This window comes from Ammospiza nelsoni, chromosome 11 (assembly GCF_027579445.1).
Source record: "Ammospiza nelsoni isolate bAmmNel1 chromosome 11, bAmmNel1.pri, whole genome shotgun sequence".
Lineage (NCBI taxonomy): Eukaryota > Metazoa > Chordata > Aves > Passeriformes > Passerellidae > Ammospiza > Ammospiza nelsoni.
In genome coordinates, this window is record NC_080643.1 from 11,739,383 (window position 1) to 12,012,977 (window position 273,595).

Genomic DNA, 273,595 nt, shown 5'->3' on the forward strand with positions numbered 1-273,595 from the left:
CAGGGAAGGCAGCAGGGTGACACTGTGCCAGTCCAGCTGGAGCTGCCTTACCTCACAGGCTGGCCCTGCCAGAGCCATGATGCTGGGGCATCCCTGAGTGAGCTCCCCTGGGTGCTGCCAGCTGTGAGGAGCAGGCTCTGGAGAGAAACCCAAGCCCTGGGGACTTTGAAGAGGCAGTGACTCATCTCATCCAATGCCAGAGCTGAGGGACACAGCTGGCAGAGACTGTGCTGCACGTGGTGATGCACAGCAGCCTCCCACAGCCGGCAGCTTTCAGCTCCCAGTCTGTGCTCATCCCAGCTTCAGGTACCCAAGGGAACAATTCTGCAGCCTCCCAGCCCTCTCCTTAAGGGAAGCACAGACCAAGAAGACCCTTCCAGGCTCACCTGACCTCTGGGGAAGGCTCTGCTCCTTCACATGAGCTCTGGTGCTATGAAGCATTTAGAAGAGGCAGGACCAGTGTCAGCCCTCCAGAAAGGATAGGACCTGTCCCTGAAGCTGCAGGCTTGACAGTGACCACATTTATTCCAGCTTTATAGTAAAGACCAAGACTTCCAAATCTGGTCACAACAGTGTTCAGCTGTGAAGTTTACGAGGTGATAAAGGCCAAGCACTTCAGCAATGCTTGCTGTGACAGACAGGATTTCCTTCGGTCTGCCTTGCACCATCCCAGCTTTCCCAGCTGGGCTGTCACATGCCAGCAGAGGCAGCTGAGAACCCGGCCGGAGCTCAGTGTGGAGGGCACTGTGTGCCACCAGCACCCAGCCACAGCAGGGCCACACAGCACCCAGGGAGGCTGCAAGCGCTGGGCAGCAGCGCCTGTGCTGGCAGGGCACAGTGACACTGCCCTGCAGGGACCTGCCCAGCACCCACACCTCCTACAGCCCTGCACAGACCAACCTAACACCACTGGGAGCCATCCAAGCTTCCCACGACCCTTATTCCTCCCCAGAACCCAAACAGGGCGCAGCACTGGTGCAGAGCATCTCCAGAACAGCCACCTGGGAATGTCCAACAAAGGGGAGGGTGTGAGGGTAACAAACAGCCTTGCAGCTCCAGGCTCCTTCCTTCCCTCCAGGATCTCTGAAGGGAATTTTCTCTCTCTGCAAGGTCACCCAAAGGCTCCTGGAGCACCTCAGCTCTGGGGAGGGTCCTGGGTCCAGCCTCACTCCTCCTCCTCCCCTGCACCCAGGCAGGAGCAGCTGAAGCTTCCTGGCACTTGTGACAGAGCAAGCTGGCAGTGTGGCATCCCCACAGCAGGGAAAGGAACCATACAGCAGCATTATCTTCTCTCAGGGCAGGAAAAGGCTCCCTGTCTGTGTGAAGGGCAAACCCACAGTCTGGTAGTGGTCCTGTCTGGTGTTTTACCAGTCCTTCCCCTTGGAGAGCACAGAACCCAGACACCACAGCCTGCCAGATCCCATGAGTTTGGTGAGGTGACAAGACACAGCACATGTAAAAGCATTCAACAGGGAACCAGTTTAATCAGACATCAGGTTTGCGCCATTCTTTTCAGAATCACAAGTTCTGCATTTTTCTAAGAAATACAAAGCACTCTCAGGTTGACAGAATGCTGGTCCTGGAGAAAACAAGAGGGAGAGAACAAGACACTAGGATACAGACACTAGGATACTGGGCAGCAGGAAGGAACCTGCTCATCCCCACCTGGCTGATGGCAACAGCCTGCAGGAGGCAGAGAGCTCCCAGGGGGTCTGTGCCCTGCTGTCCCCACCCCAGTGGGACATAGGACACCTCCAGATCCCCACCAGCACCACACCAATGCACACACCACTCCCACACACCCCAATGGAAAACCCCTGCATTAACCAGCTGACAAGCACCCAGGTTCTACTCTAGGTAACATTAAACTCAGATCCAGGGTAAGATACTTCATCCACAAGACTAACAGATGATTCAATAGGTTGAACACATGCTACTTACAGCACATAAATAGAAGATACTCTTTTTTTTTTTTTTTTTTTACTTAAAAACCGTGTGATGAAGGTCTAGGTGGGACTGCCTCGACACTGCTGCATGCACACGAGTATCAGCCTCACAGAAGCAGGAAAGCTGTCTCTGCATCACCTATTCACGGGGTCACGGGACAGCTATCCTGCCCCCATGCTCAACATTAGCCACACAGCCAGGAAATAAACACGGCACTAGCCAGGAGTGGGCTTTAATACAAACTCTAGTGCTTTTCAGAAGAAATATTAATCCATAAAGGGTTACAGTTAACAGATATCATCATCACTTTTATTTCTCAGAGCCAGAAATAGTGCTGAACAAACAAACAACAACAAAAAAAGAGACAGAGTATGTAATTTCCAGAAGTGCAATCAGGGTACAGGGCAGCTCTCAGCGAGACGAAGGGCTTGTGCAGCTGGGAGAGGAGGGGAGCCATGGCAGAAGATGGCAGCTCCCGCTCCCGGCGGGCGCCTGACCTTGCGACGCTCTCCGAGGGGATTTGTCAGCGCAGCCTCCACCCCACCCTGCACCGGGACCCACGGCTGTGGGAACACCGAGCACCCACCGAGCCACGGAGCTGCGGGGAGGTGGCTTTACAGGGATGTACCCAAAAATAGAGACCTTAAAATAAATAGGACTAAAGCTTCTTTACAGTAGGCAATGCACTAGTTCTACCATGAACAAAACTGAGACTAACAGCCACTCCTTGTCAATGGAGAAACTTTTTCTCCTCTTCACGTTTTCCAGCCCCCTGCCCTCGCAGCTGCAGTGCGGCCAGGATGGCATTGCTGAGGATGGAGGCGGGGGCACGGCAGCAGCAAGCGCACACCGGGGCGAGCAGGGGGGGCCCTGCACGGTCCCGGGGCTGGCGGAGGGGAGAGGCAGCCGGGGGTGCCCGCGTCCATCCCTGGGCCAGCTACACCAATGCTCAGCAGCTACCGGCAGCTCTGCACCGTGACCCAACCGCACGGCTCCAGATGTCACCGCTGCCAGCAACTGCGACCCAGCTGCCTCCTCCAACACCACTTCTTCCAGGGGGAAGAGAGGCAGAATGGGGGCACAAGCAGGGCCTGACCTCACCCATGCTCACCCGGCACCGTGCCACGGCCCAGGCCAGAGGGGCAGTGAAGGGCTGGTGGGTGCTGCCAGGGCTCACCACCCGGCCAGCGCTGAGGGGCAGGACGGAGAACCGCAGCCCCGGCGGGAGGAGAGGTGAGGCAGTGGTGACAAGGGAGCTGGGGGCGGGGGGTCGGGGGGCAGCGCTCACTTCTTGGAGCTCTGCGTCTTCTTGGGCAGCAGCACGGCCTGGATGTTGGGCAGGACGCCGCCCTGGGCGATGGTCACGCCGCCCAGCAGCTTGTTGAGCTCCTCGTCGTTGCGGATGGCGAGCTGCAGGTGCCGCGGGATGATGCGCGTCTTCTTGTTGTCGCGGGCCGCGTTGCCCGCCAGCTCCAGGATCTCAGCCGACAGGTACTCCAGCACGGCCGCCAGGTACACCGGCGCCCCGGCGCCCACCCTCTCCGCGTAGTTACCCTTGCGCAGCAGCCGGTGCACCCGCCCCACGGGGAACTGCAGCCCGGCCCGCGACGAGCGCGACTTGGCCTTGGCCCGCGCCTTTCCGCCGGACTTCCCCCGGCCCGACATGGCCGGCAGGCAGCGGCCCCTCGCCCCCGCCTCTCGAGCAGCGCCCGCACAGAGAGTCCCGGCGCCTGCGGGGAGACAAACGCCGTTACACCGCGCGGGGCCCGCGCCGTCCCCGCCCGCGCCGCGCCGCCCTTACCGCAAGCGCTCCCGCCGCTCCGCGCTACGCGCCGCCCGCCGCCGCACTGCCCGGCCCGCCGCCGCCGCGCCGCGGATAACGCTGCCCGCCCGCCGCACGCCGCCTCCCATTGGCCAGCGCCGCTGCCGCCACGGCGCTGATTGGTTATCGTGCCGATCCCTGATTTGCATAGGGCTCCCAGCGCCCCGGCTCCGCCGCGGGCCGGCGCCCAGGGCGGGCGGCGAGGCGGCTCTGCCTGCGCTCGGTCAGCCCCGAGGCCCGCCGGGGCTCCTGCACCCTCCAGCTGCTTCTGGCGGCCTCGGGGCCCAGGATGGAGGGACGGGTGTTGGCCCGAGCGCCCGTGGGTGTCTCGGCAGCCGTGCCCGTTTGCCTTGGCCAAACCCCCAGGCCCTTCTTTGGTCAGCGGGATGTCTCTCCTGGGAGGGTACCAAAGTCTGCGGGCGAGGGCGATGCTATGGGGAAAGAACCCCCGATAGCGAGAGCAACCCCCAGCGAGTACCACCCGCCCTTGTCTCCTCAGGTATCAAAGGGGAAAGTTTCTCCCTAACCAGTTTCTGTGGACAGGCCGGGTTGATTGTGGTCATTGCTGCACCAGGTTAGCAGAACTGCCTCAAACAGCCTTGGGCGAGCAGCCAGACTCCAGTTTAAGGCTGATGTAGCTCAGCAATAACACATCTTCATTAAACACTCAGTGTAGGGGTTTTTTTGGCCATGCTGGTGGTGCTCACAGTCTGGAGGGAGATAACCTGTACCCCGTGCCTTTGCATCGCCCCTGCATCCCCAGGGGAAGGATTATGTTCTCCAGAGCTGGGAAAGTTGAGCATCCCTCCACTCGTGCTCAGCATCTTCACTCCCTCCACAGCAACTGGAGACCTGAAATGAATTCCAGATGAGCTGGTGACCTTTAGAAAAGCTTCATCTGCAGTTAGCACTGACTAGGCTGGGGCAGCTGAGCAGCTCATGCTGGAACAGCAAGGGGCAGGCAGGGAGAGGAACCTCCCGTTGTGGCTCTTGCAAGGACAGGCATCAAGGTGACAGTGCCAGCAGCTGAAGGTCTGTTCTGCCAGGAGCTGCTAATACAGTGATTCTCTTGCCTCAAGTCACGGTGACAGCGATGAGGAGCCAGCTAGCAACAGGCTCTCTGGATAGAAATCCTAATCCCAGCTTCCCCTAAGTCATGAAACCAGCGCTCAGCTGCCTCCGGAGCACACGAGGGATTCAGAGGGATTCAGGGGCAGATTTCATTTCAAGAGCACTTGGGTCTCCCCAGGTGTCCACCCTGTGGCTCCTGCCCTGGCTCTGCTGTCCCTCCCCAGGGACAGACTCAGCTACAGCCACCCTTGCAGTTCCCCAGGGACAGATGACTCTAGAGGAGCCCCAGAGTCACTCCACAGGGAATATTTACCACTGGCAAATGGACAAGATCCACCAACATGGCCTTGCAGAGCTCAGACCCTGAGAGCTCAGCAGTGGGAAGGTGCTTGGCTCCTCAGCAGATGGAGAGGAGCTGGGGCTGCAGTGGGCAAGAGGGCACAGACACACACAGACAAGGGCACGGCACAGCCAGCCAGTGAAGCCCATTTTATTGTTTCCAACACAAAGGAAGCACTGATTTCTAGCAAGGATTTCAGTGTGTGTAAGGCTTTTGGTCTGTAACATCTGGCTCTGTTTACAAAATCCCTGACCTCAAAAACAACGGCCCTATGCTGTTCTGTAATGGCACTTAGGTTATCTGGGCTTTAATGACTGGCTGCCTTTTCAAATAAGGCAGAGTGCACCCCTCCCCAGATCAAGGAAATCCTCTCTAAGTCTTCAAATCCCATTAACAAAATGATTGCACAAACAACGTGACAGACACACTGGTTCCACAGCAGGGAAACCTAAACCAGGTCCAGTTCCTCCCTGTGCTACTTGAACATCTCCCTGTTCAGGAGCCATGAATGCACATAGCAATGCTGGTGCAGATCTTCCCAGCCTGGGGCTTCCTCATAATATTCACTGCTTGTTCCTCAGCACTGCAGCCATCTTTTGAGGGCAAGAGCATTGGAAAGGAATTGGTACAGAATCAGTGTGGAATTAAGTGGAAAAGAGGTAAAAGTTTAACACCAAAAAAGAGAAGAGAAAACCAAACAGAAAGAGACATGAACTATGAACATTGTCAGGAGCCAGAATACCTCCCCAGCAGGCTGAGATGCTTCTCAGGGCTCTCAGAGCTTGTCTCCCTGCATGACTGGCAGGGAGGGAGGTCACAACAGGTTATATTCACTCCCATCAGCACAAGACAAAGCTAAAATCTTTACAGACATCAACCTTTAACAAAACACAAAGAACACAGATAACAACCTAGAGCAGCAGAACAACACCTGAGAGGTTTGGACAATTTCAACACCAGTCTGCAAAGCCTTCCAGAAATACCATTTCTCACTCTGCTTAGGAAATCAGGGGTAAAAGAGATGGCCAGCCATCTCAGCTGGTGCCTAAGCCTTGTGCTTCTTCGCAGGTGGCTGTCCCTGCTTCCCCAGCCACTGCTGCAGGACATCTGCGCTGGTTTTCTTGGGCGAAGGGCTCTGGATGAACTGACTTGTCCACTTGGGCAAATCGTTTTCTTTCTTCTGGGGAGAGCTCTCTTGGGATTTTTTTAACCAGCCCAGCATCCCTTTGTTGCTTGGGGTGGCTTTCACCTCCTGCATAGACAAAAGACAGTGAGAAGCACAGAGGGAGCAGGGCAGGCAGCCAGCTGCAAGAGCTGGTCCAGAGCAGGATGTGGAGGCTGGAGCAATAGCCCTGCCTGCAACCAAGCACATCTGTGGGAGGTTCCCCAGACTGCTGTAAACAGGCTTGTTCCAAGACCCATTTCACATGGAATTTGCCTCATTTGGCAGCAAAATCCTGGCATGGGCTGCCAGTTTTATTTTTGGAAGCAGAGGGAAGGGAATCTGTCCAGGGCTCCGCACTCCAGCATCAAGCACGGGCATGCTCTGCAGACACTGCCTACTGCCACTCCTCCTGCAGCCTGGCAGCTCTGACCCAGCTCAGAGACATGCTCGTGGCTGAGCTCCCCTCTGCCAAGCCCCCAGCAGCACCCACCTTCTTGGCTCCCAGCTCGATGGCTGCAACACACTCGGGCGTGTTGTTGCGGATGTTGTTGACAAAGGTGGACACTGGGTGGAAAACAATGTTCTCTGTGGGCTGGATGAGTTTAATAGCTTCTTGGGTCGGCACTTCAGCAAAGTCCAGCCATTTCCTGATGGCTTCATCCCCATCCAGGATGGCTGGCATCCTAAGGGATAAGACAGTTGGAGCCAAAGCTCAGCAGCAATATGTCAGTGTGGTGGTAAAAGCCAGACTTTTGAGCCAGCAAGGAGCTGGCATCTAGGGGGAAACAGGAAAAACTGAAGCAGCAGAATGCTCTTCTGCAAGGCAGAGTGTGCATTCACTTCATCCAGGTAGCTGATTTGCTGGAAGAGGCAGAGGGGTTGACTGCCAGGCCCTAATCAGGCAGGGAGACCAGTTCCAGAAAGTGATCCAATTCCAACTGCCATCCACAGAGCACAGAGATGGTGATTTATGGAAAGGGTATGAGCTGGTGGCCCAAAATGAGTCAGTAATGTAGCACTTCTCCCCTAGAGCAAGAGGAGGCTGCTGCACTCTGTGCCTGCGTGCTGCCACACTGGAGTCTAGAGGTGCAGGTCTCCTACTTTATCCCCCTCCACCCTGCAACCCCCTTGCCTGCTCTCACTTGCCTGTGATGGATGAAGCTCACATCCTTGGAAGCATCCACAGTGATGATGGTGTAAGTGTACAGCATTTCTCCTCCTCCTGATGGCTCCCAGCAGTCGAAAATCCCAGCCATAGTAAGCAACCTCCATCCTTTCCATTCTTCATCTCCCTCTGTCTCCTTGTCTGTCTCCTGCAGGAGAGAGGCCCCATTGTCCTGGTCACCAGGGTCAGCCAAAGCAGCACAGACCTGCCAGTGCTGAGGCAGGTCAGTGACTCGGATCTGAGTCACGATCACAACTAATCTGAGGCTCTCCAGGAGTCTTTCTACTGATCTGAGGTGACTCCAGGAGAGGCACCAGGACCCTCATCTTCCCACAGGCAAGCCAGTGCTCTCCTCCCCGTCTGAATATCCCAGCCACCGGTTCAGCCCAATGAAAGAGGTAGTGAAACTCCCAGCCCAGTCCCCTGTGAGCCACACTGGCCGCCCATGCAAATATCCGCACGTGGGGAGCAGTGACCGTGACGGCAGGGACGCTGTGTCACCTTTCACAGCCCGGAGACCGCTGCGATGGGGACCGCCAGCCACAGGGGGTGACAGAGTGCCGAGCCAGCACAGAGCACGGCCCTGCTGGATGGGCAGAGCAGGAGGGAAGAGGGCTTCTCCCCAGGCGGCTGCAGGGAGCAGGGGCCAGAGCTGGGTGCAAGTGCTCAGACACAGCAAGGGACTCCATACCGTGGCATCCTTGCTCTGGGGAAAGTAAATGAAATAGGGCTGCTTCCCCCCACTCTGCTGCTGCCACTCATAGAAGCCATCGGCCAGGACCACGCAGCGCTTGCCCTTGAGGAGAGCACCCTGGGGAGAGACAGCACAAGTGAGCAGTGAGCAGCAGCCCCAGGCGGCCTGCAATGGCAGAAGGGCTCCTGCAACCACCCAGCCCTCTCACTCCCTCCGAGGACTTTCCTAAATTCCTGGGATGCACAAATGTCACCAGCAGTGCTATCCTGAGCTTTTCCAGTAAGTGCCTTTTCAGTTCTTTGTTTTAGTGAAACCCCCAGCTTTGCAGTACAGGGACTTGCTCCCTGTGCAATGGCAAGTGGTGACCAGGACTAGCCCAGCAGATGTTTCTGCCCTGGTTTTGCTGACTACAGGATTTTTGAGGCAGGACACAAAGGTGGCAGCAGCTCACCTTGTAGGAGGACTTGCTCAGCATGGTATCGCTGCGGCAGTTGGAGGTGTTGAACTGCAGTTTGGAGGGGTTGTCCTGCTTGAACCAGGAGGGCACCAGGCCCCAGCGCATGTCCATGAGCACCCGCTCCGAGGAGTCAGCATCCTTTGAACAGAGAAACACCTCAGGTCAGAGCAATGTCACAGAGACCACGAGCATCCCCACAGCTTCAGAGAGGTGTTTTGGCAAGTCCTGTGGAAGTGGCTTTGCCCCCTAAAAGTGGGGATCTGGCCAGCATCTCTGCCAAGAGATAAGCTGGGGCTCACTGCCCCTCCAAGCCATGCAGAAATAGCCACTAATTATAACCCTTTGCATATCCTTAACAGCCTTCATGTAAGAATTAATCTTCAGCAGAAAGCACATGAATATTTTGTAGGAATAAAGAACTGTCTCTGTGAGAGTTACCCAACCCTCTGGAAGAATTAACACAGCTTCTTTTTAGTGGAAATGGCTGGAGACATGAACTCCAGAGCTCTTGAGTAAACAGCCATGTCAGGCTGGTGTCAAAGTCCTCAAAGCCTCCCCTGGTGACACCAAAAATCCCAAAGGGGCAAAAGCCTCATTTTCATTTTAATAATGTGATTTCTGCTGACCTGGTGCACTTTCACTGCTTGTGCTTTGCATATTACCTGCCTTTGGACAATGGAAACAGTTTGTGGCTTTCGATTCTCCCCCAGGCTGCTCTCACTTTCTGCCCCCATCTGCCAGTGCTGGGCTGCTCCCAAAGGACTGCAGCAGACACACACAAACACACCTACTATAGCTGTGTGTATGCAGGGACGTGTATGTGTGCAGTTCTGTGAAGTCCTTCAGAGGTCCCTCGGGGTAGGAGTGGCAAAAAGGGACACCCTGCACAGCACCAGCATCCCAACAATGTGAACAGCAATGGACAACTAAGCAAGTGTCTGCCTGTGACCTGTACCACACTCCCTGCCCCATATGCTTCTGCTCCATCAGCTCCACCGCCTGCTCTCAGGGGCATGTGGGACCCCTAAAGCAGGAAAGGAGGGCATGAGGCTGATGGCATTGCCCAGGGCACTCCTGAGAGGTCCCACCGAGGCTCCCAGACTAACCCGATCACCGGTGCCAGTAACGGCTGCAAAGTGCAGCTGCCCCAGCAGCTGGGGAGGGAGAGCAGAGCGGGTCCAGATCGGGGTGTTCCGACTGAGCACACCCCGTTTCACCCCGCTGAACGCCAAAGAGCAGCAGTTGGCCGGGCACCCCTTGTGTGTGAAACCAAACGAGCAGCATCAACAGCCGTAAAGGCTACCCAGGTTGTCCGGGGGGGGGGGGGGTCAGATAAGGCTTAAATTATGCGGGACAACAGTCACCACAGGTGTACAGCTACTGTCCTGCTCGGGAGTTGAGATTTTCTTTTTCTCTCTACTCTCTCCTACTAACAATGTGACCTGGACACATCCGCAGAGTTATGAAATCAAAAAAAAAAAAAAAAAAAAAAAAGGTGCCTCAGGAAAGCCAATTCAAACCAGCAGAGCAATTACAGACGCTTGCAAAAAAACTCTATTAAGGTTAAGCACTTATACAAATTTTTGCAGAACACATAAACACTGTGGTGGAAACACGATTCCCCTCCTCCTTCTGAACATGTAAATATTAACAAGAAGCGACATTTCAGCAATTAGAAAATTCAATACCTGCCACGCACAGCAAAGCGAAACGAAACAAACCACGGCCGTTCAGAGCGAGTCCCTCACCCCCGGGAGGCACGGCCTCCTTCCCTCCGCTCCGGTGTGAGCTGCAGGATGCCCAGCCCCCGCCCCCGCCGGGATGCGGCCCCAGGGAGGGGATACCTGCTGGAGGTGGCGGCGGGAGAGCAGCACGGGGCCGCTGGACTGCGGGCCCTTGTTGTAGGAGGGCTGGTAGCGCTCCTGCCGCACCCACTCGGGCTGCCGCTGCCGGCCCCGGCGGTCGCGGTAGGCGCAGGCCCGGCGCAGGTTGTCGGCGGCCAGCGAGCAGGCGGTGCGGCCGCACATCGCTCCCGCCCGCTCTGCGGGGCACCGCGCTCCGCTCCGCTCCCGCCCGCCCCGGGGAGGGGCTGCGGCCGCGGACAGGGCCGGCCCCCGCCGCCGAAACGCCGGTCCCGCCCCCGACACAGCCAGGAAGAGCCACAACACTGCTTTATTGGAACCACAGCGGGAGGAGCACAGGGAGCGGCGGCTGCGACGCGGGGACAGAGCGCGGCGTAGCCGGAGATTAAAAACATGGTGATTTTATAGACAAAGCCCCGAGTACAGCTGTACTGCAGAGAACACGAAAGCTGCTGTAGTGACCGTGATCCTTATAGTGCTGTCGGTGGGGGCTCAGAGTTAGGACAGTCCTGGAAAGGGGTTTATCCGACGGAGGCCATGATCACATCCACAGGGAGCTCCTCCGCACTGCGGGCCGTGACCTGCATGGTCACCGTGTCCGTGAGAACAAGGCGAGACCGCACCAGGAGGTCATGGCCACCCCGGAACACACCTGCAGAGGACAGGGGAGGAAGCAGTGAGCACGCTGCAGGCTGCTCTCCCCTGCAAGTCTGAAGATGAACACTACTGCAACATCTGGCAAGTCCTTGTACTGGGCCAGGAGAGACCCTAAAGCAGCTCAGTTCCCATTCATTGTAACATACATGGGACTCCTGCTACTGTAAAACCCATGAAACCAAAGTGTAAAATAAACTCCAGGCGAGAAGAGATCCAGGATTGTTTAAGAGCTCCAGTATCATCTGTTCTGCTGGGTAAGGCTGCTGTCTTTCCCACACCAGGCTCACTCCAAAGCAGGATGCCACAGATCACAAAGACAGCAAATTCCACCCAGCTGAGCCCGGGGCTGATCCCAACATCCCCTCCACCACAGCACCCTCCCTGATCCCAAGACCAGTTGCTCTGCACTGCAGAGAGAGAGAAATCATGGCAGGAACAAACCTCAAAATCCAACCCAGAGCACAGTGAACTCCGTCAGGAACTCCTGATTATCAACAGGCAGCTCTGTGCAACCTCCCAGAGCTGCCCCTCAAGCAGAACCTCAGCCCACAGCTCACCTGCCAGGTACAGTGTGTGAGAGTTCTTGTTATCTGGCACTTTGTCTGACCGCTCACAGGGCTGCATCCCCAGGAACTTCACAATATTGCTCACTGCCTCTGTTAGAAAAAAGCAATAAAATGGGCTCTGTCACAGATACCTTAACAGGGGCACATAAAGGGCACCTAAAAGTGACTCAAGCTCTCCCTACATGTTAGAGTTCACATTCCCTGTCCTGAGGGACACACACCACTGGTCAGAATCATGATTTTGGAGGCCACAAGGACTACAAAGACAACACACAAAAACCCCCACCACCATGGGAGAGTTTTGTCATCTGATGTAGCAAATGTGCAACAGAAAGAAGAAGGGGAGTGAGTCAGACAAGGGCAGGAGAATGCAGCTGGCTGCACTTACTGCACAGCCCTGTCAGCCTGCTCACTTCTCTGGAGACTTGAAAAGGGAGAAGATGTCTTGCAGGAGACACAGGTCTTCAGGAGAAATATGAAAAGGCTCAGGTAGAGTATTTCAAACCCCAAAGGGCTGTTCAAGGGAGCACAGAAATGGCTACAGGACAAGGACACTCTGTAAGGCATCAAAAGAACTGAGTCTTCACAGGTTTGTGAGTGAAATAGGACTCTGACACATGATGAAAGAGAAGAGGGTTTACCCCACCAGCCTCCTCACCAGCCTCATGTCTTCTGATGTTTTCATTTTTTATTACTGGTCTCAGGAAGAATGGTGGGACTTCATAACTGAACTATGGTCTGTCTGCTTGGAAGAGTTAAGTGCAAGAGCAAAGCAAGCTATTCTCTTGCCTCCACAATCCAGCCTGGTCTCTACTGGTCACAAAACACTCACTAGTTTTTTTGAAACCTGAACTAACTAATTATGACAGTAACTGCAGCTCCCTATTAAACAGCTGTGGTGCAAAGCTTGTGAAGGGTTTTGCCCCATTAGCCTTTCTGTGACAGATCTGAAGTGAGCCAGGCTGAGCCTCTGGACTCTGCCTGCAAGAGGGAAAATAAGAGCTCTGCTGTGCTCACACACCCTTCCTTACCTTCAAGGGTTTTAATAGCAGATAAAGTAAAGGTTTCTTCCTTTTCAAACTCATCACCCACTTCATCCCAGGCTGCTCCAAAGTTTGGCTTCAGAACTCGCTGGATGTGATCAGCCACTGTGACCTCCAGGTCTTCAAGCTGGTGGTAGAAAAGGTTCAAGTGAAACATGCTTGTTCTTAACCCTGAAATCCTCAGACTTTAGACTGGATCTCCTAAACTCAGGTGAATGCAGGAGACTGCCTCCACTTCCATTTCTGGTTTGCTACTGAGCAGCTGCTAGGCCTGAGAAAGACACAGTGATGCCATTTCCAGGGCTTACAAACCAGGTTACTGCCCTGAGCACAGCCCTCGGTCTGACAGAGATCAAAGCACTGGACAAATGGCCAAAACAGAGGGAAAAACAAAAGCTTATAAATAGCTGCTTGAGCATTTGCTTCCCTGAAATGCATGTAAGCTTGTGTTTTTCCTTTCTGGCTTATCAATTTGTAGGCTGGTAAAATGAGACACTGTCAGATGTGTGCCATCACCTAACACTGGCACCAGGGTAGCTGAGCAGCTGCTGTGACTGCACCTGTGCAAGGCAGAACCAGGCTTGGCCCTCCAGAGTGTGTAATGAAGGACAGGCAATGCCCTGAAGGACACCAGCCTGCATTAATTCCAACAATTCCTGCAGAAAAGAATTTCTTCCTGATTCTAGTTGAAACACATGGAAGAGTTTAAGTATCACTCAATTGCCTTGGTGACTGGTAGGAAGCTGAAAGAAGTGTTAACCTTGTATGTTCCATTGTGAAAAACTCTCCCCACTCTTTCTGGGAAGACAGTGACTCACTGCACAGCAGTGCCTCTAATCAGATTCACAGCAGTGACAGGCAATGCACAGAAAACTGTCTCTGGAGCTAACAGGCCAGGCTGAGGCTGTGAACAACATCTCCTCCTCTCCAAGGAAGAGAGGTGCTTTGCAGCAGCACTGCTTGCAGCAGTGTCAGTGCTAGGGAGGGAAGAACAAGGATGGCAGCTTCTCTGTGCCAGGCAAGCCTCCAGACAATTAACTGTGCCACCAAAGGAGCAACTTGTGGAGAAAACAAGATGCCTGACAGCCCTCTGTCTCCATAACCCTCAGTGTGCCATTGCTGGAGCCCATAGGGCACAGTCAGCCAAACCCGGAGGATGCACCATGGCCTCCCAAAACACACATATCCTGCACAGTCAGGTGTCCATCTACAACAGGAGAACACTCCAAATGAGACAAAGCAAGCTCTGCAAACTCCCCTGTGCATCAGAAACAGCAAGAGCTCCCTCTACATGATGCTGCCCACTTTGGTGATGGTGATCACATCATTGCTTGCAGGGATCCAAGTTGAGATTGCAAAACCCCACAAACTGACAGCAGTTTCCAGGATCAGGTACATGCCCAGCTTCTTACCACATACTCATCCTCATAACCCTCATCGTCCGTCTCGCCCGTGTTGGGATCACAGTCCTTGACAGTGAATTTCATCATGCAGCTGAACGTGCAGGCCACTGGAGACAGGAAAGCAAAGGCAGAGCTCACATCACCACCACAGCCACACTGCCCTGAGGCAGAATGGGGCTGGGAGCTTTGGGGCAGCCAGGCTCTCCCTGTCACTGTCAGTAGCACAGGCTTAGCCACTGACCTAGAGAGAGCTCTCCAACAGTTTCTGTCTCTCAAGGACAAGCTATTTATTTATAACATTAAGCAAACAGTGATAAAGACAGGCTCATGATGGTTGTACAAGACTATAATCCTCAGATCAAGTGCTATTACTAATGAACCTGACATTGTGTTGGCAATACTAACTAAACATGTCCCATCAGCACCTTGTGAAGAGGCAAGATCCACACACAGGGATCAGTTCCTGTGCCTCTGAAGTGAAAGCCCCTTGCACTGCAATGCTGCAGCTCATTAATACCACTCAGCTGGGAGAAGAAGTGATGACTCATCCCTAGAAGATGGTACTGCTGAGTGAACAGCAGCAACATGGCAGCAGAGCAGTTCCAGAGCACAAACCAGGGAGCCCAAAGCACAGGTAAAGCCTGATTCATGTTCTGGACAGTGGCAAACAGGGGAGGGGGGTGTTCAATTCAAACAGACATGCCATAAATTCTAGCAGTTTGTCTGAAATACCCCTTTGCTACCCAGAGCATCTGGGCACTCTCAGCATTTTACAAGCATCAGCCTCCCCATGTCTAACACAAAGGATGAAGGCCAGCCCAGGGTGCACAAAAGACAACTCATCTGCCAGCTCTCACAGCCCAACTTGGCAGTGCTACAGCACAAGGGAACCAGCAGAGGAGAAGGAAGGCTTGACAGCCCCCAAAACAGCAAAGAAAGTCATGTTCAGCATCACTCAGGGCTGCACCCATACACAGGCTATAAATATCTGGCTGGGATGGAAGGTAGAATGTGTGAGGATAAACAATAGAGGAGAAAAGAGTGCAGACTGTTTACCTGCTGTTGGATCCTCTTCAGACAGTGCCACCAGTGTGTAGCAGGTACCTGGCTGGTTGTACACCAGGGTTTTGGCAGGTACATAGCCAATGACCTCATAGCCCTCTGTTGGCTCCATCTGCACTGTGACATTCTCCAGGATCTGATCATTCAGGGTGTTCGTGCAGTCAAACTAAACAGGAAAGGGGAAAGCAGCAACAGCTTGAAGCTGCTCACTACTCCTTGCAGAGCAGCCCCAGCTGAGGCACAGGGGGAGCCTGGTGTAAGCCTGTGAACCCCCAGCTCTCTGTGCTTCCATGGTGCACCTCACCATCAGCTGGCTCATGACAGAGCAACTTGACTAAAAAGTGCTCATTTAAATGCTTTAGGGGAGAAACTGAAACCTTGCTGGGGAGTCCAGTGCTCCAGCAAGCTTTTTTTTTTAACAAAACAAGACTTAAAAACAAACCAGCACACACCAATCCAAGGCCTGCCCTCTGCAACTCAGGCAGGATCACACATTCAGTGAGGGCAGGGATGTATCAGATTTTGCCTGTTTCAGTTCCACCAGTTAGTATGGAACTTTTTCCTTCAATTTCCAGTAATTCCTAGGTTAATTCTTTGCTCTACAGAAATGCAAGTACTGTGTTGTCTGCATCATCCCACTTGAAGCTACAGGGACTCAGTGCCTTCACAGCAGATGGAAAGATGATTGTTTGCATGGCTTGAACAAGGTACAGCTTGAGCAAGTTTCAGCAAGCCTGAAGTTTTCAGCAAGTCTAAACTTGCTGATCAGACTTTGTTCCAGCTGCAATGCCAAATCTCTTAAGCTCACACAATTACATCTGGTGGATGGACAATAGAAACAAAGGTCAAGCCCTGTGAGGGCAGTGTAAGCAGTTCTGAGCTTTGAGGAAGGAGCTGGCTAAGGACAAAACGCTGCAGCTCACAAGCTAGCAAAGGACTCACTGTGCCTCAGACTCCCTGAAACCCAGGCAAAGGGACTGGCACATCAATCCTAACATCCCACATTTAGCAGCAGTGTGGTACAGCCCAAGCCAGAATGTACAGAAGAAACCACCTGTGCTACAGGCTAAAACAAAACACAGCAGATGAAGAGCTCTCCCCAATGGATCTCTTTCTTGGGTACCATTTTCAGCTTCTCAGATGTAGTAAGCTTCACTCTTTCATGCCCAAACCATAGAAGAAAGAACAGATTCCCCTGCCAACTCCTGAGTGAGAACAGCCCCACCTAGTGCTTGTTGGATTTGTCTGTACCTGTAAGCATTGTTCAGACACACCACCCACCCTTATTCATTTTCTTTGGGGTTCTGTTACCATGGATAAGAAATTAAGGACTACTCATTGCAGTGTTGTGCTTTGAACACAGACTGTGGGTGCTGCATCTCTGCAAGTGTTTAAGGCCAGGCTGGATGGAGTTCTGAGAAACCTGGTCCAGTGAAAGGTGTCCCTGTCCATGGCAGAGGGGCTGACATTAGATTATCTTTAAAGTCACTTCCAACTTAGGCCAATCTATGATATCCCTGAGAGATATCTTCACAACGAAGCTTTTAGCCAGTCAAGAGCTTATTTTCTGACAGCCCTCAGCAGCACCCCCCATAGCTACCCACCTGGAACACCATGTGGCTGACAAAGGTGTGCTTTGTGCAACGAACCACATACTCTGTCTCCAGCTCTGTCAGGGCCACAGGCTCTGGGGAGGACTTGAACAGTGGGCCCAGCCCCCGGAACTCTGGGATGGCCCCCAGTTGCTCTGAAACAGAGGACACAAATTACTGCCTTCTCAAGACACAAGGAGGTGTTAGCAGTGTCAAACCCCTTGTTTCAGCTGCCAGAAGCTGCTACAGCAAGGAACTATCCATCAAATACTCCTAAACATTCCCTAGAGATTTTTAAAATGAAAAAGAGACATCCTTTGCTCATGTCTACTGCTAGACAGAAAAAAGAGGACTGCAGGCACCCCCACCCTCCAGGAGTGACCAGCTGACCTTAAGCTGGGAGCTCACGTCACTTCCTGTAAGAAGGTAAGAAGAAGCCAGAGGGGCTAAGGCAGGCTCAGCAAGAGGTGGCTACAGAGCTCTCCCACAGGGACAGAGCAGAGGCCTTGCATCAATTTACCTTGGAATATTTCCTGCCGTGTTGCTGCCACTTTCTCTGGCTGTTTCACTACAGCAACGGGGACATTTTCTGCAAATGAGAAAGAAAGCACTCAAACAAAAACAAACCCAAAAGAGTTGAAGGGGAAGAATAAGGAATTACTAAAACAGAATGATCAATGTCTAAAGAGGAATTTGACTATGGAAAGCAAGGGAGCTCATTCTCATTTGATGTAGACTAGACACCCCTACTTGGCTTCCTAAGCAGCTTTAAAACTGCAGCAGCTCCACTGAGGATTGCCAGCTACTACTATTATTAGCAGTTGGGACTAAACTGAAACATTAATGTGAGAGCAACCAGATTTGCAGGCCTTAGTCTTTCCAGGAGATGCAATCCCACAAAATTCAAATGGGATGGAGCCCAGCAGTTCTCAGCAAGCCTAGTGCAGGGAATCACCAGCATTCAGGGGACCTGATTCCTCACCTGCTCTTTGCTCAATGATAGGAGCTGTTGCCAAAGGAACAGATTTCAAGTCAAAGGGCTTCTCAGAGGGCTCCAGGGTGTACTGATGCAGAGCCCTCTCCAGGCCAGGGATGGACACCGTCAACCCTAGGGACAGAAGGGACAGGTCACTGAAACCACAACAATGCCAGGTCTTTAGTTTAACTCTTGTTAGACCAGGAAAGAGGTGCAGACTTGTTTTAAGGCCTTCCTGCAGTACCATTCAGGATGTAGCCAGCATTGAGGGCCTTCTGCTTCTGCTCCAGAACATTCAGGTAGAAGGTAGCTCTGTCTCTCACTTCATTGTCATCATCCATCACACACCTGAGGGGAAAGTGGAAAACTTTCTTCAGAATCCACATCACTAAGAAACATCACAGGGTCAGTAAAAACATGCCATAGGGGAGATCCAGCAATGTCCTAGTAATTATATGAGAAAAGCAGTAATCTGCCACACATGGCTTCTGTCCACTTTGTGGTGCTGAATGCACTGGTGATCCTGTCACAGGATCACAGGTACCCCCTGCACCTTCTCAGACCCACAGGTAGGAGATACTAGACAAGCTCTCAAGCAAACAGGGTATTTCAACAAGGATGTTGAAAAACTCTAAGTCCCAACTGACCTTCTCAGTAACACCAAGATACTAGGTAACATCTCCTCATTCTGAGCTCCAAACTTTGCAAGGGCACTTACAGCACCTGTAGCAAAAGTAATGAAAACTGAATTAGAAAGCAAAGGAATCGGCTGAAGTTTCCTCCATTTCTCAGCCTTGATCAAACATCATGTCAGAGATGCTACACTAGTAAACTGTGTACATTAGTAAAACTGTGACTAGAAAGAAGCAGAGGTGAAGTGTTAGCGTGCTACCCTTTGTCTGGTTTCAGAACCAGTGCATATCCCTTCCCACTTCTCAGCCACAGGCCGCCTCTTCCATCAATACTACTGCAGGATCTTTGCTGTATAAAACAATCTGCTCAGGCCTAGAGGAAATCACAACCCTCAAAAGCAGAGGCATTCATACACTATGGCTGTGTAAGGGCAGAGAACTTTCCAGGTCTGTCACTTACCTGCCCGGACTTCTTCGTGCTCCAGAACAACCCTGTTGTAGATGAAGCGAATATATTTGGAGGGGTTGTTGGTTTTGGGCCCTTCCTGCCCCAGGAGGTGGAGGATACGAGTGGCCAGCACAGTGAACTCACAGTCCTCAATGAATTCACAGAGGTGAGACAGGCCTGTCTCTTTGCTCTCTGAGTTCTCCTCGATAATGCTGATGATGCAGTCCACGATGGCTCTCTTGTATTCAAAGCCACCCTGAGGAGCAAAAGGGAACTGCTCAGCTGGAAACATCAAAGTATTTTAGAGACTCTGAGCTAGCCAGACAGGAGAAGCATTCCTTTGAAAGGTCACTCACATTCAGTGTTTTTCAATGTGTGCTTGAAAGGAGGAGGGCAGTAATTCTGCCCTCACTTTTGACCCTCTTTACACCCAGAGGGCCAGCTAATATTCAAGCTCTCTTGCCAGCTCCCTTCAGAATGGCTGTACTGGAGAAAAAAAAAAAACAGAGTCCTAACCCAAGAGTAAAAGGATTCATCTGGCTGAAGGGTTTTTATCTCCATCAAAATCCTCCACTGCTAGAATTAGTGCTTAAAACCAGCCATATGGAAGGAGAAAAAACCCAACCCTCTCCCCTTTAGCACTAGATATCTGAGGATGAATCACAAGAGAAACGTATGAAGGATTGTATCTGCCACAGCAGGACACAGCAAATAGCTCTATTAGTGTGGGATGATAGGCAATCAGTACCTCCCCAGGTACAGCCACAACCTGACATGCCAGTAATGCTTGGCAATCTCAGACATTATTTACTGATGTCCTCTGTACACACCAGGGATTAAACTGCACACTACCCTCTGCCAATTACATGCACAGTGCTGGGCATTTGGATCTTTCTGAGCTACTTCAGATTAAAAAAGCTTTAAAACAGAATGCTTTGAAGTACAAAACCACATTCAAAATGATACCATCCACCCACAGAAAATATGGGAAAGGAGAATGGTCCATTTTTCACAGCAGCAAAATGAGATGCTCCAGTTTGCTCCCAACGGAGAGGCTGTAATTGGCAGGAAGTGATGTCACAGCAAGCAGTGGTGCCAGCTGTGCTGCAGACATGTTGGATCATTTAGAAACAGCCTCAGCAAACCTCTGTAAAGCTGTCTTTCTGTGATTTTTGTCTGACTGAATGCAGAGAATGGTTATAGGTACTCGTGATCCCTTCCCTGCCAGAACACAGACACCAGAACAAAAGTGGTCTCGTGTCATCAATAAATAGGTTGTTATTGAATCTTTGTGTACAAGACAAAACTTCTTGGAATTTGCTGTCAAAGTATAAAAGAAAGCTGGTTCAAATGTGAAACACACATGGACTGCCAACAGATCTGCTGTTGCTAGCATTTGCTTTGAGAGTTAATAAACCCCCATTTAAAAAAATCACATAATGAAAACCACACTAAAAATATGCCTGGCAGTATGCTTATAACTATTGTGCACAGCTGGGCATTTCTGCAGTTAGACTGCAAGCCTTTTAGAGAGAGGCTTTCACTGCACAGCCTTAACAGTAAAAGCTTGACACTCATAGGGAGCACTGTTATGCCCACAAGCAAGGCAGACACAGCTGTCCTGCACACTCACCTCCTCCCGGAGCATAGTGAAGAGGAAGTTCATGAGGACAGCGTGCTTGCGAGGGTACTTCTGGCACAGAGCATTGATGGCCTGCACCACTACCACCTGCAGGAAAAGGGGGCAAGTAAAAAACAATTCTGTTTCACCCTGCAGGAAAAAATAGCTGAGTTGTATCAATTTTCTGCTGGCCTCCCTAGGCTGGAAATTGCATTTTTGTGTTTGTTTATTCAACAAATGAAGTTCCAGGAGGTACTATATTAAGAATTGGAGGAGATAGATCTTTATGCACTGGCCAGCCCATAAAGAAAGCCCACACCCACTGGAAAGAAGAAAGATTTAATTCTCAGAAGGCATCTCCCCAGAAGACAGCACATGACTTTGGAGATGTAGGACTGAGGCATGGCTTAGATAGACAGCCTCAAATACATTTTCCTCCCTGCAAATATTCTGCTGCTTCTGGAAGCAGCTCCATGCAGGTTTAGAGCATACACACAAACATGGACAAAGACCATGAGGTTTCTTCAGGAATGTGGGTGTCCCTCCTCCTCCCACTTCCTTACTTTGAACTCATCAGAGATTTCTGACATGAAAGAGGAGATCTGCTTCATGAGCCGGTCGATGCTGCTCTCACTGCCGGTTTTCAGCAGCGTGGTGATGGCCAGGGTGGCGATGCTGCGGTTGGAGTCTGTCACAAGGTTCTCCAGGTCCAGGTTACAGGCAGTCACAGCAGATGGGTGCTTCATGGCCACCTGCAGCAGCCAAGGAAGAATAAAAACCCTTCAAGAGATGCAAAAGGCCCAGCTGGCAAAACCCAGCAAAACTCACTCCTTCCCATAGAAATGAGTGGTATAGACTACACATGAGGGACATCTCAGCTAATCTGGAGTTAAGGTAACCAGCTCTTGTTTCCTGCAGAATTGCACCCCTTGCTGGAAGAAAAGCAGTAGCAGTAAACAGTCTTTTATTATTTTTAACTCTCTGATTTTGCTCTATATAGTAAGAAAAGAAAGCTGTGAATTCCCAACAAAAATGTAGCCAGACTAGCTGTGCAAAACAGCTCTGTAGGCAGAAGCACAGCAGTTACCAGACACTACTATTCTCTTTTTCTTTTATAGTGTTTATAAGGAGAAGGGAAAAGCTGGAGTAAAGACTGCCACAGAGCAGGCAAGAAGCATCACCAAGGTTTGATCCCCGTTTTACAAGGAGCTTCCACACCATGGGAAGCTCAGAAGGAAAAGCAGTAACACTAAGACTAGTGACATTCTAAGAGACCAGTGAAAACTACCAGGGGTTTTTTTCTTCTGTAGAGTGCTCTTTGAGGTTTTATTCCAGACAGAAAGCAATGAAATGTAAGGCTGTAGCACAAGACAGAGGTTATTCACACAAAATCTTCACATAACCTGACTGCCTTCTGCAGTCTGCACCTCCTGCACATGAGACACTACTGGAGCTCCCAAGGGACTGATTCCTACCTTGTTGAGGGTACGGACGGCTGCGTATCTTAGTGCTGCTTTCGGGGAGCTGCAGAACAGCTGCAGAACTGCAAGGTGGTAAAACCAACACAGGCAGATGTTTAGGCACTCTGTTATTGAGAGCATTTCATACCTAAAGCAAGAGCTTCAGCAAAGAGACAGTTGCAAGCATAAGGTAACTAGAAAAATGCTTAAGAAGCAATTGTACTTATAACAGATTCTTCCCTGTTTCTTTTCCCCTTTGCCTTTGTCACACTCCTGCTGACAACTAACTCTTACTTACCTCCACCTTCTTCCACAGTGCTGTTATCCTCTGCTGCTTGTGAAAGCCAAATTCATCACCTTGTCATCTTTCCTATTAAGTTAATTTGAACTGCTGTTCTCTATTTCATGCAAACCCTGCTCCTATCCCAGAACTGACCCATGAAGTAACAACACTTGAGCCCCAGGAAATACCTTTACAAGAACAAAGCATTTCCCACACACCACAGGCTCTCAGCAGCAGCATAAAGCAACAAAGGACAGAGCAGCATAAAAAGCCTGACACTACACAAGGCCCTTGTTTCTTGGGGCAATCAGCAGGGTCACCACTGGAAGCTCACAATTCCCTTTCCATGACCATGAGCACCACACTTACCTGAGACTGCTGGAGCCAACTCCTTGGCAGTGCAGTTGGGCAGGTTAACAATGGCAGATGCAGCTTCATACACCACCATCTCATGCTTGTTTCTCAGGCAGCTCTCAATGAAATCAAACAGAGGGCTGTCGCGGCTAAGGGACAAAAAAAACCCACAAGACTGTATTAAAACAAAGGTCCCAAGAGAAATCAAGAATTCAGCAGCAGAAATGGGCAGGTCCCACAGCCCTTGGAAGAGTAAAAGCAGCCATAAACCAACTTTGTCCCCAGATTTTGCAGTTGTCATTATACTGTACTTCCAGCATGCTTGACAGTCAGGCTGCCTTCTGAGAAGACACCCTCTGCCTTACAGCCTAAAGGGAATCCCCCTCAACTCTCACACAGTAGGAAATGACTGTACACACCACAACTCTTATCCACAAGGAAGCCACACTGCATACATGCTAGATAAACAATTACAGAAGAATAAACAATTATAGAACGCAGAGAAAATGAAGTAAAACAGAACAGCTATGCAAAACAGTCCAGAGAAACAAAATAGTATTTGATGTGCAAGCAAGACTCCCAGAAACCACCTCAAAACAACCATGAAGACACCCTGTATTTTCTCTGCTTTTATGCACCAATAAGAGGGTAGAAGTTGCATGCTGCTCTTCAAAGACAGAAATAATAAGATGGCAAGTGAGTCTGCAAGAGGAGATGGAAGCAGGACCAGGAAGTTCCTTCAGCAGGGCAAAGGAGCCCGTTCACCTGCCAGCCTCCTCCTCCAGCAGCTTGCTGGCTATTCGGATCATCAGGCAGTAGGCAAACGGGGACTTGAGGCCATGGCGTGTGAACTTGCTGAGCATCTTGTTGACTGCCAGGCGGTCGTTCTTCCGCACGTGGTACAGCAGGCCCAGGGCGTGGTACTGTGCAGGGAAAGAGAATGTCACAAACCCACGGTGGGTTCTTCCCCCTTTGTCCCCTCTGTCACCCAGAGGTGCCTGGCTGAGCTCCAGCAGTTTGCTCCATGCCCAGCTGCTGGAGGCTATTCCCCTGCTGGAGGTGGGTGTCCTACCTGCACCATGATATTGTCACTGGAAGCTGCTTCCTGAGCCTCATTCACCCAGCGCTTCACCACATCATAACTGGTCTTCAGCAAGTGCTGGAAGGAGATGGAGCCACAACAACCCATGAGATAAGAATGAAGGAAGCTTTGGGAATTTCAGCTTATCTTAAGAAGAAATGAGCCTTCCCCATGAGTGTGCTGGTAGTAGCAATTTATAGAAGAATAAGGGATCAGCCTGCAGAGATCTGGCCATGACAGCTGCAGCCTCAGGAGGTTGATGATCTCTAACAAAGTCAGCGCCAGTCCCTCAGTTCACAAAGACAGGAATAACAACAAAATCCTGGAACTCCCAAGATGTCCAGTCCCACCACAGATGACTGCTTCCCTGGCTGATTGTCCCTCAGGCCTGTGCTGCAGGGAGTACATACCAAGGAAGACACGAGAGCAGAGCTGGACACACTTGGCACTTTGTCAACGATTGCCTGCTTCATGTAGCGCTCAATGGCCTGCAGCATGGTACTCTGCAGGGAGAGGGAAACAACACTGACATGGGAAAGCCTTTCTGACTGTGAAAGGCATGGGGTAAAGTAGGAAAAAGTGAAGCACACAGAGCTGCCCCATGGGAAAAGCAGCACTTACATCAGTGATCTGACAGAGTGCTCTCACAGCAGGGCCTCGGTAATTGTCATCCTTCCCAGTCATGTCTTTGGTTAAGCTGGGGAAACAGGAAGCTCTCAATATGGCACTCCTGAGCCAGCAGCTCTCAGGTGCACACCCAGAGCACACAGAGCAGCAGGCAGCCAGCATCATGGCTGAATGCCAAGCAGGTAGCTGCAGGTCTCAGGCAAATCCCACTGGGGTGGGAAGGCAGGAGGAAAAGATCAGTACTCAGGTCAGTGGAAGACCAACTATGAAGGGCCAGGAATTCATCATATTGCAGCACTAGAGACTGGCTTCTGCCTCAGCCCTCTACAGACCCTATACTGACCTGCTCCTGACTCCCCAACAGGACATCTGACTGGCATGATGTCCTAGGTTACAATACAAAGATGTATTCTATTTCCATCCTCAAGAGCTGCTGAAAACAGGAGGGGTATTATTTTTTCCTTATCTCCTGTTAATGGGCCCATCAATGCCTTGCCAATGACTCAGAGATATCAAGGACGCACCACATGACTCAGATATCAGCCCACTGTGAGATGCTGTGCCCAGGGGAGAGGAGCTAAGCATCCCTACCTGGATATAATCTGGGCCTTGGCACAGAACAGGCAGCCCTTACCCCCTGGTTTCCAGAGGACAAGAGCTACCAGATCTTTTCTATGAGATCACCACTTCAACAAGACCATTCATCTGGACTGCTACTACCACTCTAACTAGCAGGGTGTCATGTTCAGGTTGTATTCTCACTCTGTCAGTGTTTTTTATTTTTTCCCTTTTACTAATAAATTGTATTTCTGACTTAAGAGTCTCTCACTGGTTTTGTTTTCAAACCAGAACACATGATCAGCAATTCAGGAATGACTCACAGAGGGAATTTTGTTCCCTGGTGAAGTCACATTCAGTGCTGCTACAGAAGTAAATCCTTTACCTGTTGAAAGCCTTGGGATTTAGGCCAGAATTCTTCAAAACATTTCAAGGCAGTCAGATAGGAGTTAATGAAAAAGCCTTTGCAAAAGGGCAAAGCCAGCAGTGCTACCATATCATGTAACCAAGAGACACTCCAGACATCCATGGACATGGGATATGGGGACACAGCATATTCTGCACACATCACTACGAGTTTAATGTCTGTATTTTATTGGTCTTTTATAAAGGAAAGCTTTTTCCTCACCAAGGGCATTCCCTATCATCATCCTGCTCAGGGACTACTCAAAGAAGCTGGACAGACATTACTGAAGAGCATGTCAACATTACAGCAGGAAAAGTGAAGTGACTGACCTGCTAGTAACAATGATCACATCTTCTGCAATAGAAGACATCTCCTTGATAGTGAGGTAACACATCCTGCGAAGAGTTGGCTGGCAAGGAAAAAAGCAAGAAGAACATCAGCTGAGATGGTCCCAGATAGGAAGGGATCTCAGTTTTCCCTGCTTACATAATTTTATCATGACAATGCTGATACCTTCAGAGTGCATCACTCCCTGAGTGTAAAAGATTAACAAAATCCAGGCTGATTAACAAAACACCTCTTCTTCTTTTAATCCCTCAGTCTTAGGGTGAGGCCACAGAGATACCAGATCTAGCTGGATCTACAGTTTCATCTTCCATTTGTCATACATATGAACAAGGAGAAAGCCTTGAAACTATTTGATGGTTTGGTGGTTGAAAGCCTTGTGTTGCTCCAAAAGCAAGAAACCAAACAATGTCTATTCCTGAGTCTGGGGATTTCTGCAGTGGTCTCATGATTTTAAAGCCTTGCAGTTTGGGGGACAACTAATGACAGTGCTACTGCTGTGAGTAGGCACTAACTCCTTGACTCCTCCAAACACACAATTGTTGACTCTCAGCAGGACATTTTAATGCTGGGCACAAAGCATATTAAAATCCACCTGCCTACCACAATTTCAGAGTTAAAAGGCAATTTAGAGAGAGGAATCTCTGCCTCAAGAGCAGTGCATACTTCAGTTAAGCTGCTACAAGATCTGGGAAGGGCTAGGAAGCTGATTACCATTTCTAAACTGTCACCCTACTCTTCCCACTCAGATCAGGTAGCTTCAGACAGGACAGGAAAGCTGATTTTATAAAACTGTGTATCTCAAGGGACAACTTGTCCCACCAGGTAAATAGAGAAAACCAAAGGCAGACTTACATCATTGGACTGAAACAGCTTGGTCATAGCAAAGAAGGATTCGGTGGCTTCCATGACACCAAGGTGCTCCCCCTAGTTGTGTGGAAAGAAGAAAGGAAATCCCAAATATCACAACCAGCTTTGGGCCTGATGCACATGTCTGTACAGATGTATATTTTCTCTCTCTTACCTGGTTTATGAGATACAAGATCTTGGTGAGGATATGAGCACATTTTCGTGGGTTTATGGGAGTCTCATTAAACACTCGAGCCTGGAAACAGAGCACAGATAAGGACTGACACTGACTCACTCACTGTGAGTGAGGCATGGCAAGACATATAATGACTTTGGATCAGATTTCCCTTTAATTTCTGTTAAACATGGACCCCCTTTAAACAGCTGGTTTTGCAGTCTGGGATTACAAATCCAAGAGCAATGGAGGTTTAAAGGCTAAATTGTCATCACACTTTCACCCACACTGGTCTGCACTGTGTACTAGCTAAAACACCACCCTTCTGACAGACAAACTTGAGCTTGCTGAGGCTACAGGAGCCAACACCATTCCCAACCTCAGAGCAAACAGAGAATGCTGAAACAACAGGGGCTGGGGATTGAGAATGGCATTTTTCAGAGAAAATTCATAAAACTCTTTAATAACCACTCACACCCCTCTCACTAATATTGTCGTCCACAAGACATTTGGGGTGTCCAAGGCACTTTCCCAATCTCCCTGCTTTGGGGTGAGCTTTCCCAGATAATTTCATTCCTTTTATTACTATTTATAGTTCACAGTCTTTTATTTGTTACAGAGACCACTTCAACCTTGTTCCTTTATCTGTCCAGTAATAAAATAAGAACTGTTGCTCATCTCTTTCAGAGCAAGCAGGACTGCAACAAACCCTCATTTTCTTGCTGAAGTTCTCCAGTGACCTACTCAAGAGAGGGAGAGACTCAATAAAGGACATGGTCTGAACATTTACCTCTTGCAAGACTGCACTCTTCTCCAGGTGCTGGAATGGGTTGGAATTCCCACCTGCAAAACAAAGAGAGTAAAAGTCTCTCCAAGGATAGACTTCCATGGGAAAGCAATTTTTTAACCATGCCCATACTTTGAAAGCAGTCTGAGCATTTTGGGGTGATTTTTTCACAAACACCAAGCAATGAGAGCACCCTCTTTGAAGTAATATTAACTGGATGTCTTCATGGCAGGCAGGGAAGGCAGAGCAGACTGACATTATTCAATTTGCCCATTCTTCAATTTGCCATCCCCTCCAGAAGTAACTGATGTGAGCTGAGGCAGACTGATCAGCTGTAAAATAACTGTGCTGCACTGTATCCCCAAAGACTATTTCCACCCTGGGCTGGGAGCTTGCTGGCAGTTAGAGCATCAAAGGACAGGCCTAGGAACAAAAGCTTAGACAGAAAGAGGTATTGCTTGCCAGACTGGTGAGTCAGGAGTGCTTTATCCCTCCCATATAAACCAAACAAAATTCCACCAGTAAAGTATTTTTGGCTTTATCACTAATTAAGAGAACAAGACAGCAGACTAGATAGGCTGGACACAAAGTAACTTTCATTGTTCCACTTAACAGAGTAAATTATACTAAATAATTAGAATCCCCCAGCAATTAAGGATGAAATAATCAGAGGGAAAAGCACTATCATTCTGCATGGCCTCCATTAGATTGCCTCCCAAGCATTTGTGAGCTGCAGCTTTTCAAAGGCTGCTAGTTATTGATAAGCAGGTTTTAATTAGAACCTATGTTCAGCCTGGCCCTGGGACAGAATGCAGCCTTTTTCAGGGTTGTTCTAGTGCTTGTTCCAAAGCCTGGTCCACCAGAGAGAACCTCTCCTGGGCCAAAATCTGACCTGACCCAAGCTCGAAGCACCCCAGGCTGGTGCCAGGAGCCCTCTCTAGAGTAAGCCTTACATACAAAAGCAAACACATCTGCACTCTGGCTCCTTCCTGGTTCATAACATGCCCTCCTCTAGCTCAGGAGGAGTCTGCAAAGGCAGCAGCTGGCTGAACAAAACACAGACACTTATGTGAGGTTGAAGAGGTAGAACAAAGCGAGGGGAAAGTGCAAAAATGTCTCTAGTAGGAGTATGAACGAGCTCTAGGATAAATATGTTAATGTGTTCCAAAAATCTGCCTAGCAGCCCAGTATTTCCATGGTCCAGGATGTCTATAATCCTTAAATCAGCCCTGAATAACACTGCATCACCTCTTTATCCTTCATTGTGCTAAGGATCCTGAAATACATTGTACATGGGGTCTCAGTCCTCACAGCACCCTGCCTTAGTTTTCTTCCATGGAGAGGGAGGGCAGAGCAAATGTTGTGTGTTCATAAAGTTCCTAATATTGGATAACTAACAACAATTTATTCTGATTTGTAGAGAAACATAATTTTGTGGCCAAAATGACATGTCAAAGGGAGTGGGAGCAGGTCATCCAAGGCTAGCAAAACTATGGAAAGCAAAGGCACAGAAGCCAATTAACTGGATCTGTGCATCTCCTGCCAGCCCTAGCCATAGTAATGTAAATAATTTGATGGGTGTGGCAAGGTGCAAATGAAGAACAGCCCCCAAAATTAAAGCCAAGAGCAATTCCCCTCCAAGAGCTGCCTCACTAAATTCTCTGCTTATCAAGATGTCACTGGAGGCCTTGGAAAAGGGAAACAACAGCAAAGCATTGAATGCCCATTAAGATAAAAAGAAAGCACAGCCACACAGAACAATCACCAAGATGTAAGCTGAATCAATTTGCTCCAGGACACACTGATTTGTTATGCAGAGCAAGATGTGTAGAAGGCTTCATAGGAAGATGAAAAAGATATCACAAAGCTAAGCCATGAAAGAAAACACTGTCTTAAGATGCATCGCTTCCACCCGAATTACACACCACATAAAATACCAACTTCTTCCTTACTAATCGGCCTAAAGTTTTGAAAAGTCAGGCACGAAACTTTGTGTTTTCTTGATGCTCTCAGATTTTCTGATCCATTGAAAGCAGCAGTGATTGTGGGGCCAGAAACGATGAACTGGATTCTACCCGGCCATAGCACCTGGTTCCAGAGCTGGGCAGCTGTGAACAGCGCTAATGTGCTCAACATTTAGTCCCAGGCTCTGCACCTGCTGATGTGGCAGTAACCTCGGGGTGCTGTGCCCATACAACCAGTTTATCCTCCGGCTGCGGCTGCGAGGAGGAGGCAGCAGACTGCTCTAGTGCTCCCATGGTGCTCCCATAGTGCTCCCATAGTGCCCCCATAGTGCTCCCCACCGGTTCCATGCACACCAGCAAGCCCCCGCCGCCAAGCTGGCACCGAGCCTCCCCTCCCAGCTCCCCCTGTCCCTCACAGACCCCCCGATTTCCACAGGAGGGGTCTCTTCCCTCCCAGCTTTCCCCGCAGGCACGACGGGCTCCCCCTCACCGATCCCCTCCGTGCCCTCAGAGGGGTCGCTCCCCTCACAGCGCCCCCGGCCTCCCCTCACCCGACTCCTCGTCCTTCTTGTCGAACTTCTTCAGCATGGTGCTACCGAGGGGCCTGTGGCTGCAGCCCTCCCGTCCCGTGGCAGTCCCAGCCTAGATCCTGGTCCCGATCCCGGTCCCGGTCCCGGCACGGCCCCCGCCCCTTCCTGCCCCCGCCCCTTCCTGCCCCCGCCCTTTCCTGCCAGCCTGTCACTGTCACCGCGGCCGCCGCACTGCGCAGGCGCGACACCGCCCCCGGTGACGTATGCAGGGCGTGGCACGGAGCAGTGACTGACAGGAAGGGGGCGGGGCCAATCGACAATAGCGCGATCTGATTGGTGGAGGGCAGGGCGAGGGCGGGGCTGGCGGGGGTCCGGGTAAGGGTCCGCGCTGGAGGGACCCCGGGAATGCAGGGGCAGCCCTGGGGACACCGGGACACTGCTCGGCACACTGGGGCTGAGAGAGCGCAGGGCAGGAGGCACCGGTACCAGTGGAAACACTGATGATGAGGGTGGCACTGGGATTCCTGAGCTGGGCAGGGGAAGGGCGCTGGGGAGGTGAGGGGGCACTAGGGGCAGACGGGGCTGAACCGTGGGGGCACGCTGGGTCTCGGGGAGGACAGATGAGACGCGGGAGCAGAACATGGAAATGAGGAGATCCTCGCGGGCTCAGCGTCCCAGGAACAATTGGGAGGGGCAGGGGACAACAGTTGTCACTCAGGCTTCCTGCCCTGGAGTGTCCCACTCGGATGCACCAGCTCTGGCAGGTCTTCCTATGACCGCTGTCCCCCACTGCTGATGGTACCTTGTCTCTACCCCGGACCCCAAACTCCAGGTTCAGCCCCACAGCACACTCCCAGTGGGTGCAGGGGGTGTCTCAAGGGGCCAGGCACTGCCTGGGCATCATCTGAGCCTCAGGTCAAGCAGGGATGGCAAAAAACCTTTTACCCACCTTGCCACCTCACCCCAACCCACCATCTGCTGGCACATCCCTTCCTTAAATCCGTCCCTTCCATGGAATGTGGGGTCACCCCAGTCACTTCTGCACCTTTCCCAGAGGCAGTGCCCGCCCCACAGTGCGAGGGCTCGCTCACCCTGCAGCACGTAGTCCTCAAAGAGCATGGCCGTGTCTCCCAGCAGCTCCAGTGGCCCCCCTGGAGGTGTCTCCTGCCTCAGCCTGGCTTGCACCACCCTGTACTTTGCACGGGGCGGCCGCACTCTGCTCTGCTCTGCTCTTATCTCCCAGCTGGGCTGGAAGCAGCAGCTCCAGGGGCACAACACGATTTCCAGAGCTGCTGTGGGCTCCCTGGGCCAGGGGCTGCCTCTGCTGTTGGTGCCATGTGGAATTTAATGATCTCCCGTGCTGGCCCTGGCCGAGCACATGCCCTCACAGCATCTCTGGAGAAGAGGAACACAAAATGGGAGCCTAAAGGGGTGTGTGACTGTGTTACCAGGGGTCCAAGGATGAGGGAAGAGGCAAGGATATGACTCTATGCTTCAGAAGGCTTGATTTATTATTTTATGATATATATTATATCAAAACTATACTACAAGAATAGAAGAAAGAATATCATCAGAAGGCTAGCTAAGAACAGAAAAAAAAGGAATGAAAACCAAGGGCTTGTATCTCAGACAGAGAGTCTGAGCCAGCTGACTGTGATTGGTCACTAATTAGAAACAACCACACGAGACCAATCACACATGCACATGTTGTATTCCACAGCAGCAGATAACCGTGGTTTACATTTTGTTCCTGAGGCCTCTTAGCTTCTCAGGAGAAAAAATCCTAAAGAAAGGATTTTTCATAAAAGATGTCTGTGACAGGGGTGCAGAGCAGGTACAAAGCACAAGCTGTGTTTGATGCCTCATTTTATTGTGCACACTCAAAACTCCAGCTTTGAGGCTTGGCCAGGCTTTGTGGAGGATTTTGTGTGCTTCAGTCACCCGGAGAGAAGAAGCACCCAGGAAAAGCTGCCTGGCTGGATGCAGCCCCTTTGGAGACATCTGGGTGGTGGATGGGCAGGGAGCAAAGCCCAGCACAGAAATCCCTGTAGTGCCTGGAGCTGGGACCAGCTGTGCTCAAGCACTGGCCAAGGTAAACCTAGCTGTGTCTTCTCAGTGGTGCTGAGGTGAGAGTTGTTAAACCACGTCCTGCCATGGCTGCTGCCCGTGCCATGAGCACTGGGGCCAGGGGCATGAGGTCCTGTGTCAGTTCCCTGCAGACACACTGATGCTGCTCCACTCCTCCCCGTGCCCTGCTGTCCTCTCCAGCCCTGCTGGGTCCCAGCACAATTCATCTCCTGCGCCCCAGCTGGGCCATCAGCTCAGCATTGGCAGCTGCCTTGGCCTGCAGCTCCTTCTCTCGGGCCAGGTCGAGCAGGATTTTCAGTAAGTGAGTGTGGACATCGAATGACAGGGCCACCTTCCTCCTCTTTTTGCTTGGAGCTGCTCTCTCAGTGGCTGGACTCATCAGCCAGGGCAGGGCTTGTCTTTCTGATCCTTCCAGCAGTGGCAGGCTGGCTTCATCTGGATGAGACCCTGCCCCAGAGCCATCATCACCCCTCCTCACTTTGGAGACACCTGGCAGCATCTTGTTGTGGCTGGTGCTGTCCTGCCTCAGCAGCTTCCCTCCATCCACAGCCTGGGGAGCTGGTGAGAGCCACTCATGGCTGGGTCCCTCCCGGGCTCCTGCTGGTGGCCCGAGGAGCAGCAGGAGGGAGAGCAGCATTCTGCCTCGCAGCGTGCCCGGGGGTGCCTGCAGGGAGCAGTGGATTGGCTCTGAGCATCACCCCCATCACCCTGACACTGCCCCCTGACACAGCCAGGACACATCCCCACCAGGGTGTTCGCACAGAACCTCTCCACTCCCTGCACCTGCACCTCGTGGGGCTTCACCCTCCTTTCAAGAATCCTTAATGATTCCACCCTGATTTTAACCCTCCTGAACAGGGTGGGGAATTTCGGGGAGGCTGAAGGGGGCATGGGAAGCAAATCCCCCGGGTGTCCTTGTCCTTTCACACAGCCCCTGGCCAGATGCTGTGCCCTCAGTTTCACACCCTTCAGCCCTTTGTCACCCAGGGAAGGAGACAGCCCTGTCCTGCCAGGGTGCTGCGGCTGCTCCCCAGCCCATCCCTGCCCTTTGGCCAGGGAAATGCCTGCCTGGGGTTTCAGGGCGGGCACTGGAGCTTTCTTCCTGCCACTCCTTCCCTGGCAGTGGCATTCCCCACTGTGTTGCTGGGCTCTTTGGGGCAAAAGCCACCCACCAAGGGGGGACACAAGCCACTTGGACTGGCATACACAGGATATTGGGGCAGGAGACTGGCCACAGGTCCTGAGCTGTGTCAAGCCTCAGCAACTTTCTCCAGCCCATTTCTCACGCTGGTCACAGGGAGGGCCCCAGGGATTGCAGGATGCTGAGCTATGGGGTGGGGATCGGGGTGCTGGGGTGTGGGTCAGAGCAGGTGTAGGGACACAAATCCTGCTATATAGCTGCCTCTCCCCAAAATCAGTCACCCAGCAGAGCATCTCTGGGGTGAAACCCTTTGGAAAGCACCAGAGTCAGCAGCCAGAGGTGGTTAACTCACTGCAAAGTGAGGAATGAAAAGCACCTAACCCCCTGCAACCTATTTCCCAGCTAAAAGCCCCTGAGAAGCACCCCTGAGGGCACAGCCTCACCATTTGCAGCAGGTCCTCGTGTCCTCGATGTTCAGCAGAGCTCCCAAGCTGCAGGGACCACAAGTTGGAGGTTTGCTGTGCTCCCTGCCAAGCCCTGGCTCTTATCCTGTCCCAGCTCCACCTCTGACCCGCAGAGGGGGTGACAGTGACAGGGGGAAGGTGGGGGGGGGCCGTGTGGAAATGTTTTTAATACACTTTGCCTAATGGCAGATGAAATCATCCCAGGATGTGGGTGGGTGTTGCCCCCTTGCAGCTCCCCCAGCTGTTTGGAGGGGATTCCAGGAACCTGGGACAGCTCAGTTCTAATTGTTCCATGTTTGACTTGCAAGATTTTTTTCTCCATCTAATTAGGCCTCCCTGCTCCTGTCAGGCTTGGTGATCACTTCAGGGAGAGAGAGAACGTGCAAATTGCTGGGACCATGGGCATTGTGCCTCACAAGGACAGCTCCTGGTGCCAGCTTGGCACTGTGTCCTGACAGGCTCCCTGGCCACATGGAGGGCATGTCCAGAGACATGTCACCTCCCTGCTGTGCCAAACCCAGGCACTGCTTTGGCCACTGGATTGCAGCTCACTTTAATGCACTCCAGCTGGGACACCACTGGTTTGCAGGCACCTGCACCATTCCAGCCTGGCCCAGCTGCCCAAGTGGGGTGAGCCCCTTATACAAGGGTTTTGTTCCAAAATTCCCCTTAGGGAGTGTGGGAGCATCCCAAGGCTCTGAGGCTGTGTGGGCACCACATGAGGAGAGTTGTGGGTGCTCAGCCCCACAGCCAAGGGCAGGAGTCAGGGTGCTCAGGGTTCAGACCACCCAGGGCTCTGCCCACCCCTGTGGTCTGAACCCATGGGTGACCCAGCCTATGCCGCTCTCCCCAGGACTGCAGGGAACAGAAATAATGCCAGCTTTGTTCCTCCTCCCAGGGACAGCCAGGAACTCACACCCAGTAGCCAAAATTAGCTGGCAGCACTGATTCACACAGCACATCATGCAGCAGCACAGAGCCACGTGCTGACACGTCAGGGCCTGCACAGGGGGTCATGGCCTGGCTTGCATCAGCTGGGCACGTGCTGGGCACAGGGATGGGGCACTGGGCTCCCTGGAAGGGTGAGGGACTCCAGCCAGCTCTGCCAGCAGTGGCCAGCTGCAAAGGGCAGCCCAGCTGGCAGGGGCAGGGGCATGGTGAGTCAAGAGCTGTCCCCAAACTCCACAGGCATCTCCAGAACGAGCCAAGAATGTGACATGTCCCTGTGAGCACAGCTTTAATACACATCCTCCTGCATTGTACACATAGACATTTGCTGTATATAACATACACAGAGAACAGCAGGACGTGTGGGGCCACACAGCCCAGCCAGCAGCCCTGGGGCAGTGAAGGGCACATCCCTACCCAGCCCTGGGGATGGGGGGATGCAGGGGCTGCAACATCACATTCACAAAGCCTTGAGAGTAAGTGTGGGCGAGCAGGAGCCGCTTCTAACATAGCACCATCCTCAGGGTGTCCCTGACAGGCCTGGGGGGCAAGTGAGATCCCCCAGGTTAAAGCCAGATGTGCTGCTGGCAGATGTGTGAGCTGGAGGGCAGCACATGGCAAGAGCCTCCATCTCCCCACAGGTCATTGCCAAACCATCACAGCCACAAAAGGGGAACTGGGCCCTAGTTGAGGTTAAGGTGAAATTTATTCAGATGGAGCTCATTGCAGGGTGAGGGATGCTGTGCAGGGAGGCACTGCCTGGCACAGGGATGTGGGCAGTTCTCCCAGCAGAGACAGGGAGCAGAGAGGGAGTTTGGGGGTCTGTGGGGGGCAGGAAAAGTACAAGGGTATTATGGGAGGGGAGGGAGCCCAACTATGCCAAGTGCTACCTCTGCTTCCAGAGAGAGGGAACAGGGCTAAGAACCCTTCTGTTGGCAAAAAATAATTTAAAAATCAAACTGAGAACAGCCCAGTGGGAAAGGGGGTTCAGAGCCTTGGTGGGAGGCAATTTTCCATTTGACATAAATTTCACCTTAATGACAATACACTGATATGAAATGAAAAACCCACGAGCAGCATAAAGACAGGTTAGAAATAGCACCAGGTTCCTGCTGGGGCTGGTGGGCACATGGCTGCTGCCCCCACGGGCAGCCCAGCCCTGGCCAGGGCAGCAGCTGGGCCAGCTCCAGGCAGCCCAGCCTGCCCAGACACTGCCTGCACCTACAGCTTTGGCTGCCCTCCTTCCTTGCTGCCAGCACTGCTGCGGGAAGCTGTGGAGAGAAGTGAGGCGCTGTCAGAGCTCGGGGAGCAGCGCTGTCCCCAGCTCTGCATGGCTGAGCCCGGGGCACAGCGTGGAGGTGCTGCAGTGCCCAGCCCTGCCCACCTGTCCTGCAGTGCAGCTCACACTCCTCCTTGCTCTGGAAGCGGTTGGGGTTGCCCTGGCAGCCGCTGTAGACGAAGGGCCGGCACTCGGTGGCTCTTTGGTTGTAGTACCAGCGCAGGGTGTAGCGCTGGCAGTGCCCCTCGTCCAGGGGCAGCCTGCAGGGCTCAGCTGTGGGCAAACCCTGCTGTCAGGGCAGGCAGGGATGCCAGACCCACCAGGCACAGGAGGGGAAGCCCAGAAGGACAAGGCTGAGCATGGGAAGGGTTTGGCTGGAGGAGACTCTCTGTGCTCTGCCCAAGTGCTGGAATTGAGGGCAGGAGACTCCACTCTGTCCGCAGGGACAGCCTCCAGCAAAGAGATGGGGACATGATGGCCACAACACCCCTTGAAAGGATTATAGAGGGACTCTCCAAAGGCTGCTGCCCTAGGGCTTCCCTGATCTCCTGGGGCCTTTGGGATCTGTCCTGTGGCTCATGACCAGAGCACAGGAAACTTGCCAAGGCAGCAGGTCCCACCAGCCCAGCACAGCACCCATCACAGCTGGTGACAGCTTTGGTGAGGGGGATAGAGCACAAGGTCTGCATGGTGTGGGCAGCACAGTGATAGAGAAGGTGCAACCCCCCCAGGTACCAGCAAGAGGGCAGGAAACCCCAAATCCACCAGACAGATGGCACAGGGACCCACTGCCCAGCAAAACCCAGGGCAGCTCCATGGTTTCCCCCAACAGCTTAGCTCTGAGTGCCAGGTGAGTGCAGGGAAGCTCACCATCCCCTGTGGGCTGCTCCAAGCTGTCCATCTCTGGGACCTCATCGTAGTCATCCTCCTCTCCCTCCATGTCATAGGCGAGGTCATCGTCGTCGAGTGTGACCTGCCTGTCCTGCCCTGGGAGACAGCACCACATGTGAGCAGTCCTCACCACACACATGGAGCGCAGAAAAAGGGGGACAAGGACTGAAAGACAGGGATGACACACCCTCATCCTCCTCAGCGTGTGACAGCTTGAGCACAGGGACTACATGAGCGCTGCCAGCAAGGAATGGCTGAGTGGAGAGCGATCCTGTCAAGGGGACACAGGAATCAGGGAAGAGGCAAAGGAGTCTGAGCTGCTTTCCCCTTATTTCCCAAGGGAAAGCAACTCCTCTCAGGTGTGGAGCAGTGCAGCACTGCCCTACCCTGATGCAGCCTGACAGGATACATGCACAGGGATGGTGGGTGGGGAGATTCCCCCTCCCCTGTCTGCACCACAGCCCAGGGCTGCCACGGGGGCTTCTGGAGGAGGCACGGGAAGGGGAGGCCCAGAGAGACAGCACCCACTGAGAGCCCAGCAGGAAGGGACAGGGGAGGGCACAGGGAGGCACACATGCCCGTGTCACCAGATCTCACAGACCCTCCAGGCTCTCCATCACCTCTTTGGTCCTGCTCGCTCTCCTGGCGGACGATTCTTCCTGCTCCCTGGGCAGAGTGGAAGCTGCTCCTGGCCTGAGCCCCCCAGCCTCCTTGGAGAGAAAGCACCCACCTCATCCCAGCCCACCCTTTGCCTCCATCCCTCCAATCCCACTCCTCCAGCCTACCCTTCCCTCCAGCACTGCTGACCCCTGCAAGACCCCTGCCCCAGTTCTGACACCCAAGAATAGATGGGGTACAGCTCCTGTGACCCCCTCAGTTGGGCAGACGCTGGCAGCACTCAGACCCCACTGGCATCATCCTGAGCCAGCTGTCCCTGGGATGCCGGCACCATCGTTTCTGCCACACACCATCCCTTCTCCCTGTGCAGGGCCCTGCACTGATGTTGACCCTGACTGAGGAGTCATGGAGGGTGCCAGCCACCTCCAGCTCCCCAAAACCAGTGGCACACCTGGGTGCCAGGGCTCCTTTTGTGCCACACGTTTGGAGCAGGGGGATAGGAAGGAAGAGCTGCAACCTGAGTGCTCACGTGAGTCCTGGTGCCGTGGGAAGTGGCCACCACAGGCTGTGGGAGAGACAGGGTGGGGTCAGGGGCAGAGTCCAGAGAGGGGAGCAGGTAAGGGTGTGCCCCCAGCCCCAGGGCAGCAGGGGGGATGCTCACCACAGTGCTGGCTCATCTCCTGCCTGACGAAGGCACGGATCTCCTCCTCCTGCCAGGCACACGAGGGGCAAGGGTAGCAATGGGGGGTGGTGCAATTCAAGAAGAGGAAAAGCCCTTTCCTGAGAGTCTAGCAGAGCCCAGAGGTGAGGGCAGCCCCTCCCTCAGTGGCAGTGGGATGGATCCAGCACCCCTTCCCACCCCAGTGACCTGAGTGCCACCAGCCTGTGCTGGCTCCTTACCGTCATGCCCGGCTCCCCCTTCTCCCCACGGGGCCCGTGTGTGCCAGGACTGCCCTGGGGACAGCAGAAAGGAGGTGGGAAGCTGGTCCAGGCTGGAGCCCATCCAGGCAGGGCCAGGCACCCACACACTTACCTGCTCTCCTCTCTCACCAGGGATGCCAGGCATGCCCCGTGCGCCGGGCACTGACTGTCCTGGGGGGCCTCTCTCCCCCTGCAAAGGACACATGCTCAGGATCTGGCTGCTGGAGCCTCTCTGCTCCCCCCAGCACCATGGAGATGCTGCTTTCCCCAGGCCTGCACCCCAGGGATGCCAGTGCAGGTGGGGATGGGGACAGCTCCAGCCCAACTCAAGGACAAGCAGGGTTCCAGACTCCCCCCCCTCAGACTCCATCCCCTGGGCAGGGGGACACAAGGGAGGACACAAACCAGCGAGCTGGGAGGGCAGGACAGAGCTGGGATGTGACTCCAGATGCCACCCACCCCTCACCCACAAGGTGAATTGGGCCCTCCCATCGCCAGAGCCCCAAAGGGGAGCAGTCACCTGTGGTGAGCACTTACCTTCTGGCCCTGCATGCCCTCAGGACCTCGTGGGCCAACGCTCCCTGAGGGCCCAGGGGGGCCAGGAGCACCGTCACTGCCCCGGGGACCAGGGCCACCCATAACACCCGGGGCACCCTGGAGGAGAGCAGAGGGTCAGGCCAGGGACATCAGAGCCCCCAGCTTCAGAGCAGATGCCATGGACATCCTCTGAGCCCCCAAAAAACCAGCACTGGTGCCTCCTTATAAAGAGCAGGGAACTGTTCTCAGTCCTTGCTTAGTGACGTATTTAGAGCAGCACTGAATGACTCTTCTGGGAGCACCAGGCTCTGATGTGCTTCCAGCCAAGGCCGAATCCTGGTACAAGCAATGTGGTGCAATGCCTCCCATCCCTTTGCAGCCTGCTCACCCGGTCTCCTTTCTCCCCCTGGTCTCCTTTGGCTCCCTGCTGCCCATCAAAGCCCCGGTCACCCTGCAAAGAGGAAGGGACAGGCAGCAGGGGACACACAGCAGGGGGATGAAGTGCCAGCACAGCTTTTCCCAGCACTGCTCTAACCTACCTTGGGTCCCATGAGCCCTTCCTTTCCAGGAATGCCTGGTGGTCCTGACAGGCCCAGCTCTCCCTGGGGGACAAAGCAGTGTCCATCAGCCCCCAGCCATGCTTTCCTGTCCCACCCTGGTGTCACTGAGGTGCTTACCGGCTCTCCTTTCCTCCCTGACAGCCCTGGGCGCCCTGGGATCCCTGGCTCTCCCTACAGCAGGCAGGAGAGAGGCAGGGCAGTCAGTCCTTCAGCCCTCAGTGCTCACCCCAGAGCCACAGGCAGAGGAGGGGACCCCTGAGCCTGTCACAGGGCAAGGTGTGGCCTCAGCCATCTCCCACTCCCCTGGCTGAGGGAGGGGATCCAAAGGGCCACAGCTCCCAGGCACCATCCAGGCTCCTGCAGCACCCTGCAGGCACCCACTCACCTTGTCACCCTTGTCCCCATTGAGGCCACAGGCACCTTTCATGCCCCGCTCACCCTGCAAGGATGGGAAGTCAGAGCCCTGCCAAGCCAGCACCGGAGAATGCTGGCAGCCAGAGAAGCCAACCCACCTTGAGGCCACGCATGCCCAGGGGTCCCATGTCCCCCTTGTCTCCCCGGGCCCCGGGGATGCCATCACGGCCAGGCTGGCCCTGTGGAGAGCACACAGTGTGACAGGGTCTGCTCCTGCCCTGCACAGAGGGGGCAGAGGCACAGATACAGCTCCTCACCGGCTCTCCAGGCTCTCCTGGTGCTCCAACCTCTCCCTGGGGAAGGCAAAGGCACCAGTCAGGGCAGCTGAGGGGATGGTGCCACCACCAAACCCAGCAGAGAGGCTGCCCAGCTTCATACCTTCTGCCCACTGGGGCCACGTGCCCCAGGGAAGCCCATGGAGCCCTTCTCTCCTTGTTCACCCCTCGTGCCCTGCAAGGAGAAACCCAGATCAGCACAGGCCAGGAGGGAGAGCTCCAGCCACAGCCTCTGCATGGCCACAGCACAGCCATGGTCACCTCCAGGCCATGGTCCCCTTGCACCATGTCCCTGCACCAGCAGCACATAGGGCACAGGGATGCTGTCATGCCCTGCTTCCTCTGTCCCCTGCCCTGTCCCTTGCCCTCAATGATCCCCAAGCCAGCAGCTCCCAGCCCTGCACAAGCTCCCCCCAGCCCTGTACCTTCTCTCCAAGCACGCCTTGCTCCCCCTTGTCCCCCTTGTCCCCTTCTGTGCCCTTCAGGCCACGCTCTCCCTGCAAAGGAGGAAGCACAGGGAGGGGTCAGGGGATGAGGAGAAGCTCAGACACACATCAGGGTTGGAGCAGGAACATGGGGTCTGTGGGGTGGCTGGAGGAGAGGGGACAATACACTCTGCAAGGGAGGGTCCCCCAGCAGGGAAAAGCTCCTCCAGCTCTTCCCAGAGGGACAGGAAGGACGGGGAGAGGGAGGACAGGGACAGCTCTTACCGGCTCCCCCTTGCTGCCCCGTGCTCCTGGCGGCCCCTCCAGCACCACAGTATCACCCTGTACACCCAAAGCAGACAGAGGAGGGGTGAGAAGGGGGCCAGGGCTGCTGCCTGCCTCCCACTGCCCTCTCCCCAAGGACTCACCTTGTCTCCTTTGGCTCCTGGGGCCCCGAGGTCTCCCTGTGAGGATGAGGGGATATGCTTCAAAGATGCACAGCAGGGAGCAGCAGCACCTCCCTGGGCACCCCAGTACCTGGAGGTGCATCACTGCCCCCAGCACACAGAGTCCCTTACCTTGTCCCCACGCTCCCCACGGTTCCCAGGCACGCCCTGTGGGGGACAAGAGAGGGGTGCTCAGGGAGGGATCACCCGAGCAGGGTGCAGCTGAGGGAGGGGGGTACCTACAGCTGGCCCACGATCCCCTTCTGGCCCTGGGCGTCCATCCTCACCCTGCAAGGGGGAAAGGATATGAGAAGGGGGTTGGGGGCACCCCAGCATCACCCCAGGCCAGGGACAGCTGCAGCTCTGGCTTAGTGACCTGTCTTCTGTCCCTGGCTGTGGGGACATGGGGACTGTGGCAGTACCTACCCGTGGTCCTGGGTCACCACGTTCACCTCTGGCTCCTGGCAGCCCAGCCCCTGGAGATCCCTGCCAGAGGGAGGCAGGAACTCATCCCCATCCTCACTGCCCACAGCTCCTCCCAGCCCTGCAGGCACCCCCCCTGCCAGGGACACCCCACAGTCCCCACCAGCTCTCTGGGTGCCATGTGCCACCATCCAGAGCAGGCACAGCACCCTCAGGGGTGGGCTGGCTGCAGGGACACTCCACAAGGGAACCAACCTCCCACCCCTCATGCTATAGGGCTGCCCCTGGTCCTACCTTGTCACCCTTCAGGCCAGGGGTCCCTTGCATGCCCTAAAAGAAAGGAGAAGGGTGAGCAAGCCACAGGAGAAAAACAATGCCAGACACCCTGTAAAACATCCCTGAGAGTGTCACCACAGCACTGCACACTCCAGCCTGCCCCAGGGCCCAGGGAGGTGCCAGCTGTCCCTGCCAGCCTGTCTGAGCCAGCAGGACAGAGCCCTCAGCCCCAGGAATGCTGTGCCACCATACTCACAGCCGGCCCTGGGGGCCCCACAGGTCCTGGTGGTCCAGCAGCGCCATCCCTGCCTGGAAAGCCGATCAGGCCCTGCAGGGAGGAAGCAGGAATGGGCAGAGCCTGGGGCTGGGAAGGAGTGGGGCTTGCAGGGACCTCAGTGCCACTGCACAAGGGCCCAGGGTCGCCAGGACCAGTGGTGCCGTGTTCTGGTTGAAGCCTTTACCCTCTCTCCTGGGGGACCTGGAGGGCCAGGCTGTCCATTGTCCCCTCTCAGGCCTGGCTGTCCTGGCATCCCAGCAGGGCCTGCCAAGCCTGGGGGTCCTGGCAATCCTGGCAGGCCGGTGTCACCCTGAGGTAGGGAAGTAAAAGATGGAGCTCCTCAGGAGCTGCTTTTCCTTCAGCCAGCCAAGCTAGAGCATCACTGGGGCATCAGGGACATGATCAGAGCCAGGGTGACATGGGGACAGGGGTTACCTTCAGACCTGGAGGCCCATCCTGCCCTGGTGGTCCCCGTGCACCGACACCCACTGATCCCTGCAAGGTGGCACAGAGCATGTGTCACATCACCAGGCTGGGGGCACAGGAGTGCCAGGGCCATCGTGCCACCCAGAGCATCCCCCAGGGTGGGGCAGGGGGGACATACCTTCTCCCCTTTGGCTCCAGAGGACCCCTTGGCTCCCTGTGAAGACACCAAGCCCCAGGAGGACCTGGGCAGTAGGTGGCAGGGACACAGATGCCAACCCCCACCAGCATCCACTGTCCCCAGTATCCACCCACCACCCCAATATGCCTCCTACTCACATCTTCCCCAGGATCTCCTGGCTCTCCAAACTTTCCTGGCTCCCCCTGGCAGGGAAAAAGAAGGAAAAAGCAGATGTGTGGGATTATGGACTGGGGGAGCAGCTGTGGTGGTGTTCACAGGGGTCCCAGGACAAGGGAAGAGATGAGGATCTGATGTTTCAGAAGGCTTGATTTATTATTTTATGATATATATATTATTTTAAAACTACACTATATTAAAAGAATAGAAGAAAGGATTTCATCAGATGGCTAGCTAAGAATAGAAAAGGAGTGATAACAAAAGCTTCTGACTCTCAGAGAGTCTGAGCCAGCTGACTGTGATTGGCCATTAATTAGAAACAACCACCATGGACCAATCACAGATCCACCTGTTGCATTCCACAGCAGCAGATAACCATTGTTTACATTTTGTTCCTGAGGCCTCTTAGCTTCTCAGGAGAAAAAATCCTAAGGAAAGGATTTTTCATAAAGCATATCTGTGACAAACAGCTGCAGCTGGATCCCCACACGGTGTCCAAGCAGCCAGGGAGCTGAGGACCACACGACCCCTCCCCAGTGACCCCCAGGGCAGCACTCACCTTGTCACCCTTGGGGCCTGGCAAGCCTCGGTCACCCTTGGAGCCCTGTCAGGGACAGCAGTGTCAGGGGACAGGGCACACACAGGGCTGGCTGGCCCCTCACAAGGCCAGGGTGGTGGATAAGGTTATGGCAGGGAAGGGTCAATGAGGGAGATGAGGGCAGTGTCAGGGTGTGTGGGTGACTCACGGGCTCTCCCAGCAGCACACCCTCCAGCAGCGCCGGCTCTCCCTGCAGGGCACACATGGGTGCTCAGCTGTGCCCACTGCGGGTGCCAGGGCCCAGCACACCCCTCCCAGCCCAGCCCTCCCAGCCTGGTCCTTACCTTCTCTCCCTTGGCTCCAGGGGGGCCGGTGATGGCCTGGGGCAGAGGATAGTGGGCAGGTGAGCAGGGCTGCCTGGGGATGCTCCCCTCATCCTGGCCAAGGCAGCTCTGCACTCACCTGCCCCGGGGCTCCAGCATCCCCTGGCTCTCCCTTGGGACCAGCAGGCCCTGAAGGTCCTGGTAAGCCCTGGCACAAGTGGCACAGCCCTCAGCCTTGGCTGCAGAAAGCCAGGCTGAGCTGAGTGGGGATGGGGCAGGGTGGGCACGTCCGTACCATCTTCCCAGGCATTCCTGCCTCGCCGTCCTTCCCTGGCACACCGTCCCTGCCCGGCACTCCTGGCTTCCCACTCTCCCCCTGCAGGCAGTGACAGTGAGGCTGGGCTGTGCAGGCAGCCCCAGGCACCCTCACTGATGGTAGCCAGGTGTGGGGGTCACACACTCACCACTTGTCCCGGCAGCCCAGGGACACCCGGTGGGCCCTGCAAGGAGACATGAGCAGAGATCAGGCAGCATCCCAGCACCAGGAGCAGCCAAGGGGTGGTTTTGGGGTGCTGCAAATACCTACCCCTGGGCCAGGGGGGCCAAGGGGTCCTGGCAGGCCCATGTTGCCCTGGGGGCCAGGCAAGCCCTGCAATGGAAACAGCCACATCAGAGAGGGGATGGAACAGCCAGGACCTCGGCTGCCCCCATGGGAAGATGTGTTGGGGTGGGACTGGCTGATTTGGGAAGGCTGGATGGATTTGGGCAGCCAGGTGGGTACAGGCAGGGAGGGTATGAGTACTCACACGGATGCTGGAGCCAGGTTCCCCTGGGTCACCCTGGGAAGAACACATTGCATCAGCCTGACCACCCCAAGCACCCAGTTACTTGGTCACAGGCACATCTTCATAGCTGGATCCAGCAGGGGTCCAGCCAAATGTCCCACCCCCAGCACAAAACTTCCTGAAATGTGGTCCTCCCTCCAGCCCCCAATCTGGCAAGGCACCCTTTCCCTCTGCCAGGCTGGAGTGGCAGTGCTGCTGCCTTACCTTGGCACCAGCTGGGCCCGGGGTCCCTGGGGGGCCAATGCTGCCCTGCAGGGGACAAGGGGACATTATTGGGGTGGCGCTTGCTGGTGGCACAGAGCAGGGAGGGGGCAGCAGGACCACTCAGCCCCAGCAGTGCCACCCCACCTCTGCTCCCTGGGGAATGCCCACCCTGGCTGACACCACCCTTGCACGACAGTGACATGACACATGGTGCAAGGTGGCTCCTTACCGGAGGTCCTGGGGGTCCTGGCTCTCCCTGATTGCCCTGGAGGGAGGAAGAAATGGGATCACTGCAGACGTGGGTTTTCCCCAGTGGGAGCAGGCGGTGTCCCCAGGGAGAGGAGACCCAGGCAGTGCCAGCAGCTCTTGTAAGCACCAAGTAACACAAGCCTGGACAGGTCCTGCTAACATGCAGGGGGCCAAGGACCCAGCCCAGCAGCAGGGTGACCCCCACGGTTTCACCAAGCATTCACAGCAAGGAGCCCCCAGCTGTGCGCTGAGATGGTGGGACACAGGGACCTGGGAGACACACAGACACCTACCGGGCGTCCCAGCACGCCAGGGAAGCCTGGCACGCCCTGCAAAGAACCACATGACAGTCAGTGGGCAAGGGGAAACCCACACCTGCACACAGCCTTGCCTGCCCCAGAGGTGAATGAGGCAGAAACACTCCTGCTGGTGCTGGTGCTGGCTGGTGTGACACCACAGGAGCTCCCCCAGTCCCAGCCTGCATCTCTCCACCATATCTCCACTCACCGGCTTCCCCTCAGGGCCTGCCAGCCCTCGTTCACCCGGGAGGCCCTGGAGCAAAGGATGGAGACAGGGATGGGGTCAGTGCCAGGCAGGTCTGGGGGCAGTGCCAGGCAGGGGAGTTGTGTGGCACTCACCGGGCTGCCGTCCCTGCCCTTCTCGCCAGGCTCCCCTCGGTCACCCCTCAAGCCACCTTCACCCTGCAGTGGGGACAGGCACGGCGTCACAGGACAGGCAGGGACCTTCCCATGGCCTCCCAGGGCCTGCTGAGGGCTGTGCCCAGCAGTGCCCTCATCCAGGGCCTTGCTCCCTTTTGACAGGGGAGACTTATAACCTCAGACCTTGTCTCCTTTGGGTCCCCGCTCGCCCTCAGCTCCAGGCTCACCCTGTGAGGGGAAGAATACAGATGCCATCAGCCCTTGCTGACCACCATCCTCAGCCCCAGCCCATGATGCTGCCCCAGCTTGGTTATCTCAGCTGCCTTCTCCTTTCAGAACAGCCACACACCTTGGCTCCTTTGGGTCCGATGGGGCCACGCTCCCCCGGGAGGCCCATCAGGCTGCCCTCCACCACGTCCACCTGTGGGCAGGGCACAGTCAGGGCCAGCACCCAGGGCACCTCAGGAAGGATCCCTCAGGGGCAAAGCCCTCCCCAGGCCCCTGAGCCAAGGGACTGGATGCGGCCATCCATCCCCAGAGGGGCAGGCTGGCACCTTGACAATGGTCTCCAGCAGCAGCCATCACCTACCTTGGGCCCTGGGGGCCCCGGGGGTCCGGGCAAGCCATCCCTTCCCTGAGAAGGGCAGAGAAGCAGGGTGAGTGTCAAAGGGAATGGGAGAGCAGAGCAGTCCTGGCATGGCCAGGAAGGTATGGAAATGGGCACAGGGAGCCCTGCATCCCCTCAAGAGGAGCACAGCACCAGAGGGGATGGAGGGCACCATGTCCCAGCTCACCTGCTCCCCTCGGTCGCCCTTCTCGCCGCGGTCACCCTGTGCAAACACCGTGGTGGCTGTCACGGGGCTGTCCCCAGGCCCCCAGAGCAGGTCCCCCAGACTCACCCCGCACCTCCACACACACTCACCTTCTCGCCGGACCTCCCGGATTCCCCCAGCTCCCCAGCCCGGCCCGGCACCCCAGGAATGCCTGGCTTGCCAGGCTCCCCTGGCTGCCCAGGCGGGCCCTCGGGCCCCCGCTCACCCACGGCCCGGCCCATGGGGCCCTGGGGGCCGGGGGTACCTGGGTCTCCCTTGTCACCTTTGGGTCCTCGCTCGCCAGGAAAGCCTAAGGAGCCCTGCAAGACAAAAGCTGCGCTGCCAGAGCCAGCCCTGAGGCAGGGCTGTGAGCCCTCCCCATGAACCCCCAGCCAGCCCAGAAAGCAGGAGTGAGGCAGAGTGCTGGGCCTGGCATCCAGCCTGGCTCCACTCACCTCTCGGCCCGGGGGCCCCCTCTCTCCTGGATCCCCCCGAGAGCCCTTCTGGCCCCGCAGCCGCTCGATCGCCGGCGGAAACGAGTCTGAGCTGCCATCATAGGCACCTGTGAGCTCCTTCAGGGATGAAACCTGGGAGGGAAGAAGACAGGTGCCATCAGCCCTTGCTGACCACCATCCTCAGCCCCAGCCCATGATGCTGCCCCATCAACATGGGGAAGGAGGAGAGAGCATAAGTGGAACCAGCTGCAGCAGCACCCCACAGTCCTGCCAACCCGTCCTAAATTGCTCAGATCCCCCAGCACCTCCCATGGCCTCCTCCTGCTGCCATGTGGCAGGAAAAAGCCCCAGCCTGACAGTGAGGAAATACATACCTTGATGCCAAGTGCTTCCAGGCTACGTTCAATGTTCTGCAATAAAAAGACATTTAAAACAAAGTAGGTTCCCACCACAGAGGTTGTGGATGGTTCTCTGTCCCCCAGGGCTGAGGCTGCTGCCCCAGCACAGCAGGTCTGGGTAGGGACTCACCACTGTAGTGCCAGGGTCTCCACGAGCTCCAGGGTTGCCAGGTCGCCCCTAGGTTTGGTGGAAAAGACGGAATGAGGGAATTTACAGAGGTGCAGCAGGCGGAGTGAGCAGTGCTCTCCCTTGGAAGGTTTCAGAGTTAACACTTTGCTGCCTGCCAGGGGCTGTGGCTGTGACTGGGGTGCTTGTAGCCTGTCAGGCTCAGTGCTGGGTACTCACCGGCTCCCCTTGCAGTCCAGGCTCCCCTGGGTCCCCCTGAAACACAGCAAAGGGATCAAGGGGAGCAGTCAGGCTGCCCAGCACCAGCTGCAGCACCAGGGTCCACCCCTGTTATCTTGGGGATGGGGACTCTTGCCAGGGACTTATTCCCTTTGGGATGTGGTTCCCCCCCAGACCTTTGCCTTGGGGGCAGGAGCACACTTACCTTTGGTCCAGGAACCCCACGGAGGCCTGGGGAGCCCTAGAAGACATGGAGGGGACACAATAGCAGCCAGCTCCCATGGACACAGGGCAGTGCCCTGAGGCAGCCATGGATGGGGGTCCAGAGCAGTCTGGACTCCAGGGTCTGGTGCTGAGGGGCACCATGGGGTGGAGAGAGAGCTACACACCTGGCCTGGGGGGCCAACCTGCCCTGGGACACCGGGGAGGCCTGGGGGGCCGAGGGGGCCTGGCACACCTCTGTCCCCCTGCTCGCCCTTGGCACCGCTGCGGCCCTGCCGAGAGAGCAGCGTCACCCCAGGGTCTGTGCCTGAGGGGCCAGGCACCCAGCACCCCATCACACACTCCTCCCTGGGGAGTACTCACCTCTCTCCCAGGCAGTCCTGCATCACCTTTGTCTCCCTAAGCAGGAGAGAAAGCAGCTGGAGGGATGGAGCCCATGCACTGCCCCAGGATGGTGCTCCTGGTCTGGGTGGGGTGGAGCCACCAGGCTTGTGGGGATCACATGGGGACCACACAGGAGCCACCCATGGATCACCTCCTTACCTTCCTCCCATCCTCTCCTGGTGTCCCATCTTCTCCCTGGGAACAAAGGCTGCCTGTCAGTGCCCCACTGAACTCTCTCAACATGGGTACAAACCCGAGGATGGCTCAGAGCATGGGTGTTCTTTGCCACATGCTCCCCTTGCCTTATGCTGTACTGGGATCACTATCCCTCAGCATCCTGGGAGAGCCCCAGAGTCAAGCCCCGCTTCCCCTACTCACATTCTTGCCATTCAGGCCAGGCTTGCCATCCTCACCGGGTTTGCCCTGGCAGGAAAAGAAAGGCAGTGAGGGAGCCCCCCAGGCTCTCCCACCCCAGCCAGGGGTGCCTGGGCCCCACTGGAGCCTCAAGGTGCAGGGAAGGGGGAGCTGGGAACAGGGGGAGCCCTGCCAGATGGATCCAGCTGTGACCCACAGAGGGCATGGGGCAGGATGTGTCCCTAGGGTGCAGCTGGTGGTACTCACAGGCACGCCAGGTGGCCCCAGGGGACCCACGGGGCCAGGGGGTCCCTGCTCCCCACGCAGCCCAGGCAGCCCCTGTGGGGAAAGGAGATGGTGGGAGCACAGGGCAGCCCTGGAAGCAGGGAGTGTCACTGGCAGTGGCACTCTGCTGGGACAGGGGAGAAGCATGGGGCAGGACACTGGTCCCTTGCAAGCCTGATGGCCCCAGCAGGAACACAGCCCAAACCCTCCCTCTCCAGAGGTACTTACATCCCGGCCAGGATCTCCCTGCTTACCCGGGTCCCCCTGCAGACAAGGAGGAGGTGAGGACAGGGACATTGCTACCCTGCCACAGGCTCCCCCTGCAGAGCATCCCCAGCCTGGAGCAGGGGGTGTCCATGGGGACAGCTCCTCCCAGCCCATCACCCCTCTGTCCCCCAGCTCCCACCCAGGCACAGAGCTTCCCAGCCCATCATCCCTCTGTCCCCCAGCTCCCACCCAGGCACAGAGCTCCCCCCAGGCTGGCCCACACTCACCCTCAGCCCAGCAGGCCCTGGGGGCCCAGGTTTGCCTTCCAGCCCATTGCGGCCATCCAGCCCTGGCGGGCCACGGTCCCCCTGTGGGAGAGCAGGGAAGGGTGGTTGGAGCTCTGGGGTAGGATGGGAGTGCTGTAGGACAACCCTCAGCCCCTAGCCCTCTCACCTTCTCTCCTGGCAGGCCTCGGTCCCCAGGGTCACCCTACAGGCCAAAGAGAAGTGAGCATCATCCCCCATTACCAGGAGCTGCACAGGGCAGGGTCCCCATTCAGACGCCATGGGAAAGGGCACACTCACCCGTGTGCCAGGGGGACCACGGGGACCCTCCACACCCTGCAAGAAAGAGACACCCTCAGCAGTGGGGCATGGAGGGATCCTGGCTGCTCAGCAGGCAGTGCCTGCACACCAGGACACCCAGCTCTGCAGAACATCACCCCTGATGCTGCCCAGTGCCCCCCACAGCAGCCCCAGCACCCAGCACCTACCCTCTCTCCAGGCACACCAGGGGAGCCAGCATCACCCCGGGCACCCTTGGCACCGTCCTCGCCTGGGTCCCCAGGGTCCCCCTGCCAGGGAAGGGCACAGTGGTCAGAGGCACTGTGCTGTACCAAGCCTGTACCAGAGTGCACAGGGCTGGTGCTGTGTGGTTAAGGACTGGGGTGAGAGGAATGCTCTCAAAATAAGAGGCACAGGTGGAAAAAGAGGTGGATGTGCTCAATGCAGCACCTGCTGGGCAGTGGGGGTCAGGGAGTGGCTGCAGAAAAAGGCACCGAGCAGCACTGCTGAGCCACAGAGCCACAGCTGGGGACACAGTGCCACCCTGCACAGGGCACAACCTGTGGCCAAAATTGTCCTGAGCCTCAGCTGGGTTGTAAATTGTAAAAGCAGAATTCCCACAGAGTTGGGTGCTGCCATGGGACCCCTATGGGGATGGGGAGCCAGGAGCACACCAGCTCCTTTGGAAACCTCAGCCCTACAGGGCCTCCTCCATCACAGGCATGAGTGTCAGCCCCTGTGCCCTGATGTGCTTCTCAGTCGTGGGGCACATCAGCTGCTTGTGGCTGTTTTGGCCAGGGAGGGCTTGATGGGTCCCAGTGGGCAGGCAGAGCCCAGAGGACAGCAGGGGTATCCCACCCCAGCATCCCAAGCACTCAGTCATTACCTTCTCACCCTTTATCCCCACTCCTCCGGGCCCAACATCGACCTGTGGGGCAGAGAGGAGCTGTGGATGGGGCTGGACACCAGCCCAGGGGCAGGGAGAACAGGGAGGCAGAACTTACAGCTCGTCCTGGGGGTCCCGGAGGTCCCTGAAAGAAGGGCAAAGGAAGCAGGTTAAGGGGAGTTGGCACAGCCCTGGGGAGGGCACAGCTGGCTCTGGGGTGGGGGGCCACGTGTGGCCCTGCCATCACTCACTGGGTCCCCACGGTCACCCTTGCTCCCTGGTGCTCCAGGGCTGCCCTGCAGGAAAGAGGGATGGAGTCAGAGGGGGAGGGAAGGGGGGAACCCGTGGGGTGCGGGTCCTGTGGGGCAGTGATCTGTGAGGGGTGGTGGGTGTCCATGGAGCACTGGGCACACACAAGGGGCTACTCACATTCCTGCCTTCAGGTCCTGGGTCCCCCAGGTCACCCTTCTCCCCAGGGGGGCCACGGTAGCCAGGGAGGCCCTGGGTGGGGGCAAAGGGAGGATGTGCATTAGCAGGAGAGGCCGTGAGGCTCTGTCCTGCCCAGGGTGCCCAGCAGCCCTGCACTCACCCGGGGACCCCTGTCTCCAGGCTTGCCAGGCAGGCCTGCTTCTCCCTGTGGGGAAAAAGGGGGTCAGTGGGGGGCAGTGGTAACAGGGGCAGTGGTAACAGGGGCAGAGGGAAGAGGGGCAGAGGGAAGAGGGGCAGAGGGAAGAGGGGCAGGGGGAACAGGGGCAGAGGGAAGAGGGGCAGGGGGAACAGGGGCAGAGAGAACAGGGGCAGTAGGAACAGGAGCAGTAGGAATAGGGGCAGAGGGAACAGGGGCAGTGGGAACAGGGGCAGAGAGAACAGGGGCAGAGGGAACCAGGTCAGTGGGAACAGGGGGGGCAGAGGGAACAGGGGCAGGGGGAACAGGGGCAGAGGGAACAGGGGCAGTGGTAACAGGGGCAGGGGGAACAGGGGCAGGGGGAACAGGGGCAGTGGGAACAGGGGCAGTGGGAACAGGGGCAGGGGGAACAGGGGCAGGGGGAACAGGGGCAGGGGGAACAGGGGCAGTGGGAACAGGGGCAGGGGGAACAGGGGCAGGGGGAACAGGGGCAGGGGGAACAGGGGCAGTGGGAACAGGGGCAGTGGTCCTGGGGACCCTCACTCACCGGGGTGCCTTCGTCACCTTTCTCCCCTCGCTCTCCCTGAGGCACAAATCAGTGGGCACCGGCCAGGAGAGAAGAGCACAAGTCAGCAGCATCCCCCTGCTCCCTGGCAGCCCCGCTGTGCTCAGGGCCACAGTGCCCAGAGCCCCGTGTCCCACACTACCTCCTTGCCGCGCAGCCCCGGCTGCCCCGGGGCGCCCGCTCGGCCCGGCTCCCCCTTCTCCCCCGGCTCTCCTGGGTCACCCTAGGCAGGGGAAGGGACAACAGTCAGGCCAGAGGCTGGGCAGCTGGAGAGAGAAGTGGCACAGCCCGCAGGGACAGCCCCTCTAGAGCCAGACAGACAGATGGACGGACAGACGAATGGAAGGGCAGCGACATCACCTTTGGGCCACTCCTGCCTGTGAGGCCAACGATGCCCTGGTGGTTGGAGAGGAAGAGCAGGTGTCACTTGGGGAGGGGCAGCTCCGTGGTCCCTGGCCAGGGGACGGGTCCCCAGGGTGCCCCCAGACTCACCCGATCGCCCTGCTCGCCTTTGGGGCCAGCTGGCCCAGGGATGCTCAGGCCAGGGGGACCCTAAACATGGAAGGACACAGCATGGAGAAACAGCACAGGCACCATGAGGCTGGGCAGGGCTGTGCCATGTGGTTCCTATCCTCAAGGCAGTACTCACACGGGCACCTTTATCTCCTGTGTCACCCTTGGGGCCAGGAGGTCCTTCTGGTCCTGGGAAACCTCTGTCACCCTGGAGCAGACAAAATCAGCACCCCAAACCACCCATTTCCCCTCCCAAGGCAGCTATGCACCAGGCTTAGGACCAGGATGAGCCCAGCTGTGCAATCCCTGTCCCCAGCCATGCCCACAGCCATGCCCACAGCCATGTCCAGAGGGTGGAGGGCACAGCTGGGCCAGGGTTACCTTCTCTCCAACACCAGCCACGCTGGGAGCCTGCAGGGGAAGCAGAGGAGACCATGCTGGGCACTGCCCATGGCTCCCTGTGCTGGGGCTGGGGCAGGCAGAGCAGGAGCTGCTGGGCAGCATCACTTACTGGCCTGCCAGGTGGTCCTGGGTCACCCTGCAGAGAGACAGGTGTCACTGCCAGCCCCTTTCCCACAGACCCCTGCCACCCCATCGGGACCCCCCCCTGCCCTTACCTTCTCCCCCCGGGGGCCACTCGGTCCTGGAGCTCCCTGTGGTGAGATCAGAGACCTCAGGGGGCTGGCAGTGCCTGGGAATGTGCACCCAGGGCATGGCAGCCCCTGGCTCCACAGCAGCACAGCCACCACCCTGACTCACCTCTCTGCCTGATGGCCCCGGGTGCCCGGGGGCTCCCATCTCACCCTGCACGAGAGGAGGAAGAGGAAGGTGTGGGGCATCCTGCCACCCCCTGCCAGTGTGGCTGCTTCAGGGCAGAGTGGGCATCACTCCACCATGCCCCAGGTGCACCTACCTTCTCACCCTGTGGGCCTGGCACACCACGGTCTCCCTGCAGAGCAAAGAGAGGAGGGTTCAGGGAGCCTTCCTCCCTCTGCATCACACTGCCCCAGAGCTCTTCACGAGTCAGCCCTGTGACAGCCATGCCCAGGCACTGCCACCAGCAGGTCCCAGGGACACCAGGACCCTGCCTGGGCACCTCTCACCTTCTCACCCGTCTCTCCCAGCTCGCCTGGCGCCCCACGGTCTCCCTGGTACAGGAGGAACAAAGGGTCAGGGGCAGGAGGAGCTGTGGGGACATCCTGGCACAGAACCAGAACCCCCTTCTCCCTGCCAAGGCATGGCAGGAGCATCCTTGGGTCCCTGCACTGCTCACCTTCCTGCCCTGCTCCCCCGGCGGCCCCCGAGGACCCTGCAGAGGAGAATGGAGACATTGTCACCTCTGGTGTGACAAGGCAATGCCCTGGCTGCCCAACGCAGGAGGGCTCAGTGTGCCCTCGGGCCTGGCTCCTGGCATGGGCAGCTCCTGCCTGCCTTTCCTTCTCCCAGGACACTCACCCTGTCTCCTGGGTCCCCGGGGCGGCCGGGTGATCCTGGGAAACCTTCTGTGCCATCACCCTGGGGGTGTGGAAAGGTGAGAGCCATGCTCATGACACAGGGATGCCCATTAGATGGGAATCCTCACTCAGAGTGGTGAGAGGTCCAGCCCCAGTGGGGACCATCCCTGCCACCTTCTCACCTTCTCTCCCTTCAGCCCAGGGGGCCCAGCAGGTCCCCGAGGCCCAGGGTCCCCAGGGAGCCCCTGCAAGAGAGACAATCTCAGCCACTGGGATGAGACTCAGCCCTGGGCACACACAGCCAGTGCAGCCCTGATCCCCTCTGCCAGCCCCGTGGGCCTGGGGGCTCAACTCACTGGGGCTCCAGGGTCCCCTCGAGGTACTGCCCCATCCACGAATCCAGGGGGGCCCTGCAGACAGAAGGGTCAGCTCCTGTGTGCTTGCCCTGAGGGCTCAGTCCTCCCCAGCACCCCGAGGGGCTGCAGTGCCCTTGGACACCCAAGGGCCTCCATCCAGTAGGGTAGAGGAGTCAGGGAAATGCACGGCCACTCACCCTTTCCCCTCGGTCACCCTTCTCTCCCTGCAAGGGTGAAAAAAGCAAATTAGGGCAGTTCTGGGCTGTTCCCATGCCCTCCTTGAATAGGAGAGGAACATGCTGGGTAGAGCCATCATCAGTGGCATTAGGATATGTGCATGCCATGTGCCTCTCCCCACGCTGCCCTGTGCCAGCATCAGCTCAGGCACGAGCATCTTGTGCAGGCACAGCCCACAGGCAGGGCCAGCAGGAGCCCACAGGGAGCAGCTCCAAGCAGCTGCCTGCTCCCCATCCCTCTGCCCACACATCCCCAGACTCCCCCATGCAGCACTGGGGGATTTACCTTCACAAACTCCCCAGGAGGTCCTGGTAGCCCCATGGGTCCGAGGGGACCAGGGGGGCCTGGGTCACCAAGAGGCCCCCGTGGGCCAGGGATCCCAGGTGGGCCAGGGCTGCCCTGCAGGACAGAGGGGCTCCATCAGCTCAGGTGTGGGCTGGGGTGCTGGCAGAGACCCCTTCACACCCGTATCCCCACACCTACCGGCACACCTGGCTCCCCTCTCTGGCCTGGCAGCCCCTGCCCTCCATCCGTGAGCACCCTGGGCTCTCCCTGCACCAGGACAGGGAGGAAAAATCAGTGACCACGTGTGCCACATGTGCCCTGCTGTGGCCACAGTGCCAGGGGTCTGGCGGGGAGAAGGGGAGGCCCTGGGGCCAGGAGATGCCAGGCATCAAGCTGTGCCCACCAGGGTCTCCAGAGCTCCCCAGGGACCCCCGTGGGGCAGCCTCTGCCCTTCACCTACCGGGTCACCTTTCTCCCCCTTTGGGCCAGGCAGTCCCGTGGGCCCACGTGTCCCCTGGGAAGGAAAGATGGGAATGAGGGGGGACGTTGGGTGTGAGGAGGGGTGGGGAGGGTTGGGGCCATACTCACAGGATCCCCTCGAGGACCAGGGATGCCCTGGATGCCCTAGAAAACAACAGCTCAGGAGGTGAACACATCCCTGCTAGCCAGGGAGTGAGGATGGGATGAGATGGAATGGGGTGGCACGGCATGGCATGGCATGGCATGGCCAGCCAAAGCAAGGCTGGACAGCACACTTTGCCAGGGATACACCCACAGGAGCCAGCAGTGCCCCTGCCAGCTGCTGAGCCTCCCCCAGCACAGGGAGCAGGGAAGCAGGGGCTGGCTCAGGGAGCAGGCAGGGCAATGGAGAGCCCATTGTGCAGCAGCAAAGCCAGGGGACACCCTTACTCACTGGCTGCCCAGGTGATCCAGGATTCCCAGGGCGTCCAGGGCTTCCTGGTGCCCCATCAGCTCCAGGAAATCCCTGCAGGACAGAGGAGCATCATGCCAGCATCTGGTGTACCCCAGCACTGCCAGACTCCTTCAGTGCCCCAGGCAGTGCTGGCCCCAGCCCTGGGAGCTCAGGGCAGCCCCAAGGCAGGGCTGGATTCCAGGGTGCCTTTCCCCATGTGCTCAGCTGGGATGTGAGGGTGCAGTGTGGGGCTGGGCTGGGGTGTGAGGGTGCAGTGTGGGGCTGGGGTTCTTCACCAGGGGTTCTCCTCCAGCGTAGGTGTGGAGACCAAAGGGACAAGGGGCAGTGAGAGGCCCCATGGAGCCAGGTCACTGTCCAAAGATCCTGGGATGCCTAGGTGAGGGCCAGAGGTACTCACCCTGTCCCCCTTCCTGCCCGGACCCTCAGCACTCTCTCCTGGTGGACCTGGTGGCCCTGGTGGTCCTGGAGAGCCGGGAAGCCCATGGCGACCCTGAAGACACAGGGGAGAGGACAGGCTGGGTGGCAGGTGGTGGTCAAGAGGTGTTGCCAGTCCACCCCTGTAGCAAGGGCTAGACAGGTCCTAGACCCACACCCACCCACTGACAGGACAAAGGAACATTAGGACATGGGGACCATGGCACTGCCCTCTCCAGGGAGCTGCCCCTCTTGTGCCCCCCTCCATCAGGTTATTACCGGCTGCCCAGGGAGACCTGGTGGTCCCATACGTCCTTGCAGTCCCTGCAGAGACAAGGGCAGTAGTGAGCATCCCCTGTGAGCTGATGTTAGCCTGGTTTGGGACATGCAAACCTCCCAAAGCCACCAGCTGGTGGCAGGGTGTCCCCAAAGCACTCACAGCCTCACCGCGCTCTCCCTTCTCGCCCTGCAAGGGACAGAGGGAAGGGGTTAGGGGCTGGCACTCCTGTGCTTAACTCCCCAGTGGGCTTCTGCTGTCAGCAGCTAGGGGTCGGTGACGCATGCTGAGCACCTGTGGCACAGCATGGCACAGCCCTGAGAAGCTCACCTTGGGGCACTTCATAGTGCAGGGCTTTGGCTTTGGCTCTGGCTGGAAAGAAAAGACAAGCCTGTGTGAACCCAGGGATCAGAGCTTACATGGGCTGCTCCCCCTTCACACCCCCAGGCTACTCTGGCCCTTACCCTGGTGGAGATGATGGTGCAGAGGTCATCGGCGAGCTCTCCCTCCAGCTCTGCCAGGTCTCTGCCATGGTAGAGGTACCGCGGGTCCTCACTGGTGACCATGCGCCGGAGCTGCTCCCGGTCTGCCCCCTCCATGCCCACTGCCAGCACCTGCACCCCTGAGCAGAGAGCACCCTCAGCACCCTCAGAAATCCCTGCACACTCTGATGAGACCCTATTAATCCTCACCCCCAGCCTTGACATCCCTGGCCACAGTGATGGCATCATCCCCCGAAGGGCTGTCAGCCACAACCACCAGCACTGCTGGAACCCCGGCACGGCGCCCTGCGCCAGGACTCAGCAGGTACGTCCTGGCAAAGGTCATGGCTGCCCCTAGACAGGGAGAAGGAAGAAGGGACAGTCAGCAGGATCCCAGAAACACTGCCCCAGCTCCTAGAGCCGCCCCTCACCAATGTTGTTGCCACTGGGCTCCTCGTAGCGCATGGTGCGGATCTGCTCCAGCACGGTGGGCAGGTCACTGGAGCGGTTGAGGAGCAGCCAGGGCAGGCTGCGGTAGCTGTACGTGGCCAGGGCCACCTGCAAGGGTGCAGGGGAGCAGTGGGCACCAGGGGCCACCCACAGCCCCCCGCCATGCCCCCAGTGCTATGGCAGCAGCCTACCTGTGTGCCCTCGGGGCCCAGGCGCCCCAGGGCTGACACGGTGTTGGAGAGGAGGGTGCGCACAGCGCTGGCTCCAGAGGAGCTGTTGCGGGTGCCGTGTACCAGAAAGACAACGTCACCGAGGGCATCCCTGCAGACTGCGGGATGGGAAGGGATGAAGCCACCACCAGGGTGCAGACAAGCCCAGCCCACCCTGCAGGTTCCCCCAGTACCTGTGCGCTCGCTGACGGACGCCTCGGCTCCCGGAGCGCTCCCCAGGAGCGGCCGCAGGGTGAAGGTGTAGCGCTGGCCCAGGCGCAGCCCGGGGACCTGCTGGGAGCTGGCAGTGCTGGGCAGCGTCCGCGCCCTCTCCCCACCAGCTGCCGCCCAGGGCACAGTCAGAGGGATCAGCAGGCCCCTGCGGGGATGCCGCCCACCATCCTGGGGCCACCCACTCGTCTCACCTGCGGGAGGGCTCCAGGAGAGGATATAGCCAGAGGCACCGGGCACCGGGGTCCAGGTGAGAGTCACCGAATCCCTCTGCACCTCCGTCACCCGCAGGCTGGTGATGCGGCTCGGGGCAGCTACCAAGGGAAAGCAAAGGGTGTCCCAGCTTCATGGGGCAGCCCCCAATGTGCTCCCTCCCCAGCCCAATGCTGGGACAGTCCGTCCCTGGGTGCCCCTCTGGGCTCAAGCCGTGTGTCAGGGGGCTCATGCTGCCTTTGCCCCAGCCAGACAGTCAGTCCCTTACTGGTGATGGCAGTGATGGTGGCTGGCTCGCTCTCCCGGCCGCCAGCCAGGCTGGTGATGCTGATGTGGTAGTGCCGGCCCACTTCCAGTCCCGACAGGGTATAAGAGCTGGAGGTGGCTGGGAGCTGCTGGCTCTGCTGGGGCCCCCCTGGCAGGGGCAGAGAGGGGTGAGTGGGTGCGGGTGGGGGCTGGCAGAGATGCAAGGGCTCCAGCCAGCTGTGCTTACCTTCAGCCAGGCGCCAGAACAGGCGGTACCCGGTGCTGCCAGGCACTGGCAGCCAGGCCAGGCGCAGGCGGTGCTCTGAGGCCTCGGTCACCTGGAAGCCGCTGACGGGGCGTGGGGGCACTGCCTCGGCTGCGGGGCAGAGGGGCAGGCATCAGGGACAGGTGTGCCCAGTGCCACCCTGGGGTGATGCCCCTGCCCCAGCACTCACGGGTGGTGACCACAATGGAGACGGGGTTGCCTTCCCGGTTGCCAATGAGTGCCGTCACCTTCACGGTGTAGGAGACGCCTCCCTCCAGGTTGGGGATGTCAAAGGAGTTGGTGTGGCCAGGAACTCGCCGGCTGTTCTCCGAACCCCCTGCCAAGGACTGTGGCATCAGGCCCCCACCCTGCTGCCCTCACAGCCCACCCCCATCCCTGTCCCACAGTACCGTCCCTGCGGCTCCACACCACACGGTAGGCAGTGGCTCCCGGCACACCGACCCAAGTGACACGGGCAACATTGCTCCTGGATGCCTGCACCTCCAGCTGCGTCACCTTCCCCACCTGCTCTGGCACTGTGACACCAAGAGGACCACTGTCACCCCGGGTCACAGCCGATGGCACCAGACAGCACTGTCAGGCAGGGGTTACCTCACCTATCCGTCCCGTGGCAGTGACAGGGCTGCCCTCACGGCCATCCACAATGGCTGAGACACTGATGGTATAGACAACGCTGGTGTGCAGCCCATCGATGGTGAAGATGGTGGGGTCAGCAGGGAGGAAGCGGGATTTCTTCACACCTGAAAGATGGCTGGGATAGGAAGGGCTCCAGCAGTACTGCCCCAGCACCCCATGGTCCATACACTCACCGTCACTGCCTTGCCACGTCAGCAGGTAGCCCCCAGCACCCGGCAGCCCTCGCCAGGTGACCCGCAGCTGGCTGGGACCGGCCTCCATCACTCGCAGATCCGAGATGCTGCCCACCTCTGGGTACTCTGCACCACCCCATAACACCACAGCATCACCCTGGGGAGTCCAAAGGAACCCCACAGCCAAGCTGCCATCCCAAGGGGTTGCAGGGAGATAGAGACAGCTGCATGCCAGAGTGGTAACATGCAGTACCAGAACTCCTGGCACCAAACCCTGCCGTGGACTTACTGAGGCGGACGGTGAGCGTGGCAGCACTGCCCTCCCGGCCGCCTGCCAGTGCCGAGACACGCACCAGGTACGGGACACCCTCCTGCAGGTCACCGAGCTCCAGCCCCGTCTGGCTGCCTGGGACGCGCCTCGTCCTCTCCGTGCCATCTGCCAGGGGGAGGGCAGTGCAGTGGCTCGGTGCCAGCTGTCAGGATACCCCTGGTGCCACCCTGGCCCTGCCCATAGACTCACCCTGGGTGTTGCGCAGCACCACTTTGTACTCGGTGGCACCGGGGACAGCGGTCCAGCTCAGCCGTGCCCTCCTGCCCGACTCCTCCACGAGCCGCAGGTCTGACACAGCACCCACGGGTGCCTCCACGCCTGTGAGGGGGCACAGCTGGAGGGGCACAGCCTGGACAGCACAACCCCCATACTCAGCACAGCCCCCACACTCAGCACAGCCCCCATACTCAGCACAACCCCCATACTCATCCTGGGCTGTGACCACACAGCTGGGGTTCTCATGGCCAAGGCAGTCCTCAGCCTGAGCAATGCTCATTGGCACATCCCTCCATGCCAAAGGCTTGGAATGCTGGGGGACAGCTCAGGGGACCCACAGCAGCACTGACCTGTCTGAAAGGTGGTGACAGGGGTGGCCACCTCCCCACCATCATAGAGCGTGTAGAGGGTGATGCGGTACTCAGTGCCCGGCTTCAGCCCCGTCAGCTGGTAAGTATTGGTGCTGCTGGGGAGAGACACTGTTCTGGGGGGCTCTGGTCCTGCAGGAAGGGAAGGATCACAGCCAGCTGCTGGCATGGAGGGCCCACAGGGGCAACAGGCACGCTGAGACTACCTGTGGCTCTCTTCCACTCCAGACGGTAGCCACGAGCATCACGGGTACTGGTCCAGAGCACTTGGATGGATGTGGGGCCCAGGATGTTGGTCTGCAGCGTCTGGTCTGTACCTGCCTCTGCAAGAGGGACCCCGTGGGTCAGGCTACCTTGTGCCACCCTGCTGCCAGCCACCCAGCCCATGTCCCTGGTCCCCACACATGGCAAGGATAGGGGCTATGAGGGCTGCTCCCTGCCCCCTCCCATGCACAGCAGCAGGATGGCATCACCTGTACCCAACACCTACCTGTCCTCTGCCGCACAGTGGCTGCGGGCCCCTCCAGCTGCCGGAAGAGTGGGGCCACCGTCACCACATAGTCAGTGTTGGGCTGCAGCCCCACCAATGCGTGTGACATCTGCCCAGCATCCAGATCCACCCTGTGCCTGTCCTGCCCTGTGGGAGCCAGTGCAGCAGTGCCTTGGGGATGTCAGGCAGCAGGTGCCACCAGCTCCCTCCTGTCCTTCCTCAGGGACCAGCAGAAGGGGCACAAGCTGTGGGAGAGGCACGTACCTGTGCGGGTTGCCCAGGAGAGGCGGTAGCCGGTGGCGCCGCTGACAGGCTGCCAGGCCAGCAGCATGCTCTGTGCTGACACGTTGTGCACTGTCAAGTGCTGCACGCCCACCAGGTGCCCTGTGGGAGTGAGGTAATTGTCCATCTCCCCCAAGGGAATGGGGCAGCAGGAAGCACCTTCACCTGCAGACCACTGTCTCCAGGAAGCCCCCTTGCCCTGCTCACCAATGCCAACCACACTGAGGTCACTTCGTGCAGCCCGTGCTCAGGCAGCTCCTTCAAAGCATCAAACTGTGCAAAATGGAGCTTAAATGTCTTCCTCTTAATGCCTTAAATACTTTCTGTGGGTTAAGACTGTCTGGGGCAGCTGAAGGAAATGGTTTGCCAAAATCGGATGCTTGCAAAGGTGCTGCCCTGGGGCCTCAGCCCCACTCCTACCCGGAGATGCTTTCCAACAGCCTCTGCCCTGGTGGAAACCACACTTTCCTCCCACAGAGCACTGTACTCAAACCCTGCATTTTTTCACTCAACATTTTTTACATCATGGGAAGAAAGCTCTGGTGGAAACACTCCCAGAAGGCTGCAAAGGAAATTGGAAGCACACAGTGCTGCATCCTGCCCTGGGAGCAACTTCTGGGGCCCAGAGCATCGCCTTGTAGCCATGCTCACCTGTGTCCCCATCCCACCCCCACAGGCAGCAACAGGCCAGGCAGCCCCATCCCAATGAGGCACAGTGATGGGACGGGGGCATCCCTGTGCTGGAAACCCATTCCTAGCCCTGGCTGGGCCCAGGGGTTGGCACAGCACTTACGTGTCCGGGCGGTGAGGGTGGCAGGGGCAGCAGGCTGCTGTGCATAGTGGGGCTGGAGCATCACCACGTACTCAGTGTTGGGCTGAAGGTTGCTGAGTGTGGCTGACTGTGCACTGGCCGTCAGGCTCTTCTCCTCTCTTTGAGGTGCTCCTGGAGGGGTGTGGGGGGCACAGGGAAATAGCACACACCAGGCCCAGCAGGGAAGGGGTGTCTGTGGGCCTGCACCCTGCCCTGAGGATGCCAGTCAGTGCCAGGGGTGGGGAGCACTGGGAAGAGGCTGGGACGTGGGCCAGGGCAGGGGCACCCCCTGGAGCGCCCAAGGCCAGGGTGAGGCTGCCAGGTGTGTGGCTCCAGCCCCGTCCCTGGCTGGAACGGGGGTCTGCTGCCTGCTCCCCATGTGCAGCAGCCATGAGGGCACACACCAGGCCCCCAGCCATTGTGCACGCCCAAGCACACACCCTGAACCTTGCACATGAAGCCTCGGGGTGCAGGAATATACAGGCTGCCTGCACAGCTCTGCACAGCACGCGCCCCACGCCCAGCGCACGCGTGCCGGCTGCCGTGTGAGGGTGGGTGGATACACACCCACAGCACTCTGGGCAGGCATCCCTGCATTCACACTCATCCCTGCATCCCTCTGCCCAGGGGCTGCACAAAGGCAGGGAGCCCAGGCAGCACTGCCCTCACAGGGCCCATGCCCTCACCTTGCACAGTGTAGCTGAGGCTGTAGCCCCGGGGGGACTCGGGGCCAGGCTGCCAGGCCAGCCGCAGAAAGGTGGGTCCAGCCTCCACCACGCGAAAATCCAGCACGGAGCCAGCACGGCTTTCTGGAGCACACAGAAGCAGGGATAAGTGATAAGTCCCCAGCCCCATGCCTGCACTCACCCATCCCTGCAGCCATGGACACTCACGGGTCCGTGCTCGGCCGGACACGGACTCGCCGATGCTGTTGGCGTACTGGGCGGTGACAGTGACCAGGTACTCTGTCCCAACACGCAGTCCCCGCAGCACAGCGTTTGTCTCCCGTGGCCCCACGCTCACCTGGGCAGGAACAACGTCACCCCCCCATCTGCCCCAGGCCACACGTGGAGCCACCAGGAACCCCCAGGAGCTCTGAGCAGTCAGCTGGGGACACTCACCTCCTGCCTCTCTGCCAGGACAGGCTGCCCTAGCCCCGTCAGTGGCACGTACTGCACCCGGTAGCCGGTGATGGGGCCACTGGCTGCTCTCCAGCGGACCTGCAGATGGTCCAGGCCCCGCTCTGGGATCTCCAGGTTGGAGGGGCCAGTGTGGCTTGGCCCATCTGTGGGGTAGCACAGGGGCTGTTGGCTCCACAGTGCATGAAGCAATGAGGAGATCTTGCTGTGGCAGCACAGATGTGTGCCCAATGGGATGGGATGGTCAGGAGGTCATTTTGGGGGTGGGATGGATGCTAAAGGTGCACAGTCTGGCACCCAGCACTGTCAGCCCCTGTGCCCCTCAGGGAGAAGGATGGGGGCCCATACCCAGCAGGCGCAGGGTGCCCCCAGCAGTGGTGCACACCCTCCGTGTTATCAGTGGCACCAGCGTGTCCAGCAGCTTGAAATCACCGACGTAGAAGAAGAAGGCGTCAGTAGGCATCGAGGCCACACGGACCAGCTCCTTGCGGTCAGCGTTCTTAATACCTGGGACACAGGGAGATGATGAGTGAGGGGGGAACCTGAACCAAGCAGAAGACTCTTTCATGTGCTGCAGAATCCTCACTCACCCACAGCGAAGACCTTGATGCCCTGGCTCTTCAGCTTTGCTGCTGGACCCTCAGCATCATCTTGGGACTTGCCATCCGTGATGAGAATGCAGATCTGCAGGGCCAGGAAAGGGCTGTGGGATCCAGCATGGGGTCCATGGGCCTGACACTTCTCCCCATGTTGCCAGGGTCACTGCTCTGCACGTACCTGGGGGACCCCAGGCCGGCGCTGCGTGGGGCCAAAGAAGTTGTCAGCAATGTAGCGGAAGCCAGCGCCTGTGCGAGTGTTGCCACCCTTGTAGCTCAGCTGCTGGATGGCCCTCCGGACACTTGTGCCATCAGTGTGCTGGGAGAATGAGAACTCCACCCTGGGGAGTGCAGGGGGACACTGTCACTGTCACCCAGCCCTGCCACCCTGCACCCCACCCATGCCCCCTGCCTTGGGCTCACCGTGGGTCATCACTGTACTGTGCCGTGGCAAAGCGCACTGCCTTCTCACCCACCACCTGCACAAAGGGCCCCACCAGCTCCTCCATGAAGGTGCGGACAGCTCGGAAGTTGTTCCTTCCGATGCTGGATGAGCCATCCACCAGGAAGGCGATGTCAGCCTCCAGCACATCCTCACACACTGCTGCAGAGCAGTGACAGCACTCAGGGCACAGACTGGCACTGTGGCACATTGGTGCTGAAGCCCTCTTACTGTCCCACCCACCGTGCAGACCCAGTGCTCAGCCCTACCTTGGCTCCTCTTCTGTGCCATGGCAGCTGGAGGACGCAGGAGCGCCGGGAGCACAGCCAGGAGCAGGAGTTGGCTGCTCATCGTGGGAGCCTGCAGGACAGGATGCTGCCACCACGGTCCCACAACAGCCCCAAGCCTTGGGGACAGCAGTTCGGGAGGTTCCCAGTAGCGCCCGTGCCAGAACGCCTGGCAGCGCTGGGCGGGCAGGGTGCCAGTGCCACCCCGGGCACCTCAGGGCGCGGAGAGAGCCCCGCTCCGGGCCGGGACAGGCGGCGGGAGCCGGCCCGTGAACAGCTGGTAGGGGGAATACAGAGAGCCCCGGCCCGGCTACAGCCCGGGATCTGCCTCTGCCACCCCTTCCCCTGCCCCACGGCACGGCATGGGCATCAGCGCCCTTGGCCCCCGCCCGCAGGGGCTACTCCGCCCCGGGAAGGTGCTCCAGGGCAGGGGGAGCCAGCGCGGGCAGCCCGGCCTGCCAGCCCCTGTCCCGCCGCACGGAGGGCACCTGGCCCGGTACCCCCGCGATGTCCCAGCCCCAGCTCAGTCCGGCCCGGGCGGTGCCTGCCCCGCCGCACGGAGGGCACCTGGCCTGGCGCCCCCGCGGTGCCTCCGCCGGGTCCCAGCCCGAGCTCAGTCCGGCCCGGGCAGTGCCAGCCCCGCCGCACGGAGGGCACCTGGCCTGGCACCCCCGCGGTGCCTCCGCCGGGTTCCAGCCCCAGCCCAGCCCGGCCCGGGCGGTGCCAGCCCCGCCGCGGAGCGCGGCCGAGTGCCCGCGGTGCCTCTGAGGAGGTTCCGACCTCCCCGCAATGCCCCCCCCCCCCCAGCTCCAGGCTCACCCGCCGCCCCCGCGGGGCCGCTCCGTCCCGCACCGCTCCGAGCCGTTCCGTGCCGAGCCGTGCCGGGCGCAGGCGGTGCCGGCGCGCACCGGCCCCCGCCGCTCCCGCCCCTTTATGGAGGGCGGCCCGGAGCACGGGCCGGGGGGAGCGGAGTGGCGCGGCCCCCGCCCAGCCCGGCCTCCCAAAGGGCTTTTCCCACCGCTCCCGAGAGGGAGGGAAGGAAGGAAGGAAGGAAGGAAAGCAGCTCCTGAGGCTCTCCCCGCTCCAGGGCCACCCGGGCTGCCCCGCGGCTGCACGGTGTGCAGCGGCTCCGGGATGGGGATGGAGCAGGACAGGGCTGGACACCCGGGAACGGCTGCGGCTAGGTTTGCCGCCGAGACCTCCGTGAGGGGCTGAGTGGGCTCCAGGAAGGCTCAAGGCAGTTTTCCATCCAGCATCTGCATCTTTCAGGAAGGTGAGCACCTCTGGCACCTGCCAGCCAGGAGCTGGCCACCCACTTCCATCCATCCATCCATCCATCCATCCATCCATCCATCCATCCATCCATCCCAGGGAAATGTGTCCCGGAGACTTGGGGCCTGGATCCAGGCAGACCTGGTTGGAGCTGCCACAGGGACTTGAGCCCCTGGCACCATCTGGGTTAAAGCCTGGCTCTGAGCACCAGCCCTGGGAAGGGCACTGGGCGTGAAGGGCTGCTCCCCATGCCAGCACAGCTCCCACCAGGCTGCAGGACAGCCAGGCCTCGTCCAGGATCCTTCCTGCACATAGGGCTAGGGGTACCCCAGCACATGGGGCCCTGGCACCCATGGCTCTAGTACGGGGACTGTGCTGGAGTCAGCTGTGGGAACATCATCCTGCCCTGCTCAAAACACCATCTCACTGCAGGCTTGTGGCTGAGACCTACCCCGGAGCTGGAGATACTTGCTGGAAAGCCACTGGTGATGTGGTTGCAGCTGCTGGGAGGAGGAGAAAGGGAGAAGATGCCCAGCAAGGCAGGCAGGGACCTTGTGTTGCCCTGGTCTCACTTCTGCCCATCCTATGACTGGTGGAAGGGACTGGAACAGTCCCCTGAGGCTCCTCCTCAGCCCAGGGTGCACCTTTAGGGTACTCCTTACCTCCAGGGCACCTGTGGGACCCCAGTGTTCCTTGGGGCACATCACACAGCACCTCATCCTCCCCACTGGTGCCTGAGCTCACCTGGGGTTGACCCTGCCTCAAGGAACCTGCCATGCACCCCCTGCCACCTGTCCTCTGTCCCCTTGGTCAGCCCTCATTCCCTGTCCCCAGCACCACACGTACCTGTGCCCTCCTGGGCACTGCCCCAGGGGCTCCCCTCCGGCTCCTGGCAGGGCAATGCACAGACGGGTCCAGAGGCATCTTCCTGCGGGCAGCAAGGGGAGCAACAGTGGGGATCTCTGGGGCCCGGGGCCACCTCACAGCTGGGGGCCGGGGGCAGGGCCACCGGCCACCGAGCAAAGATGCTCCAGGGTCGGCTGCAGGCAACTTTCCCAGGCACAAGCTGTTCCCAGGCAGGGGAGGAGCGGCGATGCCCTCGCTCTTCTTAAAGGTACAGCAAGCAGTGCATCCCCTCCTCTTCATTAGCCTTCCTCTCCTCCGAGCTCAGCCCCGGCCCCCATGGCTGGCGGGCGGGTTCCGGAGCTCGCCGTGCCCGCAGCTGTGCCCCCGCCTGCCCCAGCGCTGCGGGTCCGGCTGGCAGCCCAGCATCCTCAGGTCAGCACCGTCCCTAGAGCCTCCTCCCGCCAGAGCCCGTTTAATGAAGACAGGGCGGCTGTCCCAATTAGACCGGGGGCTTGGTGAGACAGGGAGCGGAGGGGCCTGCCAAGGGCTCTGCGGCTGGCCCCGGGCCCGGAGCTGCGGAGCCGCCCCACGGCGCGGTGCCGGCGGCGGGGCACGGGCGGCCGGGGGTCACCGCGGCCAGGGGGCAGCGCCGGGGCGGGCGGCGCCCAGCGGCACCCGGACACCGGGACAGAGACATTTCACAGCAGTGCCAGGGGCTCTGCCCACCGCCTGGGCCCCAGGACTGCAGGCGCTGCCTTGGGGTGCTTCCCAGCCACCCACGGCAGCATCTTGACCGCCTTACCAGCAGCACTGCCCTTACATGTGCGCCGGAGCGGGGCACAAGGGCTGCTGGGTCCCCAGAACCGGAGTGTCTCCGCCTCCGCGGTGTTTCCCAGCTTCCCTCCGCATACCAGGAGCAGGGAAGGAATCTGCGGCCGGCGGCGCGGGACGGCCCTGCCCGTGCAGATGGAGAGCGCCAGGTGTGAGTGACTCACGGGCACCCCCGCGCCGCTGCACGCCAGCCCCTCCGGGAACAGCCTGAGAGGCTGGAAAGCCTGCTCAAAGCCTGGCCGGCTGGCAGCCCAGGCACCACTCATTGCCACAGCCCAGACCTAGGGTTCCCCGTCTCCCAGCTGGCTCGGCCCCAGAGCGAGCTGATTCCTCTGCACAGACACTGAACAACATTTGTAGGGCTGGCCCTGACCCCAGCTCCTCACCTGTGCATGCCAACCTGGCTCCCAAATGACACTCAACACCTGGCCACATCGTGAGACATTCCAGGACACCTCCACAACCCTGGTCTTTGCAGGGCACTGCCCAGGAAAGCACTAACCCTGAGCCTCACAGGAGTCATGCTACCCCTAGGAAGGGAACCCCCTGGTTTGAGAGTGTGCACAAGGGAAGCACAGGAGCTGAGCCTTTCCCTGCCCCTGCTTGCCAGGCATGAGGCCTCACTGCTGTCTTAATGGGAAAAAAAAATCTTCAGCCCCAGGTGAGGTTTCAGCTCTCTGGGACGGGATGAGTCACACACCATGGTGAGGTACAGAGCCTGCTGCACAGTCAGTCACACACCGTGGGGAGGTACAGAGCCTGCTGCACAGTCAGTCACACACCATGGTGAGGTACAGAGCCTGCTGCACAGTCAGTCACACACCATGGGGAGGTACAGAACCTGCTGCACAGTCACACACCATGGTGGGGTACAGAGCCTGCTGCACTTGTGCTGCTGTGGGGATTGCTGCTCCCATCCCCTGCCCACCCTCTCCACTGCCTCTGGTGCTGATCTGCCCTGGGCTGGGATTCAGCACAACCCTTACAGGATTTCAGTTTTCTGGCCCTGCTGCGTTCCTGCAGTGCTCCCCACCCCAGCAGACATCGGCATTCCCAGCCAGTGGGGAATGCATGGGGCAGCTCTGGGGCTGCTGGAAGGGAGAAGCCACCTCTCCCAGCCCTTCACACTGGGGAGGGGAGCAGCAGGGGGCTAGTGCTGAGGCAGGGGAGGGGTGGAGGAGCTGGCCAGAGCCTGGAGGGGGAACCTTGTCTGCCACAGAGGCCAGTTGAGACATGCTCCAGGAATGTCTTCCAGCACCAGGCACCGCCAGCTCCATAGTGTGGCACCCAGCCACCCAGCCCAGCATCCCAGGAAAGGGGCCCATAACCCCTGGCTATACCAGTCAGCTTGGGGAGAGCCCAGAGGGACAGGGTGACACTCACAGTGCAGCCCTGGGGAACGCTTGTGTCAGCCCATAGGACAACCCAGCAACCCAAGAGACCACAAAATAGACCAGGATGGGAAATGGCCAGCCCCTACTGCCTGCAGACCTACCCTAGTGGGTCTGGGGTGGGAAAATGCCATGCCAGCCCTCCAGACTGCACTTCACAAGGGAAACAGACAGAAACAAACAGCTCCTCTGTGCCAGAGCACCCTCCATCCTGCTGCTGCCCACGGCCACATCCCTGTGGCAAAAGGAGTCAAAGTATGACATCAGGATGAAGTTATGACCAACAAGCTTCCCTCTCTGCCCAGCAGCTCTTGGAATGTCCAAAGTTAAGGGGATGTTCCCATTTTGGGGGACCTTAGCTGCTGTGGAGACAGCAGCAGTCTGGTGACAGAATTAAGATGGAGCCAAGTGGTCACTGAAGCCAAGCTTGGGGTCAGGCTGAGCCTGCTGTGCCCCCCCACAAGGCTCCCCATGGGGTGGGTGCATGTCCTGGCTCTCCACAACTGCTGTGGAGGGATGGAAAGCTTTTCCTGTCTGTAAACTGTTGTGTCTGGAGGCAGCTGCCAGCACAGCTGCACACCAGCATCGCACGAACCTGTGCTGGGCTGGGGCCAGGCCCCACTGGCCGTGCAAAACGGGCTCAGGAGGGAATGCTGACACCACGGGGACGTGACCTTCCCCTTGGCCAAGCAGTGCAGGAGAAGGCAGCCCTGGTCAGCCTGACCACAAAGGCCAGGCTGCTTCTCAGGCACAGCAAGTGAGGGGAGAGCCAGGCACCACCAGCGCTCTGCCAAGGGCTGGCAGTGCTTTGCAATGGCATGGGGCCAGCATGCCAGAAAGGGAAGGTGACAATGGGGATGATGGAAGCAGGATAAGGAGCCAGCAGCAGTGAATGGGGCTCTAGAGTCCCTAGTTAAAAAGGCTGCTCTCAGCTGCATCCTGTGGCTGGGCTCTGGGTGATGCTGGGGATACCCAGAGAGGCTGGGGCTGGGTGTCAGGGACCCAGGGGGAGGCAAGGGGAAGGTGTAAGCAGAATGCAGGCAGGGGCTGAAACCCCCATGCCTGGCTGTTCTGCAGGAATCCAGCTCCTGGACTGACTGAGGCAGGAGCTGCTGCCCTTCACTCCTGGCCCTGCAGCCCCCACTTGCAGCTGGGTCCAGGCTCTGTAAAATCAACCTACCTTGCCCTTGAGAAAGGGCATGAAGGAGATGCAGAAATGCAAGGCCCAGGTGCAGCAAAGCTCCCCCAGCCTCTCTGCATGGGGGCAGTGCTGCCTTTTCCTCAAGCTGACAATCCCATGGGGTTTATGCCCCAGAGATGCCCCACTAGCCCAGCACACATAGCTATGAAAAGGAAACTCCTGCTTCTTTGTAGGGGCAGATAAAGATTCCCTGCCCTGGGGTTATGAGGATTGAGGTGCTGCCAGGCCAGTCCTGGCTGCAGGGTGTGCAGGGAGCAGCAGGCAGTGGCTGGCAGCCCCTGGTGCACAGCCAGGCTTGGGGTGCACAGAGACACCCATGGACCCATTGCAGGGCAGGAGCCGGCACCGGCAGAGCACAGGGAGCGGCTCCCCTTCCTCCCGGTGCCTGCAGGAAGGAGGAGATGAGGGGAAGCCGAAGGAGCGCTGCCAGCCCACGTCGCACACCCCGGGGCATGTGCGGGCTGGGCCGGGGTGCGCAGGGCGGGACTGGACACGCCGGGCCGGGCGGCTGAGCCCGAGCAGCGCTGCCCTGCGCTCTGTGCGCTCCCAGCGCTGTCCGGCCCTGCCGCGGGCCAGGGGAGGGATGCAGAGGTGAAAGGTGGCATTCCTGCACTGGGAGAGCAGCTCGGGGCGAGGCCGGGTCACCGGTGCTTCCCTAGAGCGCCGGGAAAGCCAGGAAATATCTTACCTGCAAACAGCGCGGTGCCACCCGCGCCTCTGGCCGCCTCCGGGCCTCAGCAGCATCCCGCCGAGAAGGTGTGTGACAGATGGGACAGCTCAGGCCCTGCTGGCTGCTGGGGGGTGTCACAGCAGGGCTGCTCCTGCCTTGCAAGGTGCTCTGCCCCACATTTGGCTTCCAGGGGCACCACGGCTTCAGGGGATTGGAGGGGCACACAGCAGCAGCCAAGGCCAGGACAGAGCCCAGAGCTGCAGAGCCAGGGCACTTGCAGGAGGAACACAGCAGCTCCTGCCACATGTGGGGACAAGCTGCCCAAACCCTGCCCCATCTCCATTGCCCATAAGAGTGAGACAAGCACCATGAAGCCATGGCTGCCCCATCCCTCCTTCCCAACGCTGCTGGGAGCAGGTGGTACAGAGATAGAAGGGCAAGGCAGCACCACCTTCCCTGCACATGGAATCTGTTCTGTGCCTAATGTTGAGCTTTTCTGGGAAGCAGCAGTTGCTCAGCTCCCAGCACAGCACCCAAGGCCAGCTGCAGGCTTACCCAGCCCTGGGAGCCCCCTGGAGAACTGCAGGAGAAGGCAGCAGCATGGCATGGGGTGCTGGGGGGAGCAGAGTGGTGACAGCAATGACCAAGCAGGGGAGAAGAAAGGCAGAGAGGCAGCATGTGGGCCCAGGGAGCTGGAGCTGTTCCAGGGATGCTGCCAGCTGTGCTGCAAGGAGCTGCTCCTTGCAGGGGCTTTGCACAGCTTGATGGGGCTGGGTATATTTGTTCTTCCTTTCAATGGCAGCAACAGATGCCTCCCTGGCTGCAGGAGCTCAGGATAGCTGTATTCCCAGGGGAGGAGTACCTTGGCGACTCCTTGTGAGTCCAAGGAGCCAGCCCTCAGGGGCTTCTATCCTGACCCCCCAAGGATGGACATGTGGACCCTGCTGCTGCACACAGCTCACAGTGGACTGATCCTGCCCTCCCAAGACATGGAAATAACCAGTCACTAATGCCTTGTGCTCAGTCCCTCCTGCTGCCAGCCCACGGGCTCTGGTTCCACTGGCCCTGACAGAGCAGCACACCAGCTTGTGCTCACAAGTGACAGCAAGAGACTCACACTCTGGAGCTGCACAAGAAGGAGTTTGCTCACCTTATCTCTCCAAATCCAGATTTCTCACAGCCCCTGTGACAGGCAAAGCTGTCCTTCTCTCACTCCTGTTTTAGATGATCCTGCTCTCACTTCTCCACTTCTTCATCTGGGATGCAGGCCTGATGGCTGGGAGGACAGGGTGGTTGCTCAATGCTTCCTCTCTGCCTCTACTCAAGTGTTTCACAACCTGCATCAACCCCCCTAAAAACTACCTGTAGCTCTATATGAATTTCTGGCAGGGCTCATGAAAGAGCCCCTGTCCCACTCTCCTGGGGCTTGGCTGCTGCTTGCACAAGGGGATCTGGGATGTGCAGCCCAGCCAGGACCTGCAGGCAGTGCTCCCAGGGAGGGATGGCACAGCACATACCCGGGCGTGGCAGGGGCCTTGCCTGGGACAGCCAGGGGCTCAGGAAGGGGCTCTTACCCCTGGAGAGTTTGGGCCACGCTGCAGCCTCGGGTAAGGGGCTTTTGCAGGCCTTGGGCACTGATAAAGGCACATGGATGGCACAAAGCTCTTTTACCCACACTTGCCCATGTTGGCTAACAGAGTTGGATCCTCAGCAGCTGCAGGATACTGCCATGAATGTTTCACACATGACCGATGATCCATGGGAAGGAGGATCAAGGTCTGTCTGTCAGTCTGTTGGGGTGCTGAGGAGGCTGCAGGGAGCCAGCACCCAGGGAATCCATGCTGCAGGAAGGGTCAGGCTCACCCAACGTGTGGGGCAGCAGCCAGGCTGCAGGGGAAGCTGCTCCAGAGGGATTAATGCAGTTCACGAGACCAGACTTGTCCTGTGTCTCTCCCCCGCGAGGCTGTGCCATTGCTCCTTCAGCTCCTTGGCTGGGTGCCCGACTCCAGAAGAAAGGAATCAAAAGGACCAAGCACCCGCCCTGCCCTGCCGGGTGAATCGCTGTCTGTCACCATGGGAACTCCTCCCTCCCCAGACCTCCCCTGGATGATTTCACTTCTCGCGGAGCAGGAGGGCGTCACCAGGATGGCACAGGGCGGGGGGACACGTCCATGCCACACAGGGACCCCACAGCTGTGGGGCAGGTGCTGGGGAGCTCCAGGGCAAGGCTGAGCACAGTGCATCCCCAGAGCAGTGACAACACCCCCAGAGCAGTGACAACTTCGGGGCTCTCAGAGCTCCAGGTCCTTGCAGAAACCACATCACCAGCACCTCTGCACCCCTCTGCGTGACCACCAAGAAGGGAAGAGCACAGCATCCTGTCTCTGCCCCCTCACCACCTTCAGGGCTCACCTTGAACCACGAGGATCTCATCCTCTGTTCCCCTCAGCAGGGCTGGGGCAAGGTCACCTGTGAGTCAGTGCTGCTCGTGCGAGGCAGGAACAGGAGATGCTTGTGTTCCCACATCATAGGGGCTCCTGCCAAGAGCTGCACATCTGGAACAGCAGTAAACAAAGCAGGGGAAGCCGCAGAACCAGAGTGGACAGCAGCCAGGGGCAGCAGGGACCTCCAGCCTCGCAGCAGCCAGTGAGGGAAGGGGTGCAAAAAGCAGGGCTGCCACGTGGAGCTGGGATGCCCAGACTCAAGCACACTCACCTGCCATCTCCTCCCCCTGACAGCCTCCTGCTGTGCCAGGGGAGCAGCGGCAGGAGCTTGCCACAGACAAATGCTGCTCCAGTTCCCAGAGCCACTCTGCACCAAGTTCCTGTGAGAGACCCCCTGGCACAGGCAGCGATCCCTACCTGGAAATCCCATTCTCCATGTGCCATGGGTAGCACTGAGCCTGTTCCTCCATCACTCCCAGCTTTGCTCAAGGGTGACATGACCTGAATGGAGGCCATGGGTTTGGTACACAGGAACCTGCACAATGCTGAGCCCTACAGATCACCCCAATAAACTTAGAGTGCACTTTCCTGAAGCTGAAATACATCCACTGCTAAATCTTGAAGCAACATCACTGCAGGTCCTTAGATTAAACATTCAAATGAGGAAGAAAAAAATCCCCTCCAGAAGAGCCAACTCATTCTTCCCTAAATACAACAAATCAAAGATAAGCAGCACATTCCCTTCAGAGCATTATCCAAATGCCTACTCGGAATAAAAGCCACATGCAAAGCAGAAAGCAGTGCACAGTACTGGGGCTGCTTTACAAAATGCTTTGCACACCTGAGTCACTGTGCTGAGGGCAGTGCACAGGGAGCAGCTTTATTTCTGTGCATTGCACCTGGTGTCAGCACCCACCTTAACACAGTGCCCCAAAAGCTGAATGCTCCATGTCACACTGCAGGCTCCTGGTGGAACCAGGAACAGCACTCAGGTATTCAGGCTCCTGTTTCAGTATCTTAAACCTTGCTCAAACCTTGCTTCAGGCATTTAATCCAGCTTCCTTCGTTGTCCTCATGCTGTCCCTGCTGTGCAGCTCTCCCACTACAGCAGGATATAGAGCCTTAAATAAGCCCAGACCATGGCAGAGGCTCAGCAGCAGTGGATGGTGGGACACTGAGCAGGAGCAGTGTCTCCAGGGCACCTGGCAGGTCATCCAGCACAGGTACTGCTGAAACCTCTTTGTACAGAAAAAAGTCCCTCTTGCTCCCACAGGTCAGGGCTGGGAGCTCCCCAGGCTGCCATCCCAGCAGCTCCATTTTCCATTCCTGGGCAGATCCCCCTCCACACCCCACACTTCAAACAGCTTTTCTGGGCATCCCCAGTGATGGTCTGAACAGGCAACAAAGCCAAACCTCAGCCTGGCAGCCCCACTAAAACCTCACCGCCCCAAGGAAGGAAAATGTATAAGGGGAAAAGACAGGAAAGCAGAGACTTGCATGGAAAAGTGAGAACCATCCAACCTCTGTGGATGGCGTGTGGGGTAAAGCAGCTTTTAATGAGGGTGTTCAGGGCTGCAGCTCAGCCCTTCCAGGCACAGCAGTGCAGACAAAGGCAGCTCCTGCCACCATGCTTGTGCCTCACAGCAGCCTGGGATGGCTGTTGCTGGCAGTCAGGCCTGGATGGGCCTTTTGTCCACCGCTTTTCCACGCAATGAATACACTAAAAGCTTTACACGAGGCATTTCCTTTCCCAAATAGGAAACAGGATTGCTGGATATGTGTCCAGATATCACTGCTCACTGTTCCTCTCTCCTGGTGAGAGCCTCAGCAGTGAAATGCAGGAGTCCTGGTCAGCACTACCAAGCACCAGGTACCTCCCTCAGCCTGGCCATGCTGCAGCCCCCCTGAGGGACACCATCACAGGGAGAACCTATCCCTTTCTTGGGCAAACCACACTAGACAGGGGCTGGGTGGGGGACAAAGCCCCTGGTCACAGCCATGCCAACACCTCAGTCAATCCCTGCACCAGGGGGCTGAGCAGACCAAGGCTCCAGCAGCACAAGACACTACAGAGCTGCCCTGCCTTCTAACCCCACTCACCTATGGTTCCCACTGCCATTTTTCACCAGCCTTGGCAGGACAGCAGGTAGAGAAGCAGGCCCAGAGGGCTGTGGCCTCTCCTCCCAAAAGCTCTCTGGCACCAAGGAGTGGCACAGCTCCAAGCCTCTCATTTCTGTGAAAGACTCCCTGCAGCTCCCTGCTTCCCCAGGACAGGCTTGGCTCAGCACCCATGATGAGTATCAACTGTACTTTCCAGGGTGGGTAATTAGCTCAGGTGAGGCAACTCTTGACAATTGGCTGCTGTGGCCCCTCTCTTGGCAAGCACCCGAATCACAAACAAGCATCTCACATATCAAAGGGGCTGCCTGCTCCACAGGCAGATCCACCCTGTGCATCTGCTGGGCCCTGCAGCCCTGCACTGGGGGTACCAGCAGCTCTGCCTGCAGAGGCCAGGACAACATGGAGCACTCAGCACAGGGCTCTAGTGAGCACCCACCGTTTTCACTGCTAGATTTACATTCCTGGAATAGCTCTGTGTAGTGGAGACAAGCCACTGAAATCCTGTGTCCAGGAAACTGCAGAGCCTTGCACGGGGTGCACAGTATCCAACTTTCCAAATCCTCTCCTTTAGCAGCCAACAGATGGAATGCCAAGGTGTCATGGAGTAAAAGCAATCACAATAGCTCCAAAGAAGGCACTTAACCTGGAGAGGGTAAGACCATGCAGGAGGGGAGGGAGCAAAGGCCAATCCATACACCAGGCTAAATTTATCAGCACAGACTAATGGGATCCCAAGTAACCTTCCAAGTAGCAAAATAAAACACTTAAGCCATTGAAAAGTAAACTGGTCAAAGAGCCCCACTGAACAATCCTGCATTGTCCATGGAGCCAGGAAACAGATTTATTAGGTCACCCAGGCCATCTCCAGTTACAGTGAACTTGGGATGCTTCTAGGGATGGTTCCAACTCCATCCTCTGGCACTGTCCTTCACTGGGCAGCGGAAACTGCGGGGAGGGAAGGGGGAGAGGTCCAGCAAAAGATTTCTTTTTCAAGGTTCAGGAAAAGCTGAGATAGGACACTGATGTCATGCCAGACATTTCCCAGTTTGGATACTCTGGTGGAGGAACAGAAACACCCCCATACAACTCCAAAAGCAGGAGACCTGCCAATGAGATTAGAGCTTCAGCTCCTCCAGTATCAAAGCACTCGGCTGCCAAATGCTTAATGACTCTGCACCAATTCCAGGTTACACTTCCCAAGCCCCTGATAAGGCTCAGAGCATGGGTGACTTTGCCAAGCAGGAACACTTGACTCCTGAATGGGCTTCCCTTTCCCACCTTTTACATCCCCAATTGTTGTTTACCAAGGAAAAAAATAATATGGCAAACCTCTCAATCCTTGGAGCTGGTGAGACACTCATGTTTCTGGAGGCATGGACTGCCACAGCACACAAACACAACAAGCACTACAAGGCACAGTGCCACCACAACTGCAGCCTGAAAGTGCCAACAGCTCAGCCTTAACTCTTAACAGGCACCCAACAGTCCTCTGCACCCAGTGCCACTCACCAGGGCACAGCTCCTCATCCAGATCAGCTGAAATACTCAGAGTTCTACAAGGAAAAAGCATCTACAAAATCCATTTAAGGCTGCATAAGCCAGGCAGCCCAGCAGAGCTGCAGCCTTTGGTCAGGAGCTGGTCCTTGCTGAAGTGCTGGGAGCAAGGCTCAGCACAGGCAGCTGCTTTTCCAGAAAAACAGAGCAACCTGGAAAGCATCCGTAGCTGAGGGGTTTGAATGTGTTCCTAGAATAAACTAGTAGAGAAGAGCCTCAGGAATTAATTACTCAAATAAAACATACATTCCCAAAGAGACACCTCCAAAGAAGAAAACTTGTAGGAAATGCTAAGCAAGGATCTCTTTCCTTGTATTTCTCACCAACTGCATAACTTTGGAAAATTAACCAAGAGGGGAAAATATATAGCAGTGGAAGATAAAAGAGGATTACACTCTGATTGCAGTCACAAAACCAAGATAGAACCATTTACTGCTTCCACAAGGCCGGAGGCATAAGTGAGCTTGTTTAGTTGTTCAGCCCTCAGTGCACTTGTAACAAGCCAGAGCTTGTGACAATAGTTAAACCCAAATTGCATCAAGAGCATTTAACAGTTTCAAACTTGCCTAGTATATGCAATGGGCTCAGACACACTGACTCTCTGATCAAGAATCCAGATTCAGCACAAATGATTTAGTATACTGGATTAGTCTCAAGTGTAATGACTAACTCTGAGAAACTTCTACACTATTTTTAAATCTCCCTTGTCAGGGCAGAACCTGGAAATTAAATGAGAACCTCAGAGACATATCCCAAAGAGAAAAATCAAATAGGAATACCTCGCAGCTTCCAAGGGGAGCTGTGACAGGCTAGTGCCACCTGGTGGGAAACTTTTCTCCATCCCCCTTACTCAGCTTTCTGTTCCATGTTCCAGCTTCCCAGTGGCAAGACAAGGGAGCAACAACCAGTTTAACACCAAAAAGGCAGAGCTGGGTAGCTCTTCCAACTACTCAGACCTAGAGATTATCTTATGTGTTCAGGCCTGAGAAGGTTCTCAGTTATTGCCTAGCTGAGCCTGACTGCATGGAGAGTAAAAGAGGAATGTGTAGTCCAACACCACCACAAGACAATAATCTCTGCTCATTACTGAGCTGGTTTACAGATAACCAGGAAGATGAGAGGTAACAAATCTCCATATAGAAACACATGGGTTATTATAACCTAGCCCCTCTGGACAGATGTTTGCCTATCAACAGCTCCAGCTCCTCACATCCCATGTCCCCCGTTTGGCAAGATGAACGCTGTCTACACGCACCACCCAGGAAGAACAGTTGACTACCAGCAGAACTAACTCCACTTAGGATGTATTTATTTTTATACATTTAACACAGAGAAGACAGCTGCTGTGAATGGACTCAGCTTGCCCGTGGTGCCCAGGACATTCAGAGCCAGAGGCAACCTGGCACAGTCCACACGTTCATGATTTCCAATCTGCAGGCAACACCTCCTAGAGACGGACCCAGTACATGGCACTGCGGAGGCGGTTGTAATCCAAGAGCTGCTCAATGGGACCTGAGTGAACAGAGGAAAGTTACTTTGAGACACAGTTAAAAAATCCTTCTACAATTTCTTATGGTTTTTACAGCAGATGGTGGCAGAGCAGCCTGTGCTTGCAATCCATAGCAGCTCTGCACAAAACCAAGCAACTACAGCTCAAGCTTGCATCAGGAAAACTAACAGACACCAGCTCCTGACAGAATAAGGTGTTTTCTCACACTGCCCCACAATGCTCAGTATCAAATACAGGGAACCACCAAGTCATTTCAACATTTCAACTTCCTGCTCAAACACTGTATCCCTTTTCCAGCCCGCTCCACTTTTGAAGGCCAGAGGAAACAGCTGCAAGGAGGAGGGGAATTCTCAACACACAGGAAGGAGGCAGCAGAGCTGAGCTGCTTAGGCAGGTTTTACGAAAGGAATTTGTCCTTGGCCAGACAGACATGCCAGAGCAGCACAGGAGAATCAGGTCCCTTCACTTCCCTTACATAAACCACCCTGACCCCAGGGTAAGGACACTTGGCAGACGTGCTGGGCCCGCACCCAGCTACAGGACTCCCTGTCTTAGGCACAGCTCCACAGCAGGCAGAGGTGGGAGCACAGCCAGAGCTCACTGCCACTGCATCTCCATCACCTGCAAGTCTGATCTCGTGGCAAATGTGCCTTGGCACACCTCATGTGCACAGGCAGGAGGGTATCAGTGAAGAACCAGAGTGGCTTAACGAGTCAGGACAGACACATGAGGACTGCCTGTAACACCTGCACTCAGCCCTTGGCCCTGCCTTGTTTTTTAAGTGTGTACTGATTGTCACCTACTACTCACCAACTGCTGCAATTGCCGGGCATTTGTCATAGATGTATTTACTGCACACATCTCTCACCATTTTTGCATCAACAGCCTAAAAAAGATTCAACAAGCAATTAATGACTCTTCCAGCAGATCTACACTTCTCAAAGTTGCAACTAACTGCTGCCATTACATATCATGATCATTAAAAGTTACAATCAGACCCTTGGAACCATCTGCACCAACTGCCCAGCTCTGCCTGCAAGGATGGCTAACGTCCCTACACAGTGCATTCTCCTGGGGGTACAGAAGACAAGGCCAAAATCAGAAGTCTTCTAAGGAATAGAGCGGTTGCTGAAATTCCACAAATTAGGTGTGGGACACCAGTAGGAAAACTGTTACAGGAATTTCAGGTTGTGCTGCTTAACACAATTGAATGCCCTCTTTTGGGATGGACTGACTCCAGTCACAGATACACAGCATACACTGTGTCTAAGCCAGAGATTCTGACAGTTACATCAGTGTCAGCAGGATAACCACCGGACTGACTCCAGGCAGTCTGATTAAGGGATAAGTAAACCACACGTTACTGCAATGTTACTGCAGCAGACTAAGGCCAGACAATGCTGACACCCACCATGCTCAGGTATACCAGCCAAAACAAATGGATACCTACAGAAATCCTGGCATCCCACTCCTCCAGAGGGATACGGCGTCCATAGTGCAAGAGGTGGCTTGCAATATTCTCACACACTCGTGTGGTACCTGGATGTTGAAGATATTGCATGGTCAGTGCACCAAAAAGCCTTCCAAAATTGCACAGCCTGATCATCAGCCAAAGCAGAGAGTAGAAAGTCTAAGCATTAAACCCTCTGCTAACAAAGCACAGTCCTAATTCCCACTCTATGCAGCTCCAGCAGGAGCTACACAATACACAGATTTCTTTACTCATCTGCCAAGTGTTAGAGCCAAGGCAGGCCAGTTTGAGGGTCTCAGTTCTTAGGTCACCAGCAGTGTGTCACTCCTGGGAGCACGGAAGGCCAGGTCAGTGGCTTTGACAACGTGGCAGGAGGAGTGTGGAGCAGGAAAAGCAAGTTTTGCCCAGCGCCTGCCAGCAGAACTGCAATCTTTAGCACAGGTCCTGCTCCCCAGGAGAACCTCAAGCAGAAACCCTCTGAAAGCTGCACAGTGGTCAATCCATCAACCAGAACATACCATCCAGCTGAGCCACCATGGCATTTCGGAGATAGTTCTTGGCTCTTGCTACTTCTGACTCTGTGGTACTGGTGCACAAACGCATCCTGGAGAAGACATGGAAGCTCTTAAGATGTTTGTCTGCTCAGACAGAACATTAATTCCTCCCTTTCCCAGTCTCCTCAAAAATAAGCTGCTATCAACACCGCTTCTCTTGCAGGCTGACATTCATCCTGGATCTCCGGAGAGCAGCAGGAGGCAGAGCTCCAGCACACAGGCAGGGGATTCAGCCAGCAGGATACACGCTGAGCTACACTCAGAGGTTCAGCAGCCCTGGTGATGGCTCTGGCTTGCCCAGCAGGCACAGCAGCACGTGCTGTGCACGGCCCTATCACAGGAGAGGGAAGGCGTGTCAGCCATTCCCATGCATGGCAAGCTGCTATGGAAACTGATGCTGGAAGAACAAGACAGCTCCACAGTCTGTCTGGACTCCAGCTGCTACATCCCTTCTTCTCCTGCCAATGGGCCATGTCTCTGGGGCAAGGGCTCACTCCACCTGCTCCTCACAGAGGGGCTTGCAGCTCAGATGTAGCCTTGAACTGGTTCATGGACACAATAAGATGGACAGCCAGAAATCTCCCAAACACTGGCATGATTCCAGTAGCAGGTCATTCATCAGCCAAAAGACAAGAGTCTGAGCAGCAGGAACTCTGCCTGTTTTGCTCAGGCTTAACAAGACAATGGAAATAAATCTCTTGGGCACCTAGGAAAGCCTTGTCTAAGGAATCTCACTTGTATACAAAAAGCCTCAAAGCCTCAGTGCTAATACTTGAAAGCATGAACAAAAGACCAGAGGAGCTATAAGGGACTAAAACAGCTCCTCAAAAGCCACATTCTTAGAGATTTACAAAAACCACTTACAGGATCACTTAACCAAGAAGTTACCAAGAAGTTCATGAAGAGACACAGCTCTCTGTAAACTTAATATGCTCCCTCAGCAGCTCAGTCTCCTACAAGAGGCTCAGATCTTGAACAGCAACTTGTGCCGAAGTTGTACTTACCACTCTCCCTGAGCACAGAACATCATATCATCTACAGAGAGGGGATCAGAAACAAAATGGAAACCGAAGAGGCCTGTGTCAGAGTAGCAGGTGTTGAATGGCTCAAAACTGTGGCAGAGATTATGCTCCACAGCAAGCGTGGCCAGCTTGCTAGACTGATTCTGTAAACAAGGAGATGCTGTCAGCCATTTCATTTTCAGTTTCCTCACAGCTCAAATTCTTTCCCACTGAGCTGTTTTCACAAAGACCATAGACAAGACAGAGCGGAACACTTTGCTGAAGGAGAGCTTAATTTAGAGCCTTCATGTGGTCAACAGATGAGAATCACTGCTGGAAAAGCCACAGACAATGGCCTAGGAGTCCATCCAGCAGAACCACTTCCTTTCCCAGCTGCAGATGAAAAGCTGGTATGCACACCACCACAGGAGTGGAAAAAAAATGAGAAGGACAAGGTCTCCCAGCAGCAGGGGTTAGCACAGACATACAGGCCAGACAGATTTCAGACAATAATGGATTCAATACTGAGGTTTTAAACAAGTTCCATTTGCTCTGCAGTGGTAAGACAAGCTTGCATCACGAGACTGTAGAGTATTCTGTCCTGCTTCCATCCCCACCCCCACTGAGTGGTTAGTTGTGAGAGTGGGAACAAGCTGCTGTGAATCCACCAGCTACACCTCTCCCACAAAAGGTTCAGTTCATTTGCCAGCATCACCTCTCAAGAACTGTCCTGGATTAGCCTCGATTACACTTCTATTTACTTTCCAGCCTCCTACCCCCTTCACAGCTGGAAGCTAACCACGACAGCCTCTCCTAAAGCACATCCACCATAATAAAAAAGCACATTCTCCATAACACTTCACATGAAAAGGCTCCAGGCTCTCCCTGCTGCACTCACAACTCTTACCTTGCCACCTCCGAACGTGCGGTCGTAGCGCCCTATGACAGCATTGGCCACGTTGAGCACCACGTTGTCAGGATCAGCCCATCCTGGCCCCTCCACAGCAAGAGCAATATGGGCAAGAGGCAGACCATCATCTCTGGCACGGATCTGCAAAATCATCAAAGAGTGGGGGAGAATTGCATCAACACTGCACTCTGTCTGCAGCCTGCTGCAATGTCAGGCTGACTAACTGGGGCACTTGATGTTATTCCAGTGAAATAAAAGAATCCCAGGCAGAACTGAACACAAACCAGCTGTTCTGATGTGAATTCTGTAGCAGATCATATGAGCAATAGCCTCACACTCCTAACGGGTTTGGGTCCCATCTAAAACCCAACACGTGGCAATAATCCCCAAGAAGAGAACGTGGGAGCACTACCAAGATGGTGCATCATCAGCTTCTCTGACACACATGAACAGACTTTTCCACTGAGAAGCAGCTCTAGTTGCTTTCCCATTCATTCCACAGCTGGGCAACAGCTGCTCGTTTTGATGGAGACCAAAACAAATTTACCTCACTCCCTGTGAAGCGACAGCGCCTGAGGGTAGGCACAGAATCCCCCTTGGATGTAAAAGGCGGCCCAGTGAAGTGCTGCTTAGCTGCATCTACCAGTTCTTTGTGGGAAATACCTGGCAATGATAAAAAGAGAGATCTCCAGTCTTAAAACAGACTAATTTAACAAAATTATCTGATTTTACCTTAGTGATGCGAGACAAGTCTGATCACATGAAAATACCAAGGCTTCCCAGGATTACAAGGATCTAGAACTTACCTCCAGCAGCTGCCAGGACCATACGAGGTGCCTTGAAGTGAGTATCAACATATGAAACCAGATGTCCTCGAGTCATCCTCCTGGAAAGAACACAGAGACCCAGAACATCAGCATCTCCAACTCTGCAGGAATGAGAGGCTTAGAGAAAGCAAGTTCACACTGCAGAGACAACAATGATTGTCTTTGCTGCAGGGTAACAATGCTTTTTAGAAGCAAGACTGCACTGTGTACTGTGTTTGCCCTATGCTCTAATTCTAGAACACAAAGAACAGGAACCAGCAGCCAAGATGGAGAGTCAAAGACAGACTTCAATGCAGACTGGAGAGTACTGAACGCAGTCACTGAGCTAACACAAGGCCACTGTGTTAGTGGCATCCCTAGCTCTATAATTTTTCTAACAAACTGAGAAGTATGGGAGAAGGTTCAACCTGTCCCCTCCAGCCTCAGGAAGGGCTTGCACGGGGTGGTTCTAAGGAATGCCTGCAGCATTACACTTTCACCAGTGCCAACAGGGGAAACAGAGTCAGGGCACAAGGAGAAGCCCATGGGCTCAGATCACCTCCATGTAGACACTGTACAGTCATCCCACCCAGGATCAGCAGTCGTGCACCCACACACTGCACCCCAAGGCTGTGCACCACACCCAGCCTGATGCTCACTTGATGTTGTCTGTGGTCCCTTCAATGGTGTGGGCCAGCGAGGTCCCCTGGTAAGCAGTGGCATGAAGGTAATCAAAGGTGACATCTGTCAGGTTGCTGTCCATTTCCTTCAACTCCTGAAGGATGACAACACGCTCCTTCTCCATCTGAGACTCCTCCAGTGCACAGTTCTGCACAAGGTCACTCAGAAGCTCCACAGCTGCAACACAATTCCTACATTAGCATCCCACTGCCTGACTGCTACCCAGTGCTGCTGAAAGGAGACACACAGGAATGAGCAAAAACCATGAGGGGGAGGGCATGCAACCTTGCAGAGCTGGGTGCTACCTATTCCCAAAGCATCTGGGAGGAACAAACAACATTTAGCAAGAAGGCTCCAAACCAGCTTGCCAAGCACCTTCACCAGCAGAGCGCAGGCTACATCTGCAGAAGGTGAAGTGTATCAGAAGCAGGTTCTCCTCCAGATACACACTGAATCCTCACAGAGAGTTTGTGATGCCTACAGCACAGCCCATGTCTACCATAAGGCCCCTACTCAAATCACTGCCTCTGCCCAAAAGCAGCACGTGGCAGTGCAGAGCACGAGGAGCACCTGCAAGAGCTGCACTGAGGACTCCTCACACAGCAGCTCTTGCTGACCTCAGCTGCTAAGCTCCACAAAACAACCACAAACTGGTGAATCCCTCCCATCTTCCCTCCTGGCAAGGCAGTGCAGCCTGACATAACTGGAACCCTTGGTTTAGGGACACATCAACACACAGCCTTGAAGCACCACATCACTGCACTGCTCTCTTCAGCTACCAACCAGAACCTCCAATTCACTGCTCAGCTTCAACTTCAGTTCCCAGTCTGCTGATAGAAAAGCTGCTTGGGGATGAGAAACAGAAGCACATGCACTTACTTAACCTCCCAATCAGACTCTGCCCTGGCCATCCTACCTTTGGGCATGTCCTTGGACAAGGCTTTTATGTAGAAGGCAGTTTGCTCACGGGAGGTGTACCCGTTCAGGTGAGCTCCCAGACTCTCCACTTCCTTCTCAAAGTCTGAGCCAGGACGCTTCTTTGTGCCCTAAAGGAAACCAGACAAACTCAGCTATGAAATGAACAAAGTTCCCTTTAGGTCAGAATTAAAGCAATGAAAATAACAATAAACACTGTCTTGTGAATCATAAAAACCAAGGGCAGGTGCACAAGAGATTTAATACGTGGTTTATTTCCTCTAGATAAAGGATGGCTGAGGTGTATTTTGAAAGACCAAGACAAACTGTCAATAAAGCTTGTGTTTATTGAAACACAATGAAGCTGCCTGAAAAAATAAAGGCTGTCATCACCACCAACCAGCACAAACTCAGCAGGGAAGGAGACAACCTATGCTGAGACAACAGTGTTTGAACAGCACATCCCTGGAAGTAAACCAACAACAAGCCCAAACCAAAAACAAGCAGGTTTCTAGCTATCCAAGCAGAAAAAGACAAATAGATGCAGAAGACTATTTCTAATACAGGGCCCATCTCTTAAGGAGCTAGCCAAATGCTGTAGCTGTCTATGAAGGCACAGGCTGAACTTGAGCCAGCAAGTCCTAGGCTTAGATGTCTTCTGCCCTGTTCAGCAGACACCTGCATAATTTAAAAAGCAATAATTGTAGCCTCTGAACTTGGCTGTACCAGTAAGAAAAGCTAAGCAAAATAAATGGCAACAGGAAATGCTGCTTTGAACTCTCTGTGCTAACCTGAGGAAAAATGCTTCATAACACAGTACTCTAAGTGTACTACACTTTTTAATTGCAACTTTTTTCCTTTAAGAGAAAAACAGCAAATAAGAGTTATTTTTATTTCATGCATGCTTGCAAGTTGCTGCATATTCAACCAATATGCACCACACAGGCTAGATGCCATTTCAGACTTATTTTTATAGTGTATGCAAAGACTCTAGGACTCAGATGACCTGGTTTACACCCTCTTTCAACAGCCACAGCCTCCAAAACGAGAGGCCAATGCATGGACAGAATATTCAGGGCAGCTGTGTGCAGAGCTGGCACACATCCTCACCTTCAACGCCATGTGCTCCACAAAGAAAGCAGCCCCGTTGGTCTTCGGGTCTTCATAGCGGCTCCCAGCCTTGATCCACACACCCACCTGGCAGCAAAACCAGCCAGTACCAACATCAGAGAGGAAAACAACCAGCACCCTAATGACACAAACACAGCAGCAGCGACAAGGGGTCTGCTCCACACACATTACACCACAAGAACCAAAATAAGAACAAACAAGCAACAGTTCCCTGCATGTAGTTTGGCTTTTTCTCTCTCAGCTTCACCACATCTGGTTTTGCCAGAGAGATAACTTTTACTGCTCACTTATTGCTCATACAAAAGGCTGAGCAAATTTGTAGAGCACTAAAATTTGTCTTAATACAACACCAGTCTGGGCCTCCTGCTGCTGTATTAATCCCATCTGTTCACAAAGAGAAGCAGTGGGGTCTGTTCCTTTTGGAAGACCAGCTGCAGGCTAGGCAAGGCTAACTGTTTCAAATAAGCCCTTAATTTATGTTAAGCTTACCGTGCAGGTTGGGTGATTGGACTCCTCTGAGGCTACCCGGAGGCCGTTCTCCAGGGTGGTGACCTGGGTCTCAGGCATATTCTGGAGTGTCTGGGCATAGGTGGCAGCACCTCGCTTCTTCGTCAAAGTCAATAAAGCTGCCTGTAAAAATAAAGGCTGTCATCACTACTAACACACTGTTCCCTCAGCAGGGCCGGGAACCCAGAGGTTTGAAGAGGTGGGAAACCCCAAGGGAAAAGCCGCACGAACTGGTCACACCCCAGTACCGGGTCAGAGAGCGGCTCGGTGGCAGCCCCGCACTGGGTGACAGTGACAGCCGCCGCTGCTCCCCGCCCGCCTTGCCCTGCTCCGGGGCTCGGGGGCTCCCACCGCCCGCCGCGTCCCCATGACCTTCCCGGCCGGGACACAGGCGGGCCCGGCAGCCTCTCCGCACTGCGGGACCGCCGGCGGCCCGGCCGGGCTCCCCCCCGCGCTGTCCCGGCGGGATGCGGTGACTCACGGAGGGGCGCGGGCCCCACAGCAGCGCCCGCCCGGCCGCGCTGCCCGCCCGGCACACTGAGCGCGCCGCCATCTTCTTCTTCCGCAGACCGACGGCCCGAGCGCCGCGCGCATGCGCAGGGGCGGGGCCTGGGCGGGGCCGGGCGCGCGCAGAACGGGCGGGAGGGCGGGCGCGCCCCCTGGTGGCGGGAGGGCGCAGCGCGGGGGGCGCGGACGGGGATCCGGGAATGGGGATCCGGGAATGGGGGTACGGGAATGGGGGTAACGGGAATGGGGGTAACGGGAATGGGGGTAACGGGAAGAGGGATACGGGAATGGGAGTACCGGGAAATGGGGATACGGGAACAGGGATCCGGGAATGGGGGTAACGGGAATGGGAGTACCGGGAAATGGGGATACGGGAATGGGGGTAACGGGAATGGGGGTACGGGAATGGGGAACCGGGAAGGGGGGTAACGGGAATGGGGGTACCGGGAATGGGGGTACCGGGAAATGGGGATACGGGAATAGGAATACGGGAATGGGGGTACGGGGATGGGAGTACCGGGAATAGGGGTACCGGGAATGGGGAACCAGGAATGGGGAACCGGGAATGGGGGTAACGGGAATAGGGGTACCGGGAATGGGGAACCAGGAATGGGAATACGGGAATGGGGGTCACGGGGAACGGGCGTCACGGAAATGGGAATCCCTGGAAATGGGGGTCTATTGCTTACATTCCAAGAAAGAGTATTAAATACTGAAATGACCTGTGGAAGGTGAAGTGGTTATCAGTGTGAAAGTCCAGTGTGTGGCAGTCGCAGAAAGGAACCCATGAAAGCCCTTTAAATCCCAACACACAAGCTGTGAGTTGGCAGTGTATGCCAGCTTTTACCAAATCACAGCAAACTGCAGATCACAAAAATTGGCCATTAGGTCAGATATATAATGAAGCAATAGGCATCAGCATCAACCCTGGTAAGTGGTATAAGAAATTACAGTATTCTTATTGATATTATCAGAAATTTCAGTGACTCTATGAAAATTATAAACTAGGCAAAAAAACAAAAGGGGGACACTGATGCTTACTGTGGCATAGTGTTTCCCAACAGAGATTTTCAAAATGTAAAAATTATATCATCCTTTAATCTGAAGGAAGGTATTAAAATGACAGTAAGGAAACGACATCAAATGCTAGAAATCTTAGTCAGCATACTTATAGACAGAAATGCCACTGGTACACTGAGAAAATGGACACCAATGCAGCATGGTATTGAACCCCAGAAATGTCCACTGCTTCACTGTCTGGCATTTCATTAATATGCACATAGCAGCTCTACTACATTCCTACTGATCCCCTTCTTGGCAAACCACTAGTTTCTTCAGTGCCAAGATTTTAGGTACATGATATTAGTGATACAAATCTATGCCCTTCAAGTGAAATGTATTGTGGAGAGAAAATCCTGTCTGAGATGTTCAGTCATTCCATTTTCTAGACAGACTAAATAAAAAGAAAGCCAAGTTATAGGGTTGTGTACTTGCTATTACAAAACACCTGCCGGCATCTGAAAATAAGCTAGCAAAAAATCAGCATAAATGACACTTGAGGCAAACAACCTTTTGAAGAGAATAATGGTGTGATAAATAAAAACAATACATTTCCAGGCTATTGAGGTACTTCAGAAAAGGATTGAGAGCAGAGGCTGAACTAGTGGGGAAAGATTAGAGAATCCCAAGAAAAACATGACCTGGCAAAACTCCTGAAAGATATGGGCAACTGACCTGTTGAAACCTTCAGGAAATCAGCGGCCAATGATTTAGACAGACTATTAAAGTAACTTGCAGGTAATTTTCCCCTTCTGCTCCTTTTTCACCAGTCAGCATCACAGGGTGAATTGTGACCATGGAATCACGATTTTTTGGATTATATTTTAGCTTTAGGAGAGAAGTACAGCAGCTGAAGTACCTATTACTGATGTGATACCCAAGAGCAAAGATTTGACACATTTCATTCAAGTCCAGTTACAAATATTAATACTAAGAGGAGAGGATTGGTCTTTTGCATTGCACTCTTGTTTTGCAGCCTGCTCTGATCCTGATGAAACTTTTATGATTAGCTTCTCCCTAAAAAGGAGGAAGTCAAATTAAATTTCCCTCCCTATTGGTGGAGGTTTCACATTTTGTTTGTTGAGCCTAAAAATGGAACTGAAACTAGCAGGAATGACTGTATTTTAAGTGCTATGTCCTTGAAGGCCATCTCAGTTTGATAAAAGCCTACAAAGAATATTCTGTTTCCTCCAAGACCAGATGCATGCTATTTAGTCAAACTTTCTTGTAATAAACCCTAGTTATACAAGATAGTCACAAATAGCAGAAACACTTATTTCACCATTTAGGGAACCAACCTTTTCACCCTCTTTTGGGGTGAGCATTATCTGGTAGCTGAAGTAATAAACTTGAGAACATAAATCTCCCTACTTCTGAGAAGCTGCTGACACAGGAACCACCCAAGCTCTGTGACTTCCTCCTTTACATTCACTAGTCAAGCTTAGAAGCCTAAAGTTGACTGGGTCAATCAAAGACTAATGCTAACCTAGCCAGAGGTCTATAAAAAGTCCAAAAATAATCCGAGTTCTTCTTAGATAATGAGAAATGGAACAAGAACTACCAATCTGGTTACTTGCAACATACCCCTAAAACTTATTCCCTTCTATTCTTCCTTAATGCATAGCCACGGGTACAACCAGGAAAAGATGAAAGTTACTGATGTCAGCAAGGGAAGGATCATAAAGAACTATTCCTATTAATCATCATACAGGCAGCAACTCTATAATTAAAGACACAGAAACAGAAAAAATATTGAACGAATGCTAGATATTGAAATTGTGGAACTAGCCTTACCCCTGCCCCCCAAAACCCCATATCAGCCTTCTCTTGGCTGCAAGCACTTTCCCCCTTGGTGTAGGTATGATTGCAGCCAGCAGGTGCTGGTGGCTCCCCAGTCAGGCAGGGAGGGTGCTGTGACCCTTCTGAGGGTGGGGATCCCTGCCCATACTGCTACCCAGAGCAGGTGATGGTGAGAAGTGGCAGAAAAGAGCCAGAGGGAGGGTGCTGGGACAGGGAGGCCGTTCCCAGCAGTGCTGGGGTGCAGCGGGGTGGTCTGGCCCAAAAGTACCATTATTGAGGAAAGGGCATTGAAACCAACCCTGGAGAACACCATGGAGCTTTATTCATGATGCCAGCCGGCTGCTGGGAGCAGGAACCCTTTGGCCCCTCCATCACCCCCAAACCACGTCCTGGCCTGGTGGGGCAGGCTGGGCTGGGCAGTGTGGGGGCAGCAGGCGGCCCCTCAGTGTGACAGCCAGCTCCTCGGTGTGACAGCCAGCAGCAGCTCCATCCTGCAGCTCCATCCCCATCACGGACAGGGCAGAGCCCCAGCACTGAGAGTCCAGAGGAGCTGGTGGGGATCAGGGCATCTGGGCCCTAGGGTGGGTGACTTGGTGCCATCAGGGTGGCAAAGCCTTCCTTGCCCACCCGTCTCCTGGGGGAGATGTCTTCCTCTTGAGGGGCTACATTCTGGTGCTGTGGTCCACCTGAGGGGGCAGAGAGGGAGGGGTTGGTGTGGCTGCCCTCTCCATCGCCATGCTGGGACAGCAAGGCTGGGTACTCACCGAGGCCTGGTGCCGCTCCCTGCTGATGTGCGCCACGGCATCATGCACAGAGGGGAAGAAGGAGTGCTTGGTGATGGCTGAACTGAAGAAGTTGCCCTGCTCCAACTGGGCCAGGACAGATACTGTGTGGAGGAATAAGCACCCAGCTGAGCCCCTGTCACCCACCCAGAGCAGCCTCCTCCCGCCTCCTGTGTTTTGGGCGACACCAGGGTCACCACCATGGGACAACCTGCAGGACCCATCCTCTGAGGAAACCCTGGGGGTGGGAGCACCATGGGGGGACCCCCCAGGCTATCAGCTGTGTGCCAAAGGGGTGGCCATGCCCAGCCAGGGCTCATGACTCTGCAGATCCCCCTCACCCGAGCAGCTGGCAACGAAGACGTCCACTTCTATCTCATGGAAATCCCTGAAGATCTGCAAATGGGAACAAACATTTTACCCAGGAAGAGGAATGGGCAGCAGCCATTGGGGCACCCCACAGGGCCCCAGAGACACCATCAGTGAGGCTGCTGTCCTGCCTGCTCCCCAGCCCCTTACATTCTTCAGGATCTTGATGGCGACGGTGTCCACGAAGTTGATGGGGCTGAAATCCAAGATGACAGCGTGGAAGTTGGGCTTGGGCAGCCCTAGGCTCTGCAGGGTGGGCTCTGAGGGTGCACCGCTCTCTTCTGAACTCAACTCAATCACTGACACGCCTGGACCGTCCTCTGCATGCTGGGGAAGGGAAGGAGACCTGGTGTCAGCAGCACCCTGGTCATGGCAGTGCTCCCCCGGGCTCACCTTGGTGAGGCTCTTTGGCTGCATGAGGGCACAGGCAGTGGGTGGCCCCAGGAGTGGCTGCCCCTTTCACATCTTCACCGACTTTTGGGCTCCTTTCAGATGTATCAAAATCCACCCCTCTCCCCAGCACCACTCTGTAGAGCCAGGCTCATTACCTGGCACCAGGCCAGCCTTTGCCCTTGCTCTTAATTCTGATTAACTAGCAAAAGGTTAATGACTTGGCAGCTCCAACACATAATCATTAACAGCCCAGCTTTCCTACTAACCTTGGGGGGTGTGACTCAGTTCAGTCCCAGTGCCTTTCTCACTCATTGGCCCTAAACTGAACTGGGAACCATGTGGGCCACCAGGCCACACCAGTGCACTGACAGAAGTGTCAGAGCTGGGGAAGGAAGAGGTGCAGGATGTCACTGGAGGAGTGGAGGCACCTTTTTCCTCTTTGCCTTTTCCTTCTCCAGTTTCTTCTGCTGTTTCTTCACCTTCTTGAGGGCCTTCTTCTTCTTCTCAATCAGGCGGTCCACATCAATGCCGCTCTGCAAAGCAGTGTGGCCCTGTGTCCCCAGCTGCCCCAACGCCACCCTGTTGCTGGCAGACAGGCAGGAGACAGAGGAAGCACTCTGAGCTGGTGACTCTCCTACCTTTTTCTTCAGGGCCTCAGCGTACAGCTCCACATTGGCAAAATAGATGGTGGAGGAAGAGCGGAAGATCTTCACGCCAGGGACCTCCTGTGCCTGGGGGCAGATGGGGAGGGTGCTACCCCAAGGATGGAGCCACCTGTTCCCCTCCCCTTCCCCCCACCAAAATGCCCCCAGCCCCTTTTTCCAGTGAGCTTTGAGCTGCCCCCCAGTGCAGGCAGCTCTTCCCCCACCGCTTGTGCTGTTACCATCTCGTATTCCACCACATCCCTGTAGACGTCAGTGTCGGAGATGCGCCCCAGGATGGAGTAGTGGGGGCTGCAGGGAGGAGAGCAAGGGGCTGAGGTCAGCACAGGTTCCTTCTGCCCTTGGGATGTGGCACAGGCCCCAGCCCCGGGGTACTCACAGCTGGGTACGGAAGATGACCGTGAGCAGCCCAAATGCCACTGAGGCCGCCAGGCCGATGTCCAGGTTCAGCAGGAGGGTGGCTATGAATGTCACAACCCAGACCAGCTGGAGAGGGGACACAGTCAGCTGTAGCACAGCCTCTTCACTGGCACCCACAAGCCTCAGGGAGGGTGGAGAGATCCTCTCCAGGAACAAGAGAACAGCCCTAGGGCTGGCCAGCACCTTACCAGGTCCACCTTGTTGGACTTCCAGAGAGTGCATAAGTCCTTGAACTGCTTGAACATGCCCTTGAGGTTGGCAATGATGATGGCAGCTAAGATGGCCTAGGAGAGAAATTTCTGCAGCTGTGAGGAAGCTGAGGGCAAATCTCTTTCCCGTTCCCCTACCATATCACCATTGCATGGGACAGGCACAGGTCAGGGATGTGACACTGGGGCTGTGGGACTAGATGTACCTTGGGTAGGTCCCTGAAGAGCTCTCCAATCTTCAGAATGGTCACCAGGATGACCAGGGATGCGATGACACCAGCTACCTGTGCAGAAGGAGAGCAGGAGGCAAGGGGTGAGCCCCCACTGCTAGCTGTGCTGCCTGCCCCTGGTTCAGCCCCAGAGAGGGGGCAGCACTGCCCAGACCCACCTGGCTGTTGCCCCCTGTGCTCTCCTGTACAAGGCTCCTCGACATGGAGCAGCTGATGGCAAAACACTGGAAGAATCCTCCTAAGAAGTTGCAGAGACCCAGTGCAATCAGCTCCTGCAGGGACAGAGCAGTGGCAGGGCAGCACCATGCTTTCATCTGCCTGCACGAAGGGCAAGATTAGCTTTCACCCAGGGTGGGGGCCCTGTGCCTCAGAGCATCACCTGGTTGCTGTCCACTTTGTAGCCATGTTTCAGGGCAAAGATTTTGCCCAGGGAGATGCAGATGGCATAGCCTACCACAGCAATGGCAAAGGCATTGCCTGCCACCTGCCCAAAGTAGCTCATGTTAGGGACCACAGGTGGCTTCAACCTACATTCAAGAGAGAGATGGGGCTCAAACAGGGGTGCTGTGGGCAGCATGGTGCCCTGGCACAGCCCCCTGCACCCTCAGGCCCCACTCACCCACTGGGGATGTTGCCCACCACGGAGATGCCAAACTTTTCTTTCAGGTTGACCCCATAGGAGATGCCAGTGGAAACGATGATCTGGGGGAGAATGACTGGAGTGAGGCAGGGTCTTCCTGCACAGGGACTGTGGTGGAGGAACACATGCCCTGGAGCTGCCAAGGAACCCAATCCCACCACTCCCCACCCTGAAGGGGACAGGGATACAGCAGGAATTCCTGGCTGTGTCCCCACAGGAGGCCGGGGCAGCTCTGGGTACCGTGATAAGCTCGATGGGGATGGGCATGGGCAATTTGGCAGCAAACTTGTGGTTGAGCTCCTTCACAATCAAGATGGCCACCATGGCAATGATGGCAGTCACCAGGGTGCCCACATTGGTGCCTGGCAGCTTCTTGCAGAGATCGATGATGGTCTAGAGAACACAGGAGGAAGGAATGTGCTCAGGAAAGCAGATGCCTCCCCAGCAGGTTTTTGGAGGCCTCTATGTGCCCCACCGGTGAGCACCAGTGGTCCTTGTGTGCCAGCAAGCCGCCACTCACCACAAACAGCGAGAGTGGCCCTGAGGCCTCGCCTTGGGAGATTCCAAAAACATTTTTGAGCTGGGAGACAAGGACGTGCACAGAGGCAGCGGTGGTGTAGCCACGCACCAGTGGGTCTGAGAGGTAGGTCACCACAAATCCAAACTGCAGGAGGCCCAGGGCCACCTGGAAGAACAGATGGCAGAAATTACCCACAGGTTACGGTCTCCTGCTCTCTGCTAGACTAGGCTGGGACCACCTTACCTGGAAGATACCCGTCAGGACAGTGATGGTGGCCACCAGCTCCACCCTGGCAGCATCGCGCCGTTCCTCATCGATCGTTGTATTGCTGCCATTGACAGATATCATGAAGTCCTCACTGGGCATCAGGGACTCTGTCAAGCTCCCAATCATGACAGAGATTACAGCAAAGGGACCTGAGAACAGGTAGAGTATGGGCAGGGAGCCCAAGGTGGGCACCAGGATCTCTCTGAGAGGATCTCTTAAGGGGTCAGCTCCTCTCTCCTTAGGCCAGGCTCAAAGCACACACACTGTACTTTGGCTCTGGCTTGGCCACCCCCCTTCTTGGTGGAGCAAAGTAAAGGCAGGAAGGGTTCCCCCAGCTGCTGATGGGGTAATGCAGTGCCATGGACTGCATTACCACATCCTTGCTCCCTGCCCACCATTGCTGTGCAAGCACATGGTCCCTCAGCTCACCCACGGAGTTGTGCCTTGACGTTCCAAAGAAGAAGTAGAGGAAGACGGGGTAGAAGGAGGAGTAGAGCCCCGTGACCGGCGGCAGCCCGGCCAGCAGCGCATAGGCAAGCCCTAAAGGTGGAGAAGGGAGACATGTCACCAACGGCCAACCCCTGAGCACCCCAGCTGTGGGGGGCCCCTGGCAGCCTGGGCATGGCACCACTCACCCTGGGGCAGGTGCATGATGCCCACACTGAAGCCCGAGACAATGTCCCCCAGGAGCCAGTCCTTGATGGGGTAGCGGGGCAGCCAGCGCAGGAAGGGCAGGAAGCGGAACAGCAGGGACTTGGCAGCAGAGCCCGAGCACCTGGTGGGGAGGCAGCAGGAGCTGAACTTGAGCACAACTGCAGGGGGCTTGGGGACATCAGTGAGGGTGGATGAGGCCCCATGGGAAGCAATGTGGGACCATCAGCTCCATCCAGTGCAGGATGGTGTCCCTCCAGGCAGGAGGACAGAGTGGGCACATGGGTGTCTGGGCATAGGGAAATGAACCCCCAGGTCTGCAGCTCCCTGTCTAGGCAGGGCTGGGGGCAGAATAGGGCAAGGTGGGGCCTACACTGTGTGGGGCAAGGTCCAGGCACATCCCACTGGCCACATGGTCTTACCTGGTCTTGCGGAGATAGCCACGCAGAGAGGGCCTGGGGGGAGGTTTCCTGTGAGCCACCTCCTCGAGTTCAGCCTCATTCAGCACCTTGTGGGGCCCTCGGTGGCTCAGGGCCATCTCTGCTGCCATGCCCACCTGGCTCTCCGGAATGCCAGTCCACTGCAAGGACACAAGGGACAGCTCAACCGCATTCCCACTCTCAGGGGCATCCCACCCACCCTGAGGCCCCTCCTCAGCTCCCCTCGCCCATGGAACCATCCCACCTGCACACCAGGGGGGCAGGAATGGCCCTGAGGATAGGCACCAGCTGAGTTTTGGGAGTCCTGAAGCAGCAGCACTGCCTCACAATGGAGAGCAGTAGGCAGTCAGCAGGTGGGCAGGGAAGGCTTTGGCAATCAGTGCTGCCCACTCCTGCCCCAGAGCAGCCCCATCCACCCCACTGAAATGCACGGGGGGGGGGGTCTGCCAGCAGAGCTGCCTCGGGGGGCTCCCTCTCCACCTGCCCACGCAGGACCCACCTCGGTGCCAACACCTTCCCCTCCGTGAACTGCAGCAAGGCAGGGCAGTGGGCCAGCACAGCTGCTGGGCAGAGCCCCATCCATCCCACAGCCCCATCTGCAGACTTTGTCCCTTTACACATGAGGGAAGCAGGAATGTGGAACCCGGCAAATGTCACGGCTCACCATCCCTCCAAGAGTGCCCTCCCTTGACCCCTGCAGTGCAGAGCAGGATGAGCCTGTGAGCAGAGGGGCCAGGCTGGGCTGAGGTCTCACCCTTCCCAGGGCTGGGATGGTGGGTCTGAGGAACCCTGTACAAATCTGCAGCTTGTTCTCGCTCAGGGCTCACTCTGAGGGCTGCACCATCATTCCAGGCCCACCCAGCTGGTGGCCTGATCAGTCTTAAGGTGCTCATCCACTTGCAGCTGGACCCACAATCCCCTCCCTGAGTACTGGGGCTGTGCCAGCCTGAGCCCCTGTGTTACCCCCAGCCCTCCTACCTGCTGTGCTCAGCTTGGTCAGGAGCCACCAGGTGTGTACTCAGCTTCCTCCTATTTATTAAAACCAGCCAGTGATCTTTGAGACGTTGTTCCTTGCCTCCTGCCCTTCCTCCTGCCCTGCCAGGAAGCCACCCTGCTTCCCAGCCCCATGGATGCACAGCACCCACTATGCTCCCCTTGGTGCCCTGGTGCGCTGGGTTCCCCAGCTGTGCCAGACCCAGCACTGGTACCACTGTGCCCAGAGCCATCCCATTCTGGGGACTGTCCACCACAGCCCCAGCTCCTGGTCTCCAGCTACATCCAGGATGCTGCCATGCCTGACCACCCATGTCACGAGTAAGGCAGGGGGCTTCTTGCCCCTGGGCACGACCTGGTGCCAACCTCCTGCCAAGAGCTGCCTCCCCAGAGCACTGCTGTGCCCCCATGGCTCCCATGGATGTCTGCTCCCCAGCCCATGCCCTGGAGCAGGAGCTGTGACCAGGACAAGAAGGGTTACCCAGAGCCTCTGGCCATGGCATCCAGGGTACTTTCCCCAGACCCTTGCTTACCTGCTGGAACAAGGTGTGCTGTGCTCTGTGGACTACCCTGGTCTCACACAATTTGCACAGACCCAGCTGTTATCTTGTTCCAAAGGTCCCCCGCGGGCGCTATAGTCCCACTGAACCCATCACACCTCCCTGGGCTCTATCACAATGTAGAATTGGCTGCAGGGAATTTCTGAGTCACATTTGGCCCAGGCCCATGGGGACACAGCTGCGGAAATCCAGGCTCAGATTTCTGACTGGTAGCAAGGTGTGATGTGAAGGCAGTGGGCAGGGCCAGGCATTAGAGAATCCTGGGTCCCCTGCATGGTGGGAGGGGATGAGAAGCAGCAGGAGCGGTGACATCCAGGACCACAATCTCTGGAGTTGGAGCAACTTGTCTCCATCCCTGGTGCCTTGTGGGGGCAGCCTGTGGCCACCTTGGCTCTCTCTCAACCCAAGTCCCACAGCTTTCAGTGAGGCTGAGCCTCTTCCCTAAAGCCATCCCTGGCCCTCCCTGTCCACCCTCCTGCCCATCAGTGGTCAGGTAAAGGCATGTCCAGCACAGGCACCCACACATGACTGCTGCCTCCTCATTTATCTACTCCCCATCATTTATTCACTCCCCCAGCACATGAGAGGCTATCACAGGGCTCCTGCTCCCAAGCAGATAACACCCCGTCCCATTTATTGCCTCTTTATCAGTGCTCCCTGTCCCCTTCCATGCCATTCCTTCCCTCACTCCAGCCTCCAGTGCCCCACGTGCACCTCAGGCTGGTCACTCTGCCTGTGTCCCCCTCTCCATTCCAGCCCCCCAATGGCTCTCCCTGGCCCTCACCCCCCAGCCAGCCTCTGGCAGGGCTGCAGGGCAGGACGACAGCTCCTGGCACTGCCAGCACAGCTCCTGAAGGCTGCCCTCCACTCCCTCCCAGCGGCTCAGGTGACAGCCCCTAGGGGACAAAGGGATGACAATTGATGGTGACCCTTGCTCAGGGCGCTGTGGATAAATGCTGCCCTTTGCTCACCTGTTATTTCCTCTTCAGCAGGAGGGGAGGACACAGGGCACCAGGATCACGTTCAGCCTTCTCTCCCCACACTTCCTTGTCCTTGCTTGACCCTGCTGAGGTCACGCAGCCTTTGGAAAATGGATCTTCTTCCCTTAGCCTGGTCAGGCTGGGGGTGCTGGCAGCTGCCAGGCACGAGCCCCACAGCTCACCACAGCCACTGTGGCACTGCAGCCCTGCCAGCCAGGCCTGGAGCCACTGCACAGCACCACAGCCAATCCCCCCTCTGGGTGAACAGCCTGTACACAGCCCAGTCCAACCACCTCACCTCGAGTCCCCATCCCAGTGTCACCTTGCCTCGGGGCACAGTGACTCCCAGGCAGCTCAGGAACTGTCTGTGAGCTCCTGCCCAAGCCCCCTGCCAACAGCAGCTCGAGCCCAGGTGCTGCATCCACAGCCCCAGCCATGAATCCCCAGCAGAGGGAGAGACAGCACAGAGGCCAGCACCATTTTATAGACTTTTATTTCCAAATCTGGCGCTTCCATGATACACTTTTACACAGCCAAAAGGGGGTGTGGGCATCTCCCCCCTCCCTGCCCAGAGTCAGGAGACAGAGAGGAAACAAAACCCAACCAAATCCCCCAAAGGAAAAAATCCAAACTCAAGGAGGATGCTCCCCAGGTCACAGCACTACAATCAGGGACCAAGCTGCAGGCTGGTCTGCAAGAAGCAGATTTCTGCTTCTTGAGTGGCCCAGCTCCGCAGGGATGGCCACCAGCCCTGCAGGGATGGCCACCATCTCTGCTGCTCTCTTCTTTTTGGCACTTGACACTTGCTCTCCATTTGGCAGCAGCATAAAGAGCCCTGTGCCCAACTTGGCAGAAACATGGGCCCTACAGTGCAGCAGGGACAGGATCCCAGGACTCTGGAGAGAAACTTGTAAACGAGCTTGTTTCCAAAGGCAAAGATGGGCAGCGTGGAGGTGCCTGGCTGTCCCAGCAGGTGGGGCCAGCAGGCTTTCCCTCTGCACACTGGTCCCAAATGGCATGTAAACATGTCAGCAGGCCTTTCTCTCCTCATCCCTGGGAGAAGGATGACAGTGAGCCTGCCTCATCAGGGCTGTGCTGGGGACCCAGGGCACCCCCAGTCACCAGCCCTTCTGTTCCCTCCATACTCTCCCCACTGACTCGGGGAGGCAGCCCAGAGGACGTGGCCTCCCTAGAGGCATGAGGACAGCAGCATGGGTCCTCTCCTGTAAACATGGTGGGCTGGGCTACAGTAAGATGCCATGGCAGTGTGGTAGTAAGGCAGTAAAGAGCACATGGCCATGCAGCCCTGAGAGCACCTGGCAGGTGAAAAAGGGAACATGCTGGCCCTGCTGTGCCTTTTTCACCTGGGGGGTGAAAAAGGGAACATGCTGAGCCAAATGTCCCGGCCTGAGGCTGAGGTAGGCACAGAGTGCCATCTCACAGCACAGTCAGGGGTCAGGCCCCAGGCTGAGCAGAGAAACCATCTGGGTAGCCTGAATTTCCAGAGGGGACAAAGTGCTGCTTATCTCCATCTCCCAAAATTCAGGCCACTCTGAGCTGTGGTCCTTTGCAACTCAGGGGAGAGCAGGTGTACACAGAGCCCCCAGGGAACCAGCTAGATACAACTTCTGGGGGCAATGCTGGACCCTAACTGGAGCCACATCATGCTCCTGTGGATGTTAGTCCTCTGCAGAGTGAGGACTGGCTCTGGGAAAAGCCAAGCCTGCTCCTCAGCAGGGCAAGGGTCATCCAGCTCCTTTACCAGAGCCACAAACCAACAGAGGTTTGTTCTGTAACATGCAGGTTAAAGAGCACAACACCCAGTGGGTAAAAGCCCGGTGCTCACTTGCTGAGCTGAGGAAACCAGCAGTGATGAGGGTGGGACCACCCTGGGACAGGACAGGACTGCACAGCAGAGCTTGGCTCCTCCCCAGCAGGTTCCCAGTGCTGAATTTGCTGCCCCACTCACCCGTGCTCTCGCTGGCACATCCCCAGCTCACAGACAGCCCCAAGGGTGGTGCCATGGCAGGGCAGAGGGAGGCCTGGCTGCAGGGGCTCAGGGACACCAGGCAGGCAGAGACAGAGTTTGGAGCTGCAGTGGGAGGGCAGGGGGGGCAGCAGGGCCCCTGCAGGGGGAATGGACAAAGCACTGCCAGCAAAGCCTTAAGGACTGCCTGGCACTGTCTCTCCAGTCCACTGGGATTCTCGTAGCCCCAGGGAAACTGGCAAGGGGCTGTTGGTGAAACAAATGCTCCAGGTCCTGGGAACAGACCATCCGTAAAAATAACCATAGAAATTTCTCTTCTCTCTGATTACAAAGATACAAAAGGATAGAAAACCCTCCCTGCCCCCACATCCTAGGCTCCATTTCTGTCCCCCTGCCACTGCCCACCCTTCACACACACACAGGCACACCCCACACACAAACAGCTCGCAGAGAAAGACCTTGGCCCCAGGGGGTTGGAGATGCCACCCTCGCCCAGTACTACCTGTCACACCAGGCAGGTGATGGAGAGCATGGTGGCAGTGAGAGCCTGGAGGCTCCTGGCAGTGGGTGGTGTGGGCTGCTGGCCCCTGAGCCCACAGGGCAGGGGAAAGCAGGGTTGGTTTTGGGCCTCTGACAACCATCAGTTCTGGCCCCTGCTCCATGGGGATACCAAACCTCAGCTGGCAGTGCCTGGTGAAGAGCCCTGCTTCTTCCATCTCTGTTGTGATCCATCTCCGGCCCCTCAGGAATGGCCATCGTTTCTCATTATTCTACTCAGAGGAAAGAAAAACAGTGTTAAGCTATGGCATCTCTCCTGGGCTCCAGCACCCTTTCCCCACGATGCCAGATGGGGACAGGGCAGAAAACCTCTCCTGTGTCAGGGCAGGAAGAACTGTCTCTGAGTCCCTGAGATAAAGGAAGAGGGAAAGAGGGAAGGGCTGGGGTGGGAGCAGTACCAGCAGGAAGCACAGCTAGAGGGAAAAAGTGACATGCTAAAACAGAGTGCCTGGAGAGAAATGTGGCTGGGGAAGGCAGGGCTTCCCTAGGACTTGGGCTCCCTCCTCTCCAGCCAGCCTGGCCCTTGCATATATCTATGGGACTTAGAGCCAGCACTGACCAAGGGATCAGCCAGGAGGCCAGTCTAGCTGCACAGAGCATCCTCCCTGATTACCCTCAGGCCACAAGCAAGGGCCATCATCTCTTGGGCAGAGAGGACACTCACATACAGAGAGGCTTCTGCTTGTGCTGCTCAACAAGCATCTGGAGCTGTCTCACCTGAGGCTTCTCCCTGCCCAGTCACTATTCAGTCCAGGAGACACCTGCCACTCACCCAGGGAGCTCCCCCTTCCACAGCCCTCTCCCTCCAAACTAAACACCTCTGGGAAGAAGCCAAGCAGGTGGACAATGCACAAGATCAGCTGAACAAGACCTGGCTGAGGAAGGAAGGAAACCACTTACTCTGAGTCTGGTGACAGCTCTGAGATGCTGTGGGAGGTGGCAGAATGAGGTGTAGAGGGACACACTGCAGAGGGCGTCGAGGTCTGCATGGCAGAGGGGGTGGCGGTGGTCTGGGGGCCTGAAGGTGTGCTGGAAGATTGCACTGAGGACAGCACGGAGGAGTTAAAAGAAGCAAGGATGGAAGAAAGGATATCTAACTGTTCAGTGGAAGGATGTCTGCTGGGAATGGCCTCCAGGTTCTCCCTAGAATGCTGTCTCCTTGACAGCGGTTCCAGGCTCTCCCTGGACAGCTGCCTCCGAGACAGACTGCCCAGGTTGTCCTGCGAGGGCTGCCTGCTAGGCACTGTGTCCAGAGGCTCTCTGGAATTGGATCTTCTGGACAAAAAGTCCAGCTGCTCCCTTGAAGCTTGTCTAGCTGATGCTAGCAGATCCCTTGAAGGCTGTTTTCTAGAAAGCAAATCCAATTGCTCTCGAGAAGTATCCCGACTTGGCAACATGTCTATTTGGTCTCTGGACACTTGCCTACTTGGCAATGTGTTTAGCCACTCTCTAGAGACTTCTCTTACTGGCCCACAGTCTAGCTGCTCTCTTGACCCAAATCTGCAGGGTAAAGTGTCAAGGCAGTCTCTGGAGCCCTGCCTCCGGGGCAGTGTGTTCCCATGATCTCTCTGACTGGGCCTAGCAGCAAGTAGATCCAAGTTCTCCCTGGATGCATGTCTGCTTGGGATACTTTCCAGGTGTTCAGTAGATCCATGCCTGCTGGGGATAGTGTCCAGCTCCTCTCTGGACCCATGCCGACTGGGCATGGCTTCCAGGCACTCTCCTGAGTTGTGCCTGCTGAGCTGCTCCCGGGACATCTGTCTCCTCATCAGCATGTCAAGCTGCTCCCGGGACGAGTATCGGCTGGCTGGCTGGGACAGACTGCCAGCCCCAGAGTAGATCCTGCCATAGGAGGCAGCGGGGACAGCCCTGTGACCCAGCGTGGACGTCTTGTACCACGTCAGCTCGTTGGTCATCCTGCCAACGGATGGCAAGCCCTGGAGAGTTGGGGGGTACTGGAGGCGGTTCTTCAAAATCCCTGCACCAGACAAAAGAGAAGTCAAATATTTGCACAACAGCAAGAAGAGCAGGAAAACCAGGGAGACACCTCCCCAAGGGCAAGGCCACACAGATCTGATTCTGAGCTTTCAGTGTCATGTCAGCCTGAGACAGGCAAGGCCACCCTTGCCCACTTGCTCCAGATTTTTACCTTTTCTCTGCCGCTGGGTCTGGGTGAGGGAGTTCTCATCCCCACTGGTCAAAGCCAGGTCTGGCTGATTATTGTTGGCTGCATCCTTATTGATGTCAAATCCCAGCTTGCGCTCGGAGCCCCACTTCTGCAGGGAGCAGGGGTGAACCTCACACTCGCCCAGCGCTGGCCAATACAACATGAGGTCATTGCCATCCACATCTGATGAAGGACACAGCAAATCAGGCCCCAGAGAAGAGGGAGGGAATATTTCCATGAGCAGCAATTGAGCCATCACAAGACATGCATGGCCTGACCCCCCTAGGGAGCTGAGCTCATTCTTTTCCCTGCCAGAGCCCCAGGCTTGCCTTTGGGAGTGTTGTTGGCAGGGTTGGTGAGGAGGCGCTCGCTGTGCGCCGCCCGCTTGAGCTGGCGCTGGAAGCGGCCCCGCAGGCGAACGTTCTCCTCGCTCTCCGAGGATGGGATGGAGAGGCTGCGCTCCTCATCCAGAGACAGGTCACTGTCTGAGTCTGAGTCCTGGTCTGGAGGAACATGGTGTGTGGGGGAGACATTTGGAATGAAGGTGGGAGAGGTTCCTGCTGAGAGCACCAGGAAGGCAGAACCACCCCAAGCTGACTACATTCATGAGTTGCCCCTGCCCTTTGCTGCCCCTCCCTCAGCAGCAGCCTGTGCCAGCTCCCTCACCCCTATCACCAGGTAACCTGTGAGAAGAGCCCAGGTCCATCTCACTGCACCTTCCTGTAAGGCAGCTGCAAACAGCACTAAGATCCTCTCTGCCTCCTCTTCCAGGCTGAGTAAACCCACATTCCTTACCCTTGGCTTCCCTATCCCACACCCCAGCCCCAGCTGGTCTAGCTCCAGTGAGTCAAATGCCTGTGCTGTACTGCAGAGCCCAGTGTCCCCAGAGATCCCACAGTAGCCCATGTCCCCTCTGTTGCCTCCCTCATTTCTACTCCCTTGGGGACTGGCTATGCCCTTTGCCATCTGTCCAGGAGGAGGCTGTGCTAAATGACACAATGGCTGCCTTTCCCGCCATCTCCCACGTATTTGGAAGTTGCAGCTGAACATGGGGTACAAGATGTAACCACACATCCAGAGCCTGCACCAGGAAGAACTCCCCCAGCTCAGGAACAGGGCAGAGCCTTACCTCCCCCAGCATCACGGTGGAACATTGCCATGTCGATGTCCGTGGGGCCGGCGTGAGCCAACAGGCTGTGATCCAGGGCTGAGCCCTGACGTGCTGCCACGTTGTCTCTGAAAGAGAGGAGGCTCAAACTGTCACAGTGGCAGGAGCCTGTGGCTCTGCCCAGGCACTGCTGGCCCCCTGGCTGCTCCCTACCTGAGGTAAGCTCTCTGGCTGGAGTGGGTGCGGGCAGAGCGCACGCTGCTCACCGAGGACACTGTGGAGGCCCCCAGGGTGATGCGGATGAGCCCACTCTCCTCAAACAGTGCTGTGTTGTTGTAGGCATTGGGGCCCTGGGAGGAGGGAGAGGGCACATGCCCTGTTAAGGAGCTGCCATGGCAACCCAGGGAAAGTGGGGATATCCCTGTCAGCTCCTGTCCCAGATGTGCAGCCTGAGCCCAGCCCCCTGGGCTGCTCTGCTCTCACCCACCTGGGTGCTCCTCGTGGCCTCCTCGCTCTGCCCCTTCTTGCTGAGGCAGGCTAGCTGCCATGCCTCCCTCACCTCCTCGTTCAGGACACAGAACAGGACCAGCACTGCCAGGCCCTGTGGAGAGAGATGCCATGAGAGACAGCCCCTCACTGCCAGCTGACCTGCTTGCCCACAGTGCCAGCAGCATGCTCCTCCCCTGGCTCCTCCCAGGCCACCAGACTGGGACGCACCAAAAACCCCAAATACCAATGAGAGCTAACACCCAGAGTGGCCATGGATGAGGGAGGAACAGGTGGGGTGTCCACCTGTCTGGCAGTGGCCAAGAAGCAAATGGCAGGGTCCCCTGCAGCAACATCAGCTCCAGTGGTGGGAGAAGGTTGGCAGGGTGCTGCCATGGATCATATTTTGAGTGTCCAACACCTCCATCACATTCTCTTACTCTGCCCTCTCAGGACCTGGAGGCACCTTCCCTCCAGATGGCACTTGCCATCCCTTGGATGTTACCTCTGAACCAAATGCCTTGCAGCCACCTCCTGCTCCGTGTGGCTGCTCACCACAGGCACAGCAGCAAGGAGTGGCAGGAGTCCCTCAGTGCCACAAAGGTGGCAGCAGAAGGGACAAGGAGCTTAGTGAGATGTTGGGAGCTCAGCACAGGGCATCCATTCTCCACAGATAGCTGTGGGGACCACAGGGATGCTCCACTGGGCTGACCCTTGCCCTCCCCAGCAGAGGCTGGGCAGTTACCTGGAGGCTGCAGAGGACAGTGTAGAAGTAGTGGAAAGCCAGGACACTGTTGTTGACAGCCAAGAGGCCAAAGAGCCAGGTAGTGCTAATAACTAGAAGCAGAACAAAGGAGCTCCGTAACGTCATGCTGGAGAGAGAGAGACAGACAGACAGACAGGGACATAGACACACACCGAGAGGTTAGTGCGAACTGTTAACCTACAGGCTAGTGCTCCCTGAGATCCAGAGGGGAAAGCTCCTGCAGAGACCTCCCTGCTGTGCCCAGCACTGCAGGCACATCCCTGCACAGTGGCCCAGCTTCCCCTGACTGCCAGGCCTTCCCTTCTGGATCACACATGGCAAACACAGGGGCCAAAATGACACAGGTCATTTTGAGCCACAGAGAGCTCAGCCATGCTCCAGGGCTGGCTCAGAGGGAGTGGGGAAAGTTCTCAGGAGCATGTAGGAGAGGTAGAAACAGGTGCTCATAGCTGACAAGGGCTGAGTGCTGAACCCAAGCAGACACAAGAGGTGGCTGTGAGGGCAGGTGGTGAAAGGGGACCAGCTGGGACGCGAGTGTGAACATAGTAGGGACATAGGAACTAGAAAGGATAAAGTTTAGGAAGGGTTAATGTGGCTGGCAGGTGTGGGAGAGGAGAGAGGAGAGTGGCTGCAAGGCTGACACTGATGCACAGAAGGGCCCTTTGATGGTAGAAGGAGGAGGATGGTCACTGAAAATGCTAAAATCCACTAGCTGCCAGAGCTCTGCTGGGAGTTTGGCCACTAATACTCACAGAACCGATTTCTTCTTGGTCTCCTTTTGGCCTGGGGAACAGGACATCTTGGCCACAAGCAGGAACATGACCCCATTCATCTGAAAGTGTTGGCACTGATTAGAAGCTGTGCCAAGGGCTGGCTCTGACCTGACCTCCCCACTGCAGACTCCAGGCTTGCCAGGCCCTGCAAACATCCCCTCCTTTCCCTTCATGCCCGAGCTGTGGCCTCCCCCAGGTTTGGCTAGAGTTGAGAAGGGACAAAAAGAGGGCCTCTGACTGAGGGAGAGGGACACAGAGAATGGGACAGGCAGTGGGCAGCCAAGGAGGGGTGAGTGCCCATGGTGCAGAGAAGGGAGGCAGGAGAGGGTTGTGGGTGAAACAGGACAGGGTTTTACCACAATGACGACAGTAATGGGGCCTGCAAAGCTCCAGACCAGCTTATCATGAATGGAAATCCAGCAGAAATCGGGGTTCCCGTAGCCCTCAGGATCCAGGCCAACGGCCAGCCCTGCAGGAGGAAGGGAGAGGTCAGGTCCACACCCAGCAGCCTTGGACTTGTCCAAACCATATCAATCCCATGCCAGGACTGTCAGAAGTGAAGGAGCTTTCTCCCTGCTCCTTGCCATGTGCATAGGCTTCCCCACCACAGGGGGAGGGAGTCAGGACTGTGAGACTCAACAACGGGGACTTTATTTCCTTTTCCTCAGATGTCCCTGACACAGCCCAGTGCAGGAGGCATTCACTGCCAGCGACAGGTCACCCAAGTATGCAGGCTTGGGAAACCAAGAGACTTTAACTAGAAGACCTGAGAAGAGGTGCTTCTCAGGAGTATTTATCCTCAGGACGCAAGATGACGGTCCTTGATACATGGTCCCTGACTACCACAGCACTGCTTGCTGCCAGCACTGCTGACCATGGCAAGCCCACCCTCAGCTCTCCACCCTAGATGAGCTGGGCAGCACCAGGTGGTCAGGGACTGCTGAGAAGCAGCAGGGCTGGTTTGGGCATGGCTCCAGCACCAGCAGCTCCTACCAGTGATGATGGCAGGCACGCCCCAGCCGATGGCGTAGTAGAAGCGCATGGCCCCAAAGTTGACGTTGCGCGCTTCTGTCTGCATGCGGTAGATGTGGAGGCCCTGGACGAAGAGCCAGGCGAAGGTGGAGAGGAAGAAGCAGTGGAGGAGGATGGCAATCACAGTGCAGAGAAACTGGGGAGAGAAGAGTGACTTAGAGATGGTCCCACTGTGCCAAGGCTAATGGCATCGTCCACACCTCACCCCCAGTGTGTTCAGCCCACAGACCTGGTTCTCAGTGCGGTTGATACCCAGGAGAAAGAGCAGCTCAGAGAAGAAGAGAGTGACAGATATGTTGGAGTGGATGCCACGTGTGTTGGACTTGAGGCCTTTGAGGCAGGTCAGAAAGGAGAAGGTCAGCAGCAGAGACACCAAGGAGAGAGACACCAAGGAATAGGTGACAATTGCCAATGTCTCCAGATCACCTTCCAGTTGCTGCAGCAACAGAGAACCAAAGGCAAAGAGCAGGGTTAGGGGCAAACACAGGAAGCTTGCAGAACTCTCAAACTGGGTTTGTGTCCCACACGGAATTTTTTGCCTGTGCCCAGGACATTTTCTGCCTGTTCTGGGACCCAGCTGCTAGCAGTCCCCACCATCACCACAGTCCCACAGGCTGAGGTTACCTCTCGGTGCGAGCTGTCCATCAAAACCCCAAAGGTGCCAAACTGGGAGCACTGGCAGTGGACGTGGGTGCTGTTTCGGTACACGAGCTCGCAGTCCCTGGCTGTCCAGAAGCCAGAGGGGTTGGTCCTGCAGCCACCAAAAAGCAGAGTGCACTTAGGAGAGAAGACACACAAATGTGTGTGGGGGCAGGAACCACAGAGAAGAAGGGTGACTGACAAGGCTCTTCTGCCAGCAGATACAACTGCTCTGCTAAAGTGGAAAAATGGGAGCCAGAGCGTGGACTTGACACTGAGGGAAATGGGTCAGTGGTTGACTTGGCAGTGCTGGGTTAATGGTTGGACTCAATGATCTTAAAGGTCTTTTCCAAACTAAATGATTTTGACCCTGCTGTGCCCTCCCAAAAGAAACAAATCCTATGGGAGAGGATGGAACCCTCCCCCCCATCCCAGTGCTGCTCAGGGAAACTTGGGGAACGAGGAGGTATGTGGGGAAAGCAGCTCAGAGAGAGCAGCCCAGTCATGCTCAACTCACAGGTTGGAGTGGTTCCACTGGACACAGAGAGGTTTGCTCCTGTTTGCTGTCTCCAGCAGGTAAAATTCCAGCACAAGAGGGGTGTCCAGGGGTCCTTGCAGGAAGGTGTGATTGCTGAACACAGACACACTCACAATGGGGGAATTCATCACAGGATTCTTGGGGAGCCTGCAAGGAACAACAGAGCTCTACCATCACTATCACTGTGTGGCAGCTACAGACCCCCAGAGACTTCTCAGGTGTCCAGCTCTGACATCTCAGAAGGAATTGCTCAGAATACAACATGGGGCTGAGAAACGTGGCACAGAGCAGCACCACGGCTGGGAATCAAACCCTCGCCATTGCAGACAGACTTGGCAAGTGCCAGAGGGAACAAACAGAGTCCAGCCAGCCCCTGTGCCCTGGTGCTTGTGGGGCACGGGAGGAAGGGGAGGAGGATGTACCTGACACTGCGGCGATCCACCTGGTAGCGTGCAGGCAGCAGCCCCCCGAGGGTGCGGTACATGATGAGGATCACCACGGTGAGGGTGGGCTCGGGCTCTGGCAGCGCCTGCCTCGGCGAGGAGTTCTCCACAGAGTAGTTCCCTTCGGCCCCAGCCAGCGTGGGCACTGCTGTGGGCACAGCTGGGGCACACAGAGGGGTGGTGAGAACACACACACACACACACACACACACACACACACACACACAAAAGCACACACACATATAACCAGCACATGCTGCTCTGAAGACAATCTGCAAGGCCATCAGGAGCCTTTGGGATGTGGTGAACACGTGTAAAGCTCAGGATCTCAAGGCTGGCTCTCAGACCTCTGACAGAGACATGTCTCAGTAGGGTACATGCAAACTAAATGGCTTTTAAAGGTCATTTCAACCCAAATCTTCTTATGATTCTACATCTTTCTTGCCAGCTGTACCCATCCATGCTGTTCCTGAGTGATGCTCTTGTGCTCACCTTCAGCTTTTGGAGGGCTCAGCACGGAGAGTGGCAGCACCACGTGTGTGTGGGGGTCCCAGGCGGGCTGGCCCCTGAAGAGGCTGCTGTGGTAGCGGGGATAGCGCCGGCGGATGTGGGAGTGGTTCTCCATGCGGTCGATGCTCAGCACTGCGGAGGAGCAAGGCAGTGAAAGTCAGCTCAAGGATGGACACCTGGATACCAACTGTGCTCCAGAGCACCCCAGGATTCAAGTCCATGGCCAAGGGAGTTGAGGCTATGACCTCTGTTTGGGCATGACATTAAATCTCACTACCCACAGTGCTCCTTCCCAGCCCAGGTCCTTGCTCTGCCATAGGGCATGCTACTCCTGCCACCAAGGCCAGTTGCTTTTTCACTAGACACTGGAAAGTAACTGTGAGCAGGCAGCACACTCTGAGCTCTGCTAGCTCTTGGAGGTCAGCTAGTCCAGGCAGGGATGGGACCAGGACATCTCTCACAAATGCCTCCCCATGCTAGAGAGAGCCATCAAGAACATTACCAGCACACTCCCTGGGGTGCAGTGAGATGAGAAGGGAACAAGCTGTGATGGAGGAGTGTCCCTGCACCCCAGGCAGCTCCTACTCACTGATGTTGGGGGTGACGACACCGACGGGGTTGAGGTAGGTGAGTTTCATGTTGCTGGCCAGCGTGCCCGAGTAGTCGTGCAGCTGCTCCATGAGGCTGGCGCTGCCATGCTCCCCGTGGGGCAGCATGGCCCAGTGCTCCCGGTTCTCGGGGGCCAGCACAGAGCTGCCTGCACGCAGCAGGTTCTGAATGGGAGAGACACGAGGACAGAGGGTGAGCGTGGCCTTTGGGCCTCTCCTGACCACCCCCAGACTGCAGCACTGTGCTCTCTGCACAAGGGCTCTGGGAAGAGAGGGACTTCATACTATAATGGGCTCCCCCTTCAATTCTCATCAACCAATGCCCTGCAGAGATACCTTTCCTGCACCCTTGCCATGAGGGACCTGCCAGCAGCAGTAAGACCTTCCCTTGCCTTCCCAGGCTGAGCAAACCCAGCTCTCTGCCTCTCCTCAACCAGTCTTTGCTCCAGCCCTGACCATGCAGACCTTGCTTCCCACACTGCTGGTGCGAACCGAGAGCCCAGAGCTCCTCACGGGGTCCCACCACACCCTCAATCCCCTTAGAATCACAGGGGGGGCTGCTCAGAGCAGCAGCAGAGAAGGCCCTGTGGCGTGGGCAGCACTGACCTCGTTGAAGTGTGCGTCCTGCGTGGCGGTGAGGCCGAAGCCGCGCTGGCGGCTCTCGAAGGCCATGAGGCGGGACAGCAGGCGGAAGGCGATGTGCACATCATTGCCAAAGTAGTGCTCCATGTGGTCTGTGACAGCCCGCAGGCGGTGCGCCAGCTTCTTGGCTTCAATCGTGTTGAGCTCGGTCTTGTTCCTCTCCAAGCCCTCCAGCTGTCAGTCGGGAGAAAAGAGAGGGTTTAACAATGCAGCAGGTTCCTCACCAGGGATGCTGCAGGCCCTGCTGGACACAGAGATTATTTCTGAAGCCACGGCAGAAGCCATGGACACTCACAGTGGTGGTCTCTAGCACAAGGAGAACATCTGGCAGAAAACCAGCCTCCAGCAACACACCAGGGTCTGCACTGGCCTGGCTAACCCAGTGCAGTTAGTGCAGTAACACAACAGAGGCCAAGCAGATGAAAGGGCAGAGCAAGGCCCTGGCAATACTCCCCTGGAAACTCTCCTGGCTTCAGTTTCAATTCAGCCTAGATGACATGATGACATTCAGCCTAGATGACATGTAAGTGCTAAATACACTTGCCTGGATATTTCAAAGGGATTTGTCCCTGACAAAATTGAGGGGCTACAGAGGTCTCATGGAGCAGACATCCCACCAGCTTCAAACCACTCAGCCCTGCTCAGGATTATTTATTTTCCCCTCAAATACTCTGGCAGGACAAAGTAATTTCTGAGGGGGACACAGATTAAATGAAGCCATATGAACTTAAGCTCAGACCACTGTCCCACAGGAGGGATTTGGGGGAAGGAGGTGAGAAAGAAAGGGACTGAGCACTGTGGCAAGGCCCTCTCATACCCCAGGCACCCCTGGAGAGCTGAGTGCTTTGAATTGTGGCTGTGAGCCCTTGTTCAGAGGGCTCCTGCTCTGTCAGGGCTGCAGAGCTGAGAGGATTACCAGCACGGACAGCTCCTTGAAGGCAGGTGAAGTGCAGTTGAAGAGATCTGGCTCCAGCCAGCCCTTCTCCTCATCACAGTGTCTGATGGCTGCACCTAAAACAAGGAGGAAGGGCTTGTTGGAAATTCAGCACAGGAGACATGGCTGATCCTCTGCACCAGCTAATCCCAAAGAGTGGCACTGACAAGCAACGGGAAGGGCCTGTAACACCCCAGGGCCATCATCCTGCTCTGCACCAGTGCAAACCATTCTGCTCTCGATTTGTGAAACCTCAGCAAGGTGCCATCACACAGGATTGCAAAAAGGACAGACTTGGCATGACCCAGGCTCGAAAAGCCCAAGGGGACATGACTGTGTCCCTAGGCACATCTGACCCCAAGTTATGAAAGCCCAAGCAGCTCTAGGCATCCCCCAGCTGACAGCCTGCAATGCCTGCTGAGGTCCTGCTTTCTCTACATGGCAAAGCCACTCCAGAGAACAACAGCCCTGCTGCTGGGTTGGAAAGCCAGCCCCTGAGAAGACCCCCCCCTTCAGCCAAGGGGGATGGAGGAGTGCGATGGTGCACCCCAGTGTGGAGGATCCAGCAGTGTGGGGCCAGTATCCAGTGACAGCCCCCCAGGCTGGAGCCCAAGCATTTGTGTACAGCAAGGGAGTTTCCAAAACTGAATGAGATGAGATGATAACCACCACCAAAAATGCTGCTAAAGCCAACACGGAGAAAAGTGTTCTCAGCTGGGTATGTCACCACAAACACTTTGAGCAAAAGAAACCAGGCAACCTCAGTGTACCCAGCAGGGCTGTGGAGCCTCCTGGGGACAGCATCAGGGCACAGGAGCTCACCAGGTGCTCATGGCTGGGAGAGGGTAGCAGGGGAGGGCAGGGAGAGGAAGCTTAGAGCAGACTCCAGCTGCTGTTCAGAAAAGCCCCAGGGACAAGTGTACCCCCTCCACCACCTCCAGCTCCTAGCAGTCCTCCCAGCCACCCTTCTCCCAGCTGCAGAAGCACAGGGACCAGTGCCATTGCAGCAGGAAGCAGTAAGAACAAGAAGTCTCCATACTGATGGCATTCCCCTTGCACAGAACAGAGATTGACTCAGATCTGGGCAGGATCAGACCCCCAGGTCCCTGTGCCTTCTCCTGCCAGCCAGCCAGAAGGAACAGGACCTTGTGCTGTGCCTGCCCATCAGCTCTGCTCCCATCCTACCACTCCCCACTCAGGTAGTTTCTCCTTCTTCCACCCCACAGCCATTCCTCCCTGGCCTCAGCACCAGCTCCTTCCCCTCCCAGGCTAAGCAAGCGAGCGCCATCCAGGAGAGCCAGCATCCATCCATCCCAGCCAGGGAGGAGAGCACAGACCTGCCAGAGCCAACACTGCAGGCCAGGCACACAGGGTGGCAAGGGCTGCATGCAGCTGCAGCTGGGCTTGTGTGGTTAGTGAGCTGGGAGCAGGGAACACTGTGGAGGAGCAGTGAGACCAGGCAAAGCGTTGGGAGGACCCTGGGCAGCTCCAGAAGCAGCAGGGAAAGTGCAGGGGTGTGCAGGATGCCAGGCAGGGAGCAGGGAGGGAAAGCCATGTGGTGCAGCCCTTGGAGCACAGGGGGAAGGAGATGGGAACAACCTTACCTGCACCCCTCAAGCCTGTGCATGGAGGGCGAGAGAACCGGGGAGAGAAGCGACAACAGTTAGGAGCCAAACCTGCCTCCTCCAGGGGCGAAGGGCTGGGGAAGGACAGGGCTGGTATTGTCCCCTGGGGCTTGCACTGCCCTGCACTCCCAGACACCCTGCTGACACCTTTTCTGTCACTGAGGACAGCTTGGCCTCCTCCAGCTCAGGATGCTGACTCCTACCCAACATTCACCTGACACCACATTGTGCCCTGCTTCCCCTGCAGGGCACATGGAGATGGGGCTGGTGGAGCAACAGCAAGGCACTGAGGGTGCTGTGCCAGGCCTGACCTCAGCCTCGAGCCTGGTGAGCCCAAAGAGCAGCAGGAAGAAGATAGGCACCAAGACTGAGGGAACAGCACAGCTCCATGGCTGGGTGATGGATCTTACACCCCATAGCTTTTACCCCACCCCAGTGCTATCGCCAGCACCCTCTGCTCTCTGCTCTTCCTCAGGCTGTGACATTTTCTCTTCCAACTTCCTTCTCCCAAACTTCCAGCCCAGCTGAACGGGACTGGGGTAGTGCAAGAACAGAGTGATATTGCCAGGGCTGCTACAGGACAGCCAGGCTGTCCCCTCCCCTCTCTATCATATCCCCACTCACCCAAGGAGCCTTTGGGACACAGCACTGCAGCCGAGAAGCCAAACTTGGTCTGGGGCCACCACACACCTGCCTTGAGGCTTTTGGGGCAGCCATCGTAGAGCACTGTGGGGACACACAGGTCACAGGGCCAGCCCACTGACACCCAGCCCCTGGCAGCAGCTGCCCACAGTGCCCACACTCACCCTGGCAGCCGCTGGGTGTCACCTCGGCAAAGGGGCTGTCACAGCTGTTGCACTGGCGGCCGATGACACCGGGCCGGCAGTGGCAGCGGCCGCTCTCCCTGTCACAGGAGCGCGAGGTGGAGCCCACGGGGTAGCAGTCACAGGGCAGGCACGTGTCACTGCCCCTGGGCCGGTAGTGGAAGTCCTGCGAGGACATGGGGACAGTCATCAGAGTGCCCAATAGGACAGCAGGCTAGGGAACCCCTGGAGCCAGAGAAGGTCAAGGCATTCCTGATTTCCAAGCACCCCACTGCCCCCATCAGCACCATGCTGGTCTAGGAAGGCTGTACAGAGGAACTGAGCAGGGATCCAACCCAGATATGGGCACACAAAGTAGGACCTGGGCAACTGCCAGGCCTTTGTTGGGGGACAAGGAACAGCATCAAGAACAAGCAGGGTTTCAGAGAAGCCATGGTCCATGTCCCCATTGGCACAGCTGCCCCTCACCTTGCAGTGGCACTGCCCGTTGGTTTTATTGCAGTCGGGGTCAAAGCCTTTGTTCACATCACAGTTACAGGGCCCACAGGTGGGGTTTCCCCACCAGCCCTTTGGACACTGCTGGTCTATCCTAGGGAGAGAAATATCTTTGATATTACAACCACCAAATTCCCCAGGCCTTGTTCTGCCACCAGTCAGCAGCTCCAAGGAGGAAAGTGGCACTGAGAAGCCCCTGGTTACACATCCAGGATGAGAGGCCCGCACGGAGCCAGGCCCAAAGGCCACGGTCCTGCCCTGTATCTCACCTGTGCTCGCAGTACTGCCCAAAGAAGTTCTCACTGCACTCGCAGACGTAGCCCAGGCGCGAGCCAGGCTTGCGGCGACACACCGACTTGTTCTTGCAGGGGTTCAGGTGACACACGTCCACACAGTCCCCTCCGTAGTACCCTGAGGTGGGGACAGACACCACCAGGTAAGCAAATACCTTCTGCCTGAGAGGTGCTGGAGTACCAAGGAGTGAATTCAGGGGGCTCAGGAGGGATTCTGCCCTCCAGAAAAACTGATGAGTGTCTGACAGGGGTGTGACTTGCCCAAGGCATGGACAGGAGAGCGGTCACAGGCCAGGAGGGAGTCACAGGGGCAGAGGAGAAGATAAATGGGCACAAAGAGCAGAGGAGTAGCAGGGTGCTGCAGGTCCTACCTGGCTGGCAGACACAGGAGTAGCTCTGCCACTCATCCTTGCAGACACTGTTGGCTGGGCAGGGGTTGGAGTCGCAGGGGCTCGGGACACTGCAGCCAGCCTCCACCCGCAGGGCATGGTTGGGCTTGGGCAGCACGATCCCAGTGACACTGTCACCCAGGCGCACACCCTGCAGTGCAGGTGACAAACTCACAGTGAGGCCAGGGCAGACACACCAGGCTCCAGCTCTCCTGCCTTCCACAAACCCCCAGCAGCAGCCACTCGCCATCCTCCCTACTTAACGCTACCCCATGGCACGTCAGAGCCTTGAATGCCCAGAGGGACAGTGACAGCAGCACCAGGGATGCTGGCAGCAGTTGCCAGACTTGTGTTTCCAACTCTCCACAAAACAGACCTGCTGAAAAGGGAAGGCTCAGAGCAATGGACTCACCTGTATGCAGCCCCTCAGCCCATTCTGCACCTCGCCAGAGCCCAGGACTCCCCCCACATGCAGGTGTTTCACCTTCAGGCCATGCAGTTCATTTCCCACAACCACCGTGTCCTGCAGAAGGGAGCAACACGAGGCAATGGGCACCAGCCCTGGCCCAGCCCTCCCAGGGGGTGCAGAGGCACAGCTCTGCCTGTGTTTGCCAAGCATCCCCCACAGCTCCTGCCCTGGTGCCAGGGTCCTGAGCAGCACCCACCTGGTAGAGCCCAAAGTCCAGGGTGAGGGTGATGACGTAGCGCGAGTCGCGCCCGCTGTGGACGTCCCGCAGCTCCAGCTGGAGGTCGTGCCACTTCCCATCACTGAGCTGCAGCTGGTCCAGGAGCAGGCTGGTGCTGCGCCCTGAGCCCCTGCTCACCATGAAGGAGAGCAGGCCCCCAGCCAGCTGCACAAAGGGAACAGCAATGCCAGCAGTGAGCAAAGACCTCATCAACCCTGGCTGCTTCCAGCCTACCCTCCATCAGAGCATGGGGAGGGAAATCCATCCCTGCTAAATGCCTCTCCCCTCAGCCACCCTCTGCTTGGGATGCAGCCATCAGGGAGAACAGGGTCCCCATGCCCTCCTGGGGCAGACAGCAGCAGAGGCTAGCCCGTGGTGCTGTGGCTGAGGCTGTGGCCATACCTGGCAGAGCAGGGTGGTGTACTGGCCCGCGTGGGCCTGCAGCAGAACCCCATCCTGCTGGCGCGTCCGGAACGCCAGCCCCAGGTACCACGGCACCGAGATCTTCACGTCTGCCTTGAAGTCCCAGGTCAGGACACTGTTGCCCTGAAAATAGTGGGCATGGTGCATGGCTGGAAAGGAAAGTGGAGGTGAGGAGAAGGGAAGGGCACTTCACAGGGAACACTAGATGCAGGGACAGCAGAATTGGTTCATCTCATGTGGATCCATCACTCTGCCTCCACTTGCACCCCACCCTGCCCATGCCCAGCAGTGCCCCCTCACTCACCATGGCGACAGTCCTTGCCCCCAAAGCCAACAGGACAGAGGCAGGAGTAGGTCCCCCAGCTGACAGAGCAGGTGCCACCATTCTTGCAGGGGTTGGAATCGCAGAATGTGTGCTTGGCATGACAACCTGGAGGTATCAAAGCCACCTGTATCAGCCTCAACCAGCTCACCACCTCTCCCCAGCCAAAAGGAAAGGCACCACTGCCTGCTGGCCCTTCCCCAGGCTGTCAGAGGGGCAAGCCCTGCTGCTCAGTGTCTCCACACAGACCATGCCTGCTCAGGAATAAGGGTTAAGGCTGTTGGTGCTCCTTATGCCAGAACAAAGATACCGTAGAGCTGGACTGATGATCTGGCATCTCCCAGATCAGCCAGCTCAACAGACTCTGCACTTGGGATCAGGGGACATTCCCAGAATGTTAGCTGAGGTAGGCATTGGATCATTTAAGGGGACCTGAAGGCCTTGTTCTCCAGTGAGAATCTGCTCAACTCCAGCTGTGGTGCCACAATGCTGCTCCAGCCCAGCAGCAGTGCTGTGTGAGAAGCAGATTCCATCCCTGGCAGGGCTGGCAGGAGCAGAGGCACCTGTACCTGCAGCAGTTCCGTTGTTGGCAATGTAGGAGGCCAGGTCGATGCGCTTGCTGTCGATGAAGAGATCTCTCATGCACCCCACAAAGTCACGGTGAGTGATGGGGAAGTTTTCTGGCAGATTGGGGACCCCTCCAAGGAGCAAGGGACCTGTGAGGTCCAGGGACCTGCAGGATCAGAAGCCCAGGGCTTTAAGAGGTACACTGACCTCACCTCAGTGAGCTCCCCAGTGCACAGGAGGTCTGTCCCCAGACCTCCTCAGGGACAGGTACACACAGCCAAAATCCTGGATGTGAAGGCCTGGCTCCACAGGGGACCACCCCTCCCCACCACAGCAGCTCCAAGGAACTCACTTCTTCGAGCTGGTCTGCACACCTTCTGCAGCACAGGAGTAGTTTCCAATCTCGCTGCCAAACTGCAGGGCCACTGAAGCATCACATTCATCTATTGTCAAGATGGCCACCTTGTCCTTGGAGGGGCCCTGCACCACCCCCAGGGTGCTGACCTTGGGCTGAAAGCAAATGAAGGGTGTCATCAGCACACAGGCCCCAGACCCCAGCACCCAAGAGTTCACACAAAAGCAAGGAAAGGCCTGAGTAGCCCAGGCTCAGCTGTGCTCCTGGAGGTGTGAGCAATGCAGGAGGGAAACCTCCAGCTGAGCCCAGCAAGCAGCCCCAGAGAGGAACATGCACAAGGACACTGCATGCAGCACATCCCTGCAGCCTCCAAGTGAGGTCCTGGGTGTCAATCTGTCCCTGCACCCAGCTGTCTGCTCCCCTGCATCCATCCCCAAGGGCTGACAACCTGCTCTACCTTCTCTCCAGAGCCCCTGCCATGGGACAGAGGCAGGGAACAGGACAGCCAGCACTGCTCACTCATGGGGAGAGAGAGCCATGAGTGCTGGGGCCAGCTGGGGCACACGTACCTTGTTGTAGTAGCGGAGCTGCAGCGTGTGCCACTGCCCATCACTCACACCCCCCGGCAGGTAGGGGCTCACCACCGTGCTGGACTCTCCTGAGGAGACAGGGATGATGGCAGGGCTCAGGGGAGCCACACAGCCTCCAGAGGTTCCCACCCTTCCTGAGGCACCACACCCACTGTGCTGCTGATGGACTTGTGAAGCTCACAGTGACACAACAGGACAGAACAGCAGCACAGACACCAAAGGGGTTTGTCCTGGTTTGTGCTCACAAACCACACTCCTAAGGCCAGGGAGAGTCCTGATACACACAACTCATCTCCTGTGGTATCCACTGATGCTCACCAATCCCTCCTAACACTGCTTCCCTTAGCACAGGCTCCATCCAGGGCAGCATTCTCCTCTTCTCACTTAGCACAGGCCTTCTCCCAGCTCCCATGACACAAATCCCACAGCAGGCAGGGCCAAGAGTACCTGTGGAGTATTTCAGCTGGACCTGGCCCTGGATGATCTCCACTGCCAGGAAGTCGTGCCTCTCATTCAAACGCCCATTGTAGAGCAGGAGGCCGCCGGGCTCCACGGTGCTGAACCTGGGGCAGGGCACAAAGGAGAGCAGGGTGTGGGCAAGGAGCACGTGGAGATCCCCTCTATCCTGTGGCATGCACCAGCATCCCAGCACAGGGACACTAAGACCTGAGCATGGGGGGCAGAGAGCTGGCAGCAGCACTGCAGGAAGGCATGAGCTGATGCCAGTGCAGGTTCAGAGCCCTTTGGCCAAAGGTGCCAGGGCAGACCCATGGGGGAGCAAAGCCAGTGACACGGGGTGAGGAGCGCATCGGGCAGCCCCTGGACTGGCCCAGCATGCTGTGCACAGGAGCCACCAGAGCAGGGCCGGGTGAACCGAGGACACTGCTGTGCAGGGGAGGGGAGAGAGAGAGACAGAGAGAGCACTCACGAGAGGGCGAGGGTGAGGTGGAAGCGCTGGCGCAGGCCCCGGAACATGATGAAGGAGCGCGGCGGGAAGGAGCGCGTGGACACGTGGCAGAAGGGCGCCTCGAAGCCGCCCGCCGGGCACTGGCAGCGGAAGCCACCGTCGGCGCTGTCGGTGCAGGTGCCCCCGTTGTGGCACACGCCGGGCATGCAGCGCCCTGCCCGGCTGTCCACCTCACAGTGCTCCCCTGCAGGGCAAGGCACAGGCTGGGACCACGCACAGCAGCCACCCACAGGCTCCTTGTCCTGGGAATGCAGCCTGGATTCGGCACAGGGCAGCTGAGGGAAGGGAGTCTGAGGAGTAGCTGGGGGCCAGGGAAGGGTAGGACACCCCAAGTGTTACCCAGGTGCTCCCCAGAGGAGCCAGTGAGCTAGCCAGCACTGCCAGCCCAGCACGAGCCACTGGGCTGGATGTGATGCCAGGTCTGGCTGAAGGGACAACTTTGGATCCAGTACAGCATGGGAATGTGGCAGGAGGGCACTGGCCTCTACACTACAGCTGCACAGTCCTAAGAGTGGAGAGGCAAGCCAGGGAATCCTGGTAATGCTGAGAGTGCCTCCTTGGGCTCTGCCACCACACAAACCTGGGACAGGCATCTCAGTCCTGTCTCTGGCATGTGGGGACAGCCCAGTGCCACTGAGCTCCTGTCAGTAGCTATAGAAGTATCACCCATGGCACCAGGAGCTTCCAAACACTGCATGCAAGTGGGAACCACATGGAGAACAACAAATACCCTGGCACCTTGCTGGCATGGGTAACAGGGATGCCTCATGCCAGCTCAACAGTGCAGTGCAGGACATCTGTCAGCCCCTCTTCCTGTGCGATTCCCACAGAACCCAGGGAAGCACTCAGCTGAAGTCCTACTCAGCCCCAGGCCCTGCTCCCATTACTTGCTCTGTGATACACAAGGAGGATGAGGAGACAGCATGAAGTGACAGGCAAATGAGCTCATTAACCCTTCTGCTAATGGCTGTTCACGCTTCAAATGCCGGAGGTTAATTACCACTGACTCTGCTTATCTCACCAGGAGCCACCTACAGAAGAGCTCCAGGCAGCCATCTGCTGCCATGCTCCCTCCTGACAGCGAGAGCAAGGCAGGGGATCCCTCCTCAGTAGACTGAGGCCACCTCCCCTCATCCCTCAGCTGCCAGTTCTCCACAGCCTGTTGGGAACTTGTGGCAACCAGACTCTGGCTGGACTGTGGATTCCCCTGCCAGCCCCCCAGCTAGGACCAGATCTTCCTGGCTCAGATCCTGCCTGGTGGGGCACCTGGGCCCAGCCTCCCCTTCTGTTCTGGGTGGGTTGCACTCATCCACTGCACATGGGGCCAGTGAGGCTCCACACCTCTGCCAGACCAGCTGAACACTGGCACAGGCTGAAACCACAGAAGGACTGCAAAGGTCCCAGAGCCCATCACCCTCTAGCATGGGGCACAGCCAAGAAACCTCCTGTGCCCCAGCCTAGCCTAGTCTAGCTTAGTCCTCCTGCTCTGTGACAAGGGGTGGAAAATGATAGCCAGGGTCCCCAAGAGTTCTCCAAGCCAACTCCCTACCAGACAGATTTCTATGGCAACCTCAGCCCTGCACACGCAGCACCATGGAAACACAGAGCTGGGAGCAGAGCTGGACTCTGCAGGCACAGAGAGGCTGTGACACCCACGGCCCTGGTGGGAAGGGCACCTGCCACGGTGACGGCAGTGCCAAGGGACGCTGCCAGCCCTCCCCCAGGGCCGCACTCACCGCTGAAGTGCTGGCGGCAGACGCAGGTGTAGCCGCCCTCCCTGCGGGTGCAGATGCCCCCATTGAGGCAGGGGTTGGAGTAGCACAGGTTGATCTCGGTCTCACAGTAGTCCCCGGTGAAGCCCTGGGGGCAGCGGCAGCGCAGGCCGGCGATGGGGTGGATGGGCCGGAACAGGGTGGAGCGGGAGGCGATGAAGGGCGCCGAGCTGTCGAACTTGAGCACGGAGATGCACTTCATGTAGTTCTGGCAGGGCTCCCGCAGGCACACGTTGTCGTCGAAGGGCAGCACGTCCAGCATGGAGGTGCCTGTCAGCACCATGCGCTTCATGTACAGCTGCTCCTGCAGCTCCTCCGAGCTGAAGTAGCGCCCGCCCCGGGGCGCCAGCGCCGAGAAGCTGACGTTGAGCACCGTGCCCCCCACGTCCGTGTCGTTCTGGATGTTGAAGATGAAGATGTCCTCCTTGGGCGTCGCAAGCACGGTGGCCACTCCTTCCAGGAAGGTGGAGAGCAGCGGGGAGAGGAACCTCTCCTGCCACATGTTCTGCAGGCGCACCGTGATGCTGTTGGCCAGCATGTCCTCCGTGATGATGATCACGCGCAGGACGCACTGAGCTGTCACGCTGTGGATCCCGTCTGTGGGAGGCAACAGGAACACGCTGCAAGTCTCTGCCTGCTCTTGGAGGATCTCTTCCCTCCCAGCCCAGGGCAGAGCCCTGCACCCCAGTGTTTGACTCCTGGGTAAGGAAGCTTGGAGCCACAGCCCCAAGGGCTAGTAGAGAGCCACCTGGGATGGAGAGGGAGTGGCCCATGTGGCTGCATCTTCTCCCCCCATCAGGCTCTCCACTGAAGGAACTCTCAGGTTTTCTCCTTGTCCTGGATCTCGGCAGCAAACTGAGCTCCCAGGAACAAAGGTGCTCAGGAACAGAAGGAAGTCCCAGCAGGAGGTTTGGCAAACACTGGAGATGATGCCAGGGCCTGGGGTGTTTTGTTTCCCTGCTGTGCCCTGTCTGCCTTCCCCACGCTGCCTTTTCCTGTGCTCTTCTCCTGCCATTTCCTTCCTCTCTCCTCCAGGCTCTCCCAAGCTTTTGTGCTGGTCTCCCTGCTCCCCCCATTCTCACCATCTGCTCTGCATCTCTTCCTCTCTCAGCCCATCTCTGGTTTGTTTAATTCTCTTTAATCTCTGTTTTCCTTGGAAACAAACTCCTTCCCTTTGGGATCGCGCTCCACATGAGCAATCTCACAGGCAGAAGCAGGGGAGCGTGCAGGGACAACTCGGAGTGTGCAGGGACACTCGGAGCGTGCAGGGACACTCGGAGCGTGCAGGGACACTCGGAGGTGGCAGGGACAACTCGGAGTGTGCAGGGACACTCGGAGGTGCAGGGACACTCGGAGGTGCAGGGACACTCGGAGCGTGCAGGGACAACTCGGAGCGTGCAGGGACACTCGGAGGTGCAGGGACACTCGGGAGGTGCAGGGACACTCGGGAGGTGCAGGGACACTCGGAGCGTGCAGGGACACTCGGAGTGTGCAGGGACACTCGGAGGTGCAGGGACACTCGGAGGTGCAGGGATACTCGGGAGGTGCAGGGACACTCGGAGCGTGCAGGGACAACTCGGAGCGTGCAGGGACACTCGGAGCGTGCAGGGACACTCGGGAGGTGCAGGGACACTCGGAGGTGCAGGGACACTCGGAGCGTGCAGGGACACTCGGAGGTGCAGGGACACTCGGGAGGTGCAGGGACACTCGGAGCACGCCTGCCGGCTCTCTCAGCACCTTGGCCAGCAGCAGCAGCAGCCGCTCACCCAGGGCACATCGTGTGCACTCCCGGCCAGCGGCTCAGGCTGCAGGGGCACCACAGCACAGCCCGAAGGGGCAGCGGTGCAGCTTCCACCCTGGCAGATCCGTGATCATGGGCTCCTGCCCCACCCCAGCCACCCAGCTCCCAGAGACCAGTGGATCCTGATACCCCAGGAGACCCCAGACACCTCTGACAGCAGCTTTGGCTGGGAGAAGACTGCTTTCCCAGGAAAATGCCTCCTGTCACCTGGTCCCCTCCTTCTGGGCTCCAGCACAGGCTCCAGCAGAGCCAGATTTCAGCATGGCAAGGTAAGACTCTGCCAACCTTGGTGGCCCCAGAAATGTTTGATGGGGCTCATCAAGAACCTCACTGCTCTTGAAATGAAGCAATCCACCTTCCAGCCCATTGCCAGCACCCCAATGCTGGTGCCCCACGGGCATTAGCAGCACACAGCTGCCACCTGTTGTTCCCACCTCCCACCTCATATACACCTGAGAGCCTCAAACCCACACAATTCCATGGAAAACTGGCTCTCCATCATCATACCAACACAACATTACATCAGCACATCTCAACAGTGAGCCCCATGGCTAATCCTGGATCCCAAACCTATGTGCTTCACCTGCTCCAACCCAGTGCAAGGAGCAGCAGCAGGATTCTGGCACCCCAGCCAGCCCCATCCCCGACCAGGATCAGGTGTGCCCATCCCTCATCCATGCCCCAGCTCCCAGCCTCACATACAAAGCTGCCTTCACTGCTCCTCTCTTCCCTTGGCTGCTGTGCTGCAAAGCCTTTTGATTTCCCCCAGCCCTGTTTGAAGTTTGCAGTGCAGGAGGATTTACAAATGGAAACATCTCTCTTTCTTTCACCTCTCTCTACTCCTCAGAAGGTGAAAGCTTTCTAGTGACCCTGCAAATTCCTGCACGAGCAGCAGCCTGCACACAGGGACTGTGCTCTGGAGATAAGGCTGGCTGCAGGCTGGGGGAGCAGCGTGCCAGTGCAGGCACCCAGGAGCTAATCTCCTGCAGGAAAGGGGAGCTGCTTCTCTCTGAAGGCAAACTGCTCCCGGCCCTTGTGGAAGCAAGGTGAGAAAGCACCTATCTGTGTGCGACACCCTGCCTGCTCTGGCACACAGGGCAGCACGAGCAGCAACAACAGAGCTCCATTCAGCACCTGGTTGGACGTGCCAGGGTATCCAGATCTGTCAGGGCTCAGGGCAAGGAACTGGCATCACCACCTCCATTCCCCAAGGCACATCCTCTCTGCAGGAGGCTCATGGGGAACTGAGACCACCCCGACCCTGGGAGGCAGGAGTGTGAGGAAAGCCTAAGTCACACTTGGCAGAAGATGCTCCCCAAGCCACCACCAGCCTGGCAGCTCTCCCTGAGGAGCCCCCTGGTGAGGCAGCACCCCAGGATGCCATCACTGACACCAGCTCCCTTCTCCACACAGCTGGGTCGTGTCCAGCTCCCTCCCCTGTCCCTTTGTCCCCTCCTCTCTGTTGTCTCTCTGGTCAAGGCCAGCATGAGCTCCCTGCCCTCTCCTCTCCAGCTCCCAGCTCACCCAGAAGCAGCCACAAGGCCTGGGGACAGCTCCGGCTCTCCCCAGGGGCTGCTCAGAGCCCAGCAGATTTCTGCCTGATTTATGGCTGCTATTCAGCCTTGGCTCAGGGCATCCTGAGGCAGGCTGGAGGCCAGGAATGCCTCACAGGAGCAAGGACTCTGTGCCTGGGGAAGAAAGTGAGTTGGAGGGTACCTGATGCCTTTGATCCCACGGCAGGAAAGCCAAGCATCCCTTTCCCAGTTCCCCAGAGCAATGTGGAGCCAGGCCTGGGCCCACAGCCCTCCTCAGAAACCCCCCTCTAACACTGTCCCAACCTCAGCATCACACCCAAGGCTGCCTGCCCCTCCAAGCACAGGGAAGCAGATGGTTAAGAGAATGACCCACTGCAAATGGGAAAAGAAAAAAAAAATAAAGCTACCAGAAGAAAGCCCAAAGCTGGCTGGAGGCACTGACCCCCCATGGGAGGCATTTTAATCACGAATGCTCAGCCTTTCTGATTAAATCCTGTGGCTGCAGAGCTGGTGCCTGGTGAATATTCATGCAGCAGAGTGAGGAGTCCTAGAAACACAGCTACAGGGAATGGAGCAAGGAAAAGGAACAAGGGGCTCTGACCCTTGTGCTGGGCAGCATTGAGCCATTGTGTTTGCAATTCCAAGACTGACAATTACCAGCTTCAAAAGCAACGAAGCTAAAGAAGAGTTCCATGCCCTCTTCTACTCAGTGGCAGCAACAGTGTCCAAGAGAGCCAAAAACAGTGTCCAAAAGCCACTATTGTGACTGCAATGGCCACCCCAAAGACAGCAAGGTGCTCTGGGGACAGACAGGGTGACTTTCATGTTTGCAGGTGAGGAACAGTAACACACTTACAGACAAGGAGCCAGGAAAAGACCTGGATATCAGTATAGTGAACATTCCTCACTGCTGCTGAAATGCTTTGGCAGACCTCTCAACATCTTGATAATATTTTACCAGTTAAGAGATCTTGAAAGTAAATCAGGCTTCCATCACCCAGCACAGAAGATGAATGCCATTCTCCTGCACCTGAGCCTCCACACTTGCCACCAAGCCCAGAGAAACCAGTCTGAAATGGTTTGAAGTCAACATGATGTCAGTCTCTCACACTGCCCTGATTTCAGAGCGCTGCTGGCCATGGACAGCCCCTCCATTCCACTGTCCTGCATCCTCAGCAGCCAAGAGCAGATGTTAGCAGCCAGAAGTGTCCTGTGAAAAGCTGAGGTCAGTTTTGAGGCTATCAGCCCTGCTGGAAAGGCAGTGGTTTGTGATGGCCCAAGTCTGCTGCCTCCTACAAGGGGCTGAGCTAAGAATACACACGGCTCACAGGCAGGCAAAATGGCCCCTTGCCCTGTGTTTTAGGGGGTTCAGCCTCCCTGAAAAGCACCATAAAGGCAGGGATTCAGTGGCCTCCTAGGATGCTGGCCCTTGGGACACCCACGTAGCTGCTGCTGCTGTCCCCCAGCAGCAGGGAGCTGCTCTGCCAGGCAGTGTCTGGGGCAGACAATGCAGCCAGGGCTGACTGTCCTGACTGCCAGCTCTGCACACCCACCCTGCTCTGCACACAGCGACAGCACGGGGCTGCGGAGCTGCCAGCTGGGCGGGGGGCTTCCAACAACAAAGACTGAAAAGCCAAACTAGACCTCCACCTCCACAGCCAATACAAATCCAACAAAAGGCTCGTTTCCCAGCATCTCACTTCCCTCGCCAGAACAGCTCTTCCCCTTCCATCCTCTCCCCTCCTTGAGCACACCGCTCCCATTCTCCCTTCCCGCTGGAAGATGACGACATTCTAATTGCAAGGGCCCCCTTGCCACGAGGCGGCTCATGCAGGACTCCAGGATGTGATTGTCTCCTGCCTTTGTGCAGGGTTAAGTGTGTGAGGAGGCAGGGCTTGCATAAACACACTGGGGCAGAAGCTGGAAAGGTCAAAACCACCCCCACCTCCAGCGAGGGGCTGGAGCAGCCCTGCGGCTACAATTACCCCCACAGAGCCCCAGCCCACTGCCAGGCTGCTGCTGCTCATGCAGGATTGCCTTGGATAGGTCTCCTGTTAAAGCCCTTGCTCCATCCTTTGAAAGAAATCCTCCTCTGACAGAATAAGCCGGACTGAGAGAGCCAAAAGGGAAGGCAGCCAATGGCCAGGGGACCATCACAATTTAGAGCACCGCTCCCCAGGCACTCCTGGCAATTCAGTGCTTGGCCCCTCCAGAGAGGGCTCCTGCCCTCCCTCCTGCAGCCACTCCATGGTTCAGCAATGGACAGATGCCTCCATTTCAGATCATGCTAAGAAAGGCTAGTGCTGAAGGCAAAGCTCAGGCTCTGGAAGCTCCAGGTCCAAACCCTGCTTGCCCATGGTCCGTCTTTGTCCTGTCCTCAGCTGGGCTAGAGGGCACCCAATACCCCACAAAGCCACCCCTAGCTACAGCCAGCATCTGCATTTGGATACCCCAACAACAAGCACTATGCAAGAGTTCCAGGGACTGCACTCAGGCTTGTCACAGCTGTCCCCTGAACACTGAGCTGGCTGCAGAAAGGCAGCACTAGGCTTCAGAAGCCACCCTGCAAAGCAAGTGCTGGCAGGAGCCACAGCCAGAGTCCGGACTGAACTGTTTGCTGCTGGCAGATGGGTGTTTGAGAGAGCTCCCTCTGCACTGAGCTCAGTCCCTCCCTCTGTACAGCAGAGCCAGGGAAGCACTCAGTCCCGGCAGAGAGAAAAGCCACCTGGGCTTGGGAGCAAGGCAGTGTACCAGCCCTGGGCCAGCAGCCTGGCCATCGTGGGAACTGCCTCCTTCCTGGGCCAGCACCCCACAACACACAACACAGCCTGGCTGGCCACAACACCTCCAAAGGTGCCTCGCTAGCAGCCAGAAGTGATCTCACAGCTCAGTAACGATGCTTTGTTCTTGCAGACCATTTCCAGCCTTGTCCCCTTCACAAGCACTACTCAGCAACCTGCCTCCCATGCCACCCCTCACACCACCCCAGCAGAACTCTGTCTGGAATGGACCCCCAATCCAAACCTTGTTACCAGTCCCCACCCCCAATGCACAACGGGCTGCCCCAGGGGGACCCTGCAGAGCCCCCCAAAGGTACCGTACCAAAGATTCAATGATTTTCACTCCCTACCTGTGACAGTCACCAGCATGGAGGCCACAAGCGGACGGTTGTTGTCCAGCTTGCGGCTCAGCCTCAGCTCCCCGCTCGACTGATTTACAATCAACAAGTGCAGCTCGTTTCCCCGCTCAAAGGAGTAGAAGAGGTGGTCAGATGCATCTGGGTCATATGCTGGGACCTTCCCTATGACCCCCGAGGGGAAGGTGTTGGATTTATTGGACACGTAGTTATTGAACAGGATTTGGAAGTTCTTCAGAACAGGGCTATTGTCATTCTGGTCAAGGAGTTTGATGTGGACTGTAGCTCTGCTGACCAGAGGGGCAGAGGTGGCCTGCACTACAATCACATATTCAGATTTTGTCTCATAATCCAAGTCTATCAATGCTGTGAGCTCCCCAGAAAAGATGTCCATCTGGAATATCTCTGGGATGTTGCCCTCCACAATTTGGTACATGATCTGGGCATTGGGTCCCTCATCTGGGTCAACAGCTGTGATTTGGGCCACTACAGAGCCTACAATGCTGTTCTCCTTCACCAGAACCTCAAACTCCTCAGCAGGAAAGACAGGAGCGTTGTCATTCACATCCTGAATGGTGACCTGGATGTGGACAGGAGTTCTCAGAGGAGGGATGCCCCTGTCCACAGCGTAGGCAGTCAGTTCGTAGACAGGAACGCTCTCGCGGTCCAGCCTGCGCACGGTGCGAATGATGCCTGAGGTGGGCTCTATGGTGAAGTCCCCATCCCCGTCCTCCCCGTTCTGGAAGGTGTACTGCACTCGCCCGTTGGTGTGGGCATCCCGGTCGGTGGCAGAGATCTGGAGCACGCTGGTGAAGGGAGGTGCATCCTCAGAGATCACGCCCTGGTAAAGAGGGCTGACAAACTGGGGGGCATTGTCATTAACATCATTCACCATGATTTCAACATATGTGGTGTCTGCCTTCTGGGGGATCCCATTGTCCTTGGCAGTGATAGCCAACGTATACGTGACCTGGTCCTCATAGTCCAGTTGTGCCTGGAGGGTGATGGCCCCAGAGTCTGGGTCAATACGGAACTGAGGGACGTTGTCTTCCAGGTAGTAGGTGATGCGGGCGTTCTCCCCCACGTCATCATCCGTGGCACTGATCACCACCACGGTGCTGCCCACAGGCCGGTCCTCGTTGATGCTCACGGAGTAGTGGGCGCTCTGGAACACGGGCCGGTGCGTGTTGGCGTCGGTGATGTTGATGTGAACGTGGCAGTTGTCACGCAGGGTGCGGTCAGAGGCCGTCACCGTGAGCACATAGCGCCTCTCCTGCTTGTAGTCCAGCGGCAGAGACAGAGTGATGAGCCCCAGCCCTCCCTGCGTGCTGATGGAGAAGCGGTTCCGTGTGTTGCCCCCTGTGATCTGGTATGTGATGGCGCTGTTCACGTCCCGGTCCACTGCCGTGACGCTGAGGACACTGGTGCCCACAGCCGCGTCCTCGTTCAGGCGGATGAAGTATTCCTTCTGGGTGAACTCAGGGCGGTTGTCGTTGACATCCATGACAGTGATGGTGACGCTGGCCGAGGCGGATAAAGGTGGAGAGCCGTGGTCATGAGCCTCCACCCCAAAAAAATAGTGCTCGACCGATTCCCGGTCCAAGGGCCCACTGACCGTGATCCACCCCGTGGCACTGTTCACCACAAAGGGTGTGTCAGCTGAGACCCCTGTCAGTTTGTACTCCAGGCGCGAGTTCTCGCCGTAGTCTGCGTCCACAGCCTGGATGTGGATGACAGAGTGGCCAAGGGGAGCATTCTCCAGGACGGAGATTTGAAAAGGGGTGCTGACAAAAATGGGGGCATGGTCATTGATGTCCACCACCTGGATGCTCGCCATGCCAGTGTTGTTAGAAAGAGGAGGACGTCCCGCATCCTGAGCCCGGATCCTCAGGGCGTACTCCCGCTCCACCTCAAAATCCAGGGGGGCCACCACCTGTATTTCCCCAGTGACACTGTCAATAGAGAACTGGCCCCGACTGTTCCCACTGATGATGTTGTAGTGCACCAGCGCGTTGTTGTCCTTGTCCAGGTCCGTGGCGGTGACACGCAGGATCTCGGTGTGGGGCCGTATGTCCTCCCTCACTTGGACAATGTAGCGCTTCTCACTGAACTGAGGGATGTTGTCATTCTCATCGAGGACTGTGATGTAGACCTTGACAGTGGCGGAGCGGGGCCCCGGCTCCCTGCCCTGGTCATTGGCTTCCACCACCAGCGAGTACTTCTCCATTTTCTCCCTGTCCACTGGCCCACTGGTGGTGATGAGGCCGGAGCGGGGATCAATCTCAAAGATGTCGTGGGCAGCCCGTTCGTTGACAAAGCGGTAACGGATGTTAGCATTGGGCAGGGAGTCGACGTCGGTGGCCCGCAGCTGCAGGATGGGGTATCCCTCCTCGACGTTCTCCCGGATGGTCTCCCGGTACTCGCCCTGCTCGAAGACGGGGTCGTGGTCGTTGCGGTCAGCCACAGTGATAGCCACCATGGTTGTGGCGGAGAGCCGCGGTGCCCCGTGGTCAGTGGCCGTCACTCGGAAGTAGTGCAGGTCCATGCTCTCGCGATCCAGGGCCTGGGTGGTGGAGATGAGCCCGGCCCGCGGGTCGATGCTGAACAGATCCCGCGAGCGGCTGTTCATCAGCGCGTCCATGGAGTACACCAGCCGCCCCGCCTCGCCCCCGTCGGGGTCCTGGGCCGTCACCGCCATCACCGCCGTCCCCGCCGGCTGGTTCTCCGCCACCTCCGCCTGGTAGTTGTACTGGGGGAACAGCGGGTGGCGGTTCGGTGCCGCGCGCCGGCCCCGCCGTCCCGGGGCCGGTGCCGGGACCGAGGGCAGCGGGCGCGGCTGGGCGGCGCGGGGCGCGCAGCGCGGCGGGGACCGGCGGCGCGGCGCCGGGGGCAGCCCCGGGGGCACGGCCGGCGCCCGGCACGGCACGGCGGCGGGACAGCCCCAGCGGGCTGCCGGCCCCCAGCCTGCCGGCGGCGGCGGCGCCGTGGCCCCCAGCCCGGAGGGGAACAAAGGGAGCAGCAGGAGCGGTAGCAGCACTAGCAGTAGCGGCGGCGGCGACGGCTCCCGGCGGCGGCGGCAGCAGGAGCGGCTCGGGGCGGCCACCGGCTCCTCCGCCGCTGCCATGGTGCCTCGGCGGCCGCCGCCCGGCCCGGGCGCACGGCGATGGGCTCGGCGCCGCCCCCGCTCGCGCCGGCGATGGCCGCCCCCTGCCCCGCCGCCGCCGCCGCTGCTGCCGGGGGTGGTGGCGGCTCCTCCCGCAGCCCCAACATGGCTCCCGCCGCCCCGCCCCGCCGCGCCCCCGCCCGCCCTGCGCCGCCATCTTGAGCGCGGGCGGCCGGGCCGTGCCGGGCGCTCCGGGCGGAACGCGCGGCTCTCGGGCCGGGCATCGCGGGGCGGCCGCTGCCGGCGCTGGAGCGGCGTGTGCCGCCCGCGAGCAAACCCGCGGGCTCAGCGCTGCCGGACGGCTCTTTGCGAGGGGCTGCACCGGCCGGCCCCGGGTGAGCGGCTCCCAGAGCATCCCTGCCAAAGCTGCAACCCCGGCGGCCACCGGGACACCGTGCACACAGCACACACCTGCTGAGCCCGCCGACCCTGCGGCTCTGCCGGTGCACCCGGGGCCAGAGCAGTGCCCGTGCCGCTACCAGCATCCCCAGGCCAGACTGTGCCCCGTGCCCGAGCAGAGCCCGCGGGCACGGCTGCGCTGCCGCCCGCACAAAGGGCGAGGCAGCGGAGTGCCAGCAGGCAGGTTGGGCAGGAGGCACTGCCGTGCCTTGGCAGCCCCACGGGACCCTTCCACTCCCCATGGCCTTCAGGCAGCACCACGTTGGGCATCTGCAGGGATGGGCTCTACCGCGTGAATGAGGACAGGCTTCCTTCCCTGTGTCCCGCTTCTCCAGGTGGTGCAAGTGGTGTCCCAGCCCAGCCCCTGCCACCCAGCTCCCAGCCATGGGCACCCAAGTGTGTGACAAAAATGTAGCTATCCCACTCTGCTTCCCTGACACAGACCCCAGCTGCCAACAGTCACGAGGTGTGGCATCAGCACCAGAGGGAAAGTTGCAGATTTTCCTTTCTGTATCCCCAATATAAAATAAAACCAACAACCAACCTTATATTTTTCTGAAGAAAATTCAGTTTGAGGCCCTTGCATTACAGTGATTCATTAATGCATCATCCTCGTAATTTAGCTGTTGGTTTGATTCAATCAACTAATATCCTAATCCACTGGAGCTCATAACAGGCTTCAGGTCCTCATTAGTGTTTTGCATGCCATGGTAGAGGGACATCCTTGGCCATGTCCTGCTGAAGGAGAGGGCAAACTGGGGCAAATGCTAGAGAAGAAAGAACTGTGTCAGGGAGGAAAACAGAGCAAATCTGGGAGATGGGAGTGTAGGATGGGGCAGGGAAGAGCAGGGCATACATGGGACACACTGTGCCTCCATGCACATCCTAGCTCCAAAGGGGCCCTCCCAGCACCTGCAGAAGCCCAGGCCTGGCCACCCCTGGGGAAGCCACAGGGTGGGCAGAGCAGGCAGGGCTTGTCCTTGCCCTGTTGCATGTGCTGACCATTTGTTGTAGCACCATGACAGAAACTACCAGGCAGGCCCTAAAGTGGTGGCCAGTGCAGCTCAGCATGTGCCACAGAGAACTTCCCCTGGTGCTTACACAATGCTCAGGGCTGACACCCAGTGAACGTGGATGTCTAACCCCTGGAGAAGCCAACCTGTTAATTTATGAACTGCATAGGATGGGTAATCTGCTGTGATTAACTCCTCAACCACCACATAACGCCTCTGGCTTGGGTGGTCCAGCACCAGCCATGGGCATACTGTGCTCTTGGGGGATTTACATTCTCCCCTACAGACCCTTAATTACCCACTTGAGCCCTCTCAGTGCTGTTAGGATAGTGCCAGAGCAGCCCTGGCCCTGCACACAGCTCACCCAAGAAACCTCATTTACCACAGAGCAGCTCATCACTCATGTGCAACAGGAACACGCTGGCTGATCATACATCACACCTCCTCAAACTGGGGCTGTGCCATCAGGAAACCAAATCAGGAGAGAGGCAATACTTCTTAAAAGTAATGAAGGCTTTCAAGTTTATTTGTTCTAATTACCCAGCTGACAGCTCAGGGGAGGAGGAGAAAATTATCAGGGTATTACTGCCACAAAATAGTTGTAATTGAATCATTCCAGACAATAAAGCAGAAGCGCAGGTCACAGGCAACGTGTCACTCCCCCCACGCCAGCCACCAACACCTCAGTGTTGCACCACAATAAAAACACCAATACAAGGACACACTGCTCTATTGTGCATTATTATAGCCAACAATCCTGAGTGTCTCACCTACAGGGAGAGCAGGATCTGCTGAGCAGGCTGGGGACAGTGAGCTCACATGCTGCAGTTTGATTGCCTGTGATGGGTGAAGGCCTCTCCTGTGCAGCAGGTGCATCTCTCAGGCTGGACCCCCCAGCCAGCTGCCCCCCAGCTCTTCCAACCCTTGGCTGCAGTGGCAGCAGGGTGCTGGGGCAGAGGGTGTTGTGCTACTGTGCAGCTGGGGCAGGGTGAGCAGCCCCATGGACAGCAATGGCTCAGGGATGCCAATGGGAGCCAACAGCTCTGCAGTCTGGGCTCCTGGCACACAGAGCCACAGGTCCTGCCACTATTGGGTTTGCCCGGCACAGCAAAGCCTGTGCTGTGTCACTGAGGGCAAGTGCCAGATGAGCATCTCACCACAGCAGCACGTCATGGCCAACAACAAGCCCAGCAGCACTGGGAAGCAAGCCGAGGTTGGCACAGGGGCACACTCAACCATGTGCTGCACAGAGCAATGGGGCACAGGAGAGCCACCCTGGGGACACACCAGTGAGCACTGGCAGCCCCTATGTGCCCCAACTGAGCCAGGTGTGCAAACTGCACACTGCAAGGCCACATGCCTGGGGACTTTGGAGACACAGGCCAAAGAGGCAGGAGCTAGGACAGAGCTGCCCCCAATTCTGCAGGTAGCTGAGTTTGATGCCATCCTTGGAGTGGCACAGCTTGCACCTGGCATTCACACCCCTGCCCTGGCAGGGCTGTGCCCATGGCCTGGCTGGCTCCCTTGGCACAGAGCTAGGAGCAGACACCAGCTTCCTGCTGCCAACCCAGTGCTCTGCCCCGTGCCTGCTGTGCTCCCCTTGCTCCCCTACAGAACCCCTGCCGTGCAGCACCCCAGGGCTGCAGGCACGGGCTGAGCTTTGGGAGCACACATCCACAGCCAAAGCACGATTCATTACACTCAGTACAGACCATTAAACCCTTCTCTGCCCGGGCTGGCTGCTGGGGCAGCTCTGCTGGGAGCCAGCTGAGGCTGCACGTACCTTGTGGGAAGTGAACTGTGAGTCCAGCTCTGCCAAACCCTCATGTGGAGCAGCCATGCTGGGCAGGCCCCAGGAATGATGGCTGTGCCCCTAGCAAGGGCTGCTGCCCTCCACCCTTCCTTGTCAGCCAGCAACACGGTAGCAAAAGACAAGGCAAGAAGCTGAATAAGGGAAAACAACTGCATTATCCCATTTGGAGATCAGCACCCACTGCTCTGCCTCTGTGGGCAGCAGGCATCCAACCACTCCTGATGCTTTGGTGCCCCTACAACAGGACTGGGCAGGCAGGGCTACACTCACAGAAGTCCAGTTTAAGACATTTTTATTCTTCTGCAGGTTACACTTAGTGTTTAAGAAAATACAGGATCCCTTTTGACATTCATACATTTTTACAGGGAAAAAATAGGTTTCTCTACTAGGGTGGTTATTAAGCTTGGGCATTCCTAGGCTGACTTCCTTGCCCCCATTGGCTGCCGGGCCAACACCCTCTCTTCTCAAAGCATCACTGCCCCAATGGCCAGTCCAGGCCTGCAGAGCTTGTGTCATCCCCTCAAGCTAACAAAAAAAAGTAATTAAAGTAAATACAGTGCTCACTATTTCCAGTTTCACAGCTCCTACACTGGCTACTGCAGAAGAAGACCTGGAGACAGGGAGTGACCACACTGTGCACACAAATATCTAAGAGACCCACGTTAGTGCGTGTGACTATCTGGACCAGGGAAGCAGGTTAATCCCGTTTGCTAGAAACCTAGAGGAAATAAAAATAAGGGTTCCCCACAATTAGCATAGTCACAAACAGCTACTGGACACCAGGCTCACGCTGCCCCTGAGTGTGCCAGGGGACAGGAGGGCAGCGGGGCAGAGCTACTACGAAGCTCAAGGCAGGAAATGCACGCGCTGCACGACCCGAGCGCGCCTGCCCAAGGGCAGCCCCTCTGCTCCAGGCAGTGCTGCAACAGAGTGGCAAGGGGCAGCTTCACCTGGCAGGACACGTCTTGGTGCTGTGTCCAGCCAAGGGCTTCCTAAGGGCAGTGTCATCCACGTGGCTCTTACTTCTAGGCTGCCACAGTGTGCAAGAAATTCAGATTTAAACATCACTATAGAAAGCAGATTGAAAAGCAGCTGCTGGGGTAAGACCTCCATGACCCAAGGTGGGCTGCTGCCCAGAGCAAAGCTGAAGGCTAGGAGGGAGCGAAAGGCTCACTAGACGAGGCATTAGACAGCGAGCAGCTACTTTCCCTTGGCAGGGCTGCAGCACATTGGCACTAGCAGCAGGAAACAAAACAGATGTTACAAAAGCTTCTTCCAAGCACCAGCAGACTCCACTTGGTCACTGCAGGGAGAGAGACTCACATGGAAAAGAAGTGATACTCTAAGGCAAAGGCCTTTCTCTTCAGGACCTTGGGACACCAGTGCAGCTAAACACCCCCCCATGCTGGCTGCTAAGCCCCCACAAGCTCTCTGCCCTTCCCACCAACACCAGCTGCCCAAACAGCTCCTGCTGAGTCTTGCAGGCAAACCACGTGCCAGTGCCCACCCTGCCCCGGGCACCAGGCCCCGGGGGCACCCCTCACCCTCTCTGCCACTGGCGCTTCCACAGGGCCGGTGAACACTGTCCCAACCTTAGGCCTCACACAGAGGGATGTAAGGTATGAGCTGTACTGGGAGGGAATGGGGACAAAGTGTCAACAAAAGACATAGTCCATCCAAGTGGATCAAACTCCAGTCCAAGCTGAGGAGCATTAGCTGGTACCAGAAGAGATTTCTGGGAACTCTTTATAAATCTCCAAGATGATCAGTTTCTCCATCTGGCACTGCTGGTCCTCCTCCTCCTCGCCCAGGATGCGCTGCAGGATGCCCTGCAGGTCAGAGAGGCGGTGCTGGTGCTGCAGATAGGGCGTGGAGCGGATGATGGCATGCATCAGGGACAGATACTCCATCCTCAGCTGCCAAGTGCAGGGGAGACAAAACACAGAGCACAGTGAAAGATCTGAAGTGAGATAAACAAGTATGCCAGCATCCGTGACAGCATGAGCACAGCAACAGCTGTTTGCTGCTGCACCATCAACCAGAGCACAGCTCCAGAGGCACCTGCCTTTCCTTAAGTATCATTAGTAACTATGGAAAACTCTGCTTTTCCCACAGCAAGAGTGCTGCTCCTCCCCTGGCCTTGAACACGTGTACATCCCCCACCTCCTGCAACAGCAAACAAAAGAGATTTCTCCTACTACTACTCACAGAGGGTCTCTCTTCCCAAAGGTCCCTGGTCAGAAGTGTGTAGACCACCAAAAGCCTGGCAGATCTTTCTTCAGCTATGCTGGTGTGCCAGGCAGGATAAATCTTCCCTTCCTCCTCAGCTCCCAAGGTTGATTTAAGCACCCAGAAATGCTGTGCCCACCCCAGAACTCCACTCTTGCCTGCACCAGCAGGCCCCATGAGGGGCCAGGACAAACACCATTGCTCTGGGACTGTGCTCCCTTCCCCAGTGTCTGTGAGTCACTGTGAGCACCTTGTCTCCAGGGGAGAGATCCGCAATCTGCCGCACCAGGATGTCGATCAGGACCATCATGTCTGTGTGATAGAAGATGCTGGCTGTATCCTTGCTGGCAAAGATGTCCTGCAGAAACTTCAGTACTGAGTGTGGTGGCTGAGGCTGATGCTTGAAGATGGAAACTGGATCATCTGGAGGCAGAGACACTGTGCTGAGCCACACACTCCCCGCTGCCCCTCTGCTCCATCCTCAGTGCACATCCCCTCATTAGACCCTTCAGAGAGGAGCCTGCCCTGCCCTCAGCCAGCCCCTCCCTGCCTGTGGATAGCTTTGGTGCTCAAAGAGGTGAAATCAGGATGGCAGCTCTGCAGGCTACCCAGATGAGAGCAAACTCATTATGATGAGCATTAATCACTGTTTATGTTTCACTGACCATCCCAGGTGAGAGCACATTAGTACACTGCCTCTCAGTATCTCCTGTTTTTGCTCAACAGCCACCACTCATTTTCTCCCTGGTTTATTAAGAGGGGTCCAATAACCCCCCTGAAACGCCCATGAGAGCCTGTACCAAAAACAAGCTTTCACCAGAGACCAGGCTAGTACTGTTCCAGAAGCAAGAAAAGAAACACTTCCAAGTTGAAATGAGCCACCACATCCTGTTCTCTTGCAAAACACATCCGTGCAGACTGCAAGAGGGGCTCTGGGCCATGGCAGCTCCTCCAGCAGTTGTCAGGAAGGCGGGCAAAACAGAAGCATCTTCATTAGGTTGTGCCCCCCCCTTTCTTCTCCCAGCTCCTCACTGTAAGGTGATCTCTGCAGGGAATCTGGCAGGAAAAGGGCTAAACAAAGGCTTTGGGAGGAGGCCAGACAGAAGAGTACCGAGGTGCCTGCTGCCCTCAAGCTGATATAGTGTGGAGACAGTGATTTGCAGCCCCAAAGAGAACTAAAGCCAGACTAAGATGAGCTGCATGCATCACAGGGTGGGTTATTTCCAGCAGCTCAACAAAATGATTTCTCTCAGGCAGCAAAGCTCCTGTGCTCCAGAAGGTATTAGCAATACAACAGTGGCCTGCAGCACAGGCTGAAAGGCCTGGCACCACTCTTCCTGCAGAGATCTCCAGTGTTCCAGCAATCTGCTCTGCAGCAGCTCTACAACTACACTGGATTTCGCTCCATGCCTGAAGCAGACACAAGGCTAACCCTCTGCTGGCAATTCAGAAATGGAAAGTTCCACTCCAAACAGCGTTTCTGAAGACAAAAGCTTCCTCTGCATCTGTCGCCCAGGGCAGATGTTTACCAGCACAGGCAGAGGTTTCTATGCCAGCACACATTGAGTCCTCTGCCTGTCCAAGGACACAAGTGGTCCAGGACCAGCTTTCCTCCCAGACAAGAGCTTGCCCATGGCAGCTGTTCCATGCTCTGAGATGGAGCTGATCTGACACAGAAGTATGGAAGTAGCAGCCCCTCCTCAGCAATGCAGACTGTCACCCTCACAAACTCACCAGGCAGCAGCACAGCACAGCCAGCTCCTCAGCCACCTGCACCCCTGACATCCTACCCCGTAAGAGCATGGCCATGTCTCCCCAAGGATCTTTGTGCACTCCCTGCCAGGCATGCAGCAGTGCCACACACGCTCTCACCTCCTCTGTTCAGCAGCAGCAGCAGCTTCTCTGTGAAAGTCTTCACGTTGGAGTGTTTGCTTATTGCAGTCATGATCACACTGTGTTCTGGAACTAAAGAAAAAACCTGTTCAGCATCTCCCTTTTTTCCTGAAGACCACGGTGATAAAAACACACAATGGGTGGCCCCTATTTCACATCAGTACTCTGGGGTGCTTTGGGGAACCACAGTCTATGAGGGCTACAAAAAGTTTCAGGCCACAGAGTGGGTGGGCAGGGAAAGAGAAGGTGAAATAAATCTGGAAACAGCACATGAAACACTTGCAACTTGGTGCTTTCTCCATATATCCGATTCATGTGTGGGTTCCCAACTTGCCAGCCAAACACTGGGAAAATACCTTGCAAAGGCTTTATGTTGTCAAACATTACCTCTGCTCACAACCCTCTGCAGCCAAGGGCTCCATTCTTTGGTACCTTCTTCCTTCCTACCAGCACTACCCTTCTGGAACTTAAGAGTTTTATGAGTTCTCTTAAGAAGGGTCCCAGGAGCATCCCAGAAAAGTTCTTCCCAGCACTCAGCACTGTGCTGTGCAAGGGCACAGGCTGAAGACTTCTAGGAACTGTCCCCTTGCCTGGTCTGGGAGTGATTTGCTGTAAAATACATTTATCCCAGCAGAGCTTTAGTGTGTGTGTGAGTGTGCACACTCAATCACAGCTCAGTGTGGCTATTTCTGTGGCCTGTAATATTTCACAGGCTGCAGAGTGTTTCAGGATCCTGAAGGCCATCAATATAATATGCATTTAGGAGAGTTTTTGAACTAATGCTGTACAACTTAACTGCATGATAGATGAATCTTGCAGACATAGGGATAAAAATTCAATCCACCAATAAGCAACGTGAACATCATTTAACATTTTCTTAGCATCAGAGAACAAGTCACTGCTCTCAGCTATGCCCCAGGTGGGCAATAATCCCCAGAAACACACTGCCTGTCATGCATTCCTGCCTAATTACAGTAGCCAGCAAGGATATGGGTAACTGTGGGAAGGGGTAATGAATGCAGGCAGCAGAGATATACTTAATCAGTTTCTGTGCACTCAACTTTCACAGGAAATTAGAAACATTTTAATGACACACAACCCAAAAGAACAGGTAAATTACTGGACACATTGTTGCGGCTTTATCTTCCCCTCTCTCCAAAAAATCAAGGATAGTGTCATGAAGTAGATCAAGGGTAAATAATTAACTAAAGACAATTGGAGCAACAGGAGACTGGGTTAAGGAATGGCCTCTCTTAGCAAGACCTGGAACTACATTCCAGTCTTCCAAAAGGCTTCAAAATGTGCAGGCAGAGAGAAGGAAGACGCTCTTCCCTAAGGACCTGATCTGCTGTCTGTCCTCATGGAGTTCAGCAGGGCAGGGAGGAGAGAGAACAAGAGCAAAGAGGGGACAGCACATCCCAGGCCAATGCTGAAGGGCTTGGCCTCAACAGCTTGGCACTGGATGAGCTTCAGACAGTGTGGACAGGGAAGTAGAAGCTTTGCCAAGACTTGGAGAAGGCAGAGGACTTTTGTTGTGAGTTAGTATTGAGAAATGCCCACTGAAGCATCTTCTCTCCCAGGTCACTCATGCCTATAAATTAACCCCACTCATGCTCTGCAAGTATACCCCAACAACTCTTTTGACAGTGACAAATCCACTGAGCTGCCCAGGGTGCTGGGCAGGGGGTCTCAGACCATTTTTTCCTCTAGGGTTTTGCACTACACTTAAACACAGTGCTGTACCAGAGACTAGGAAAGCTGGTTGGTGGTTACAGCACCATCAAGACCCAGTAAGATTCTCCCTCCCCATTTTTCACACTCTCACTGCAGACCACTGAAATGCTGCCAAGGCAGAGCAGCAGCAGTTGAACCTGGAATGTGGAGATTGAAGGCCAGAAGGACGTTGACAAACAAGTCAGGCAGCTGGTCAGTGGTGTCCGAGGGCAGCCCGTCCTCAATCACATCCAGCAGGAACTGCACAAACTGAGAGTTGAGATGTTCTGCACAAGGACAAAGGGGAGTTTACAGCACAGTGAAAATAAACCAAGCAACAAGGGACCATCCAAACCACTTTTATGCTTAAAAACCATTAGTGTCAGCCTCTGGGGAATAGTGGGCTCTTCAAGTGGACTAGACAGAGCACTGAAGCATCTTTGTGTGAAACACAGTGCAGGGGATTGCTAAAATTCAGTACTCCAAATGGCTTTTTTTTTTTGAGTAAACCACCAAATCCTGCTCTAGCTGTTGCAGAACCAATGCCAGCAGTGAAGGCTTCAAGGTAAGAAAAGATTGGCATTCTTGACCACAGGTTCAGTTAATCTCTTTTAAAAAAACCCTAATAACCTAGATCATTAGTAATAACCCAGTTTTCAATTCAGCTATTAGGAAAGCTCAGGAGCTCATGCAAATAAGTCCACCTGCAGGAAATAACTGCCAGGGTTACACAAGGAGAGGTAAACAGGAGGTGTAGAGGCTCATTCCAGTCTCTACTGCACCACTTTTAATCTTGCACAGGTTTACCCAGGGTTAAGGTAAAGCTGCTGACAAGATATTTATAAAAATCTCTACTGCATTTCTAGGAAAATTAAGTCCAGAATTTCCCAAATATGAAATAGCTGTGGGAAGAAGTGGGCAGGGCTTTCTGGCTGAAATGAAAGGACAGAGAATAAAACAGGGAGAATATTTGCACTTTGTAATTAACCACAATACCCTTAATCATCTCCACTTTCCCTAAGAGCCTGAACTACAGAGAGCTGCACTATCCTGCTAGAAGAGAGACCAGAAAGAGGCCACATTATGCAGCTGACAGCCTTAGTGGGTGTTTGTGTAGGGATCTGGGATCTCAGCCTCCTCAGCAGACAGTCTCCAAAGCAAGTAAGAGGTGTGTGCTTTCACACAGGCCAGAGGTAAAACAAAATGCCACTTAGTCACAGGGATGGGCAAATCCATGTTGCCTGCAGCATGGCACTCAGTTCTCCACTGCTCTAACCCAGATTTGTGCTGCTCTTTGGAAATCTGGCACCTCAGCCCTGTGCTTCAGCCAGGCTCTACTGATAAAGAACAGATCCTACTCTTGGTGGGCTTCCACTGAGCTGTCCCTGGCCTTGGCCATCAGGAGAAGTCCCTTCCCCATGTCTGCCAGCATGCCCAGACATCCCCTCACCAGCTCTGCCATGAGCACAACCACTCTTACCATAGTGGTGATATGGCAGGGGCTCCCCCATGGAGAACATCATGGCCAGCACCAGGGCAGAGTAACACATCTTCTGATGATCTGCAAGGCAAAGGTCCTGGCATTAGCTCTTCTGAGGATGTGAAACCCTTCCCCAGCTGCAGCTGGGAATCACACACTTCATACAGGCATGTAACACTCCTCATTCCTGTACTGACTGAGCAGTAAGGGTGTTTGTCCCCATTTTAGCACAGCACACGCCTTCTGTGCCGTGTGTTTCCAAAGCAATTTAAAAATAATCATAACAAGAGTCCTCTATTTTTTCCCCTCTACTTCAGAGGATCTGGGAAAACTTGAGCTGAATAATTAAAAACCTCCCCTGCACAGTCCCAGGACACATCCCATAGTTATGTAATTATTGAACCCAGAAAAAGCATCCATCTGGCCAGCTCAAAATACTGCCTGTTCCAACCAACACCACCCCCAGACAGACATGCTGCTTGTTACCATCTCTGCACTGCTCTACTTTTGCTACCTCAGCTCTGCCTGAAGGTATAAAAGGTCCCTGGGGAGAGCAGATCACTGCTCAGGCTGTGCATCTGCCCACCTCCCAGGCCACACATCTCCAGCACTGATACATCCCACAGCCTCCCAGCCCAACACAATTATTGCTGGCAGCAGCTATCTGTGAATGCTCCAAAGAACCCCTGCCAGTGTCTTTCCTGAATTTTAATTAATGGATACCTCTCAATAGATATTTTCAGAACAAAATTTTAAAAAGTCATCAAATAGGATCTGTGCCCTCATCAAATGTAGCCTCTGACCAGTTCAGCAAGTCTGAAGGCAATAGGAAAATGAGTATTATTTAGGTTACCAGATGTAGTGGCTAAATAAAGTTCAGCTACATCTGCCAGAAAGAGCCCTGGGGCACAAGGAAACTGAAGGTGTAATTATGAAAAACTGACCAAAGCTACTTTTCATCAGAGGAGAAAAAGGCCCCTTCAATCTATGGTGCTTTTCCTGGCCATACTGCTGCCCTGCACAATACACACCTGTTCAGTGCTCCCTCCAAACCCTTCAAGATATTTCACTTCTCCATGCACAAAGCCACCATCTCTAAGCCTCTGCACCCTGCAGTTGGGCTTTGACTGCACAAGCTGATGCCTTCAATGTCACCACTCACTCCTGCACTTGGCCAAAGGACCTGCAACACTTGGCAGCTCTCAGGTTTACTGTCAGCATGGGGGAAAATGCTATGGAGTCATTCCAGCCCCATGCCCCCTGGAAAGGCAGCTCTGTCAGCAAAGCCTCTCCACTCAAAGCACACTCACACTGTCACAGCTCCACATGATGCCTCACATTTCCATCAGCAAGTACTTGGAGTAAAAATAGATCATTTGCAGCTTAACCAGATACTACAGTATGAACAAGATTAAGAGTTTGTAGACCATGTGGCAGCAAAGGAAGGCTGAAAACTGCTGTTTACTCCCTGTAAACAGAGAGGGAGGATATTTAATGACTTCAATATAATTCATACTTCTTATATAAGAAGTACTCAGCTATAAGGTGACAGTAATGCCAGAGCAGACAGTAGCAGAAAAGGGATTTGACAAACTGTTCACCACATGATTTCTTCATTCTTCCCTCCATGGCTACAGGAGCTGGGTCTCAGAGGCAGGACACTGCAGTAGGGAGACACAGGGAGCTGCTGTTTTCATGTTCCTAAAAAGGCTTTCTTTTGTCAATAAAATAAAATATTTTCTCTCATCACATCAGGAGCAATGAAATAAAGTAAGAGCCAGAAGCCAGTGATAAACGCGGCAGTAGCAAATATGGAGGAACAGACTAGAGATGGGAGGGGAGGGAAGAGTGTAGTTTTATACCTCCTTGGTCCATCTGCCATTAACTGATGTCCATTCATCTTGGCTGACAGTAGTCCACATGACTAGGAGGCAAATCTTGTTGTATTTCCCTACAGATGACAAATCAAAGAATGCTGAAACCAGCCAGAAACCAGAACTTGGGGCAAATCCAGATGATCCCAGAACACTCACACTGCAAAGGCTCCACAAGTTTTTGGGAGTGTCCCAGCTGCAGCAGGACAAGACTCCAAGACTCACCATGCTGAAGAGCAGAGTAACTGTCAGTCAAAACAAAGCTTCTGGGTTTTACCTTACAGAGCAGCACCAGTTGTGTCAGAAATTAGGCAGTATCAATGCAGCTCTCCTGAAGCAGAGGGAACTGCTGACAACAGACTGAAAAGCATCACTGAAGCAGCCACGACAGGTGGGAGAGATACAGCTGTTTGCTTACCAGCCTGCATTGCTGAAAACTACTGAGATAGTGGTGAGAAACTGCAATCATGTATAATGTAAAAGCATTTCTCACAGGCCTTTGAAAACCTTGCTTCCACCTTCTAAACACAGCAGTGTGAAATGTGGGCACTGGAAGCAGACAATTGTCTGTGACTGAGGGGAGGAGAGCCTGACAGCTGACTTGCATGCAAACTGTGCTGCAACAAGGGAAAAAGTCATGACTACAGACTGGATTATCCCTGTCTGTTTTCTTTGGAATTGTTCTGGCTAACTCTGTCTTGCTGTGGCTTATTATAAGGTGTTCTAACATGGATAGATGTGCAGGCCAGCTGCAGCAGAGGGAAGGAGCTGCCCAGAAGCAATAAGACCCAAGCATCTGCAGAAGAACTGGCCAGCAGCCAACCTGCCTGCATCAGTCCCAGGGTAAAGCCCTTCTCACCAAAGGCACCCAGCATCCACAGCCAGAGCTGCTGCCCCAGCTGCTCTGCAATAACAAGCCAGGAGGGATCCAGGGATCCCCCAGAGCTGCTGCAGCCAGTTCCAGCTCCCCAGCTGTGTAGTGTTGGCACTGACTGCCCTGGCTGCAGTCACCCACAGGAGGGATTAGCTATTCCACAGCATGTCATGGATCAGCTGCTAGTCCCCAGTTTTTAGTACCAAAATAAGCTCAAGTCATTCTAGGATTCAAGGTCATGTTTTCACACAAGCTTGCCATTTGCTGGCAGCACATGAAGCAGTAAAGCACCAGCATGGCAGGAGGGAACTACTAATGCCCTGAAACACCTCTGAAGGACAGACACATTTTGGCCAAGGATGGTTACCCCCCTGCAGCCCCACTGTGAAGGCTGGGAGGAATGGATGATGCACAGATGCCATTGCACAAGTGCCTACCATAAAGCCTAGCCCAAGGAAAGCAGCACAGGATGAGAACACTGATTTGTGAGGCTCCTGTATCCACACAGTGGTCTGTCAGCAAAGGAGGAGCAGCTTTTCACCCTCCAACTGGACCACTTTACATCAAGGAGGGAAAAAATCCTCACCTTGAGATGAGGCTAGGGAAAGGGAGATGCTGCAGAGCTGCAGGCCAGCAGCTCAGAGGACACAGTAGAGCCACTCCTCACCCACTTCCACTGCCCTACTTTTAGGACCCCAAAGCAGAGCCAGGAGTTGCTGTGAGACAGGCCTGCTCCAGCCTAAGTGCTCCCTGGAGATCAGCAGAGGTGTGCAGAAGTCACAGGTCAGGGCTCAAAGCTCCACACCCACCAGGAGGCTGAATCAGCTGTGCTGTCTGGGATGACACAGCCCCAGGCAAAACACAGCATCACTGCAACCAGCAAGGAGTAAGAAGGGTGACCAGCCCACTCTGCCTGCACAAAGACAGCTCAGGAACAGGCCAGGAGACAGAACCCTCTTTGGGAAGGTGCACAGGATGCTCACTTGGGGACAGTCTTTGTGAATGAATGATGGAGGCACAATAAAGTTTTGTTTTGGCAGCACAAAATCAGGAGAAATGCTGCTGCAGGAGCACAGTCACAGTCCCATAACCAAGCAGCATTTGCTTCTTGGGCAGTAAAACCTCAGCCTGGAGAAGATGCTTCTGAGGCATAACCAGATTAAACACCAAGAGTGTGGCAAGCTCACACCACAGAATTCATAAGCAACAGTAACAAAAGAGGAAGCACAGGAGTAATACTTGCAATCCCACAGCACCAGCCCTTTCCCCTGCCCTGAAATGCCACCTCCTCACCTCTGAAATGCCTGCACTTCAAAGCATCTAGGCAGAGACAAGTGCAAAGCCTTCTGCAACAGGCTTGATTTTCATCTCCACAGCCCTTTCCAGACACGAGATGAGCCCTGTTAATGCTGCCCAGCAGAGCCAGGTTGGCAGGGACTCATCTGAGGTGGGATGCTGGGACAGGAATGTCTATTATGCAGGTTCAAAGTGGCCATCTAGGACATTTACTCAGCTCACATACAATGGATGGGCCAGTCCCTGTTCTCTGCAGACCTGTCAACCCCTACACAGTCTCATCACCAAATTATACCACAGCTCCATGACACCCACAACAAACTAACAGACTGCAACCAGGGCAGCAAGGCTGCAAACACCAGGCTCTGCTGATTTGATCCACATGGTCACTCAGCAGCTACTCTAATTATGGGTCACAATTAGCACAAGACAATGGATTTTCAATGTCCTTTTAAGAGGAATATGCCACTGCCAGTACTGGTGGCCAACAGGTTGGCTTCAAAATGGGGAGCAAAGCTGTGACTGTCCAGGACCAGGCCTGTGTGGGGAGCTGCAAGGTAACTCCAGGGGAGTATTACTACATATTCACCTTACTCTTAGGCTTTTTCCCAGCATGTGCTTCTGGCTGCCCAGAAATAAAGGACACTGGGCTAAGCAGGAGCTCTGAGGGCACAAAGGACATCCCTGTTAGTAGCAGGGACAGGTCATCCTAACAAATGGAGGAGGGTGAAGTAGAAGGAACATGAGGGCAAAGCCTGAGTATGGAAAGCAAAGAGCTGGGAAATCCTGGGCCATGGCACTATCCTGCAGAGGACCAGGACTGCAATGCCAACAACAGCACTACCATCTCTCTTGGCACAGTGGTGGAGAGAAGGCCTTTTCCTTTAACCAGCACACACATCACTCACCACAGTGAAACACCACAAAAAATTGGATACAGAACACTGGAAAAAACTCTTCAAGAAACTGCAGAGATCTTCCTTGAGATCTGCAAGTGTCTCTTGTCAGCATTATGAAACAAAACTGGAACAACTCAAAATGTGTTTTAAGACATCTACAAGAAGTGACACAGATCATTCATGGCATGTTCAAGAGCTGGAGGGCCTGGCACCATTGGACTGAAACATCCCTTCCTGTGCATTCCCAGTTACAGAGGTAATAACCTGAATAACTTCAGAACCAGACACCATCCCCCAGGCATGTGGAGCAGCCAGGCAATGGGGGGCCATGCTGCTGCTGCAAATCCTGTGATGGCAGCACACATGCCAGGGCTGTGGGAGCAGCAGCTCTGGCTCACCCTGTGTGTGGGTCTGCATGTCCCGGGCCAGCTCCATGGGCAGCACAGAATTCACCAGCGTGGAGATCACAGCAGCATCCAGGTTGCACATGGCTCCAAAGCACTTCAGCAGCAGCAGGCGCAGGGGCACCCTGTGTTCCTGCAAAACCAAGTGCTTACATCAAACCATGTCCTGAGGAGGGCTCACTGAGGCAGAGACACAGCTTCTAGAAGTTCCTGTTGTTGGGAAGCCACAGACCTCCCCAGGGAGACATGAACCCAGAAGGTCCAAAGGCTTTTAGCAACATTACAGAAATCACTTTACAATAATGTTCACAACTGGGCTGGCTACAGGTTGTTGGCCTGTGTGGTCAGAGGGCATGTGGCAGCCAGAGCTCAGATCTGAGATCCACATCATCCACTAAATCTGGTAACACACCAACAAGCCATACCTGTCCCCAGCAAAGAGACTGAATGTGCTGGGCAGCCAGAATTCTCTGAGCATGTCAAGGTTTTGTGAACACTGCTCTCATTAAGGTTTCATGACAAGGTAACATTTGCAAGCTCTCTTCAGAAAGTTTTGGGAGATGCAAGGATTCCAGCAAAGATGATGCTCAGCCTGCACCCCCCATGCAGGAGTTCTGATGCTGAGGTAACCTGCATACTCCACCCCCAGCCAACAGCTCCAGGGTTCAGAGAACACAAGAGAGCCAAGCCCTGGCACTGGGCATGACAGCAGCCAGGACAGGACACCCAACTGCTCCTTACCTGGTCAGGCTTCCTTGGAATTGTGGTCAGAGAGGAGCAGGCAGTGAAGGTCAGCAGGCTCTGCCTGCCCAGCCTGCCTTCCTGCTCTCAGCTATGCCACAGCCCCCTGATGCTGAGATCTGGGTTCAGACACACAAGGGCTGGGTGAAAGCAAAATGCCACAAGACTTGATGTACTGTAGCTGGGGACTTGGGGACAAGATGGGGACACGTTTTCTACTCCCACAGAGTCCTACAACAGAACTTTCCAGGAAGGAGAGGGGCAAAGCAGCACTATATAAGGGTTTAGGGCAAAACTTACATTTCTTCCTCTAAACTGATTTCCTTCCCCAGTCCCAAGGCTTCTACTCATTACCTTCCTCACCAAAGTTATTTACAAATGCACAGGGGTGCATCAATTTAAAGAAGAGCAATCACAGATCTCCCCAAGGCATCCTCTGAATTCCTTCCTCTAGACAGCAGTGATGCCAATGCTGTCCCTAAATGGGCCAGTAAAAGCATCAAGCTTTACCCTTGCCAAGTGCTAGCTACTGCTTCAAAGTCTACAGCACCCTCTGCTCTTTCACACAGCTTTCATGCACAGCATTGACATAGCCAGCACTCAAAAGGGACATGCTGCAGTTTCAGTGAGACCACAGAACTGCCCTATCCAAGGGAAACATTTTAAATACGTTCATTGTACCAACCCTGCTCTTCTGCACGTTCAGGGAAATCTTAAAGAGACATTTGGTGCATTCTGCCACCTTACCATCTGATAATACGCCACAAGGGACAGCACAGATTCAAACTCATTCTTCTTGCACATTTTCTTGCAAACTTCTGGGTCTGCATCTGTCTGGAAGAAGGAATTGACAGGTAACCCAGTGACACATCAAAGCAGAAGGTACCTGTGCAGGGACCTTGAGGGAGTCCACTTGCTATCAGATCTCAGTAGCCCCAATATCTCACAAAGAAACTGAAGGCAGAGCACAGAAACAGATCAAGAACCACCACCCTTCACCATCAAGGTGGATTCTTGAGATATGCCTCTGTCATAGAGCACATCTCGGCTGAAAATATCTAAAACACAACCCAAACAGCACCTGATTGAGAGCATCCCACAGTTACACAGGGCAGCTCCAGCACTGCTCCCATCCTGAGAAGGACATCTCCTCCCATCCCTAAGTTAGGGGGAAATGGTTGCACAAAATCCCACTCAGCCTTGCCCTGCAGGCCCACAGCAAGGCAGCACAGGCTGTATGCAGAGTGACAAAGACCCTGGCATTTATTACAGCAAATGTACCTGTTTTTTCCAGAACTGGAGAGGACTATACAATAGTGCCAGAGCAAACCCCTAACACAGACCATGTCACTGCACTGAGGGCAGCTCCCCAATCATCCCTGGACACAGATGGCCTTGTACATACTGGTGAGAATGCTGGGACAGTAATCCCACTGCTGCTCACCATGGGCATGTTCCTCTCCTGTATGCAGAGATAAGTGAGATGATTTATACTTTCTCACAAAAACAGCTTTAAAGCTCACTTTCAAGGCAGCCAAAGAATGTTCTTTGCATTTGATGAGCTTAACCCCACAGGTACCTCCCAGCAATGGAGGATATCTTGAGGGGATGATGTTTTAAATGGGCTCAGGAGTGCAACAACCCTCACCAGAGACTTCCAGGTTTTATGTGGCAGGTTGGGTATTTTGGAGGTGAGGGTTTATATCCCCTTGTGATAGGTAAATACCAAAACTACCATGAACAGCTCAGTAATGCTTTTCAGAACAGCTCTGTAAGGTGGAATGGAGAGTAAAGGCAGATCAGAGGCACTGCAGAGCCCACAGAGAAGGGCAGGGCTTACTGACACTAAAAGATGCACAAGAGACCTGTGTCCCCAAAACAGCCGATCCAGTGGCAACACAGGGGTGAAGGAGGTCAAAGAAAAGGAGCTTCACCAGCACTGTCTGCTCTGGTCTGCCTGTGAAGAGAGGGATTTACTCACCAGGATGCGAAGCAGCTCCTCCAGGTAGCAGCAGATGACATTCTCATCCTCGTAGAGGGCCCAGCTGCGCTGCTGAGCATCGTCCTTGTGCCTGGCCAGATCGGCAAAGATCACCTCCAGCCGCTGCTCGTCGTGGCAGATCTGGCCCGAAGGCAACCCCGCACTCAGGTTCTGCACGACAGCAAAACCCCTGGTTAGTGGGGCCCTGACAGCTGGCTCTTGTTTGGGTGCCTGTTCCCTGCAATCTTGTCTCACAACTGGCAGCTGACCTCATTCAGTCAAGAGCTGGCAGTATAAAACCAGGAAGTTTATGACACATGTTATTTCAGATCTCATACTTTTGGAGCCTCTACCCTCCGTGGATTTTGGAAATCATCCTGAGAATGGGAAAAGCCAAACCAGCCCAGTATGGGCCAGGACCACTGCCAGGCAGCAGCTAAGCACCCCCAGAGAAACAGACATGTCTTGGACAGGAGACCACCACACTGCACAGCTGCCTCGAGGCAGGAGAAGTTCCCTCTGCTGCCCACTCCCTCCAGCCTGAAAGGGACAGATCTGCCTTGAATTCTTAGCTCTTGGCACTTGTATGGTGCTCTCCATGCCAGCTGCTCTAGGCTGGATCCTCTGCAGCAAGAACAGGAACCAACTCATCATGGGCTGCTTTGGTTTTGCTTCATTCTGAACAGCAGAGCTCCACTGTTCACCACAGCTCTGAAGTGTGTGGCCACCCAGCAAACCTTACTGCACACAATCCATTCTCCAACTGCTGTCAACTGCATCCCCAACACTTCCACCTCACACACAACCCTTGCCATGAAGGTCTCACTCTTCAGTTGCCTTTCCTATGCTCCTCCTCTCCTTCAAGAAAGAGGGGAGTGGTGAGGGTGCATTTAACCCACCTGAACAGCCGCTGTGCTCTGGGATTTAGGATAAGCCTCTAGGACCTAAGTATATCACATGAATCACTTGGTTTCCTGAAAGCAAGGCAAGAAGGGGGGTTCAGTACATGGAACTGAGCTGATCACAGGTGAGGTGCCCAGGCACTATTAAGAGAGGTAAGGACTAATTTGTGAAAGAGCTTAAATTATATACACAAGAGTTTGGCAGCAGTGACAACAAGCAGCAGGAGATCAGTGAGGTGGAAGAGAACCAAGCTGAGAAATTCAAACAACAGGGAAAACCCACTCACTGAGATCAAATTCCTACAAATTTTTGGATGAGGCTGTCTTACCACATGCAGGAACAAGTCATGATCACTCAGTGAGGAAAGCCCTTTACAACTTACCAGCCAGGAACCTGGAACCTCAGAGAAGTCTTAGTCCTTCCAGCAGGCTGGCTGTGCAGGCAGGGGCACAAGCCTTTAGGCAGACTTCACTTTGGGAGCAGAGCAGATAGATTTTGTACAGAGACACAGCCCATGTCTTGTGCCAGCTGTGACACCTGCACATGGATGGCCAAGTGCAGGAGCTGCACCCCTCCTGCCTATCCCCACCCTCCTGCCCTCTCTGGGGAAACCACTCCATGTTTAACCACTCCAAGTAATGTCTTGCCTGCTTTATTAGAGACAGATTTGTTAGTCATTTGCTTTGGGGTATGAACTAATTTAGGACTTCAAGTCCATGCTTCAGTCATAAAATAAAGACATTTTCTTGTTGCTGCTTCTTATATAACTTTTGTCAGGCAGGTAATGAAGGAAGAAGCATGCAGGTTTAACACAAGCCTCTGTCCACACTTGAAATTTTGGGAAGCTGTGGGTGGCCTAGCAGAAAAGCAGGTAGCCAGCTGTAAGAGAGCACAACAGCTTTCAGGAGCTGAGTACAAGCATGAGAATTTCCCTCTAAATGGTGATTTATCAGAAGCAAATACATTAAGAGACTCACTTCATCTTGCCACTCCCCTGCTTCTCCTTAGGAGGACCTACAGCACTGCAGGGTCACCTGCCTGTCCTCAAGAGTCCCAGCTCCCTGGGAGAGGGTTCTCCATTATGTGCCTTACATCCTCCTCCCTGGAGCACTGCAGGGCCAGTCCTACCTCAATCCACTGCTGGCCCTCTTTTTGGATGACCATTTTAATGAATATTCATTTTAATGATCCCTCTACTCAGCATCTTACCACTAATCTACTTTCTCCAATCCTTCATCTGCAGCCCTTAATGACTCCACTGAGCCTCAAGCTTGGATGGACTTGGATGAGATCAATCCATTAACAAGCTATTCCATCTGACCATGTAACTACACCTCACACTGTCTCAGTGCACTTTCAGCACCATTCTCAGCCCTCCCATCACCAGGATCAGGTCTCTGCTTATTAAACATCTTGGCAGCTACTACAACATGCAGCATCATCATATGGCCATTTCCAGGAATCTGCTGGAGAGCCCATAAGCAGAAGGAGGTTTCAATATTTCTAACAATGCCACTTTGCATTATCTTGCTGCTTCAAATAATTCCCTGCCTCCAGCCCAGCAGAACAAGCTACTACAGGGATTTCATTCTTCCTGAGCAGCCCAAAACCATTTTGGGAACTTTATCATACCCACACTGCTCAGAGGTGGCCACATCTGCAATGCAAACCCAGCTGCTATCCTGCCCTGCCCATTTCTTCTTTTCTCTTGCCTCCCTCCCCCCATAACCCACCAGCAAGTGCAGTGTCCAAATTTCCAACGAGCTCCCATGAAAGCCAGCTCCAGTTCAGACAGTCACTGCAATGCTGCCTTTGAAAAGAGGTTTCAGTCCCCTTGTGCATCTTACCCAGTCACTGTGACATATATCAGGAGCTAGCTCATGGACAAGAAGAGGGACAATTTCCAAGGCCAGGCCAGATGCTGACACAGGGAAGCCAACCTGGCAGGTTTGCTCCTGCAGACCCCAAATAGTATGGTATCTCTGAAGTATTTTTCCTAAGGTGTGAGCTCCTCAGCACCCTCCTTGTCTCTGCTGTTCCCCCAGCCTAGCCTTACATCACCTCTCAAGAAGCAGCAGCAGGATGCTGTCCCAGCATCTTTTATTCTCTAAAAAAACCCACATGCCTGTACAGACTCCATGCTGGAGAGGCAGCAAGGTAAATAAGATGGAAGTACTATTCAACCTTCAGAAGGCACTGGGGATAGAAGAGAGGTCAGAGATTCTGGAATTGATTTAGTAAACCAGTGAGCTGACTTTAAATTAAGACTGGAAAAGGAATAGAAAGGATATAACTAATTAAAGAACATGATACAAAAGGTTGAAGCAGGTATGATATCTACTATGAGCAGACCAAAGCTTTAAATCAAAGCTGATATCTCACTCTGTTTTAGGGAGTAGAAGAAAAACCTTGAAAAATATGCAAGAGATGAGTTGCCATGTATTTGCATGGATTGGGGAGTAGAGGGATTTCAGAAGCTACAAATTAAAGAAAAAAATTCCTTGACCTAGAACTGACAACTCAGCAACAATTCTACACAGAAACCCCTGAGACTGTGGAATGATTTGGTATAATGAACAACACAAAGTCAACAATAATAATTTGTACCACTAAACCACACTAGTGAAGCTGCAGCAGTGCAGCCACCCCACAAGCACACATGCCCACCATTCCAGCTGTCAGAGCTAGTCCAGTCTCCCACACCAGGTGAACAACCTCACCTGGGACCAGGCCCCCACCTATCAGCAGAGCTGTATCATCTGGCTGAGCAAAAATGCAAACCACATCCACAACATTTACACCTGAGCACTGTGCAAGCCCATCCAGGCTCTCCTTCTGAAAGCAGTACTGCTCAAAATAGGTATGATGAGATATTATGAGATGGGAGAGAATCTTCTGCTGTGTCTCCATGTATTACTGATCATTTTAAAATCCCACAGATGTCCTGGATGACAGATATCATATCAATTACCATAAGATCCATACTACTCCCTGCACCAGCATCACCTTCTTCCCACCCTTTTCAGGCTGGTCTGCAACAATGGCCATGAAATTGAGGCTTTCAAATCCCCTCTGCAGAAACTTGGCACTAAATAATTTCTGTGGAATTAAGCTTATTGTATCCTGAGTACAGGTATGAATGGTAAAAATAATATTAAAATATTGGACAAGGTGCAAATATCTGAAAACTGAACTCCTCAGCATGCAAGACAGTGCCAGAACATTTGCTTGAACCAGCTAAATTTTTTTGCTGAATCTAGATCACACATTGACAGGGCATTGTTATTGAAGAAGGAAGCAATTAACCACTGGGTTATGGCCACAGAGACTTGATGATTGCTTATAGGCCCCTCTATTCAGTACAAACAGTCAGCCAGATTATGATTTGATGTAAAATTTGAACGTCATTAGTTTTCCATATTCAAATGCCTCCAAACAGTTCATTATAATCTTGCTATTAGCAACGGAATTCCAATCTTACAAGTTTGTATGATGTGCACTGAGCAAGTGGGAGCTGAAATTTATTATCCCTCCAGCTAAAGCAGAGGGCTGCCCAGGTGCACTTCATCATTTCAATGACTGATGCAGAAGGAGAAAGATAGGATTATTTTGACATAAGGTTTATTTAGAACAAGCTCAAGATAATGCGCCAACTCAAGGCTAAGTTGTACATCTGCAGCTCATCTGGGGAATAAAAACTCACCTGTTTTCCACTTCTCTGCTAACAATACTAGGACCTGCCTTAAACCCTTTAAACTCCCGGTTCCCCTGGCTGGATGTTTATCCCCATCTAGCACCTTTCATTTGGGATCTCACTGCATTTCTCATCCCAAACATGAGGAGCTCACTGAGCTCATGACACCTTATCCTCTGATGCTCAGAGGTGGTGAGCAGCATCCCCACTCCAGCCTGACACACATTACCTTACTCTCCACCACAGAGATGAGGATCTGCTCCATGATGCTGCTGGTGGCGGGGACAGAGGTCTGGATGTGGCCGATGACGATGCCGATGGCCACGCGGGACAGCTCGTAGCTCAGGTGGGTGTTCCTGCGCACCAGCTCGATCAGTTCCGCACCGATTGTCTTGGGCACCGAGGCCGCCAGGCCACCGGCCTCTGCAGACAGCGACTCCACCCCAGCTCCCTTCTTATCCTCCAGGCAGAGGTTGCTGAAGGCATCCAGGCTTGCAGGGGGGGCCAGGGCAGTTTTCTTTCCCTGAGAAGTCTTCTCCCCATCCACATTGTGGGACCTGTGGGTCCCCCCTTCGCCTGGCGGAGCTGGGGCGTTCCTCTTGGACTGGGGAGATTTGCTGGTATCCTTTGGGGAAGTGCCGTAACGGGAGTGGGAGACGGAGCCGCTGTCCAGGTTGCGGGTGATGGTGGTGTGCACGCTCCGGCTGGGGACGGGGGGTGGCGTGTTGGCAGGACTGGACGTGGCTGTGGGGAGAGCGCTCTCGGACACAGAAGAAGCAGTGTACAAAGTATCCAGGGATGTCGTGCTTATAGAGGAGGCACTAGAAGCTGACCCAGGAATAATTTCAACAGCATCTGAAAGGGAACAATTAAACATGCCTTAGCAACAGCATCAAAGGAAAAGAGAAAAACCCCAAATTGCTACAGCACAGTCCATTAAGAGGCTCATTGTGCATTCGACCAGAGCAGTTTAACTCCTCTTCCTGCCTCACTTATCTCAAAGCAAAAATTGTACCAGTTCTCTCTGGAGCATTCCCACACAATCACCTCTTTAGAAAGGGGAAAGCTCCTCTGCTGAGATGAATACCCTTCAAAGGGCTTAGTGTTTTACACAGGGGAAGGGAGGGCGAGATGGACAGAACTAAGGGACAGAAAAGTCTTTTCCCCCTGGGTTAGGCTTTTTCTGTGTTAAGGATGTAAGCCCTAACCTTTGAAAGATGGTGCCTCAGAACTGCAAGACACAGAAGGCTTCACACACAAGCCTGCACCTCCCTCTTGCACTGACAGTGGAGGAAACACTTGACTGACAACCTCTTTAGTCCCTCCCTTTCAGCACTCTCCCAACATTTGTTCACGAGCCCTGCAGCCCTGCTGGCACCCACTGATTTCACTAGCCTCCACACTATCTGCTCTACTGTATTTCTACCCCCACCTCTAGTTCTGACTAGCTCTAGCAGTGGGAGTCCCACCTTCCAAGGGAAAAAATCCACAACAAGCAAAGAGATATTAAGATTTTTCTTTCCTTTAATCTGGTTTTATGTATAATTTTGGTTAATCTTATCCATTAGTTTACAGAGGGCAGAAATGTATCTGAGTTCTTCCCTGACTATGAAAACAATTACTTGGACAAGCAATGGGTTAGCTGGGGTTCCCAAGAGCAGCTGGTGTTAGTGCTGGAAGAGAAGGAGCTGTACTCCATGGGGAGCTCAGAAGGCTGTTACACACACACATGCCCAAAAGAAGGAGCAGTGGGACTGATGTGAAATGCCTTTGCTGCCCTTCCACAGGCAACTTCAACCCTTCCTGCTCCATCAGTGCTTGGAGCCCTCCACCAGTCCATCCACCACTCCTCCCAAAGTAAACACCACCTAGGCAGAAAAACTGGGCCCTTCACACCCACACAGGTTCAGCATCCCCCTTTTTCCTCCTCCTCACAGAGGATCATTCATGACTCATAGCTCCCCCTATGCTTCATTAAGTAATGAGTTGAAGGAAACTGACCTTTGCAAACTCCCACCACTCCAGTGAAAAATGGCTCAATACCATTAAGCACCATTAAGGAAGCTGGTGCCAGTCCCAGGTCTCAATTACCTGCAAGTCAATAGCTCTGCCCTGCTCCACACAAGGGGACATGAGTGGGCTTGAAATGGGCTGAGTGTCACCAATGGCAGCACTGTCACAGCACAGCAGAGCACTTGGGCAAGCTGGCAGCAAGTCAGAAGGATAAGCATTACTCTGTCAGCTCAACCACACTGCAGATGGAGAAGCTCCAGCCCTGACCCCATGGTCCTGCCCTCAAGTGTTTCTCACCAGCTGCTCCTCTGCCTGTGGGCAGCACATAGGCAGATGTGTCCCTGGTATTATTACTGCTCCTTACAGGCACCAGACACTGAGTTAATGGAAATCCAACCACTGTACAAAGAAAGGGCTCAGTAGACTGGGAGTTGAGACTGCACTGCAAGAAAACGATCCCTCTGCCTTGTTGGGAGACAGCCATGGTGTCTGTGGGAGAAAAAGGACCTTAAACCACTGACTCAGTGCACTAGCCAGGCTAGCCACATAAGCAGGCAGAGTTGCTCCTTGGAGAGCCACAGGCACTGAAGGAGCAGGGGGATGCTGTACCTGGCACCCATTCACAAGCTGCTCAGACCCTCCCAAATCAGAGCAGGCTTGAAGGAGCACAGGTCACCAGCTCTGGACCACTAGCATTAAAACATATAGGAATCAGGCTGCATACATCTTATATTTGTAAGGATATAAACCATAATCAGAATTCAAGGAATGGATGAGGATGCTCATGTAAGCACAAAGCAGAAGCATTCAGGCCCCATGGCTGTTACATCACCCAGTGTCTGCTTCATGCTCAAGACCTGGAGAGCAGCTTGTCCTTACTTTTAATGGGAGCAGCAATCTGTGTGTTCTTGCGCTTCTCTGGAGGTGGGGGGGTGACAGGAGCAGCACGGTGAGCCTGTGGTTGGATCTGTAAGGAGAGATTGCAGGGCAATCAAAGGAGGTTAACAATAAAGATATTCTGTTTATGAAGGCTTCCTTCTCACATGCATGTGCAGATTTGTCCTTACATCTCTCTTGTCATTTAGGGCAGTTTTCTCAGGAGGACAGATGCTAATGGGCAGCCTCCCAGAAGAACAAAGCAGGACTCAAACTGACTTCATCCCCTCCCTGTGACAGGCAAAGCAGCCCTTGTTTAATTGCTGTGTTCAGAAGCACATGGCACATATGTCGTGTAGACCTGTCAAGCATTTACTCCTCCTTTATTCCAAATGCAATCCCACACACTTACCATGTCTCCACATTACTCTCAATAGCTCCACAGAGGCTGCAAACAGAGTGTGTATTTACACACTCTTCTGGAGAGATCCATTACATCAGCTACAAATACCCTTGCAGAAAGACAAAGCCAAGGACTGGAAACATGTAAATGCCTTTTCCATGCTTTCAAAGCTATTTCTGCTCATGCAGGGAGAAAATAGGGTTTGACCCTCTGTGCAATACTATGCTACATATAGCAAGACACACTGGGAAAAGCTTTGCCAGGGAGTTGCATTAACTCTCCACATCTGGGGATTCTTGTGCAAGTCTCTTCTAGGATTGCCAAGCCAGCAGTGTACAAGCCCCAGACCCAGACCCCTACACTCATCTTTTCCTGTCAGATCTAAGATCACCACTATCACATTCATCCACAGTTACTTGAGTGAGGTGCAGCCTCAGGATTTACCTCTGATCAGCAGAGCATCACTGAACACAGCAGCCAAGCTAGGTGGGAGCACATGGCATCACTACACCAGTCCCCACAGCCCAGCAGCTCAGGGCCAGGAGACTGGCTGGGACCTCTCAGGACTGCTGGGATTCAGAGCCTGCTGCCTCAAATGTGCCTCTGCTTTTATGGGATATTGCAATCACTGTCTGTGGCCAAACCTCCTAGGGGAGCACAGGAAGGGAAAGGAGGTGATGGCATGAATGCCTTGGGTAACCTGGCTTTCAACCATTTGGAATCTACAATGACATTCAGTCTACCACAAGTGAAAATTTTCCAAGTTTGTTTAGCCCCGGAAAAGATGTTTTTCTGTGCCCTGTCATTGTTGAATAAACCTATATAAACACCACTAAGGGCACAGAGCTCTGCCACTCTGCCATCCCAGAGTGAAAATCTGAGACAGGCCCCTGAAGGGTCTCTATCTTACATTAGCTCAGCAGAAACAGAATGAGAAATGTATTTTTTCCCCCAGATCCAGGAAGGGCAAAAACTTCATCTGAAATGGGAGCAAAGATATTCCTATAAATAGAACACCTTCAAAAGCCACCTCAAATATTCACAACTCCATGCCAAAAGCTGACAATGTGCTCACAGCCCGTGTCTAGATCCACTAGACAAGTGAAGACAGCAGTTTGCACAAAGACTTTTAAAAAAGGATCTCTTAGTCCCTTTCCCACCCAACACCAAATACATCCAACCTTATACCATGCCATATAAAAAGTCACTTTACAAGTGCCTTCAGCCAGTGAATTAGCAGGAGGCACTGCTGCAGACTCCCTGCCTGCACACTCTGCTCCTGTCAATCCACCCCACATTGTTCTCTGGGTGAAATGCTATCCAGTACTTGCATACAGCTTCAAAAATTATCTGTGTTGGTCCAAAAAGAGACTGCACAGCTGAGAGAGGTCAAGCAGATCAGGAGGGGTCTCTGCATTGCCATGGTTGGCAGGCTGGCCCCAAATCCAGAAAGCTCAGCTGTGCTAAAAGCAGAGCCCTGTCTGCAGAGTGCTGGAGCTGACAGCACGAGTTGGAGCTGCTTGGCATGGCACAGCCACCATTACTGGGGCAGTGGGATTTAGCAGCCAGGCAGGCTCAGAGCTTAGTGCAGATGCATGACATTGTTTGGAGATAGCGAGGGTTGGGTCATTATGGAGTATTTCCACGGCTTCCAAATTTACCACACAAGTTTAACAGTTATTACAGGCTAGTGCTTAAATTAATAGATGTACAGACAATGCTAGGTCAGCCCCTGCCAGTTTAGGCAGCCCCACACCACAGTACAAGCAGCTGCAAGAACATGAAGCATCACAGGAATTTCCCTGTGCTTGCCTGAGCTGCATGATCAGGAGCTATGAGGAGTAACCAATGGCCATCCCCTCTCTCCACTCCCCATCCTAACCACTACCTGGGGCCAACAGGAGGATGGACAACACCAAAACCCCCAAAGGAAAACCTCCCTCCTCTGCAAGGTGACCATGCAGGAGTCCTTGAAGTCCAGATCCCACCTCTCCAGAGGAGAAAAGATGAGGGACCTTACCAAAGGTTTAAAGAGAAGCAACTGCACTTGTGTTGAAACTCTCCCTTTCCCCAGACCTCTATTAAGGCACTGTGAGCTTCCTCAAATCCACAGATTTTACACATCTGCTGCCTGTCCTTTACCCTTTTGCAAGGACTGATAGCAGGCTGTGCTCCCTGTGCTGCTCAAAAACAAGAGCTGACTTTACCACAACACTCTCATTCCCTTTGCAGCCAAGTAGGCAGAGAACATCACCACTCTGACTCCTGGGAGCAATGTTATTATAGTAGTACCCTTTAAACAAAATAATAAAACAGTAAAGCAAATTAACAATCTCCCACCCACCACCTCCTCCAGGCAAACTCTGCCAAGCCAGACACACTGGTCTGTAGCAAAGGTTTCTGGAGATGAGCATCACAAACTCACTGAGCATGCACAAATGCAGCAGACTGACTAAAATACTCCAAGAGCCCAACCTCCACCCTTGGCAGCTGGTATGGCAGCAGCCCCAGCCTCCCACCTTATGCTGACTGGGGAGGAGCTGAAGCACAAATGCCCTCACCAACTACTGCAGCCAGTTCAGTCCTGGGAGCAAAACCACTGAGAGGAAACCTCAAATTTTGCTTAGGTTTTCAGATGCAAACAGTAAATGCACTTGAAAGTCCCAAGCAATGACAAGCACATGCCAAGACCTCTGCTACTCTGGAGCTAGTGAGAAAGTTTAGATTTCAGTGGGTCTCCTCTTAGGCTCCTGCATAACCAGTGGAAGAAAGCAATGCTGCTTCCTCCACTTTGTATTTTCAAAGTGCTCAGGAAATCCACTGAGCTGTTAAAATCTCAAGGAGCCCTTTCAGCACAGGGCTAAGCTGGAAGCTCTTCAACTGCATCCTCAGTGCCACCCAGACAGAAACAGTTCTTTGTCAGCCAAGGAAATTTGTCTTCCTCCTTTTTGGCAAGCAACCAAACCACAGACCAGATAAAGACAGGGAATCAGCATGGAGAATGGGCTGTAAGGTGCCCCCTTTGCTTAGCCCATAATGTACAGGCTTCAGAATGGAGCTAGCTTGACTGCCAAAGAACAGAAATGAATGCTGAGGAGAAAAATGGGGTTTGTAAGAATTGCTGTGTTCAGCCAGAGTGAGCCAGAGCTGCCTTTCATCCTCCCAAACTCACAGTTCTTCAAGTATAAAACAAGCCTCATCTGCTAGGGGTGACAGCAGATCAGTGCCTTATAAACACAATACCTCCAAACACTCAGTCCAGAGAGATGAAGAAAAATTACAGTGCATGTGTTCATCTGTAGGAGGAATAAAAGGCTCATCCTTGCTTGGTGCCTTTAGCCCTAAGATCCAGCTACACCTACACAGGGACATCTGGCACATCATTCATCCCCAACAGCCACAGCCCCATCCTGGGCTGCTACTTTGAAGCCTCACTGATGCGACACTGTAACCTTGGAACTGCGTGTCACCGAGATAAAAAAAGATCTGCTTTAAATCTTATTTCCTGCAATTTGCCTTTAATTCATCATGATAAGCAACCTTCAGACAAAGCAGGATCTTTGGGGTTTTTTTTGGCTTTTTGTTTTGTTTTGAGTAGTATAAACAGGCAGCCACAGCAGACAAAATGCTTAAGGACTAATGATCTTGTGCAGACATAACAAGGGGGAAATGAAGCAGTGCTGAGTGCTTGGAGGGAGCTCTCCTGCTCATATCAAAACTGCTTTTCAAAGCATTCTCCAAGGAGCCTGCAACTCTTTTAGAAAGTTGCCAAGAGATAGTCACACAGTACAAAGTGGATTTCACATGTCACCATAAGGCATGGACCCTCAAGGACTCCAAAAAGCATGACAAGTGTAAATGGCAGAGGGACTGTTCCAGATTTCTTAGACAACAACACTTCACACTGCAGTAATCCCAGGTCAGCAGCACAAACACCTGACTTGTAACTTCAGCTGCCAAGGCATTTTATTCACCAGGACAAGAACCATCACAGCACCAAAGGAGGAAGCCAGCACGTGTCCAGCCCGTTACCTGGTAGAGACCTTCATCCTCCGCCTCGAACTCGGTGTTGGGGAGGCTGTGGTGCCGCTCGTAGCCCGTCCTGCACACCCCGTTGGGCTGCCGGGACACATCCAGGTGGTGGTCACTGGAGGACTGGGTCATCACTGTCCCCTGGGGGGTGGGGGAGTGGCTCTTGCGGGACACAGTCTCCTTCCGGTGATGGATCAGCTTTCTGAAACGGAATGATGACATCAGGAAGGACAAAGCTCAAGGGAGTGACCACGCTGCAACATTGAAATTATTTTTTAATGATTTATTGCTTTTGGGCTATATATACCAGAATGGGCTACATTACTCTAAACACCAGCTCCAGTTTCATTAACAACTAAGGAAGCACTTCTGGGGGAGGAAGGAAGAGGCTTTGCAAAAGCCCATAATTTATTCATCAGTTCACTGGAGAAAAATGCCTCTTCCTCGGGGGAGAGTCACATATTGCATTACAAGCTTCAGAAATTGCCTGCACTTTAGAATTGCTGTTCAACCGAGATTAAACCAGCATGCCTCAGCACAGAGGCTGAGGTGTCAGAGAAAACAAAAATTCTCCTCAGAAGCAATTATTTGAGAATGTATTAAAGACCTTGTGTCACATGCGAAAAACCTCTACAATTCCTCGCTGGTAAAGCAGAGAAAATGCAGCCAGAAAGGTTTTGGATTTCTCCTCCAAGCCTACAGTGTGGCTGAGAATCTCCTCTTCTTGGCATGCACAGAGAGAGCCAGGCCAAAGCTCTCCTTTGCTGGACACAGCTGCCAGGAGGAGCAGCAGCAGCTCAAACACTGGGAAGTTCTCCAGTGCAGCAGCACTTTGAGGAACAGAGGCTCAAACCAACAACATCCAACATCCCCATGGACAGAGTGACACTGTGACCACCCTCCATCTGCCAGCTCTCCCAGGTGCCCATCATACTTACTGGAGGACATCTCTCTGCTCCAGGTTGTATTTCCCCCCATTCTTCATGGCTGCATTGTGCACAGCCTCAATGGCACGGTCAATGGACTGCAGAACCACATCCTGCTCCAGCACCTGAAAAAACAACATCCAACATGTTACTGTGCCCTTCAGCTGAGGTTCTTTTGCACCAGAGGTTATGGCAGGAGAGATCACAGTACAGTAAACTCCCAGAGTTTATCTTTGGGAAAGAAGGTCACTGTTACAAGCACCGAAGTCCAATGATCCCTACAGGGAGACCAGAGGCAAAACTTCAGGACCATGCAGCAGCCTTGAATATTTAGCCTGCTGCAGGGCGGTTTTGAGATCCCACTGCAAAGCCAAGTTTATCCCAAGCCCAATTATTCCTCTTCTTGCTGCCTTCCTGTGGAGCAAATTCACAACTGTGAATGTGACAGTTGAAATCTGGTGGTCTCCAAAGTCTATTGGCTCTGAATGATTATTTTTTTGCTCACTTTTTTCTTGATGGTTTTTGTTCTTGTTTTGTAACTTGAAGCACCTTTTCCAAATCACAGAATCACTGGGTTGAAAGAGACCTTCAAAATCATAGAGTCCAACCCATGCCCTAACACCTCAACTGAACCATGGCACCAAGTGCCACATCCAGTCCTTTTTTAAACACATCCAGGGATGGTGACTCTACCACCTCCCTGGGCAGACCATTCCAGCACTTTATCACCCTTTCTGTAAAAAACTTTTCCCTAATATCCAGCCTATATTTCCCTTGGTGCAGCTTAAGAAAGCTGTGTTCTCTCATTCTGTCAGTTGCTGCCTGGAGACAGAGATCAAACCCCAGCTGACTACAGCCCCCTTTCAGGGAGTTGTACAGAGTGATAAGGTCACATCTGAGTCTCCTTTTGTCCAGGCTGAACACCCCCAGCTCCCTCAGTGGTTCCTCACAGGGTTTGTGTTCCCAGCTCCTCTCCAGCCTCGTTGCCTCCTCTGGACGCGCTCCAGCATCCCAAGGTCCTTCCCAATCTGAGGGGCCAGAACAAGGCGCAGCCTCACCAGTGCCAAGTACAGGGGCAGAACAACCTCCCTGCTCCTGCTGGTCACACAGTTCCTGGCACAGGCCAGGATGGCCTTCTTGGCCAGCAGGGCACATGCTGGCTCATGGTCACTCGGCTGTTGATCAGTACCCCCAGGTTCTTTTCTGCCTGGGCACTGTCCAGCCACACCACCCCCAGCCTATAACACTGCAGGGGGTTATTGTGGGCAAAATGCAGAACTCAGCACTTGGATTTATTAAATCTCCACCCAAGCTGTCACAGCAACATTTATTTCTCCTGCCAGCTGGTTTAGCACTTGTTACTGCAGTTAAAATAAACAGCAGCCTTGAAACACCAAAGACCACTCCCTGGGCTCCCAGAGGAGGCTGGAAGGGGAACAGGAAAACAAAGCAGGTTCCTACACTTGTGACAGTCTAAAAAGCTTTGTTTACCAACAGTTGCTATGCCTTCAGGAGAAAAGACCTTTACAGGACTAAGGCAGAAGGCAAAGGACACAAGACTGAGTCTCTGACCCACAGGTCTCCCATAAGCTGCCCCTGGTGTCACCATCCACTCAGTCCCACTGCTCCAGCCTCAGCCATGCACGAGGGGAGGAGGGGAATGCTCAGAGTCCAGTGCTCACTGCAGCTGTTTGAACACTGAATCCCTCTTTCACTTGCTTTGCCCCCCTCTGTGCATCAGAGCAACTATTTATGCAGCCAAGCAGCGGCTGGATTCTCATCAAGGATGCACCTTAATTGGCCTTAGGGGGCTGCAGAGCACAGGAGGGAACCCTCCCCACCAGGGCCAAAAGTGCCTGCCTCCATAACACTGGCATGCAGTTCCCTGATAACATCCTATGTATTATTTATATCCTGGTTAATTGCTTAAGCAAATGTGAATTAACAGCCACCACAGACTGTGGGGAAAAAAGCAAGGTGTGGATGAGAGACCTGTTCTGCAATACTCAGCTTCGAAAAATTTCGGAGATTTTTTTTTTTTTGCTGATTTGTTTTCCCAAGAAAAATACATAGGAAAGAAAGCAACTGGGGAAAACTTTAAAAATAAAACCAATTTTTCTAAAGTATCAGGTCATGATCAAAACCAACACTCAGAATTCCACTTTGGGATGAAACCTCCAAGCAGCCCCATGTGGCCTAGGGCTATGGCCTAGGGAGCATTTCATCACCTCCAACCACAGAACTAAGGAAATGGAGCAAAGTGTATTTGAACACATTCCAAGGGGGTTTGGAAGGAACAGCAAGTTATTTCAATGAATTCACATCATCTTCTGAAAAGATAAGAGAAAATTACAGCAAGCTGCATGCTCTCTCTGGGAAAGGGGAGCAGTGCAGAAGTCTCCAGCACTGCTGTCCCCAGGGGAATGCCAGTGTTGCTCTGAGTGCCACAGACCCCTGCCCTCTGCACACCCCACCTGCCCTCCCACATGAGCCCTCCTTGCCCCATCCCATCCTCCCCAGTCTTCCACACTTTCACCCATATGGGTTTAAACCCTTCCTCAGTCTGATCATCCCAGGGAAGACAGCAGTACAGAGCACTGAATCCTAGTGAACAGCTCAGCATCTCTGCCCTCTTCCACAAGGCACATCAGCACAGTCCACAGGAATCCATCTACAGGCTGGGATCATAGAATGGTTTGGGTTGGAAGGGATCTTTTAAATCTTCTAGTTCTAGACCCCTACCATGAGTAGGAATGTCACTCACTAGACCAGATTGCCCAGGGTCCCGTCCAACCTGGCCTTGAACACTCCCAGGGATGGTTCCACAGTTTCTCTGGGCAACCTCTTCCAGTGCCTCACCACTCTCCAGTTAAGGAATTTCCCCCTAACATCCAATGTAAGCCTCACCTCTTGTAGTTTAAAACCATACCCTCTTGTCTTAGCAGTACCTGCCAATGTAAAAAATTATTGTCCATCTTTTATAAGCTCCCTTTAGGTACTGGAGGCAATGAGGTTTCCCTAATGCCTTCTCCAGGCTAAACAATGCCACTCTCTCAGCCTGCCTCCACAGGAGGGTGCTCTTAGGGAGCTGCTCCTTGCTGTGCAATGCCATTTATTAAGGAGAGGGTGCTTCCTTTCTGATAAAACACAGCATTTTCACACTAATGCAGCAGTGCTGTGACAACTGGCTTTTAGCTGCTGTGCCCTTCCCTTTTGTTTCTGTTCCCAACCTTCTATTAACAAGGCCCTGTCAAAGGGCTGGAATAAAAAAGCAGCATTAACTTGCACTTTATGACATGGTTGATGCTGCTCATAAACCACCTCCCCTGCTCAGCTGGGTTGGGAGGGTGCATGTTGGGTGAGGGGGAAATGGCAGAGCCTTCAGCACAAGGGGCTGCCCTGTATTCTGGGTTGTAGGACACTCACCATCAGGGATCCCCTGCATTGTTAATCCCCTGCATAAAGTTAAAAAGTATCAGTATCCTGGATAGATCATGTGAGTCAGAGGAATCTGCACACTCCTCGGGTTAACCAAAATGGCACTGCTTTGTTTAAAGGGGGAGGGATGAAAAAGCACATTGCAGCTGAAATGAGCACAGGTTGCAAGGGGGCAAAAGTCTGATTTGCCAAGGTCTCACCTATGATCTCCTCCTCCCTAGGACTGGAGGGATTACGTGGTCACAGCAACTCTGGGCAGTGCCTCACTGTTCTCCCCCTGCAATCGAGGGAGATCAGTCACTCTGCAGGACAGGGGAATCCTGCCTGTATCCAGCACCCATTCCTGAGGATGCTGGCAGCTGGGACACAGGCAGGGGTCTCACATTCACAGGCAGCCCTGGCCACGCACAGCTCTGCAGACTGCAAAGGAGAGAGGCCACAAAGCAGCAGCAAGAGCAGAGCCCTGGAGTGCAGGGCAGGGCTGGGTGCTCCAAAGTCCTGCAGAGTCCTGTGCTGCAGCCCTGCCCTATCCTATGCTCTGGGCTACAAAGATGAACCCTGTTCATAAGCTAAGGCTCACATGGAAGCAAGGGAATGCATGAAAAGGGCATTGCTGTACAGAGGGCTGCCAGAGGAGACTACCAAGCAAAGCCCAGGAATTCAGCTGGATTTACTGATGCTGCACGGTGGGGGTTGGCAGAGCCCTGAGCAACCACTGCAGCATGCAAGCTGTTAACTGTGTCCTTCAGCAGTTCACTGGCTTGCCAGGCACAGACACAGCCATGCCAGCCACTCTGGGAAGGCGGAAAAGGTGGCAGGGACAGGGCAGAGATGGCAGTGGAAGGCACCAGCCCTCACAGGGTGAGTGCAGGGGACTCCTTGGTCAGCAGGGAGTGATGGTGCCCAGGCTGTGGCCAAGAAGCACCAGCCTTCTGCCCAACATACCACAAAGATCAAGGGGTATTTGCTGAGGTATTGATAATACATTCCCACTGGTGCTTCCCCCCAGAAAGGAGTGGCTGCCACCCCCTTTATCAGATATTTCTGGTTTAATCAAAGAACACTGCAGCAGAGAAATGCTGGGCTCTATACACAGCCTGTCTCCACCACCCTGGTGACAGCAGAGAAGTGACCCTTGGTGACCACAGGCCATACTGGCCATGGACACTGTATCAGAGAGCCAGGGCTACCACCAGCACCCCACAGGCCAGCTGCTCTGCAAGGAACATAGTTATGGCTCTAATTGAGCAGTACCATCAGCCAGGAAACTGAATTTCTTCCTTCATAGCCTGGTGTAGGAAAATCACAGCAGCATTAATAAATCATTATTTCCTCACTCCTTGCTAATAACAGAACCAAACAAAGGGCATCCCCAGAGCCTGCTGCTAATTTCCTCCCCACCTGAAGAGGACAGAGCCAGACCTCAGCACTGCCTTGGGGTGCTTTGCACACCCCAAGGTGGGTGGGGAAGGATGCCTTTCTCAGGGCCAAAGAAGCTTTTAAGAAGTACCCTTCCAGAATGTCTTGTGAGTACCTAAGCATGGCCCTGCAGAGACAGGAATGCATCTATTCCTATGCCTCACACTGCTCTCATCCCCACTGCCCCAAAAGGAGCAGTCTCCCCAAAAGGAGCACACCTGCACTGATGTGTCACACAGGCTGGTGAGAGACCTGAGCAACTGAGAAGACACTGCAGGTGTCCTTGTTGTACAGCAGCACAACCTCCTCTCCTGCCCTCCCCAGGCTATCAGAAATGTTGCCCCCTCTCTCTTTGTTTGTAATCTTTCCACATGTACCACTGGTGTTGTTTAAATGCACTCACACAGAAGAACTTGCTCAACAGTCTAGAATAATCATACCTTTCAGAAAAGCATTTTCTAGACAAACAGGCTGACAGCTGCATCAGCTCAGACAGCCTGAGCCACTCTGTGTGCAAAAGGCTCCCACATTTATGAAAGTGGCCCATTAACTTATGGCAGGCTTTTCTTTGCCTCCACAGGGGGCTGATCCAAGAAAATATAGCTTTTTTTCTCCTCCTACCTCCCCATTCATTAGTGATCAAGGGCATTTACTCTTCTGCATGTGCAGGAATCAGTGCCCTCATGCCTGCAGCTGCCTCTGCAGCCAGAGGGGTGCCCAGGCAGGGCTGCTCATCCTTACCCTCATCTCATTGCCCCAGCTTTCACAACATGACAACAAAGGACAGACAAAGTTTTGTCTCCAGTGACAGCTCAGTTTTCATGCAGCTGCACTGACACGGACCACTGGTGAAATTAGGATATTTATCCTGCTGGCATCCACAGGCACAGGCTGGTTCTTTGTTTCACAAATCAGAGAGGAACGCCACCTCTTAGGTCACATGCCCTTCACCCCCAGTCACCGCCAGACTGTCTGCATGTTTATTCCTTCCAGACTGAAGTGATCATGGCACCAATTTACAAATATCAGCTATCCTTTGTCCATGGCTCAGTGATGTGCCAGATCAGAGTTCCCCCTTTGGGACCACATGGCTCAAACAAATGGACTGATTTTTGGTTTTTTGCATTGCTGGGGAAATTCAGCTCCTTTCCCTTCCCTTTTGCAGCCCAAATCTGAAATTTTTAGTCCTCAGGCTGCTGGCTAAGAGAGATGCATTAACTTATTCTTGCCAGCATGAAGATATTGTGCCTCACGGCACATAAAAGCACACAACAAAACCACAAGTGAAACAATGGGCAACTGCCCTGGTTACTGAGCAAATAAAGATGAGTACAGCTCCAAACAAACCTGCAGCATCTCCGACTCGCTAGCGAGAAAACAAAGACATGGCTGAGCTCTCCTGACAAAGAGGCAGCCCAGAAGCAGCCCAGGAATTCCTGCTGATACACTACAGCGCGTTTCTCACGGATCCGTGTTTTTCCACTGTGTGCTGACAGCAGCCGCCTGAGCAGGCAGCCGGCACAAATGGGAAATGAAAAGAAAGGATGGCCAGGAAAAGGGCTTAAGCTGTGCAAATCACGCTAAAGCCAAAGCTCCTGGCAAAGACATACACTGACTAGGGACAAGAGGCATTCTGAACAAACAGAACCCTGGAGGCAGCAGAGGGATGCGCAGCAACCAAACCTCAACCAATTTCTCTCCCAAGAGCAGAAGCCTTGGAGTCAGGGAGCAGGGGGCAGAGACAGGCTGAGGGACAACAGAATGCATGCAACCCAGCACTGCATGCAACCCAGCACTGCATGCAACCCAGCACTTCCCGAGGTGGAAATGCTTCATCCTAAGTCTCTCCAGCCATGCTCAGACCCTGTTAACTGGGCACAAAGACCAGAATCAGCCACTGATTCCTTCCCCTCATAATTTTTCACACTCCAGTAACCAGAACACGTCTCATGCCAAAACAGTCTAAGAGGATAAAAGCAGAGAGAGAAATTTTTAAAATAAAACAATCAACACATACTCATGTATCCTGCTGTTCCCTACTGCCTTGTTAGTGCTCTCAATGCTTCAGGGACTTCCCTGGCTCAGCCTGCCCCAGGTGAGCAGCTGCCAGACAACAGAGGTGCCCCTATCTTTAGGATCACCTGCTCAGCATCATTTTGCACACAATTGTCAAGCCAAGTCAGTATCTGACATGATCAACATGGCATTTGTGTGAGAAAATTTACATTTCTACTGACACATAAACATAAAACGTATACACATACATAAACATAAAATGTATATACATACACATACTGGAGTTATCACCTACACTGAAAAAGAGACCAGTAGACAGCCTCTGCTTTGATGAATATGCAGGATTATGAACCAGGATGTATCAAGGTGGAAGGAAAAAATACTGCAGGGCAGCACTAGAAGTATACCAAGACTTTTGACATATTAGCCTTTGAAGATGAAAAAAAGCCCTACAGAAGGGGTTTTGCCAGACTTTGTGCGGTCTTCAGTTTGGTACCCTAAAAAACTGCTACAGATGTCATTCACTCTCATTCAGCACAGCTCCAAGATCACTTGCACACAATTAGCACAGGTCTATGAGATAACCCCAATATTAATTATGATCAAAAATGCAACTAATTTCTAAGTTCCCAGCGTGCTGGGAAGAATGCAAGGTGCTAATCTCAGCCCATCTTTGTTTTGATTGAGTTGGCAAAAACACGGATGTGGGATGAAGATCCAACCACAGAAACTCTCTTTGCAGTTAATAAGATTTGCCAAGAGCTGCCAGATAAAGGAGCAAGGTCAGAGCCCAGAGGAAAGAACAAGACTGGAAAACTCTGCAAGTCCTGGCTCTTTATCTGGCATTCAAAGAGGAAAGCTCAGCTTCCCCGCAAAATTTATTTCCATAGCAGAAATTGTAACAAAATGCCAGAAAGGTGACAGTTATATAAAACCTAAGATGAAAATATTCAAATGTCTACCATGATTGAGAGAACTCTTTCCCTTCCCAATTACCCTTGCCTTGGAGCACATTCCAGTACATGAGGATCAAGTAAGTAAAAGTCTCCAGGGGTCAAGCAGGAAAAATATGCAATTACACTGTTAATTCAACTGATGCCCAAAGACACATGCAGAAGAGCCCATATGTACATGTGAACCAAAAGGGACTTTCCTCCTGCATGCCACAGACTGGCACTGATGTAACAGCTTGCAGTTACATGTTTGAGAAAGAGATACTAACTCGTGATTCATCTTGCACAGGAATTTATGATTTATCAGCTTTTCTTCCCAAATCCTCCCTGTCCCATGACCAGCACTCTGGCAAGAGTCAGAAGGCAGCAAACTGGAGTTATTATGTGCTTTGGGATAATAACTGTGTTGCCCAAACCCAAAACCATGGGGAAATTAAAAAGTGTCTCTTATACAGACAGAAAATGGGGAAATGCAAAATTAATTGGACCTGCTGTCTCAGTCCCAGAGAACATGGAAAGAGAGGCAGCAAACACAGGTCTACAACCCAGGAACACTGGCCAGGCAGGAAGGAGAAGGGGCAAGGAGGGTGCACAGGTCACCATCCAAGGAAGGGCAGAGCCTGTGGGCTTGGCAGGAACAATCTGAGTCTGTCACATGGAGAACAAGTGCTGCTTTCTGGTATCCATGAGATGAACAGCCACATGTACTTCATTAAAGCCATTAATGAGGGAGAAGAGATTTCATCCTTAAGAGGCAATCACAGAAAAGTCATCAGCTAGTTTTAGTCCTGGACAGCTGTAAATTGCACAAAAAAGTGAACCAGACATGAATCCCCATAATCTTTTGAGTAGCACCAGGATCAGAGCTACCAGGCCTGGCACAGCCCAGGCTCTTTTCTGCTAAGCTGTCACTGTGAGATGAAAACCTGCCTTGCATTACTGTGAGCAAACCTGAGAGAGGCCCTGGAAAGTTGTCCCCAAAGATCATTCTAGTCAGGAGGATCAAAGGCAGCTTGCTGCTGCAGGATCAGTTAACAGTCTGGATAGAAAAGAATTTTTCTGTGTTTTGGACTCTACATGCACAATAAGCATTGCTTCCTCTGCCATGAAGGGGCACAGCTCCGCTCACACTGTGGCAGGCCATCTACCCCTCCCCTCCTCTACCACAGGTACTTGGTGCACGAAGAGAGAACCTGGCTGAAAGGCCCACAAGGGGTCATCTCTGGCTCCAAAAAAGCTCAGGCCTCAGCTGAGAATCAACCTCCTAGTCTGGAGAGCAGATGTGGGAAGAGATAAAAGAAATATTCTTGACTGAGAGACACTGTTTTACAAACTATAAAAGACATATGAGTTATCACAGAGGCAGAAGCCTCTTACACACACCCTGACAAGTGTTCAAGACTTCTCCCCAAAGTTTGGATGCAGATTCTGAGGTTGGTTTCCAGGGAATTGAGGGGAAGGATCTCAATGTGTGCTCCACCAACAACTGGATGGTCAGACATATTGAATCCTAAGTTATATCATTTCTTCACTAGCTGTAACATTAATAGGTAGCTTTAACTCCATGCTGTACATATCTACCAGTAGTCTCTTTTTGTCCTTATTCCCCTGTAGTATTAGTTCAAGTTTTATGTCTGTTAGTTTTGTGTCTGTTAAATAAATCATTCATTCTATAATAGACCGAATCACCCATTATTAAAGAAGTTGTGAATGAGAGTGGGTTTTGGGGTGCTGGCCACTTCAATAAAGCTACTGTCTGCTGCCAGAAGCCTGGACAAAAGGCAAGGACTTATCTAAACCCCATCCATTCACAACACACACCCAAAATAAAGAGAAAGCCAGCAGGGCAGGAGCAGAACACATTAACTTATAGAGAAAACCCAGCATTTTCCTCTGTAATGAGCATTTCCTTTCCTCAAATTACTGGTGTATCTTACCTGAAACTCAACTTACCAAGCTGTGTGATCAGATCACATGTGCAACCTCCTCTGAAATAAAATGACCCTCAGATCACCATATGGAAAAACCTGAGCATTTTTTAGCAGGAGTAAAATTGCTCCAAGCAAATACAGAATGGCTGGGTTTATGCTGCCCCTTTGTTCAAAGAGGGTAGTTCCACATTCTCATGGAGCAAAACTCATTTGAAGGTGGAGGGATCACTTGCCAACAGTACTTTTACTATCATCCCTTCACACAACCCCTTAGCACAAAAGATAAACCAAGATCCTTGAGGACTTCTCCTGTTAGTGGTGTTTCAGGCCAGGGACTCAAGACAGCAAATATATTTACAAGGTTTCTCCAAAGCAGATGCCCATATAATGTTCCCAAATATGTATTTCACAAGCAACCTTGCTTCTCTCCACAGCCCCCTCTGGGTCACAGGAACAAAGATTTGAAACATCAGTGTTGGGAAACCCCAGGATACCCAACCAGCTTCTCCCCAACATTTTCAAGCTGTACTGAACAGCTCCCACCAGTGTGGAAGAAACACATCTCCTCTTTGGTGGGGACATATTTCCCAACGTGGGAATCCCAAACAAGTCCTCCACCTATGCAGAACAGCACGTCCAGACCCAGCAGGCTTCTTCCAGTTGCTCGGATTGTTCATGACTTCAGTACAAATTACTCGTTCTTGGATTTAAACAATGTAACAACCAGACTGTGTGAAAGATAACCCTCACATGCTCATTTGCTTTGGGTGGGCCATAGTAAAGCTATGGCAAGAAGGAATATCCTCCAAAAGAGGATCCTGTGCCATGGGTTTTGGTTGCTATATATTTTAAGATGTTCAGAGCAGCACTATGGAACAGAGGATGTTATTCGTGCTTTTGGCTTATCAGTGCTATAGACAAGAATTCCATGAAGTTAGGTGTGCCAGCTAGTTCTAGCAAAGCCATTTAAAACTGTTGAGGGAGCAGGTGTAGGGCAGCAATGGAGAAGGCATCAGAGGGACTGAAAACATACACATTGTATTGTCAAGAGAAAGATCTTGCTAATTGGTCACAGACAAAATACCCAAGCATGCACACATCCTTGTTAGCTCAGAGCTGCTTTTGCATGCACATTTATTCCTTAAAGTAGGTTGGGTTTCTGCTGATGTTTCTGTTGCTGACTCTCACCAAATCCAGCAAGTCAATGCAATCATGCTTTATGGGGACAGTGATAAAACTAAAGCTAATTCATACCCCAAAAGCAATGAAGATACCACTGAGATCTGCAGCAGTGTCTTACACTGTTATATGTCTGATCATCAAGACAACAGCACAAGCCAAAATAAACCCCAGAAAATCTTGAACTAAAGATCCTGCAGTTGTTTTTGACTAGCAGACAGCAGAACACTACTTTTCCGTGCTGCAAAACTTCAGCAGACTGACAGTTTCCATTGACCTACAAAAGTAGCTTGAGAATTGTAAGTTTAGCACTGTTCATCAGAGGAATAAGGCTAACTTGCTGTTATCTCTAGACTCAGTTCTAGAACAAATTCTGGTGTTTGTTCAGTGAGCTTTTTCACCTTAAAAAAAATAAAAGGATTCAACTGGATTTGCTGACATTTCACCTATAAGGAAGTAAGAGTCACAGAAGCTATTCACAAGTGTCCCACACTATCTTCAGGAGAAAACCAGCCTCTGCTTTAGCTGCAGTTTATAATCCCATCTCCTTCTGCAGCTGAGACTAGCACAGGCTCCCCAGAAAACACAAAGAAATGGGGACAGGAGGGGAATGTCCTCATAGGACAATGTGCTTCGGGCAGCAAAACAGCCATAATCCTGTTTTCCTCACTTCCCGAGGCAGTGAACAAAAAAACCTGCCTTTGTCAGACTACTCATTTCCCATGTGCAAAAGTTGCTCCCAGCTCCCATGGCTCATTACAGACTTATTGAGGCAGTTAAAGACTGAGTGTGATGTGAGGATGGTGGTGAGGACACCTCGGGCACCTCCCACTGAGGTGTGCAGCCAGGACAGGGCGCTGGGTGAGGCACCAGGAGGGACAGGCACTGCATGTGGGAGAGGGGACAGGTGAGACAGGCACAGGGGAGAGGGGACAGGTGAGACAGGCACTGCATGTGGGAGAGGGGACAGGTGAGACAGGCACGGGGGAGAGGGGACAGGTGAGACAGCCGCTCTAAACCCCAAAACCGTGCCACACCACAAAGCCACCCCGTGCCAGGACACTTTGCCACCAGAGTGCCCTGCAGTCATGCCAAGCTGCCACACAGGTCCCACAGCAGCTCCCCTGCTGCCTGCACAGAGCCCTATAAAAGGGGTGCCCAACAATGAAATTTGGCTGACAATGTCAGCGCTGCATGCCTGTCTCCAACGTGAGCGACAATCTGGAAAGGCACAGAACTCACCGAGTTTACACAAAAAGGAATTGTCACCACAACAGATTCAGAGGCCATGGAGGTTTGCATTTGTCTGCTCAGTGGAGAGCTTCAACTTGATGTCTCTAGGCAGCCATCTGCTTTCCACAGGAGCTGCCCTGGTTCTTATTGCAGCACACAGACACTGAGTGAACTCTGCTAACAAAGAGCCCTCCATTCCAAAAATATGTCCAACCACGTCCATTCCCCAGGTGCAAGTGGGTGAAAGGCACCTGTGTGGTCCCTCAAGGCTTTCTTCCCACCTCCAGAGGAAGAGGATGAAGCTCAGAGGCTGAGCTCAGGCTCCCAGCCAGTCAGCTCAAGGGCAGTGGAGGGGGAGCAGGCAGCAGAAACAGTGGGAGATGACATCCCAGCTACATCAGCAACTGAGGGGGGATGGCCCCAGGCACAAACCTCATGGACAGGCATTCAAAGACCTTTTCATCAAGACATCATCCCAGCAATTCTTGACTCCTTGTGGGTGAGTGTCTATCTCTGCAGCTCCTGCCTCACCTTCTCCCTTAACCCTTTAGTTTTTGCTCAATACAATAGAAGCTTTGGAGTTGAGGCCCGCCCTAAGGTTTCCATACTAAAAGGCGTCCCTACTTGTACTACAAAAAAACCCAAGAAATAATTAGTAGTTATTACTTAGAAAATATCTAATCTGAACTTTAAACCTGTGATTTAGCAAGAAATGACCCACAGCCTGGAATTATCTAGCATGCCAACAGCTTGACTTTCTAAAAAAAATTTAATTATAACTCTTGAGCAGCTGAACAACCTAAAATACCAGTCTATGGTGGCATTTCCAGATCACAGAAAAAATCAACACCTTGCAGACCACTTTCACACACACCACTCTAGCCTGAGCAGCAAAGGGAGATAAAGCAGCACAGATGCTTCTCCCAGCCCCTGATGGCATGACAGGAGATCTCTATTCAAAAGCCCATCCCACTAGCATGAAAGGCTGCCTGAGTCAGAGGAATGGGTTCACTGCACTTGCAGCTGGGTGACACTGCCTTTTTAGCTGGCCCAGATGGACAGGAGGAAGAACAAGGGCTTCACAAGAAGCAAGCAGCTTCCAAGGAGGATAGGAGTGACAACTTCTTCTAAACAACTTCAACAGGCAAGCAAATAACCAGGAAAAACAAACCCATGGACTTCCCACCTCATTCTAAAAAGCTGACAAAATCTTACTTCCCTTTCCTGCCTAAGCCTCATGCTAAAACAGGACAAGTTTTACTTCTTTGCTCCCTTGAAAGGGAAGCAAACAGCTCTGCCACACAAGCTCTGCAGTGCAGGGCACGAACACAGATGATCTCACATGAAGCTGAGCCTCCTCTCCCAAGGCGGTGGGTCCTGTCTTTTGGACAAGATTCTATTTGTCTGTTAGCACTGAGAGATTTCCACAGAATTGTGCTCAATATCCCTGTGGTGAGAATGCAAAGGGGAGCAAAGGCAAACAGCTGCAGTCATGAATTGTGTCTTCTGTTCCATTTCTCACATGACAAGCTTCAAAACCCTGGTTTAAAATCAAAAGTTTTACCATGTGATAAAAAGTCAAGACAAATTAAGTTTGACAAGACCCTCTTTTAAAGGTCAAAATTTGATTTGTGAGCCACTGGCTGGGGAAGCAAAGTGATGCTCCTCCAGAAGCAGGACCAGGACCCACAATTCCTGCTGCAACTCAGACCTGAGGCAATGAGGTCAGTCAGGGTCCACAGAAAGAATTCCCAGTGACCTGCCATTTCAAATGAGAATTGCTCCTCTAAATACAACAAGGATTTTTCAGATCCAGGTGCCAACTCACAGAAAAAGCACAAAGTGGAGTCCTCCAGGAGTGCCAGCACCCACTTCCTTCTGGAGAGTGTCAGCCCAGGAAACAAGACCTCCTTCCCACTAGAAGCTGGCACCCATCACACACCAGTCTGCACACACAGCAACAGCAGCTCTGGGAGGCAGAGATCACCAGCCCTCACAGCCCCTGCAAGCCTGCACAGAAATACACTTCTTTAGTGCAATAAATTGAGTCAACTCTTACTGATGTGGCCAAGATTGACAAAACTCAATTTAAGTTTTGTCTCAGGAAGAAACACAATGCACGTGCATTTTAATCTAAAAACTCTGAACAGAGAGCTCTGTTAGAACCTGTGTCTTGAAAAATTTTGGTTATTGTAGTGTCTGTGTAGAATGTTAGTATCTGTGAAGTCTGATTTTCTTGCAGACCGTCCAATGCTATAATTGCATACAAAGCTGCTTGTACTTCTCTCCTTATAAACCCTTCTGGAATTCGTACTTCTTCCAATACCCAGGCTGACAGCTCACACACTGAATACATAATCCTGTCTAGGAACAACAAAATTTAAATTGTTCATGAGGGAGTCAATCTGGGATGCTTTTATAAACTTTTGTTTATTTTTATGCACACCTGAAATACAAAAGGAACAGAATAAAAAGGAGGCTGCTCCAGAGCTCTCCTCAACAGACAGGTTCAGCTGTTTTTCATGTTTCAACCACTGACAGATGTAAATACCCACTTTACACCATAGGATTTGACCTCCCCCATAGGCATTAATATGCTCAAGGCCTTGCAAGGGATTATCTTAGGTCAGCCAGTGACCATGATATATTTCGCTTTTGTCAAAGCCTTGCCTCATTTAGAGGCTGCTCCAAGCATGGAGGTTACTCTTCTCTTGCAAGGAGGAGGACTCTTCACATTGTTTTCCCATCATCACTAACAGAGTCCATTTTTCTCCAAAGACAAGCAACATTAATTCCTCCCTGCTCTTCAATGTCTTGCTCCCTCTGTACTTCACACAGAGCAACAATCACAAGAAAATCAATTTCCATGAACTTTCTAGTTTATTGGTTTCATATTTCTTTCAATACAAATCTCTCCTCCTTGGTTTTTTTTTTTTTTTTTTGCAGTTTGTGGGGTTTTTTTCTAATAAGAACTCACCTGATGGGATGCTGGAAATCCTCAAAGGAAACACAAGAGTGGGATTGTGAGAAGTGATGCAGAAGCACAAACAGAGCAGGATGTTCCTAGTTCAAAGCTGGCAGTTCTTCTCTTTCCAATAAAAAGCTCATCATCATCCAGATGTAAACAAGGAAAGATAGCCTAGCCATCTTCTCCTGATTAAAAGCATTAAAAAACCATACAGTAGGCAAAAACAAAATCACAGATTTGATCAATAAAATTGCAAGGTAACAGCAGGTGATGGCAACACCATGAAATGCTCACAGCTCAGCACTAGAAAGCAGATGTGCAAATGACCTGGCAGACACTATGACCCTGCAGGGAAGCTGGGAACCAATCTGTGTCTGTCTGCTCTGGGCAAGTGCCTCTTCAAAGGCTGGGGAAAAAATGGCACATTTCCTCTTTGCAGTCTGCCCCCTCACCTTGCCCTTCTTCCAAGACAAAGAGAGCTGCAGCCACATGGCTCAAGAGTGGACAAGGACTCTCAGACATGTCCCTACTGCCTGATCACTTCTGACCAAAGCAGCCTACATGTTGTTCAACCCTGAAACAGGGTTAATATTTCCAGCCCAATGGAGCCATCCATGCACCCACCAGTGTTACTCCACCCATGACACAGGAGTGGTAAGACCATACCACCAATGCTGCTCATACCTGGGTGTCCAGGCCACAAAGACAAATTTTATCTGGTATCAAAAAGCCTAACTATTTCTAATTGGAGTAAAAGTGAGAAGAACATATCTTCACAGCCAAGACTAAAGATCATTACCATAGCTTTACTTTAATCATTCTGGACCGTGAAAGATTGTAGATCTTCTGGCTAAAATTTCAAGAGTTTAGCTACAGTAATTAGAAATGGTTATAATTCCCTTGACTGTGTAATTTAGTCTCAAGAATAAAACTTTATCTCAAAGCACAAGCAGCTCTGACACAACAGCATCTCCGCTATGGTGGGACCCCAGAGAAAAATGCTTCGTTCTTTCACTTTCTTCATGTATCAAGAAACGCAGCCTCAGCTACAAAGCACTACCAGCTGCTCATTCTCCAAAATAAAACTTTATTTTTAGCCTAAGCACTTACTCAGGATCTGTGTGAGTATTGCAATTAAGCTCTCACGCCCATTGAAAGCTCTGTCAAACCTGCAGCAGATGACAAACAACGCTGCAGGCTCCGCGCAGGGGACAGTCCGTACAACGCCTGTACAGCCACCACCTGTCAGGAACAACAGGAGCAGCTCTGCCAAGGGGCAGGAGCACCATGGTTAAAGCTGGATCTTAAGCAGATAGAGGGAGAAACTCAAGTAAACAACAATCGCCAAAATTCAGTTTCCAGCAAGCCCAGGAAGGTTGTAGTATCTCCTTTTCTGGAGACATTCAAAACCCACCTGGACATGTTTGTGTGTCACCTGCTCCAGGTGGCCCTGCCTTTGCAGGGGGTTGGACTGGATGGTCTCCAGAGGTTCCTTCCAACCCAAACTATTTTGTGATTGACAATGTCCAACCAACCAGGGAGCTGCAACTCCGTGATCTTTAAAGTCCCTCCTGATTCAAGCTATTCCACAATTCTGTGTTCCACAACCATCATTGTCTCCATGCCAGTGTGGAAGGTTTGACACTACCTGAGCTGCCACAGTGATCCCACACAGCACCAGCCTTGGCACTGCTGCTCCATCCCTGAACCAATGCTCATGAGATCCTGGCAGAGAAGCAACACAATTACAAACAAGGAGTTTTCCAGCAAGCCAGTGAACTGAATTAACTGAGAGTGGGGATGACAAGAGCAGAGGCAGCTTAGGGAAGGCTGGACAGCAGGGCTGGGTGTAGGATGTGGGATCAGGCTGCAGGAGTGGCCATGAGCTGTGAGACCCACACTCTGAGCCCTGGCATGCCCTGCAAGCAAAGGCAGCCCCTCACTGCCTCACTCTCCACCACTCACTCTGTCCTGAACCCAATGCTACAGCAAGAAATAGGGCAGAATGGTTTGGGTAAACAGAGAGTGCTCAAATTTCACTCCCCCACAGAAACCTGTCTTTGCAGCTGGGGAGGTGACACACCACTCCTGTGCCTGCCTGATCAGGACTACCTGTACTCTGCCACTATGCACTTGCTCGTGCTGCAGGAGGATTTTAGTTGTTGCTAGGCTGCACAAAGCAGTCTCTTATTTTTATCACATGTCTGTTTATTCTTGTAGAAAAAGATACTGCAAACAGCAATCCAAGGCATCCTCAAAATGCTTGTTACACTCTTTGCTTGGCTCCATTTTTTCACCAGACAGTCCAAAGCTTCTTGGCCATCAGCATACACACCTTTGCACCCAAACAGACCTTTCCTTGTCTTTCCTTGCTCCTCCAGAGGTACAATGTGAAAGCATGAACAGAGACTCAAAATCCACATTACAAACAATTTTTCAGTTATTCCAAATAAATTTAAGGTAATTTTTAAAAGGACATCAATAATAATTTCAAAGCTGTTTCCTATGGCTTAATACAGCTGAACAGCTAATTTGTAACAGCCAGCAGGCTAAACCATTCCCACTTCATCAAGAAACATCTCCCTGTGACTTAGCACTTATTTTTGCACCCCTGACATTTACCAATAGAGCATTTTAAAGCTGCCATCCCCCTCCCCAGCATTTAATGTTAACACTTTCACTGACAGGCAATGCAGCCTGGGTCAGTGCAGACACCAGACAAGACAAGATCAGTTGTGGTGCCAGGTGAAGCTGAGAGCTGAAGCAGCCCTGCTGCTTCTGTGAGTCCCACAGCAGGAGCAAACCAGCACAGCCAGCCCCTATCCTGCCAGGAGCAGAGCAGCTTTCCTGGCAGGCCAAGTGTCACCCACACTCAGCATCCGCCAGGACAACCACTCCCTCTGTGCTCCTGGCACTGCTGTGCCACAGCCTGATATCTCATCCAGAGCTGGAATAGCTCCACATTCCCATTACAAAATTCCAAGGTCTATCATAATATTAGCAACATAGAGTTATTTATCCCACAGAAAGAAACTATTATTTGCTAGACTTAGCATTTGTCCCTTTCTGACAGTGAGTGAACTTCCTGTACCTCAGCAAGCTTTCCAAATTGAATCTTTTACAGCTGCACATAAAGCTTTGAAAAGCCTATCTTCTGGAGTGACTGTCTGACTCCAGAGGACACCCTAAGCTCCATTTTAGTCTCCATATTTTTCTGCCACTCATACATCACTTAAGCATCAGCACACAGCTGGAGACAAAAGACCAGCCTCATGCTAACGGGCACCTTGCTGTTCAATAAGAAGGCCTGGCGCTTGAGCAGACAGTTCTGCTGCAGCAGTATTCACCTGGCATTGGATATTAGCACATTTCTTGCTCCACCAGTAGCTGGAGGTCTCTACCCTTGTGCTGTCACTGGCACAGTGCTAGGTGCACGTTCTCACTCGTCTGGCAGCAGCACCCACAGCCCCCACAGTGACCTTGCTGGGCACTATCATGCCTGCTGGTGTCACGGCCTCCCAAGATCTCCACCAAGAGCATGCAGAGCCAGGGCAAGGCCACATGTGAGCGCACTGTTCCAACAAGCAACTCTCTCTGTGTGCAGTCCACAAGCTGCCCCACTCAGCAGCACAGCCCAATCCTCCCCTCTCGCTGCTTTATGGCCTCAGTATCTATCCCCAGAACAGCACTCAGCTTGAAATTACTCTTAATAACCCAAACAGGAGCTAAAAGGGAACTACAGAAGAGTAAAATCAGCAGGAATATCAGCTGAAGTTGGGCGTTTCTAATTGACTCAAATTAACTTCACATCATCTGTACCTTCTGGTGCTCTGGCTGGGCCCCAACTTGTTTCGTAGGGGCATTCTGAGAAGGATTTGTTGGTGGAGCCTTCACCCCCCCACAACTAACTCTCCTTTAACAGCAATACTGAGCCACAAGGATTTCAACACAAAACCCTGCAAAAAGACATCAGACAAAAATAAGCATTAAAAAATAACTGGGAATTATTTTTTTCTTTTAGAGAAGCCAAGGCATCAATATTCCGTATCTATGAAAGCTGAGAAAAAAAACAACCCTGAAATGCAAGTGAAGCTCAGAAGAAAACAAATGTTCCTAACAGTGCTCAGCAGCAAGAGCAGCCCAAGCCTGCCTTGTGAGGTTGCTGTGAGGGGCTGTGACTGTTCCCCAACCCATTGCTCACCTGGAGCCTCTCTGCACTGCTGAGGAAGGGCAAGCTTACCTTTACAATGGTGACTCCTGTTGGCCACGCTCTCTCCCTGCTAACACCAATCATTAGCGGTGCTTCTCCCTGCTGTGATTGGGGCAGCATTAATTACCTCCCAAACCGCTGGCACTAATTGGTCTCTGCGCCCTTATTAAACCAAAACTGGGTGACAAATGTTTGCACTCCTCCTGGACATTGAGCAAACAGTCTCAAGCACGCTCTTGGTGAGCAGATGCTTTCTGCCATGAATAAACACATGTTTTGACTTCATATCAGCTCTTCAGAGCTGGCAAGATGCAACAGCAGAAAGTCAGTCACAGACACGCAGGATGACTGCATCTGCAGAGCAGCAAATTAGATCCTGCTGCTTCCCACATCATCAACAAATTCAGGTGCTGGAAATTTAATGGCCAAAACACAGCTGAGCAGATGCAGGGAAGACTCTGTTTCCCACAACAAGGTCTAAAGGCATTTGGGAAAGTTACAGCTGAACTAGAGGGAATGCTCACAGAGTCACCAGCAATGCTGCTTTAGTATCAGTGCATTGCTAACATGTCAGGAGTTAGCTTGGCAGGCTGCAAGCTGTGTTGGGGCTGTAGCAAAATATAATGTTAGAAATGAATGTAAAGTCACAGAATAAATACTTTTCCTGTAAGATCTTGAGATGCATACTAGCAAGGTACCTGCAAGAAAAACTGGCATGAGTGAGCAGCCTAGGAGAAGGCTCCTGCACCCACAGCAGCGAGAAGACGTCATGCCACACAAGCAAATGAAGCAAGAGACTGCAGAGAGGAAACTCATGAGCAGCAACCTGGAGCTATGCCACTGTGGGGTTTTAAGATCTAGCAGTTAATAAGGTCTTTGCTCTGTAACTAAATAGCTCCTGTAAAGAGGTTATTAAGGGCTTATTGATACACAAGATGTCCCCTTCCGTCAGGCCATCCTGCCAGGCTGCAGAAGAGCCCCAGCTTCACAGGATGGATGGATCAAGTGGCCATCAGAGAGACCTGGCGTTGCCCTGACACACATACACACTCTCCTGTTAATGCTTGTCTCACTGGAGTGCTCTGCAAAGCCCACACCCACACTTACTTACAGCCTGAGTTACTGCTAATCAGAAATTCAATGGCATCTGAAGGATCAGCAGCAGCACACTAAAATAAAGAGGGTTGTCACCATTTTCAGACAGACTCCAAAATGCCCCTTTGTAACATTCACACGCATTTCTGAGCGGTTACCCATTCACTGATGCAAAGAGTCTTCAGCATCCAGGTCCCACAACTATCCTGTGGCCCAGAAGTACCAAAATTCATGGCCCCCTCCATGAATTAATTCTATAATGCCTATTTTAATTTTAGAAGCCACGTTTTCTCACTAAGCAGCCCCTGCACTGTACAAACCCCATGTAACCTCTTTCCCATGACCCTTGCATGGCACAGTGCTCACACCCAGCAGCAAAGGGTGCACTCCATCCTCTGACCCCAGTTAGGGCCACAGCAGGTGCTCAGACCCTGGGTAATTCCTGGTATCACCAGCTTGGCTGTCAGTGCTGCCATGGCCCGTCCTGTCCTCCAGGACAGCAGGGGTGTGCTGTGGGTGTCGTGTAGAAGGACGATCACCCCTCAGTACTCAGTGTGGGGGTACCACACACACGGAGCCCCCAGGCTGAACAGCCGGGGATGGCCATAGGAGTGCCACTAACTCACACCAACCACGGCTGCTGGCCGGGACACTCCGGTTTACCTGCAATCATGTTTACTCCGGGGAGGAGAATCCCCCTCAGCATCTCCCAGGGATTTTCCCATCTTCCTCTCCCAATTCTGCAGGAGTGAACAGCCCGTCAGACTTTCAGGCCCTGGAGATCCGTATCCAGCCCTATCCTCGGGATGAGCCTACTGAGCTCTCACTTTCTCCCTGCCCCGCAGGGCTGGCGCTCCCCAAACCTGACACCACGGGAGATGTCTCCTGCCTCCCTGCCACCACGGGACTCCCATCCCACGGTGTCCCAGACCGTTCCCACTGCCGCACACGGGGCAGGGGCAGCCACGGCCACAGAAATCGCGCAGCCCTTTCTCCAGACGGGCCAGCGGGGGCATGAGCGACTGGGGCTGTGCTGCTCCGAGCAGCGGGCTGTGCTCTGCCACCGCCCCGGCACTAACCCAGCCTGGGACAGCCAGCAAAGCCCCGCTGCCTGCGAGGGGCCAGGCCAGCGCCGCCCAGCCCCGGGACCTCCGGCAGAGCCGCCCCCGCCCGGCCCGACCCGGCCCGGCCCGGCCCACCTGCAGCCGCTGGAGGTAGGAGGCCGGCGCGTAGCCCGTCTCGCCCGAGCCGGCGCGGGTGACGAGCCACCAGTGCTGGTTGCTGCGCTCCAGCAGCAGGAAGGTCTCTCCGGCAGTGAAGGGCAGCGAGTTGGGCTCGGCCGAGCGGAAGCTGTACAGGGCCCGGTACATGGCGGCGGCACCGGCACCGGCAGCACCGGCACCTCCGCCCGCCCGGACCGGACCGGGCCCGCCCCCGCCAGCCCCGCCCACACGGTGCCGCCGCGCCCCGCCCCCCGCGCGGTACCGCCCCCTGGCGGCGCGGCGGCGCCACTCCCCCGGCCCCGCCGGCCCCGCCCCGCCCAGTGCCGCCCGCCCGAACCGGCAGGGGGCGCCAGCGGCTCGCGCAGCGTCCTGAGGCGGCACCGACCCCGATACCGACCTCGAGCACCGACCCCAGGCACCGATCCCCGCACCGACACCGACACTTCCCCCCGCACCGACTCCTGAGGCACCGACCCCGGCACTTGCACCTGGGACTGACCCCCAGAACTGACCCACGGGACTAAGCCATGAGACAGACCCCCAGAACCCGGGACTGACTGCCGGGACTGACCCCCGGCACCGACCCCCGAGGGGCGGTTGGCAGGATCCATAAGCACGGGCGCTTTCCCGGCACCGGCCCGTTCGTGTCCCTCCTCAGTCACACACCGGCCTGGGGCACTGCCGGCTCCTGGGGTCACCGCTCCCGCCCGGCCCCTCTGTCCCCGCCGTGGCCCAGCTGGCCGCAGGCACATCGCTTCCCCATTAAATCCACCCGTCCTGGCCATTGTCCCCGAGCTGCCCTCCTCTCGGAATGCCATATTGGAGCACCCGGTACCACTGAGCCCCCAAGTCCTTGTGTGCCCACCAGTCCCACCCTGGGTGCCACGAGGGCTTCCCCCAGCAAGCTCCCCCAGCATGGGATCGGGGCACGACCATGGCTGGCTCTGACCCGCAGCGAACACAGTGACCTGGCAGGTGGCCATGGGAACGTGGGACATAGCCTGTCAGGCCTGGAGCTCTCCATGAAGACAGAGCAGCCCCCAGCCTCATTCATCTCCTTGCCCTGTTCCAAGAGAACAACCCTTTGGGACATTACCTCCAGCGGCCCAAGACCCCTGCAAGACACCCCACCTCCCAAAGGCATCAGCAGCTTCCCTTGATCCCTGCTGCCCAGGGATCTGAGCCCTTCTTGCTGTCCTGGGGGAGTGGGTGGCAGCCCTGTAGGGCACCGTGCCCCCTCCCTCTTCCCCAGAGCAGCTTTCTCCATGCTGCCCTAGGAACGAGACACATTTTCCACCTGACAAAGCCAGCACAGAGAGCCTAGGAGCAGGGTGAGTGGGGACCTGGTTACAGCACCCCAGTGGGACTAGTACATACTCCTGCAGCCAAGCCCACCACTGACACCCCTTACCCATGCTGCCCACCCCTGCCATCCTGCCAGAATGCAAGAATGCAGAGATGGAACAGTCCACAGATCCCTGCTCACAGTAACAGGGGGGTTTAACTCATCCAGAAACCATTCTCAACCCAATCCAACCACTGGTAATACAATAAAAACCAGGCTTGCTGCAGCCATAACCCCCTGCCTGCTCCCAGCTCAGCCCACCCAGGCCCTCACTTTCCCAGCCTGGCAGTGAGATAATTCATTCTGATCCTGGTTACGCAGGGAGGGAGGATGGAGTGGGAGTGAGCGGTTGCCTAGACTCCCCCACTGCGGCGGGTACCGGGAATCACTGCGGTGTATGAGCTGGAGTTGGGCACACTCAGGCTGGAAAAACAGTGGGGTGCTTTAACTGACAACTGTGAGATGTAATCAGGGCTGAATCCTTCAGGAGCCCTTCAGGTCTGGACTTCCTGCCTGGTCATGGTCCCTTCCAGATGCCCAGCAGGGAACAGCATGATGGTGGGCAAGGGCTGGGCAGCCGGGGATCACCACTGCAGAAGAGAAAACGTTCCCGTTTGTGGAGTCATTTGTATCCCACAGGAACACAATTCTCTGCTTTTCTGTCCCCTGCCTGGATTGGCTGCAGTGCTCACCCTGCCTCTGTGTCCCCACTCCAGGTGAGCCCTGGCCATCCCCTGGCACAAGCCCAGCTGTTTGTGCTGGAACAACGGCGCTTTGTTTCCACGAAGTCAGCAGCACAGGCTGTGCTGGCAGGCAGAAGCAGCTGAGGGGGATGCAGGCACCCCCCAACCACATCTCACGTGCACAGAAAGAGCAGCAGCAGTAGCACCCCAGTGTCTTGCTGTGCTCAGCACAGCATCCCAGCTCTGCCAGACAGAGGCTGGGAAGGATTTCTCTGTAAAGGCCCCCTTCTTCTGCATCTGGCTAGAATGCAGAGCCCAAGACAAATTCCTGCTGCTGAGGAATCAGCTCTGAATTGCAAGTGCCAGGTGATTTATATTGAACAGGGAGGGTCAACGAACAAGGATCCTGCTGCGTCACTCGCAGGTGATTTTTAAAGCTGAACTTGAGACCTCGGGAAAATAATACTTGCATCCCTTGCCCTGAGAGCCTTGGGGGACTGGGATCACTGTAAGCCGTGCAGGGCTCAGTGTATGCATGGCAGCCCCCACACTCCTGTTTTCCTCCCGAGCTGTGGAGGGGAAGTGTTGCACAACAGCACTCATATGATTGGAACACAAACTTGCCAGCTCCACATACACTTATATAATTCTGCACCGTCTGCTCGTCAACACGTTGCAAAACAGCAGTGGGATCAATCGCTCTACTTTTAGGTATACAAATATTATTGCATTCCCACCAGCCCTCTCTGGGTGAAAAGTCATAGGGATGTGAGGCGTTGTGAGGACCCCAGGCCCACAGCTCTGGGGACAGTGTCTTCAGTGTGTCCTGCAGGGGCTGGGGCTGTCCAAGGCCAGGATGGGCAGGCATGTCCTTATTTCACAATGTCCTGATGGCCCTTCCTCCTGGAAAACCTCACTAAGAGGCTGTAGATAGGACCCTCGAATTGCATACATCCGTATCACTTCCAGAAGATCTCACGTCTCCAACTACATCTGCTCCCTTGCGGGAGAAGCCCCCAAAGCTGTGCTACCTGCAGGGAGCTGGGAAGGGTGCTCCGCCAGGCAGGAGCAAGCCCTGCTCCTGGCCCTTGCAAGGAGCACAGTGACCCGTGCTGAGCCCGAGAACACCCGCAGGGCGCTGCTGTTGGACGGCCGCTTCCCCGCAGAGCACATGCGGAGGAGCCGGAGCTGCCGGGGCAGGGGGCGGCTCTGGGCCCGCTCTGTTCCGCCTGCCTGCCGGGCCGAGGTGCCCGCAGGGCTCCTTGCGCAACGCGTCCTGCACAAAGCCGGGGCTGGCTGGGGCCCAGACCCCTCCTGCGGCCGGAGGAAGGAGCCTGCCAACAGCTGCACTTCCTAGAAACGAAGAAGACAGAAGGTCGGGAGAGTTGAGGGATGGCGGAGGGGGGCCCGGGGGATGCTGCGGGGAGGACTGAGGCGCTGCGGGTTACGAGGCGAGCAGCACACAGCCTAGCCTGCCCTGTGGCTTCTCTTCAGGAAAACAAGCTCTTTGGCTTCACAAAACAGCTCCCTGCTCTTTGTTAAACTCTGCTCGAGTCCAGAGCTGAGGAGCCCCTTCCAGCCCACGCACTCTGTGGGCCAGCACTGCTCCTTCCCAGCTCTCCCATGCCATGCTGTGGAAAACATTCAGGACAGTGACACATTTTCTGCCACCAGCCCAATAGCCAGACAGAAGGCATTTGGAGGCTGAGGGAAGTGTGGCACAGGGGTAAGGTGCTTGGCAGTGAGAACACCACTCCCTGGGCTCCCCAGGCTGTCCTTCCAGCTGCAGGGCTGCTGGGTGAAGGGCACTCCTGGCCTCACATCTGTCTCCAAGCAGGCCAATGCTGCCTTGCCCAACACCACCCTGCTCACGTCCTTGTCTCGTTGCATGGGAAGAGTAGCAAAACAAGGGGTTGCCTGGGGTGCAGCAGTGGATCCTGCCTCTGTGGGCTGCAGGAGCTCCTCTGCTTCTCTTTGAAAGAAAAATTGAAAGGACTCCACACGGGGCCAATGCAGCCTGTCACAGCTGAGCTGGTGGGGACACTGCTATGGTGCAAACCCAAGGAAGAGAAGACAGAGGCCATCACCTCATCTGGAGCTGGCAGCCCAGCATGGCAGGCAGCAGTCTCCACCATGTGAGGTGTTTCCAAGGGTTACCCTTTGCTGGCCATATGGTTTGTGGGGCAGGAGGGACAGGGACCATGTCCCTGCTTACATGCTTTCCATGAGGAGGAGTCCTGGGCTGCGGGCTGGGTGCAGCAGGCCGTGGTGAGCAGGTGAGGGGTGCTGGGATGGGGATCCCCACTAGTGGGGATCGGAACTCGGTGCCCAGCCTGGTGGGGCCATCTCCAGGGCTTGTTCTGCTTTCATTTAGGTGTCTGAGTTACAATCTTCAAACAAAAGCCAGGCAACAGAGGGCTGGGGGAGGCCCCTTAGCCAACCCTCATTTCCATACCATTGAAGGAAGGTGGCTTTGCTCCCAGACAGGGACACAAGCCATTCATTCCCTGGCCCCTCTGCCCTGCCCGACATGACTCCAAGGCTTGGGCACCACTGGAGATGGCCACAGGGCCGTGCAGGACCCTCACCCTGTGCCAAGGATGGATCCATGCACAGGATGGACAGACAGTGGCCCCCAACCCCACTACAGCATCACCAGTTTTTTACCCTCCAGTTAAACAAACTTAAGCCCATCACCATTAGAAACAGGGAAGGCACAGCTGCAGGGCCACACACAGCAGCCACTGTCTCCAGCAGTGAGTGCCCCAGAGGGATCAGGGCACAGGGTCCCTCTGCCCCCCTGTGCTGAGAACCACCGTGTCCCCAGTGGCTCTGGTCTGAGCCCCTTGCAGCCCCAGGGCCACAGAGTGAACCATTCTTCCCTGGGCAGGGAGCACAGCAACTTGGGGCCGCTGCCCTGTGAGATGTCACTGCTTGGCAACAAGGAAATACTTTGTTCTCGCTCCATAAAAGGCATTTGTGTGTCCCTCCCCACTGGCACAGGCCCAGCTCAGGGGAAGAAGTCCAGCAGCTACTCAAGAGGCAGCAGCACAGGATGGGGACAGTGCAGGGACAAAGGTGCCCTCTCCTCCAGCAAGGCCAGGGGCTGTCCCCTGCCTCTTCTTGCTTCTGCCCTGCCCACCCCCAGTGCCAGGGAAGCTACTTAGCAGAAGATCCTGGCAGGTCCACAGAACACCACTCACCCCCCACCTCAGTCCCCAGTGCCCTGCCAGCAAAGCAGAGCTCAATTCACTGGAGAAACCAGTGCCAGCTGCAGGAATGTGTTTCATCTCTAGCCAGCTGATGCATGGCAATTCCCATCAGCCACCCCAGTTTTGGGCTAGCAGTGACCTATTTATGTAAGGCAAGCTCTCCACAAGCCTGGGCCTGGTGCAGCACCCTTCAGGGCAGCCACAGGAAACCAGGAGCAGGTGCCTAGGGGCCTGGACCTAGCCAGGCTGGACTCATGCTCTCACCCAGCCCCTCAAAGCAACCAGTGCAGGGTCAGAGCCAGCCCACTGCAGCCACCCTGGTCAATGGCCCTGCTAGGGCAGGGCTGGCAGGAAAAGGTGGGTCTTCTCCAAGCATCAGGAAGCACACAGGGAGGAGACCAGACACAGGGGAGCCTTGAGGAACAGGGACGTGCGCTCAGCATTGTCCTCCACAGAGCAGAGGCTGCAGAAATTACAGAATGGGGGCTCCCTGCCAGGGCACAGGCTGTTCCAGCTCCTGTCCCCCATCCCAGCAGCAGGGCTGCTCTGTGGAGGTGCCTCTCCCATGGTGCAGGGCTCCTCAGGACACGAGGGAACTAGCCCAGCTACCCCTTCCCAGTGCCCTTTCTGGCACAATCAGCACGGAGGGAAGCTCACAGTCCAGGGAGGACCACAGCTGTGGGGAGCCATGCTCAGAGCATGCACACAAACAAAAAAAGCCCTCGAGTCTATTCCCGAGCACAACTACTGCTCTCCCATTATTCCACCCCTCTGTCCTTTGCCATGGTCCAACAGGCCACCACCAGACCACAAACAGCCACACCAACCCCTGCTCATCCCATTTCTGCCTTCCAAGAAGCCCAGGCACAGGGCTGGAGAGCCATTTACAGTGATTGTGGGAACCCCTTTCCCACCCCAGCATGTTGGCAGTTACACAATTGCCTTTCCACAAATAAGAAATTGCCTGGAGGGATATGTGCAGAACAGCATGGAAGGAAAGAAACCCGCTCTTGAAGTTTGCAAGACAATATCCGATTTAGGTACTTGCACAGGGGTTACCCTTTTTTTAACCTTCAAGGATGTGGCTCAAGGAAGGGATTTTTCCCCTTGATGTTTTGCTGTTACATAACTCAAAGTAACTAAGGAAAAAGGTCTTTTCTGTTCCTGCTCCCTCCCTCCCAGCTGCTGCAGCCCAGGAAGCTCCCAACCACCTTGTTGCTGTGGAGCCCTGGCACAGCATCTCTTAATCCTCAGACAATATTGGCAAAAGGATTTTAGCAGTGCTGGCCTGAGCCCACAGGTGCCTCCACCTTCCTGCAGCAGCACCCATTGCACCTGAGGGAGGGTTTGTTATTATTCTGTATGGATCCCCCCAGTGCTCCAGGTCTGGCTGCTGACACCCAACTGCTGCTGAAAGCACGCCTAGCTGAGCTTACCCTGCTGGCAGGGCTTCTGCAGCTCCCTGCCTGTACCCAGGGCCGTGGCTGCAGGCAGCTTGCATCACAGCAAATGCGATTGTTCTCATCGGATTTCATGAATTCCCTCCAGAGTTCCTACGTAACACAAGTACATTAGGGGACTTTATCCCTGCTAATTTCAGACGACAAAGTCAAACCATGCATCAGATGAATCTGCACAGGGAGGCTTATTCATAAGCAGCAGCAATGATAGGGCACTACAGTGCCTGCCAAGAGACTCGTCATTAGCTCATTAGCAGAGGACATCACATCCTAAACGGGAGAGCTGAAAAGGAAACATCACCTTGCAGCCATGGACCCTCTCCTTTTGCTGAGTGCATCTTGGAGTGCTGCTCATCAGTGCTGAAGGTATTTTGCAGTTGAGATGCCAAAATAAGCAGCCCCATCCTCCCCTCTTGCCCAAGGGTTTTTGCAGCCAGTGTCAGAAGTGCTTCACAGGGCCCTGTCAGCTGCACTCAACGCTGGAGTCTCACCCAGAAGCAACATACAGCCTGATCATGCTGCACAAGCCCATCTCCAGAGACAACAGCCCCTCTACTGGCATAAAATACTGAGGGGACTGCGAGATCTAAAAATACCTGTTTAAAACCAACATCAGTTGGTGCCTAAACACTGTGGAACAACATAAACCTGAACAAAAACCAACAATAAAATCCCACCCACAAACTCATGTACAAGCAAAGGTTAAAAGCTTCTTTAAAAAGTACAAAGGAACACAGTAGAGCCATCAGACAGACTTTGATCAGGAGAACTTGATAGCAACTGCTGGGGTATATGAAACTGAAGCTACAGGGCTACAGCCAGCTGAAGAGGGTGACTCTGCACAAGCAGAGCTGCAGCCTTCCTGTCACATCCCACTTCTCTCCTAAGCAAGCCTGCAGGCAAAGTATGGGCCAGGGAGATGATTCACCTGACTGTTCTGCATAAACTGACTACTTCATGTTGATTAGCTGTAACAACTTTCCCAGCCTTACCTCAGCACTTCCACATCCATTTTTCTCTTGCACTATCATGACGACGTAGGCCTGTATCTAAAAATGGTTAGATAAATGCTTCTTCTAACAGAACCGTTGGTTTAGTTACTCTGTTATTTCAGCTACTCACTGCCCTTCTCACTTTCTGATGCTTCCTTCCTGTCAGTTTGTCCCAAGTAAGATTTTAAGCTGCTTAAGGTTCTTTTCAGGCCTGGCAGCTCCACCCTGGTTGCTGCTGTTGCAGCTATTCCTGGGCAAGTTTTACACATTATGCCTCAGCTTAGGTCCAATAACATCTCTAGCTCTCTAGAAAGAGGTTACACAGCCTCTTTGTAGATACATAAGACCTAGTTACAAGACCCATGAACAAGAAATAGGCTGTTGATTTCAAGAGCAAGTTCTCACTGATCAGTCCTCATTCTGGCTGGAAGAGACCTCTGGAGGTCTCTCAGAAGCTGTCTTTACCCCATCTACACAGGCTCTGCTGTCCCAGCCTCTCCTCAAAGGGCAGGTGCTGGGCCCTGCCAGCTCAGTGGCTCTGCTGGGCTTGCTTGACAGGAGGTCCAGGACAGAAGATGTGCTATCCCACAGGTGGTCTCATGAGGCAGGTAAGGCTTGCTGTTCAAATGATGCTTCTGCATGACACCAGAGACCTGAGCTTCATCTCCTCCTCAGTCACCAGCAACAACGGAAGCATCACTTACAACGAACAAAAAGAATTTTATTGGAACATATACACACAGGGATAACAGAGGTATCTGAGTAATCAAATATGGAATGTTTAAGAAAGTTAAAATAAATAAGGATACCAAGTTTTGCCAGTGCTAGGTCCAGCACCAATGTAAGTAAATGCCCTCTGAACAAGTCTGACTCTGACAGGATTATCCCTGCAGAGCCCGTAAAGATTCCTACCACCAGAAAGTGGCCAATAATTTTGGAATACAAAGAGTCACAATAGTGCTTTCTACTGATGTGCATTCACACTGTTTATTCACTACTTTCGTCTCTTATTTCTTTAATAATATCTATTAAATTCTGGAGTCCAAAAACGTAACCCGTGTCTTGGCCCTCGTGCACCACAGAATCTTCTCCATAGTACTTGCAGGTTGTGTGGGCAAAGTCTATCATGCGGACATCCACAGTGCTGGCAGTCGGTTTGTAGGCATAGGCTCCTGCCGACTCATCTGAAGATTCCTCTGAAAGGTCCTCTAGGTCCTCTGGATCCGAGTCAACGGCGACTTCCTGCCTCTCCTTGCCATCATAGATGATCAGCAAGGAGCTGGAATAGAAGCGATAGGACTCCTGTTTCTCCAGCACAGACTTGAGTTCAGTGAGTTTTTTAATAACGGACTCAAAGAGTTCCCTGCGCAGGTATTTGCCGTTATGAAAGAACTGGTAAAGTGCTTCTTTGAATCCTTGGACTGAGAGTTTTCTTCCATGGTATTTATTCATGAACATCAGCTGGCCAGTGCCTGCCTGATAGACCTGCATATAAAAACACAAGACAAGAAAAAAGGAATAGTTAAAATTGCTGGTACACTGACACCAAAGCCTTGAGGGGACACCAAAAAAAAAAAAAAATTGAAAACTAAAAAAGCATGCTCCTTAAGGCTTTTACAAGATGACAAACTAATCTCTAAAACTGCTCTTGCACAACTATAGGAATTGCTATCAAGTGATCCAGCAGCACCTCTGTAACCCAGAGGAAGTGGAAAATTCCCTCAGTTTAGATTTGAGCTTTTCCACCCAGAATGTAAGAACGAGGACTTTAAGTGAGATTAGGAAAGCTGCCGCCAAGATCTCCAAAGTCAAGCTACAACTTGTACCACAGCCACTCATCCAGCTCATTACCAGTCTCTGCTCTAGGATGTACCAGTTGATTCTCTGCATGCTGAGATGTGACAGCAAACTTTCCTATAAAAAACTACAGTGTACCCATAATCATCTGTATTTGAAGAAGTCAGAGGTGCTCCTGCAGAAAATGCCTTCCTGCAGGAAGGCACAGGAGAGTGGTCTACACAACTGATAGTTCAATAATGCCTAAACATCTGGGTCAAGAAAGGATTGCAAATGCTTCCAAAGCTCCTCTCTGTTTTCCAGCACAGGTCAACACTGGAAAGTGAATAATGGCAATGCCCCTCCTTGCTCAAATCCCAGCACACTGTGGTTAGAAATGCAGCTCCCACACTTTCATTTCTGCCTCATGTTTTTCTCTGAATTTGAACAGTGAGCTGAACACCACACATGCCAACAGCCCTGCTGTGGAACAAGTCCTAGCAAACACTGCTAGCATTCCTGGAATCTATTGGATAGGAGGAGAGAAGCTTCAGGAAAAAACTCCAACACAAACATGTTGTTTCCCATTTGTCACTCCAGGAATACAGAAACAAGTAAACAAAAAATTCAGGTGAAAGTCCACACAATGTCTCCTCATCTGGCAACAAGTCTTATCACATTTACCAAGCACTTCTTGCCTGCACTTTGCAACAAGCCTACTTCAAGCAGTGGAAGATCTGTGGCTTTCCAAGTTACACAACAGAACTGATTGCTTCTTAATATTTTTACGAATTTCCACACCCTTAATTCAAAATGCATATAATTGGGCCCTTCTCAAACTGTTCTCTATGCTATCCTGAAATGTTCATTGAATCAGTAGTTTTAACAGTTTTGAAGTGCTGATAAGGTGCAGGAGGCTGTTTGTGTGTTCAGAGCCGGCACTCACTGATGCAGAGCGTGGGCTGCAGATGCTGCCACCTCCAACCGATCAGCGACACTCAAAACCCTCACTGTGCTCTGAAGGAAACGCAGCACAGCAGCTCAAGGTAACAGCTTGTGAGATGCCTGCATAAACCCACACTCCACTACCAGACACAGGTGTGAGCGTGCTGGGCACAGGTGCGAGCTGCCCCTCACCTGCATGCCGCAGACGCGCACTCCGATCACGGCCGAGGTGCTCTGCTGGCACTTGCGGATCTGATTCGCCTTCTTCTCCTCGGACGCGTCGTCGCCGTGCTGCCGGGTGCCCATCTTCAGGTCCAGCACACACGGCACCTCGTAGCGAGACGTCAGGTTCTCCAGCAAAATGAATTCTGAGCAGTTAAGGAACAAGGCTCACAACGAGGAATACAGGTTTTATAAACATTACTGTGGATTTTATAGTGCCTCACTCTTGACTTTAAGGATATCCAAAACACGCCTAGTATAAAGTAATCTAGAAAAATTAGTTACACAGACTTTAGATGCCCTCTCTGTTTTGAGCCAGTTCAGGTTTTACTGGTCTAGAGAGACTAGTGAATTTCCACATTAAGTGAAAATCAAAAGCAATCAGGGTTATACAGAAATATAATGTGGCAGTTGACTTTGAATTATGACGTATTTCCTGTCTAGCAAGAGACTTTTTTCTGTGGGAAGTGAAGATTTTGTGTGTTTGTATTACCACTCAAAACCAGTGAAGCATTTTCACACCATCTTTACAACTTCAAAACATCTGTAATATTACTGTTCCAAACATATCACGCACTTTTTAGGGAACTGAATAACAATCTAGTGAAACGGTGACGGGACCAGCCAAAAAATCCTATCAATTTGATCATTTATTAGTCACAGATGTTTCAGTAATCCATCACCAAAACTCCTCATACTGAGAAATTTGTTTACCTCAGTATTTAGATAGTACTACTTTTGCAGGATGTATCAGTAGCACCCAAGCCTACAGCAAGATCAGTTTTTGATGGAATGCTCAGGGTGGAGATGCTTGCCTAGGAATCCATAGCACAAAACCAATGTGCTTCAGCCTTCATGGATTCACTCAGTTTTTTTTCTCATGCTGCAATCCTACATGGCTGTTTATATGCAACTTTTCTTAAAGCTCATCAAAAAGAGTCTACTAGAAGCATAAACTCCAGGCACTGGAACACCCTCTCTATTTAGGAAACTGATGTGAAGAGGAAGAGGACAATGGTTTTTAAGATCACAATGTGAAGATTTAACTTGAGTTCTCTGAATTTCCCAGCTTAGGTAGTTTGTTACGTGCTGGAAAAGCACATTCTAGGAAGTGCTGGCAAACTCTTCAAAGACACCAAATAAATTATGGCTTCAGAGAGTCTCTTGGGACTGCAGTTAAGCCTGCTCTGCACTCTTATCTGGAATGTTCAAGAAATGAGAGGCAGAACCCTACTCATTCCATTGTTATGAGGTATTTTCAGGAAAGGATACTATATTGATTTCGGTGCTTTGCGTTTTCCTTCATCCGCTGTAACTGTTGCTGGTGACATTTCATGCTCCAAGGATTATGGTGTTTAAACTGAGAACTGACATTTCCTTTTTTCTCTACAGTGTAATACAAGACTTCAGATTTCTTCAGCCACTCAAATTCTTCCTCCAGTTTGTGACTAGAAAAACAGAACAAAGTAACAATTACAGGTCAAAAGGAAAAATAAGCTCTTGAAGAGGGGCTGTCAATGGATTTAACTTTACAACCTATTCTGCTCAACTTCATTAACAGCAAGCAAAATCTTTATTTTCCTCTCTGTACATGTGAACAAGATGCCCATGAGTAGTGTTTCAACCATTACAAAGCCACCTCCATACTAATATAAATGAGCATAGAGCCAAATGTTACAAAACATGTAGTAATTCTACTTATATATCCTTCACCTGTGTGCATGGTTCTATGAAGTAATGCAAGAGGCAGCAATGCACTTTAAGGTTTATCTTTGCTAAGGTCACTGTTTTTAGCACAACACATCACAGCCCACAATTTATGGTGGGCACAATTAATAAGAATGAACACGGGGGAAAATGTCACTAGCAGGGATAAAGCAGGATTCCTAACAAAGTACACCGTAAATAGTAGCACTTAAAAATGTTTGGGGTTGGTTTATTTTTAACTATTGTTCTTTTGCAGGTGAGTGAATGCTTTTTGTTTGTTTGTAGATCTGCTTTTTTGTGGTTAGGTTTCTTTGGTTTGTGTTTTTTTTTTCTCTTTCTCAAGTGTCTAAAATAACTTTGGGAAACCTGTTTCAACTGACCACAGCAGAAAAGAAAATGAGAAGACTCAACTTAGCCTTTACTGAGGGCTAAGGATATACTAGTTTCACTAGTGAACCTGTCTGCACTGAAGAGGTCAGGAAAAACAAAAGAAACAAGAGAAGAAAAGAAAATGAAAGTGAAAAGAGTTCTAGGGAGTTCTCCAGAGTTCTGGAGAACAGAATTTGACAGCTAAAAGTCAAACTTACCTTTTCATTTTTTCCTCTTTCCTGTGCTGCCGGACCCATTCCTTTGATAGCTTCTCATTTTCTAACAACACTGTTTTTTTGTTAGTCCACCGCAATAGCTTACTTTTGGGTTCACAGTCAGAGTTATCTAAGTTTTCTAGGTTATCGTGGTCCCCATTTAATGGATATGCTATTAGACATAAGTTTCCATCTTCATCCTCCTCAAAGCTCACTGATACCACACCTGAAGAGAAAAAGGACCCAGACAGTTATGAACTGCTCAAGCCACAAGCAAGCCTTTTACAACGCGTTCTTTTACACTAAAAATACAGCAACTTTATTTTTTCTCTTACCCCAGTCCTTAGTTTCTATCTTGCCACAGGCCAAACCTCATCTGCCAACCTAACAAATATCAAAAGAGCTAGACAAAAATGACACCTCACAAAAGACAATTTATCATATTGGCACAACAATGATACAAAAGATCATTTGCTCTCTCTGAGGCAGTCAAGTAACAATCAAATAATAACAGGACACAATTTCAATTAATAAAAGTTTTTATTAATTAAAAAAAAATCTGACTGGTCTGATTCTAAGTGATATGTAAAACATTTGTTAACATCTTGCAGTGAAAAGTGACCTGCACAAAGTAAAAATTCACACTAAAAACTTTTTAAATTTTGCATGACAGCAAAGCAGTTCTCCGAACAATACTCAGTTAATAGATCTCAAGGGAAAGGAAAGATGTGCAAGGAGAGCAAAACAAGGGAAATGTCACATTACAACAGAAACTAGTCCAAAAGCTTCCACTTAAAATCACCATGTTTAATTATACATTTTTGTCTATTTTTTTTAATATATTTTATTGATACTGGTTATGCAGCAATCTTATGGCATAAGTAACAAAAATGCAATACAAAGCAAATCTGTTTGTGGTACAGAAACATGGTGAACCTCAAAAGCATTTTTTTCTCCTTATCCTCCCCTCAGGAGTCTCTAAAGCACTGCATTGTATTTTAAGAGTCTTAGTGGAGCACTGGCAGATGTGCCCAGTACCACATGAATAAGTCTCAGGAGTTAATGGAGAAGCCATAACAATTATCTGAATTGGTTTTTATTTTGTTTTCCAGTCCTCTATTTCAGATCACTCAGTCTGCACAGTTCTTGCAGCTCATCACTAGCTGGGGAGAGGTCTTGGTGAGAGACTGGCATTCCCAAGGTGGGCAGCAGCTCCCAGACCTGCAGGGCTGGGGCAGGGAGTACAGAACCTCTGACTGTCCCGATGTCACAAAGGAAAGGACAATGGGGAAAGGGTGGGGGAGCCAGCTAACAAACGGCTTCTTTGCCTTTACTCTGGAAAAAAAAAAATCAGAGGTGGACCAAGAAAGGCCCCTTCCCTCTAAATCCCTCCCCATACTTCCCAGAAAGCCACATACACTAGTACAATTGCTCTATTACATTTTGAAAAGTGCCATTCAAAGATCAGATTTTCTTCCAGTCCAACAGAACTTGTAATTAGACATGGCAGAAAGTCTCTGTAAATGAGCAGAGATTATTAATTCTGAAACATCACTGAAGTCTCCCATCACTTTCACAAACAGAACACAAAACTTCATCACCATCATGGTTGTTAAAATCAATGTGCTTTAGAAAGCAATTGCATTTTAAAAAAGGTGCTTCAGACATATTAATCATTAGACAACAGTTGATGGAATAGAAGAAAGAAAAAGAAGTATTCCTGTTAACTAGTTCAATTCTTAGGAGAACTGGAATTTCCACTCCTACATAACTTCTGACTCAGCCTCATCACAGCTACTTGATCCTTGCCTACCTAAATGCCATGAATTTTCATTTCCTTAATGGCAGAAATAACACTGCAAGTATTCAACAAGACACCTTACTGGCATGTACTTACTGCAATTGAAATGAAAGTCAGAGGAGAAATCAAAGCACAAAAGAGACCACAACTAAGCTTACACAAAACACTATTATCCATCCTTACAAAATCCTTTGTAAACAAACGTTAAACAAGTGGCAAAAAAAATCCACAAAAAAAAAAAAAAAAAAAAGAAAAAAGAAGAGGCAGATAATTACTGAAAATGTTCTCAAGCTGTTAGCTACTTACCTGTGCCTAAGGGAGATATATGGGCTATCACCAGCAGAGTTGCTCTACTCTAATGCTGTTAGTCAGCCCAAACACCAACTTGGCAAGCATTTCCACCCTGCATCTCCACAGCCTGCCTCAGACAACATCAAAATACATGAAAAAAAACCCTAAAATCTCTTCCACATAGAAGAGATTTCAGAGAGAACAGAGAGCACAGCACACTCGCATTAACAGAAACGAAAAGCCCGACCCCATTCAAAGGTTTGGTAACTTACCCTCATATTGTGGAGTGAATTTACGCATTTCTGTCGGGAGAGTCTCATAGAACTGGTGTTCTCTCTGAATAAGAGGTTTACAGATGGTCTTGTCATTAAACCGGAGGACACAGGAGTGTCCTCCAACTTGGTGGACAAAAGGCTCGAGTAAGACTCCCTTGGAATAGTGCTCCACTTCCATTGCTCCAAATGCTGGGCTCATCCTTGTAGCACATTAGATAGAAGACGGCAGCAGTGGTGAAGGCAGTTCAGAGCCTGAAGCCTCCGAGCCCCGCAGGTGTTTACTGTGATTCAAAAGTCTGTTAAGGCAAACACAGGAGAGCAGCGGCGGTCAGTGTGGGCGCTGTGCCCCGGGAGCGAAGCGAGAGCGAAGCGGGGCCGAGCAGAGCCGAGCCGAGCGCGCACCTCCCGCTCCGGACTGCGGCGACTGCGGCCGAGCGCGGGGCGCAGCCACCAAGGCTCTGCCGGCCACGCCCCCGCCGAGCCGCGGCCAATGGCAGCCCCCGGGGGGCGGGGCGGCCAGCGCGCCATGCGCACGCGCGGAGCGGCAGAAGGAGCGGGGCGGCCAGAGCGGCTCGCCGCGCCCGCACAGGCACCCACCCGGGCCAGCGCCGCAAAGGAAACCCACCCGGGAAACCCACCTGGGAAACCCACCCGGGAAACCCACCCGGGCCAGCGCCGCAAAGGAAACCCACCCGGGCCAGCGCCGCGCAGACAACCCACCCGGGAAACTCACCCGGGCCAGCGCCGCCGCTCCCCCAAGGAAACCCACCCGCGGCACCCGGGCCAGCCCCGCCGCGCCTGCACAGGAAACCCATCCGCGGCACCCAGGCGAGCCTCGCCTGCCGCACCCCAGCCCCCGACCGCCGAGACAGGTCCCCACCTTGTGCAGGCCAGCCCGAAAACCGGGAATTAACACCGAGCGTACAATTCCCCCCTTCCAGACAAGGGCAGCAACCCGCCGAGCTCCAGGGTGGGACGTGTATTTCACCGGTTCACTCACAAGAACATGTCAGATACCGAAAATATGACACAGATGCAAGCTCTTCACGGGCAAGCCCTAACGCTAATGTGCCATTTCCCAAGAACACTTTTTTCCCTACATTCAGCAGAAGGCAGTGGCCTGTGCCAGCTGCATCCCAAAGATCTGCTGCTGTACCCTGTGACCGCACACTGCTCGGTGCTGGCCAAACACCAGTTTCATGCAACCTGCACTTCAGAGAGCAATTAAAGGAGCAACGCTGAAAACTAAAACATGACTGTCTTGCTCTCGGCCTTCCAGTAAATTTTTAAGTTGAGTTACTCTAATTTTAGACCAAAGCTTTAATGATTAACTTTTTGTGGCTAAAAACAACCTCATGCTCATTTTGCCTGAAGATAGTTACACGGACAATAATGCACTTAATTCAAAGAGACTACAAAGTGTTCTAGGTCACAGGTCTATTTTTATTTGTCCTCCTTAGATATTTAACCGCTTTACATTAACTGGAAAAGCAGAGACCTGCAGGCTTAAAGCAGCGGCACTACCAGAACTACATACGCCTACAGCATGTCCTGGACATAAGAGCATTAATTGAATTAAACAACTAAACTGCTTAAAGAAACAACAGATCGATCAACTGAATGAACTCCAGGTCCTGGAATGTTTACCTGTGCCTAAGGATAACAGGTCAATAAGAGCTGAATGTGGTTTTTTTGGTGGGGCTTTTTGGTGGTTTTTTTTTTCTCCTTTCTTCCAAGCGCCTTATTTGACAAAACATTATGAGGTTCTTGTTTTCTCTTTTTTTCCCCCTTTTAATCTGGAATAGTATTCCCCATAAACAACACTGTCTTCTGATAACCTATATTATTAAGATTACACCATTATCAATAAACTTTCATTTCACTGTACTACTTTTAATTTCCTAGTATTCTTTTTCTAATGTAGCTACTGCATCACCACAGAATTTTCTAACCTACCTCAGCATCAACAATTTGACAACTCAGAGACACACATATAAAAACCTCTCAGTTACACCCCAAACACAAGCCACTTCAAAAAAATCTACCCAACTGCACCAAGCTGAGCAACCTTGGAGAGCCCTGGCAGTGCAGGAAAGCCAGGTAACCATGGCCCGTCCTCAGTCCTGGGCAGCCCAATGTTCTGTTCAGCTGCCACAGTCAGGAGGGAGCACTCTCACAGCTCCAGAGTCACAGATTTATTTCCCCATGGCTCCCCAAAGCAGCACCCACTCCAAGCAGAGCCACGCTGCTCTTCACTAAGGCTCACCTGCAAGCTGGCTTACCAGCACACGTGTAACACACTTGGAGCTGCCTCCAACACTTGACAATCCAGATTACCCCCTGAGTAAACTCTGAGAAATGTTTCCATTCTCTCTACAGAAATTATAAGCATCAGTCTGTATACTGCACCAGTAATTTTACAACTCTTGAGCTTTCATTAGGATTTTCTAGAGGCAATAATGCCTCCAGTCCTCTGGAATTGCTGAGGGAAAGCCAGAAGTGTGCCAGGTTTCACTGGAGGTGCATTTCACATGTGCATGATCTTGCAGTGCAGAGCCTTACACTGGCACAGCCACATTTAACAGCCCTGCAGAACAGCAGCAGTACAAGAGCCACTTTTTCCAAGCCAGCATCACCACTCTGTGGCTGCCTTCCTAATTACCCCTGATAGAGAGAGACACTGATTGCCAACTGCAGTGATTCAGACTGAGAAAGCACCTTGCAACATCCTTCAACCTCAAACACTTAAATCTGTCCCAGTCCTCCTGCATTACAGTTGCATCAGGAGTTAACTCGTGAAGATATTTATGCCATAGAAATGACTCTAGCAAACATCATCTCCAACACAGCTGATGTACACCTTGTTTACCCCAACACATCTTCAGGGAGCCCATTAGTAGCAGCTCAATTTGTTTGCTTCCATGGATGCCCAAGTGGTCTGGACAATACTTGTGTGCAGATTGCACTCAGCAATGGAACTGCCAAGCACAGAATTGGACAGGACTACTCATTGTACTTCACCCTTTCCTGAACAAGTAATATCTGGCAGCACATCACACAGTGTAACTTCCCATTGGAGGAAAAAGAAAGAGTTTTTTTCATGCTCTGATATTATACAAATTATCTGATAAGTTATTATAAGTTAGGCAGTATTTAGATAAGGGTGGGGTTTTTTTGAGAGAAACATTGGTAACATTTGTACATAGTCCAACACAGTGTACCCAGTCAGCACTACCACAAGACAAATGTGAAACTACCAGAAATAAAGGGGAAGGTTCACACAAATGAAGATGAGTTTACTGTGCCTGTACTAGTAAGTTCTGCTTCTGCTTTTATCTTCCCAAAACTGCAGCCCAACTCCCCCATGTTCTGTTTCTATGAGTGAATTTTTGTAGTACACATTCCTGCTGAAAAAGCTCTATTAATACAGCTCTGCAGCAGAAACTGTGCAAGCACTGCTGAGCAGAGCATCAGCAAGGAGCTCCTTGCCATAAAGCCTTTAGCTGAGCTCCTTAACTGTGCAAGGCAACTCAGGGCCTTTTTATGAACCTAAACCAGATCTATGTGAACATTGTAACAATGCTCAAGAAGACAGCAGCAAGACCAGGTCATCTTGTCAACAATTTAGGTTTCAATGAGGCCTTAATTAATCAAAGTGAAAACTACCATATTTTAGCCATTCAAGAAGCACTGTTTATGTAATAAATTCAGTCTCTTCTCACCCAATAAAATTAATCTCACTTGAAAAAAGGTTTTTTTCAAAAAAAAAAGTAAGACCATACATTTTTTTCTGCTGCACGCTTTAACATTACCATTACTAACAATCAGGATTTGTTTATCATTTTGGCTCTCCTTAATATTTGGAATTTTGCCATTCAGATTAACAGGGCCTGGAGCACAACTGTAATGCCCATCAGAAATGCTTTGCACTGTTTCATCTATAAATACTTGAATTCCATAAACAGCCTCACAATATGCCAAACTGGTTGCAGTTCCTTACAAATAAAAGCTTTGACCTAAGACCAAGAGTTTCAAGCGGCATTGATGTTGATCAGCACAAGCACAATGCAGTTTTTCACTGCCTTTCCTCTGATTCTACACCCAGTTTGTTCTTAATGCTCCTTGGGAAAGAAAGAGCCCAGAAAAGCTGGTTTTAGGCAATCTTCCCAGATAGCAAATGCAGGCTCACTGTACCCTGCCCTTTTCCTCCTACGTGCTTTAAGTGCCTTTGACTAGTTTTTGTTCAAACAACACATCAGCCAAAAAAGCAGATTTACTAACCCTTCACATGTCAAGCATTTTAAGAAAAAAATCTGACATAACTTGAAGGAGCAAATAAACATGTGCCTAGACACAGCAACATTCACTTGAGCAACGTCATTCCTATTGTAAGCAGCAAAAGATGTTTAAAACCCAAACTTGCAAACCAGAAGTGACATTTATAGACACCTTATCCCCATTACATGCGACAATGACCATCAAAAGAATACCACAATGAATTCATGTTTTCAGGCTCTTAACATTAATCCCAGGTGACGGCATTCTTTGGAAGGTACTTCATGTCATTACAGATTCTCAGCTTAGTCCCACATGTAATTGCATTAATGAACACATCCTCTGGAGAGCACAGGTCTCAATTAAGCAGCAGCTTCTTCCTTCATAACAATCTTAAAAGTAATACACCTCCTGCCAAACCTTTGTCATGATAGAACTACTGATGCAGAACTGCCCTTCTGTTGAATCTGTTAAAACTGGGTTCTCTCTAGTGCAGGCTTTTTGCTTTGGATGGTTAGCATCTTCAACTCCCCACAGCCATAAATCAGCTTTACAGGGACAGAAATAGCAAGGCAGCAAAGCTTTCTGCCTGTCCTTTTTTCTCAGTTCACTGGGGAGTGCAGAGGAAGCTGACAGGGTAGAGACCTGCAGAGCAGAGCTGCTGCAGGGTGATGAAGCAGACAAAGCAAAGCCCCTTCCCAAGGTTCCAAGGTATCAAGGTTTGACACTGGCACAACACCAGGCACCCACAAGAGATGCTCACTCACCCTGCCCTGCCACAGGTGGCAGAGGAGAGAAAACAAAAACTAACAAAGGCTTCACAAGCTGAGGTAAGGACCAGGAGAAACACTTCAAGGGCAAAACAGGCTCAACATACGGTTGCAAAGTGAATTTATTGCTAACAGAATCAGAGGAGGATAGTGAGAAGTAAAATAAGTCCTTAAAACACCTTCTGTCCCTATCTCCTCCCTCCTTCTCACCAACAGCACAGAGACAAGGCACAGGAGTTTCTGGGTCAGTGCATCACTGAGATTTTCTTCTGCTGCCCTGGGAGAGGAGTCCTTCCCTGTGAAGCCTTGGGGTCCCTCCCAGGGGAGACAGTTCTCCATGAACTCCTCTGGGTCCCCTCTCAGGAGCAGCTGGTCTACAGCACCTGCTGCAAGGTGAATTCCCCCCACGGGCACAGAGCCCCCCAAAACTGCTGCCATGTGGGTCTCTCTTCCCATGGGGGGCAGCACTCCAAGGACAGGCTGCTCCAGCCTGGAAGCAGGGCCCTCTCTCTCCACTGGGGCTTCTGCTGGATCACAGCCTCCTCCAGGCACCCACCTGCTCTGCCATGGGAAACTCCCCCGTGGGCTGAGGGCGGATCTCTGGATCCCCCATGGATCTCCATGGGCTGCAGGGGAACAATCTGCTTCACCATGGCCTGCAGGGGAATCTCAGCTCCAGCACCTGGAGCACCTCCTGTCCCTCCTTCTCTACTGACCTTGGTGCTGCCATGTTGTTTCCCTCACATGTTCTCACCTCCTCCTTTTCTCTGACTAAAAGCGAAACTCTATAGCTTTGATTTCCTTCTTAAACATGTCATCACAGAGGCATTATCAGCCTCTCTCATTGGCCCAGCCTTGGCCAGCAGCATGTCCATCTTCAAAGCCAGCAGAGATTGGCTCTGCTGGACATGGTGGAAGCTTCCAGCAGCTCCTCACAGGAGCAATCTTTGTGGTCACCCTGCCACCAAAAACCAGGCCATGCAAAACCAACAAGGAAACAGAGGAATGGCACAGCCAGCCAACAGGACAGCAGAGTATCGGTGACCTATTAGATCAGTCAAAGAGAAAACTGCTTCAGCCCAAAGAACATTCAGGAAGAAACAACAAAACTGAGACTGGGCACAGAAAGGTGCAAATAACAAGGTGAAAAATACATGGTCTGTGTTTGAGAGCCCACCCCTCCACCTGTTTCATGCACAACATTGAAAAGGTACTTGAGGTCTGAGCTGGTAAGTCACACATTGCTCAAAGAGAATGACTTTTCACAATTGAAACAGGATAAACACATTTTAAGAGCCTACAATAATACAGCTATAAACCAAGAATGGCTACAGGAATTTTACAAGTATATGATTGAACCACTTGTTCCATTACTAATAATGTGGTACTTTACAAGTAGCAAGGTACATTCCTTCCATCAAAGAAAGCAGAGGATGCAACTTTAGAGCATTAAAAGCATTAGAATACATTAAACGTGCTCAGGTTCAAAGTCTTGCACAGCTTGTGATTCATTTTTATGAATTCCTCCACACAAAAGACTTGTTTTATTAGCAAATATGCCCAGAGTAACATGAGTAATGATTTGCTTCTAACATTCACTCTAGCTACTGCTTGGCTCAGAAACTGATGTTACTGTGATGTGTTCTGTTTTCAGAAGTTCCTAAGATCAGAATGTAGCTACTCATATTCTCTAGTGTCCACTCAGCTGGACACAAATTTGTCACAATTAAAACAATTATGATAAATGAGCTCTGTATTAATTTATCCAATTGTTTTAATCAATTCCTGATTCTGAGGATGCATTATACCTCTACACAGAATGCAAATCCTACATCAGGATACCTTTTGAAGCCTTCTGTATCTGCAATAGAATTAATATAACTAAGTAGTAAAAGCTATAGTTTATAATTTTTAACTCCTTGGGACAGGAATACAGAGCCCACATAATAATGTGCTCATATTAATCCTACAGTTTTGGGAAAAATCTTAAGAGCAGCCCTAAATTCTGCATGATTATAAAAAGCAGACACTTATTCTGGTAACTAATTTGGAGGGAAAAGTTTATCTTTGACAGAAAAGTGCACTGACATTGTCAGTTCTCAGAATTTTTTTATTTATAAACAAAACCAAAAGCATTATAAGCAGCAACTAATTGAAATTTAATAAAGCAGTCAATAGTATTGAACACCATGAGGCGTAGAGGGACAGTGTCATAGCATCAAGGAGGAGGAAATACCAGTGTTTCTTTAAAAGAAAGACTGGGGGAGGAAAACCCCGCTCCTTCTCACTAAGTACAACTTGAAACGGGCTGTGATGACGAAAGGATGCTGAGCTGTAACTTCCTATGCAAGCCAAGGCAGTTTAAGCTCTTCTGCAGCAAATCAATCAATGTAATGATCATTAAGTTACATGACTTGTACTCAGGATGAGTAAGCATGATGGTTTGTACAAAGACTCAGCAGAACACTTCACACTCCAGAGTAACCAGCTCCTTCACACCTGTTCAGTCTGTGTGCATCCCCTGTGGAAGCAGAAACACTTTTACTACAGCTTTTAGTGGTAAATCATGAGGGTGCTGGAGTCACACACTGTAGTGGCACATCTATCATCACCACCTACAGTCACAAAAAGCCAAGAAAGCAAATTTTTTTATTTCACATCATGCGTTTGGACTAGACCAATAAAAGCAGCCACCTGCTTCTTAAAAATATTGATATAATTTATTTTTTTTATACTTATCTTTACTAAATGGCTGGTAACTGCAGCACTACATTGCTGCAGTTCAGAAGAATTAAGTAACATCTCCAGATAAATAAGGAAACAAGTGCCTTGGATTAATTTCACAAATTAAGAGCTATGTACTGCAGAGCATACTGGTTGTCCATGGAAAATTCTGATTCAGGAGGGACTCACAAGGATCATAACTTACTTAATCATGCATAACAGATGGAATCTAGAAGCCCAGAATTATACATGAACTCATGCACAAAATTCCTACAAAAAATGTTTGCAAAACCTTTGGGAACATGACAACTCCACAGTAGTCTTGGCCTATCAAGGTAAAAAGCCAATCCTGTTTTTAACATTAGCTTTAAAAATACTAGCAAACATTTAACATTAGCAAACAGAAGAGTCCTACCAATGAAGAACACATTTTTCTGCTTTCAATCTACCAAAAAATACCTTGAAATGCCTTAGCTTCTCCTAAGGCTGTCACATCTAAAGGTACTACTCCTAGATATTTCATCCTCTCTGAAAGGAGAGGCCAGTCCAACAGCAGCTGCAATGGCAAAGGACTCACAAGTGCTGCACTAAATCCCGTTCTGCAGTTTCTCAGGAGGGTCAGAAGCACCCTGAGATATCCTTCCCTGTAACCAGAGCACCAAGCCTTTTCTATTCACTAGGAATTTTGTCTGTAATACAGAAATGAAAGACCATGCACTGAGATGTTGAAAAATGTATAAAGATGGAATCTTTACAGGAAAAACGTTTTTTAAACTAGCAACATGTTTATCCTATCTCCTTTTAGTCCCTAAACACAGAGTTCTAGTTTTGTCTTCCTTTAAATAAAACCCAAACACAGACATAAACACTGCCACATGTATTTATACCTGTATATTTAACACCATAGCTACAGAGCCACCTCCTACCCAAAAGACTTTTGAATATAGCTTTAACAGATAAAACTTAAGAATTATGAAACATTAGGCATAACATATTGAGGAAGCAAACTACACACAAACCAATTTGAAGTTGCATGATGTTCTATGACTATTATTCCTCATGCACAATTATTATGCCTATCTTCCTTAAACCAGGTCTACAGTATCAGGAGAAACTCAGTTCCCCAATCCTTTTGTCCAGGAAAGCAAGACAAGTCACCAAAGCCATCTCCAAGAACTTCTGGCTTTTTCACATAAGTGTGCACAGCAGCCCCTCAGCTGCAATTTCTTAAAATTCAGCAAGGAGGTTATGTGCCCTGTGCAGTTGATATTTCAACATCTAAAAAAAGCAGCAGCTTTCAGCCTTCCCCACACCATTTGTAATCTGTAATCTTAACTCCTACAGTTACAAAGTTCTGGAGAAATGCCAGTTTTACCTCTCAAGTAAAGCTATTTTATCCTCCTGGAACTAAAATAAAGCCAAGTTACAAGTTACTAAGCATATTCAGACAGAAAAGAGCATGCCATTCTGACCCATGTAGCTTTTTCAGGGATTGTGTAATTTAAGAACCAGTCTCTTTTCCAAGTAAAAATACCATGGAAACTAAGAAACCTGAACCACCAAAACTAAGCTACTTAAACTTCCTATTTAGAAACTGATCTATCTTAAATTGGTGTTCTGGCATCAGCAGCCAAAATCACCAGTTGCTACAAAAAGACAGTACCACCCTTTGTCATGGAGAAACCAAAATAGCACCCAGCCTTTAATCTGCTGAAAATATAACAGCAAGAGCTAAATTGTGTGGATTACACACATGGAAGTATTATTCAAGACACCAACACCCTCAAGAAATTCCAGCATTAAGATGAAATAAATCCAAGGCTATGCCTTTTTCATTACATGAATTTAGCAGTCTGGGAACTTTATTTCGAGTCACTCAATGGAAGAACACGGAATCTTTGTGACACAGGACAAGTGTCAAGTCCCTTTCAAAGTCCACCCTCCTTTAACTACACAAAGATTTTCTCTCCCTGTAATTGCTTTAGAAATCCCAACCTCTAATGCTTTTTATACATTAAGCACTAGGGGCCCAAAGGACAAGATTGTTAAATTAAAGCTTTGATGCCTAAATCCTACAATCCAAGCTAACTCCTTGAGCAAAAACTTCCAAAGGAGTGCACAGCAAAGATCATTAACAAATGCTTTATTATAGGAAGAGTGGTACTCTAAATGCACAGTAACCTATTTAAGGGTTATCATTCATGTGTATATTCACCTATACCATCAATACTCCTAAAAAGTTTAGTCTCTTTATGTGGAAAAATGATTGAAAAGTAGCCCAGAATGAGACAGTTTTGTCATCATGCTTTGGAATACCCATCCCCATTTTTAACTGCAGTTCTACAAATGTAGGTTCCAAGAATTAATTCTAATGACTAAAATAAATGGAGATTCTGCTCCAGAACAGCTCACATTAATGAAATGCATTGAATATATATTTTAGAAATGTATTTTCGTTTCAAAACATTGCAAACTACTGCAAACACGCCTCAATTCAGATAACACAGCCCAGATTTGCATCTTAAAGGGAAGAGCTGGTATGAGTCAGTGACCTCTGCAGGCTCTTTCCCTAAAGAGCTGAAGGTAACTGGGACCTAAGGCCTTGAGCACAGCTCCCTGCAGGGCTGCCAGTGCAATTACCAAAGTTCAAATGCAAAAATACAGTAGAATAATTTCCATGTGCTTCTTGTTTAACTGCAGCAGATTGGATGAGAGCAAGTAAGGACAGAAGTCTTACAAGACAGACTCTCACATGGCACAACAAAACCAAGGGACAAAATCTAGATTGTTTCCCCTGGTAAATGCAACTCACTCCAAGAACAGTTTCTTCCCATAAAAAGGACCTTTTCTGCAAGTACACCTGCACAATACTTAAAAAATGCTTTAAAAATTATTTATGTATTTCATGTTTCATTGTTCAGTGATCTCCCCTTACACCACCTGGGGCCAATTACAGGCTTAGCATAATAATCACTGACAAAGAATTAATCCATTTTAATCTCATACAGTTTACATATTCAAACAGCAATACAAAACCACTTGAAAAAAATCTTATCAATTTCAGTAATCTAGAAAAGGAAGCTTCATCAGGAGCTTGGCTGTATTGCTCCTATCCTTGAAGCAGGCTGAAATACATTTATTGACACACAAGAGCTAGCTAGTTAAACACCCCAGGCAATGGGATACAGCTGGAGTGTGTCCTATTCCCCTAAAAATATCTGTTGCTTTAGAGGCAATTTTTATAGCAGCCACCAAGTGTGCACTGCACAACTGTCTTCAAAGAGAAATCAGCACTCACCAAAAAGGGAAGAAGCAGACTGGACGACTGCCAAAAAAATATTTTGTCTTCAAAATTCCACAACATAGCACCACCATCCAGAGTGTGCTGATGTTCCAACTCTGCATTTCCAAAAAACAGCACATTATGAGGGGGGGAAAATATTTCAAGAAGTCAAGCTTATAAAAAAAAACATTTTATTTTTTGAAAGCAAATGTTGCACAAAGTTATGTTAAAACATTATTTGCACTTTAAGACATAATCACAATTCAGCACTTAGGTTTAACTATGTCAGAGGCTTTGTTTAATGGAACAACTTGAAGTCAGTCACCATCTCACCAGGCAATTCACTGCAGCTCCATCAGCATTTACTTCATCTACCTTCACACTCAAGGGACTACTTATCTATCTCCACAAATTCCAAATTTTGTTCCCTCCTTGTTGGAAATGCCACAACTTTTGAATTTTTCTTATGTAACTTTGGTCATGGTTATCAAGAAGTATACCCTCAACTTTAATACTCACAGATGTCTCTTCAGAAAACTGACTGGTTCTATTAAGCCAGAACCAATTTTCCTAAGGTATCTTGAACAGATTCCCAGTTGCAATGACAGTTCTATGAGTAGGAACACTCCTACCCATCAATTTAACCATCTATCTTCTATTAAATTCAATCAACCTTCTGAAAGTGGTAACACCTCAGAAAGGTAAGGATTATGCCTATCATGTCAGGCAGTTTCATTTCTCATTTCTGTAACTTCATGACACTAACTTATGTCATTGAAAAAAAAAATCCATTGCCATCACACTGTCTCCATATATCCAAAGCACAAGGCAAATAAATTGCCATTTTTCTGGAAAAATATATGAAAAGGGAAAAGAGCAAATGTCAAAAGAAAAGAGGTCATCTTCAATAAGCATGAAATTAAGCAGCACCCAAAATTCCTGATAAGGTTTCAGGCAGTGTAGAAAATTTCTGCATCACAGCACTGCACAGCTATTTGGGTATGCTTAAAGCCCTCTGTGCTTCAAGAAAGTAAAACCATTTTTGCTGTACTCATTCCAATACAGACTTTGGCATAAACCCCCCAAACCCTTGCTTTTTCTAATAAAAAATAACCTCAATAACTGTATCTTCCGTCCTTGAGTCTGTTCATTTTAAGTCTCAACAACCTGGGATGCTATTAACCAGCTTAAGCAAGTCATCCAAATTATTTTTTCCCTTTCTTTCCAACCTTCTGGAGGCCAGCACAGCAGGACAGAAGACAGGGGCCAGGAGGGGCAGCACAGCTGAATGGCTGCTGTGTGAATTCAGTGGTTCCTTGGTCTGGCTGGTGAGCACGTGCTCAGCCCCAAAGCAGGCACTGCCTGTGCCACCTCCTGCCCTCCATCCACCATGGCCCTCACACAAAGCCACACTCTCGTGCCCAAAGCCATTTCATGAGCAAGCCTTTCTTTTCCCAGCAAAAAGGCAAACTGGGCAGTAACTGGTTCCAGCTGTGTCCAACAGAGAATCCTCCAGATGCAGGAGCAGTGCAGGCAGAGGGTCAAAGGCTGCAGGCTGATAGCTGATAACAGCAGAGTGGTACATTCTGTACCTATTATGCAGATTATCATCCCCTTATTCTGACACAGCCTGGCTGTCAGAGACACAGGCAGGGCTGCAATGCCTTTGTGCCACACAAGCCAAGAATCTGCAGAAGATTTCAGATTTTAAGCTCTGAACACCTGATTAAACACAACCAATGACAGACCTTCATTTGAACAAACAATTTTGTTTCCATTATGCCTTCCAGTATTTCAGATTTTGCAGGAGAAATTTCTAGTTGCTTGCAGCAAGTGATACAATGTCATACAGCTTTTTACAGAAGCAGGAAAGAAAGAACCACTTTGCAATAAAATAAATTACTATGAAAGACCCAAAATTAACATTCTAATGAGATATTTCTAACAAAAATTACAGAAATTCATATCTGCAGCTATCTCTTAAAATACTTAAAATATAACCTCTGAATATTTGTGAACTATCCCTGTATTGTTTCAAAGATGCAATGACCTTGGCCAAGACAGCAAGCCAGATAAAAGAATTAGCAAGAGGAAAAATCCTCTCCCTGCAATGGAAAATTTCCATCTCTTGAAGCAAGGCAGAGATGCTGAGCCGGACCTGCGTTGCCTGGAGACCGACGGCAGCTTCGTGCCAGCAGGGAGGAGCCAAGCACGGGCAAATTCAACAGCTGAGGAGGGGCTGAGCTGAATGAGAGGCGGCAAGGCTTCTCCACACGTCAGTGTAAAACCTGACAGCTTGCAGCTAATGGTTCTAGCCCATGCTCACTAGATAAATAAGAATTATTATGAATGTAAAATGTCAGCTAAAGAAAACTTCTAACTGCTCTATATTTGGCTCTTACCCCCACACTTTGGGTACAACTAGAGCAGTAAATACCACACACAAGATAAAAATTATAGCTGCAGCTCAGTTTCTGCCCTTTCAATCTTTGGATGTGGTATGTGAACTTTTGGAATATGTTCCTACCCATTTAACAAGTTCTGTGTTTAAGCAAGGGTGCAGAAACATTAAGGAAACCAGTGAATTTCATCAAAAAGGAAGAACCTATACCTTGGCTTAGCATCAAAACCCACATCAAATCTTGGTTCACCTCTAAACCAGCCTTTGCCCCCTGCCTTTCCCACCTGCAGCACAGCTCCCCAGGAAGGCCAGCATCAGGGATGTCAGACAGCAGACACTTGTTTTGCCTATTCTGGTCCTGGAGCTGCTCTCAGGCTCAGGCAGGTGCTAACCCAGCTGCAGGAGCAGCACTCCTGGCTCAGAAACACCCCAGCCATCTCCCAGTTTCTAAAGACCATCAAATTAAGAATCATTGAAAAGAACTGACACTTAATACCAGTTACTCCAGAATTTCCCAGTTTAATTCACTCAAAATACTCAGACAGTAAAGAACTAGAGCTTTCTAAAGAATGGTTTCTATTTCATTTATCCCTGTAGGTAAATTCCACGTCACTAGTTAAGCAGATCTTTCACCACCAAGCTGACAGCAGACATTTCCCTGCCTCCAGCTCACCCAAAAGGGCAGACATTTGTGTGTCACCACTGCTGACAGACTGAGACACCCCCAGCGCCTCGAGGTTTGCATCCTTCCTCTGCCCTCCAAAATTAAAAACTTCCCCAAAATACCCTCACTCTCTCCAGCTGAGACAACAACTAAAGCAGCACCAACACCACTGATCTGGATGGAAGCCCAACCACTGACAGGCAGCAGAGAGGTTCTTTAACATCTTTTCCTATCCTGGTTTTTCAAAACCTCATGACTGACAAATGCTAAATTCCTTCAAAGCAACTGGTAGGGAAAGAATTTTTGTAAGTACAAAGCCCATGATTCATATGACTGACCACTGTCCAGTTTTCCAGCTGCTTCCAAATTTCCACCCCCACATGGCTGTGACAGCTCTGATCCACCTTTCCTCCAAAGGAAGCAGCAACATGAGGCTTGTGACGCTTGTATAAATGCAGTGCCATAGACAAGATAACAGGCTGTTACTTCAGAAAGTATAAACATCAAAGACAGAAAAGGCATAAGATCAGTTTCTCAATTAAATGAATGTAAATTTATGAAAAGCTACTCAGCCAAGTTTAATGTCTGGAATTTCTTACAAACAAGTACACATGAATGGCTGTAATCCTTCCCATGATCCTTAACTTCTGAACACTTAAGATTATTTTTTAAAAATAAATTCTCCTGAATTCTGGCAGTTAAATCACTGGGTTTTTCCTTATTTCCTAAAGAAAAAAATATAACAGCAATCTGGAAAATGTTAAATCAGCAACAGTAAACAAATTAATCAGTTCATTTTTAAAACACACATATTTATGTGTGGATGCGTGTGTACATAAACTCAGTTTCCATCCCCTAACGTTACCAATAAGTCCTGAAAACACACAAATTAATTCAACTTAAAGAAAACTTTACAAGTCGGTTTTGTTTTTATATGAGAAAAATTATGAGCAAAGAGGCCAATTCTTGGCCAAAACAACCCTGACCTTGCTATCCCCAAGTGTCAGATCTGTTCTACCACCATTTCAGTGCTGCATGTTGAGTAATGACCAATAATACATCACCTGACTGAGAAGTTAAACCAAACATTAATATTCCAGAACTGAGTATTAAAGCAAAATTCTAATTAGAGTATTTGAAACAAAACTGTCCCCTTCTATGTTCACAAAAAGCACAGGGGCACTGGATGCATTTCTAAAACATCTGAGTATATGGGACACATAAGGCACTGTGTCAAAAAAAAAAGGGAAAAAAAAAAAGACAGCTAGAAGTAGAGGGCAATTAAATGCCAGCATATATCAGGAAAGATATCAGCATTAAACATGCGTAGTTTTCACAGTGGAATTAAGGCCAAGGGCATATCAGGGTGTAACTACCAAGAAGTTGTTATTCTATCAACAACGATAACATTTATTTTTTTAAGCTGGATGACTATTTCCAAAGTCTCAGCCCTAAGTGTTTTTGTTTAAACCGACTGCAGCTCCAAAGCCACGTTAAAAAGGTATTACAAAATCGTCATCCTCAAAACAGTTTTTAATAAGGCATCACCCAGAACTTCCAGTTTACAGAGAAAAAGGGCATTCCTGAGCATCACATCCACTTATGCAACGCATCCCGCAGCACCCGTTTTTCATTCAGAACTATTACCGAGCGCACCAAGCAGCCGTCAGAGCAGCAGCAGCACACCCATCACCCGGGCAAAACGGCCCGACAACGTCTGCGGACTCACGGACCTGCTGAGTAACAGCGGGAGCCGAGCGCCAGCCCCGGCTCCGAGCCCCGGCAGCGGCACCGGGGCCCCCCCGCGCCCAGCCCGGCCCGGCCCGGCAGCCCCCGCACCGCGGGGAGCGCAGGAAGCGCCGAGCGGCCGGGGATGCTCCGCGAACGCTGTCACCGCTGTCCCCACCCGCGTCCCCGGGGTGGCTCCAGGCCAGCGCCCCCCGCCCTGCCCGCCGAGCCCGGCAATGCCCCGAGGCCGTCACCGAGCATCCCCTGGGGGCAGCCGCCCATCCCCACCTCGCCGGGCCAGGCACCGAGCTGCGGGCGGGCGGAATGGCAGCTGTTCCCCCAGCGGCGACCGCCCCCGGGGCAGGAGCAGCGGCGGCGGGGGGAGCGGAGCGCGCCCATTACCTGGTGCTGGGCCGGCGCCGGCGGCGGCCTCAGCGCTTTTGTTCCTCAGACGTCAAGATGGCGGCGCGGCGCGTGGCCGGCCCTCCTCGCTCCGGCGCGCCCCGCCCTCCTGCCCGCCTCTCCATTGGCTGGGCGCGCACCGCCGCGCGCTGATTGGGCGCCGCCGGCGCCGCTGTTGCCAGGGGAGCGGGGCAGGGGAGTCGAGGCAGGGGCGGCCTCGGCCGCGGTTTTCCTCCGCAGCCCGGGCCGGCCGCCTGCCCTTCCAGGGGAACGCGGGGGAGCGGGGCTGAGGAACAAGCGACCCCTCCGGGCCTGCCAGCGGGCCCTGCCAACGCTCCGCGAGGCACACACAGGGCTGGGTGTCCGGGCCGGTGCTGGGCAGCCGGCTGCGGCCCCGAGCTGTGAGGCAGCAGCCAGGCACGCGCAGGGTGTAGCCTGTACCGTTCGCCTCCCTGACCTGTCGATTCCACCTCCGCAGCCATGCACAGGGCTCTCCCTAACTTGCCCTCAGTGCCTGCTTGGAAACCATTTGTCCCCTGGTGTGCGACGCTGCCCTCAGTTGGGACGGGCCCCGGGCTCGGCTGCGGGGCTCCAGCACAGCTCGCCCGCTGGAGCCGGAACACTGCCGAGCCCTCGAGGACTGTGTGCTTGAGCTCACTGCCCATCCCGTGTTTCTATCCACCAAAAATCTCAGACAAACACAGCTGAAGGTCCTGGAGGCTCTCCCCACTCAGCTTCACCCTGGATGACTTTTTCGGCCCAGTGGCTGATGCTCAAAGTGCAATCACAGTCGTTAAGGTTTGAATGCAAAGTGAACTGCGGGTAACAACAGCCACCATCATTGTAAGGAAAAAAGAATAATGAGATAATTGCAGTTTAAATTACTAAGCAACAGTCTCTCTGACAATGAACTTAGTAAGGCTCTGCCATCTACTTAATCACACTAATGAGACAGAACAACTTCACTTAGATACAAATTACTCTGCATTTCATTTAAATAAAGGTCAGAGAGCTAAAAGCCACACAAGCCACCACACTTCTGCTACACAACACACCCAGCAACAGGCATCCTTTTTGTCTGGAGGGGACCCAGCCTTTCTGGCTCTGAGCTGCCAAGGCAGGGCTGCCTGGGGCATCTTGCTCAAACCTCCCACTTCTGCTTCCCAACTGCCTGCCTGTGTGGGCCTCGGGCTTCTCTGGCCCAGGAATAGCTCCTTGGTTTGGAGAGGGGAGCACTGGTTCACCAAAGAGGTTTAGAGGGCAAGAGATCTCTGGTTTCTAATTGTTCTAAAGTAAAAGCATGGCTAAAGTCTTGTGTAAGAGACAATTATACCCCTTGGTTCTCACTGCATAAAATATCTCTCTTGTTCATCAGGCTGACAGTCACAGCCAAGCAGGCCTGCTTGGTGAGAGTGTTTTCATTTATCTGCCTGGTACAATCATTATTATCTTAATATAAAAGTCTGGTTTTGTGTGTGTCTCTCTCCATTTAAACCTGATGACTTCCCTTGGATATTTAATTTTTTTTTTGAAATCTATGCCTCTTTGGGCTGAAGCTGGTCTTGAGAGGGCAGGTCTGTAATTTACTGAAGAAATCTGACTAGCAGTTATGACTAGAGGGTATTGACACATGCTGCTAGTTTTAATCTGTGTTTGCAAATCCAGAGCTGGCCCAGGCTCACATCTGATTTATGTTCCCTTGGCACAGGGAGAGGGGATCTGAGGTGACCGTGGGACCCTTCCCCAGTGGGTGGCTCATGAGCCCTCCAGAGGCTGGGAACACTCCCCCATGCTCACATCAGCAGCAGCAATAAGTTTCCTCCAGCCTCACTCCTCGCTGCACTTTTCGTTCCTCTTAATTAGCGGGGGAGTAATTCCAGGCTATTCGAGTTACTTGGCATCTCCTCCCTCCTCCACGATCAGCTTCCCTGATACAGTTCATGCCTGTAATAAGATGTCAGCATTGAGTTTAGCTTGGCAGCCTTTCATTCCCACACTGCTCTTGCCTGCACACGTCCTAGAGTCACTTCCTAAACTTCCAGCCCCCCATCCCATCAGGTCCAGGATGATGAACCTCAGGCTAGCTGTGCTCCTGTCCACACAAGGAGAGCTGATCCTTTGGCTGCATGGCAGTCCAGGTGACCCCACAGCACGTCTTGAAGCATTTTCCCCTGGCATGCAATGGTGTGAGGACAGCATAAGGAGCCTTAGCTGCAGGAGTCACTGCAATAACAATGCAACTCAGCCCTCCTCTTCCTCATCCCCAGGACAAAGGAGATGCATTTAAGCCTGTGAGGATCTGCTCATGCTGGCAGTTTCTCCCACTGCCTAAAGCATTCACAAAACAAATAAGCAACAAATGTTCCCATTCTGCAAACACCTTCCTCTCCTTGTGTACACTGTGTATATATACACATATGTACAATTAAGTGCCAGACGGACAGTTTAAAAGAACAAGCACTTCCTGTTATTTACTGAACTGGTACAATACAGGAAGCAGCAGAGTAAGCTTCTCTCTCTTGTGTTGTCAAATTCACAATCCAGAGGACACACCTTCAAGCATAAAGTTATTGCATTTTTATTTTTTCATCTCCCTTGCTAAGGATTTAAGAATTGAACCTTTTATAGGGAGCAGAGGACTGGTGTAAAATTCCCTAATTCAGTATTATTCTTACCATGTGAAGGTTGCAAAATTTCATTTGTATGAAAACCAACACCCTGAATCAAATAATTATCAACCTCCCAAAATTCAACCACTTCTTACCAACCCAGTTTCAACCCATTACAATGTTCTAACTGCATATTCCTCACCAACAATCTTAATCCCATGCTTTGTCTGCATGGTGTGGTCTGTGCTGTTTTATGTGCCTGTGGTAGCTCAAATTAATGCACATGGTCCTAGTTATTATTTACTTGTAAAGCATTTAATCAGAGGATGTGTCTGATTCAGGGCTGAAAAAGCCAGGCCAATAAAGGAGGACAGTGCTTAATGAAGCAGTAGGGAAACATCATGCTTTAAAGGTGTCTTGCACGGAAACAGATTCCATCCTCAGTCCTCCCAAGGTCAAAAATAGTAATTATGAGAATGGAGCTAGGAGAAGAAGGATACAATGGGTTGGGTTTTTGGCATGGGGAGCAGCAAAGCCAGCAAAGCCCCAGCAGTTCAATCATCCTCTGGGCAACCCCGTCCTTTGCCAGGCACTTTCTGTTACTCCTGGGCAGTTACATGTTGATGGATGGGTCATGTAAGAAAAACACAACTGGACTTTGTTTATGGGCACAGAGCACAGCTCTGCAATTTCTCGAGAGCTCTGCAGGGATGGAGAGCTGACAGCAGCTGCTCCACCAGGCAGGGTGTGAGGGATTGCAGGCCAAGGATCAGTGCTCTCCTGAAAAACCAAAGGGTTTTCTCCACCCCAAGTTCCTTTCAGCTGATCTGACCAGACCCAGGAACCACAGGCCAAAACAGTCTGCAGTTTATGGTTGAAGGTTTAATTTGTTGGCTGTGCTTCAGGCAAGCAGGGAGCACCTGTGAGCCACCTGTGTTGGTAATGGGGCCAGCAGCAGTGCACTGCTGGGAAAGACTCAGTGTCACAGCCCAGGTGCCTGTGCTTGCTGGCTTTCTGCAGGAGCCTGAGCTGGCTGTTTGTGCCCATGTCCTGCTGCAGCCTGCTCTGCTGCCTGGGGAAGAGCAAGGAGTGCAATCAGAAAAGAGAGCAGCAACAAAGAGCTGCCTCTGAGCCAGCAGCACATGCCAACCACTACCTGGCCTGACACAGGAGACCTTCAGCCTCTTCTGAGAACAAGGACTCTTGACAGAGCAACTCCCAAATCCACTCCTGTGGGTTTCAGACGAGATCCCCAGCCTCAGAAAGCTTGTCTTGCCCATCTGCCATACAGCACTCTGGAAACAGTGTCCATGGGCTGCTAACAGAGATCTGTCTTGGTCTCCTGACAACAAAATGCCAGTTACAGCTGTGCCCCCTCACTGCCCTCCCCTCACCAGTCCTGCCTGCCCAGGCTGAAACTCTCCAGTGGGACTCCTACCTAGTGATCCGCTGCCACGGCAGAATTCGTGTGCTATTGTAGGATAAAACAGCTTGCCAAAAAACACATGAAAAGAACAATACAGAGATAGCAAGTTCCCAAAGGTTAGGAGAGGGCAGAGGGTTTTTTCCATACTCTCTTTTCTAAGTTTTCCTGCTGGGCAAGGCAAAGCTTTTAAATGCACATACAGGACCCCAGCTCCTGGTGGGCACTGGTAACACTGGAGGAACACAGCCATGGCCACCCTGGCACAGTGACATCACCCACACATGGCCTTCCAGCACTACTGGGAATCTGTCGGGCTGGGGGGCTGTGTTTGGGGCAGCAGACTGCAGCCAGAGTGAAAACCCAAATACACAAAGGTTTGGGTCTGGTCCTTACTCCTGCCTCCCATGTCAGTGCTGTGTTGCTCCATGGGTGACCATCTCAGCTGAAGCCAGAAAGAGCTGGCAGTTTCAGTTTCCTCTTGTGCTTGTAGGCTGCAGCAGCCCTGTCCCCCAGTGCTTGATCTCCTGCAGCTCCACTGGCTGATTCTCCTTCTCCTGAGCCTTTCTTAGGCACTCCTTGGTGAATAAGTCCCTCTGCTCCTTTCTCCATCCCACAGGGCCAGGCAGTGGTGCAAGGGCTGTTTGAGCAGGCCAGACTAATTATCTCCATTTGTATTATTATTTATGGAATACTAATGTTTATAATGGGGGTGCTTAAGGCCAGATCCCTGTGTCTGGGATTGCACTTTCTGCTCCAGCCTTTAGCCAGAGACCTCAGTCTTGGTTGGGGCCCCCAAAACTCACCCTGCAGCACTGCTCCCTGCCCTCTATACAGTCAGAATTTCATGATTTTGCCTTCAGCAAAACAGGCCCACCTCCCCAGCATGCACAGCAGCATGACTAAGAGCTGAAACTCCTCCAGTGAACATTTTGGGAACTTCCCAAGCTGGGTGATACTGGGCTTTGGCTGGTGTCCCGCAGACACACGCCCCACCACACCTACCCACCTGGTACTGCCAAAATGTCACCAGCACTGCTCAGCGCAGCACAGCAGGGCAGGCTATTTAGGGTAGGGCTAAGTTAGTTCAGATATAAACATGAATCAAGATAAGCTTGTCCTTTAGCTGCTTTAAACCTGCCACCCCTGGCCTTTGAATGCCGTTTTCACTTCTGCAGCCGCTTTGCTCAGCCTGGTTTTGCCTAGACATACACCAGAAATCCTGCTCCCCCTTTTTATGGGTTCAGGGCTGGTCTCAGCAGACCTTTTGGGAGGTGTCTGCAGGTGAGAGAAGGTCAAAAGCTTTATCTCACCAGCTGCAGACATCCCTCATTGAGTCCCTCAGGTGAAGAACTGGTTAAAACTTCTCATCCCCATTCAACAGACTTAATGCTTGCAAGATTTTACACCAGTAAGTCAAATGAGAGAAATAAAAGCTGGCAGAAATAGCAATTGAGAGGAGACTGTCTGTATTTCACACGTCACAGGGTGCCTTTCATGCAGGAAGGAAGGTGCTCCTGACCTCACTCACCACAATCTATCTTGCTGCAGTTGGGCCAGGTGTTGTCTGCAATACCTCCTTCCCCACAGAAATCAAGCATGGCTCCAGCTTGTGACAGCACACACTCACCAGCAGCTCTGTCTCCTGCCCCCCAAGTCCACAGAACCAAATAACCACAGGCTCAGGTGCAGACACTCTGGCACTAATGCCCCACTGCAGGAGCCAAAGCCTCCCTCCTCTTCCCTTTGACCCTTCAGTGCCCAGAGGCACTCTCCACATTGCTCTCACATTTTATCTCCCGTGAAAGAGCTTGTATGTGAGCTCCTGTTCCTTCCCCTTGCCTGCTCCTCCTGTTGGTTTCCCCCTGAGCAGTCATGCATGTTACTGCAGCCATCAAGGAGGAAGTGATGCTGTTGAAGCCAGAACATAACCCCATGTGCCTTTGAGCTTTGTAGATAAGCATTTTCATCCCACCTTAATGGGGAAAACTCTGCCCAGATGTCCTAAACAAGGAGGTCTAGCTCATATAAAAAAAAAAAAAAAACACAACTAAATCTCTTTAGTCATGGAAGAGCAAAATCCTTCCCTTCAATGGATTTGTTCCCCCTGAAGAGCTGGTGTGCTGAAGGCAGAGCCCACAGTGCTGCAGGGCAGGCTGGCAGTGCCTGTGAGCTCCAGAGTCCCCTTGGGGCCATGGCCATGGAGGGAAGCTCAGCTTCATGTGATGGGCACCATGGAAGAGTGGGCTGAACTGCTGCGGGTTCCACAGTTAGCTCATGGGGGCTTCCCAAGCAAATTGCTTCACTCACTAGCACACCAGTCCCAAAAAAATCCTGTAATGTGTGTGCCCATGGCTGTGACTCACAGCTCCTGTCCCTTGCTGAAGACTCTCAGTCCTTCTCTACCACCCAGCTATGGTGTTCCCCACCAGCTCTCCATAGGTAAGAATGCAAGCCAGAAGACCCACATGAGAGTTGGGAAGGATGGGGATGAGCAGAGCTGTTTCCCAACTGAGATGAACAAGCTGCATCAGGTCTGCAGGACCCAGGGAGCTGGCAGCAGCCAGTGCTCCTGGTCCATGGCCCCTGCTGCAGCAGCACTCCAGGCAATGCCAAGTGGATAGACTGAATCAGCACTGATTGGGAGTGTAATTTCTCATTAATTCAGTCTTCCCATCTATCCCTTCCCTGCAGTTTCTCATGCTGCTCCAGGAACTCTTCCTCAGGCTATTTTTAGTACCTGGTTACATCACTGCCAGCATCTGCTGCTTTGAAACAGGCAGTGGCTGCAAACATCCAGGCATCAGCAACAGCGAACTGTAAGGTTGCAAGGATGGGAGCTTTATCACTCGGGCAGCAGACTGAGAGACTGCAGACTGCACCAGCCAGCTGCTGGATGGAGTCTCTCCATCCTCCATCGTGCCCAGCAGGGAGGACGAGCACCCTGCCCCCTGCCACAAGAGCTACTCTTCCCTCAGGACCAGGGGATGCTTTCTGACAGCACTGCCATTGCCTAGCTCCGCAACACTAAGCAAGTTAATTAATCCTCTGTGCCTCTCCTCTTTCCAAAGAGAGCGTTGATGTTGACCTACTTCTTACAGAGAAATTTGCAAAGGGTTCCAATGCCCGTGATGAGCAAGTGGCACCAAAAGCACTAATTATGCCAGCTGTTCACAGGACCCAGACCACCACTGAGCCAAAACAAGAACAGCATGGCTCTGGAGCAAGTAAAAGAGAGAGCAGCTATGGCAGGGAAGTCATGATTTCCAGCCTGGCAGCTGGCTCATGCTTTTGGGCAAGAGCAGTTCACGTGCTGACCGGCCACGTGGAAGGGTGCCTCAGCTTGTAAGGTGGCACAAGCAGCCACGTGGCATAGAGGAAGCTTCAGCTGGCACCTCTTTGCAAAGAGGACATGAAGATCCCTGCAGGCCCTGGGTGGACAGCTGTGGGCAGCTTGCCCAGGGCAAGTGATAGAGGCCTGGGGCAGCAAGGAGGGACAGGGGATCTCCATGAGCCCTCAGCATGCCAGAGTGGCTGCAAATGCTTGGCATGCCTTCCCAAGCATGCTGACACTGTCACTGTGTGTACCAGCACCTCTGGGGCCCTGCAGGGGCTGCCTGAGCCACAACAGATTTTAACCTCTCTCCTCCCCATCTCAGAACTTCCCTGGTAGCCAGCTACAGAAATCTGTGCCAGAGCCATCAGCAGAAATTAGGAAATAAGGGGATCTAAGCTCTCAACACCCTTAGCCAGGGACATCCCGTCCCTAAAATCCCTCTCCGCCCTCCTCCTGCATCTCAGCTGGCCAAAATCCCTTTCCCAGAAGCATCTGGCCAGAACAAGGGCTGGAGATCTTAAGGAGGAAATTCTGAGTTAAATTCCTTCCTCCCGAGTCATTCGCAGAAGGGAACAGCATGTTCTCCCAGCACAGAGATGACAACTTGCTGGCCTCCTGCTGCTGTCCAGCTGCTGTCACCATGGGCTAAGGCTCTCCCAGTGAGGCAGCAGGAGGGCTTGGCCAGTGGAGAAGGACTGCAGGGTGTATCCTGGTGCCTCTGCCCAGGGAAGGGCTGGCAGGGGGTGCATTCTCGGCAGCATGGGGCAAACATCTCACCAGAAAAGCTCAGCATCCCCCAAAGGGGAGAGGCTGTAGAAGGTCAGCAGAGAATTGCAAAGATCCTCTCCATCTCCCAAAGGAGAAGGAGTATTACAGATTATATATGAGCCAAACATAAAGCAATTATCACAAATTCATAGAATAATAGACTATCCCTGAGGAAGAGACCCACAAGGATCATTGAGTCCAGCTCCTGATCCTGCACAGGACAACTCCAGAAAGTCACACCATGTGCCTGAGAGCACTGGGAACTTTGTGATCTCTGGCAGCTGTGGTGCCCTTACCACTTTCCTGGGGAGCCTGTTCCGGTGCCCAACCACCCTCTGGGTGAAGAACCTTTTCCCTAATATCCAGCCTAAACCTCACATGACACAGTTCCATGCCATTCCCTTGGGTTCTGTCACTGGTCATCACAGAGAAGAGATCAATGCCTGTCCCTTGAGAGGAAGCTGTAGATGACAGTGAAGCCCTCCAGTCTCCTCCTCAGTTATTAGTGAGGGATCAATAATCAAACCCAGAATTAAGCAGAAGAACTGAAGCCTCATTCAGTGCAAACCCACAGCTATATGAAGGCTTGAACCCCATCCCAATTCACACCAAGTTCCTCTGCAGGAATACTGAAACAGTTAAAGCAGCCCAAGGAAGCTGTGAGTTCTGAATTTACATTGAGCTGCTTCAAAAGCAAACACGGCGTAAGGGCGTGCGGGCGAGCCAGCAGCTGTCACTGACCTCAAAATCAAAGATGCTGTGGGCTGATCCAAAGTAGGGCAGGCCTCCTAAGCTGAGTGAGCACAGCAGCCGTGCTGGAGATGGGAGGAATGTGAGCTGTGTCTGGCATGGAGCAAGGCAGCTGCCCCCCTTCCTAGGCCAATCTGTCAGATGGGTCATGGAGATGATGAAGTTTTCTGAAAAAAACGTTCCTGATGATTTTCTCTGTCTCTCATCTCAGAGATGAGGCAAATGCTGCCCTGATCTGGGCAATCTGTGCATGGATTATTAAATCAAACTCTATCTGGGCCAAGGTTAATGAAAGAGCCTGCAAAATCCTCCTGGCTGCTGTGTTTTGGTTCCCTCATTGCAAGCAGCTTGGCTCTGTGCCATGGGGAGGCACAAGGCCAGTGGCGTGCACACGTGTGGGAGCCACGGGGAGCCAAAGGGGCTGACACTGGCCTTCCCATCCCTGGGAAGCTGACAAGAGGCTCACTTCATGATTGCTTCTGAAGCCTGTGGCACACCTCTGCTGAAAACTGGCAGGGATTGTTGTCACCTGTTATCACTGTCACCCCACAGGGACACAGTCTGTGTGCCTCAGTCAGGGCTGCAGCCCTCTCAGAACAGTTCCAGTCCTATTTGCCCTATCCCCAGGCTTTTGGAGCACAGCTTGTGCCACCCTGCCATGGCTGTTGCCACAGAAGCAATCCACAGCAAATCAACATCACAGACAGAGCATCTGTGTCCTGTGCGGGTACCCACACAGGAGAGTTTCCTTAACCCCCTGCAGAGTCCCAAATCCTGCATCTCTACTGGGGCAGCTTCAAGGCAGCCTCACTCTTGTGGGCTGCCCTGGGGAGGGTAGAAAAACACACTCAGGCTTTTTTGCCCCTTATTTTAGGTGAACAGAGAAGTTCTTCGAAGTGTGAATTTGTGGTTCTTCATTTTCCTGCCTTTCTTATCACTGAGGGCTTTGGAAAGGGTGAAGTGGGGACATCACAGCATGAGCCCACACGTTTCTGCCCTGACAGACTCCTTATCACCAGAGCAGTTTCCATAATCTCAGTTAAAACCAGTACATCTGTGACCATCAATGCAAAGCAAAACCAGGAACAATGGCACAGCAGTCATAAGGGCAATAAGGTTTTCTGCTTCTACCAGCTTGAGGCTGTCCAGATCCTGCTGCCTAAATCTGCTGAGAAACCCAGGCTCTCTGGTCCCAGCCTCTTCCCCAGGGCTCTCACCAGGGTCCTTCCAGTGCCACCACCTCAATAAATACTGGTTGTTCCCATCAAATTTCTTTCACACTGGCTGGTGATGCCAGCCCTGCTGGCAAGTGATCAATTCCCTATTCACTGAATCATGCAAATTCATCAAAAATCGCCCCAGATCCATAGAGACAGGCTCCTCAAAGTGTGTAGGAGGTTCAAGGCAGAGCTTCAGGGGTGGCCCATGACCTGGAGATGCAGCACCATTCATTCCTGGTATATCAGCCATCTGCCCTCATGCCTGGCAGGTCCATGAGGAGCTACTGCAGTTGAGATAGGCAGAGCCCATACCCCATCTTTTGTCTCTTAAACATCCTCCCTTCAATAAGGCACAATTATCTGTACTTAAGAGCAAGGGTAATTAACCACCCAAATGGTGACCAAAGAATGCTAGAGTCACAATAGCCCCCATTATGGAACACATCCACTTAATGGAGACCATTGTTCTTCCTGGCCTTAAAAACCTGGCAGAACACCCCAGAACTTTCACCCACTGAGACTGGCATCAAAAACCCACAGGGAACTGGTATCCCTCAAGGACAGCACTGGGAAACAAGGCTGGTTAGTCCACACTCTCCATGGCAAGACCAGAGTAGGGCAAAGCCACCAGCTTGCCAACATTTCTGTTCAACACAGGAATCGGTGCTCAAGGTTTCCCAACCCGGAAGATCACTGTGCTAATTTGAATGCTGTAAATATTTGACTTTCATCTGCAATTTAACCCTGCCTGCATGCAGCTGAAAGTAATTTCTCAGTAAAAAGCTGACTTCACTGTGCCTCAGGCTGGGAGCTGCACCACCAGCCCCCAAACTCTGCAGACACTGCTACCAAACAGATACCCTGGCACCACAGCGCTCACTCTCAAGGTCAGCTCAATCCCTGCCATCATTTTCAATGTCCTTAACTTCCCAGGTGTGGATTTGTATGGAGTAAAAGGAAGCCAAATAATCTCTGCTGACTCTGCCATCGTATCAGAGCTGTGAGCTCTGCTCTTCCTGCTCCCAACTTGCAGCCATGCTAAGGATATTTATGTCACTGGGCCACTCTTGTGAGATGCTGGTGGTGTCATTGAGCTGTGTTTGGCGGACACAGCAGCCACCTGTGTTTACCCACTCCTGTCTCGTGCTGGCACGTCCTGATTGCAGCTTTTGCTTTGAGCCGCCCAGCTATTTATATCAAACGCCTTTGAGCAATGTGCTGACACTTCCTGGGAGTGTTGCTGTGCCAGGCCAGCCAGCCTGGCACCTCCCAGTCAGAGATGGCTGCAGGGTGACTCGGTGCACCTACACAGCAAAAAAAGCTCCTGGGATGGTTTTCCTGCCATCCATGACACGCTTACCAGGCACTGAAGCCATGCTTGGGAAATATGCTGGATTCTGCTAATATGCAGCTGAAGCATGGGACACCAAGTGACTGCATTGGCTCTGCCCACCAGGACAGGGATTGCCATGGGGCCCAGCTGCTCTCAGCTACTGTGGAGCAGCCTGAGTGGTTCTGCTCTGCAGTTCCAGGACAGTGGGGCCTGGCACACAGCAGTGGGATTTTGGGGTCAGCATTTGGAGGTCAGAAGAAACGTGAGTGAGCAGCAGAAAGGGATGCTGTGATGAGATTTGGTCAGAGGCACCCTCAGAGCTATTGCCATCAAAAATAAAAGGAAAAGACAGACCCAGACAAGCTCACCCACCCACTCCCATTCCCAGAACCAAAACGAAATGTTACACAACCATGCTGGAGGCTCTCTGCTGACGTCACACCCGGGCAAGAAATGGTAAGAGCTGGGCACTTGTAATCAGGAGCAAACCCTATTTATAGCACCATATAACAAGTTACATCTGAGAGAGAAGATGAAAGGCAAGATGAGTCAACAGGGTAAACAGGAATGAACTTTCCTCCTAGCGGGGCAGTCAGATCATGTAATGAGAGACATTACTGGGAGAGCTCTCCCCAGCAGCATTATTCCCAGTGGATAAAGGCTGACAGCCACGTCCTGCTCATGACACATCCAGCTCCCACAGAGGCTGCCCTTGGTGCACCTCTGGGGAGAGACCCAGCTATTCAGTTATGGTTCTTTAGCTTCATCCTGCTCATCAGCTCCTGACTTTCTCCTTTCTGGAGGTGGGGAGAAGGTGGGGGCTCCAGCATCCCCTGACTAGCCCTGCCTTGTGCACCCATGCCATTTGCAACGTCCCTGTGGGGATTCTGTGTCCTCATGCAGCCATCAAGAGCTCACAAAAGGAGATGAGACATCTCAGGAGGATCACATTTCAGGAGAGGGCATCTCTGTCCCTAATGCAGTGCAACCAAGGTTATCTCCAGAGGAAAGAAATCCTCAGCTTGGCTGGTGAACCAGACAGATGCTGCAGTGAAGAAAGGGTTAACCATTGGCAGGGGTCTCCTTGGGCACAGCCATGGGCACCACCAGGTCCCCTCACCAGCTCAGCAAGCAGCCCCTGCCCAGCCTAGTCACTCACACAGCTAGTGATGCTATTTTTAGCCTCCTCACTCAGCCTTTCATTCTAAAGCCACCCATGAGAAACATTTCCATTTTATCATGAAAACAACTCTGCTGCAAAAATAAATTATGGTGACATCAAAGCGCTAAAATAAAATAAGAAAAAGAAAAGGCCTCATTACACCAGGGAGCAAGGAGAGCAGAGGGGTGGCTCTGCTTCTTCCCAGCAGGATGGACACAAAGCAATCCCCTGAAGTTCTTTCAGAACAAAATAACAGTGTAGCAGATGAGAAAAGCATGTTAAAATGAGAAAGGAGCGCTGCAGGCTGAGTGGATACACTGGCAGCAATGCAATGAGCCTTCACAGGGCAGATGGATCTCCTCCAGCCAGGCTGTGGTGGCTATGCATGGATTTCACCAGGTTGCATCCCAGGGTGAAGTCTGGCTGCACATCACCCCCCACTCTGGGTCCCCAAGAACTAAGAAGCACCAGCCCTTGGCTCCTTGCACCTTTCCAGGTCGTGAGGAAGATGCTCTAGTTAATGCCAGAGCTTTTGCTAACCCGTGGCATAGGGAATGCAGTGTTTGCAATGTTTCTGGGCTGCAAAACCAGCTGTAGGCCTGCTGGGATCAGGGAGGGGGTGCAGCCAGTGCTGCCATCCTGCTGCTGTGCCAGCTAACAGCATGTGCCACCTCCCTCAGCTGGCAAAAATGGGAACACCCCAAGCACGGGGTCACCCCAACCTTGCACAGCCCCCCATGCCCTGAACTGGAATGCTGGGGGATGTCCTGCAGACCCTCTGTGTTCTTTCAGCATCCTTGAGAGCCCAGGAGCAGCTGCTGCTCCACAAACAACCACACCATGCCTGGCAGTCCCACGCCCCAGCAGCTGCCCATGCCAAGCACAGGGCATGCAGCAGAGGTGCCCTTCTGCCCTCACAGCAGCCACAGGCAGCACAGCCCTTAAATGAGGGCAGGGCGTGAGCCAAGAGCCCGATCTCCGTTTGATTTCACAGTGGGTGAAACCAAAACCTCGTCCCACAGTGTCCATTACCTAATTAATGGGTGAGAATATGCCTGAGGAAATACACCTTTCCCAGCCCAGTGTCCAGGGCTCTTGCAGGGGAGAGAAGGCAACTGCCCACATCCCCACACCAGTGTTCTCATCTATACACAACTGGGCAGGAGCAAGTTCTGGATTCAGCTGTGCTGGTTTAAGCAATTCAGAGCCTTCAGCCCTCTGTAGAGAACACGGGGGAAGAAATCCCTAGAGGAGCAAGGCCCACAGCCTGGGCCCCCAGGACATATACCACACCCTCACAGCACCCAGGGCACAGCAGGGAGGGGGGACACACAAAATTGGCTGTCAGCTGCCAATGTTCTGGGCAGAAACCACAGAGAAGTCACCCCCTGGCTGGTGACGCAGAGAGCAAACCCCAAACTCTGTCCCAGCACACTCAGAGCTCCACCCAGCGTGGGGTCCTGCATGCCCCGAGCTAAGCAGGGACCATTTCATTGTGGTTTAGGAGACATCCCACTGTGCTGATGCAAAGGGAGGCAATGGTGTCCCACACAGGCTCATGATCCCAACAGATGTGATATCACCTCCCTGCTGTGCAGCTCAGTGGGGACCAGGCTGTGCTTGCTTCTCTCAAGGCGACTTGAGTCAAACATGTAATGATTTTCCAGGAAAAATCCCTGCAATGCTCCCCCTCCACAGCCATCTGATGCTAGAGCCAGCCAATGGCTTCTCACAGAAATTGCTCCTGGGTCCTCTGTCCTGGGCAGCCAGGTAGGGCTGAGTCACTTATTTTTGCAAAATGTTGCAAATTTACCTGGATGGGAAGGGAATGCAGCGCTAAATTACCCTGGCTCCCTCCTTCCCCCTGCCCCTCCTCTGTGCATCAGGGCTGGCACCCCTCAGCTCCCTGCTCCTGTTAGCAATTAACTGTACTTAGAGGAAGGTCATGCCTCGATCCAGTTTCTCAAAGAAATGCCCTTGGGGAAAATGCCCATGTGTTGTGTTACTAACAATGACGTCAGCCTGCATTCACCCCAGAGGAGTAGGCTGGCTGACACAGCCACCAGAGCAGTGGGTGTAATTCAGCCTTGAAAAATGTCTGTGTGTGATGAGACTGGTGAGGGGCACTGCTGCAGCTTATCTGCACAGCTCTCCTGGAGCCCTCTGCTTCAGGATTGTGCCAAAGGGAAAGTGAGAAACTGCCTTGGTTTTACTCTCCTTGCATTAAACACACTGGTTATTTTAAGAAGCTGGCGTGGCCAGATGTACATGTGCTTTTTTTGAAGTGCTGACCTGTGCCAGCTGCCCCCAGAGCCATCCAGCCCTGTCATAAGCAGAGGGACAGATCAGGGTTGTGGGTAGCTCTGCTTTGGGTGTTGTACCTGCTCCTGTACACTTCAATATCTGCTCCTGCAGCTCCAGCTGGACGCTTACCAGGGTGCAGCTCAAACAGTCACCCCTGAGGTTCTGACCTCCCTGTGCCACATTCCCCCTTGCTCCAGTTTCAGATAATTTCAGACTATACGGGCTAAAAATATAGACTAGCAATTAATCCCTTTCTGAAAGGTGGGACATTCCCCACTCTGCAGAAAACAGGTGAGGATGTGAAGCCAAATCCTGCCAACATAAAAACTCCTGAGCAAGTAAGGTCTGACTGGCAGGTTCTGACTGGCAAGGGAGCACAATTCTGTTGCTAAACACAGCGCTGAAGTTCACCCCTACCCAAGACATGTCCTCTGTAGCTCAAAACCCTTTCACCAGATGGACCCCTGTCCCTGCACAGCCAAGGCTCAGCTCCAGCATTGACTTAGAAACAGCAATTTCAAGTGTTAATGACATGGAGCTTCTGTGGCCCTTGGTGCTGGCACCTGGTGTCCCATCATACGAAGTTACTTTGTCCTGCTGACCATCGTGTTATTAAGGGCTGACCCCAGAGGCAAAATTTCAGCTGCTTTTGACCACAGGAAAGCTGCAATGGGACTGGAGCTGGGCAAGATCGAGCCCCATACCTAATGGAGCATATCCCAACAACCACACAGAAAACTTGCTGGCTGGTTCCCCATCAGCAGGCTCGACTGGGTTCCATCCTCTCCAGCACACTGCAAGGGCTTCTGTCGGTGTTGGGCAGCACTGGGGAGTCCCTCAGCTCCGGGCAGAGCTGACACCGGGGGCATTCCCCAGGTGCCCTCGGAGCATACAGAAACCTGGCAGAGCAGGTTTGCAGCCCGGGACAGCCCGTGCTGTTCCCGCAGCAGGTGCGGATGTGGCAGCTCCTCCCCGCTGCCCAAACACATCCCCGCCCTCCTCAGAGCGGCCGCTTTTCCTATCGGCTCCCTGCGGTCACACCTCCGTGGGCGGCTGCCAGGGCACGGTGACACCCGGAGGCCTTGCAGCAGCCTTGTGGTGACGCTCAGCATCATCGGAGGTGGCACTTTGTGCCAGCTGAGCTGGCAGCACGGGAGCTGGAGCTTTGCCTGCTGTGACCACGCAGCAGCATTGCCTGCTCAGGCTCCCCTGCCCCACACCAAGCACCTGCAGCTCAAACACAGCCGAGGGGATGTCCTGCACCTGGACCCCTTCCCAGAGTGTGTCTGCTGCCAGGCCAGGGGCAACACCACCCCACATCCTTCTGCAGCCTTGGCAAGGGGGTGCCCAGGGGGTGCTGACCCCCAAGTTACACTGCTGTGGGTGTAGTTGTTACCAGTGCCACGTCCATGCTGGGGACAGCAGCCATTTAGGATGGTAGCATGAGAAAGACGGGAGGTGACACTTCCTGCAGTTCTGGCCACACACATCAGTTTTGGGGGGTCTGTGTGTCCCCACATGGCCCATTTGGGTCCCAACCTTCTCTCTCAAGCACAGTGGGCAAGTAACCCCCCTGTACAGCACACAGGCTCATCCCTTCTGTGACACCCCAGCCCTGCCCACCCAGCGTGCAGGTTGGACCTGGCTGCTGGCACAGGGCTCAGCAAGAGTGAATTATTACACAATGCTGGAGCCCAGCGGGTTTCCTCCCTCCTGCTGCCCTGGATTTCACCCCTCCCTCCCTCCCAGGCCTGCCCCAGCTCCTCCAGCTCCAGCTCCCTGGCGTCCCTGGCTCTATTTTAGTGCACGAGACCAGTTGTTTCCCTGTCAGACGTTCATGTTTTTATTTAACTCCCTTTCAGCTTCCCAAATTAGCACGGACAGGCTCCTGCACTGTTTGCCTTGGAAGAAGATGCGTTGCCACAAATTATTTTTGATTCAAGTAAACAAAACCTCTTCTCTCTTTTTTTAACCCCCGTCCTCTTTGATGTTGGTGGTTAATTTCAGTGCTCAGAGAGAAGCACAAGGGCACTGGCCAGGGCCCAGCATGAGGCACTGGGGACACCGTGGGCTCCCTGCCCTGCCACTTCTGCAAAGCCAGCAAAGGCCCAGCCCTTCTGCAAAGGGCTGCTCGTGACCCTGAGCCCCAAAACAAAGCCAAGCTGTAGTATCACCCCAAGAGCAGCCCCTACACCTCTGGTTTCCAAACCTACTGGCCAGTGGCACAGCCCCTGGTGCAGTGCCAGCCTGCTCTGTCCCTCCAGCACTGCTGCTACACATGCCTGCTGGTGCCAGGGCAAGGCTCAGGCTCCCCCCTGGCACACTGCAGATCACTGCATCATGTCCCTCACCCGTGCCACCACAGGCACAATCTGGGGCAGCTGGGGAGAGACACAGGTGGGCAGAGATGTGGCTGCCACTGCCATCAGGCATCACCCAGGCAGGCCAGAGGAAACCACACCTTGGAGTGGTGTGAAATGTGTCAGCCTGACACACTGCCTGGTGACGTGTATGAGGACAGATGGCCATGCTGTGAGGGGACAGCACCCCTTCCCAGCAGGTACAAACACTTGCAAAAGAAGGGATTTGTCCCAGTTTGGCTGTTCCAATTGGCTAAGCCAGGAGACTAACCAGTGTAACAATTTCTTCCTAACCTGGAGGGAGCAGCACAGGTTCCTATTCCAAATGCCCAATTAGTTGCTCACCCTCTTCACTGACCCACCCAGCCCTACCATGTTCCCCTCAGACAGTTTATTTTGCTGCCTCCATCCCAAAAATCCTCTGCATTTGCAGCTGGGAGAGCACACAGCTCCCTGGGGGTGGGGAAGACTGGCACAGGGGAGCAGCAAAGTTTGGGGTGAAAGCATTAAATTGTAGGGTGCTGGGAGCCCACCTTTAGTGTCCATGGAGCAGCACAGGGGCTGCAGAAAGCCCTGCATGGCACAGCACATCAGCCCTGCATGGCACAGCACATCAATGTGGGTGAGACCAAGGGCAGGAGGAGGCTGGGTAGGACCCACACAGAAACCCCTCCAGGCCAGGCCCTGCAGCTGTAACAGGGCCAGAGGATTTCTGGGTGACACGCTGGGCAGGCCCGATGTCAGAGAGAGTGCAGGGAGTCGTGTTTATCCAGCTATTTCTGGGACCTGTTTTGCAATGAGACAGAGCCTCTGCATGCAGCTGCCTTGGGGGCACAGCCCTTCTCAGCATGGCCAGCATGGGGGGCCAAAGCAGCAGCCTGGTGCAGAGACCCCCTCCCCTTGCAGTGGGGTCAGCCCTGGCAGGGAACAGTGTCCCCTCTGTGCTCCACACCCTGCAGCCCACCTCGACACATGCATGGCTATTTACAGCTGGGGCTGGTGTTGATTTGGATCAAGTGGAAGATAACAGGGTTATTTTTAGGTTTATCTCTCAGCTTGTGAAGGGAAATAGGCTTTGCTGGCTCAGACAGGCGCTGCCCAGCCTGTCGAGGCACAGTCAGGTTCTGGGACAAGTGACCCCAGTGCTGGGGTTGGACAAGGGACACACTCCAGGCACAATGAGGGCACAGAGGACACAGGAGAAGAGGCCTTGGTGCACTGGTCTCCATCGTGCCACCCTGCCTGCCACCTTCATCCAGGAGCAACAGCACAGGGACCCCACAGCTCCACAACCTCAGGTCTCAAAAAACCCAGAGCCCACCATGTCTGTGCCCCTGAAGCCCCTCCATCCCTCCTGCCAGGGTGGGCTGGTGCCCAAGGGGATCCTGTCCCTCCCAGCATGGCCATCCCCTCCCTGGGACGGGATGCTGGCCCTGCACACACTTCTGGGAAGGAGGTTCCAAACCAAGAGCTCCAGCTTGGCGACATCCAACTGCCAAAACAGTTCCTTTAATTACAGAGCCCTGACACTGGGCTGAGAGGCATCTAAAAATATAAAAAAATACTAACTCACCCTGTAAGGCAGCATTTAGCAGAGAGGGCCACCAGAAAAAACAAAGCAACAGCAAGGGAGGCTTTTCCATTGGGAAAACTCATGGAGTCACCCTGTTCTCCTCTAAAATTCTACAGTGAAACCACAGCTGTGGAGGGGGGCAGACAGTTTCTCTATGGCCACATGTTCCCTTTGCTTCAGCTCTGTGTGTGAATCCTGGGGGCACAGGGCTCCAGCAGGACAGGGTCTGGGAGAAGATGTCACAGGTCAGGCCAGACTGATCCCACAGGGTGCCAGTGCCTGTAGTGCCATAATATCTTATATTTGCTTTTAGATTTTATATTTCCTTTCTGATTATGCAGAGGTGATGATTTGACTGGGTTTGGCCACATTAAAATGATTTCAGCAACAATGCCTCAGGCAGTGACCTGTCTCATACACAGCCAGCCCTGCAGCTGAGATGGGGAAAAGCAACAGGCAGCTGCAAATAAAGTTTTAAAAAGGCAATTTCTGGGCCATTGTAACACCACATGGTGCCAGTCAGCCCAGCCTGTGGCAACAGGATTGCTTTGCAAGTGCTTGGAGAGGTTTAATGTCAGAATTTGGTCATGCTGAAGGCACACTGGCAGGGCTGCAGGGGGATGGGTGTCTGGGACCAGGTCTTGGGTGTTGCCAGCTCTGGCATGGGACCTGGAATTACTTTGGGGCAGATTCTGAAGGACATGGTGATCATTAAGGATGGGAGGTAGTGCAGAGCCTGGAAAAGGGGAACCAGCTCCCACTGGTGACAAAGCTGGAGGAGTCACTCCAGCTGCAGAAATGGTTCCAGGAGTCTGATCCCTACCCCCAATAACTAAATCTTACAAAACGGCTTCTGATTTCCCCAAGAGAACTCTGAGAACCTCACTGCTGCTGGTATCTGGCAGGGAAACAGGGAGGCCCCGCTCTCACCACCCACCAACCTTTGTCCCCCCACAAAGGGAAGGGGACAGGACACCAGCTGTCCTCAGCTCAGGGAGAGGTGTGTGTGTGTGTGTGGTGGCACCAAGCTTTGACCACAAACACTGCAGAGGAACACCAGTGTCACATCCCATCCCTGCAGCCTGGGACTCCAGGGCTCATCCCAGGAGAGATCCTGGTTGTGGTTCAGCTTTTGATTTATGGCAGCTCTTATCAAGAAAGCTTGCTGTGCTCTTTATGATGGGGAAGACCCAGATAGGACTGTACAAAGGTTTCTGCCACTCTTTTAGCCTCTTCCAGCACCACCTTTGAGAGGCTGGCACTTCCCAGGGCTACTCTCACACAAACCTAAGGGTTTGTGCCCTCCAGAGCAGGGTGATGTTCCCATCCCAGGAGCTGCCTGAGGCCACTGCAGTATTTTGCTCTCTTTCCTGGGGATCCCTCAGTTTCTTGAATCAACAGGAGTAACTCCAGCTGAACCCACTGGCACAGTCAATACCCTTCCTGGCTGCAGGAGCCACTCAGCACCCTAGTGCTGACACACAGAGTTTTAAATACATGTTCTCACCAGTGCAGCCCTGAGCAGGCAGGAGGGTGGTGCCTGGGCACACTGCCTGTCAGCCTTGGTGGCCTTTTGTACAGCAGCCTCCCTCGGTCATCAGGCCAAGATATCAAGCTTCCTGCTTGCCTGCCTGGCTGGGATTGCACCAGGAGATCTGGAGCTGACCCTGAGCTGACCGCTGGCAGGCAAACCCAGAGAGAGCAGTGTCCCAGGGCTGGGGGGAAGTCAAGTGACAAGTGTTTGGTTTGTGGCATGCCCAGCGCACGAGGGCACAGTCACCTGGCTCCTGGGGACCCTAGGGATGACCTAAATAACAGCCTGAAAAAGCTTTGTGCAGGCAGCTACGCACTGCCTCACCTGATCCACCATTCCCAACCAGCCACGGGCACCTGGCAGGAGCTGCCTTGCATGGCGGGCAGGGCTGGAGGCAGTGAGAGGGGAGCACTCCTTCCCCATGGCTCCCACCAAGAGCCCAGGAGAGCACCTGCCCCCTCTCACAGCCCCTCAGGGGAGGCACACACAGGTCACTCTCTTGGTGCCCAGCACATGGAGATGGGGAGAGCGTTCCCTACACCCCACTGGTGACAGAGCACCCCAGCCCAGGCACGGCACAAGTGCCAATGGCACCTTGAGCATGTGGGCTTCATCCCTCAAGGGCCAGGATGCCAGGCTCCTGCCAGCACTAACAGCCTCTCCAGGGGTTGTTTTCCCAAATACCACCCATGCCCTGGTGCCCTCTGGACCATGGTCAGCATGTCAGCCACACATCTCTTGCTCTGGCCCCTGGGTTTTGCAACTTTTCCCTGCTTTTCCCCCCACACATCACAAACAGCTTCACCTGGGAACTCGATGGCCACACCCTACATCCCTGTCCCTGCTCTGGGAACCACAAGCAGAAACACAGTGAAATCAGGGGCACACACAGAGAAAATGCCTGAAATCCAGTAAATGTGGGCCTTGCTAGAAAGATGCTGCTTAGAGCACTGTGCTGTGCCTTATTCCTGTCCCCAGCTTCACCCCAGGACCAGTCAGGAGAGGACCAAACTGGAAGTGGGGAGCAGGGAAGTGGCATTTGTCAGGTTTCAGAGCAGAGGGGAGCTCACATTTCAGTCCTGTCAGGCCAGGAGCCTGAAGCCACAAGAGCAGGGCTCATGTGGGGCTCTACACAAGAGGGATGAGCTCAGCTGTCCCTTGCCTGCAGCACAAGGTCTACAGCAGGGGTGTTGGTACCCAAAGCCCCTCTGTGTGTAGGGGATGGATGCAGTGGGCTCATACCCTGGGCTGAACTATTACATAAGAGCAGAAACACGTGTGGGCTGCCAGGCAAAACTGTAAATGATGTTTGTGCCAGAATCCCAGCTCCAGAGCCTGTGGGACTGGGGAGTCATGCTCAGGGGAAGCCAGGGCTGGGCAGGTGAGGGCAGCTGGGGTGGGCACAGGGAGCTCCTGGAGCAGGACACAGCACTTCAGGGCAGGCTAGGCAAGGTTCATGTCCCCTCTCAGCCTGTACTATTTAAATTCCTTGTTTGTGAAAGCAAGACCCAAAACAAGCAAATAAATATTAACTGAAAAAACAAAAGCCCTGACAAATCTCCCAAAAATTCTCTACATGGGCTGTGCAGCAGTTGCACAACAGGAAGGAGCTGTTGATCCCATTTCTGTGCGCTGGCGCCGCACTGGCCTCCACCCAGAGCTGCCTGCTCGGGTCCAAACACAGCTAAAGCACAGTCAGGCACTGCAGAGAGCACTGCCAGGAACCTGGGCACAGGTGTGACTCCACCAACTGAATCCATACGGAGCCCTTCTGACCACAGTTCTCTGGTTGCTCAGATAGGAACTGCTGGCAGGGGAGTGGATTCTGAAGAGAGATGCAGAGAGGAGAATGCTGCAGGGACCCTCCTGAGCTGTTTAGGATGGGGGGCCTGACATAATTTCTCCAGGGACAAAGGGAGTAGATACATCATCCCCAGCTCCTCCAGCCCCCCTGGAATGGGAGGCATGAACTGACACTACTCCCAGCAGTGGTGTCCGGGCCCAGCACCACCAAATTTTCTTCTTTCACATCCCTTACATCACCCCCTCTGAGCCAGAACCCAAGACCAACATTTGTGACCTGGCGACAGCACCCCCAGGAGGGGTTTGCTTGCAAGCCATATTGAGGCTCTTGCAAAACAGGTTAATTATTTAACTCCTTGCAGGGGTGACTTGCCCTTAAACTCCAAAGTCTGGTCCTCTTATGGAAGGAGAGAATTTGGCCCCAAGAGCCCCCAGTTCCAAACATGAGACAGGAATGCTGGGCTGTGCCCTTGGACGGGTTGGGGACACACACAGGACCCAGCTCCGACCGAGAGAGCCCAGACCCTGCCCGGCCATCAGCCCCAAGGCACGGGCTGGCCCGCACCCGGCTGCAGCATTTCGGCTCTCCCTGCTCCCTCCGAGCGCTGCAGCCGCTCCCCGGGCTGGTCCCTTGCTGCCACCTGGTGCCACCTCGCCACAACTGCCGGGGAGCCGCGATGGTGACATTTGGGATGCCACGGGCATCGAGGATGGGAACTCTCTGGGCACAAAAGCACCTGTGCGCTCCCCGTTCTCAACAGCCATGGCCCGGAGCAGCCCCATGTCCCCAGCCTTCACCTGGCTTTGCAAACAAGCCAACGACCTCTCCTGCCCACAGGACTCCAAATATTTCCCAACCTCATGGCCAGCACCAAGGGTTATTTACGCTAAGGCAAACATGCTGCAGGCATTGGATGTGGTGCCCGTGGCATCCCCGAACAGCTCGGAAGGGAAGCACAGAGCACCCAGAGCACCCAGAAATGGTCAGGGTGGTCAATAAGAATTAGTCCTGGCACTCCAAATCAATTTTCTTTAGCAATAGGACAACAGGTCCTGGAAGCAGAGAGAGCAGCAAGGACTGGATTTCTTTAGTAGGGTTTTTGCTCAGCAAGACTCTATCATTCCCACTGGGAAAATGAAGAAGCTCAAGGTTAACTCAACCTGCAACATGGCTGCAAAAGATGCAGCAAAATTCTTCTCATTAGTTACCCGTGGTTCCCTTGGAAAGAGGAGGAGACAGTGGGAGATTCTCCACAGCTCCATCAGTGGAGACTGCCCCAAGGGGATGTGCTGGAGGCTGTGGTACAATACTGATGACCTTGGCAAATAGACAAAAAAAAGGGCTGGGGATGTAGTTTTGGAAAGACAGTGTTCTGCTTCCAAGTATGAATTACCCGTGTGCAAAAGCAGGCTGGGGATCAAGGCTGCACAAAAGGGTGACTCATAGGCTGAGCCATCTCATTTGGGGTGGTGGAGGGGTTGTTATTGTTACTATTTATTTATTTTAAACGAAACTGACTGGGATGTTTGCCCTTGAAACTCTGTCGCAAGATACCCTTTGTTTGAAACCAGCCAAGGGTAAGCCCAGATATTGTGCCCAGCCTGCGTTATCCCTCAGGTACAGCAGCAGCTGGCACAGCCTGCAGGGTTTTATTCTGGACACAGGGGATCTGTGAACATCAAAGAGGGAGCTGTGAATGCTCTGCCAGCATATGATGGGAACAGGAGAAGTAATGAGCCTAAATTTCAACACAGTTTCAGGCTGTCCTTAAGGATGCCCTCTGAACTCATCAGCTCCTGGGGAACTGTGGTGGAGTGTCCAAAACCAGTGGGGATCTTCAGGGCTCATGCTGGAGATGATCTAGGGATGGCCTGGATGGCCTTGTGAAGATTTCTCCCAGCTCTACATCACTGCTGTCCCATGCAATGGTTTTGGGGCAGCGTGGGCTGCTCCTTCAGTGCACAGACACCGACCTGGCACTCAGGCTCTCCTGGGCATTCCCGTGCTTGGGTGGCAAAGGCACAGGCCATGGCAGACCCGAGTGAAGCCTCCCCTGCTTGTCCTGTGCCTGTCCCTTGAGAGGGATATTATCCACCCAGGAGTGCAGGTCACCTGAACAGAATGAGCCACAGCTGGGCCAGGGAATGCTCTGCAAACCCCTGGGGAAGCAAAATCCCAGCGCAGTTACCAGAAACTGCCTGTGCTGCCTTCCCGGACACAACCAAACAAACAAACAAAATCACTGGAGCAGCACACAGGGCTGGGTGGGGCTCTGCTCTCCAGAGCTTTCTGGGAAAGAGTGGGGTTCCCAGAGGGTGGGATGGCCCTGGCTGCTGTGTGCCTGACTCTGGGGTCAGAGTGGGGTTCCCAGAGGGTGGGATGGCTCTGGCTGCTGTGTGCCTGACTGCAGAGTCAGAGTGGGGTTCCCAGAGGGTGGGATGGCTCTGGCTGCTGTGTGCCTGGCTCCTGGCTGTGTGCCTGGCTCCAGAGCCCCTGTCACCCCGTCAGAGCACCCTGCTCATGGCTATTTGCTGCCACCACCTCTGTCCCTCCACACACATGGGTGGTCAGCAGTAGAACAGCTCACTCAGAAGCAGTATTAGGTTTTTTTCGAGCCAGCCCTGTTGTGTTTGGGAACCTCTTTTGAGGATATAATGAAACCGCCACAGCAAGACTCATATCAACCTAGGAGCCTGCCTTTGTGTGAAGGATAAGCAGAGGTGTGCTCTCCGTGCCTGGAGGGGCAGAGGCCGCAGCCAGGCAGCGCTGTCGGGCAGGCAATGGCAGGGACAACTCCCCGGCTGCCAGCGGCTCAGCAGCGCTCAATGAACAATCCCAAACCGCCCCCAAGAGGCTCCTGCTCGGAAAACTGCCTCCCAGGAGGAAAACCAACCAAACCCGAACCCCCCGCCAGATCCTGTGTGCTTTTTCTTGTATTGGGCGCAAGTCCCAGCTGGAGGGTCCTGGCACGGGACCCTCGACATGTCACAAGGCAGCCACCGGCAGCACAGGGAACAGGTGCCCCTACAGGGACAGGGGTTTGCTGTGCCCCCTGTACAGTGGGTGAGGGGAGCCGTGCTCCAGGGCACTCTCATCCCTGGAGATGATCACTTCCATCTCAACACTCCCATATTTTTCCCAGGCTTCCATTGGAAAAACAGTGTGTCTAAGAGGACTGTGACACGCACTGGGTCAGGGGAAGGTTCAGCTGAGTGGGGCCTGCCAGAGTGGGGAACACCCACAGCAGCAGCCAAGCCATAGTGCCAGACCCCCTGAGCACCACTCTGCCCTTCAGAGGGTCCTCTGTGCAGAATGAGCTGGTGAAACCCTCTCACAAGGCAGCAAATGTTAATTAATCTCCTTTACTGGGGGATAAAAGGGAAGAAAGACACTTTTCTGCTGCAGACAAGCGTCTGTCTGCAGCTGAGTGGAACAGGACTCAGCCCAGGGTTCCCTGAAAGGTCCATGTTTCAAGGCCACCACATTTTCCCTTTCAGCATCAACTGGGCACACACCAAGTACCCAGGTGCTTAGCTGCCAGCAGCTCTGTCCCTCCTGCTCCCAGTGACACTCCAGGAGCAGGTACCACCACAGACTTGGGTGCTTAGCTTGCTCAGAGGCAGTATCAGATTTATTTCAAGCCAGCCCTGTTGTATTTTGGAGCCTCTTTTCAGAATACAGTGCAACAGCCTTCTCAAGACCCACTACAACCAAGGGCCTACTCCTCACTCAGCTTTTGTGTGAACCTCCATGAGCCTCATGACCCAGCCCAGCCCCAGGGCAGACCCAGTTCAGCCACATGGCCCCAAGGAAAGCAATCCTCATCCATGGGACAGCACACCAAAAGGACACCTCCTCCCTCCTGCCACACCAGGATGCTCAGGCCATGCACAGGTTCCAGTACCTGGGCTTGCCACAACTGGGATCCAGTAGTTTCCTTATAGTTCCATGAATTCTGCCCTCAAGACACAAACACCCACCAGGAGCAGCCCAAGCCTCTGCCCCTGCCCAGCCCCATCCCAGCCCTGTACCTGCTGGTGACGAGGGCTCCCTGGGAGCTCAGAGCCAGGGGCACAGCAGCCAGATCCAGGGGAGTGAGCCCTGTTTGGGGCTTTCCTGGCTCCCAGCAGGAAGGGAGGGTTGATGGGAGCAGCACCAGGTGTGCTTGCAGGTGCAGGCAGTTTGCATCCCTGCCTCTCCAGTGGGCTCAGCTGCTCTGGGGCCAGTCTGGGCCCCCTCCAATATAGACCTGAGGGTTTTTATTGCTCAACTACTGCAAAACATGATGCAGATGCCCTGAGCCACCCCAACCTCAGCCCCTACCTGTGGGGGAGAAGCCCCCTCCCACCTCTGTGATCATTATTAGGGTCACCTTGGTGAATGCATCACTGCAGCAGTGGAGCAGTGGCAGGGCACAGCCAGGAAGATGCTCCTCAGCCCTCCCTGCAGCTCCTCTGGCAAACAGTGCAGCTGCTGAGCCTCAAGAGCCTCCTGGGGAAAGGAGAAATGCAAATACTTTTGCCTGCAAATTGATGCAATGCTATTCCTAGCACAGTGTATGAATTCAGTAAGACTTGCAATAATAGATGAAATTGGTATTTAACATGCTTGCAAGGGTTTTAAGAGGAATCTTGGTGCTTAAAACACAATTCCCTTGCCCCTTGAGGTTTTGTTTTCTTCTTGAGGCTTTGGTGACACCTTCTCCTAATAATATGGAAAAAAGGAAAGTGTGTTGTCATTGAAGAAATGAGACTTGAGCCTTCTGTGTCTTCAACATCTCTCTTTCCATTACAAAATATTCCTTGAGCCAAAACCTGCATCTCCCAGAAATGTGGGGAGGAAAGAAGCAGCAGAGCAAGATCCCTGTGTCATCCCACACCACAGCCACCTTCTTCTTCAAAGGAAAAAAGTAGTCATTGCACCATGGACTCGTTAAATCACTAGATTTTAATAGCCATATAAATCCTTTGCATACAGCAATCTGTGGCATGAGAAACCATATAGATACAGAACAAGTTTTTCTGGCTTTTACCACATAAAACTACCAGCAATTTTGTTCTTTAAACCAACTCCTGTAGTAGAAACAATACCAAGCAATTAACAGCAAATTTCTATTTTTTTCTAAAAGAACAATGTTTCTTCTCTTAAAAAGAGCCAAGAAGCTGACAGGGAGTTTCAGATGTATGTACAGATCCGGGTACCTCAGGAAGCTGTCGGTGGGGGGACACTAACAGCACCCCCCGTCACCCCTGAGGAGGGCTGGGGTGACTGAGGGGTGACAGCCACCTGCTGCTCTGCCTTTGAGGCCACCACACACTGCCTTGCCCTCCAGCACCCCTGGGCCTGCCTGAGACCCTGACCAGAGCTCTGTCCCTGGGACAGGCAGTGAGGGACCTGGATCATCCCTGAACATCACCTTGCAGCCTGTAAAGTGCAGCTTGCCTGTATTGCCTGTTCCCACCCACAGCTTCCCTTGCTCAGGAGCTGTGCTCACGGAGAGGCTGCAGAAGTACACTGTACCTTTCCCCACCACGCCCAGAACCTCGTGGGCGAGCTGACCCCTCCTCACCATTCCTTGTGCTGGGCACACACAGCCCCCTCCCACCCCTCAGCCTGTTCCAGTGGCATTGGCTTTTGCAGAATTCACAGAATTCATTAAGAAAGTCGTTATTTACATCCAGGTGTTCAGCAGCACGGTGTGATAGAGGAGCTGAGACAAGAGTTCACCCTGGGGGGACTGGATCCCACCCTGGCCATGGGTTTATTGCTGACTCGGGCTCAGGGCAGCTCCCAGTGCCCCAGCCCCACAGCAGTGCCACAGCTGCTGCCTGCACCCCGTGGTCACTGGCTGTGCCCACCCTCAGGTAGAACCAGCCCTGGGCAAGGTGGGCTGTGCACAGACACCACGCCCTGGGCAACGTTAAGGCATTACAAATACACAGGAGCTATTCAGAGATTTAGAAAAACCCACTCAGAGTGTAAACATTTTTGCACATACAGTCATTGGACTTCCACACATGAAGTTTTCTGTTGTTTTCTGGATAAATCATGAGATCAGGAGCTACACAAAGGGCACTCAAGCAGACGCCTGGAGCACTTGGGGGTTCTCTTACAGCACAGCAGCATGCAACACGATGGACTCTAAGTAGTAAAAATATCGTTAAGTCTCAGTCTCAGTCCAGGATTCCAGATATCTTCCTATATTTCATATCTAGTTTAGGAAAATGTCATGAACAACTACGTGCTGGTAACCCAGGTAAGATGGGTGGCTGTGTGATGAGCTCTGGGTGATTTCAGCTCATTTCTACTTTACCTCTAAGTAGAAAAGGGAGATACTCTGCTTCTGTTCCTGCATCTATGGAGGTTGCTCAATGAGCCCAGGTTGCTGTGCCAGTGGTGCTATAGGTTTGGGGATCAGTGATTCTGCCTTCCTCAGGGACTTTGGCACATGGACCCCGATTCGTACAAGATCCCTGAGAACGTATCAAAGCTGCAGTACTTTACAAGTGAACCTGGCGTGGGCACGTGGCTCCCTGCCACGCTCAGGCCTGCTTCTTGTTGTTGTCTATGCTGTGCAGCAGTGCCAGGAACTCCAGGATGAGGTTGGCCGTCTTGCGGGGCCGCTCCACCACCACCGAGTGGCCGCAGTTCTCCAGGATGTACACGTGGCAGTCTGGGATGGCCCCTGCCAGAACACTGGCACCAGAAACATCCAGCACCTGCACGGCAGGGGAAAAGCAGTCACTGCCACAGCCACAGAGGGGGTTTGCTGCAGAAACCCTGCTGGGTCCAGCTGAGATCACAGAATCACAGAATGATGAGGTTGGAAGAGAGCCCTAAGATCATCGAGTCCAACCTATGCCCTAACACCTCAACTGGACTATTGCACCAATTGCCATGTCCAGTCTTGTTTCAAACACATCCAGAGATGTTGATTCTGCATGCTCCAGATGTGGAGCAGGGATGCAGGCACAGTCTATGTGATGCCTGGGGACAGGGCAGGGAGGCTGCAAGTGCCAGTCTCAGCATGCAGCAGGCAGCTCTCTTGTGTGCTTTTCAGCTGCTGTCTCAGTGCAAAGGTATCACTGCAAGCAAACACTTGCATCTTTGCATTTGTAGAGCCCTCTGCATGCCTGCAGCCTGCTTCCTCCCACATCTTCCCTCCCACTCCTTCCTCTGAAACAAACCCTAAGAGTCAAAGCCTGCCCACAAACAGCACATCTCTTCCCAGTTGCCAGGACAACTCTCTTCACTGACACTTTATTCTTCTTCCCAGCCCTTGCCTGCTTCAGTGCTGGCACCTACCCCCCACCTGCCCCCCTGGCAGTGCCCTCTCCTCCCTCTGGAAAGCTGGCTGTCATCTTTCTGCCCATCACCCTGCTGAGCCCCTTTCTAAACCCACTGGGGACTGACACAAGTGCCAGCTCCCTGCAGAGCAGCACAGCCCCCACCGTGCCCTGTGGGTGGGCACAGGCAGAGATGGAGACAGGTCTGTGGGGGATGTGCAGGGGGCTGCCTACCTGGTCCTGCTTTCCCCAGATGACCTGTGTCGGTGCTTTGATCTTGCTCATGTTCTCATGGAGGGAGTGCCTGGACTTTTCATCCACGATTTCTAAAAACACTAGTGGGGCAAGAGGAGAGTCAGTCCTACAGGGAGATATTTGGCCTTCCTTGTCTCAAAGGGGCGCAAGTGGTCCTGCTAGTGTCCCCTCACTGGGAAACCCATGCAGAGAAGATGGGCTGTCCTTGTCCTGCCATCAAGCCCAGCTGCAAACAATCTCCTCATAGGTATTTGTTATACAGATGGAAGGGCGAGGGTGAAGCAACAGCCCTGTCACCAGTGGGGGTGGCAGTGCATTGCTACCAGTGACCCAGGTGTGTCCCCAAATCTGTTAATGACACTGCCCCCTCCCACCCTCAGCCACACAGCCCAGGGATGCTGGGGCACATCCATGTGCTGGGGACCTGGGGGCTGGCAGCAGCAGATCCCCAGGCCCCGGGGATGCTGCAGGAAAGCCCGGTGAGGAGGCTGCCTCCGTGCACTCACGTTTCCTGTAGAATTCGTTGTGTGGGATGCGAACGTCGACAAGGCCCTGGAGGATCTGCAGGGAGACAGAGGAGAGCTGCTGGAGGGGAGCAGCCCTGCACAGGGCTGAGCCTGCCCAAGGACACTCAAGAGCAGCCTTGTCTCCCCAGCAAGTCTGGCCCCAGTGTGAGCTTCTTCCTAAGCAAGTGGGGCTGTTGAAACCACGCTTAAACAACGTATATTTCAGCAACAAGGAATATTGTCTTTTATGATGCAGACCCAATTTCTGGCCCTGGCCAGCAGCCACCTCAGCCATGACTGCACTTTTCTTCCTTCTTGTACTCTTTTGGCAAAAACACAAAAGGTCTTGGCACTACCTTACATTTTTTTCTTACTCTCCAATCTACTCACTCCAGACTTCCTAAGGAAAACTAGTTTAATAGCCAGCCCCTCACCAAGTTCCTCTCCTTGACAATGACACAATTAACATTTCTATTACTTTTACTTAAAAAGCAGAGAACAATCTCCCTCCACATCAGACAACAGCTGCCTTAGTTATTTAATGCTTCCCACCAGCCATTTTACTAAAAAACCCTTCTACATCCCAGCCTGCTGCCAAAAACTTCACAGGAGGAGGAATTCCAGCAGGGACTGCCAGAGGGAGCTTGGAAAAGAGGGTTTGAAGGGAAAGTGCTGGAAAAATGCAGGGAGTGGGGCTGGGTGTGTCTCACCTGGGTGATGGCAGCGTTGGCAGCTCTGGCTCTACTCCCAGCACTGCCTTAGTTGCCACCACGTAGGCTCAGGGAGAAGCAAAACCTTCTCACCACCTGTAGGTTCCCCTTTCCCACCTCCACAAGCAGTGTTGGCTCCCCTTTCCCACCTCCACAAGCAGTGCTGGTTCCTCACCTGCTGTGGCACCTTGAAGCGAACGTAGGAGCAAAGCTTCAGCATGTCTGCCATCTCCTCAGGGGTGGAGGGGATCAAAGGGATCCTGTCAATGCGCTTGGACTCCTGCAGCTCCCGCAGCTGCTTGATGAACTTGCTGTCAGTGGTACTTGGCAGGCCTGGGGCAAATGAGAAGGGGTGAAATCCAGATGAGATGCCCCCCAAAACAGTCCAAACAAAAAAGCATTCTTGTGCTGACCTCCCTCATCCCTGTCTCTGGCTTCCTGCCTGCTTACTGTTCAAAAAAAAAAATTATAAAAAGAGGGGAAGAAAACATCTGTACATACAGCCACTTCAAAATGCACCCAGAGGTACCCAGCCTCCCTCCTGCTCCAGGGCTCAGCACCCCCACAGGCTGGCACAGCACGAGGAGCAGACATGCATGACTATTTCAGCAAAGCTATAGTGATTATTTTTATGTGCTCATCACATGCAAACACCAGTGCCCAGGCTGCCACTGCACAGGGCTGGACAGAAAATTTCAGCACCCCCATCTACATGCACCACTGAAGAAAAATTCCCCAGCAATTTAATCCTAAACCTTTCTGCATCCCCCACACAGAGGTTTCACACCCAGAAACAGCCAGAGAGGCAGTCAACACTTGTCCCAGAGGGGAGTGGGAACCCAACGCCCCCAGAGCCTGGTAGCTAGGTAACATTTGCTTTATTTCATTCCTTAGTGCTTATTTGGAAGCTGCTTTCCTTGTGTGGGAGGGAAAGGAGCTGCTATGACAACTGGGATGCAGCAAAGCCTCCCTGGCAGAGAAGCTCTCGCCTGCTATGCCTCCTGCAGCATATAATGAATGCCCAGGCTCCCCTGAGCCCCCTGTCCAGGATGGAGAGGATAGAGGGGATGGAGGGGACACCCTGCTGACCCAGCCCTCAAGTGCTCTTTCCACTGCAGGCACCCAAAGGTGGGAGGCCAGAACTCCCCAGCTCCCAAAGCCCCAGGCCTTCAGCACACCAGGGCTTTCAGGAGGCCAGAATGGGAAGGCCATTCCTGCTGCAGTCTTGAATCCTGCTCCTGAACTGAGAGGCTGCAGACATGTCATGTAAAATGCCTGCCATCCCAAAGGAAAAGACATACTTGTCCCATTTTCCCTAGTCCTAACTCTAACCAAAGCACAGTGGGGCAAACACCAAACCCCTGGAGAAGAGTAGTCAGCACAAAGCTGTGATTTTCTCTTGTGCCTTGCCAGAAATTTCCAGTATGTAAATAAAAATTATTTATAAATGCTTTGCACTACACATCTATGCTGCATCCAGCTCTGCCCTGAGCTTTTGCTGGCTTCTGCTTGCCCTCTCTCTGCCTCCCTCCCCTGCCTTGCCCACCTGCAGGACAGATGAGGGTCAGGCTGCAAATATCTTCTGGGTACTGAGCAGCATAGACACCAGCAACATTTCCCCCCATGGAAGTGCCAACCAGATGAAAGGGCTTTCTGTTCAGCTTGATGCACTCCACGAACTGGCAGGGAGCAGAAGGAGCATTGTTAGGAGAGAGGAAACAACAGCATGGGGTCAGGTCATTAGAGAAATTCTACTCAAAAGCTTGAGGCTGGTGGCTCTGGCTGCCTGGGAAGGGAGAGAGTGAGGCCACACAAGACAGACTCAGGGGGTTCTGCAACCCTCAAGTCCCCACGTCCCTCATGTCCCCATATCCCTCATGTCCCCACATCCCTCTGCAGAATGATGTGATGCTGGAGCTTTACCTGGTGTATTCTCTTAGCTTGCCCACTAATGGAGTAATCATCCAAGTCCGAGCGGGTCGTACCCTCGTGCCCAGGCATGTCCACACATACCAAGTGCAGGTTCTTTGGCAGGAACTGAAGAAACAAACCAGGGCTGGTTACAGCGCAGGGAAACTGCTGCAAAGCCCAGGGATGGCAAATGGGGAGCCCAGGTGGGAGCAGGGTGGGGTCACTCTCCCCATGACAGCCCTGGTTGCTCCTGCACCAAGGATGAGAGAGCAGGGCCAAGACTTGCCTCCCATGGAGGCAGCAGGTGTGTGCTGCTCTTCCCCTGCAGCCCTGCATGTTATAGGGTGAAGGAAGGCAGCAAGCAATGGGCATGGAGCTAAGCAGCGTGTTCCCAGCATGTTACAGCAGTCACCCCATCCCATGCATGCAATCACTGGGCTCCCCACACTGCCCCCAAGCCCAGCACCATCAACTCTCACTAAGGAGCAACATGACAGAAACAGAATCCCACCTTGACTATGGAGAGCCACATGTCCTTGTGGGCAGAGAAGCCATGTAACATCAGGATGGATGGTCGGTACCCAGGCCTTCCTCTGTAGGAATAACAGAACTGATAATCATCGTAGGCTGCGTATCTGACCTGCATGCCCAGGGCTCGGCGCCAGTACCTGCAAACAGGGAGAAAACAACACTGAGGAAGACAAGACCAGGGCCCAGCCATGATAGAAGGCAGCTGACGAGTCTGAAGGCAGCCATAGATTTTTTTGGCTTATTAAGACCAGTTAGGTTGGGCTCTCACTGGTGCTATAATGGGACTACTGGGATTAACCCTGGGCATGTGTTCCCTGGACAGGTGTAGAACTGGCTGCTGGCTGCACTGCAGATGGTTTGTAGAGACACTTTGTCTGTTAAGAACTTTAAAAAAATACCTTAAATAACTCATTTAGCAATGGAAATGGGCCAAAACAACAATGGTAAAAGAGAAAATGCCCAAAGGCTGGTATGAGCACAGAGAGTCAAGAGAAGGGAGCAGCACACGTGGGAAGGCAGGGTACAGGATGGGCAGGCCAAGGGAGACAGTTCTCCCAGGTGGATAAGGTGGGTCTGTCACAAGGTCATTTGGACACAGTCCTGCATCAATGGGAGTACATCACCCCACAGACAAGCACATGAGTTCCCAGCCAAAACAACCATGTCACCCTGGAGCACCACAGAAACCCAATTCCCATGGACCAGCCTAGACAGCCTCTGGAATGTAATTATACACACACAAAGGACTGGAGTGGACCATCCTTATACTGGATTTAGCACCCCAGAAGATAGCAGGCTAACCCCAAGGCTGTTGCTCCAAAGCAGAGGCAGACAGTCCTGCCAGCACATGCTTGCAGCCTGCTCAGAGGATGCAGCAGAACTGCTGGCCAGAGGGACCTGGGCAGAGATTATCGGTGACACTTGGGACACATGATGTGTACGTGCAGCCCACGGCAGGGAATGGGGCCCCTTGGTCTGCCTTTCCCCTGTGCTCACATACAACCCTTGCCAGGACAACTGCTGGGCTACTCCTGGTGGCCAAAACACTGGCAAGTGCTTTTATGTGCCGTATCAGAGTTTATTTAAGGCACAAGAGCAAGGTCACCAACGCTTCTGGACTGTCCTACCTCTCTGCCCACTCAAAGCTTATGCATAGTGAAATCCTCTTTTAGCATAATCCCTTTTTCGAGGGGGTTAGTGGGACTTAAGCAGCATCTCAGCTCTGTGCTGGTCCTACAAGGAGAGGTGAATTTCTCCCTAATAAGTGTCTTAAGAGTCCTTGCCTCAAAGGCACTGGTGTGAACTACCAATGGGCAAGATGATAAACATTTTTAGCAACTGATCCTAATGGATCAATTCAGCAGAAGGCAAAATAATCTGTGCAAAGCTGAACTGATCCCTCACAAGGTGTTAACTCACTTAGTGGCAGCAGCTAAAGTGATTAACCCCTGTGGCAGCAGAGGCAGAGCGGTTCCAGGGCCGGGGTCAGCGGGGCAGCCCTGGACATCCTGCCAGGCAGGAAGGCATTAGCAGCAGGGAAAGCAGAGAGGCCGTGGCTGAGGGGGCCCAGAGTGACCCCTGACTGTGCCAGCTGAGGACACAGACTGGCCCTGAGGAGAAGGAGGGGGCAGGGAATTAGGGGAGAAGGGAGAAGCTTCCCCGGCACCTCCCAGGCACAGTGCTGCAAAGAGGAGGGCAGCATGGCATGCTTCCTGCACCTCTCCTGATGGGGAAACACAGCAATTTTACCCTTCAAACAACTCCAACTTGGAAAGAAACCAATAGAAAAGGAAAAGTAAGAGCAAACCCACACTTCTCATCCACTGTCCCTAACAAAAGAGGTGCCTATGACACACAGTGCATTGCAATTACTCCTGCAAGAATTCCATACTGCCAGAAATGCTGGAAGAGAGAGATAAGGGGACCTCACCCTTCAAAAGAAGACAGTCCTTCTGACCCCTGCTCACATGCTCCCTCCCTCACCCAGACACAGACCAACCTGCCCATGGTGCATTTTCACTCAGCCCCTTATCTGCAGTCCCAGAAGAACAAAGGCAGCAGGGAATTCTCTACCTTCCACCCAGCCTGGCTCCTCCAAGCTCCTGGCACAGACCCTGCACTCCTTTGCCCTCTCCTGCCACCCTGCCTGTGGCTGCTGAAGGCTTACCCTGACCACACTCACCCTGCAGTGCTTTGCAGGGATCCTCCTCACAACCTCAGCCCATCAGGGTCCCCCCTGGCGTCCACCAGCCACCCACATATCCAAAGAAATAAACCACTTTGCCTGCCAAGCCCAGTGCCACCCAGACACCCATGGGGCAGCAGAAGGCTGTGACATTGCCTGCTCTCCTCTGCAGAGTGGTGATCCCATCACTGGGGCTTTCATCCCATGCTCCCTCCTCTCTCAGATGCTGTAATAAAAGGCTGCTAATTAAAGTGCCTTTAGAAACAGGCTTCATCCCATTGCTGCACCTGAGTGCTGCAATGGACAAACAGCTTCCTCTCACAGGATGTCACTTGGATTTGGAAGCACCCCTGAGCTGCACTGTAGGACTGTAGGTGCCACCATCTAGCAGCAGCACGTGAGGGCAGCCTGACACCCTGCCTGCTCTGCCTGTGCTGTCTGCTGCTGCTGCCTGCTCCATGCTGGGGATGAGACTCTGCCTGACTTCTGAAGGGGGTTACTTCAGCTTTTCCTTGCAACAAACCCAGAGAGGAAAGCTGCCAGTGGGCTTATCTCTGATTTCCAGGGACAAAGGAGGACTGAAGGATTTAGTGCTTGCCTCCTGGTAACAGAGAGGACAAAATTCAAGGGGATAAGGAAAAGCATCTCTGCATCTTCTCTGATGCTCCATTCCAGAAAAAAAGAGAGGAAGAGAAAAGCCTCATCCATAACGACTAATGAGGGAAAAGTCCCTGCCTGTGAGCAGGCTGTCAGCTGGGATGGAGCATGTGAGCCCAGGGACACCCACAGCACAGGCACATTGATGGGTGGGAGGGAGGTCACCAGACTCCACAGCTGCCAGGCTGGTGGAGATGCTGCAATGGCAGTGCTCTTCCCAGGCTCAGTCCTGTCCTTGGGGAAAGCAACCCAGAGAGGCTTGGAGAGATCTTGCAAGCTGGCACTGCAGTGTTAGCCTGGCCAGCTGCCCCTTGGCACAGCCAAACCCCTGGGACAGACAGGCCTCCACAGCAAAATGCAATAGGAAAATGCCATTTTCTTCTCCCAGACTTGTGTAAAGCTGCACACAGCTGGCCTGGCCCTGGAGGAGCTCAGGAACACCCAGCCCTGCCCACACCACCCTGCCCCACGTGTGCAGGTTCCCCCAGCACACCGAGAGCAGGGGCTCACACACTCACCAGTAGTAGATGCGGATCAGCGCCGAGGGCCAGAGGAGGAATGAGGCCACAAAGGCCAGGATGGGGATAGCCAGGGTGCCACCAGCAATGACAAACATGTTCAGCATATCCAGGTCCATGCTGCTCTTCACTACTCAGCCTCACCTGCCTGCATTTAGGGAAAGTTCTGAGGTTAACCACCAGAAATTATGACAAACCATTGCTAAACAAGAACTCTGCTGCCAGATGAGGAGGAAAGCAGATCTGCAAGAGGCAGATATCCTTCAGCAGCACAGCAGCATCTCCTTCAGTTTTAAAACCCACCTATTTCTTCTGGCTCCTTAATGGATTTAATCACTGCAATGTTATCCTCTCAGGAGAGCACGTCTCAAACAGGCAATGAACATGTCTGGTGTGACAGGGCACAGCGTGGCCCTTGGGACCCTTTGCAGACACAGCAAGTACAGCCCCCAAGGGGTGCAGGCAGCCTTTCCCCCACCATGAGTGCAGGCAGGGCCAGCTTCAGGCAGGCTCCACACTTCTTTTCTGCTTCTTTTTCGAGGTAGGCACCCAGCTCTGTCTCCCCTCTCTCCTCCTGCCTGATCCCAAATCCCCAGCACACAACCACTGACCTAGAACTGATGGGTTGAACCCAGCTCTCATTACAGCTCTGCACAGGCACCAACTAATCAAGGCAGCAGAGACTATTAATGGGCTCGGGAACAGAAGGAAACAACTTGGCAGGGCACTCTTTAGTGTCCAGCCCTTATCAGAAACAAATTTATCCCCACCCCCACATCCTCACCTCTGCCCCACATTTTGCACTTCCTGTGGATAACAGGTTCCCCATCCCTGCTCCCCAGCATCCTCCAGACAAGCCTCAGGGACAGCAGGTGGAGGACACTCGGAGCAAGGGCAAGCTCTTGCACAATGTCATGTTTGTCCCTGAGCTCTCCCTACCACAGGCAGCTGGGATATATTTTTCTCCTTAAGAGATTAAACGCTGCCACACACACATCTCCTCTAATTCCCCCTGCTAACCAACTCACGGCTCCCCCCTTCCTCGGCACTTCGCTTTTGTCTCACATTTGTAAAACGAAACATCCTGCATGCCTGCTCTCCCACCAGCCACTCACCCCCCATCACCATCTCCACATTTCCCCGTGTCAGGACAGTCAGATTTTTCCCAGTTTCCTGCAAGACTCCCGGTGGTGTGTGCGGTATGTGATGCCATGAAACAGACACACAATCGCCACAGTAACAGCGTCCCACCCCCGGACACCGTCACACGGGATCACACTGGACCCCACGGTACACACAACCCAGAGAAACAGTATCCAGAACCTCTGGAACATCAGCCAGATTTGCCCTCTTCCCCCAGGGAACATAGAAAAATAACTGAAGTTCGAGGAATGCTGTAAATATTTCCACGAGGCACCTCCTTTACAAAGCTAAACCTCATTTCCGTCTTCAAGCCGCAACAATACATCGTTATTCGTTTAATTAACACTTTGTAAAAAGATCCTTGCTCTCAGCATGGCTTGTTCATAGATAAACATTTTATTATGCAACCGATAAACTTATCCATGCGAGCAGGGCTGTGAGGGAGCCACCCCAGAGCACTGGCTGCCTTTTGCTATGTCACTAAAACAGGGCAGAAATTAAGCACGGAAATCGCCATTGTTCCCCTCGGTGACCCGTAACGAGAGAGGGCTGCAGGAAGCAGAAGGCGCGGGATGGTGGAAGCCCCTGCGATCGCCACCTCCGCCTCCATCTCCACACCGCTTTTAGAAAGCTAAACGAGGAGAAAGCCTTTAAAAAACCCGGCTTACCTTGCAGAGATCACCTCCTCCTCTCGGCACTAGCCCTGCTCGATGTGGGCAGCGGCAGTGTCTGAAACGCTGTCAGGAGAGGAAAAGAACAAGGTCAAAATCGCAGCTCTGCTTTCACTCCTCCCTCCAGGCTCCGCGGCCCGGTGAGCTCGGGTGTTTAAGCCGCCAACTTCCTTTCAAGACGTCTCATATTCACCTTCTGACCAACCTCTGCCCTGTTTATGTAAATACGGTCCTTTGTACAATAGGGCCCGCTGGGTGCACTTGTTCCAGGCAGGAGCAAAGGAGCGGCCATGGGGAGCGCGGCGGGGAGAGCCGGGCCCAGCGCCCGGGCAGGGCTGCGCGCACCCAGCGCCGCGGGCTCATGCTCGCCCTCCAGGTGATTTCCGCTATTAGAACAAAGCCAGCTAAGCTGCTGCTCATCCCCTTCCTCTTTGTCTTAGGGGTGCTTTTCCAAGCGCTGCCCGTGCCCCTCCCCTCCCCCTGTGTGAGACGGGCTGGAGCGGAGCGCAGCCGCAGGAAATCACCGGGGAGGCAGCGAAACGCTGGCCTGAGCTCGCTGGCAGATTCCGGCTGTGACATTCACGGGGGCCCATCAACAGGTGCACCGGAGCCAGGCGGCATCAGTGCTGGGGGCTGCTTCAAGGCAGAAAATCCCGGAGAGCTCCCCCTGCCACGGCCGCAGGTCCCGGGCAGTGCTGTCCCCATCAGGCCGGAGCGTTTCGGCAGGGCCATGGCAGCCAACCCTCCCCAGGTGAGCCCGGTGCCCAGTGCCGGCCCTGCACACCAGGTGAGCCCAGTGCCGGCCCTGCACCCAGGTGAGCCCGGTGCCCAATGCCTGCCCTACACACCAGGTGAGCCCAATTCCCAGTGCCGGCCCTGCACACCAGGTGAGCCCAGTGCCGACCCGGCACCCAGGTGAGCCCAATGCCCAATGCCGGCCCTGCACACCAGGTGAGCCCAGTGCCCAGTGGCCTTGCCCATCCAGGAATGCTAACCCTCCCTGCTGCACTGAGACCAGGCACCATCACCCCAGGCCCCAGCACAGTCCTTTGCTAGCAGCTGGAGGGTAGCTTTTTAAGCTGCTGTGGGTTTAAAAATAAAACAAGCCTTCTGGTAACAGCCGTAAGTCTTCATACCACAGCTCATCCATCATTCTGAGGTGCCCTGTGACCAAGAGTCACAGCCAGTGGCCCCAAGTGGTGCTACTGCTTCTCACAAGGATCTCCACACACTTAATAAATTAACTTGGAAACATCAATTAGGCAACTCTGATAAATGATGTGTGATAAGGCCGAGCACACTGAACACATGGCAGGGCATGGGATGCCAATCCAGGAGCACTGGTTCCCATACTGGCAACAAGCACTAACCCCACAGCCTGCCTCCCACCTGGGACAATCCCCAGAACAAGGCACCCCAGCTAATGGGGTGGTCCCAGGTCAGATGCTAAGGGGTGGCTCCACATCTCCATTTGTTTGCTGCTTCCTCCCCTGTGTCAGATTCAAGCAAGGATCTCAACACCTGCAAAGAGAGGGGCCAACAGGTGGAAGGGGTTTGTGGGTCACTACAGAGGACCACATGTTGAAGACACTCCCAAAGCCATGGGACAAAGGTATTTTTCCTCTTTCAAGCTCAGTGCATCACTCCAGGGAGGCTGGGCAAGACCCAAGAACGCAGCTCAGATCTTTAATTTTTTTCTAAGCCCCCCAAGAGAGGCAGCAGCAGCACAAAACCCACCCCAAGGCAGAAGGCCCCTGGGTTGGAAGAGGAAACTGGCAGCTGATGCACTGGGCAGCCCTGAGAAAGGCCAGGCAGGGATTTCACAAATAAGAATCACATGGATGCCATCACTGCCAACATTCAGGCACAAAGGCTGTCCTGGGCTGTGCTCATCGGGACTGGACTGCATAACGGCTGCTGCACCCAGGGTTTTGCTCAGCCCACCTGCACCTAGCACAGTCCATGCCTCACTGATTACTGAATCACTGAAAGCTAAGCAGCACAAAAACATATGTTTTTGGAGGATTTTAAGAACTGAAAAGGAAAAAGCATTAACCACTTTTAAGATTCCATTGCAGAAACAGGGGGCTTAGAGGGACCTTGATGACTGAGGTGGGCCCCCTAGAAACCCTGCCTCACACCACTAACCATGTAAAAACAAAAACCCAAAACATGCACGTGAACTCTTTCCCTTAGAAACCCCCTCACCCTTGCATCATCTGCAGCCAGAAAAATAATATTGACTATAAACGATGACATAACAACTATTATGATTCCCCAGTGGTGTAGTTTGCTATGGGATCCTTTAGGTGCTAATCACAGAGAAGTTGTAATTTAATATCTATTACTATTTGAAAGACCTCTGTCTGTCAGTCAGCTCTCAATCTTAATCCTGCCTCCAATGAGCCCAGAGTGGGAAATGTGCCCTTTCACCTTCATTTATTTATAGATAGCAGCAATGCAATCATTATTTCTGCAGCAGTGTTTCACAAAACCTTCATCTCTGAGCCATTTGTCTCTGTGCAGAGAGTCTGGGCTGGTTCCCGACCCTGCTGCTGCACCCCAGGCTGGCAATATGCAGGGACAAGCTATCAGCATCACTGCCAGCCAGCCTGGGCACAAGGTGGATGCAAAGCATGGCACAAGCAGGCTGTGCTGCCAGTCAGCTGCTGCTTTAGCGATTCACATCGTGCCCATCCTCCTTCCGGAGCCCGTCGCCATCCCCATCCTGCCGCACACGCACGCAGCAGAGCATGCACGGCGCATCGGGTGTCACGGGTGCGCTCGGACTCTGCCGGCTCCGGGCAGGGGGTAGCAAAGAGCTGGGCAAGGATGGGGTAGGGGTGTCCAAGGGCCACATCTCGGCCCCTGTTCTCAGCACACAGCCCCCCCCGGCCCGCCCCAAAGCATCCTCCTCCGGCAAAATGACAGCATCCTCCGAGCGGCAGCAGCTGGGACCATGGAGCCCTTTAGAGTCATAAAGCGGTTTGCTTTGGAAGGGACCGTAAAGATCATCATGTTCCAACCCCCTCGCCACCAAATGATTAATTGTTGGAGGAGGGGGAAGGAAGTTAAAGGCAAAGTAATTAAATCTTTGAATATCTATTTTAGTGTTTTTTCTTGGATTTCCTCTTTGCTCGCGATCTGCTGCTCACCCCCAGCGATACCACAGCTGGGGCTGGGGACACCCGGCCGCCGGGACGGCCCCCGCTCCTGTCACTGTCACTTCCCCCCGGTCCTGTCAGTGCCACCGCCAGCCCCGCATCCCGCGCCCCCGCCTCTCACCGTGCCGAGCCGAGCCGAGCCGAGCCGAGCCGAGCCTGGCCGCAATGGCAGCGCCGGGCGGAACGCGGCGCCTCCCCCGCCCCGTGCGGCTCCGCGGGGCGCTCCGAGAGGCGGGGATGCGGCTCCGCGGGGCGGGATGGACCGGGAAAGGCGGGACACGGCTGGGGTGAAAGGGGGTGAAACGGGGGCCAAAGCGGGGTTACCGCGCCGGGAAAGGCGGGGTGGGATAGGGCTGGTGTGCCCGTGACAAAGGAGACGGGGGGGGGGACAAGGACTGCAAGATGGCTACAGCGGGGATGGAGAGTGACATCAGGATGTGCAAGGGGGGATGCAGTGAAGCTGCAAAAGGAAGGCAGGGGAGAAGTAATGGGGCTTCCATGGGGATTGCAATAGGGATGGAAAGGGGGATGCAATGGGGGATTCAGGGGAGCTGTGATGGGAATTCAGCGGGGTTAAAGCAGGGGGTGCAGCTGGGCTGTGGTGTATAGGGTGTAACACGGGTGCCAGGGGACAGTGTGGGGGTACAAGAGGGGACACAGAGTGGCAACAGAGGGATGTGATGTGACTTTAGTGGGGGTCTAAGGGAGGGGTGCAAGGGGTGGCCAGTTACACCCGGATTAGGATTACCCTAACCTGGGAAGATGATTCACCCTGCCCAGGCTGCAGTCAGTGGTTAGGATCGCAAACAGCCTCACCATGTGAGTGTAAAAGGGGGGGTATTGCAAGGGACACACAGCAGGGAGCCAAGAAGGATGCAATGAGGCTACAGAATTCTCACAATGGGGTTGCCATGGGGATCCAGCAGGGATAAAAAAGGGAATGTGATAGGCAGCAACAGGGTCACAACAAGGAGACACCAGGGTGGAAACAACGGGGGGGTCACAAGAGGGATGTCAAGGGGATGGCAATACAATCACCACAGAACTACAAAGGAGGAGAGTGCAGTGCTGCACCCCACAGAGAAACCTCACAGCCCCCTTGCATGAGGCCTGGGAGCAAGCTTGGGCTGGGGGACAGCTGCTCCCAGGTCTGGGGGAGGGCTCTGGTCAGGGATGTCCCCATGGGAAAGACACAAAGGTTGAAATCAGAGGATCCAACTTATAAAAATCCTATTTCAGGTGTTAAAGTCAGGTTACAAATCTTTTACCTTCCCAAAAGATGGCACTGCTATCAGGAGCTGCATTTCAACTTGCATTTTAAAATCTGTTCCAATTTTTCCTAAAACTGCCAATTTGATCCTTTTGCTATAAGCAAATTTATTTTCATTCCCCCTAGGTCACATATCAGGCTGGTGTGTACCTTTAAATTATGCCAAAAAGTTGTAAGAAAACTTAATTAAATTGGAAATGAGATCAGCTCCTGAGTAAATGCAAACTGGGTCAAACCCTCACCCCACCTGTGCCCTGATAAAGGATGTCCCTTTGGCCTGGCAGGCTGGGGAAGGTGAGATAATTGGTGTAAAGGTCTTTCCAGGTCAGAGTTTGCTATGATAACCATAAGCTTTTGATAACATGAACTCTCAGAAGAGATTTATAACCAAATATCAAAGGGTTTAGGTGGCCTGGTGAAGGTGAGGCTCAGCTGTTTTGGGTTTTGTTTCTCAGTCAAGCAGGGCTAAACAAAGCTGAGTTTCCGCTAAGGTGACCTGGGTGGACACGAGAGGTGTTTCACAAGCCCTCAAACCCTGCTTGCACTCAGAGCTGTTTGTTCAGCTCTCATGCACGGCCGGGACACCTGCAGGGCAGTGCTGACTCAGAGCCATGGGTTACCCGGCCCATGGTTATTCCTGCTGGGAATGCCCCTGGTACAGTCACAGCAAATGGTGGTGCCTAAAATAGAGAGGCTGAAGCAGAGACCTGCGGTGGGTTTGTGTCGAAACACGGCAGAGCTGAGCAGGAGCCCAGCCACAGGGAAGAGTCACTGAGTCACCCCTGTGGTGGTGATGGGCTGCCCTGGCCCAGGCACTGCCAGGACAGAGCCACAGCTCCAGCAGGTGCCAGCCCTGCTGGGGGAGGCTCTTTGCAGTGCCGTGACCCCCTGGCCAGGCAGGGGCTGAGGCTGCTCCTCTGCCCCACCTTGGGCACTCCAGATGGCACAGGGGGAGCAATGGGAGAGAGCAGGGCACAGCTGGGCTCCCTGTGCCCACAGAGAGCAGATGAGCCTCAGGCTGCAGAGGAAATCCCAGCAGTTCTGTGGGCACCTCCTCAGGACCCTGCAAGGCCATGTTTGGGGTGGCTGCAATGTGGCAAGCCCAAGTTAAAAGCCAGTGCCTGCACTGACCTGCCCCATGAGCTTTGTTTCTTTTCTCAGCCCACAGACAGCTCATCACACAGCTGTGGCAGCTGGCAAGGACTGAGTCACCCCTTGGTCACTCTCTGGGCTATGCTGGCCCTTAGCTGAAAATTACTCATTCCCAATGCAGTGTCAGGAGCTGGGCTTCCCACCAGCACAGGAGCACAGCTTTGATCCTGTGAGCAGGACAGACAGTGACCACAATGAGGACTTATGATCCATTGATGACTTATGAGAAACAATCTGTATCTAAACCAGAGCAACCACATGATAAAAACCATTAAAAAACAATCAGAAATAGCTGTTGCATGGCCCCAGAAACCAGGACATGGACCTTTTATATAAACAGTCTTGTTTTCCATAGGAAGGTGGAAGCTGTGGCTGGATTCTCCCTCGCCAATCTGAGAGGCAGCATTGCTCCACTGGGTGAAAGGTTTGCATGTTATTTTCCACTGCTGGGTGAGGAATCCCCAGGGCACGTGGTGAGGCTGTTTGCAACCATGACAAGTGGCTGCACGCTGCCTTGCTGGGCTGAATCATCCTCCCAGGGTGACTTGTCCCCATCTACTCCCACTGGCACAGTCCTGGCCCTGTGACACAATCCATGAGCAATGCCCAGGGCACTGTGGGCATGGGACAGGGCAGGAGGGTGCCCCAGAGCCCACCATGGGAGCTGCTGTTGAGGAAGGCCTTGCCATGCCCTGAGCTGTGCCACTTTAATAACAGAGCTACAGAAATTCGTCCCCAAGGACAGGGATAAGATCCCAGCTCACCTTGTTGCAAACAGCAGCTCTGAGTGAGAGCACAGGGGTAAAAACCCCTCTGTGCACACCTGAGAGGAGCAGCCACCCTGCCACTCTTCAGGGCTTTCATTGTACAACCTGGGACAAACACAACAACAACATTCCTGCTGTTTAAAACATCATAAAGCAAGACCTGCTTGCCTAATAACAGCTTTAAAAATGCTTTATTAACCCTATTAAAAGTTAATGCATGCATTATGTGCATTTTAATTACATCTTTAACTGCTAACAATATGGGTGCACTTATTGGCACAAAACTTTATTTGGTGGCTGCAATATCTTTATAGAGGATTAACTTCAAAGCCTCATCTTGTCATGCATGAAAGCCTGTATTTCAGATTTCCTCCTGCTCTCCTACAGCTTAGTTAAGCAGTCTCCTTCAAGAAACTGGAACCACCATGAGGCATTTTTCCTTGGACTGCCTTGTAGTGGGCAGGCTATCATGCTTCAAACCACTAACTGAACAATACTGACTGATTAAATTGAAAAAGAAAACCCTATCAGAGTCCTGGACCAGCAAAGGAATTGTGCCTTGACAGTAATTAATAAGGTAGAACACTTACCTTCCAGAATTAGAAATAAAAATTGAGTACCAAAGATTTGATTCAAAACATTCCACATATCTTACACATCAAATACTTTTCCCCTGCATTGCACTGAAATGCCCGAGGGTCACAGCAGGACAATATTGCCATTGTATTGGCACTGAAAGCACTTCCCAAATGCCCTTGTATGGCCTGCAGCACAGCCATGAACTTTAGCAATCCAGAATGGCTCAAGTGTTTTGCTACTTATTAACCTGAAAGTCCAGAAACTGTGATAAAACACTCTGCCTGATGCTTGTGATGAGGTCACCAGGAGCCCAAAGGCCATTTCATTTGCCCACTTTTATGGTGATGGCATCTTTGGGGCTGGCCCTTCCTGGACTTCCCCCTGTCATAGCAGATGTTGTCAGAGCAGCAATTTGTGTAAAAATGGTAAAAATTAGGGAATGTGCACCACGTTAAAGCCTGCTACATGGAAAGGGAGGCCCCTTGCCCAGAAAACAGAGCTGTGGTGGCTCCTGGGGAGCAGCAGCCTGGGGGTGTTGGTCCCCACACTGCCCCTCACACCCAACACCCTCTGCCCATGCTGGCCCTGTTCCCAATCTGCTCTTTGGGGAGCAGGATAATGGGGTGTCAGAGGAGGCAGCAGGGACACCCCAACAGGCTGGGGGGCTCAGGCAGACCTGGCCACTCTCTGCACCCTTGGTTGAAAGGGCACAGCAGCACTGCTGTCCCCAGCAGTGCCCAGCCCTGAGCAGCACACAGACACCACCACATCTTCCCTACAGAGCATAAATGAAGCTGCAGCCAAGGCCTCAAGGAGCACCCCGTGAGTCCCTGCTGCCCTCCCAGCCCCAGCAGGCTTCCTCTGCAGAGCACAAGGGGATGTGGGCTGGCCCCGCAGTGTCTCCCTCCCAGGGAGGCACAGGAAACCTCAGAGATCCTCTCAGCCCATCTCTGCCAACAAAAACAGTTCTGTGGGTTCCCTAGAGGCAGCCAAAAGGAAACAGCTGTGCCTGGAGGGAGAGGAGGAACTCCCTCATGGCTGCAGGACCTCACACCTCCTGTCCCATGGGGACCCTAAGCAAACACGTGATACAGGGCCACATCTCACCCATCCATCCCACAGCACCTCCTGGGCAGTGGGAGGGTGATGGAGGGGCTGAGCTGCTGCTCCAGGGGGAGACACACCAGGCACAGCCCCTTGAACCCAGGACAGGCTCCACCAAAGGGCCCTGGCAGCTCCTGCCCAAACGGGCCCCTGCCTTGCCCTCAGCCTGCTGAGCTTCCCCAGCCCCCTGGGAGCAGGGAGAGCCTGAGGAGGGGCTTTATTGGTGAATGTTCCACAGGTGCTGCTCATCTGGAGAGGGTCCCTCACCTGCCATCATCCCAAGTGGGGACAGGAAGCCCAGAGTGTGCTGGTTTCAGCAGCAGCTTCTTGTGCAAGGGCAGGGCAGCCCTGAGCTGTCAGTGCTCATGCACCCACATCAGGCATGTTTTGTGATCTGATAAGGCTGATCAGAAGGTGCAGTAAACAGGGGGTAAAGTGCTGCAGAAAGGAACATGAGCTCCCTGTGTCACTCCCCACAGGTGACTGGCTGCTGTTTGTCCCCCTGATAATGCCTGGGGTGGAGGAGAGAGGTATGCCAGGAGCCCTGAAGATAAACACAGCACTGACAGCCATGGTTCAGGGTCAAAGCCTTCATGGGCACCACAAAACCGCTTGCTCTTTGGTGCCAGGGTAGCCAAAACAAGCGTGATTTTGGGGAGAGCTCTGGGTTTGGATGACTCTGACCCTGAGGCTGCAGCTGCTGTCGCAAGCACTTGGTTCAGGCTGAGCTTTCAGCAAGGTTAACCTGGACATTTACACCCCTCCAAGGCTGCCACTTTCCCTCCCCTCTCTCTCTATTAGTTTATTCCAGAACCTGTCCTGCCTGGGGACAGCTCACTGGAGACCCAGAGCAGAGGAAGAGAGGAAGCAGCACCTAATCCCTGTTATTTTGGAGGATGGCCTGCCCACTGCCCAGCTTGGTTGGCACACACTGCCGTGAAGTGGTGACACTTCCCTTGCTGGCAGCCAGCGCTCCAAATTCCAGTAATGCCAGAAGGGATTGGTGGTGCCCATTCCAATACCTGCAGCACATTCCCTGGAGAACTGGCCTCCCTGCAAGCCTGGATCCCACTGCTTCCAGCTGTGCCATGTCCCTGGGAGCCCTTCCAGTGCTGTGCTTTGTGCTGCCTGCTCCTCAGCCTGCTCAGTTGGTTTAGCATGTCCTGGTGCCTCTAGATCTAGAGCTGCTTGGGCAGCAGGGTGCAGCAGGTTGGGAGTTCCTAGAGAAAGGAAAGAGGATATGAAAGCACCCTGTCAGCACAGGGGAAAAAATTCAAGACACTTCAAGATGTCATTTGGCCTGAACTCTTGTTACACCTCCTGCCTTTACAACTTGATTGAGGGCCAACAAATGTGTCTCTGGCTGAGGGCTGGCATGTGTGGAGGATTAAGAGGGCAGGGGGGTGATTTCCCTGCAAAAGCCACCTCAGGGGACCAAGCTATCCCTCCTGCAGCATCCTCAGTCAGATGTTGTTTTAGCCAAACTCCTGTGTCCCCTTCCACCACACAGCACAAGCACAAACCAAGGCTCCTGTGCTGGGACTCTTGGCCAGCAGTTTGAGGGGCAGTGCTGGGGCATCAGGTATCTTACCATGGCTGCCTGGCAGTCCCTTCCAATGGGCTTCTGGTGCCCTCCAGAAATCCCTGTCTTCCCCCCTGCTGCATCCCAGACGCTTTCACCATCCAGCCCATCCATCTCCTGGTCCTGACCGCTGGCCTGGAATGGCCCAGGGAGCCTGGTCCCAGCCCCGCACAGCCCAGAGTAGTCCCAGTCATGGCCAGCACCCCACAGCTGGTGTCTCCCTGTGAGGAGGGACAGTGGCTTCTGCTGGAGCTGCTGCTCTGCCAGGATTCAGAGGCTGGCTCAGCAGAGCCTGTTTTCCCTTCAGAGAGGAGTTCAAAGTCTCCATGCTGCTTTGTGGTTTGGAGATGGGAGCGAGGGCAAGGAGGAAATGGTGATTCCTGTTCCTGACTGACACAGCTGGGTTTGACCCCAGGCAGCCACAAGGGACGGAGGCATAAACACACACACATCCACAGGCACGCTCGCAGCAGCTCACTTTGCCCAGGTCCATGAAGATGCTGCTCTTCTTCTTGCTTTCACTCCTCCATTTCAACCCATCTCTGAGCCTCAAAATCTGCTCCTTCAATGTGATGTCTTTTGGAGAAGCTAAAATAGCCAAGCCTGAAGTCATCGATGCTGTGGTAAAGGTACGTTTGTTTGCCTGGATGAGACAGACACTGAGCTTTTCTAGTTTTTCTTAGATGCACAATCTTGCACTTTGCTTGTCTTTCACAGTTAAATATCAAGCAAAAAAAGAGCTGATTATTTAAAGAATATCATATTCTTAAAGTAAAAATCAGCTGAACAGAATGTGTGTTGTTGAACAGAATGTATGTTGTTATTTTAGCCTTCACGGGAATATAACAGAAAAAATATTTGCTGTTTCCTTTGGAAATTGAGTTACAAAAGGAGGAAAACCTCAATGCACAGTAAAAATAATTTTCACTTTGAATCCACAAAGCTTTGTTTTGTGATACATTATTTACTTTCTTTATGTGTTAATTATTCTCAAATATTCTTGTCTAATTAAACCTATTAGGACAGCAAATAGTATCTGTCAAATCAGAGTCTGGTAGAAATTTGAAAAACCAGTTTCTGTAAGCAAACCCTCACCATCCAGCTGCCTCTACAAAAGCTGAAGATAAACCCTGGTTTTAAAAAGAACCACCTTTAAGACTTGGAGCTTTGCAAATGCCCTCCAAGATGCCCCAGTGAGGGAGGACAAGGGGCCTGGCATTAGTGAGGGGTTTTGTGTGCAGAATGGCACCAAGGAGGAATGGCGCCACATTGTTGGGTTGTATTCCTTTCATTGCAAACTGGCAGAGAAGAGTGGTTTGCTTGGTTTTGCATTCCCAGACCGTTCTTCCTGTGCTGTCATCACTGTGGGCAATATATACTAAATATATGTTTATATATATAAATATATATACTAAATTTTAGGGTCACTTAGATAGTTGTGGGTAAGTTTCAGGGGGCACAGAGAGGGGCTTTTTTCCCTGACAAAAATCCCCCACAAGGTCTGAAGTACAATGAAACCAGGGGCAGAGGGAAGCCCCTGAGGATGCTGGGCGTTGGGTGAGCTGGACTTTCCCACGGGGAATCCCAGCAGCAGCTGCGGGAGCTGAGCTCCAGGGCAGCCCCTGGTGCTGGGAGCCCATTTCAGGCCGGGAGTTCCTCTGGGCTCCAGGGGCTGTTCCAGAGGGATCACCGGGGACAGGTGGGTGCTCACCGTGGGGAAGGAGCGGGGCGGGCAGAGGCAGCGCCCAGCCCTGGTGCTGATGCTGGGATCAGGCGCAGGGAGAGGCGTTTGCTGCCCCTTCCCCTCCACACTTCCTCCTCAGGGTCAGGTGCCGAAGTTTCCCACTAAATCTGAAACTCTCGTGCTGCCGGGTTCCCTCTCCCAGTTCCTGCTGGGCTCTGCGGCAGCTCTGAAAGCAGAAAGGCTCCGTTCCAGCCCTGCTCCCCTCCCACCACCCCAGTCTGCCGCTTCTTTCTCGAAGGACTTCCCCATGGAACCGCTGTAACCACTTCTTCTTCCTGACCCCTCCTGATGCTCCCAAACCAGGCGTGTGCAAACCTCCTCCTGCTCCTTCCCCCGGCAGGTCGTTTCCCGCTGTGACATCATGCTGCTGATGGAAATCAAGGACAGCAAGAACCGGGTTTGTCTCCTCCTGGTGGAGAAGCTCACCAGGTAGGGTGGCCGTGGGCAAATGGACAAATGTTGGGAAAGCTGCTTGGCAAAAGATCCTGTGTTCTGCTCGGTGCCACTTTGCTGGGGCAAAATCCAAGGATGTGGGCTCTGTCCCAGTGTCAGGGAGAAACCAGACTCTGGCAGTCTCATGGAGGGACAGGAGCAAAGGCAGTTCCAGACCACGGTAGAACACGTTTTTAAATCAGTATAACCAAGTTAAGTTCCATTTGCTACAGAGAAGTTCCCAAAGGAGAAAGGAGATGAGGGGGTAATGCCCTCACGGGGCTGGCATCAGGCTGCAGCAGGACAGCCACCTTCCTGCAGGACTCGGAACTGCTTCAGATTAGGGATTGCTTGCCTGGACAATCCAGGCATCCAGAGGAAATAGCAGCGCTCAGCTGGATGGACACGACAGCCAGCTGAAAGAGAGACAGAGGCTGCAATGAGCAGGGAGAGGGTGCAGTGAAGAGCAAGCGACAGAGCAGGGCTCCAGCTCCTGAGAAGGGTTTAGTGTCTGCATCCACCTGCCTCTGAGGCCAGGCAGGCAATGCCCAAACCCTGGGACAGAGGCAAAATTATCTCTCTCAGCCCCTTGTGAGTGCAGAAATAAACTCAGGAACATCCCTTTCCTTCCAGTCAGCGGAAGGAGCCAAAGGAGGAGTACAGGTGTGTGGCCAGCAAGAGGCTGGGAAGGAACAGCTACAAGGAGCAGTATGCCTTCATCTACAGGTGGGTGAGCCCCCTTGGCCAACAAGCCCTGGAGATGGGCTGGACATGGTGGTGGCTTTGCTGTGAGGGAGGCAGAGAGGTGCAGGCTGTGCAGGTGGGCTGGGCTGTGCTGGGTGTGGGGATCATCCCAGCACAGCCACCTGTGTGTCTGCATCCACCCCAGACCATGGAGTCAGTGTTAGACACACCTCAGAGAGCCACGGGTGTGACAGCCCCCATCCTGTTCATTCTGCTGCAGGCAAGACCAGGTATCAGTGAGACAAACCTACCAGTACCCTGACACCCAGCCTGGGGATGAGGATGTCTTCTCCAGAGAGCCCTTCATCATCTGGTGGCAGTCTCCCAAAACTGGTGAGGTGTTTCAGAAAGAAGTCACTGTTGCACTGTGAGCCAGCACAGCAGCCCTGGCTGGACCACGCCAGAGGCTCCAGAGCTGCATCCAGACCCCACTCTTCCTCCCAAGAGCAGCATTTTCCCTTCAGGGCTGCTGTCTCTGGGAAACCCCACAGCCCTGCTCATGCCCTGCTGGGAAAACCTCTGCTGCTGCCATGGGCAGTGGGTTGGTGGGTGCATTCCACGGGCAGTTGCTTGGTGGGTGCATTCCACGGGCAGTGGGTTGGTGGGTGCAATCCAAGGGCAGTGGGTTGGTGGGTGCATTCCCTGCAGCTGGCACAGCCTGGGAGCAGCTCCTGTGTGTGTGCTGGGTCAGGATTTGCCTGCACTGGCACAGCTCCTCAGGCCCAGCTCAGTGCCTGGAGGGGGTCACTCTGCAGCCACAGAGATCACCCTGGCCTACAGGCAGAAAGGGCAATAAACAGGGAGTTTCTCCCTCAGCAAAATCAATAAACAAGCTGTTTCTCCCTCAGAAAAATCCCCTTGCTGACAAGTCAGTCTCTGTTTCTTTGTGACTCATTCTCTGTCTAACCATTACATTTTTCTTGTTCCTCTGCCTTGTTTTGAAGCTGTCAGTGAGTTTGCCATTATCCCTCTGCACACCACACCAGACACAGCAGTGAGGGAGATTGATGAGCTCTATGATGTGTATTTGGATGTCAAACAGCGCTGGAAAACAGAGGTTTGTTGCCACATCTGTGTCACTAATTGGCCTTTGCTACTGAGTCACTGGCCATGTTATTCACTATGCAGAGCTGAAAACCTCAAACCCATTGACAATGCACCCCAGGTTTTAAATATCTCTTTGGTGTATTTTCATTTAGTTCTCCACATTTTATACAGTAAACTTGATCACCTAATAAAACTATTATCAGCATGCCCTGATGTGCCCAGCAGAAAGGAGAAACCCCACTGCATCCATGGACCATAAAAATCCTCATGGGTCTTCTTTTGAAAAGCTGTCCTCATGATTACATTTGGAAACCCTCCTGCCTTCCAGAACTTCATCTTCATGGGGGACTTCAATGCTGGGTGCAGCTATGTTCCCCAGAAGCAGTGGAAGAACATCCGTCTGAGGACCTACTCCGAGTTCCTGTGGCTAATTGGTGACAAAAATGACACAACCGTGAGGAACAGCACCAGATGCCCGTACGACAGGTAAAGGGCTCACTGCCAAACCACCCACTGGCTATGACTCTATGAGAGAATATTGTATCAAGAGGTGTCAGCGACCAGCAGAGGAAACAAATGTTCATGAGGCCACCAGAGATAAAGCAGAGTCCAGGGGAAATGTGATCCAAATGCTTCCAGTCAGGAGCACAAAGCCCTGTGCAGACCAGACTAGGCAGGATTTACACAGAACAGCCACTGCTGTGGCTCAGGGGGGGACAGAAGCAGCACTTCCCATCTGCAGGGAGCCCTGCAGACCCCTGGCAGGAGGTGCTGCTGCCTTCTCCATGCCAGCTTTGCACCATGGCTTTTACTCCTGTGTTTGTAATTTGGATTGACAGACACACAGAGGGGACGCCTCACCTTGCCCTGGACGTGTGGCAGTCCTGCTGCCGCTGCAGTTCCCTCAGCAGGGACAAGAACACATCTGCTATTAGAGCCCAGAGTCCTCTTGAAGGATGAATTCCTGGGTCTGAGCAAGCCTTCACTGATACCTCAATCATTGTCCTGTTTTTTCTGCATCCAGAGCAGGGCTGTGAAATTTGCAGCATTGTTGGGTGGGTTTAGACAGAAGTCATTTAATGCTGGCTTCCAAGGCCAGTGCGCACCAAGATATTCATGTGCACACCAAGATATTTATGTGCCCCGCTGCCTCTGTGGCACCTACAGGAGCTGCCATCTCTGGGTGGGCAGTCCATGGGCAAGGACAAACCACACACAGCTGTGACTCCCTCAGAGCCCCTCTCTGGCCACCAGCTCAGTGCAGTGTGGCTGCCTGGGGTCAGGCACCCCATCACAGCACCCATTCCTTGTCCCTTTCAGGATTGTGGTCACTGGACAGAAGCTCATCCAGGCTGTGGTGCCACACTCTGCCAACATCTTTGATTTCCAGGAGGAGTTTCAGATGACTGAGGAGCAGGTAGGCAGAGCACAGCCCTAACACAGGGCTGACATGGGAGCACAGAGCCAGCAGTGCCCGGGCAGTGCTGAACACAGACCTGCCTGAGACACCAGGGCTCTGTGCCCACCCCTCCCAACTGGTGCAATGCCCATGGTGCCACCTCCCCACACCCAGCCAGGGCTGGCACAGAGCTCCCGACCCCCTGTGCTGTTGTCTTGCAGGCACTGGGGGTGAGTGACCATTTCCCAGTAGAATTTGACTTAAAGGCAAAAGGAGGCTTCCTCAACTGGCTGAGATCCAAGTTCTCAAGGAAGAGGAGACCAAAGAAGAGCCGCTCATCGAGATCCTGAGCACGCTGAGTCCTCCTGCCTGCACAGAGATACACAGATGCCAACAGATCCTGTAGAAGTCTGTATAGAAATGCTCACAGCAAGTGCAATATTTAGCAGGTAAAAAAAGCCAAATATTTTGTAAAGTTCAAATATTTTGAATGAGAAGGCAAATTAAGCCTTCATGCTGTTTTTTCTTCATTGTATATAGAAATAAATCAGCTAGGTGCAGCACACTGTACTTACTGTACTGGTCACAAATGTAAGGAGCTACTGCAGGGCTGAAATATTTCTGTGTGCTTTACCTGCCTCACCTGAAGGGCAGGGAGCTCCACATGTCCCCATGGGCTCTGGAGCGCTGCCATTCCTCTGCAGGGGCAGAAGGATTAAAAAGGACCTTTTTGCATCATGTGTGTGTCTGTGTGTGTGTGTTTATGCTTCAGAGCTGCAGCCAGTGGACATGAGGTTGTACCTGGTGGTTTGCAATGTAGAATATTGCTGAATTTAGAGTATTTCTCAGTGAGGTGTTTAAACTGGTCACAGCATCCAGGGATTTGGGAAAGACAGAAGAGACAGAGGGACAGGCAGTGAGAGCCCCTTTTCTGCACTGCCCCAAGCTGATGGTTCTCACCCCTGCCCACCTGCAGGGCAGGTGAGATGCCCAGGGATGCCAGGTGACACTGCTGCCAACAGAGTGTCATAAAATTCACATCAAAATCTGATTTCAGCATCCTGACATGTAAGTGAACTGCATCCCTCCTCAAACAAAAAATCTCCATGGCAGCCCAAAGTCCTCTGATGAACCAGACTTCAATGATGATTATTTAATGTAATGGTGAAGCAATCTATGTTCCCAGCTCAGCCCACAGGCAGTGCTTAGTGCAAACCAAACCCTGTCACACAGATGGCATCTGGGGAGTGGGAATAATCCAACTGTTAGTAGAGATAAATATTCATTTCCTTTCATCTGTGCACCCCAGGTTGCCTGCTGAAGGGGCAGGGAGGGCAGGTGAATGAGAGGCTTTGTGGGAGGAAAACAGTTTGGCCTTTGTGAAACCGACTGCTCAGGGAGAAGAATTTGAGGAAAGAAACTAAATTAAGAGAAAATTATCCCAGGAGGTTGTGTGCAAGGCAGACAACAAATCCTCAAACTTTTAGTAGCAATTAAACTTGAAATGATACAGCATTTCATATGCTCCCTCACACTGCAGTCAACACAAAGGAAAAAGCCTGATTTAGGGCAAATATTTACATTGGGATTTTTATAGAGATGCCACTGTCTGGCTGACATCAGTGATGGTTCATGTGAAGGCTGAAATGAGTCTGAGTCTCTGGCCTCACATCTTGCTTCTATGTAAGCACTTTCTGTCTCCTGGCTTTCAGAAAGGAGTAGTGCACAGAGAAAGAAATCACCCTCCAGAACAGCAATAATAGACACATTCAGTCATGAAAAATACATAATTACAACTAAGTTTTACAGGAAACACTTGTCCTTACTTGCAATATTTGGCATAGCCCTTTATCCACCACTTGAGGGTAGGAGATGTGGCAGAGAGAGCCTGGGCAGTGCAGGCAGTGGCTGCTGGTCCAGAGCAGTGTGCTGGGCATGGCTGGGATTGAGGGAATTCTCTTCACTGCGGTTTCATGGAGCTGTGTCTTGGGTTTGTGCTGAAAACTGTGCTGATAACACAGAGATGGTTTTGTTGCTGCCGTGCAGCACTTGCACAGAGTCAAGGCACTTTCTGTCTCACCCCAGCAGTGAGTTGGATGGGGATGCACGAGAAATTGGGAGGAGATGGAGCCAAGCAGCACTGACTCAGGGGATACCCCACCAAATGGAGTCCTGCTCAGCACTCAAACCTTGGGGAGAAGAAAGGTTCATCTTGCAGAGATGCTGAGCTTCTGACCAGCAGAGAGACATCCTAATGCATAAATGATGCTCCTCCATGGAGAGCTGGGACACAGTTTTGTGGGATTCACAGCAGAGGGCATCTGCACTCACATTGTACATTTGATAGAGGCTGGGAGGTGTCCCAAACTCCCACTGTCAGCACAGTCTGTCTCTCGAGATATTCATTAGACAACATTATAATTACATCCTAAAATATTTAACAATTCATGTTGTCTCTAGATTTCCTCCCCTGGGGATCATTGCCCAGCTGCCCCAACTGCAAAGGGGTTTAAGTTGTTCCAGCCTGTGGGAGCCTCAATATATTCTGCAGCCAGAACAAAGTTTCTCTTTTTGATGAATAAGGCTTCTTGAGCTTTATTTATGATCAAACAGAAGTTTTTCACTGGGAATCCAAAATTCCTGGAGAGACTTTGTCTCATGCAAGCCAGACCTCAGATTGTGGCTGGGAGAGAAACAAAGAGGCTCTTCAGAAGTGGAAAAGTGTTTCCTCCCCAGCAGCCCTGTTCACAGAGAGCACAGAGCAGAGGGGGCTCAGCTGAACTAAAAGGGCTAAAACCCCCAATCCCTCAGGCTGGGGTCCTTGGGAAGCCCTTCTCCAGTGCATGGTACTGGAGGCATCCCCACTTCCCACTGCCCTGCAGAGACCCCTCCCCAGTCTACAGGATGTCTCTGCTCCTCACCCCACCGAAACCCACACGAGGGAGGTTTTTACTGCCCTGGGGGTGTAAACCTCTTGGCAGGGAAACCCGCAGGAGCCCACAGCAGCAACCCAAAGCAGGAGTGCCTCTACAGCCTCAATCATCTCTGCTGGACAGGTTTGTCTACCCGCACCTTCGCCTGCAGAGGGCTCCTGTTCTCCTCCTGCCTTGGCGCTGCTCCCCACAGCCCTGACACTCTCTGCCTGCCCCCAGGGTGAGAGTCCCTTTGGCCCAGAGCTCTGCCTAGCTCCTCTTGCCTCTTCTGAGCCACTGGCAGCAATGAGGACACAGGAGAGCTGGTACAGAGCCCCACAGGGACCCATCTGGTCTCTTCTTTCAGGGCCTGTACCTAATATCCGACCTAAACCTCCCCTGGTGCATCCTGAGGCTGTTTCCTTATCCATCCCCCACCTGGCTACACTCTCCTGTCAGGTGTTGTAGAGTGATAAGGTCCCTCCTGAGCCTCCTTGGCTCTAGGCTAAACAACCTCACCTGCCCCAGCTATTCCTCATAAAACTGTGCCCCAGACCAGATGACCACATGTGCAGATGTTTGGCCGTACAGATGTGCAGCAAACAACTGAGCTGCAGTCCCCAGAAGGGCTGTGTTGTGCTGGTGGCACTGACAGCAAAATCAAAGGCAGGAAAATGACGGAGGCTCCCAATGTGATGGCAGCAGCTGGTCCCAGCTCGGTGTTCCAGGCTCCCTCAGCCTCTGCAGGAATTGTGAGGAGCACTCGTGCCCCAGGCTGGAGCTGGCCACTCCCTGACTGAGCATTGCCATGGAACAGGAGCACGAGTGGAGCAGGAGCTTCCTGGGGCTCGAGTGCTCCTGTGGCTCTCTGGGGGAGCCTCTCTCAGCCCCCTGCAGCCCAGGCTCAGTGGTCCTGCCGGGGCTTCTCTCTGCCAAGCAAGCCTGGGAGATGGGGACAGGGAGGTGAGGGCAGCACTCACCTTTCTCCTGCCTCTAGTAAAAGAAAAAACAGTTTCAAAAACCACTTTCCCCCCTCCACCTATGGATGGCAAAAGCCCCTGCAAGCTCCCCCATCTCCGTGCCGAGTAACGCGGTTCCCGTCCCGCAGGGCCCCCGGCGGAGCCGGGCACACGCGGCTCTATCGGGGCCCCTCTGCTGGCATCGCTGCACGGCCCAGCCCGCGGGGATCCCGGAATTCACAGCCAGACCCTCAGCCCGGCCAGCAAACCCAGCCGCAGAAAGGAAAGGGAATTTCACCTCCCCATGGATCTGCATCACCCCGTGCTCTGCACAGACATCTCCAATCGCTGCAGGCAGCCCGCGACTGAGCCCAAGGAGTCCATGGGCTCACCGTGTTTCTATAGGAATTCTGCATTAAAAAGGGAACATTTTGTTGGCTTGAGGTCTGGTGATTCGTTGCCCACAGTTATTTAACCAGGAAGGATGCTGTGCTGAGCCCCACGAGGTGGCAGCAGCTCCCAGGACCAGGGCACATCCACCCCTGGGGCCCCTGGGTGTCCCTGCCATGCCCGCACCAGGAGCACAAGGACAGCCGGCTTGGGCCACAGTGGCCACGGCCTTTCCTGCCTGTCCAACCCCAGGGATGTCTTCTAGTGACTGTGCTCCTGCTCTTTGGTGGTTTGTGCCTGGTTTTGGGAAAGATGTGAGGCTGTTCTGGCCCCAGTGCCACCAACCCCTTTTCCAGTGCCAGGGGAAACTGCAATCAATTTGGATCAGAGGCTCTTTCTGCAACCACAGAATGACAGAGTATCCTGAGTTGAAAGTTGATACTCTTGACCCACAAAAATCATTGAATGCAACTCCTGACCCTGCCCACAAAAACCCCAAAATTCACATCACGTGCCTGAGAACGCTGTCCAAAGGTTTGTGAACTCTGACAGGCTTGGGGCCGTGACCACTTGCCTGGGGAGCCTTTTCCTGTGCTCATCCACCCTCTGCGTGAAAAAACTTTTCCTAATATCCAATCTTGACCTCCCTGAGCTGGATTTAGCTCACATTCCTCTCCATCATCCTGACAGGTCAGGGACACAACCTCTGCACTCTCACCTGGTAGAAAAACACAAGTGCCCTTTCTCTGCAGGCTGTTTTCCAGCCTGTGTGAAAAACAAGGTTAAATACTTTGTGTGTAATTTTAAATATAGTCTCAGCTGTCACTGTTTGCAGGGGCAATTTTCTGGTAGAGAGAAGACAGATTTATAAGAATTAATTTCCATATTGGCAAAGTAACAAAAAACCTTCCCTGAAAAGCTCTGCAAATGCTGGCATTGAGATATGAAGGCTTTCTGTGCCTCTCTGTTGGAAGGAGAACCTGACCCCAGCCATTCTTGGGGAAGCCAGATGCAAAATCCCACCCCCCAAACAAAACACCCGAGCTGGACATCACTGTCAGAAGGAAATATCCACCCTGGCAAGGCCAGCTCCTCCATGGGGCCCAAAGGACCCAGCCTTCCAACTCAGCAGGGATGTAAATATTTGCAGTACCAAGGTCTTGCAGAAAGGGAGCTCAGCACAGGAAAGAGCTGTCAAACATACCTCTAGGTCCTGCTAGATCATATTTTCTTACTAATTTTTTTTAAAAATCATATATACTAGCCTTTCATTCATGTAATTTAAAAAATGTGCTTTAAATCTCAGTCAAATTAACAGCGACAGGAGCTATAAATCCAACCTGATTTAGTGATAATATTTCTTCTAAGCATGCAATATAAATTCACAACTATGAAAATTAACTCCGAAAGTCTGAGAAATTCTGAAAAGCCATTTAAAAACCTTTTCTCAGGAGGCCCTGGAGAAACAGCCCCACACAAGAGGGGGGCCTGGCAGCAGGGCTGTTTTGATAACCTTCAGTGAAAGGGACCTGAGAATATTAACCATTACTGAAGGCTGTGAAGGAAAAAAATGCTGCAACTCTGTCTGCTGTTTTTCCAGCTCGGATGGAGCTGTGAAGATGTGGCACCTGGGATAAGAATATCTCTGTTACTGTAACACAAGCAAAAATTACTTTTAAAACAAACATTTGTTTAGAGGAGTTTGATGCTGAAATGTTCAGGT

At 53.3% G+C, this 273,595-nt stretch overlaps 12 protein-coding genes across 17 annotated transcripts; 1 reads left to right on the forward strand and 11 right to left on the reverse strand.

Annotated features, from left to right (window-relative positions):
* Window positions 1-1,454: 1,454 nt before the first annotated feature.
* Window positions 1,455-3,783, reverse strand: LOC132078344 (histone H2A type 2-B). The gene is made up of 2 exons (XM_059480431.1): window positions 3,749-3,783; window positions 1,455-3,677 (listed from the first exon to the last, which is right to left on the reverse strand). The coding sequence occupies exon 2, from the start codon at window positions 3,610-3,612 to the stop codon at window positions 3,232-3,234; it is 381 nt and encodes a 126-aa protein (XP_059336414.1). The 5' UTR covers window positions 3,613-3,677; window positions 3,749-3,783; the 3' UTR covers window positions 1,455-3,231.
* Window positions 3,784-5,314: 1,531 nt separating this feature from the next.
* HMCES (5-hydroxymethylcytosine binding, ES cell specific) lies at window positions 5,315-10,802 on the reverse strand. Of its 2 annotated transcripts, XM_059480429.1 has the most exons (6): window positions 10,506-10,802; window positions 8,656-8,799; window positions 8,202-8,321; window positions 7,492-7,658; window positions 6,836-7,028; window positions 5,315-6,432 (listed from the first exon to the last, which is right to left on the reverse strand). In XM_059480429.1, the coding sequence occupies exons 1-6, from the start codon at window positions 10,686-10,688 to the stop codon at window positions 6,226-6,228; spliced, it is 1,014 nt and encodes a 337-aa protein (XP_059336412.1). In that variant the 5' UTR covers window positions 10,689-10,802; the 3' UTR covers window positions 5,315-6,225. The 2 variants fall into 2 exon arrangements, with proteins under 2 accessions (XP_059336412.1, XP_059336413.1); XM_059480430.1 differs by lacking the exon at window positions 8,202-8,321.
* A 12-nt stretch (window positions 10,803-10,814) lies between these two features.
* Window positions 10,815-30,107, reverse strand: COPG1 (COPI coat complex subunit gamma 1). The gene is made up of 24 exons (XM_059480428.1): window positions 29,964-30,107; window positions 27,452-27,504; window positions 26,662-26,742; window positions 26,493-26,564; window positions 25,622-25,701; window positions 24,323-24,398; window positions 24,112-24,204; window positions 23,693-23,779; window positions 23,386-23,543; window positions 22,636-22,769; window positions 21,999-22,066; window positions 21,087-21,275; window positions 20,536-20,631; window positions 18,915-19,158; window positions 18,470-18,545; window positions 18,067-18,170; window positions 17,829-17,954; window positions 17,367-17,435; window positions 16,859-17,001; window positions 15,249-15,420; window positions 14,202-14,299; window positions 12,778-12,916; window positions 11,738-11,836; window positions 10,815-11,175 (listed from the first exon to the last, which is right to left on the reverse strand). The coding sequence occupies exons 1-24, from the start codon at window positions 29,998-30,000 to the stop codon at window positions 11,045-11,047; spliced, it is 2,625 nt and encodes an 874-aa protein (XP_059336411.1). The 5' UTR covers window positions 30,001-30,107; the 3' UTR covers window positions 10,815-11,044.
* Window positions 30,108-32,232: 2,125 nt separating this feature from the next.
* On the reverse strand, window positions 32,233-34,652 carry LOC132078291 (urocortin-3-like). Its single transcript, XM_059480352.1, has 4 exons — window positions 34,552-34,652; window positions 33,615-33,662; window positions 32,778-32,880; window positions 32,233-32,694 (listed from the first exon to the last, which is right to left on the reverse strand). The coding sequence occupies exons 1-4, from the start codon at window positions 34,650-34,652 to the stop codon at window positions 32,233-32,235; spliced, it is 714 nt and encodes a 237-aa protein (XP_059336335.1).
* A 211-nt stretch (window positions 34,653-34,863) lies between these two features.
* COL7A1 (collagen type VII alpha 1 chain) lies at window positions 34,864-64,048 on the reverse strand. The gene is made up of 119 exons (XM_059480353.1): window positions 63,967-64,048; window positions 63,679-63,859; window positions 63,437-63,596; window positions 63,250-63,343; window positions 63,008-63,166; window positions 62,642-62,805; window positions 62,414-62,543; window positions 62,207-62,329; window positions 61,503-61,652; window positions 60,692-60,811; window positions 60,428-60,574; window positions 60,144-60,260; window positions 59,920-60,069; window positions 59,543-59,671; window positions 59,312-59,458; window positions 59,023-59,148; window positions 58,810-58,953; window positions 58,603-58,728; window positions 58,383-58,529; window positions 58,175-58,303; window positions 57,950-58,096; window positions 57,663-57,782; window positions 57,432-57,578; window positions 57,220-57,356; window positions 57,010-57,136; window positions 56,789-56,932; window positions 56,561-56,718; window positions 56,427-56,462; window positions 56,259-56,285; window positions 56,099-56,143; window positions 55,803-55,895; window positions 55,385-55,456; window positions 55,060-55,095; window positions 54,932-54,985; window positions 54,670-54,738; window positions 54,472-54,585; window positions 54,147-54,173; window positions 53,950-54,003; window positions 53,776-53,838; window positions 53,595-53,654; window positions 53,413-53,448; window positions 53,243-53,287; window positions 53,053-53,088; window positions 52,899-52,943; window positions 52,757-52,792; window positions 52,651-52,677; window positions 52,521-52,550; window positions 52,276-52,347; window positions 52,119-52,178; window positions 51,987-52,022; window positions 51,769-51,849; window positions 51,609-51,644; window positions 51,026-51,070; window positions 50,866-50,937; window positions 50,688-50,732; window positions 50,555-50,581; window positions 50,437-50,478; window positions 49,760-49,840; window positions 49,572-49,607; window positions 49,441-49,476; window positions 49,275-49,355; window positions 49,009-49,044; window positions 48,763-48,834; window positions 48,520-48,564; window positions 48,301-48,336; window positions 48,121-48,156; window positions 47,925-48,029; window positions 47,741-47,776; window positions 47,536-47,571; window positions 47,320-47,367; window positions 47,166-47,201; window positions 46,792-46,923; window positions 46,447-46,656; window positions 46,319-46,354; window positions 46,114-46,158; window positions 45,874-45,945; window positions 45,708-45,752; window positions 45,504-45,566; window positions 45,373-45,417; window positions 45,159-45,194; window positions 44,846-44,881; window positions 44,617-44,661; window positions 44,374-44,406; window positions 44,154-44,216; window positions 44,032-44,067; window positions 43,863-43,943; window positions 43,707-43,775; window positions 43,589-43,624; window positions 43,453-43,494; window positions 43,266-43,310; window positions 42,688-42,732; window positions 42,530-42,565; window positions 42,361-42,420; window positions 42,110-42,235; window positions 41,905-41,976; window positions 41,667-41,702; window positions 41,376-41,435; window positions 41,193-41,237; window positions 41,082-41,117; window positions 40,932-40,967; window positions 40,789-40,845; window positions 40,504-40,575; window positions 40,182-40,253; window positions 40,061-40,096; window positions 39,902-39,982; window positions 39,775-39,828; window positions 39,507-39,560; window positions 39,369-39,431; window positions 39,218-39,280; window positions 38,830-38,946; window positions 38,405-38,482; window positions 38,272-38,325; window positions 38,033-38,081; window positions 37,823-37,936; window positions 37,374-37,463; window positions 36,941-37,024; window positions 36,733-36,849; window positions 35,968-36,135; window positions 34,864-35,854 (listed from the first exon to the last, which is right to left on the reverse strand). The coding sequence occupies exons 1-119, from the start codon at window positions 64,046-64,048 to the stop codon at window positions 35,805-35,807; spliced, it is 9,141 nt and encodes a 3,046-aa protein (XP_059336336.1). The 3' UTR covers window positions 34,864-35,804.
* Window positions 64,049-77,606: 13,558 nt separating this feature from the next.
* On the reverse strand, window positions 77,607-86,386 carry LOC132078109 (cytochrome b-c1 complex subunit 1, mitochondrial). The gene is made up of 13 exons (XM_059480028.1): window positions 86,282-86,386; window positions 85,783-85,923; window positions 85,273-85,359; window positions 84,164-84,293; window positions 83,226-83,424; window positions 82,567-82,646; window positions 82,308-82,423; window positions 81,758-81,901; window positions 80,854-81,014; window positions 79,814-79,899; window positions 79,275-79,363; window positions 78,635-78,710; window positions 77,607-77,826 (listed from the first exon to the last, which is right to left on the reverse strand). Exons 1-13 carry the CDS (start codon window positions 86,351-86,353, stop codon window positions 77,762-77,764), a joined length of 1,446 nt encoding a protein of 481 aa, XP_059336011.1. The 5' UTR covers window positions 86,354-86,386; the 3' UTR covers window positions 77,607-77,761.
* Window positions 86,387-89,800: 3,414 nt separating this feature from the next.
* SLC26A6 (solute carrier family 26 member 6) lies at window positions 89,801-94,859 on the reverse strand. The gene is made up of 19 exons (XM_059479969.1): window positions 94,732-94,859; window positions 94,294-94,433; window positions 94,088-94,198; window positions 93,635-93,807; window positions 93,392-93,556; window positions 93,112-93,264; window positions 92,851-92,933; window positions 92,611-92,758; window positions 92,390-92,503; window positions 92,208-92,285; window positions 91,981-92,076; window positions 91,752-91,858; window positions 91,594-91,663; window positions 91,349-91,441; window positions 91,139-91,243; window positions 90,468-90,644; window positions 90,290-90,344; window positions 89,931-90,052; window positions 89,801-89,852 (listed from the first exon to the last, which is right to left on the reverse strand). The coding sequence occupies exons 1-19, from the start codon at window positions 94,857-94,859 to the stop codon at window positions 89,829-89,831; spliced, it is 2,142 nt and encodes a 713-aa protein (XP_059335952.1). The 3' UTR covers window positions 89,801-89,828.
* Window positions 94,860-99,764: 4,905 nt separating this feature from the next.
* On the reverse strand, window positions 99,765-128,966 carry CELSR3 (cadherin EGF LAG seven-pass G-type receptor 3). The gene is made up of 36 exons (XM_059479968.1): window positions 126,248-128,966; window positions 119,746-120,378; window positions 117,971-118,193; window positions 117,490-117,605; window positions 117,022-117,110; window positions 116,450-116,607; window positions 116,100-116,263; window positions 115,513-115,638; window positions 115,188-115,357; window positions 114,765-114,950; window positions 114,512-114,622; window positions 114,082-114,250; window positions 113,687-113,828; window positions 113,391-113,511; window positions 112,905-113,088; window positions 112,723-112,824; window positions 110,456-110,550; window positions 109,504-109,713; window positions 108,879-109,062; window positions 108,272-108,421; window positions 107,759-107,927; window positions 107,316-107,483; window positions 106,784-106,910; window positions 106,389-106,595; window positions 106,121-106,295; window positions 105,484-105,596; window positions 105,107-105,186; window positions 104,334-104,460; window positions 103,590-103,703; window positions 103,316-103,452; window positions 103,124-103,230; window positions 102,324-102,497; window positions 101,977-102,177; window positions 101,517-101,805; window positions 100,728-101,399; window positions 99,765-100,039 (listed from the first exon to the last, which is right to left on the reverse strand). The coding sequence occupies exons 1-36, from the start codon at window positions 128,949-128,951 to the stop codon at window positions 100,012-100,014; spliced, it is 8,925 nt and encodes a 2,974-aa protein (XP_059335951.1). The 5' UTR covers window positions 128,952-128,966; the 3' UTR covers window positions 99,765-100,011.
* Window positions 128,967-131,323: 2,357 nt separating this feature from the next.
* NCKIPSD (NCK interacting protein with SH3 domain) lies at window positions 131,324-182,736 on the reverse strand. 2 transcript variants are annotated; one of them, XM_059480310.1, is made up of 13 exons: window positions 182,514-182,736; window positions 160,885-160,997; window positions 159,947-160,148; window positions 155,515-155,602; window positions 152,852-153,477; window positions 148,026-148,196; window positions 146,792-146,878; window positions 145,298-145,436; window positions 139,957-140,037; window positions 138,635-138,763; window positions 136,743-136,835; window positions 135,121-135,293; window positions 131,324-134,557 (listed from the first exon to the last, which is right to left on the reverse strand). In XM_059480310.1, the coding sequence occupies exons 1-13, from the start codon at window positions 182,682-182,684 to the stop codon at window positions 134,354-134,356; spliced, it is 2,277 nt and encodes a 758-aa protein (XP_059336293.1). In that variant the 5' UTR covers window positions 182,685-182,736; the 3' UTR covers window positions 131,324-134,353. The 2 variants fall into 2 exon arrangements, with proteins under 2 accessions (XP_059336293.1, XP_059336294.1); XM_059480311.1 differs by lacking the exon at window positions 182,514-182,736 and adding an exon at window positions 180,250-180,373.
* Window positions 182,737-190,929: 8,193 nt separating this feature from the next.
* IP6K2 (inositol hexakisphosphate kinase 2) lies at window positions 190,930-214,163 on the reverse strand. Of its 2 annotated transcripts, XM_059480005.1 has the most exons (7): window positions 214,078-214,163; window positions 208,898-208,998; window positions 197,828-198,126; window positions 195,467-195,689; window positions 194,445-194,620; window positions 193,143-193,318; window positions 190,930-191,714 (listed from the first exon to the last, which is right to left on the reverse strand). In XM_059480005.1, the coding sequence occupies exons 3-7, from the start codon at window positions 198,027-198,029 to the stop codon at window positions 191,217-191,219; spliced, it is 1,275 nt and encodes a 424-aa protein (XP_059335988.1). In that variant the 5' UTR covers window positions 198,030-198,126; window positions 208,898-208,998; window positions 214,078-214,163; the 3' UTR covers window positions 190,930-191,216. The 2 variants fall into 2 exon arrangements, with proteins under 2 accessions (XP_059335988.1, XP_059335989.1); XM_059480006.1 differs by lacking the exon at window positions 208,898-208,998.
* A 27,019-nt stretch (window positions 214,164-241,182) lies between these two features.
* On the reverse strand, window positions 241,183-255,989 carry ABHD6 (abhydrolase domain containing 6, acylglycerol lipase). 3 transcript variants are annotated; one of them, XM_059480351.1, is made up of 10 exons: window positions 255,913-255,989; window positions 252,625-252,693; window positions 250,814-250,961; window positions 247,434-247,590; window positions 246,935-247,048; window positions 246,558-246,690; window positions 245,187-245,344; window positions 244,302-244,356; window positions 243,775-243,875; window positions 241,183-242,973 (listed from the first exon to the last, which is right to left on the reverse strand). In XM_059480351.1, exons 3-10 carry the CDS (start codon window positions 250,930-250,932, stop codon window positions 242,797-242,799), a joined length of 1,014 nt encoding a protein of 337 aa, XP_059336334.1. In that variant the 5' UTR covers window positions 250,933-250,961; window positions 252,625-252,693; window positions 255,913-255,989; the 3' UTR covers window positions 241,183-242,796. The 3 variants fall into 3 exon arrangements, with proteins under 3 accessions (XP_059336334.1, XP_059336333.1, XP_059336332.1); XM_059480350.1 differs by lacking the exon at window positions 255,913-255,989 and adding an exon at window positions 252,821-252,989; XM_059480349.1 differs by lacking the exon at window positions 255,913-255,989 and having other exon boundaries at window positions 252,625-252,832.
* A 6,675-nt stretch (window positions 255,990-262,664) lies between these two features.
* Window positions 262,665-268,349, forward strand: DNASE1L3 (deoxyribonuclease 1 like 3). The gene is made up of 8 exons (XM_059480236.1): window positions 262,665-262,874; window positions 264,330-264,418; window positions 265,055-265,147; window positions 265,386-265,498; window positions 266,110-266,222; window positions 266,541-266,698; window positions 267,533-267,629; window positions 267,833-268,349. Exons 1-8 carry the CDS (start codon window positions 262,737-262,739, stop codon window positions 267,959-267,961), a joined length of 930 nt encoding a protein of 309 aa, XP_059336219.1. The 5' UTR covers window positions 262,665-262,736; the 3' UTR covers window positions 267,962-268,349.
* The last annotated feature ends 5,246 nt before the right edge of the window (window positions 268,350-273,595 follow it).

Bases quoted from the DNA above. Each gene is read 5' to 3' on its own strand.
- SLC26A6 (XM_059479969.1), bottom strand. From the start codon at position 94,859: ATGGCAGCAGAGATGGCCCTGAGCCACCGAGGGCCCCACAAGGTGCTG. The intron at 93,265-93,391 runs GTGAGTGGCGGC...TGTGTTCTCTAG, and splicing joins GGCCACTCTCGCTGTTTGTG to ACCATCATCGATCTCTGCAA. The intron at 92,504-92,610 runs GTGATGCTCTGA...CTGTCCCTGCAG, and splicing joins ACAAAGTGGACAGCAACCAG to GAGCTGATTGCACTGGGTCT.
- COPG1 (XM_059480428.1), bottom strand. From the start codon at position 30,000: ATGCTGAAGAAGTTCGACAAGAAGGACGAGGAGTCGG. The intron at 26,565-26,661 runs GTAAGAGAGAGA...CCACACAACTAG, and splicing joins TCTTGTATCTCATAAACCAG to GGGGAGCACCTTGGTGTCAT. The intron at 22,067-22,635 runs GTAAGTGTGGTG...ACCACCTTGCAG, and splicing joins GTTGGCTCCAGCAGTCTCAG to TTCTGCAGCTGTTCTGCAGC.
- COL7A1 (XM_059480353.1), bottom strand. From the start codon at position 64,048: ATGAGCAGCCAACTCCTGCTCCTGGCTGTGCTCCCGGCGCTCCTGCGT. The intron at 55,096-55,384 runs GTGAGTAAGGGT...GTTGTTTTCTAG, and splicing joins CTGGATCACCTGGGCAGCCA to GGCATCCAGGGCATCCCTGG. The intron at 53,449-53,594 runs GTGAGTGTCCTG...TCTCCTCTGCAG, and splicing joins CCGGGGACCCAGGAGACAGG to GGTCCTCGGGGGCCGCCGGG.
- CELSR3 (XM_059479968.1), bottom strand. From the start codon at position 128,951: ATGGCGGTGACGGCCCAGGACCCCGACGGGGGCGAGGCGGGGCGGCTG. The intron at 106,296-106,388 runs GTCTGTGGGCTG...TTCTCTCCCCAG, and splicing joins TCAACCGCACTGAGAACCAG to TTTCTCTGCACTGTGATTGC. The intron at 100,040-100,727 runs GTAAGTGGTTTC...TCCTCTGAGTAG, and splicing joins GAGCTGTCACCAGACTCAGA to AATAATGAGAAACGATGGCC.
- LOC132078344 (XM_059480431.1), bottom strand. From the start codon at position 3,612: ATGTCGGGCCGGGGGAAGTCCGGCGGAAAGGCGCGGGCCAAGGCCAAG.
- HMCES (XM_059480429.1), bottom strand. From the start codon at position 10,688: ATGTGCGGCCGCACCGCCTGCTCGCTGGCCGCCGACAACCTGCGCCGG. The intron at 8,800-10,505 runs GTATCCCCTCCC...CTCTGTTCAAAG, and splicing joins CCCGCCGCCACCTCCAGCAG to GATGCTGACTCCTCGGAGCG. The intron at 6,433-6,835 runs GTGGGTGCTGCT...TTGTCTATGCAG, and splicing joins TCGAGCTGGGAGCCAAGAAG to GAGGTGAAAGCCACCCCAAG.
- LOC132078109 (XM_059480028.1), bottom strand. From the start codon at position 86,353: ATGGCGGCGCGCTCAGTGTGCCGGGCGGGCAGCGCGGCCGGGCGGGCG. The intron at 84,294-85,272 runs GTGAGGATGTGT...GGTTTCCTTTAG, and splicing joins TGGAGCACATGGCGTTGAAG to GGCACAAAGAAGCGTCCTGG. The intron at 77,827-78,634 runs GTGAGTAGTAGG...CTGTTCACTCAG, and splicing joins CCCGGCAATTGCAGCAGTTG to GTCCCATTGAGCAGCTCTTG.
- LOC132078291 (XM_059480352.1), bottom strand. From the start codon at position 34,652: ATGACCCCCTGTGCAGGCCCTGACGTGTCAGCACGTGGCTCTGTGCTG. The intron at 32,881-33,614 runs GTGAGGCTGTGC...CACCCTGTTCAG, and splicing joins ACGAGGACCTGCTGCAAATG to GAGGGTTAAAATCAGGGTGG. The intron at 32,695-32,777 runs GTGGGGATGTGT...TGCTCCCTGCAG, and splicing joins GGTTCTGTGCGAACACCCTG to GCACCCCCGGGCACGCTGCG.
- ABHD6 (XM_059480351.1), bottom strand. From the start codon at position 250,932: ATGGACCTGGATATGCTGAACATGTTTGTCATTGCTGGTGGCACCCTG. The intron at 246,691-246,934 runs GTAAAGCTCCAG...GCTCCCTGCCAG, and splicing joins AAGCTAAGAGAATACACCAG to TTCGTGGAGTGCATCAAGCT. The intron at 245,345-246,557 runs GTGGGCAAGGCA...CATTTGCCCCAG, and splicing joins GACCCTCATCTGTCCTGCAG to GCCTGCCAAGTACCACTGAC.
- NCKIPSD (XM_059480310.1), bottom strand. From the start codon at position 182,684: ATGTACCGGGCCCTGTACAGCTTCCGCTCGGCCGAGCCCAACTCGCTG. The intron at 160,149-160,884 runs GTAAGTATGATG...ATTCCGTTTCAG, and splicing joins GAGCAGAGAGATGTCCTCCA to AAAGCTGATCCATCACCGGA. The intron at 135,294-136,742 runs GTGAGAGCGTGT...CTCTGCCTCCAG, and splicing joins GCTGCTGCTGAACAGAGGAG to ATGATCCAGTTTCCATCTTC.
- DNASE1L3 (XM_059480236.1), top strand. From the start codon at position 262,737: ATGAAGATGCTGCTCTTCTTCTTGCTTTCACTCCTCCATTTCAACCCA. The intron at 265,499-266,109 runs GTGAGGTGTTTC...CTTGTTTTGAAG, and splicing joins GTGGCAGTCTCCCAAAACTG to CTGTCAGTGAGTTTGCCATT. The intron at 266,699-267,532 runs GTAAAGGGCTCA...TGTCCCTTTCAG, and splicing joins ACCAGATGCCCGTACGACAG to GATTGTGGTCACTGGACAGA.
- IP6K2 (XM_059480006.1), bottom strand. From the start codon at position 198,029: ATGAGCCCAGCATTTGGAGCAATGGAAGTGGAGCACTATTCCAAGGGA. The intron at 195,690-197,827 runs GTAAGTTACCAA...TTTTCTCTTCAG, and splicing joins ATTCACTCCACAATATGAGG to GTGTGGTATCAGTGAGCTTT. The intron at 191,715-193,142 runs GTGAGGGGCAGC...TTTTATATGCAG, and splicing joins TGCGCGTCTGCGGCATGCAG to GTCTATCAGGCAGGCACTGG.